We start from the raw sequence: 254,064 nt of genomic DNA, 5'->3' as shown, positions 1-254,064 counted from the left end.
TTTTTTTGTCTAGGAGTGTACAGTCTCCCTTTCACCACCCCTCCCTCTCTCCTGCCCTCCACACCTCCCTCTCTCCTGCCCTCCACACCTCCTCTTTGCCTCTCCTTCCCGCTTCCCCTGTCACTGTTTACCTTTCTTTACAGTATCCTCTTCTGATGCTTTCCTCTCCCACGCTGCTTTGGGAGTTTCTCCGTGAGATGTCACATGAGGTGACCAATAAATTATTCTTCCAGATGAACTCTAGATGTATGGTAATATTATATGGCCCACAGCTGCAGACATCCACGCTGTGTGTGTGACATGTTTTCAGGTTGTAGCCTGTTGATGTTGTTGCATTACAGATGAGCTCTATTTTAATGTCAAACAAGTGAAAGAGTTGCGCAATCTATGATCATCTTTTTTCAAGTCATTCTATAATTGGCACCTATTGGTATCAGTGCTCACTACTTTCAATAGGAATATTATGCATCCCTTTATTCAACAAAAAAATCTAACTCTGTTGTATGACAAGTTATAAATGCCAACATTTTGGAGACCATGACTTGTTATTTATCATGCTCAAGTAGGCTTAAATCCCACCCTTCTTTTAAATCATATGATGACATACATTATGCTGTGCACTGCAAATACTGTGGCAGCTCGGTGCATCAGTAAGCCTAAAGATTCAATATTATCCCAATGTAAGATATCCTCATGTATTAAAAACATTGACATTATGTCTAAACTTTACTGCAAATATTTTACTGCAAAAATTGTTAAATTGATATGGGGGGGGCACAAACTCATGTAACCCAATATTGCAAGCTCCGATATTGCAAAAATGTGGAATATACTGTAAGTAGTCAGTTGTCTGCCCTACATACACAAACAAACAGCTTTAGGATATCTAAATGCATCGTGGAATTGTATCCCTGAGTTTACAGGTTTATAATATGCAGAAATATCAACTATGAATTTTGAATGTACAGTAAGCTTTCAATTTTTGGTCGCTGATTAATAGACCACTTTTCCAAGTCAAATTTGCTCTCATTCAATGCTGTATGGTCCTGCCTGACAAGAATACATACAGTTACAGGTATTTTGACGTTGTTGCTGTTGTAATCGGCTCTAAGGGAAAAAAGAAGTGGGCTCAGACATCCAAATGTATATTTTTGGGGTCCAGGGTTCCTTAAAGGATTTTGTATCTTTTGCCCTTACCCCTGCAATTTAGTCAGGGGGGCACCACAGATGTATCTTCAGGGTCACCCTGGAGTTTGCTTCAAATCCAATATGGCTGCCATAGTACCATTTAATGGAGGTCAAATCACCTGTAAATATGAATTTTGTAGATGGGAGGATTTTTCAGAATTGTGTACAACACTCATGCCCATAAAGACTGTTTTGGTGTAAATAAATGTTATTCTGAATCAATATGGCCAACATAATTACACTCAGACACCTTCGCCTGCATATAAATTGCCCTGGTTTATTTTGTATTATGTTATTCTGTCTTTAAAATGGTTTCATACGGCTCTTGGTATAACTAGAACCACGTATGAATGGCACGGCCATGCTTCTGTTGTGTTTGAATAGCTGAAGTCTACTAGCTTTTCAATGTGTGTTCATGTTTTTCACAACACAAGCACATAGTAGTGTAAACAAGTTACAGGAAAGCAACCTGTAATACAACAGTCAGCCAATCTAGTAGCATAAAGTGCATTTGGAAAGTAGTCAGACCCCTTGACCTTTTCAACATTTTGTTTTACGTTACAGCCTCATTCTAAAATGGATTAAAAAATAAATAAATACCCCATTATGACGAAGCGAAAACAGGTTTTTGGAAATGTATCAAATTTATTAAAAATAAAAAACAGAAATATCTTATTTACATAAGTATTCAGACCCTTTGCTATGAGACTCTAAATTGAGCTCAGGTGCATCCTGTTTCCATTGATCATCCTTGAGTTGTTTCTACAACTTGATTGGAGTCCACCTGTGGTAAATTCCATTGATTGGATTTGGAAAGGCACACACCTGTCTATAGAAAGTCCAACAGTTGGAAGTGCATGTCAGAGCAAAAACCAAACCATGAGGTCGAAGGAATTGTCTGTAGAGCTCCGAGACAGGATTGTGTGGAGGCACAGATCTGGGGAAGGATACCAAAACATTTCTGCATTGAAGGTCCCCAAGATCACAGTGGCCTCCATCATTTGGAACCCCTAATGCCCATCATGCTGTGGGGATGTTTTTCAGCGGCATTGACTGAGAAACTAGTCAGGATCGAGGGAATGAACTGAGCAAAGTTCAGAGAGATCCTTGATGAAGTCCTGAGCGCTCTGGAGCAGGTTCTCAGACTGGGGGGAAGATTCACCTTCCAACAGGACAACGACCCTAAGCACACAGCCAAGACAGTGCAGGAGTGGCTTCGGGACAAGTCTCTGAATGTTAGAATTTTTTATACAATTGCTTTGTCGTTATGGGGCATTGTGTATAGATTGATGAGGGAGAAAATAAAAATTTCATAAATTTTAGAATAAGGCTGTAAGGTAACACAATGTGGAAAAAGTCAAGGGGTCTAAATACTTTCCAAATGCACTGTATATGCACAGCTCTAACATTTCCCTTCTTTTTCCAACTAAAACGAAGTGTGTAAAATTTTATCAAACTATTTGAGGTTATCCAGAACATGAGTGTGTCCTAACATGGTGAGGAGACAAAGTAGCCAGTGTAGTTCTGTGCCCTGACCAGGTTGTGTAGTATCCAGTGTATTTCTGGGGCCAGCTAACAGCTAACTGGTCATTCTGCCAAGCTGCAGTGACAAGGGCACATCAAATAAAAAAATCCAATTAAATGTCTTTGTCACATGCTTCGTAAACAACAGGTGTAGACTAACAGTGAAATGCTTACTTACAGGTCCCTCCCAACAATGCCCTCCATTACCTGTAGTCCACGATCAGCTCCTTTGTCTAGCTGATGTTTAGGAAGAGGTAGTTGTCCTGGCAACACACTGCCAGGTCACTGACCTCCTCCCTACAGAAATGATATCAAAATATCTAGCGGGATTCGTCTTCCTCTGATGAGGGGTAAGAGAGGTCGGACCAATTTGCAGCGTGGTATGTGTCCATTTTAATAATAAACTGAACACTATACAAATACAAAATAACAACGTGAAAGACAGAAACGAAAACCGAAACAGTTCTGTGTGGAACACAAAGACTGAAAACAAACACCCACGAAACCCCGGTGGAAAAAGGCTACCTAAGTATGATTCTCAATCAGAGACAATTAACGACACCTGCCTCTGATTGAGAACCATACCAGGCCAAACGCAAAATACAACATAGAAAAACAAACAGACTGCCCGCCCCAACTCACGCCCTGACCATACTAAAACAAAGACAAAACAAAGGAACTAAGGTCAGAACGTGACAAAATAATAACACAATTAATAAATACACGAGTAACGATAACTTGGCTATATATATGGGGTACCAGTACCAAGTCGATGTGCAGTGGTACGAGGTAATTGAGGTAAATACTGTACATATATTGAACAAAAATATAAACGCAACATGCAACAATTTCAACGACTTTACTGAGTAACAGTTCATATAAGGACATTAGTCAGTTGAAATAAATTCATTAGACCCTAATCTATGGATTTCACATGACTGGGCAGGGGCGCAGCCATGGGTGGACCTGGGAGGGCATTGGCCCACCCACTGGGGAGCCAGGCCCATCTAATCAGAATGAGGTTTTCCCCACAAAAGGGCTTTATTACAGACAGAAATTGTCATCAGTTTCATCAGCTTTCCGGGTGACTGGTCTCAGAAGATCCCGCAGGCAAAGAAGCCAGATGAGGAGGTAATGGGCTGGAGTTGTTACATGAGGTCTGCGTTTGTGAGGCCTATTGTACGTACTGTAGAATTCTCTAAAACGACGGTGGCGTCTTATGGTAGAAAAATGTACATTCAATTCTCTGGCAACAGCTCTGGTGGACATTCCTGCAGTCAGCATGCCAATTGAAGGCTCCCTCAAAGCTTGAGACATCTGTGGCATTGTGTTCTGTGACAAAACTGCACATTTTAGAGGGACCTTTTATTGCCCCCAGGACAAGGTGCTGTTGCTGTTTAATCAGCTTCTTGATATGCCATACCTGTCAGGTGGATGGATTTTCTTGGCAAAGGAGACATTCTCACTAACAGGGATGTAAACAAATTTGCTCACACAAGAGAAATACGCTTTTTGTACATATGGAATATTTCTGGGATCTTATTTCAGCTCATGAAACATGGGACCAACACTTTGCATGTTGTGTTTATATTTTTGTTCAGTATACATATACGGTAGTGTCATGACTGTCTTGATCAGGTCAGGTTACAGGAGACCACAACCCTGCAGATTATCTCTCAACCCCAACAGAGGAGGAGAGATCTAGGGTTCTGAAGACGTGGGGGGTTTTATGGCCCTCACGCCCCTGGTAAATCTCAGGCCACAGACAAATTCCTTTGTCCTGTCACTATGGAGAACCAGCCTCAGAACGTTAAACATGAAATAAAGGGACTTTGGAACAATGGTTTCCGTCAGCCACCATGGTGGTCATGACAATAGATGGAAAATGAAAATGTATGTCATTTTTGTTTTGTTATTAAAGGTTAATAGATTACGTTATTACAAAAACATTGTAACATGAAGAGTTTTCCTAGTATATGTTTGAAGTTTATACATTGTACGTTGTGTGGAAAATTTCCAAATCAAAGGGAATGTTTTGGGGAAGATGAAATGTTGTTAGTTGTCTAAAATGGGATTTGAGAAAAACCTAGCCCTTGCCTCATTAACTTGGTACACCCAGAGAATTTCCCTAAAGGCGGCTATGCCCACTTCTGACCCAAGGGTATAAAACTTGTGAGTATATAATTTACAACAAGACTACGTGACCCCAGCTGCAGCAGGGTCTTAAAAAGTCAACAAACCCAGAACGCAACGCAAGTTTGAGGACAAAGAAATCCTTTTCTACCCAAGCTACGGATGAGTAGCTGTGTCTAAGCGGGTGAATTCAAGTTGAACCACCTAGCCTCCATCTCCCATTGAATCGTGGTATCTAAAGGGTTTCATTCCTATGCTGTGAGCTCTGAGCTACAGAGCTGTCTGGCCTCAGAAGACCCCTTCCATAACTAAAGGGGTGAGGGAACAGACTCCTAAGCCAAAAAGGACACTGACACCGGGAAGACGGTCAGAGAGGTGCACCGGAGTAGTGTGTCATCGAACAGCTGAAGGCCTACGCAGAGAATCTCCAGAGATCATTCCCACATAATTACATCATTATATTCTGACCCATAAGAGCGGCAGTTTGAGGCAAGGCTAGGGTTAGAATAGCATAGTTGACCAATTCACCCAAATGTATATTTCTCGTGTACTTCTTTCTGTTCTCTCTCTTTTGAAATTACCATTGTGAGTAACACGCGCCATAGTGTGTTGGCCCATGTTACTAAGTTCTAATCAATAATAAAAATAATAAACATTAGCAGCTGTGTATGTGATGAGTCAGAATAATTTGTGCAAAAAGGACCCGGGTAGCTATTAGTTAATAACTATTTAACTAACTACTATATTTGGCAGTTTTATGGCTTGGGGGTAAAAGCTGTTCAGGGTCCTGTTGGTTCCAGACTTGGTGCATCAGTACTGCTGGTCGTGGGTCGCAGATAGAACAGTCTATGACTTGAGTGGCTGGAGTCTTTGACAATTTTTAGGGCCTTCCCCTGACACCGCCTGGTAAAGAGATCCTGGGTGGCAGGGAGCTCGGCCCCAGTGATGTACTGGGCTGTAAGCACTACCCTAGCGTCTTGTGGTCGAATGCTAAGCATTTGTCATACCGGGCGGTGATGCAGCCGCTCAAGATGCTCTCAATGGTGCAGCTGGAGGATTTGCGGGGCCATGCCGAATCTTTCCAGCCTCCTGAGGGGGAAGAGGCATTGTCGTGCCTTCTTCGTGACTGTGTGGTGTGTGTGGGCCTTGACACTTTCTTAGTGATGTGGACACCGAGGAACTTAAAGCTCTCTACCCCTCCAATACAACCTTGTCGATGTGGACGGGGGCGTGCTCGGCCCTCCATTTCCTGTAGTCCACGATTAGCTCCTATGTCTTGCTGATGTTGATGAAGAGGTTGTTGTCCTGGAAACACACTGCCAGGTCACTGACCTCCTCCATATAGGCTGTTTCATTGTCATCGGTGATCAGGCCAACCACTGTTGTGTCGTCAGCAAACTTAATGAGGGTGTTGGAGTCGTGCATGGCCCCACAGTCATGGATGAACAGAGAGCACAGGAGGGGACAAAGGATGCACCCCTGAGAGGCCCCCGTGTTGAGGGTCAGTGTGGCGAATGTGTTGTTGTCTACTCTCACCACCTGGGGGCGGCCAGTCAGGAAGTCCAAGATCCAGTTGCAGAGGGAGGTGTTCAGTCCCAGGGTCCTGAGCTTATTGATGAACTTGGAAGACACTATTGTGTTGAACGCTGAGCTATAGTCAATGAACAGCATTCTCACATTGGTGTTCCTCTTGTCCAGGTGGGAGAGGGCAATGTGGAGTGCAATAGAGACTGCGTCATCTGTGGATCTGTTGGGGCGGTAAGGGAATTGGAGTGGGTCCAGGGTGTCTGGGATGATGGTGTTGATGTAAGCCATGACCAGTCTTTCAAAGCATTTCATGCTTACAGATGTGAGTGCCACGGGACGATAGTCATTTAGACAGATGTCCTTGGCGTTGTTGGGCACAGTGACAATGGTGATCTGCTTGAAACATGAAAGTATTAAAGACTGGGTCAGGGTATAGGCAGTGTCATTCCTGTATTGACTGGCAGGGTATTCAGGACTCGGTGGTGATCAATTTCCATTTCTACAACAGTTGGGTGCAGGCACTCACAGCAGATGTGGCTTGCCTGCTAACAAAACCCATTGACTAACTGGAATGTTATCTCAGCCTGAATGATGCTCGGGATACTCCCGTAGTGGAATGATTGGTTGTCTGGTTGTGAAGGAGGGTCTGTGAAAGGGCTGTCGCGAACGGATCTGCTGTTAGATCTTTCCAACACCTAATTAACTTGTGATTTCAGTTTTTATGTTGAATGTGGCAAAAAAAATCATGCAGGACACGTCCTACATATTCCTTTGGAGGTTGGGCAGGATGTTTTGTCGGTCCGATATTTACTGTGGGTAGTTGGCTGTGATTCCGGTCTGGAGCAGGCCCAGCAGGAGATGAGGAGAGTGATAGAACCTGTGAGTTTGACCTCAGGTTACATAAAGGTTACTTGGAGTGTAGGTCATAGACTACAACTATGACTCATTGGTTATGAGGGACCAGGGGCTTGGAAATGCTTCAGGGAACAGAACCAAATACCGGCAATAAAAGTGATCCATACAGTTCCGGAACAGAATCGTTATTTAAAAATGCTAGGAATCCGGTGAATAACATTATTTTACGTTCCAGGCATTTTTTTCTAGTCCCACAAAAAAACTAAACAAAGAGACTATGCAAAAACCCTCACTCTGTCATTCAGAAACTTATTCCAGTGTCTGCCTGCAAGCCGAAAATCTTTGCCACTGTGTGTACGTGTTTAGGCTACCTGCCCCTCTCCCCTCTGAAGCATAGGCTACTGTACTGATGTTAGAAGCGTGAGACGATAGAGAGAGAGCTTTTTTATTCGCTTTAGTTTTTATTCGTTTTTAATTCTGGTGCTGCTCTCCACACACAAGCTTGTTAGCTTGCTAGCTCAAGCTTGTTAGCTAGCTAGTTCAAAGGACATTGAAACTTCCTTCATAGAAGCTGCTCCACTAGGCATAGTTCTGTGCACCCAATTCACATAAGGCATGTCATAACAAGATGCCTAGCGCTTCAAACCTGCTCCTCAAAATTCTCTTGCTTTTTTTCACAAACCAGTTCCGAACTCTATTTTGCTGGTTGGAAGAGTGGAACAGAACTGAAAAAATAGGAGTTCAGAACGAAATAATTGGAAAATAATTTTGGTTCCTACCCCTGTGAGGGACTTAGCACAAAACCACAGACATATACATTTGAAGATGACCCCTGGGCTTTGATGGAAAGTAAAGGGGTTGCAGAGGTGGTGGAACTGATCAAGCATGGTGCACAAAGACCACTATCTCAGAGTCAATCCCCAACCACCATACACGATGACATACAGCGTCTTTAAGTTTGCCATCCTAAGGGGCTTCTTTTTTTTGCCACAGATGGCATTATGTCCTTATATGGATGTTGGGAATACTGAACATTTTCCCAGACCAATGCATGAGTCATCAAAGCATGAGCTCATTCTTCAAATGCAAGTTCAGTTCAGGTGTCACATGGGCCAGCCAGCTATGGGTGGTAGCAAAATAGGTACATATCAGGGCAATGCACGCCAACACTTTCGAGATGGCATTTTGCTGAATAGCCTCCTGACATCCAGTTCCATGGTGTCTTTATTATCTGCTAGAGGGGGGACTGATGGTGGAGTGGGCCTATCGACAGTTCTGGGAGATTCAGGATGGAATTGATATTGATCACCTGCCTTATGTGCTTGTCATGTGTGGTTGCATCCACCCGATTAGAGTCCTGCACGGGCGGGGCTCCTGAGGGGCGCAGCGGTCTAAAGCACTGCATCGCAGTGCTAGAGGCGTCACTACACATCCGGGTTCAATCCCGGGTTTTATCACAACTGGCCGTGATCTGGAGTCCCATAGGACGGCGCACATTTGACCCAGCGTCGTCCAGTTTAGGGGAGGGTTTGGCCAAGGGGGGGTTTACTTGGCTCATCGCGCTCTAGAGACTCCTTGTGGCAGTCCGGGCGCCTGCAGGCTGAGCTCGATCATCAGTTGAACAATGCCGACTCATTGGTGCGACTAGCTTCCTGGTTAAGCGGGCATGTGTTAAGAATCGCTGTTTGGTGTTTCGGGGGAGGCATAACTCGACTTTCGCCTCCTGAGCCTATTGGGGAGGAGTTTGAAATTGTGGGTAAAATACACAAAATAAAAATCATATTTTAAAAAACTGCGTGGGCATGAATTTTAAGCCCAAGCCCTACCCATGCCCGCGAAGTTCAGACCCTACCCTACCCAGGCCGATCGCTTCAGAAATAACTTCCCCTGTTAGTATCCATCTGTCTGTACCCCGCGCTGCATGTGCTCTGTGCATGGTGTGCTTGTTAGTATCTATAGCAACGCCTCTGCTTGCTGTTCTGTTCAATGACGAGACAAAGAGCAGATAGTTGTAAACTAGCTACTTTTTGTCACTCTAAACTTCAGCAAAACTCAAGGAAGATTACTCTATACCAGTACCCCCTGTACATAGCCTCGCTATTGTTATTTAACTGCTGCTCTTTAAATATTTGTTACTTTTATTTCTTCTTTTTTTTAAATGTTTTTTTTCTTCTTAAAACTGCATTGTTAGTTAAGGGCTTGTAAGTAAGCATTTCACTGTAAGACTGTTGTATTCGGAGCATGTGACAAATATTTATATTTGACGAGGTTGAAGCATTTCTGACACCATGATATGCACTGCGCAGCAGAGCACAAGCAAAGCAAGCAAGCTTCAAATTGTTAATGATCAATTCAGTGATACCCGAGTCCTACCTGTACCCTAGTTATTGATGAAATAACGGGCCCTGCCCAATGTAAAATGTTGGTACTTGGGTCGGATAGTAGAGCTCTACACCACAATGTCACCAAGTTAACATATATGACAACTCCAGGGCAAACAGCCTGGATGGTGGACATTATTTAATTTTTTAAAGAAATGTGCCATCTTAACTCAAACAGCATAAAAGTGGACCGGAACATCCCAATGCCCATCACAAATGCAGTGAGGCAGCGGAAGTTGATGTTTGATTCAGGCAACTGTACTTATCTAGCAATGAATCAAAGCGTACTTCTAAATAATAAGGAGGTGATTTAACTTCTAATCCTGGAGGCACAAGTTATACCACAGTTGGTATACCTCAAGTTGTATAGCTATGGAGAAGGTGTCCAGGGTTCTCTTTCCTTAAGTTGGAGCCTCCGAGTTGCCTCATTGATCTTCAAAGAGGCTCATGACTTGGAATGCTTGGTGTTGCCATGCCAAGCAGTCTCTGCTGCCTTTTCTACATCCAGACAATGATGTTTGAGTGTAATTATAGCAGTTTTTTTGGATTCCCAACATAGTTGAATTACACACAAATAGTACTGAGTACTGGTCATAAGTACAATAAATGTATGAAATTCCATTTCATAAATGGGAGACATTAGAGATGTGAAAAAACATGGTTGTGTTTTGTTCTAACTAGAGTAGGGGTATCTAAAAATGAAAGCCCTTTTTGAGGATTAGCCACTAGCCTAAAAGTGGAATTGAAACAGCCATGGAGCAGTTTGTATCTGGGGAGTGCAACATAGGGCCTACCTAATGACACACCTTAATTGGGATTCTCCAGGTAATGGAATGATCTACCCAGACTGAAAAAATGTATGTAGCTAAATTTCCATCCAACTGGTGAAAGATTTTCATACAAATATTCTAAAATCAGCATAAAGAAAATATGTGCATTTTCCCACCAGTGGTATGTTTCCACCAAATGGACTTGTCACGGATACAAATCAGTATGTGCTGACATAGTGCACATAACATTTTATTTTTCGCTTAAGTTTCCATGTACTGAATAAAACTCTAAAGTTCAATGTGTTTCCATGGCATTTTCAATTTCACTGATACACTGTATATACAAAAGTATGTGGACATCCCTTCAAATTAGTGGATTCGGCTATTTCAGCCACACCCGTTGCTGACAATTGTATACAATCGAGCACACCGCCATGCAATCTCGATAGACAAACATTGGAAGTAGAATGGCCATACTGAAGAGCTCAGTGACTTTCAACTTGGCACCGTCATATGACGCCACCTTTCCAACAAGTCAGTTTGTCGAATTTCTGCCACGCTTGAGCTGTAAGTGCTGTTATTGTGCTGTTATTGTGAAGTTGAAATGTCTAGGAGCAACAATGCACACCCACAAAGTGGTAGGTCACACAAGCTCGCTTAGTGCTTAAAAATCGTCTGTCTTAGGTTGCACCACGCACTACCGAGTTCCAAACTGCCTCTGGAGGCAACGTCAGCACAATAACTGTTCAACGGGAGCTTCATGAAATGGGTTTCCATGGCCGAACAGCAACATACAAGCCTAAGATCACCATGTGCAATACCAAGTGTCGGCTGAAGTGGTGTAAAGCTAGCAGCCATTGGACTCTGGAGCAGTGAAAATACGTTCTCTGGAGATTTGAGTTTGGCGGATGCCAGAAGAACGCTACCTGCTCCAATGCATAGTGCCAACTGGTGAAAGATGTGTTAGAGGAGGAATAATGGTCTGGGGCTGTTTTTCATGATTCGGGCTAGGCCCCTTAGTTCCTGTGAAGGGAAATCTTAAAGCTACAGCATACAATGACATTCTAGACGATTCTGTGCTTCCAACTTTGTGGCAACAGTTTGGGGAAGGCCCTTTCCTGTTTCAGCATGACAATGCCCCCGTGCACAAACCGAGGTCCATACAGAAATGGTTTGTCAAGATAGGTGTGAGAGAACTTGAGCTGGCCTGCACAGAGCCCTGACCTCAAACCCATCTAAAACCTTTGGGATGAATTGGAACATCACTGAGAGCCAGGCCTAATCTCCCAACATCAGACCCCGACCTCACTATTGACCTTGTGGCTGAATAGAAGCAAGTCCTCTCAGCAATGTTCCAAAATCTAGTAGAAAGCCTTCTTAAAAGAGTGGAGGCTGTTATAGCAGCAAAGGGGGGACCAACTCCATATTAATGCCTATGATTTTGGAATGAGATGTTCGACGAGCAGGTGTCCACATACTTTTGGTTGTGTAGTGTAGTTTTGTCATAAAAACTGTTGCGTTAAATCCAAGATGGCGTAGCAGTCAGACATGTGTTTGTCCCGTCTTGTGCTGTGTAAATAGTTGTTTTCTTTGTTTTTCTGTATATATTTTAATCTCACTTTCCACCTATGATCTAAATATACTTTCCTGCAACCCGCCTCACCCAATTTGGTACGGATCTGCTATTTTTATCTTCATAACTGGAACCTCCATCAGAAGCTAGCCAGCTAACTAGCTGCTAGCTAGTAGTCATTGTTAGCCACGGCTAGCGGTCTTCACCATTATCTCGGACACCAGCCAGCTTTAGCTCGGTCAATACCTGCCAGTCTGCACAGCGCAATATCAACCCAGAGCATTTCGGACTGATTTTCTCTTGCTAGCTGCAACCGAGTAGCTATTGCTGGCTAATGCATCTGTCCCGAAGCAAGCACCAGTTAGCCTTGAGCTAGCCTCGAGCTAGGCCCATTTCCTGGCTAGCCGAAAGAGGTATACCTGCTACAATACCCTTGCTAATTGGCCTAGACCCTTTATCACGACTGGTTTGCCAACGTAACCGTCCAATGTGGTTTCAACAAGCTTTTCTGTTGCGATGTCGCTGAAGACCCATCTGCTAGCCCCGGCCCGGTAGCATTCTGAATGCCGTATCTCCCGTTCGCCTAGCATAGTAGCGACTACCGAACGGCTCCCTGACTCACCTATTGCTGCTCATTGGACCCTATGATCACTCGGCTACACATGCCTCTCTCTAATGTCAATATGCCTTGTCGACTGCTGTTTCTGTTAGTTATTATTGTTTTATTCAACTGTAGAGCCCCCAGTCCCGCTCAACATGCCTTAGATAGCTCTTTTGTCCCACCCCACACACGTGCGGAGACCTTACCTGGCTTAACTGCTGTCTCCAGAGATGCAAGCTCTCGCATCATCACTCAATGTCTAGGTTTACAACCACTGTACTCACATCCTACCTTACCCTTGTCTGTACATTATGCCCTGAATCTATTCTACCATGCCCAGAAAATCTGCTCCTTTTTTTCTCTGTCCCCACGTACTAGACGACCAGTTCTTGTAGCCTTTAGCCGTACCCTTATCCTACTCCTCCTCTGGTGATGTAGAGGTTAACCTAGGACCTGTAGCCCCCAACATTACACCTATTCCCCAGGCACTCTCATTTGTTGACTTCTGTAACCGTAAAAGCCTTGGTTTCATGCATGTTAACATCAGAAGCCTCCTCCCTAAGTTTGTTTTATTCAATGCTTTAGCACTCCGCCAACCCTGATGTCCTAGCTGTGTCTGAATCCTGGATTAGGAAAAAATTCTGAAATTTCCATCCCCAACTACAAAATTTTCCGTCAAGATATAACTGCCAAAGGGGACAGAGTTGCAATCTATTGCAGAGATAGCCTGCAGAGTTCTGTCATACTATCCAGGTCTGTGCCCAAACAGTTTGAACTTCTACTTTTAAAAATCCACCTTTCCAGAAATAAGTCTCTCACTGTTTTCGCTTGTTATAGACCCCCTTCAGCCCCCAGCTGTACCTTGGACACCATATGTGAATTGATAGCCCCCCCCATCTATCTTCAGAGTTTGTACTGTTAGGGGACCTAAACTGGGTTATGCTTAGCACCCCTGTCGTCCTACAATCTAAGCTAGATGCCCTCAATCTCACACAAATTATCAAGGGACCTATCAGGTACAACCCTAAATCCGTAAACATGGGCACCCTCATAGATATCATCCTGACCAATTTGCCCTGTACACCTCTGCTGTCTTCAACCAGGATTTCAGCGATCACTGACTCATTGCCTGCGTCCGTAATGGGTCCGCGGTCAAACGACAACACTTCATCACTGTCAAACGCTCCTTAAAACACTTCAGCGAGCAGGCCTTTCTAACCGACGTGGCCCGGGTATCCTGAACGGATATTGACCTCATCCCGTCAGTAGAGGATGCCTGGTTGTTCTTTAAAAGTGCTTTCCTCACCATCTTAAATAAGCATGCCCCATTCAAAAAATGTAGAACTAAGAACAGATATAGCCCTTGGTTCACTTCAGACTTGACTGCCCTTGACCAGCACAAATACATTCTGTGCGTACTGCATTAGCATCGAATAGCTCCCGACATTTGCAACTTTTCAGGGAAGTTAGGAACCAATACACACAGTCAGTTAGGAAAGCTAAGGCTAGCTTTTTCAAACAGAAATTTGCATTCCAAAATGTTTGGGACACTAAAGTCCATGGAGAATAAGAGCACCTACTTCCAGCTGCCCACTGCACTGAGACTAGGAAACACTGTCACCACTGATAAATTTACGATAATCGAGAATTTTAATAAGCATTTTTCTAGGGCTGGCCATACTTTCCACCTGGCTACCCCTACCCCGGCCAACAGCTCTGCACCCCCCCCCCCCCCCCCCACACACACACACAGTTTCTACTTCACCCAAATCCAGATAGCTGATGTTCTGAAAGAGCTGCAAAATCTGGATCCCTACAAATCAGATGGGCAAGACAATCTGGACCCTCTCTTTCTAAAATGATCTGCCGAAATTGTTGCAACCCCTATTCCTAGCCTGTTCAACCTCTCTTTCCTCTCGTCTGACATCCCAAAAGATTGAAAGGAGCTGCGGTCATCCCCCTCTTCAAAGGGAGTGACACTCTAGACCCATACTGTTATCGACCTATATCCATCCTGCCCTGCCTTTCTAAAATATTCTAAAGCCAAGTTAACAAACAGATCACCGACCATTTAGAATCCCACCGTACCTTCTCCACTATGCAATCTGGTTTCCAAACTGGTCATGCACCTCAGCCACGTTCATAGTCCTAAACGATACCATAACCGCCATCAATAAAATACAGTACTGTGCAGCCATCTTCATTGACCTGGCCAAGGCTTTTTCCACTCTGTCAATCACCACATTCTTATTGGCAGACTCAATAGACTTGGTTTCTCGAATGACTGCCTCGCCTGGTTCACCAACTACTTCTCAGATAGAGTTCAGTGTGTCAAATCGGAGGGCCTGTTGTCCGGACCTCTGGCAGTCTCTATGGGGGTGCCATATGGTTCAATTCTCAGGCCCACCCTTTTCTCTGGATATATCAACGATGTCGCTCTTGCTGCTGGAGATTCTTTGATCCACCTCTTCGCAGACAACACCATTCTGTATACATCTGGCCCTTCTTTGAACACTTTGTTTTAACAAACCTCCAAACGAGCTTCAATGCCATACAACACTTCTTCCGTGGCCTCCAACTGCTCTTAAATGCTAGTAAAACTAAATGCATGCTCTTCAACCGATTGCTGCCCGCACCCTCCCTCCCGACTAGCATCACTACTCTGGACGGTTCTGACTTTATGTGGACAACTACAAACACCTTGGTGTCTGGTTAGACTGTAAACTCTCCTTCCAGACTCCCATTAAGCATATCCAATCCAAAGTTAAATCTAGAATTGGCTTCGTATTTCGCAAAAAAGCCTCCTTCACTCATGCTGCCAAACATACCCTCGTAAAATATACTATCCTACTGATCCTTGACTTCAGCAATGTCATTTACAAAATAGCCTCCAGCACTCTACTCAGCAAATTGGATGTAGTCTATCACAGTGCCATCGGTTTTGTCACCAAAGCCCCATATAAACTGAGCAAAACAAGAAATGTCCTCTCACTGTCAACTGCATTTATTGTCAGCAAACTTAACATGTGTAAATATTTGCATGAACATAACAACATTCAACAACCGAGACTTAAACTGAACAAGTTCCACAGACATGTGACTAACAAAAATGTAATAATGTGTCCCTGAACAAAGGGGGGGGGGGGGGGTCAAAATCAAAAGTAATAGTCAGTATCTGGTGTGGCCACCAGCTGCATTAACTACTGCAATGCATCTCCTCCTCATGGACTGCACCAGATTTGCCAGTTCTTGCTGTGAGATGTAACCTTCCACCAAGGCACCTGCAAGTTCCTGGACATTTCTGGGGGGAAAGCCCTAGCCCTCACCCTCTGATCCAGCAAGTCCCAGACGTGCTCAATGGGATTGAGATCAGGGCTCTTCGCTGGCCATGGCAGAACACTGTCTTGCAGGAAATCACACACAGAACGACCAGTATGGCTGGTGGCATTGTCGTGCTGGAGGGTCATGTCATTATGAGCCTGCAGGAAGGGTACCACATGAGGGAGGAGGATGTCTTCCCTGTAACGCACAGTGTTAAGATTGCCTGCAATGACAACAAGCACAGTCCGATGATGCTGTGACACACCGCCCCAGACCATGATGGACCCTCCACCTCCAAATCTATCCTGCTCCAGAGTACAGGCCTCAGTATAACACTCATTCCTTCGACAACAAATGCGAATCCGACCATCACCCCTGGTGAGACAAAACCGTAACTCATCAGTGAAGAGCACTTTTTGCCAGTCCCGTCTGGTCCAGCGACGATGGGTTTGTGCCGAAAGGTGATGTAATTGCCAGTGATGTCTGGTGAGGACCTACAGGCCCTTAGTCCAGCCTCTTTCAGCCTATTGCGGACAGTCTGAGCACTGATGGAGGAATTGTGCGTTCCTGGTGTAACATGGGCAGTTGTTGTTGCCATCCTGTACCTGTCCCGCAGGTGTGATGTTTGGATGTACCGATCCTGTGCAGGTGTTGTTACACATGGTCTGCCACTGCGAGGATGATCAGCTGTCCGTCCTGTCTCCCTGTAGCACTGTCTTAGGCGTCTCACAGTATGGACATTGCAATTTATTGCCCTGGCCACATCGGCTGTCCTCATGCCTCCTTACAGCATGCCTAAGGCACGTTCATGCAGATGAGCAGGGACCCTGGTCATCTTTCTTTTGGTGTTTTTCAGAGTCAGTAGAAAGGCCTCTTTAGTGTCCTAAGTTTTCATAACTGTGATCTTAATTGCCTACTGTCTGTAAGCTGTTAGTGTCTTAACGGCCGTTCCACAGGTGCATGTTCATTAACTGTTTACGGTTCATTGAGCAAACATGGGAAACAGTGTTTCAATCCCTTACAATGAAGATCTGTGACGTTATTTTGATTTTTACGAATTATCTTTGAAAGACATGGTCCTGAAAAAGTGACATTTATTTTTTTTGCTGAGTTTACTACCCAGCACTGCGACCTGTATGCTCTTGTTGGCTGGCCTTCCATACATATTCATCGCCAAACCCACTGGCTCCAGGGCATCTATAAATCTTTGCTAGGTAAAGCCCGCCTTATCTCAGCTCACTGGTCAACATAGCAACACTCATCCATAGCACGCACTCCAGCAGGTACTGTATATTTCACTGGTCATCCCCAAAGCCAACACCTGCTTTGGCCGCCTTTCCTTCCAGTTCTCTGCTACCAATGACTGGAACAAATTGCAAAAATCACTGAAGCTGGAAACTTATATCACCCTCACCAACTTTAAGCATCAGCTGTCAGAGCACTGTACCTGTACACAGCCCATCTGTAAATAGCACACCCAACTACCTCATCCCCATATTGTTTATATATATTTTTTGCTCTTTTGCACCCAAGTATCTCTACTTGCACATTATCATCTGCACATCTATCACTCTAGTGTTAATGCTAAATTGTAATTATTTTGCCACTATGGCCAATTTATTGCCTTACCTCCCTAACCTTACTACATTTGCACACACTGTACATAGATGTTTCTATTGTGTTATTGACTGTAAGTTTGTTTATCCCATGTGTAACTTCAGTGTTGTTGTTTTTGTCACACTGCTTAGCTTTTTCTTGGCCAGGTCGCAGTTGTAAATGAAAATTTATTCTCAACTGGTCAACCTGGTTAAATAAAGGTGAATTTTTTTTTTTTAAATGCACATGTGCCTATTCTGGTCTTGACACGTGCGCTCTAACCAACAGCTAGCAGATACAGTGCGGGGTGGCTAGTAAAATGCAGTGCGGGGTGGCTAGTAAGACTATTATGGATAATACGGAAAAACAATTTCGGGAAGGGAGCATCAAGTTTATCACCGTGCACCTTCACCACCCTGTGAAGTTCATCATAACTTCATGTGTAGCCTAAAAACTGCATGGTTTCCCAAATTGTAATGGGAGGATAGAAGACCATACATCATATCATCCCGTGTCTCCAAATTTACTTCTATATGATGGTTATTCTATTAATATTTGCGGATAAAGGCGTTTCCACCACCATGTCTCGCATAATTAATTTCACCAACACAAAAAGATCCCACCATCATGTCAAAGGAACAAATTATCTGTTGACTAATCCCGAAAATCCCTGTTTCCATCAAAGCTGTCATGCTTTTTTAGTTATGGTACGACTTTACTCACATAAATAAATGTGCATGGAAAGTTACTGGCTATGTTTCCATCCAATTGGCCACTGATTTCGATGTGAATATTCTAAAATCCACATGAAAACAATAATGCAAATTTTCCCACCAGAGATGTGTTTTCATTAAATTGATTTATTGCACATTTAAGGCTGTGCGTGATGACGTAGTGCACATAAAAATAACTTTTGCTGTTAAATTCCAACATCCTGAATAAAAATAAAAGTTTTTCAACTCTACTAATGGTTTTGTCACAAACAAATTTGTGTGCGCTCTAGCCAACAAATCTCACTTGCAGATACAGCCTACTACATAATGAGATTATTATGGACAAAATAGAGAGATTTGTTTTATTTGTCAAACGGCAGACAAATATCGTTTTTTAATACATTTTTCCACAAAAAAAGATCCCACCTTGTCTAGCATATTTGTTTTGTCAAAATTTGGAGAGTTTACGGACATACTTTTTATCAGGCCTGTCATGAAAATCTTTATCCGATGTAGTCCTACTTTCCTCGCATAAAAACGACGGAAACCTTTCCAATAAATATCAAAGGTCTTATTCAGGTGACAGCCTGGCTGCAGTTTGACAAAAAAAGAAAAAGTATTGCTCTTTTGTCCATAATAATAGCATCATGTAGGCTATACCCGCACTGTATCTGCGAGCGGTTGGCTTTTGAGTCCACGTGCCAATACCAGAGTGCGCACACTTGCTATATAACGCAACATTTTTGTGAGAAAACCATCAGTAGAGTTGAAAATACGATGGAAAACCATTTAACTTGTATTTTCTATTCAGTACATGAGAATATAACTGCTAAATGTATTTTTATGTGCACTGAATCATCACCTACAGCCTTTATCCTCTCTGGTGGGAAAATGCGCATAATGTTTTATGAGATTTTTTAAAAATATTCAAGAACATCTGTCAATTGGATGGAAACATAGCTAGTGTAGTAGAATTATATTGACCATCTTCCATTTTTCATTGTAAGGCCTACCGGTAGGCCTATTGACTGGAGGAGAGACAGGGATTGACTCAAATTCGAATGGAACCATTCAAAAACAGAGGATATTTTTTCCATGTGATTAGAAAACACTACATGTGAATGCCATAAGCCTAGACCATTTCAGAGGAGAAATTGAATGTAATTATTTTTTTCTGTCTTTAAAATCACAATATTTGGTTTCAACAGTTTTCAATATTTCCCCTGATTTGGGAAATATACCTATATAACATATTAGGTTTATGACATGTGACACAACATAGATTAATGTTAAGTTTCATAATAATCTCAATTGAATAACATTATTTATATGCACTGTAAGGTTATTAGGAGTGCACCTTGCTGTTTTCATCTTCGACAGATATTGTTAAGACAGTTTGGCTGCAGAGCTCAAGGATTTATTAACATGGATCCCTGCTATCAGGGTGTAACAAACACGACCTGATTTTATTCATATGGGCAATGACATACTGATATTTTGGACAAACCCGGGATGTGTATGTGTGTGCGTGTGTGTGTTCGTGCTCGTGCGTGCGTCTCAACGTTGGCTCGTGAGCTCTCATTAACCGTTTGTTTGAGAGGGTTTGGTGGAGGGAGAGGAATATATATATAAATATCTTCTCGCCAAGCGGTAGGTTTGTTTTAATTGACACTCACTAGTACTACGAGAAACAAGGAACAACCCCCATCTACCGGCAGAATCTCTGCTATCCTCTCCTCCTCCTCCTCTCCTTTCCTCTCTTCTACAGGCCCGCAACCTTCTCAACACAAGGTTGGTTTCTATACCAGGACAGCGCATTATCAGCCTGAAGGTAACCTCAACTTTCACCTGAATTACACATTTTCACACAATTATTCGATGTGCTATACATTATATGCACATGGTTGCTATTTTCCGAGGTGCGTGTGCAAAAGTTGTGCGTGTGTGTAAGCTATAAGACGTTGCATTAATAATGACGGATATAGTGAGACATATAACTGAGCTTTGAGAAAGCCTATGTTGACGGATTGGCGATATTTCTTTCATTCACAAGGAAACAAAAGTCAGCATTGAGCCGCCCGTGGAATAGTTAAAATATAGCTGTCTTATCTGTCATTGTTCCGAATACAGTATGTTCGTGGTAAACATTTTGTTTGAAAGAAATCAAGGTTGAAATTGAGAAGAAGCTGCACAGTACAGTGAACTGCATGATTCTCAGCAAAGCCACAGCAAAATAGTGAAAAGGCACGAGAGGGAAAACGGACTAAAAAGGAATTCATAGTAGCCTAAATGTGTTGCCAATTCTCAAATGTCATCATAAATAGTCTTCTGGAGCCACCAAATAATAGTAAAATAAGGAGGAATTCTGACAGGAATGTAAATACTTTTGTTGGCTCATATATTTAATTTGATGTTTATTATTCTTCACGAGACAAAACCCCGACATGGTTAAGACAATGCAGAGATGAATTCAACGAAAAATATAAAAGCCAACTCGTTTAAAGACCAATACATTATTTTCGTAAATTGATAATTATATGTGTCGGATTCATCATTATTGGCATTAGGCTCTAAATTGCATCATCAATGGGCATTTCTTTTAAACATCATATAGGAGACAATTACGCATTTATATAGTCTAAAGAAGAACCTGCTATAGGCCTATAGACTTGTGAAATAGGCCTAGCTATAAACTAAGAGGGGATAACGTTAAATATCGATCTAAGTTTAAAAAACGAAATGGGTTGTTTTCCATTTCAGAGATGAACACTGGGAGAGCTCGTGGATGCACTGACGCATTTTAATCCTTTTTCACTTGGATGAAATGTCATTGCTGGAGGCCAGGGAGACACATGCATCTAGGGGCTATGTAACATTTCCTATTCCTTCTGAAGAGGCACAATGAAATAATAATAATAATAACATGGCTAATTTTATTTTCTCAAATAAATAAGTAACAACAGCTATAGCCTACATTTTGTATAAGCGTTTTTAAATTAGGTGGGCCACTTCTGCGTGTTCTATGCTCTCTTGGGACCGCATAATAAACACTTCAAGTAAATGTCACACTGAACTGCACGTTTCCCGTTTTTAGGTTTACTTTGTCCAAGTGAAATTAATCCTGAGTGCCTTTTTTTTAACTTCAGTGGAATGAAACTGACAGAGCGCGAATTAACTCCGCTGCTGCTATATAGCACATCCACCTCCTTTAAAGTTTAGACATTTACGCGCCGTGTTATCTAGGGGGGCCCAATTAAACACACGACTTCTGATCCCCGCGACAAAATGGAAATGTAACAGGTCTTAAAATGATTGGCGTTGGCGTGAGGAAGCGCACCTGCAACTTCATGGAGCTTTGGGAAGTCTAATGGTCCGGACTGTAAGGAGAGTTATCTTTTGTCCTCTGACACAAAACCTTAAAATCTCCCAGACGTGTTTTGTCTGTCAGGCCTTGGCCGGGAACTTAGGCACAAAACGATACACACATTCGTTATAGATAATTGAAATTACTTCTTCAACCACATGCTATACAAACAATAAAAATATTTTATGGAATTCAATATCTTGGATTAAGGTGCACAATTTAAATTTACAAAGAAACTAACCGATTTAGCAAATATCATGGGTGTGTGTTGTCACACATTGGAGAGAGAAGCCTGTCTGTCAGTGTAAAGTGATAGTTTGAGTACAGAATGTTTAATTGGAGAGACGAGGGACATGCTAATGAGTCAGTGGCGGATAATTAGTTTACGTTTATTTTAGGTTACTGTTTAATTAAGAGAGCATTGATCTGGCTTTAAAAGCAGTAATTAGGGTCTACGTTACTTACACAGAATGCAGCCTACCACTGTCACTTCAACACATGCAGCTATATAACTCGACAATTCATATAAGCTAATGTCTTCTTAATTGGGATCGGCCTAACGTCTTTTGTTGGTTATCAGAAAAAGAGAAAAGGGCCTGGCATTTGTCCGTTTTAGAATGGGCCTATATATTTGCCATGCACTCTTTGAGACATATTTATCGTATATAGGTCTAAAATTATTTCGCAGGCCTACTTGTGTTTTGTAGGCTAAACTGGACATATGTTGGCTATGACACACACACACATACACACAACATGTATTCTATAGTATTAATTAATCAGAATCCGGGTAAATTGAACCTTTTACCAATACAACTAATATTTTCAAAATCCAATCCAAAATGTTCAACTTCTTTTTTTTAATAATAAACATGTTATAGCCAAACTTGGTTATTAGGCATACACAGCACGCTCACAGGTAAATTAGTATCACATTTAAAAATGCACGGCGGCAAAAAATACATGACAAGGAAAGGTATCACCCTCACACGAATGTTTCACTTAAGACGTGCTATTCCACTAGACTTTTCATATAAAGTTATCGAATCAAATTCAGCAAGTGAGGCTACTGAAACTCCATATTACAGTTTATACAGATTAAAATTCGTTCAAATTACAATTCAATATCCAAGGTTTATCCTTCTAATTCAATCACACCAAAAGATTATGCAAATTTCACTAAACCGTATCGTGTCACTGCGATTTAGACTCCACTAATGTCTTCCGATAACTAAAACCTATAGAAAAGAAAAGTAATGAAAATGTCAATAACCAAAGTGTCTCTCTCCACGCTCTCGCAGCCAACATGCACCGCGGGTTAGAGGGGAGAGTGACAGCTCTTTGTTGGTGAATAGAAATCAGTGGCATAGAGAGAGGGAACGACTCCTCCTACCAAATTATCCAAACTGGGCAGGCTTTTGCTCTCTTCACAAATAGGACACGGCTCTCCAACTCAGGCAGTCCCAATCTGACCTTCAAGCGCACGGAACCCTATAACGTGAGATCGGCGCGGGACTGTCGAGAGAAAAACACCTAATCGAAACTTCTGCAATTTTAACCGTCCATCACCACCATCATCATCAGTGCATAAACTGGCCACCGCCGGATCAGCTGGACTATACTTATTTTTTTGTTACAAAACATTCAGGGGAGAGGAAATAATTTCTTCCTGCCTTGATTTCTCCCCGTCCCTCATCTATCCACCACTTGCAGGGGAGGTGAGCTGAGCTGAGTGTGTCTCTTGTTTGTTTGTTTGTGTGTGTGTGTGTGTGTTTGTGTGTGTGCCTGTCTAACAGTCTAACAGCAGAGCCAGTCGGATGCTCTGAGCCAACGGGACGCAGAGCTGTATATGGAAGTTGTGGGCTGCAAGGCAGAAGCGAGCAGTTGCACATTGCGTCGTTCAGGAGCGGGAGCCATGCTGTTCCACGGGATCTCCGGTGACCACATCCAAGGCATCATGGAGGAGATGGAGAGGAGATCCAAAACCGACTCGCGCCTTACCAAGGGCGTGCAGCTCAACGGAAGGGAATCGGTAAGAAAAATGTACTAAATGCAATGTTTTCTTTTCTTGTTCTGACATCCATGAAGATTACCACTTACATCCAAATGGGCATAACTGTTTAAATGCAAGGACATGCTTTATGAAGCTGTAGTTGGGCTAAGATAGCTGCAAGAAACAATCACTCGAAAGAAAATGTTGGGTTTAATATTGCGTTTACAGGTTCCTATATCGACAAGAAAAAATGTTTAAAGAACATGTATGTGTGTGGAACATTTCGTATGTAATACAAATACATTCAGTTATCAACTAAACTAAGTGAAAGTGCATAAAGTAAAAGTGACAATTATTACTCACATTTTGCCAAATTGTTACACAATTTATATTTTGAGCAAATAACAAATTGCTGTTATTGTTTATTTATATAATATATAGGCCTAATTAAACAGTTATTACATAGATAATAGTTTGGAAATTATTAGCATCTCTACATAATCATTTATTGTTATTATTATTAATTGTTGTTCTTTTGGCAGTAATGCTAAAGTTATAGACGTGTGAAAGTAGGAGGACATAGCGCACCAGGCTGTCGATACAGCTTATTTTAAATGTGCAATGAAGCGCAATGAATTATTCTTTGTCATTGTAATACATTTATGTATACAGGCTCCATTTGTTAGATACATTGAATGCAGTTACTCCCTAAACACAACCGGCCCTGCATGTTGACACATTTTCAGCTCCGCAGGAATTTCTTGTGATTGGCTTTAAAACCGAACTGTCATATATAGGCTACTTAAGAAAGTCTAACGATCGTTGTACTATTTATTTATTTTTAAGAAAATGGTGCATTGCTCATATTAGGCTAATATGTAATTTTTCAGATATGTCAGTTTTATCACACACAAGCCAAACCCCACATGGGAAGTATAGTCCTCACCACATGCGCAGGATGTGAGCCATGCATTTCCACATGTATTAATATTCCCCTCCTCTTCCAGACCATGCCTTCGATGGGACCGGAGAAGCCCGCGTTGTGTGCTGGCTGTGGAGGCAAAATCTCGGATAGATATTACCTACTCGCTGTGGATAAACAGTGGCACCTGCGGTGCCTCAAATGCTGTGAATGTAAACAACATTTGGAGTCAGAACTCACGTGTTTTGCCAAGGATGGCAGCATCTACTGCAAGGAGGATTACTACAGGTAAGAAAGCATACGGTTATGATTGGTTGTTTTTCTATAGGCCTAGTGAAATGATTGATTTTAATATTCGACGATTGAACACACGCTCTCTCTCCCTCACTCTCTTGTGTGTTTGGCATTAGGCCTGTCATACAAACTATTGTTAATGTCTGAAACGATAGATCTATAAACACAAACACAGGCCACAGAACATTTGAAATAGGCTATAGGTTAAATGTTCGCACAGAAGGCCTATTGGTTCGATCAGCTATAGCTTTGGCATATTCAACAAGTCATACAAGAAAGGCCCCATATAATGAATCTACTACATGGAAATATAAATAGCTGTTAATAGCCAAGCAGCCTAAATATCAGAGGCAATCTGTCGTCTCTTGGCCATGCTGCAAATGCGATATGTTATTATAGGCCTGCGGATGGAGGTTATGACATTACATGCAAACTGCTGAATAAAAGCACAGTAAGAACATGGAGTTGTATTTTACGTAGCCACTCGCGGTGTGTGTTTGTGTTCCATTTTTTCAATCCTGTTTTGAGTGTTTTAGAAGTGTTATGTCTGGGCGTGTTTTTAAAGAATTGCGTCCTTGTTTCAGAAGGTTCTCAGTGCAGAGGTGTGCGCGCTGCCACCTCGGGATATCGGCATCGGAGATGGTAATGCGTGCACGGGACTCGGTGTACCATCTGAGCTGCTTCACGTGCACCACGTGCAACAAGACCCTGACCACCGGCGACCACTTCGGCATGAAGGACAGCCTGGTGTACTGCCGGGTCCACTTCGAGACCATAGCCCAGGGAGAGTACCCACACCCCGGCCTCAACTACTCCGAGCTGGCGGCTAAAGGCGGAGGTCTGGCGTTGCCTTACTTCAATGGCACTGGGACAGCTCAGAAGGGAAGGCCTCGCAAGAGGAAGAGCCCCGCCATGGGCATAGACATCGCCAGCTACAACTCAGGTGAGGAGACGGAGAGGAGTTGCTGGTTGGGGAGTTGTACACACAGAAGGCTATTGCGCTGTTTGAAAATAACGATACGGTGGGGATGTTTTGATTGAGGCCTATAACCTGTTAGGCTACATGCTAACTAACCAACCCATGACGCGCGCTGGTGAACTGAGTAGAACAGATAATGTCGAATATAGAGATTTCATTAATTCTTTGGCTTGATCCGTGTTTAAGGGCATAGGCCTCATCTCTGTATTCCTACACCAAAAGCAATTTTAACCAAAAAAAGGGGGGACACGAAAGAGAACAATTAGCCATTCCACACCTTGGAAGATGCCTACTTTGAATGTGTGCTCTGTTCATGAAGTAGCGTATTTGCATTTCTCCTCTTTAGGCTAAATTGCATGCTGTCAAAATGATCAAAAATGTACCCCCAGTTAACCATTAGTTTGACTTTTATAGCCTAATTATGGCTCTCATTAGGTAATCGAATTTGTAAAATGGGTACACACATGAACTTGAACCAGTGACCTAAGCACGTGCAGGGGGTAAAATAAATTTGGGCTCAACTATTTAAAATGTGGGGAAATTGCCTCCTCGTTATACATTACAGGTAATTTTACAATTAAAAACTGGCATTGAAAACGTGAACGTTATAATCTAACCAACCCCGCGGCGTCTCTTTTGTAGTCGCTTTTTAAAATTAGTGTCCGGCTGAGAAAGTTTGTCACTGTGTGCCAAATTTGTTCTGTTCTCCATGCATGGAGAGGAATAAGGGTAATCTGCGTGTTAAATAATTGTTCTGCGTTAATTGAAGGTGATGTAGGAATCCCTGGCTTCCAACCACTGAATCATACTCGGAAGGTCAGCACAGTTCTCAGAAACAGAGTGAGTGAGATGGAGCGGAATACAAAAAAACTAAACAAACAAGCAATAACATTACATCCTCTCCAGTATCTAACGTTATATAAAAAAAAAATATTTGAATTGTTTTAATACGATGCTTTTGTTATGTCCTCTATTATGGTCTATCCCAAGCCTAATATGTTATGTTTATTGGACTACAGTATTTTGCTTTAATAACGACAAGGGTGGTGGTAATGGTTCTTTTCTCAAGACTATTTCATTTTTAGAAACATGCCCATATGCCCCCTTCATTTGTTTTGTATTTATGTTCAGCTGTAGATGTTGTGCTCTTTCCATATTTAAAACACTTTTGGTTGCACTGCAAAGACATATGATTGAATTTAGCTCAGAATTAAATCCTGCTTTTGTCCATAGCACTCAAAAAACATTCCATTAGGTATAATCACAAATTGCCTGTCTTTCACAGTCAGTTTCGAGCAAAAATGTTGATATTGTCTATATCCGGTTTAATGTTTAGGTTCCATCGACTCTATATGCCTATAGCCTACGTCTTTAGATAATTATTCCATGCGGTCAGTCCCATGTCGACCTTGCAGTTGGAATACCGACTCAGCATGTTTTGTTAGCGACCCCTGGTGGGTAGTTGTAGAAATAAAGGCACTCAGCAAGCAATCATAGCTGAGGAAAATGGGATACCCAAGATTTAAAGATATAGCTGTTATTTTATTGCAGTGCTTTTAAGATGCTTGTCTAACATGAATTAAGATGCATATTTGACATCTGAAAATAAGTGTTTTAAGTTACACATTTCTGATGAAATATGAGTAGTAGTCTTGGACAATGGCCAAGATTCATTTGAAAAATACATAGATTCTGTAGCCCAGAGATATTTAATCCTAGGGTTTTCTGTGTTCATGTTTAGTTCTGTATCAACTAAACGTCTAGTTTAGGTCTGTGAAACCAGCACTAAAGTCTGTCATTTGAACTGTGTTTTGCATTTGCAGAGGGCGGAAATATCAAGATAGGTGTCTTGAATATATTAACAGCCCACTACAGCCTTTGCTCTCTTTTATTAGTCAGATTTAGAGATGACCACTTTAGCTAATAGGCCTATAGGAGAATGAGTAAAGTCTGTTATAGGAATATGCATGTCTGCTGGATGTGTTGAAAATAATTGTCTTTTGATCATGGCATGACAATCAATGATTTTAAATATCTTTCAATAGACAGGACAGAATATTAGTATGGTGCATATTGGAAGTAGAGATTACATTTTAATGACAATACATTATTGCTTTCTTTAAGCACAGAGGAGTAGAAATGCTAGCTTGACCAAATTGAGGACTGATCAACTCCTACTGTAGATATGGATCTGCTTTACATACTTTCTAAGGGGCTTGTGTCCGTTACATTTTGAATAACTTATGTTTGATTTAATTCAATCTTAACTGAAAATGATGGCCATTTTATGCCTTTAATTCCTCTTCAATGGAATCATCATAACCTTATTCTAACCCTTATCGGATGTGCTGTGTCTTTCTATAACTAGGCACTCCCAAAATCAAGGTTCTTAGTTATAGAAAGACACAGCACATCTGTGAAGACCAACAGCACCCCACTTTTTGTTTGAAGAATTATACTGCAATGCACACTTTACCACAGTATATATGTTCTAACTTTGCACCCCCTCCTTCTCCTCCTTTTGGTCAGGTTGTAATGAGAACGATGGAGACCACCTGGACCGTGACCAGGCCTACCCTCCCTCCCAGAAGACCAAGCGCATGCGCACCTCCTTCAAGCACCACCAGCTCCGCACCATGAAGTCCTACTTTGCTATCAACCACAACCCCGACGCCAAGGACCTCAAACAGCTTGCCCAGAAGACAGGCCTCACCAAAAGAGTTCTACAGGTAAGCAGTAGCCATCGCCCTCATTTCTGACCTATGACCTAGTATGACATCATCACTCTATATCCCCCAGTCCATTGTCTGTTCTCACATTTGACCATCAGTTCCATTCAAGTCCATTGAAATCATGTTTTTTTTAAACAATTATTTTCATTGGTTTTCTACCGATGTTGTATGGAATGTTGTTAGGCACCAGGTTCCTTGATGTACTGTATGAAGGAGATGTATGGTATTTGTAGTGTTTAGGGTTTCTAGACATATAATTCATCCACGTATCACTCCCAATCTCCCTGGGTCAGTGGTGGGAAGAGTAATTTAAGAGAGAGTGCACAAGTCTGTAAGGATCTTTTACAAAATAAAAATACTCTTTCAGCTGGTCATTTCTCATTTGGTTTCTACTCCCATAGCCCAAAATAATGGCGTCAAAAACAGTTTGTAGGTATTGTTCTTTACTCTTTCTACTCTACGGGGAGAGTCAGGTAGTGGACAACACTGTGATGTCATAACCATTGCATTTTATTAGAAAGAAAGGAGACAAAGAAAATAAGTTAATAAATTAGACATAAACATAAAGTAAAAGCCATTGGATTGGATTTGCAGGTATGGTTCCAAAACGCAAGAGCCAAATTCAGAAGGAACGTTTTGCGACAGGAGAATGGTAATGACAAGGCCGACGGCACGTCACTCCCGCCGCCCTCGTCCGACAGCGGCGCTCTGACGCCCCCCTCCAGTGCGGCCACACTAACAGACCTGACCAATCCCTCTATCACTGTAGTGACCTCCGTCACATCTAGTTTGGACAGCCATGATTCGGGGAGCCCCTCACAGACTACCTTGACAAACCTTTTCTAGCAAGCTCTACAACTCTAAGCTCTTAACTCATTTATGTTTTTTTCCATAATTTGCATTTACATTTTTTTAAACACCTTTAAAGAAAACAGACAGTTCTGTGGATACAGGAAGTACTGTACTGTACCCAACAAAAAAGCAACAAGATCAACAAGAACAACTACAGCAACATTTAAACAGGAGGAAATTATGTTGATGTGTAGCATTTGCAACCGCTTGGCAGCTGTTTGTAGTCAACGTATTTAGTGATTGGTTTTGTGTAGGACATTTTGAATCTGGACGGCATTGAACAATTATGAACAAGGTTCAACAATCTTGGACAGAGCCCAAATGGAACTATTTAAAATGGGAAAAGTATATTATTTTTACTTTATTTTATTTACTTTGGTCATTTGATTAAGTCTAAATTTATCCATCCCTGATAATTAATGTATTATTTACTGATCAATTAATTTAAAATCATTAATATTTTGCTCTAGAAATGTGTATGTTAGCACTATCCTATTTAAGACATATTTAGATATTTCGTTTTTTCAAAATCAAAATACATTCGCAGAATACGTTGTAAAATATAATTCAGAGTTATCCTGGACCTAACAAAACATTGGATTATTTTATGGATTAGTAATTCTAATCTCTAAATTGCACTGTATACATTACAAGAATCCGGACAATTACAACTCAAATGCCAGGTGGCTGCTGTGACCTCAACATGCATTTTGTCTTGACACACCTCAACTGTGAAAAAAATCAATAACAACAGAACAAATCTATATATCTGTACAGTGGTAACTGTCAAAGATGTAATGCAGTAACATTGATGTTAGAAAGAATTCCACAATAGAAATCAGTGAGTGAAATTCTGGATTGGGACACAGTTGAATCGGCACTGTTTGAAAGGATTGTTTCCATGACAGTGCACTTTTTCTAATCTGCTGGCCTAATTTTACATACCAACACACAAATGGATTTAAAAAAATAGTTTATCTGGATTCAACGTGCCCGTAGAATTACTGTTAAATAAAATACTGCCCATCATTTTGCTCAGGGTAAAGAAGGGTTGATAAAAAAAAAGGGAAAGGGGAGGAGGTTAAAAAGTGAGGGATGACAATGTGGCAGATTAGAGGCGTAGAGCTGACAGAAACTTTACAATGACCTCAGAAAACTAGAGATAGAAGACATGCAGCCAGTGGGACAAATAAATCATCCTCCATGTTCACGTTAGGCCATATTTACACTTTCTTTACGATCACTTGCCACTGAACAGACCAAAAACATGTTTCCTCTCAATGAATTAAGAGAAAGAAAGAGAAGCAGTCCTTCTGCAGGGTTCTAACATTTTAAATTAGTATTTTGTTGTCTTCTGGGCCAGCTGTTTAAGGTCGTTGGCGTTGGGGTTGTGGTTGATAGCAAAGCAGGACTACATAGTGCGGATTAAGAGAAAGAAAGAGAAGGAGTTCTTGCTGCTGGGTTAAAACATTTTATTGTAATTGTCACTATTTGTTCTATTGTAGAACAAAGCGTTATTCTCAATCTACTTGATGAAGTAGATGCCTAACTCAGTTCTACTATGTGCCTTATGATATAACTTGGAAGAAAGTTTGTGAACTTCAGGATTATATGTGTTGTTTGTTAACTGATTCACATACTTGTGACGCCTCACTAGTTTTGTACTGTTTTACATCTTATTTCTGAAGATCTTTTTATGGTGTATCCTGTTAAAAGGGGGCAGCGATGTCATAGAAAGCGTTTGTGCACTCTTTCAGATATAGTTGGTTAATCCAAGAATCTTATAAATTGATTTGTGTTAATAGTTCAGTACAGTAAGTGTTCTATCAAGATTGTCCATGTTTCCCTGTTTCTTGATAAAGATGGTGTATAGAAACTATTTCCCCTTAAATATTTATGGACCAAACGGTTGTTATATATCTTATTAAATTTGTGTGAATAAAAATACTTTGCTTTAAATGAGTTTTTTATTTTTCATTACACTTGCCATTTTTGTGTTGTTCCTTAGATACTGTTTTATTTTTTACTCACATCAACAAATGAAAAAGCATTCAATGATTGATTGACCAATTCAAAACAAGCGTTCCACATTTTTACTCTTATTTTAATTTCCTATTTTATGGTGTTTACAGTTTTAAAGTAATGCCCCATGGATTTGCACCTAAACCAAGTCGTCAAAAAATTCTGAAAATTGCTTTTTAATGCATGAATATGGCTATAACTTTTTAAAATTGAAAAAGGAACGCTGCAAAGCACACATTGATTGATATATCTATGTAGAGCTAAAGTGAAGAGTAAATGCAGACCCATAAAGCCAGGTTGCTCTGTAGTTAATATATTGTTACTCTATGATTTCTTTCAGGGAGAACAAATCTTGGGGCATTACAGCCAAACTTCCCGACGTTTGAAAATTCCCTAAAGTATTAAGAGAAGGGGAATTCCTCACCATTGAAGACAAAGACAATATTAGGATAAGACCATAGAATAGAGAAAAAAAAAATAAACAAAAACATGTTTTAGTCCAAAACAACAAAATAAATAATTTTGAACATTTGAATCCAACTACAGAGGATAATAGTGTGTGATTACTGATATCCTTATGAAAAAAAGACTTGACTGCTCTTTGTATTGGAATGCCATTCACACACAGTGAAATAAAGTTGTATAGTAACATAGTTGTATATAGCAGAGCAGCCTGGCAGCACAGGAGATACAATGGGATTAAAAGACAGCAGACCTTAAACAACACTACAGGACACGAACACACACAGACACACACCTACTCCCCTCCCTTACCCCACACACTCCTAACCCCACCCTCTACAGAATCGGCTTACTCTATGAAAAAAAGTTATTTTGTCACAAATGTAATTTTGTAAACACATGGCCTCCTTGAAACTCGCCAGCATGACGGCCATCAAACGGGCTGATGAAGAGGACTGCAGAATTGGCGCTTTGTGATCTGGCTTCACTAAGGAAAAGAGGAAGTAAAAAAAAAAGATAAAAGATTCCCATTTTGCATGCACCTCATCTTGATAACATTATCCTTGAGATGTATTTTATTATTTTGTTTGATGCATTGTATTTGTATCATTCATTGTCAGCTGTGAAATAAACCCTGTGAAAATCCTGTCCCTGATCCTGATCATGCCCACATATTTTATGGTGGAAAATGAAATGTCATTGTGAGAACATGGATGGAGTGTAATGCTTGAAACCTATTTATGCATGTACATGACATTTAGCTAACCAAGGACAATATGAACAATACAATTATTATCTGTTTTCAATATTGTGGTTATTCTTAGGTTCTTGGTTACTATGCAGCGTTACTTTCAATTACACAACCAGCCCATGTAATTCCTAAGTGTGTGATTACTGATAATACTGTAGATTACATTAATTAGATGTAGAATTCAAGCTATTTACAATTACATTTTCTAAGTTCTGGATGGAGTCCATTCAGAATCCTGACAAATGTGGGCACTACATTTCATTCTAGAGATAAACAACAATAATTATATTTGACTACCCGCATCTCACGAATAACATTGCGAGGATTTTAGCAGCAACCTGATCCCACCGCCTTACCCTGGTTCCTTCAGTGTGGTGTACTTACTGCTCTATGATGAATGCTACATATCCATGTTAGGAAAGAGTGAGACAGAGGGGAGCAGAGGGCCGGGATTGGAGGGAGGGAGGGGAACGGTGGTGCCACATGGGGCCTAGTAAAACAGCTCGCTGTTGAATTCCAACAACGTAGGAAACAGCAAACGCTACAGACAAGTCCAAGCCTAAACCTCACTCACTGGGGTGCCGGCCGTGCTGTTTTTCCATGCCCGGGTGGTGGACGGTTTACACTAGCGAGCAGCAGGAAATGGGATTGCAACATGACACAAACAAACAGTGTCGGCCATCTTGGATTCAGGAGATTCTGGACATCATCACAGCATCCTGCTGACTGACAAGAATGTGAAGGGATGGAGGTTGGTGACTGGAATGCTTCTTATTGTAACAATTAGTGTGCAAGTGTGTTTGTGTGTGTGGAAAGTAAAAGAAGTTCAGCTGCTAACTAGTTGTGTGTAAGATGTGTGGTTTGTAGAATGCCTCAGATTATAATGGAGCATTGCGCAGACTGCAGGGTCTTAAATACTAGTAGATTCCATTGTACAATTACATTTACAGTTGTCTCAACTATGCTTTGTCATTTTATTTATATTTTCGGATTATTAAGCATTTTGCGAGGGATAAAATCCCTAAATCCCTTCAGATGAATGTCCCAACATCTAGTGGAAAGCCTTCCCAGAAGAGTGGAGGCTGTTATAGCAGCAAAGGGGGGACCAACTCCATATTAATGCCCATTATTTTGGAATGAGATGTTTGACGAACATGTGTCCTGTCCACATACTTTTGGTCATGTAGTGATGTTGAATTTCTGGTTTCCTGATTAAAGAAAATAGAAGAGTAGCCTGTTTGAATAGAAAGGGAACTATTTTGCTTTAGTGTTATGAGCTTGCCAGGTGTCAATGAGGTTGTAATCAGAGAGTATATGTTGGAGAGACTTGGTTGCCTGTGGATTGTAGTTGGTCTTATTAGTTTTGTCCTGCATGTCCAGAATGGCATTCATGTCTGTCCCAATTACCAGTTGGAATTCAGCTTATTCAAGATTTAATTTATAAGAATTTTTGAAACAATACAAAACATCCCCCCTGCCCAGACTCAACTGCTTCTCCCCTCTCCAGCATACACATCACTCTCCGCCACATGGCCTCAAACTGCACCATTTTGTTTCTCTCCATCACCCATGCACTTTCAATATTTAGATAAAGAGTTTAACCTTTCCATTGTGTTAAAGATGGATGATTGGTTGATCTCCAGCTTTTAAGTATATGTTTTTTCAAGATGATTGATGAGAAAAGTATCTCACTACATCCTCATATGCAGTGTTAATTCTAACAATGTCTGTGTCATTGATTGCTAACCCCATTAAGATCGATTATTTGTAAATATTCTGAAAAAATGTGTTCAATATATGCTTAAACTATTGAATTACTTGCTGTGGTAGACATAAGGGATGATATTTCCTTTATAAATCTTGTTTTATGTTCTAAATCTAGGAAAATATGCCAAAATGCTAACAAACAATTGCAGCCATTTGTGTTGCACCCTGACTGTGGTCCAAACACTTAAAAGACACACCCATGTCCACGTACCCTCGCCCTATGCCCTTGGGGGAATCCCCGTCGCCATCTTGGCAGATGGTCCAAATGATTAGCCAAGCAAGGGAAGTTTGCAACGTAAGACCCTCAGCCCTCATTTTTAGTCAGCTTTGCGAGTGTACAATCATGTTCACCCCGGGGCCTGAAACTCTCCATAATTCAATTTGCGACGATTGTAAGAAAAGTCCGCAAATACATAAAAACAACATCAATGGAGAAGTCAACATAAGTTAAAACGAATGCAAATAAGTTAGACATGTTGCTACTATGTAAAAAAGTAAATATGTTTTTGTTTGGTTACATTTTGGAAATTGTAGAAATAAAACATTTCCCTTCTTGAGAAGATCAAGATGGGCAGGCTAACGTTAGTTAGCTAATTCATTTTCTAGCTATGAATTAGATATTAAGAATTATAAATATACATAATTGACTGTAGTGCATATAAAGCACCCACAAGCTACCGGTGGCTGAAAACACATTCATTGCGGGATGAACGAGTGACGAACTTCCGGCCAAGGGTGGTCCATTTAAAAATCATTCCTTCCTCCCTGGCCCCTTGCCCTGCAAGTGTATACTCGTGAGACGTAATGATACATCATCAAAAGTGTCCACTTAGAGGGCTGAGGGGATAGGGTGTGTCTTTTAAGTGTTTGGACCGCATGCCCCTCAGTCGGGGGAAACTGAAAACATCCCGTTAAGAGGGGAAAGGGAAGTGAGCTTGTGACGCAACTTCTGCTTTTGGACGTGAGTCTCGCTGTTTCGAGTCCCGCTGAAATGAAACATATATGGATGTATCACAAACGGCCATGACTGGGAGTTCCATAGGGCAGCAAACTATTGGCCAAGTGTCGTCGGGGTTAGGGTTTATTGTAAATAAGATTTTTTTCTTAACTGACTTGCCTAGTTACACAAATGTTAAAATTAAAATAAAATAAGAGTGCCTGTCTTTCTTCGAGATTAAGTTGTTGTTACGGTGTCAAGCTGGCTCGATAATAGACAGAGGAAATTGTAATTGTCTGCGTTCACTACTCCCGCCCAAATTAAGTAACGTCCTATCAGGGACAACATCGGAAATACGATGTCAATTACGATGATTTGGTTAACACTTTTAATTGCAGACATTTACTTATGCCTACATCGAGGCTACTCTTCTGTGAAAAAAAAGTTATTGAAGACCAACTTAAAATGAATTACATTGTAAATGAAAGTTATGGATTGCAGTAACGTGTGAAAGACAATTTCAATAAACATAAAATAAAGCACTTTGCATCTGTTTCTTTGATTAAGATAACGACTTCCAAATAGAAATACAAGATTACTTCATAAAATACAACAATCATGATTAGTTTTCAATTTCAAATGTGTGGTCTACAGTTCATGAATATTTAAATTTTCCCCTATCGATAAAAATAGCCACATATTTAGACAAGTAAAATCATTAATGGATTACATAAATTGGAAACCAAAATGTTGTAGGAATACACCAACATTACCTTTCCATTCAATCATAAAATGTCTAGGGTAGGCTACATTGCCAAATTAGATTTGCCGTGGTAAACAAGGAAATTAAATACTCTATTTCAGTTGTACAGAGTGATTGTGAAATAGATAAATCATCCATATTCTGATAAAATAGCAAGATTAAATTGTTCCAATGATAATCCTCACCAGAGGGCGAAATAGTCTTGAAAAATCGACATCCGCTTTTGGGAGAGGTAAATCGGTGGCCAATAATGGTTCTAATTGAGATCAGCTGTGTGGGTGATTTTAGCATGTATTGATGGTTAAACGAGAGATCAGGTGCCGATAATCTGGTGGCCATCGAGGGTTGCAATTGGCCCAATGTGATTGGATTTAAAAGGAATCGCGCAGAGAGTGGTGCGAAGAATATGGCGGAAGGAAACTCTCTCGACCATGTTTACACCAATCCAATGCTTTTTAACTTTAGTGGTACATGTAATAAGAATCAAGTTAGCTACCTGGTAATTTTTTTTCCCTTAGCTAGTAATTGCGATGCACAAGCTAGGCCTATTTTAAACATTACAATCTCCTGGCCGCATTTAACGGCCAGATTCAGTAGCTTGAAAACCCCCCAAAAGCTTGAAGACTTTATAATGTTAGTTAGTTTTGGAGTCAGAGATAATAGTTTCAGTATAGTTTTAGTTTTTCAAACCGGTTTGTTAATTTTATTTCAGTTTACTAAATCGTTTTTTCATGATTAGTTTGTTTCAGTTTTCGTTTACTATAATAACCTTGGCGCACACACACACACACACAAAGTATGGTATTATCACAGATCTGTGGGTCTCTTGTGTGGCGTACATGTTTCTCTGATAGAGTGTCAGTTCAATGGGTGTGTGTGTATGTATATGTACCAGTTCCGCCCCAACGCCAATAAAGGCGTGCATTTCACCTCCACAGACACACACAAACGGATGTCAGAGAGGCCACGATCTCGACAAGACACTGCTCTGGGTGGCAGGTAGCCTAGTGGTTAGAGCGACGGCCTGCAGGCTGTTAAGACACAGCAGTGACAGAGGGGAAGAGGGTGTTTTGGGGGAGAGGCGGAACAGGTCTGCCCTGTGAAGAGGTGGAGAGATCTGGGGTGGGCAACCCCCCTCCCCAAAGAAAACCTTAATTCCAATCATAGATTTCTACTGCTCCTGTAGCCAAAACATTTTTTAACATAAGACTTTATTTTCTACAACAACACGCTCACTCATCACACATTGCAGTCTAAGCAAGCTAGAACCACATATGAAAGGGAGTTGGTTAAAGGTATCTTTGCTAGAACCACTAATATGTGGGCTATATCAGTTGATCAGCACGATTTCACTTCAGTATTCTATGGGTGAAGTGAAAGAAGGTAAGGGTTAAACTTAACAATTGGGTATTCATTCCCACTGGTTAAGGTAAGGGTTAAGGTTTGGGATAGGGTTTAAACAGAAATAATAAAAACTCAAAACAAGTGCCAAGCACTGGGATTGATCCTGCGATCCTCGGAGCCAAAGCTCATGGTTTAATGGGAATGGTCACCCTAGCAAGCCACAAGCCTACTAGATGTTAATAGGCACTTGCGTTGCCCCTACTGGATGGCATCTCTCGATGTCCTAGGGATCTGGATAAAGGTCTAATACTGCAGTGGGATTTGGTGTGACCTGGCTGGAATGTAGGCTAGAATAGATGAATCAGCTCGTTAGCTAGACAATGCTGTCAAAATAAGCTAACTAGTCTTTAATTGATCCGAATTTGTTCTGCTAAAGACAAACAGTTGACCTGCAGTTTCTCCGTTCCCTGTCCCTGACAGTAAGACACATATAAGCAACTCCAAGCAACTTACTATAAGTAACCTACTACTGACAGTATTAATTTCAAACTCACTGCAGCGCTGATAAGTAGCTTGTGCGCTTACCGGCGTTTTTTCAAATTTCATGAGTAATGTTCTACTTTGATGGGCAATTCGTTGCATTTAATGTTGCAATAGAGAAAAGAGACTAAAAATGTTAGAAAGTTATTTGTTTGAAATAAAAACCCACCACCAATCAAAAGGACACTTCTTCATAGGACGGCTGTATCTGTGCACGTGTCTGCACACACAAAGGATAGGTTCATGTACATGACTCATTCTTCACATCATTATAAGGCATCTCTCCTGTGTCTCAATTATACAAAGCTCTCCCTACAGCTAAAACTGTATCTCTCTCTGTTTCTAACAGCGTTATTATTCCGTATCTACATTTATGTTGGTGTGTGAAGTCTTACATCTAAACAACCTTGAATGATCAGGGATACTGACTATGGGTTGCAATTATACTTGTGCAAACCTCACACACATTGCCTGCAAGTTTATCTGGCTATCAATAAGTAACATCACATACATACTTTCCTGTGGCCGGGAGATGGCATATGGAAACAAATGACCTAACTGGCTGCTGTAACAGGTCAGCTTTACTCTGCCTCACTCTAACCTCTAACCTTTAAAACTCCTGGACACATGTTTTATTTATTTAACCTTTATTTAACTAGGCAAGTCAGTTAAAAACCAATTCTTATTTACAATGACGGCCTACACCGGCCAAACCCAATGCTGTGCCAATTGTGCTCCGCCCTATGGGACTCCCAATCACGGCCGGTTGTGATACAGCCTGGATTTGAACCAGGATGTCTGTAGTTACGCCTCAAGCACTGAGATGCAGTGCCTTAGACCGCTGCGCCACTCTGGAGCCCACATGCTCCCCTCCTCTCATTTTCTCTCCTCTGATCTCTCCATCTGCTGGCTGTATGAAGTATGATCTCTATCACATCGGCTTTGACTACAGCCTCTGTGTTTCACACAGCAGTCATAGTCAACCCCAGACACAGGCAGTTAGAAAAAAAGACGACAGAGAAAACTTTTACAGTAAATATGATGCCTGTGGCTCTACCGAGGTGACATATGTAATACATACATAAAAATGACAGATGATGTATAGTGTACAAAAAATGTAATCATTTCAAACGCATGTCAAAATACAGTGATAACCTGTTTAATCTTTAAAGATGTGATATTATACTTATCATACTTATAAAACTTTAGATTTGCAGAAAACAATTTTATGAAATACATTTTATTTTTATTAAATATATTTGACCATATTTCTGTATGTGTTCAGATTTCATTGTGCATTGGTGACAATGTAAATAATCTGTAGTTTTATAATGAATTTGTCCATTTAATAATCAAATCGACTTTTATTTGTAACATGCGCTGAAATGCTTACTTACAAGCCCTTAACCAACAATGCAATTAAGAAAAATTAGAATTAAGAAAGATTTACTGAATAAACTAAAGTAAAAAATAAAAGAGCAACAAGAAAATAACAATAATGAGGGGACATTACCGAGTCAATGTGCAGGGGTACAAATTATTGGATGGTAATAAGTAAATGTAGGTAGGGGTAAAGTGACTATGCATAAATAGGTCATTAACAGCAAGTAGCAGCAGCGTTAAAAAAAAGGAAGGGGGTCATTGCAAATAGTCCAGGTAGCCATTTTATTAGCTGTTGAACAGTCTTATGGCTTGGGGGTAGAAAATGTTAAGAAGCCTTTTGGACCTTGACTTGGCGCTCCGGTACTGCTTGCTGTGCGGTAGCAGAGAGAACAGTCTATGACTAGGGTGGCTGGAGTTTTTGGCAATTTTTAGGGCCTTCCTCTGACAACGCTTGATATAGAGGTACTGGATGGCAGGAAGCTTGGCCCAAGTGATGTCCAGGGCAGTACACACCTTTCGGTCGGAGGCCGAGCAGTTACCATACCAGGCAGTGATGCAACCTGTCAGGACGCTCTCGATGGTGCAGGTCTAGAACTTTGAAGATCTAAGGACCCATGCCAAATCTTTTCAGACTCCTGAGGTGGAATAGACATTGTCATGCCCTCTTCACTACTGTCTTGGTGTGTTTGGACCATGATAGTTTGTTGGTGATTTGGACACCAAGGAACTTGAAGCTCTCAACCTGCTCCACTACAGCCCCGTCGATGAGAATGGGGGTGTGCTCGGCCCTCCTTTTCCTGTAATCCACGATCATCTCCTTTGTCTTGATCACTTTGAGGGAGAGGTTGTTGTCCTAGCACCACACTTCGAGGTCTTTGACCTCCTCTCTATAGACTGTCTCAATGTTGTCGGTGATCAGGCCTACCACTGTAGTGTCGTCTGCAAACTAAATGATGGTGTTGGAGTCGTGCTTGGCCACACAGTCATGGGTGAACAGGGAGTACAGGAGAGGACTGAGCATTCACCCCTGAGGGGCCCCCGTGTTGAGGATCAGCGTGGCAGACGTGTTGTTGCCTACCCTTACCAATTGGGGGCGGCCCGTCAGGAAGTCCAGGATCCAGTTGCAGAGGAAGGTGTTTCGTCCCAGGGTCCTTAGCGTAGGTCTTCCTTTTGTCCAGGTGGGAAAAGGCAGTGTTGAGTGCAATAGAGATTGCATAATCTGTGGACCTGTTGGGGTAGTATGCAAATTGGAGTCCGTCTAGGGTTTCTGGGATGATGGTGTTGATGTGAGCCATGATCAGCCTTTCAAAGCACTTCATGGCTACAGACGTGAGTGCTACGGGTCGATAGTCATTTAGGCAGGTTCTTGGTGTTTTTGGGCACAGGGACTATGGTGGTCTGCTTGAAACATGTAGGTATTATAGACTCAGCCAGGGACAGGTTGAAAATGTCGTGAAGACACTTACCAGTTGGTCAGCGCATGCTTCGAGTACACGTTCTGGTAATCCGTGTGGCCCTGCGGCCTTGTGAATGTTGACCTGTTTAAAGGTCTTACATTGGCTACGGCGAGCGTAATCACACAGTCATCCAGAACAGCTTGTGCTCTCATGCATGCTCCAGTGTTGCTTGCCTTCAAGCGTGCATAGAAGTAATTTAGCTCGTCTGGTAGGCTTTTGTCACTGGGCAGCTCGCGGCTGGGTTTCCCTTTCTGGTCCGTAATAGTTTGCAAACCCTGCCATATCCGACGAGTGTCGGAGCCAGTGTAGTAGGAATTAATCTTAGTCCTAATTTGATGCTTTGCATGTTTGATGATCTGAGGGCGTAGCGGGATTTCTTATAAGCTTCCGGGTTAGAGCCCCGCTCCTTGAATGCGGCAGCTCTACCCTTTAGTTCAGTGCGGATGTTGCCTGTAATCCATGGCTTGTGGTTGTGGTACTGTGGGGACAACGTCATTGATGCACTTATTGATGAAGCCAGTGACTGATGTGGTGTACTCCTCAATGTCATCGGATGAGTTCCGGAATATATTCCAGTCTGTGCTAGCAAAACAGTACTTTAGCTTAGCATCTGCTTCGTCAGACCCCTTCAGTATTGAGCGAGTCACTGGTACTTCCTGCTTTAGATTTTGCTTGTAAGCATGAATCAGGAGGATAGAATTATGGTCAGATTTGCCAAATCTAGGGCGAGGAAGAGCTTTGTATGCGTCTCTGTGTGTGGAGTAAAGGAGGTCTAGAGTTTTTTTCCTCCTCTGGTTGCACATGTAACATGCTGGTAGAAATTAGGTAAAACGGATGCATGAAAGTCACTGGCCACTAGGAGCGCTGCCTCTGGATGAGCATTTTCTTGTTGCTTATGGCTTTATACAGCCCGTTGAATGTGGTCTTAGTGCAAGCATAGATTTGTGGCGGTACATAGACAGCTGTGGAAAATATAGATGAAAACTATTTTTTGTAAATAGTGTGGTCTACAGCTCATCATGAGATACTTTACCTCCGGCGAGCAAAACCTATAGACTTGTGTAATATTTGATTTTGCGCACCCCTTTTAATTGACAAAATAGACACAGACTGCAACCCCTCGTCTTACCGGAGGCAGCTGTTCTGTCTTGCTGATGCACGGAAAAAACAGCCAACTGTATGTTATCCATGTCATTGTTCAGCCACGACTCGGTGAAACATAAGATATTACAGTTAATGTCCCATTGGTAGGATAGTCTTGAACGGAGCTCATCCAGTGTATTCTTCAATGATTGCACGTTGGCCAATAGGACGGACGGTAGAAGCCGATTAGCCACCCGCTGACGAATTCTCACAAGGCACCCGACCAATGTGTCCCCTGTATCGGCCTTCGGTCTTCTCTTCATGCGAATGACGAGGATTTGGGCCGGGTTGGATATCTGGAGTAAATCCTTCACATCTGACTCCTTAAAGTTTTTTTTGTTGCCGTGTTCGAGGTGAGTAATCACTGTTCTGATATCTAGAAGCTCTTTTCGGTCATAAGAGACGGTGGCAGAAACATTATGTACAAAATATGTTACAAACAATGCGAAAAAACACACAAAATAGCACAACTGGTTAGGATCCCGTAAAACGGCAGCCATTCTTTCTGGAACACTTCTGATAGCTAGTTACTTTGTAAAAAAAAATTACATGTAAAGCCAAAATGTCTTGAGTCAATCAGTATTCAATGCCTTTGTTATTTTTATTTTATTTTATTTATTTCACCTTTATTTAACCAGGTAGGCAAGTTGAGAACAAGTTCTCATTTACAATTGCGACCTGGCCAAGATAAAGCAAAGCAGTTCGACAGGTACAACAACACAGAGTTACACATGGAGTAAAACAAACATACAGTCAATAATACAGTACAAAAATAAGTCTATATACAATGTGAGCAAATGAGGTGAGATAAGGGAGGTAAAGGCAATAAAAGGCCATGGTGGCGAAGTAAATACATTATAGCAAGTAAAAAAAAATGTAAAAAAATAAACACTGGATTGGTAGATTTGCAGTGGAAGAATGTGCAAAGTAGAGATAGAAATAATGGGGGTACAAAGGAGCAAAATAAATAAATACAGTAGGGGCTAAATTATAGATGGGCTATGTACAGGTGCAGTAATCTGTGAGCTGTTCTGACAGCTGATGCTTAAAGCTAGTGAGGGGGATAAGTGAGGGCGATAAGGGTTTCCAGTTTCAGAGATTTTTGCAGTTCGTTCCAGTCATTGGCAGCAGAGAACTGGAAGGAGAGGCGGCCAAAGTAAGAATTGGTTTTGGGGGTGACCAGAGAGATACAGTGGGGAGAACAAGTATTTGATACACTGCTGATTTTCAGGTTTTCCTACTTACAAAGCATGTAGAGGTCTGTCATTTTTATCATAGGTACACTTCAACTGTGAGAGACTGAATCTAAAACAGAAATCCAGAAAATCACATTGTATGATTTTTAAGTAATTAATTTGCATTTTATTGCATGACATAAGTATTTGATCACCTACCAACCAGTAAGAATTTCAGGTCTCACAGACCTGTTAGTTTTTCCTTAAGAAGCCCTCCTGTTCTCCACTCATTACCTGTATTAACTGCACCTGTTTGAACTCGTTACCTGTATAAAAGACACCTGTCCACACCCTCAAACAGACTCCAACCTCTCCACAATGGCCAAGACCAGAGAGCTGTGTAAGGACATCAGGGATAAAATTGTAGACCTGCACAAGACTGAGATGGGCTACAGGACAATAGGCAAGCAGCTTGGTGAGAAGGCAACAACTGTTGGCGCAATTATTAGAAAATGGAAGAAGTTCAAGATGACGGTCAATCACCCTGGTCTGGGGCTCCATGCAAGATCTCACCTCGTGGGGCATCAATGATCATGAGGAAGGTGAGGGATCAGCCCAGAACTACACGGCAGGACCTGGTCAATAACCTGAAGAGAGCTGGGACCACAGTCTCAAAGAAAACCATTAGTAACACACTACGCCGTCATGGATAAAAATCCTGCAGCACACGCAAGGTCCCCCTGCTCAAGCCAGTGCATGTCCAGGCCCGTCTGAAGTTTGCCAATGACCATCTGGATGATCCAGAGGAGGAATGGGAGAAGGTCATGTGGTCTGATGAGACAAAAATAGAGCTTTTTGGTCTGAACTCCACTCGCCGTGTTTGGAGGAAGAAGAAGGATGCGTACAACCCCAAGAACACCATCCCAACCGTGAAGCATGGAGGTGGAAACATCATTCTTTGGGGATGCTTTTCTGCAAAGGGGACAGGACGACTGCACCATATTGAGGGGAGGATGGATGGGGCCATGTATCACGAGATCTTGGCCAATAACCTCCTTCATTCAATAAGAGCATTGAAGATGGGTCGTGGCTGGGTCTTCCAGCATGACAACGACCCGAAACACACAGCCAGGGCAACTAAGGAGTGGCTCCGTAAGAAGCATCTCAAGGTCCTGGAGTGGCCTAGCCAGTCTCCAGACCTGAACCCAATAGAACATCTTTGGAGGGAGCTGAAAGTCTGTATTGCCCAGCGTCATGCCCTGAAACCTGAAGGATCTGGAGAAGGTCTGTATGGAGGAGAGGGCCAAAATCCCTGATGCAGTGTGTGCAAACCTGGTCAAGAACTACAGGAAACGTATGATCTCTGTAATTGCAAACCAAGGGTTCTGTACCAAATATTAAGTTCTGCTTTTATGATGTATCAAATAATTATGTCATGCAATAAAATGCAAATTAATAACTTAAAAATCATACAATGGGATTTTCTGGATTTTTGTGTGTACAAAAATGTGTAATCCACATCATGAAGTGTACCTATGATAAAAATTACAGACCTCTACATGCTTTGTAAGTAGGAAATCCTGCAAAATTGGCAGTGAATCAAATACTTATTTTCACTGTACACCTGTTGGAGTGCGTGCTACAGGTGGGTGCTGCTATGGTGACCAGCGAGGTGAGATAAGGGGGGACTTTACCTAGCAGGGTCTTGTACATGACCTGGAGCCAGTGGGTTTGGCAACGAATATGAAGCGAGGGCCAGCCAAAGAGTGTACAGGTCGCAGTGGTGGGTAGTATATGGGGCTTTGGTGACAAAACGGATGGCACTGTGATAGACTGCATCCAGTTTGTTGAGCAGGGTATTGGAGGCTATTTTGTAAATGACGTCACTGAAGTTGAGGATCGGTAGGATGGTCAGTTTTACAAGGGTATGTTTGGCAGCATGAGTGAAGGAGGCTTTGTTGCAAAATAGGAAGCCAATTCTAGATTTAACTTTGGATTGGAGATGTTTGATATGGGTCTGGAAGGAGAGTTTACAGTCTAACCAGACACCTGGGTATTTGTAGTTGTCCACATATTCTAAGTCAGAACCGTTCAGAGTAATGATGCGTAGAGGTGGATCAAATCAAATCAAATCAAATCAAATTTTATTTGTCACATACACATGGTTAGCAGATGTTAATGCGAGTGTAGCGAAATGCTTGTGCTTCTAGTTCCGACAATGCAGTAATAACAAGTAATCTAACTAACAATTCCAAAACTACTGTCTTGTACACAGTGTAAGGGGATAAAGAATATGTACATAAGGATATATGAATGAGTGATGGTACAGAGCAGCATAGGCAAGATACAGTAGATGGTATCGGGTACAGTACGTACAAATGAGATGAGTATGTAAACAAAGTGGCATAGTATAGTATAAAGTGGCTAGTGATACATGTATTACATAAGGATACCATCGATGATATAGAGTACAGTATATACGTATGCATATGAGATGAATAATGTAGGGTAAGTAACATTTATATAAGGTAGCATTGTTTAAAGTGGCTAGTGATATATTTACATCATTTCCCATCAATTCCCATTATTAAAGTGGCTGGAGTTGAGTCAGTGTCAGTGTGTTGGCAGCAGCCACTCAGTGTTAGTGGTGGCTGTTTAACAGTCTGATGGCCTTGAGATAGAAGCTGTTTTTCAGTCTCTCGGTCCCAGCTTTGATGCACCTGTACTGACCTCGCCTTCTGGATGATAGCGGGGTGAACAGGCAGTGGCTCGGGTGGTTGATGTCCTTGATGATCTTTATGGCCTTCCTGTGACATCGGGTGGTGTAGGTGTCCTGGAGGGCAGGTAGTTTGCCCCCGGTGATGCGTTGTGCAGACCTCACTACCCTCTGGAGAGCCTTACGGTTGAGGGCGGTGCAGTTGCCATACCAGGCGGTGATACAGCCCGCCAGGATGCTCTCGATTGTGCATCTGTAGAAGTTTGTGAGTGCTTTTGGTGACAAGCCGAATTTCTTCAGCCTCCTGAGGTTGAAGAGGCGCTGCTGCGCCTTCTTCACGATGCTGTCTGTGTGAGTGGACCAATTCAGTTTGTCTGTGATGTGTATGCCGAGGAACTTAAAACTTGCTACCCTCTCCACTACTGTTCCATCGATGTGGATAGGGGGGTGTTCCCTCTGCTGTTTCCTGAAGTCCACAATCATCTCCTTAGTTTTGTTGACGTTGAGTGTGAGGTTGTTTTCCTGACACCACACTCCGAGGGCCCTCACCTCCTCCCTGTAGGCCGTCTCATCGTTGTTGGTAATCAAGCCTACCACTGTTGTGTCGTCCGCAAACTTGATGATTGAGTTGGAGGCGTGCGTGGCCACGCAGTCGTGGGTGAACAGGGAGTACAGGAGAGGGCTCAGAACGCAACCTTGTGGGGCCCCAGTGTTGAGGATCAGCGGGGAGGAGATGTTGTTGCCTACCCTCACCACCTGGGGGCGGCCCGTCAGGAAGTCCAGTACCCAGTTGCACAGGGCGGGGTCGAGACCCAGGGTCTCGAGCTTGATGACGAGCTTGGAGGGTACTATGGTGTTGAATGCCGAGCTGTAGTCGATGAACAGCATTCTCACATAGGTATTCCTCTTGTCCAGATGGGTTAGGGCAGTGTGCAGTGTGGTTGAGATTGCATCGTCTGTGGACCTATTTGGGCGGTAAGCAAATTGGAGTGGGTCTAGGGTGTCAGGTAGGGTGGAGGTGATATGGTCCTTGACTAGTCTCTCAAAGCACTTCATGATGACGGATGTGAGTGCTACGGGGCGGTAGTCATTTAGCTCAGTTACCTTAGCTTTCTTGGGAACAGGAACAATGGTGGCCCTCTTGAAGCATGTGGGAACAGCAGACTGGTATAGGGATTGATTGAATATGTCCGTAAACACACCGGCCAGCTGGTCTGCGCATGCTCTGAGGGCGCGGCTGGGGATGCCATCTGGGCCTGCAGCCTTGCGAGGGTTAACACGTTTAAATGTCTTACTCACCTCGGCTGCAGTGAAGGAGAGACCGCATGTTTTTGTTGCAGGCCGTGTCAGTGGCACTGTATTGTCCTCAAAGCGGGCAAAAAAGTTATTTAGTCTGCCTGGGAGCAAGACATCCTGGTCCGTGACTGGGCTGGGTTTCTTCCTGTAGTCCGTGATTGACTGTAGACCCTGCCACATGCCTCTTGTGTCTGAGCCGTTGAATTGAGATTCTACTTTGTCTCTGTACTGGCGCTTAGCTTGTTTGATAGCCTTGCGGAGGGAATAGCTGCACTGTTTGTATTCGGTCATGTTACCAGACACCTTGCCCTGATTAAAAGCAGTGGTTCGCGCTTTCAGTTTCACACATCAGAGACTCACCAGCAGCAAGATCGACATCATTGATGTATACAGAGAAGAGAGTCGGTCCAAGAATTGAACCCTGTGGCACCCCCATAGAAACTGCCAGAGGTCTGGACAACAGGCCCTCCGATTTGACACATTGAACTCTATCAGAGAAATAGTTGGTGAACCAGGCGGGGCAATCATTTGAGAAACCAAGGCTATTGAGTCTGCCGATGAGGATGTGGTGATTGACAGAGTCGAAAGCCTTGGCCAGGTTAATGAATACGGCTGCACAGTATTGTTTCTTATCGATGGCGGTTAAGATATCGTTTAGGACCTTGAGCGTGGCTGAGGTGCACCCATGACCAGCTCTGAAACCAGATTGCATAGCGGAGAAGTTATGGTGGGATTCGAAATGGTAGGTAATCTGTTTGTTGACTTGGCTTTCGAAGACCTTAGAAAGGCAGGGTAGGATAGATATAGGTCTGTAGCAGTTTGGGTCAAGAGTGTCCCCACCTTTGAAGAGGGGGATGACCGCAGCTGCTTTCCAATCTTTGGGAATCTCAGACGACACGAAAGAGAGGTTGAACAGGCTAGTAATAGGGGTTGCCACAATTTCGGCAGATAATTGTTTAGAAAGAAAGGGTCCAGATTGTCTAGCCCGGCTGATTTGTAGGGGTCCAGATTTTGCAGCTCTTTCAGAACGTCAGCTGACTGGATTTGGGAGAAGGAGAAATGGGGAAGGCTTGGGCGAGTTGCTGTGGGGGGTGCAGTGCTGTTGACCGGGGTCTGGGTAGCCAGGTGGAAAGCATGGCCAGCCGTAGATAAATGCTTATTGAAATTCTCAATTATTGTGGATTTATCGGTGGTGTTTCCTATCCTCAGTGCAGTGGGCAGCTGGAGGAGGTGTTTTTATTCTCCATGGACTTTACAGTGTCCCAGAACATTTTTGAGTTTGTGTTGCAGGAAGCAAATTTCTGCTTGAAAAAGCTAGCCTTGGCTTTTCTAACTGCCTGTGTGTATTGGTTTCTAGCTTCCCTGAAAAGTTGCATATCACGGGGGCTGTTCGATGCTAATGCAGAACACCATAGGATGTTTTTGTGTTGGTTAAGGGCAGTCAGGTCTGAAGAGAACCAGGGGCTATATCTGTTCCTGGTTCTACATTTCTTGAAAGGGGCATGCTTTTTTAAGATGGTGAGGAAGGCATTAAAAAAAATAACCAGGCATCCTCTACTGACGGGATGAGGTCAATGTACTTCCAGGATACCCTGGCCAGGTCGATTAGAAAGGCCTGCTCGCTGAAGTGTTTCAAGGAGTTATGGCAAGCCTAAGTAAGTTCAGGAGTAAGGATTTGCTTAAATTGCAAATCACATAAATTGCATGGACTCACTCTGTGTACAATAATAGTGTTTAACAAGATTTTTGTTATGACTACCTCCTGTCTAGGCCACAAAAATAACTATCTGTAAGGTCCCTCAGTCCAGCAGTGAATTTCAAACACAGATTCAACCACAAAGACCAGGGAGGTTTTCCAATGCCTCGCAAAGGAAATTTACTGGTAGATGGGTAAAAAAAAATGTTTTAACATTGAATATCCCTCTGAGCATGGTAAAGTTATTCATTACACTTTGGATGGTGTATCAATATGCCTAGTCACTACAAAGATACAGGCATCCTTCTTAACTCAGTTGCCGGAGACGAAGGAAACCGCTCAGGGATTTTACCACGAGGCCGATGGTGACTTTAAAACAGTTACATAGATTAATGACTGTGATAGAAGAAAACCGAGGAAGTGTCAACAAGACTGTAGTTACTCCACAATACTAGCCTAACTGAAAAAGTGAAAAGAAGGAAGCCTGTACAGAATAAAATATTCCAAAACATGCATCCTATTTGCAAAAAGGCACTTAAGTAAAACTGCAAAAAACATAAGGCAAGGAAATTAACTTCATGTCCTGAATACAAAGCGTAATATTTGGGGCAAATCCAACACAAGACATCACTGAGTACCATGTTATGGGTATGCTTGTCATCAGTAAGGACTATGGAGTTCTTTATGATAAAAATCAATGGAATAGAGCTAAAGGCTGTCTAGCAATGATCAACAATCAACTTCACAGAGCTTGAAGAATTTTAAAAAGAATAATGGGCAAATATTGTGCTCTTAGAGGCTTATCCAAAAAGACTCAAAGCTGTAATCGCCGCCAAATGTGATTCTATAAAGTTTTCACTCAGGTGTTTGAATACTTATGTAAATTAGATACTTTTGGTCATGTAGTGTATGTGGACACCTGCTCGTCAAACATCTCATTCCAAAATCATGGGCATAAATATGGAGTTGGTCCCCACTTTGCTCAGCCTCCACTCTTCTGGGAAGGCTTTCCACTAGATGTTGGAACATTGCTGCGGGGACTTGCTTCCATTCAGCCACAAGAGCATTAGTGAGGTCGGGCACTGAATTTGGGCAATTAGGTCTGGCTCGCAGTCTGTGAGCCAATTCATTCCAAAGGTGTTTGATGTGGTTGAGGTCAGGGCTCTGGGAAGGCCAGTCAAGTTCTTCCACACTGATCTCGACAAAGCATTTCTGTATGGACCTCACTTTGTGCACGGGGGCATTGTCATGCTGAAACAGGAAAGGGCCTTCCCCAAACTGTTGCCACTGATCCAGAGTCCAATGGCAGCAAGCTTTACACCAGTCCAGCCAACGCTTGTCATTGCACATGGTGATCTTAGGCTTGTGTGCGGCTGTTTGGCCATGGAAATCCACAGCATGAAGCTTCTGTTGAACAGTTATTGTGCTGACATTGCTTCCAAAGCCAGTTTGGAACTCAGTAGGGAGTGTTGCAACCGAGGAAAGACGATTTACGTTCTACACGTTTCATGACTAGAAGATCCCGTTCTGTGAGCTTGTGTGTCCTAACACTTTGCAGTTGAGCCATGGTTGCCCCTAGATGTTTCCACTTCACAATAACAGCATTTAAAGTTGACCGGGACATCTCTAGCAGGGCAGACATTTGACGAACTGACTTGTTGGAAAGGTGGCATCCTATGACGGTGCCATGTTAAAAGTCATTGAACTCTTCAGTAAGGCCATTCTACTGCCAAACGGGTGTGGCTAAAATAGCCAAATCCACTAATTTGAAGGGGTTTCCACATACTTTTGTCTATATATTGTATTTTGGTATTTCATTTTCAATAAATTCGTAACAATTTCTAAAAACATGTTTCCACTTTGTCATTATGGGGTATTGTGTGTAGATGGACGAGAAGAAAATCTATTTAATCCATTTTGAACACTACAAATTGTGTAATAAGTCAAGGGGTATGAATACTTTCTGAAGGCACTGGAGTTGCTTACCAAGACATTGAATGTTCCTGAGTGGCATAGATACAGTTTGAAAGTGGTTGTCTACCAATGATCAACATCCAGCTTGACAGAGCTTGACAATTTTTTTTAAGGATTATGTATTTTAAATATTGTACAATCCAGTTGTGCAAAGCTTTTACAGACTTACCCAGAAAGACTCACAGCTGTAGTGGCTGCCAAAGGTTGAATACTTATGTAATCAACAAATTGTCACGGCTCAGGAGAAGACACAGACAGTTAGAAAATAAGTAACAAAAGTTTAATACAAAAACAGGGGGCAGGAAAACGGCAGGTCAAGAGCAGGCAGAGGTCAGTAAGCCAGAGCAGAGTCCGAAAGGTACAGAACGACAGGCAGGCAGGCTCGGGGCAGCAGAATGGTCAAAAGCGGGAAAACAGGGACTAGAGGAGAAAAAAAACAGGAGTACGGGAAAAATGCTGGTAGGCTTGACGAGACAAGACGAACTGGTAAAAGACAAACAGAGAACACAGGGGATAATGGGGAAGATGGGCGACACCTGGAGGGGGGTGGAGACAAGCACAAAGACAGGTGAAACAGATCAGGGTGTGACAGATATATTTCTGTTTTATTTTTCATTCATGTTTTACAAATGTTAGAATTTTTCTTCCACTTTGACATTACAGAATATTTTCTGTAGATCTTCAACAAAATAAATGACAATTAAAATCAATTTTAATCCCAGTTTGTAACACAACAAAATGTGGAAAAAGTCAAAAGTTGTGAATACTTTCTGAAGGCCCTGTATACAATATTGTTGAAATTAAGAGCCATGTCACCTTTTAATCTGAGCCATTTTGTTTTCAACAACTAAGAAAAAGCTCAACTTCTTTTTTTAATGTTTGTCAGTCAGTCTACCTCAGAAAGGTACCTCCGATTCCTCAGTCACGCATCCAGCTACAGTATATTAACCCCCCCCCCCCATCCTTCTCAGCTGATTGTACACTGGAGAAGACAGACACCTAGAAGTTTGCAGATGGGGAATAAAGTGCAAGAGAACACAATCTATACACACAAAAAAAATCCTCAAACCAAATGAAAGATCTCAGCTAAATAAACAATATCAGTGAGAGAAAATACGTTTGCCATTGGTTTAATGCAGATCAATGGTGTGTGCCACTTTTAGAACAATGGAAATCCAACACCATTATTAAACAGATTTCCACCACAGAAACAGCTAGGCTCGTGTGTGCGGAGTGCATATTGAACCATGAGGATCTCTTGTTGCAGCTCCCCTCGCTGCCTGATGCATTACGTTTCATCCAGCCATCTAATTATTCCCTCAGAAACCTGAAATTTGAAGTTACAAAAGAGCGTCCCTATCTGTCACTGAGCGCCATTGATCTTATTGAAAGAAAATGTGGGTGTAGAGGAAACCCAATATAACTCCATGCCATTAAATTCCACACAGCATTATTCACCAACAGAATTGACAGATTTCCCTGAGACATTTCTTTTAATCTTCAACTGTTGTTCAAGAAGAGAAAAAAAAAACTACACTTCAGGCCTTTCCCTTTTTCCATATTTGTGAGGAGGTTAACAAAAAGGCTATTGAAGTAGGGAGAAAAAAATAACTTCCTTATAACTTGTTGATTATTAACAATGAGGAGGAAAATACATGTGTATATGTTGTATCAGGGTTGTGTGAATTGTCAGGCTGTATTATTCATTGTCAAAAATATGCACTGAGTGTACAAAACATTAGGAACACCTGCACTTTCCATGACATAGACCAGGGGTGTCAAACTCATTCCATGGAGTTCCTTACTAATCCGTGACCTTAATTCATCAATCAGGTCCAAGGGAGGAGCGAAAACCCGCAGACACTCGGCCCTCCGTGGAATGAGTTTGACACTTGAAAACTATGATCCGTTATTGATGTCAGTGAAGATGAAATGGCAGGTTAAAGAATGATTTTTAAGCCATGAGACAATTGAGACATGGATTGTGTATGTGCGCCATTCTGAGGGTAAATGGGCAAGACAAAAGATTTAAGTGCCTTTGAACGGGGTATGGTAGTACGTGCCAGGCGCACCTGTTTGAGTGTGTCAAAAACTGCAACGCTGCTGGGTTTTTCACGCACCACAAGTTTCCCATGTGTATAAAGAATGGTCCACCACCCGAAGGACATCCAGCCATCTTATCCCAACTGTGGGAATAATTGGAGTTAACATGGGCCAGCAGCCCTTTGGAACACTTTCGACACCTTGTAGACGAATTGAGCAAAAGGGTGTGCAACTCAATATTAGGAAGGTGTTCCTAATGGTTTTGTGTAGTTGAAGGTCATAATTGTTTCCAATTATTATGTAGGCCTATTGCATGGTTTTGTGACAAAGAGAGAGAGAGAACCTGTAGACCTATATGTGTGTTTGTGCATATGTCTGTGTCCAGGTATGGGATGGAGGGGGCAGCTCAACCTTTTCTTTCTGTAATGATCAGAGTACGGTAATTGGTAAACATTAGAATAATATAGAGGTTAATGTAACACTCGTCTGTGGTGGAAGAAGAGGAGGACCACAAAAACAAAATAACGAGAACGAAACGAAACAGTGCTGTACGGTGAATACACAAAACAGGAAACAATAACCCACGAAACACAGGTGGGAAAAGGCTTAGTATGATTCTCAATCAGAGACAACTAACAACACCTGCCTCTGATTGAGAACCATACCAGGCCAAACGCAAAACACAACATAGAAAAACGAACATAGACAACACACCCCAACTCATGCCCTGACCAACCTAAAACAAAGACATAAAGGAACTAAGGTCAGAACGTGACAGTACCCCACCAAAGGTGCGGACTTCGGCCGCAAAACCTGAACCTATAGGGGAGGGTCTGGGTGTCTATAGGGGAGGGTCTGGGTCTGTCCAGGGTGGCGGCTCTGGCGCGGGACGTGGACCCCACTCCACCATAGTCTTTCTCCGCCTCTTAACCCGTCTCTGTGGCGTCTCGGACTGGGGACCCTAGCAACGGGTCCCGAATGGACGGGAGATTCCGGACAGGCGGGAGACTCTGGCAGCGCTGGACAGAGACGGAGAGACCGTCTGGTGCGGGGGCTGCTACCGGAGGCCTGGTGAGTGGAGGAGGCACCGGATAGACCGGACCGTGGAGGCGCACTGAAGGTCTCGAGCACTGAGCCTGCACAACCCTACCTGGCTGGATACTCCCCATAGCCAGGCCAATGCGGCGAGGTGGAATAGACCGCACTGGGCTGTGCTGGCAAACCGGGGACACCATGCGCAGGGCTGGTGCCATGTACCCCAGCCCGAGGAGACGCACTGGAGACCAGATGCGCTGAGCCGGCTTCATAGCACCTGCCTCGATGCCCACTCTAGCCCGGCCGATACGAGGCGCTGCGATGTAATGCACCGGGCTATGCCTGCGCACCGGGGACACCGTGCGCCTCACAGCATAACACGGTGCCTGCCCAGTCCACCTCTCTCCATGGTAAGCACGGGGAGTTGGCTCAGGTCTCCGACTTAGCCACACTCCCCGTGTGCCCCCTCCCAATAAAGTTTTGGGGCTGCCTCTCGTCCCAGCCGCGCTGCCGGGCTGCCTCATCATACCACCGCCGCTCAGCTTTCGCTGCCTCCAGCTCTGTCTTGGGGCGGCGGTGTTCCCCAGCCTGTGTCCAGGGTCCCTTGCCGTCCAGAATCTCCTCCCATGTCCAGGAGTCCCGAGATTTCTGCTGCTGCCCGATATCACTCTGCTTTGTTCTTTGGAGGTGGGTGATTCTGTAACGGTCGTCGGTGGAAGAAGGTGAGGACCAAAGCGCAGCGTGGTACTTGTTCATGTTATTTATTTAAACTGAACAACATCAAACAAACGCACAACCGAAACAGCTCTGTCAGGTGAAAACCACACTAAACAGAAAGTATAATCACGCACAACTCAAGGGTGAAAACAGGCTGCCTAAGTATGGTTCTCAATCAGGGACAACGATTGACAGCTGCCTCTGATTGAGAACCATACCAGGCCAAACACAGAAATACCAAATCATAGAAAAAAGGACATAGACTGCCCACCCGACTCACGCCCTGACCATACTAAAACAAAGACATCACAAAGGAACTAAGGTCAGAACGTGACAGTTATAGGAAGACCTGTGTCTTCATCAAGGTCCGAAGGGCAGCAATGTGAAACTGGTGACATTAAGGTCACGTGATTATACGGTTACTTTTCAAAATAAAGGTCCCCCCTGACATTTTTTTCTTAAATGGATGTTGTTCTGATTTAAAATGACAAAAAAAAAATATAGTTTTAAAGGTACGTAAACATACATTTATTAAAAATACTTTAAAAAAATAAATTAATCACAATTATTATACAGTGGGGCAAAAAAGTATTTAGTCAGCCACCAATTGTGCAAGTTCTCCCACTTAAAAAGATGAGAGAGGCCTGTAATTTTCATCATAGGTACATTTCAACTATGACAGACAAAATTATATTTTTTATTTTTTATTTGCAAATTATGGTGGAAAATAAGTATTTGGTCAATAACAACAGTTTATCTCAATACTTTGTTATATACCCTTTGTTGGCAATGACAGAGGTCAAACGTTTTCTGTAATTCTTCACAAGGTTTTCACACACTGTTGCTGGTCATTGTAAATAAGAATTTGTTCTTAACTGACTTGCCTAGTTACATTTTTTTTTAAAGTATCAACTTTGCTGTGGGGTCATTGGAAGCTGCAGTTTTGAAATATAATTGTAGCATTCTTTTAGAATAACTATATTGGTGTCACGACTTCCACCGAAGGTGGCTCCTCGGCGTCACCGGTCTACTAGCTGCCACGATTCCTTTTTATTTTCTGTTAGTTTTGTCTTGATTGTTTTCACCTGTTACTTATTTGTTGTTAATTATGGCCTATCTAAACTTCCAGGGCCCGCCTGCTTTTGTGCGGGCTAATTCTCACTGTCAGTGGTGAAATTGTTTTGCTTATACGTATTTTTCTGTCTGTTATTTTCCCTGGTTTTGGTGACATACCTGATTATTGGTCATTTTGCCTGTTTGTTGGCTAGACCCAGCTTAATAAACGTAGGCATTGGAAGCATTGCTCTCTGCGCCTGACTCCACACCCACCACTCCTAGCTATTCGTGACAATTGGCAAGCCAATTCAAGCATTGCCAATATGCCTAACTTTAATAGTGTCTTTAGTAGAGCATTTTGGCCAGTTTGATGGTAAAGAGAATTTGGTGAATAATTTGAATGGCCTTATACATCTAAGCAATGACTGAATATTATCTCAGGGTTTCCTTTTGAAAACTTCTTAGGTCAAAGAAAACAAGATGGTTTGAAGTTATAAGACGTATGTCAGAGTTTGAACATGCAACTCTGATCCTTGTACTAAGGTACTATGTGAAAGAATCTCACAATGATGTTCCTATTCCACAACATGTCACATACCCAGTCAGTGAAAATAAGGAAATACAGTCTAGCCCATGAGCGTATAATGAGTTCACTTCTGTCACAAACCTTTTGTCATCCAATGAACTCAAATGACAGTGTGGCTTTAAGGTTTTTCTGAACAATAAATGTACATATGTAAATTGATTATATATAAAATGTAAAGTACTGAGAACAGTTGCAAATGCAAATTTATCTTAATTTTTAGGACAGAGGAATCTCTTAAAGAAGAAGTTACAGGTCTGTGAGAGCCAGAAATCTTGCTTGTTTGTAGGTGACCAAATACTTATTTTCCACCATCATTTTCAAATAAATTCTTTAAAAATCCTACAATGTGATTTTCTGGATTTTTTTTCTCATTTTGTCTGTCATAGTTGAAGTGATGAAAATTACAGGCCTCTCTCATCTTTTTAAGTGGGAGAACTTGCACAATTGGTGTCTGACTAAATACTTTTTTGCCTCACTGTATGTGTGAATGGTGACAGAATATTACCCCAGCTGTAGGTCCATTTGAGTGTGTGTGGTCACTTTGGCCTGCACATCAACCAGTTCTGGGAACATTCAATATTTGGGCTGCTTGCTCTCAAAGTGCTGCTTGAATATCTTCAGGCTTGTGTCTATTAAAGGTCAAGTACAAAATAGAGGACCTTAATCTGTGGCTTAGATTGAATTCAAAGTTGACACAAATGATAAACTAAGCAATAAGATGCAACAAACTACAACACATATGAAAGACTGTACCACACAGGCCAAGTTTCCCAAAAGCATTTTAAGGCTAAGTTCATTGTTGGAACCTTCGTATGAGCATCGTTAAATCTCTGAACTGTTTCCCAAAACCATCATTACTACAGTGGCACTTGAAAACCATAGCAGGTATGACTAAATAAGGTTACATAACCTTGTCTACTTGCTATAACAATTATCTGCTGTCCAGAGGGTAACAGAAAACAGATCAATGACTTCCTGCAGTAAAGTTTGTACACTGTTGACTCAAGAGAAGATGCTAATCAGCAAATCTCTTTAACCTTTCAAAAAGCCAGACCAAAATAATTCAGCTAGCTAGGGTAGCGACAAGTCAAATAATACTTGAAGTACCCACCCCTCACCCACAGGCACAAACAAACATCAAAAACACCTAGCTTCACCAGCAACATTAGCTAGATAGTTAACTAGCAAGCTAGACTGTTGGTTTATAAAAGCCAAGGAAAGCTAATTTTATAACCAATTTCTCATGCATTTAAATAGCTAGACATATAGACAGACGATGGGTATAATTTGTGGAACATTCCAACAGAAATCTGTTCCAAAAACTTTGTAAATAACAAGGTTGCCAACAAACAACACATTAAAAGTTGTATAGGGGCAGAATAAGATACCGTGTGGGCTATTCAATTACGTAAATGCAGACAAATTTATTGATAAACATCTAAACGTCACTTCAGGATAAGCCTACTCGAAACACAGATGTTATTTGAAGACGTTCTAAAATCCGCTATGGGAAAAATTAATGGGGGAAAAAACAATTGGAACCATTTCCGTATTTGACCGCTAGGTTTTATGGGCATTGTGATTTATATTGCGGTACCCTATAGGCTACTACTTCTGATACCTGTAAATCTGCCCTTAATTAAAGATCACTGAAAATAAAAAAAATAGCTACTTTCGTTTCACGCCAGTGGTATTTGACAGTTCCCCTCAATTCTCTGACGTTTACCCCGCCCCATCAATCCTGGGTTGTTTACAATACTGCCACAGGCCAGGAATGGTAAGGGGCTGACGGACTCTTTTGGAACATACCTCGTCAACTAGCTACTTTTACGATAGAGGTCGTCTCTGAAAAGTATTTGCGCACAGGGAAAGGTGCCACGCAAGAGCGGCCCGGCAACTCGACTGCAGCACGACCTTGGATTGGAAAAGTAAGCACCATCGCCACCCGAAAATAACAGTAGCGAGGCTCCCACTTCCTGGTAAGAATGCAGAAGTTTGCTAGCTAGCTAACGTTAGCTAGGTTCCAGTGTCCATACCATTGCCACATGTAAACTAACGTTGGTTAACTTTCACAAACTTATCGAATATGCTAGCCAGCTAACGTTAGCTAGGTTCGAGTGTCCATACCATTGTCACATGTAAAACTTAACTAACGTTAGTTGGTTAACAAACTAAGCGAATTTACGGGGTAATTTCTTCATATTCCACGGAAAGTTTAAGCAAAAAATATTAAAGTAATGCGACTTCACTTTTCATCGTACTTTAACTAACTTGCTATCAATCCATCTGTTTTATAGTGTATCTTGCACGTTACTAATAACGGTATGTACGGTCAACAGTTAGCTAGCTAGGTTGTCAGGTGTTGTACAATGATATAGCTAATGTGCTATCTAGGTAATATAACGTTTGTCGTCAGTTTAGTGTATGCCAATATTTTTGCTTTTCCAAACTTTTGCCAGCCTGCCCTGTGTTTCAGTTCTAGTGTCTTGTCTGATGTCACAATGGAAATATGGGGTTATTTCAGAACAGTTATAATTCACAGACGGGTTGTCTGACAACGCCACGAAAATGATGTGGCCGGAAAGTGTGCGTTGTTATGATTCTGAACGTTGTCATGTCTAGATGGGATCCAGCATTTGTCAAATTTACAAAAAAAGTTTTTAGCATTTTAGCTAATCCTAACCCTTTTCCTAACCTTAACATAATTCCCCGAACCTGCCATGTGTATTCTCCTTATCTGCTGCGTACGTTCTCCTAAACCTGCTACGAAAAGTTAATTATTACAAAAGCTTCTAGCCATGACCTATTAATGGTCAGATAATTAGCAATAATGAAAAGAAGCTGCCTTGTGGGGAATCGCAGGCCAGGAACTGCCAGATGCAACAAAATTACCTGGAAGTAAAGCTGCATTGGGAGCCATTTTTTTTAATGGAATACATAGATCAGGGTGGGGAAAAAAATAATTAAAACACAATTTAAATGTGTTTTCGGAAGGGCTGTGGTCACCATTCATGTAATACATTTAAATGTTTCATCAGGTAGTATTGAGGAGCTATTTCATAGTTTTTTCATAGGTACACTATTTTCCTATTTCAATCCTATGCTTGGTGTGACTTGTATGGACAGAGCAGACCATCTGATATGCCCTTAAATATTATGATATGCAACCTGGAATCAAATTTGAAGAGGACCAGTGTTATATAGCGAGGGAAAAAAATCTCACATCTGTGCAGTTTGCAAGCGATGTTGTTTGGCTACATTGTATTGTTGTTTCCTCTCCAGAGTGTACTGGTTGTATTGTGTCATTTTGCTTGACTGAGAACCACGGGTTTCGGGCTGTCCCCAACCACAAAAAATGTTGGTCGAACGAAAGTGTTCTTTCAACTAGGAATCGGCCAATATTAGCTAAAAATTCCCACATCTGTATTGGCCCGATGTCTAGTTTAACGGCAATGTGCAAGACCGATGTCAAAGCTGATATAACGTAGATGGATGATGTAATGACGCCACAAAAAGATATAGCGCTACAGGTGCAACACAGCATTCCTAACCTAGCCCACAATGTCTGCTGTGTGGGTCAAGCAGTCATTTGAAAGAGTAAGACAATTCCAGCGAGACAACTCAAGATAATTTAATTAATTGCCCTTGACAATCAACTGTTCTCTGTCATGGAAACTTTCCTAGAAGGAGGGTAGGGGGAGGATTCTATCATCAAATGTATTTCTTAGTTACTTAGGTTGGCTGTATCACAACCAGCTGTGATTGGTTGCAATTTCAGTTTAATCCACCAGAAAAAAAAAATAATACGACAAAAAGTATTATTATTATGTATCACATCCGACCGTGATTGGGAGTCCCATAGGGCAGCGCACAATTGGCCCAGCGTTCCTCTCCCTCTAAAAACGGAAATAAATGTTTTGGCCTTTACAAATATTATTTTGGCCTTTTATTCAGATTACAATTGCTCACTTTCATTTTTTTGAAAATGAAATAACCTCTAAAATATCGTTCTAATTTATGAAGTCGATGGCAGAAATGCTTCTCAAAGATGCCCTCTGGTGGTCAAACTAGCACTAACTAGCTTTAATGGCTGACACTTAAATAACGTGCCATAGAATTATGCGGCACGACGCAAGCTGTGCTGCAGAACGCTGCAACTTTTAAATTACGAACCACTGTAGACCTGTTTTGACGTTTCCACTGGTTCAGAGCGTCCCATTTATCCCTTTCACGCTGAGTGGTTATCAAAAGTGAGTGAGCGAGCCGGGAAGATTTTTCAAATACATTAAACTCAATGGATTTAAAAACAGACTTTGTTTGCTTGCTGTTCTGAGATGAATACAAAAATTGATTTGAGAAGCTCCACAGCTCATTAGTGGTGTTGCTTTAAGCCAATCAGAAATACTATCAGACCCCCAAATTTGGCACATTTATATGCCTACATTTTTGACTCACCACCTGGATTCGGTCTTATGTAGCAAAATGTGAAATTGTATTTTTTTTTTTACAGTGGATAAAAGTAGACTTAGAGCTACAAAATGGTATATCATACACTGCATTTGTGGAACAATGGGGAAGTAATTATTCTTTGAAAGTTGATGAACTTGTAAACTCGCTTTTGAGAGAGTTTCGCCTTTTGAATGTTTTGGTATCTAGTGAAGAGCTCCTCTTTGTCTAAACCCATTCAGCATCGTTTACACCCTTTTAAGCTTTAGCACCACCCATCTCATTTCGCTCTCGGTGCGCACACTTTATTTATTTACCTCCTGATAACATGAAAACAGCCTAACCAGCTCTGCTGGCAACCATTTCATTACGCTTTTTTGCAGATGTTTGCCGACAATGGCCATATTCAACGGTGTTGTAGACACGTCACGTAAGGTTAGCTAACAAGCCAGCCAGCTAACGTTAGGTAGTAAACCTTTCTAGCGCAGGCGTTCCGCTAGCGACCCACCTCGACAACATCCGGTGAAATTGCAGAGCGCGAAATTCAAACTACAGAAATATAAGTATTGAACATTCATGAAAATACATGTTTAATACATCAAATAAAGCTTAATTTCTTGTTAATCCAGCAGCTGTGTCAGATTTCAAAAAGGCTTTACGGCGAAAGCACACCATGCGATTATTTGAGGACAGCGCCCCGCGTAGAAACCAGGCAGGTGCGACACGAAAGTCAGAAATAGCCATATAATAAATGCCTTACCTTTGAATATCTTCTTCTGTTGGCAACCCAAAAGCTCCCAGTTACATCACAAATTGTCATTTTGTTTGATAATGTCCTTCTTTATATCCATAAAAACTCAGTTTTAGCTGGCGCGCTTCAGTCAATAATCCACCGGTTTCCCTCCTTCAAAATGCATACAAAATTAATCCCAAACGTTAGCAATAAACTTATCCAAACAAGTCAAACAACATTTATAATCAAACCTTAGGTACCCTAATAGGTAAATAAACAATACAATGTTCATTACCGGAGATAAATAACAAAGAATGCGCTTTCCTCCATGCGCATGGAAACACTAAAGCCAAAATGTGAGTCACTTAGAAAAACTATAACTTCTAGCTAATTTTTCCAAAAACCAGCCTGACTAAGGACTGTTGACATTTAGGGGAAGCCCTAGGAACTGCAATCTGGTAGGTTTTCGCCTTACAATAAAAGTGACAGCCATTGAAAATAGTGGTATGCCAAATGTGTTTTTTTTTTGTTGTTGGATGGTTTGTCCTCTGGGTTTTGCCTGCCATATCAGTTATGTTATACTCACAGACATTATTTTAACAGTTTTAGAAACTTTAGCGTGGTTTCTATCCAAATCTACCAATTATATGCATATCCTAGCTTCTGGGCCTGAGTAACAGGCAGTTTACTTTGGGCACGCTTTTCATCCGGACGTGAAAATACTGCCCCCTAGCCCAAAGAGGTTAATTAAACAACAATGAACAAAGTGCCAACAATGCCTAACATTAAGCTCTAACTAGAAAAGCAAACCGCTCTGGGAAACAAATAATAGCATCCACTAGGGAGCCAGCCAGCTAACGTTAGCTAGCTAGCTAACAGTACACTATAGCTTGAAATGAACCCCCTTTCTGTCAAATTTGAAACATGTTATTTCTGAAAATGTAGCTAGCTATCTTATCTGTTTACACCATCATGAATGATGGACGCGTCTCCCTGTCAGGAATGCCCTACCACGTTTTTCCTTAGTTTGAAGATGTAATCCGGAGACAGTTGTTTTATCAATCTCATTAGCTATCATACTCTAATTCCACTGATTTTTCAAAACTTGATCCTCCAGAAAGTGGAGAGCAACACTTATGCAGCTCCACCACACAATGCATTTTTTTAAAGCCGCGTTCGACAGGATTACCAGCACAGACTGACAATCTCAAATAGACCGCAGCCTTCAATATGGCAGACCAATCTGAACTCCCCTCTCAGCATGTCCAGACCACTCATTATCTCAGACAATCATGGCTAGTGGGGAAGGTTGCTCACTTTTTCTGTGGCTTAACCAACAAGGCTCATAATTTAACAATTTTATTCATATTTACAGATGGCATACAAGTTTTGTTATTAAGGCACATTAAAGGTTCACATGTTCGAGAAGGCATTTCTGCCAAAAACTGCATTTTGATCAAAACATTTTCTTTAACGTTCAAACGACTTTCCTGTGAAGTTGCGACATTCGCCTAGTTTCCTGAATCAGGTCACATTTGCATACAGCCCAAGTAGCCTTTAGGCCTACTTCTATGCCTAATCAGGTGCATGCCCTTACTCAACATTGACAGGAGGGCGCAAAACATAAGACAATTACTAAATTGACAAAACTCATAAATGGAATGAAATAAACCAAAACTTGTTTCTCACACATGTAGCATAAAGACTGAAATAATAATATATTGAATGCATTAACAAAAATTACCTTAACCAAACCAACATGGTAGATTAGACATTTTAGGAATTAATGGTAAATGTACAATCAAACTTGAACAATTCGCACACGTTATGAAACAATGAATGTGTACAAATTGGCGGGAGAGCTCATTCTGGAGAGAGACGTGCATTTTAGCCACACTCCCCTTCTTGGACTGTGCCATCCCCGTGGCATCTGCAATGGATTAGTTCACTGAGATGGGCGCAAATCAGACAGGTTTCTCGCGTGCCATAAAAAAAAAATATATATATTTGCTACTGCTTTACTAAAAAAAAATATTGGTTGACCAACAGCGTGTAGGCTATTACATGTCACTGGAGTAGGCTAGCATATAGGCCTGTATTTCATTTTCTAACAGCATCTAAACTGATTGGATCAACTTCTGAAAGTACCATGCTTAGATTCATAATGACATCTCCGATTTAATTATTTGCTAACAGCGACAGTTTTGCTGCAAACAAGACAAACAAACTGGTTTGGCATTGGAGAAATACGGTACGAATAATATCTTTAAATAGGGTACGTACGCCAATTAATATAGACCATGGTAATCTTACCACTGTAATCAGATCAAATTGATCTTATTGTCATTGAATTGATTAGCCCACTAACCACGTGTTAAATGTGTAGTGTAGCCTACACTGTGTAGGGCTATGAATTGGGCCGCTAGTAGGCTATTGGTGACCTTTTAGGAGTGGTTTCTTTGTAGCAATTCAGCCCTGAAGGCCTGATTTACACAGTCTCTTCTGAACAGTTGATGTTGGTTTGTCTGTTACTTGAACTCTGTGAAGCATTTATTTGGGCTGCAATTTCTGAGGCTGGTAACTCTAATTAACATCTCTGCAGCAGAGGTAACTCTAGGTCTTCTTTTGCTGTGGAGGTCGTCATGAGAGCCAGTTTCATCATCCCGCTAGATGGTTTTTGCGACTGCACTTGAAGAAACTTTAAAAGTCCTTGAAATATTCAATGTTGATTGACCACCATGTCTTAAAGTAATGATGGACTGTCGTTTCTGTTTGCTTATTGTAGATGTTTGCTTACTCTAGACATATCTCCCATGTCATGTTAATGGGTAGCTGCCCATACAAATATAATGAATAGAATGGGCTTGTAACCTCTCAACCTGGCAATTATGATTTCTAAACTCATCGTTACACTCTCAATGGCTGCATGGTATTGTGATGCAATTTCCATGGTATAGTCCCAGTCGGTATTACACAGAATATTGCGGCCCCGACCGCTAAGGCTGCACAATTTGGACAAAATATCTAATTGCGATTTATTATTTTTGGGCAGAAATTGCGACTATGAATTGCATTTTTTCAAACACGTAGGTGAAAAACGATGTCTGATGGAATTACCAAGTTAAGTGTCAGTGTAGAGAATAACACTTCTAAAATCGGATCATGTGAATGAGTACATACTGTGCTAACTGAATACAAAACTAAAGGAAATACACATTTTCCAACATTGTTATAGGCTACATATGATACGATTATTACACATACATATTAACAAACATGCATTTTTAACATGATCATTAAACTATACTATAAGACCTTTTTCCCTCGATTGCTCAGTTTGGCAGAGCTGCCAGCTCTAGGAAGAGACTTGGTGGTTATAAACTTCTTCCATTTAAGAATGATGGCCACTGTATTCTTGGGGACCTTCAATACTGCAGACATTTTTTGGTATCCTTCCCCAGATCTGTGCCTCGACACAGTCCTGTCTCGGAGCTCTACATACAATTCGACCTCATGGCTTGATTTTGCTCTGACATGCAGTGTCCTCTGTGGGACCTTATATAGACAGGTGTGTACCTTTCCAAATCCTGTCCAATCAATGGAATTTACCACAGGTGGACTCGCATAAAGTTGTAGAAACATCTGAAGGATGATCAAAAGAAACAGGATGCACCTGAGCTAAATTTCGAGTCTCATAGCAAAGGGTCTGAATACTTATGTAAATAAAGTATTTCGTTTTTTTATTTTTAATACATTTTCAAGGATTTCTAAAAAACTGTTTTTGCTTTGTCATTATTATTCCATACATTTTAGAATAAGGCTGTAATGTAACAAACATTTGAGAAAGTCAAGGGATATGAATACTTTCCGGATTCACGGCACTAACCTAAATAATAAGATAATGAAAGGAAGCCTGAACATAATAAAAATATTCCAAAACATGCATCCTGTTTGCAATAAAGTAAAACTGCGGAAATGATGGCAAAGAAATTAACTTTGTGCCGAATAATAACCTAAAAAACGCAAGACAAAATACATGCACTGGAGTTGCTTACCAAGACAACCTTGAATGCTTCTGAGTGGCTTAGTTACAGTTTTGACCTAAATCGGCTTAAAAATATATGGCAAGCAATGAAAATGGCAGTCTAGCAATAATCAACAACCAACTTCAGAGTTAGATGAATTTTAAAAAGAAGAATGTGCAAATATTGTACAATCGAGTGAAAAGCTCGACTTAGCCAGAAAGACTCACAGCTGTAATCGCTGCCAAATGTGATACTAACATGTATTAACTCAGGGGTATGAATGAGATATTTATGTATTTCATTAAAAAAAAATAAAGTTTTTTTCACTTTGTCTTTATGGGGTATTGTGTGTAGGTGGGTGAGAACCCCCCAATATAATACATTTTGAATTCCGGCTGTAACACAACAAAATGTGGAATATGTCAAGGGCCATGAATACTTTCTGAAGGCACTATGTCAGGTAAGAAAACTTTGCAGTTAACATTTAATTGAGAAGGTTTTTGGGGAAAGTATTTCTGCCGGTTATCATAAGCATCGCTAACTATGCACAAACTATGCACATATGCACAAATAGGATGGCATTTCATGGAATTTTTTTTTCCCCATGCTAGTAGTCGTGCCTGCACGCCAGAGTCACACAGTAGCAACAAGATAATAGATTTCAGGAATTCACAAGTTAGATTTTTAAATGCATCTTGTCTTATTTTACTTTGAAATGAACCTTGTTTTGTTATGCATGTATTACATTTTAGTAAATTGGAACATTTCTCAGGTGGGCTTAAAGGAGTAGCACAAACACAATAAACAAATACTAACTTTGCATAATATTGTAGTTTATAGTGGATATTTATACCCCAAACCTTTCATTTCTAAATATTAAACCAATTGTATCTTGTTTGAAGTCTATGATTAGTTGAATCAGTTGTGTACTGTTTTGGCGAGAACAAAAGTCTAAGTCCACACTGATCTCTGTGGATATGATTGGGCACCCTGTTATTAGTGCTAGGGTTCATGATGAGTAGTAATGATCGGTTTATTTTGATAACTTTAGAGGAGATTATATTAATCACATTATGAATAAGAATGGGCAGTTAAGTTTTGAACATTTAGGAAATTAATTAAAATGGATGATTTAAGAGATGGGTCTTATTTGGAACACCCATGGGGTATACAGGTTACGTTCGGTATGTTGGGCTTAATAGGTACACTATCGCTAGATAGTAGATAACGTTTATGACAGTTCGCGAGGGAACATGAATAAGTGCATGGACTTTCAGAATTGATTGGCGAGTTACTCATAGTTGGGCAGTAGCTCACAATCTACCTGTTGGAGACCCCTGGTCTAGACCCGTGTATGTATGTTAGAAGTTGAACTATGTAGCTAGGCCTTTTGTCCCACTCCCAGAACACTATATTGTGTCGTACTGTATTGAGAACAATTAACTCAACTCACAGCTCACACAGTCATTGTTTTAACAGCCCAATGTCTCTCAGCTCGATTCCATCAGTAGGCCAGAGTAGAATGCAACCAAAGATTATCCAGGAGTGGCTGAGTGATATCACATCATTCTATTGACCTTTATTATTACCCTCCCTTCTGTTTCTACATCCTCTCTCCTTCAAAGACAACAAACAGGGAAAGCATCACACTCACTCAGCCAGCATCAGCCAGGTGATGGAGATCAGATCACTGTCTGATTCTCTGAATTACACTGTCAAGGATCTAGTCAGAAACCCGATGGCTGCTCAATCAATGGCAGCCAAAAGCTGCCTGCATCAGACCGGGCTGAGCGTCAACAGGTTGTAAAATTTAGGCAGGGCCGCCTGCCAGTAACCTTGTTTTTGATTGCTGATGAGACTTGAATTGTTTTTGACAGCCTTTGGTGAAATGTCATGAATTGTTGCATTGTAAACCAGGTTATGCCTTTGTTGTTGTTGCATAGTCTATAAATCTGTCTCGCATAGGCTTACAGTGCCTTGCGAAAGTATTCGGCCCCCTTGAACTTTGCGACCTTTTGCCACATTTCAGGCTTCAAACATAAAGATATAAAACTGTATTTTTTTGTGAAGAATCAACAACAAGTGGGACACAATCATGAAGTGGAACGACATTTATTGGATATTTCAAACTTTTTTAACAAATCAAAAACTGAAAAATTGGGCGTGCAAAATTATTCAGCCCCTTTACTTTCAGTGCAGCAAACTCTCTCCAGAAGTTCAGTGAGGATCTCTGAATGATCCAATGTTGACCTAAATGACTAATGATGATAAATACAATCCACCTGTGTGTAATCAAGACTCCGTATAAATGCACCTGCACTGTGATAGTCTCAGAGGTCCATTAAAAGCGCAGAGAGCATCATGAAGAACAAGGAACACACCAGGCAGGTCCGAGATACTGTTGTAAAGAAGTTTAAAGCCGGATTTGGATACAAAAAGATTTCCCAAGCTTTAAACATCCCAAGGAGCACTGTGCAAGCGATAATATTGAAATGGAAGGAGTATCAGACCACTGTAAATCTACCAAGACCTGGCCTTCCCTCTAAACTTTCAGCTCATACAAGGAGAAGACTGATCAGAGATGCAGCCAAGAGGCCCATGATCACTCTGGATGAACTGCAGAGATCTACAGCTGAGGTGGGAGACTCTGTCCATAGGACAACAATCAGTCGTATATTGCACAAATCTGGCCTTTATGGAAGAGTGGCAAGAAGAAAGCCATTTCTTAAAGATATCCATAAAAAGTGTCGTTTAAAGTTTGCCACAAGTCACCTGGGAGACACACCAAACATGTGGAAGAAGGTGCTCTGGTCAGATGAAACCAAAATTGAACTTTTTGGCAACAATGCAAAACGTTATGTTTGGCGTAAAAGCAACACAGCTCATCACTCTGAACACACCATCCCCACTGTCAAATATGGTGGTGGCAGCATCATGGTTTGGGCCTGCTTTTCTTCAGCAGGGACAGGGAAGATGGTTAAAATTGATGGGAAGATGGATGGAGCCAAATACAGGACCATTCTGGAAGAAAACCTGATGGAGTCTGCAAAAGACCTGAGACTGGGACGGAGATTTGTCTTCCAACAAGACAATGATCCAAAACATAAAGCAAAATCTACAATGGAATGGTTCAATAATAAACATATCCAGGTGTTAGAATGGCCAAGTCAAAGTCCAGACCTGAATCCAATCGAGAATCTGTGGAAAGAACTGAAAACTGCTGTTCACAAATGCTCTCCATCCAACCTCACTGAGCTCGAGCTGTTTTGCAAGGAGGAATGGGAGTCTCTCGATGTGCAAAACTGATAGAGACATACCCCAAGCGACTTACAGCTGTAATCGCAGCAAAAGGTGGCGCTACAAAGTATTAACTTAAGGGGGCTGAATAATTTTGCACGCCCAATTTTTCAGTTTTTGATTTGTTAAAAAAAGTTTGAAATATCCAATAAATGTCGTTCCACTTCATGATTGTGTCCCACTTGTTGTTGATTCTTCACAAAAAAATACAGTTTTATATCTTTATATTTGAAGCCTGAAATGTGACAAAAGGTCGCAAAGTTCAAGGGGGCCGAATACTTTCGCAAGGCACTGTATCTCGTTTTGTCTCATGTTTGATATCGTAACAGTTTCTGTCATTAGAGTTATGTTCTTAGATTAGGCCTATATGCCAGGGCCCTATAAAATCTGTTTTATTTTTTGCCTGAATCTGTTTAGTTTTTCCTTCAATTTTGCTTTCTCCAGGGGCCTTTTCCAGTTTTCACACTCAATCACTCTTTTTTTGCTTAAATCATATCAGGAGACTACTTTTGACATCTGGGGAAAATACTGGATATTTTGGATGTAGTTACACTTTTAGTGATGGTAGAGTTTGCAAAACAAATGCCCACGGAATTAATCAAAATAATAATATCATTTTGCCGGGTAAACATAGAGCCTCGTGAAATTACGCAATAGGGCATTGCGCAATAGGGCATTTCCACAGAAACCCAATTACGCTTTAACTCAGTTTTTTCCACTTTAAAATGTATGCCAAACAAAAACCATTTGATTTTAAAGTTTAACAAACCATACAACTCTATTCGCAATGACTACTTTTAACAATTTCCACAGGGAAAAAAAGAGGGAGAACTAATTTAGTTGAAGAACTGTGCAGATGCAAACTTTGGTAACGAAATGACGGTAAAATCTACCTCAGATTTTTATGCGACCACGTTTTCCAAAAACTCTTAAGTATCTTCTCCGAATTAAGATTCAAAGATGTCTGCAGAAAGAATGGGTTGTCAGCTATGACCACCTAACCAGTAGGCTACCTTTGGGGTGTCAGGTAGCCTAGTGGTTAGTGTTGGACTAGTAACGGAAAGGTTGCAAGATCGAATCCCCGAGCTGACATGGTAAAAATCTGTCATTCGGCCCCTGAACAAGGCAGTTAACCCACTGTTCCTAGGCCATCATTGAAAATAACAATTTGTTCTTAACTGACTTGCCTAGTTAAATAAAGGTGTTTCAAAAAAAAAGATATATATATAAAATATGGCACTTTGATTTTGAAAATATATATTTTGGTTATTGAACTACAGTAAGTGAAGTGGAGTTACACCCAGTAATGGAATTACTGTAACATAATTACCTCATGGGTCCCTGATTTGTCCTACATAGAAATGCATAATTATGGATAGCATGTTATTCTCGTGTTTCACAAGTTTGGAAATCACAGTGCAGTACAGCAGAGTAGGGTAGAGTTCAGTACAGTAAAGTAGAGAATACTTCAGTAGAGTACAGTATAATACAGTGGGGCAAAAAAGAATAGTGTAATTGTAGAATTCTTGTGGAAAGCAGCATGTCACAAACAACATCTTGTTGCATCTACAGTGGGGAAAAAAAGTATTTAGTCAGCCACCAATTGTGCAAGTTCTCCCACTTAAAAAGATGAGAGAGGCCTGTAATTGTCATCATAGGTACACTTCAACTATGACAGACAAAATTAGAAAAAAAATCCAGACAATCACATTGTAGGATTTTTTATGAATTTATTTGCAAATTATGGTGGAAAATAAGTATTTGGTCACCTACAAACAAGCAAGATTTCTGGCTCTCACAGACCTGTAACTTCTTCTTTAAGAGGCTCCTCTGTCCTCCACTCGTTACCTGTATTAATGGCACCTGTTTGAACTTGTTATCAGTATAAAAGACACCTGTCCACAACCTCAAACAGTCACACTCCAAACTCCACTATGGCCAAGACCAAAGAGCTGTCAAAGGACACCAGACTACATACTTTTTTGCCCCACTGTATACTTGTTGTACTTTTGTATTGTACAATTGTATTGAACTGTTCTCTACTTAAGTGATAATGCCAGTGAAGCCGGTGTCTGGAAGATATATTGGCACAAGACTACAAAGTAGCGGCACTTCATTTAGTTTTACCTGTTTTCTGTTGATATTTCTTTGTATATATTTCAACTGGCTGAGAAAAGCTGCCCGCCTGTCTCTCTCATCCCGACTCCAGACTCGTTCATTACTGTGTGACAGCTGTAGATCAAATTTGAATATTGAAACTATGTTGCAAATGTCGGAGAGACAGACAGTAATGTTTATACAAATCTCTGCCGTTGAAAGCTAAATGTTAGTCTAAAAGAAATGTGAGATGATGTCTAGATTATTTTTTATAGTGGATATCAAGTTTATAAATTGCCTGCGCGGGCTGATGAGACGGTGAATTGAGCAGTCAGATCGAACAGAGTAAATAGGCATTTTAACGTCATAGATTTAGCCAGTGTTAACTTGTAAAATAGACAGTCTGGAATGCAGTTTCAACCAATCAGCATTCAGGATTTCACACACACATTGTAAAATGTGCTCTACTCACTACATTGCTGTACTGTACTCAGTACTGTACTCGGGGCCTAAAATTACCACCCACTACCTGCCAAATGTGGGTATATTTTGGCATTGGTGGGTAAGCATGTCTAATTCACCAGCCAAGTTGGCAGGTGGCCACACTCGGGACTCTATAGTGAGAGCATTTCATAAAAATAGTTAATTGTCAAGTATAGGCACATGTGCGAGTTATGATTTATAGAAAAATAAATGCGTCAGTAGCTGTTTTTAAAGAATTTCTGATTTTGTTTCATATCTGGTTATGCGCAAAGAAATCCTAATCCTAAAATTATAGCAATCCCACCAGAGTAGCAACACTGCCTGTCGGAGGGCCTGTGCGTACTGTTAATGAAGTACTGAAATATTTGTTTTTAGAAGCATTGGCACAGGCATAAAAGTTGGTCTAATTTACTTGAAAGTCTACTGAAGTATGTCTTTGTGTTTCTTGGCTGTTTACATTGTTGTTCTCAAGCTAGGTTGCTTTTCAATGTTAGCAAAGATACATCATTCCTCTACTGGTTTAATTCTCACAGGCACACAGACTCAGAGTGGCCTGTTACCAAGGTAACCTTAAAGGGGACCTGAACATTTTATATCTTATCTGTGATATTTTGTTTAAGAGACTCCGGAATATCAAATTAAGTTGTGTAATATCCCACATTATTTCTTACTAGTAATACATTTCTTGTTTAGGAAACATTCATATGCGTGCTCGTCTGTTATGGCAACAACAAATTGTCTGGTAAAAAAATCTGAGTGGCTGTTCGATTTTATCTACCTGCCACAGTGGATGGAATTCGGAGAAGTATTATAGTCCCTGACTGTACTGTACTCGACTGTGCCCAACTCACTGGACTGTACTATCCAAACTTGTGAAACACACAGTACCAGTCAAAAGTTAGGACAGAACCCTACTCATTTCAGGTGGTTTCTTTTATTTTTGACTATTTTCTACATTGTATAAAAATTCAAAATGATGAAATAACACACATGGAATCATGTAGTGACCAAAAAAGTGTTTTATTTGAGATTTTTCAAATTAGCCAGCCTATCACGTTTTAAGGTATGACCCAGGTGCAGACAGTGTTGAAGAAACAAAAGTTTATTCTTTAAACAGGGGCAGGAAAATGACCGGTTAAGGCAGGAAGGGGTCAAAAGTCCAGAGAGGGTGTAAGGCACCGGAACAGCAGGCGGGTTCAGGGTCAGGTCAGACAGAGGCTGGTAATCCAGAGTAGAGACAAAGGTACAGGACGGCAGGCAGGAAAGGGGGAGGGGGGGGGGGGGGGGGGGGGTGGTGGTATACAGAAGATAGCCCTATTTGATAAAATACCAAGTCCATATTATGGCAAGTACAGCTCAAGTAAGCAAAGAGAAATGACAGTTTGGGTTACTACATGATTCCATGTGTTATTTCATATTTTGTCTTCCCTATTATTCTACAATGTAGAAAATAGTAAAAATAAAGAAGAACCCTTGAATGAGTAGGTGTGTCCAAACTTTTGACTGGTACTGTACGTCTACAGCAACTTCAGAAAGTATTCACACCTTTGCCTTTTTCCATATTTGGTGTGTTACAGCCTTACTTTACAATGGATTCCATTGAGACTTGTGTCACTGGCCTACACACTACCCCATCATGTCAAAGTGTGGATTTAGGGTTTAAGAAATGTTTAAAAATGAATAGCTGAAATGTCTTGAGTCAAGTATTCATCCCCTTTCTTAAGGCAAGCCTAAAGTTCAGGAGTCGAAATGTGCTAAACAAGTCACAGAAGTTGCATGGACTCACTCTGTGTGCAATAATAGTGGTTAGAATGATTTTTGAATGACTACCTCACACGTACAAATATCTGTAATGTCCTTCAGTCGAGCAGTGAATTTCAAACACAGATTCAACTACAAAAACCAGGGAGGTAATGAAAGGCACCTACTAGTAAAATGTCTTCTACACCGCTGCATAAATGATGTAACATGCCTGGGAGATATGAATACTGTAGCTAGCTAAGAAGGTAATACTAAAGCGTATGTTGTGTAGTAAGCAGTTAGTAGCCCATGTGCCTCACCCTAATAATTTGGTCCCTTTCCCCCGTATAACTTGTACATCTCAATTGTCAGTAGGAACCACATTTGTTTAAGCAAGTCAGCCATATCCGCTATGCTTTTTTAAAAAGGCAGTGAATGTGGCTGAATGAACTGTTTCGCTCAGACAAGGCTCTGCTCATAGGCAGGTGTAGCAGTGGTAGATGGGCAGTGGTAAGTGGGCAGGTGTATTAGTGGTAAGTGGGCAGGTGTATTAGTGGTAAGTGGGCAGGTGTATTAGTGGTAGGTGGGCAGTGGTAGGTGGGCAGGTGTAGCAGTGGTAGGTGGGCAGGTGTGGTAAGTGGGCAGGTGTAGCAGTGGTAGGTGGGCAGGTGTAGCAGTGGTAGGTGTAGCAGTGGTTTGTGGGCAGGTGTAGCAGTGGTTTGTGGGCAGGTGTAGCAGTGGTTTGTGGGCAGGTGTAGCAGTGGTAAGGATTCACTCCATGGCGCTGATAAGAAAGCTCTGCTGTTGGGACAGCTGCTTTAGTGCAAGTATTTTTTATTTGTTTTCACCTTTATTTAACCAGGTAGGCCAGTTGAGAACAAGCTCTCATTTTCAATTGCGTCCTGGCCAAGATAAAGCAAAGCAGTGCGACACAAACAACAAAACAGAGTTACACATAGAATAAACAAACGTACAGTCAATAACACAATCGGGGAAAAAAATGTGCATATATATAATTTTTGTTCAGTGTTGTGTAGTGGCTTTTCTGGCATGCGTACAATTTATATTTTTAATCGTTTGCCCCATTAAGATTTACATGCTAAAATTGCCACTGGCGCTGTGAAATGTTATAAAAACCACTTATCTATCACACAAATCTGTCTCTGTCATTCTGTCTGCTTGTGTCACTCTCCCCGCCTCTAACTGGGTCTCAAGTTACACAACCGGCTCATGCGGCTGCTTCAAACATCGGCGGCAAAAACAATTCTCTGATGTGAGTGAGGTTGTGGCCACTTGTGATGAATTATCAAAGCAATTATCGGCTTACTTTCCAGTGAGAACTGCATGTTGTTAATTCGTTTCGAAATGTAATGAAATGATGGCTAAGATGACTGGGCACGAGTCAGGCTATTAGTAGCCTATGTAGCCTTTCCTTTCTCTTACTGACCGTTCGAGTTGAGATTAACTCGTTCCGAATTCTTGCAGTGACATTTTTTTCTGGGCTGCTTCAAATTAGTTTGTTTACACTGAAGTTTGTTTTAATAAAATTACTTTATTCCAACCAGCAAATGTCTTAGGAAATCATGCAATCATTGCACAATACAGGCTAATGCATAACATGGTGGTTTTGAAGATAATATTAACATTAATATTAACATTGCTGGACTGTGGGCAGGAGCTGGATGAGATCTGGTGGGATGTCGGCAAATAAACCTGCGGGGATATCTCGTGGGAGATGGTGGGCACGGTACCAAAAAATCTGTCCCGCACAGACCCCTAAACCAAACCAACAATCCTAGCGTGCCATTATGAACCTCAAATTTAACAATGCCAATATTGTTTTTAATTAGTCTTTTGCTTTCAAAAGCAGCTCAAACATAGAACAAATGACCTATAGCCATTGAACTCTGCAGTGCAAATAACATGTATTATAGGGAACTAATGCACGCTCTAGAATGCCCTTCAATACAACTATTTAACAATGCCATGGTATAAAATATTGTATTATATCACACATAGAAGAACTAGGTGGGCTATATTCTCTAAAAAAAATACAAAATAAGTGTGACATCGTGTGATACCCTTCAGCGTGATGTAAAGAGCTGAAATTGTGTGGTTATGGCTCAGGCTAACCCAGGAATACTCCAACCACTGCTCAGACTTCACACAGGGTCGCAAGTCAGTAATTTTCTGTTTACACATCTTTTGTAGTCAGTTTTCCTTCAGAGCACAGCAGACCTTGATGAGAAAGGGATCAATGTTTTAGAAAATTGAACACTTTCATATCAAACTAGGAGCCGGGATGCAACCTCTAAGGATATTTGAATCTGTGAACATCGGGGACCCTCAGAAGATAGAGAGAAATTATTGTCAAGCCTGTTCCTCAGATTGGAGAAATATTGACAGCCTAGTTGTTTGACAGGATAAAACAGCCTACTCTTAGCACCCCACCAAATAACATGATTAGACCGTAGAGCACTTTTAGAGGCCAATTTTGGCACAAAATAAGGTTGGTCAATTTATTAAGATAACATACTGTTCAGGAAAAGCATCATAAACGTTCTACCTATAGCCTAGGCGTAGTATGTATCATTTCTGTAGAGGCGGAGAGGGACTATTTGACATCATGCAAAAGGCAGAACTTAATGTAGCTTAAAAAACAGCCTCAGGAGGCTTCCAAAGTCGTACGTGCATTGAGATAGAGAAGGAAAAAAAAGCGAAAAAAAATGTGTTATTGTAAAATCCCCAGGGGCATGATAACTGTAAAAAGTGGTCAGATGACAAATGTCTCATCCCATCTTTAATACGATACTGAACCTCGCTGCTCGGCTACAACAGGAAACTGTCACAGCAGGACAGATTTGGTCAATTCCACTGTGCCGAATAACTAAGGCATTTGAACAATAGAAAGGGACAGGGGGATACCTAGTCAGTTGAAAGCATTCAACTGAAATGTGTCTTCTGCATTTGACCCAACTCCTCTGAATCAGAGGGGTGCGGAGGGCTGCCTTATAATCGACATCCATGTCTTCGGCGGCCGGGGAACAGTGGGCTAACTGCCTTGCTCAGGAGCAGAACGACAGATTTTTTACCTTGTCAGCTCTGGGATTCGATCCAGCAACCTTTCGGTTACTGGTCCAACCTGCTACCCGCTAGGTTACCTGCCGCCCCTAGAGGTGAAGCAGCACTGATTCACAGAAACCTCTACAAATATGACTGCACTGTAGCCATTTCAAAACATCTTTCAATCAAACATTTCAATTTCACAGATAAAACAATTGTATAATATTAGGGGGAGCACGTGGACGTAATCACAGAATACCGACATTTAAAATGGAATTCAACAATATTCAAAAATGTATTAAGCATACTAGGGAATGAACCAAACGGATTGAATTTGCCCAAATTTATCATAAGACATTAACAGAATGTAGGGCTGTCCCCGACAAAAAAAAAAAAAAGACTGAGTCGTCTGTTCTCGACCAATTAATTGGTCTACATTTTTAAAAAGTGTATTTTTATATATATATATATAATAGACGGAGTCTACAACCCACACAAGTGGCTCAGGTAGTGCAGCTCATCCAGGATGGCACATCAATGCGAGCTGTGGCAAGAAGGTTTGCTGTGTCTGTCAGCGTAGTGTCCAGAGCATGGAGGCGCTACCAGGAGACAGGCCAGTACATCAGGAGACGTGGAGGAGGCCGTAGGAGGGCAACAACCCAGCAGCAGGACCGCTACCTCCGCCTTTGTGCAAGGAGGAGCACTGCCAGAGCACTGCAAAATGACCTCCAGCAGGCCACAAATGTGCATGTGTCTGCTCAAACGGTCAGAAACAGACTCCATGAGGGTGGTATGAGGGCTCGACGTCCACAGGTGAGGGTTGCGCTTACAGCCCAACACCGTGCAGGACGTTTGGCATTTGCCAGAGAACCCCAAGATTGGCAAATTCGCCACTGGCGCCCTGTGCTCTTCACAGATGAAAGTAGGTTCACACTGAGCACATGTGACAGACGTGAAAGTCTGGAGACGCCGTGGAGAACGTTCTGCTGCCTGCAACATCCTCCAGCATGACCGGTGTTGCGGTGGGTCAGTCATGGTGTGGGGTGGCATTTCTTTGGGCGGCCGCACAGCTCTACATGTGCTCGCCAGAGGTAGCCTGACTGCCATTAGGTACCGAGATGAGATCCTCAGACCCCTTGTGAGACCATATGCTGGTGCGGTTGGCCCTGGGTTCCTCCTAATGCAAGATAATGCTAGAGCTCATGTGGCTGGAGTGTGTCAGCAGTTCCTGCAAGAGGAAGGCATTGATGCTATGGACTGGCCCGCCCGTTCCCCAGACCTGAATCCCATTGAGCACATCTGGGACATCAAGTCTCGCTCCATCCACCAACGTTACACCACATACTGTCCAGGAGTTGGCGGATGCTTTAGTCCAGGTCTGGGAGGAGATCCCTCAGGAGACCATCCGCCACCTTATCTGGAGCATGCCCAGGCATTGTAGGGAGGTCATACAGGCACGTGGAGGCCACACACACTACTGAGCCTCATTTTGACTTGTTTTAAGGATATTACATCAAAGTTGGATCAGCCTGTAGTGTGGTTTTTCACTTTAATTTTGAGTGTGACTCCAAATCCAGACCTCCATGGGTTGATTGATGGGTTCCATTGATAATTTTTGTGTGATTTTGTTTTCAGCACATTCAACTATGTAAAGAAAAAAGTATTTAAGAATATTTCATTCATTCAGATCTAGGATGTGTTATTTTGGTGTTCCCTTTATTTTTTTGAGCAGTGTGTATATATATATATATATATATATATGCCACAATTTCAACGCTTTTGCTGAGTTACAGTTCATATAAAGAAATCAGTTAATTGAAATAAATTCTTTACTCCCTAATCTAGGGGGCTTATGGTAGAGAAATTAACATTCAATTATCTGGCAACAGCTCTGGTAGACATTTGTGCAGTCAGCATGCCAACTGCACGCTCCCTCAACTTGAGACATCAATGGCATTATGTTGTGTGACACAACTCCACATTTTAGTGGCCTTTTTATTGTCCCCAGCACAAAAGGTGTAACTGTGTAATGATCATGCTGTTTAATCGACGACTTGATATGCCACACCTGTCAGGTGGGTGGATTATCTTGGCAAAGGAAACATTCTCACTAACAGGGATGTAAAGAAATGTGTGCACAAAATTGGAGAGAAGTAAGCTTTTTATGCGTCTGGAACATTTCTGAGGTCTTTAATTTCAGCTCATGAAACATGGGACCAAAACTTTACATGTTGCTTTTATTTTTGTTCAGTATACAGTACCAGTCACCAACTCATTCAAGGGTTTTTCTTTGTTTTTACTATTTTCTACGTTGTAGAATAATAGTGAAGACATCAAAACTAAGAAGTAACACATATCGAATCATGTAGTAACAAAAAAGTGTTACTGAAATCTAAATAGATTTTAGATTCTTCAAAGCATTCTGGCATTCTGTCAACCAGCTTCATGAGGAATGGTTTTCCAACAGCCTTGAAGGAGTTCCCACATATGCTGAGCACTTGTTGGCTGCTTTTCCTTCACTCTGCAGTCCAACTCATCCCAAACCATCTCAATGGGGTTGAGGTCAGGTGATTGTGGAGGTCATTTGATGCAGCACTCCATCACTCTCCTTGGGCAAATAGTCATTTAACAGCCTGGAGGTGTGTTGGGTCATTGTCCTGTTGAAAAACAAATTATAGTCCCACCAAGAGCAAACCAGATGGGATGGGGCGTATTGCTGCAGAATGCTGTGGTAGCCATGCTGGTTAAGTGTGCCTTGAATTCTAAATAAATGACAGACCGTGTCACCAGCAAAGCACCATCACACCCATAGATTAGGGAGTAAAGAATTTATTTCAATTAACTGATTTCTTTATATGAACTGGTATCCTTTTAGTAGTCGTTTCTTTGCAGCAATTCGACCATGAAGGCCTGATTCACGCAGTCTCCTCTGAACAGTTGATTTGGAGATATGTCTGTTACTTGAACTCTGTGAAGCATTTATTTGGGCTTCAATTTCTGAGGCTGGTAGCTCTAGTGAACTTATCCTCTTCAGCTGAGGGATCTCTGGGTCTTCCTTTCCTGTGGCGGTCCTCATGAGAGCTTAGTTTCATCATAGCGCTTGATGGTTTTTGTGACTGCACTTTTGTGACTGAAACTTTCAAAGTTCTTGAAATGTTCTCTATTGACTGACCTTCACATCTTAAAGTAATGATGGACTGACGTTTCTCTTTGCTTATTTGAGCTGTTCTTGCCATAATATGGAATTGGTCTTTTACCAAATAGGGCTACCTTCTGTATACTACCCCCCCCCCCCCCCTACCTTGTCACAACACAACTGATTGGCCCACAAATGTACTTTTAACAAGACACACCTGTTAATTTAAATGCATTCCAGGTGACTATGTCATGAAGCTGGTTGAGAGAATGAATGCCAAGAATGTGCAAAGCTGTCATCAAGGCAAAGGGTGGCTACTTTGAAGAATCTCATTTATAAAATATATTTTGATTTGCTTTAACACTTTTTTGGTTACTACATGATTCCATATGTGTTATTTCATAGTGTTGCTGTATTCACTATTATTCTACAAGAAAAGCCTTGGAATGAGTAGATGTGTCCAAACTTTTGACCGGTACTCCATATACACACCCTAATGTGTTTAATAAAATCTGCTAAATACTTATTTGTTGAAATAAGACACATTACTCAAGAGGGAGCCAGAGATCAAGATAACCAGAAGAGGAAAACCTTAACCTGACCAGCCGTCCTCCTTCTGCTCCTGCTGGCTTTCGCAGATTCCACCATTACACTCCTGAAGTTCCCGGGGGGTCGAAAGAGTCGGCGACCTTTCTCATGTGGAAATGCCTTTTTATCTTAGTCTCGACCGATCTGCGTGCCAGTTATGGTTTTCATATGCACATTTTTGTGGAACAGTTTCATTTAATTTATAATAATGCCTTTGTATCTCAAAATCATTGTCATGTGGTTAATCAAAGTTCTATCAAAATCCAAATGATACAAAAACGAAAAAGTAACTTATTTTGCCATTGCCAACTTTGTAAAAATAGCCTACATAAAGCCAATAAATAACAACATTACAGCCTGCAGGTAGAAAATATGCTCATAAAAACTAAATTCCTATAAATCACATTGGCTATGTAGGGGCCTGTCTGCAACCACACTTGCACTAGCAAACTTTGCGCCCTCAGTTTCCATTGCCGGTGAGCTCAGGACAGACAACTGTAGGCTATTTTGCTCAAGGGATAAGAGCTCATCAAGTAGACCTATTCTATGTTTCCTTTCGATCAGAGCATGTCATTTTCCCCATTCAGGCTGAGTGGTTATCGTAAGGGAGAGAGCTGGAAAGATTTTTCAAATACATTGAGGAACTATTGTCATTCTCAATGGATGTAAAACAGACTTGTTTGCTTGCTGTTTGAAGAAAATATAACTTTGAGAAGCTCCACAGCTCATTAGTGGTGGTGCGTAAAGCCAATCAGAAATACCATCAGATCCCTAAATGGGCACATTTTATATGCCTACATTTGCGCAAAGGCCAGGTAGCCTATAGGCCTACTTCTATGCGTAATCAGGTGTGCGTTCTTACTCAACATTGACAGAAGCTCTCCAAACAAAAGACAATGACTAAATTGTCAAAACTCGTACATTTTGTGAAATAAACCAAAACCAAAACTCTCTCACAAGTGTAGCATAGGCTTTCGGCTCTGCAAACAATGTGTCTACTCTGACAATGAGGAGATAAAAGACTGGAATAATAAAATATTGAATGCATTAACATAAATGATCAGAACCAAACAAATATTGTGGATTAGAAATTATATGATTTAACAGTAAATGTAGGCTTTTTACTGGTGATATGTAATGTGGAATTGATAGACACTAACAAACAATTCACACAATGAATTCATGAAACAATGAATGCGCACATATTGGCGGGAGAGAGTGCATTTTGTAGAGAGATGTGCAGTTTAGCCACTCTCCCCTTCTTCCTGGACTGTGCCTCTGCCAGGGATTAGTCTCAAACTCCGCAATGGAGTTTCACTAAGATAGGTTTCACGTGTGGCATATGTTTTTTTTAAAGATATACTAAGCAAAAATACAAACATAACATGCAACAATTGCAGCGATTTTTACTGAGTTACAGTTCATATAAGGAAATAATTCCTTATATGGGAGGCCCACCCATTTGGGGGCAAGGACCACCCACTGGGGAGACAGGCCAAGCCAGTCAGGAATCAGTTTTTCCTCACAAATGTACTTTATTACAGACAGAAATACTCCTCTGTTTTATCAGCTGTCCCCGTGGCTGGTATCAGAAGATCCCGCAGGTGAAGAAGCCAGATATGGAGGTCCTGGCCTGACATGGTTACATGTGGTCTGCGGTTGTAAGGCTATGGTAGAAAAATTAACATTAAATTCTCTGGCAATAGCTCAAGTGGACATTATTGCAGTCAGCTTGCCAATTGCACGCTCCCTCAACTTGAGACATCTGTGACATTATGTTTGACAAAACTGCACATTTTAGAAAGGACTTTTATAGTCCACAGTACGAGGTGCATCTGTTTTAATGATCATGCTATTTAATCAGCTTCTTGATATGCAAACTTTGTGGCTACAGTTTGGGGAAGGCCCTTTCCTATTTCAGCATGACAATGCCCCCGTGCACAAAGCGAGGTTCCATGTAGAAATGGTTTGTTGAGATCGGTGTGAAATACCTTGACTGGCCTGCACAGAGCCTTGACCTCAACTCCATCGAACACCTTTTGGATGAATTGGAATGCCGACTGTGGGCCCAATTGCCTAACACCCGACCTCACTAATGCTCTTGTGGCTGAATGAAAGCAAGTCCCCGAATCGATGTCCATATTAATGCCCATGATTTTGGAATGAAATGTTCGACAAGCAAGTGTCCACCTACTTTTGGTCATGTAGTGTATATCTGGCCTTGTGTTTTTAGATTATTAACCTGCTGAATGGTGAATTTGTCTCCCGGTGTCCATTGGAAAGAAAACAACCAGGTTTTCTCTCTAGGATTTTGCCTGTGCTTCACTCCATTAAATTTATTTTGATTTAAAAAAATACTCCTTAGTTCTTGCTGATGACAAGCATACCCATAACATGATGCAGCCACAACAATGCTTGAAAGTATGAAGAGTGGTACTCAGTGATGGTGAAATCCCTGTGCAGTTTCCTTACTCTCCGACAACTGACTTAGGAAGGACATCTGTATTTTTGTTGTGACTGGGTCTATTGATTCACCATCCAAAGGGTAATTAATAACTTCACTATGCTCAAAGGGATATTCAATGTCTGCTTTTGTATTTTTTTAAGACCCTGAATGACGGGTCGCCACTGAACAGCGCATTTTATACAGCGATATAAACATTATGAAATAATTTGCGGAAGTAAAATATTTTCATCCTGGATTTGTCTTTCTGACCACCACCAACAGCATGAACCATTCCGACCGTGCCACACACTTCTCTGATGGGCGACGCAGTAATTCAGGGCTCTAGTTTGGTTAGCTAAACTAGCAAATCTGTTTGTTTGGTTACCACGGCAACTACTGTATTGATCTAGTAAACTTGCTAACTACTTCAGTGTATTTTGAACACATTTCTAATGGCAAATGTGTTAAATTATATAACCATGGTATAAAAGGGATAATCAACTCGAGGCTCTATGCGTTCTCTGGAAAATAATGCAACTTCGTGGAAGTTCAGTTCTACTCCGCTAGTACGTTGTGGAACACATCTTCCACTTTGTTCATTATTTCCAGTGAACGCATAGCCCCTCGTTGATTACCCCTTACTAAATAGATGCCGCTATTTTAGCCTCTTATACTGTGTGTTTACCAATATTGCCCTAGAGTAGGCTTTAATTAATAAAATGTTTGAAAATTAGAATTATGTCTATTAATTAAGATATCATGAAGGCATGATAGCAGAATAGGGTTTTCCTGATGTATCAAGAACTTCTGGTCTTCTGACATGACCCCCCCCCCCCCCCCCAAAAGAAAATAGGGGAGAGTACCTATTTAATCTTAGTTATTTAATTTGAATCTTAGTTATTTAATTTCATTGCTCAGACACGTGCGAGCCAGGCATAGCTGGGGTGGCAGGGAGCCTAGTGGTTAGAGCGTTGGGCCAGTAACCGGAAGTTTGCTGGATTGAATCCCTGAGCTGACAAGGTAAAAATCTGTTCTGCCCCTGAACAAGACATTCAACCCACTTCTTCCCGGTGGGCCGTCATTGTAAATAAGAAATTGTCCTTAACTGACTTGCCTAGTTAAATTGTACATTTTAAATGTATTATTTAAAAAAATGTTAAATAGCCTGTGGTCCATACTGTGACTGTTCTAGGGCAGCCTGGTGAGCATGGCATAGCTCTGACGCTGTCTGTTATCTTAACTGCAGCTCAAGCTGTGTTTGTGGCAGATTGTGAACTGTGCACGAACAGATCACTCAAAAGCACAAAGTGCCTTTTATTGGATGTTGTGTAGGCTAGTCCCCTTCCCTCTACGTCTCTTTTGATTATCCCTACACACAGACTACAACTACCCCAGGATGCAGATTCACTTTCATGGAGTAATTACAAGATGCTATGAGTCACTGTAAACAGCGACGCAGTGACAGCTGCAGTATGCATTTGTCAGCATGAGATAAGACAAACGCAGGAGTTTGCACTTGGAATGGCAAAAAAAAAAAAAGAGAGAAAAAAAGGGCAGAGCATCATTCCAAACGGAGGCGTGTTTACTGTGGTGCTATGGGCGTTTGTTTCAGCCTCAACGTAGATGAGTCTTAATGCTTCACAGAGGATTTACAGCAGAAGAGATAGTCACACGCTGTAAGTCAATGTAAAGGCCTATCTATCTGGATGTTTCACCTCCTTGTGCTATTGTCAGCTTGGGAGGGTCTCTTCCTCCATTTATAACCCAACTCGGTGCAGCCTTCTCTGAGCTCTCAGGTCCTCGGTTTAGCCTGGGGGTCTGGTGCTCTTGTCAAGGCCGAGAGGCATGGAGAGAGGATCCATAGAACCCTACTCTTCTGCCCGGCTCCCCCTGAACATTTTGGGTTTCTCCTCTAGCCATGACCCCACCTCTATGGGTCTCTGTCAGTGGCAGAGTGGTATGTATATATATATATACATTTTTTTTTTTACACACGTCCAACTTGACACTGGAGCTAGACAACTATAATACAATAAAGTAATATCCACTCTCTGTTGGCTTCTCCCACAAGTGTTTGATACACAAACAACATTTTGACCATCATGCTATATCAGACAAAACATTGTTTGGGTATCACATTTAGGCAACGCTTTTTATTAAAGATGCCTTGTGGGATCAAACGGCAAACGGTGAGCACCCGGTCCTGGACATTACTCGTATGTTTTTCTCCAGTGTGAGAGAAGATGCTTAGGCAGCCATTTCCTTCCTTGCAGTAGGCTAGGAGCTGCCGGATGCAGCAGGCAGGAGGGAGGCTGGGCTGTAGAAGCAGCAATGAGGCTCAGGAGCTGGGGCTGGCTCTGGCTCCTTCAGAAGTCCTGCCAAGCTGCGGCCGGGAGACTGAAGACCTCTGCCAGTGTGCTGCGGTCGTGGGCCAGCGAATAAAAATATTTTACAGATGTCTGAAGCCAGGCCCGGGAGCCAGCGGGGTATTTAGCTGTTGTTGAAGGTCTCTGTGTGTGTGTGTGTGTGTGTGTGAGAGGGTTGGGTTGTCTGTGTGAAAAAGGGTTGTGTGCCTGTGTGTGTGTTAGTTTATTAAAGTGAAAGGTGGGGCTACAGCGAACAGGAGCTGACATTGGTCAGTACTCAGGAGTGGTTGGCGTGCTAGTTGGGGGTGAGTTTGGGGGCTGAGGAAGAGGAAGTGTGCTGTTGGAGAATAGCCTGGCTATGCCATCATACTGTGCTGGGGGGGTTGGAGTACAGTAGTGCCTCAGTCTGGTTCATGCCACCATACTGTGTTTGCTCTGCTGGGCTAACAGTAAATAAGTTTTAACAGTAAATATTTTAAGTGGAGCAGCAGCAGGCAAGCGGCACGCGGCAGCAGGCTGTAAACAGGAGCGCACCTCAGCCTAGCCTAGTCTTTTTGAAGCCTGTGCACCAGGGCCCTCAGTAGCCTCAAAACACACCGCTTCGCTCCACGACACAGCCCAACGCAGCGCAGCCCATGTCTCAAAGTTAGCGTTTCGTCAGAAGAAGGCAGGTGGCAGGGGCTGGCGGTGTCGGGGACATAAAAAGCATCCCCCGATTTTTAAAGAAGTTGCCTGTCTTTGAACGGGAGATCTGGTGTGGCGGCGCGGACGGTGTCTCCAACGTGGCTCCGGGTCAAACAGTTGCCTCACAACTCCTGGAATTTATGCTTTTTTAAACTTTTTCATGTTCAAATCGTAATACACACACACACACACACACACCAGTCAAAAGTTTGTGTGTGTGTGCGCATGCATAATACACACACAATCCCTGCCGGTCAAAAGTTTTAGAACACCTACTCATTCAAGGGTTTTTCTTTATTTTTACTATTTTCTACATTGTAGAATAATAGTGGAGACACAAACTAGGAGGGAGGGAAGGCCTAGTTGGTATCAGGACTGCCAGGGCTGGCATCTTCTTTATTGTGGAGAGATTCTCTCCCTCTCCCCTCTCCCTCTGCCTTCTCCTCTCCCCTGCTCTCACCCTCCCTATCCCTCTCTCTATTTCTCCCCCTATCCATCTCTCGCCTTAGGTCATTTTTATGTAAAATGACCCATGAGCACCAACATTTGAAGTTCATAGGAGCATGTCAAATTGGGTGTAGAATTAAAGCGAAGTCTATTTATTATACATTTTTTTTAAATTAAGGCATGTATATATTTTTCATCCGTTTTCCATCCTAAAAATTTGGAATAAGCAAAGGCTTTGATTTCTTGTTAAACAGATGGAAAAGGGGTCTTAAAAAACATCAACCAGAAAAAGTCTTAAAAGGTATTAGAAAAGCTTCAAAACATAATAATGTTGAAGTAAAGACCCCTGCCAACTCATATTAACACTTATTTTTAGTTTATGAGAATATTTTCTTTTTCTGTAAGTTTAAGAAACATTGCCTTGTGCCTTTTTAATTCCATGACCCAAAACCACATATTATATCTTTAACATATTTTCCAATTTCTCTCCCTCATGAAGTTCAGAAGTAACAATAAAGGTTGACCTATTAATTGGTTATAGTGTTTTTACTGATATCAATTTTGTTTATGATTTACTCATTTTGTTTATAAATTATTAATCGGTAATAGAATTTCTGAAAAATCTGTAACTGAATTTATGCAGTTGAATTTGCTACAATGGGAAATCATAGCAGTCACAAACCACAGTTTGGTCACCTGCTACTATCCTCACTACCACTGGCATACTGTTATGTTCAGCTCATAACTATTTTCTTTGTCTTTCTGTTGTCTTGGTCAATGCAAGTCTGGACAACCTGTCCTGTAAGTCGGTCTGTCTGTGTCTCCAATTAACGTCACCTCTTGCGGCTATTCCTGACACCTACCCATGAGCCCCCTTTGTTTCCATTTACTGTAACCAGCATCCTCACCCACCGGACCAAATCTGAACCAATCATAGATGTCTATGTTTGGGCTAAATGAAGGCCGGTCCAGATGTCTGTGGACGTTGAAATCAAGGCTGGTCTCGATCGGACCAAAAAACTACGTCTGTGGACTACTTTTGGACAACATTTTAAACTACTGTCACTGGGCAACTTTCGGTTATGCTTCCCTTTTGTAGTCTAATGGTTTGCAAGCCATGCCACATCTGACGAGCGCCGGAGTCGGTGTAGTACGATTCGATCTTAGTCCTGTATTGATGCTTTGCCTGTTTGATGGTTCGTCGGAGGGCATAGCGAGATTTCTTATAAGCTTTCGGGTTAGAGTCCCGCTCCTTGAAAGCGGCAGCTCTACCCTTTAGCTCAGTGTGGATGTTGCCTGTGTCATGTCTCTGACTATGATTAAATGAGATGACATGCTATTTTCAAATCGATTACCTTACGTTTAATTTTTGATTAAATAATCGGGCAATGACTAACTCATTAGGAATCCTGGGGCACCACGGAAGCATTAGTTTATGTAAAGTGGCTATCTCCCGAATCCACTCTTAAAGATCTGAACATCTTTTTATATCAATAGCAGTCACTTATTAATCGTCAACTTATTCAGTCTCATTCTGATTGTCATAAAGTACTTGGTTATCTGTACGAACCCTAACTAACAAGTTGAATCAGCAATACACAAATTGGCTTATTTATTTACTAAATACCTAAACGATCATACATAATTATATATAGATATATATCTATCTCCAGACAGGGTAGATCATACATTGATTACTAATCATGCCATGAAAAGACCCTAGTGGGCTAACCCGATATGACTGCTGGTTACACAAAGGAAGGGGGTTGGGTTTGAATGAAAGAGCGGGAAGACTGAGGGACAAAGGGATTGGGTCTCTATCGGACCTTGAGAAACTATTTTACCGTAAATACGGACTCTTATGCTTTCTAATAACCGCCCATTCGGGAAAAGGAAAATACAAGATATATATATTTACTATAAGCTGCGCTTCGATAGATGGGTCGAATATGGTAGACTGGTTTACCAGTTAGAGCGAATACGTTGAAATACCCTGTCATTAGGAGATTGTCTGTCCTTTTTCTAGGCCACGTATGTTTATAGCTGCAGCTGATAACTCAACGTCTAGGATGTATCACTTCTTCTTTAGTGAATAATAGTTCAAAATTCATACCAAGATGCCATAATCAGCTCGTGCTGTATTCTGGTTGGTCTAGCGTGGTGGTGATCATCACCTCCACGTGATGTGGTCTCATGTAAATTTTAGTTGTTAAACCATTCGCAACCACAGCTCACGTCGGGGTTTGCTTAGTCTAACGTGAATTGGGCCATGGAGGCTTTTGTACTGGGGAAGAGAAGGGCGTGTTTCATCCCTCTTCAACCAATGTCTGTTCACTTGGGCGTGGCCACTGAGTGAGCATAAGTTTACTTATGAAAACAATTCTCTCATTTAGAAGCTAAAATCACATTTTCATCTTCTCACAAATAGTTTAATATTAAACATTTAAATTGCATAACAATTCCATGTGAATCTCATAACTAGAATGTGTGGACTTTCGAGATACAATTTATGCCATCCCATCCTAACTGATTTTACATCATATTCTTTAAGTACCAAAGGACACTTTCAACTGTTTGAGAAATGGAAATATTGTTCCATTCCCCACCCTTTTGATTTTGCCATATGTTCTCTGTGGTAATACAGGGTTTTCCAAGAGTCCATTCTGTGTAGATTGGAGAGAAAAGGGGGAAAGGTATTTATAAAGGGGTCATGAACCTCACCCAACAGGACAACGTCATGACACCTGTAATCCATGGCTTTTGGTTTGGGTATGTACGTACAATCACTGTGGGGACGATGTCATCGATGCACTTATTGATAAAGCCATTGACTGATGGGGTGTACTCCTCAATGCCATCGGAAGAATCACGGAACATATTCCAGTCTGTGCTTGCAATGCAGGAATCTGGAGGATAGAAATATTGTCAGATTTGCCAAATGGAGGGCGAGGGAGAGCTTTGTACGCGTCTCTGTGTGGAGTAAACGTGGTCGAGTTCTTTTTCTTTTTTTTTCTTCTTCCCCACCCCTCTGGTTGTGTATTTAATATGCTTGTAGAAATGAGGTTAAACGTATTTAAGTTTCCCTGAATTAAAGTCCCTGGCCACTAGGAGCGCTGCCTCTGGATGAGCATTTTCCTGTTTGCTTATGGCAATATAGAGCTCATTGAGTGTGGTCTTAATTGCAGCATCGGTTTGTGTTGACAAATAGACAGCTACGAAGAATACAGATGAAAACTCTCTAGGTAGATGGTGTGGTCTACAGCTTTGGTCATGAGATGCTCTACCTCAGGCAGCAAACCTTGACACTTACTTAGACATTGTGCACCAGCTATTGTTTACAAATATACATAGACCGCCACCCCTTGTCTTACCACAGGCTGCTGTTCTATCCTGCCGATTCAGTGTATATAATCCGCCAGCTGTATGTTATTCATGTCGTCGTTCAGCCAGGACTCGGTGAAACATAAGATATTAGTTTTTAATGTCCAGTTGGTAAGATATACGTGCTTGTAGTTCGTCCACTTTATTATCCAGTGATTGCACGTTGGCCAACAGTACCAATGGCAAAGGCCTATTAGCCACTTGTAGCCGAATCCTCACAAGGTACCCCGATCTCCTTCCGCGAAACCTCCGTCTCTTTGTCCTGCGAATGACGGGGATGAGGGCCTGTTCAGGTGTCTGAAGTAAATCCCTTTCTTCCGACTCATTAAAGAACAATTATTTGTCCAGTTCAAGGTGATTAATCACTGTTCTGATGTCCAGAAGCTATTTTCGGTCAAGAGACGGTAGCAGCAACATTATGTACAAAGTAAGTTACAAACAAAATAGCGCGGTTGGTTAAGAGCCCATAAAACAGCAGCCATCCCCTCTGGCGCAATCTTTACTTTTTAGTTAGTTTTTGTTGTTAGTTTTTTGTTGAGTCCGAAAGTGATCTTGACTCAAAGGTTGGTGATCACTGATTTTATAGTATGACTGCACCAGCAGTTAACATGTCTGCCAGCTGTTGATTGCTCACTTAGTTACTTTAGCTTTAATCAGTGTTATTTAGATGGAAGACGTGAGCCAAATGTGGTAGCTCTACAGTTAGCTGACGTTACCATGGAGGTAGTAAGCTAGCTCTTTCACTTATCAGGTAAAGCCCTAATAATCTATTCTGGTGCTGCTGGCTGTTTTTGTGATCCTTTATGAGCCACATTGTTGGTTGGGACAGCATCCTCTTTGAAAAGCAACGTATTGCTGAAGCCCTCCTTCCATTGTTGATAGCCATAGACGTTTTCAAGGAGGAAATGTGCCCCTCAGATTGACGAGTAGATGCCTCATTCTCACAAATGTGTCCCACTGTTTCATATTTGACCTCACGATGAAATGCTTTTCCATTTTCTTTTCAGGACAACCAGGGCTACAAGTAGAACACAACTATTTCAACAGTTGCACTCATTTAGTTCAATTGACAATTAAAAATGTATTTCACCTTTATTTAACCAGGTAGGCTAGTTGAGAACAAGTTCTCATTTACAACTCTCTTTTCGATTTGTATTTTGTTTATACCTTCCGGTAACCTGCCTCACCCAATGTGATACGGAATCGCTATTATTTTTAATTTTTAGAACACACTCAAGAACCTCCAGAAGCTAACCAGCTAACTAGCTACAAGCTATTCAGTCATTGTTAGCCACTGCTAGCGGCTTTTACCTTTTACCTTCTGCACAGCCAGCCAGTTTTTTATCCTGGATAATACTCGCCAGTCCAGCTTCCCTGCCCCATCCACCGCTGCCCCCTGGACACTGATCACTTGGCTACATAGCTGATGCATGCTGGACTGTCCATTAATCACGGTACTCCATTCTGCTTGTTTATGTTTTATCTGTCGGCCCCAGCCGCACTCAGGCTCTGTGTGTAGTTAATCAGACCCTCCCTGCCTAGTCAACGCCATTTTACCTGCTGTTGTTGTGCTAGCTGATTAGCTGTTGTTGTCTCACCTACTGTTTTAGCTACTGTTTTAGCTAGCTCTCCCAATTCAACACCTGCGATTACTGTATGCCTCGCTGTATGTCTCTCTCAAATGTCAATATGCCTTGTATACTGTTGTTCAGGTTAGTTATCATTGTTTTAGTTTACAATGGAGCCCCTAGTTCCACTCTTCATACCCCTGATACCTCCTTTGTCCCACCTCCCACACATGCGGTGACCTCACCCATTATAACCAGCATGTCCAGTGATACAACCTCTCTCATCATCACCCAGTGCCTGGGCTTACCTCCGCTGTACCCGCACCCCACTATACCCCTGTCTGCGCATTATGCCCTGAATCTATTCTACCATGCCCAGAAATCTGCTCCTTTTATTCTCTGTCCCCAACGCTCTAGGTGACCAGTTTTGATAGCATTTAGCCGCACCCTCATTCTACTCCTCCTCTGTTCCGCGGGTGATGTGGAGGTAAACCCAGGCCCTGCATGTCCCCAGGCATCATTTGTTGACTTCTGTGATCGAAAAAGCCTTGGTTTCATGCATGTCAACATCAGAAGCCTCCTCCCTAAGTTTGTTTTACTCACTGCTTTAGCACACTCTGCTAACCCTGATGTCTTTGCCGTGTCTGAATCCTGGCTCAGGAAGGCCACCAAAAATTCTGAGATTTCCATACCCAGCTATAACATTTTCCGTCAAGATAGAACTGTCAAAGGGGGAGGAGTTAGCCTGCAAAGTAATGTCATACTTTCCAGGTCCATACCCAAACAGTTCGAACTACTAATTTTGAAAATTACTCTCTCCAGAAATAAGTCTCTCACTGTTTCCGCCTGCTACCGACCCCCCTCAGCTCCCAGCTGTGCCCTGGACACCATTTGTGAATTGATCGCCCCCCCATCTAGCTTCAGAGTTTGTTCTGTTAGGTGACCTAAACTGGGATATGCTTAACACCCCGGCAGTCCTACAATCTAAGCTAGATGCCCTCAATCTCACACAAATCATCAAGGAACCCACCAGGTACAACCCTAAATCTGTAAACAAGGGCACCCTCATAGATGTCATCCTGACCAACTGGCCCTCCAAATACACCTCCGCTGTCTTCAACCAGGATCTCAGCGATCACTGCCTCATTGCCTGTATCCGCTACGGAGCCGCAGTCAAATGACCACCCCTCATCACTGTCAAACGCTCCCTAAATCACTTCTGTGAGCGGGCCTTTCTAATCGACCTGGCCCGGGTATCCTGGAAGAACATTGACCTCATCCCGTCAGTTGAGGATGCCTGGTCATTCATTAAAAGTAACTTCCTCACCATTTTAGATAAGCATGCTCCGTTCAAAAAATGCAGAACTTAGAACAGATATAGCCCTTGGTTCACTCCAGACCTGACTGCCCTCGACCAGCACAAAAACATCCTGTGGCGGACTGCAATAGCATCGAATAGTCCCTGCGATATGCAACTGTTCAGGGAAGTCAGGAACCAATACACGCAGTCAGTCAGGAAAGCTAAGGCCAGCTTCTTCAGGCAGAAGTTTGCATCCTGTAGCTCCAACTCCAAAAAGTTCTGGGACACTGTGAAGTCCATGGAGAACAAGAGCACCTCCTCCCAGCTGCCCACTGCACTGAGGCTAGGTAACACGGTCACCACCGATAAATCCATGATTATCGAAAACTTCAACAAGCATTTCTCAACGGCTGGCCATGCCTTCCGCCTGGCTAGTCCAACCTCGGCCAACAGCTCCACCCCCCCCGCAGCTACTCGCTCAAGCCTCTCCAGGTTCTCCTTTATCCAAATCCAGATAGCAGATGTTCTGAAAGAGCTGCAAAGCCTGGACCCGTACAAATCAGCTGGGCTTGACAATCTGGACCCTCTATTTCTGAAACTATCCGCCGCCATTGACGCAACCCCTATTACCAGCCTGTTCAACCTCTCTTTCATAACGTCTGAGATCACCAAGGATTGGAAAGCTGCCGCAGTCATCCCCCTCTTCAAAGGGGGAGACACCCTGGACCCAAACTGTTACAGACCTATATCCATCCTGCCCTGCCTATCTAAAGCCAAGTCAACAAACAGGTCACTGACCATCTCGAATCCCACCGTACCTTCTCCGCTGTGCAATCTGGTTTCCAAACCGGTCACGGGTGCACCTCAGCCATTCTCAAGGTACTAAATGACATCATAACCGCCATCGATAAAAGACAGTACTGTGCAGCCGTCTTCATCGACCTTGCCAAGGCTTTCGACTCTGTCAATCACCATATTCTTATCGGCAGACTCAGTAGCCTCGGTTTTTCGGATGACCGCCTTGCCTGGTTCACCAATTACTTTGCAGACAGAGTTCAGTGTGTCAAATCGGAGGGCATGCTGTCCGGTCCTCTGGCAGTCTCTATGGGGGTGCCACAGGGTTCAATCCTCGGGCTGACTCTTTTCTCTGTATATATCAATGATGTTGCTCTTGCTGCGGGTGATTCCCTGATCCACCTCTACGCAAACGACACCATTCTATATACTTCCGGCCCGTCCTTGGACACTGTGCTATCTAACCTCCAAACGAGCTTCAATACCATACAACACTCCTTCCGTGGCCTCCAACTGCTCTTAAACGCTAGTAAAACCAAATGCATGCTTTTCAACCGTTCGCTGCCTGCACCTGCACGCCTGACCAGCATCACCACCCTGGATGGTTCCGACCTTGAATATGTGGACATCTATAAGTACCTAGGTGTCTGGCTAGACTGCAAACTCTCCTTCCAGACTCATATCAAACATCTCCAATCGAAAATCAAATCAAGAGTCGGCTTTCTATTCCGCAACGAAGCCTCCTTCACTCACGCCGCCAAACTTACCCTAGTAAAACTGACTATCCTACCGATCCTCGACTTCGGCGATGTCATCTACAAAATTGCTTCCAACACTCTACTCAGCAAACTGGATGCAGTTTATCACAGTGCCATCCGTTTTGTCACTAAAGCACCTTATACCACCCACCACTGCGACTTGTATGCTCTAGTCGGCTGGCCCTCGCTACATATTCGTCGCCAGACCCACTGGCTCCAGGTCATCTACAAGTCCATGCTAGGTAAAGCTCCGCCTTATCTCAGTTCACTGGTCACGATGGCAACACCCATCCGTAGCACGCGCTCCAGCAGGTGTATCTCACTGATCATCCCTAAAGCCAACACCTCATTTGGCCGCCTTTCGTTCCAGTTCTCTGCTGCCTGTGACTGGAAGGAATTGCAAAAATCGCTGAAGTTGGAGACTTTTATCTCCCTCACCAACTTCAAACATCTGCTATCTGAGTAGCTAACTGAGCGCTGCAGCTGTACATAGTCTATCGGTAAACAGCCCACCCATTTTTGCCTACCTCATCCCCATACTGTTTATATTTATTTACTTTTCTGCTCTTTTGCACACCAATATCTCTACCTGTACCTGTACATGACCATCTGATCATTTATCACTCCAGTGTTGTTAATCTGCAAAATTTTAATTATTCGCCTACCTCCTCATGCCTTTTGCAGATAATGTATATAGACTCTCCTTTTTTTCCTACTGTGTTACTGACTTGTTAATTGTTTACTCCATGTGTAACTCTGTGTTGTCTGTTCACACTGCTATGCTTTATCTTGGCCAGGTCGCAGTTGCAAATGAGAACTTGTTCTCAACTAGCCTACCTGGTTAAATAAAGGTGAAATAAATGAAATAAAAAAAACTGTGACCTGGCCAAGATAAAGCATAGCAGTGTGAACAGACAACGACACAGAGTTACACATGGAGTAAACAATAAACAAGTCAATAACACAGTAGAAAAAAGAAAAAAAGTCTATATACAAGGCATGAGGAGGTAGGCGAATAATTATAATTTAGCAGATTAACACTGGAGTGATAAATGATCAGATGGTCATGTGCAGGTAGAGATACTGGTGTGCAAAAGAGCAGAAAAGTAAATAAATAAAAACAGTATGGGGATGAGGTAGGTAAGTTGGGTGGGCTATTTACCGATGGACTATGTCAATAGAAAATATAAGGTCCGCCAAAGCAAAAACCCGATTAAAATGATAGATGGCTTTTAATTGTTTGTAGCTCAAACCATTAAGACTCTACAGACGTTTTTGTAAAAAGAACCATCCCGAACCCTTTCGGGGTCCGCACGTCTCGCAAACACCGCTCTAGCTCAGCCCCTGTTAATCACACAGACTAATGGTTGGTACCATCGGATACAGAAGAAATGGAAAAATCCAAATAGATGAGTCCATTGGTAAAAATAAGTCTAGCTCAAACACACAATGTTTAAAAGGCGTTTGAAGTCGAAATCGTGTCGGCGTTGCGATGGGACTAGTAGGGTTAAATAACCCATCAATCCAATCCAATCAGAAAACGCAAAGCTATAATGCAAGCATAATTTGTTGACAGTTCAATATTGCAAATGCATCTCAGTGGCTTGGGGAATTATTAAGTGAGAGATGAATAAATTAGGCAGTAACTTTAACCCTGTAGGTCAAATGGTATTGAAGATCTGTAGTGGTGTGTGAGTGAAAGTACGGCTCCTATGGCCTTAACTGTGCCGTTCAGTTCTCTCCATTTCAACCATGCTACCAGACCAGAATTACTCCCCTTCTACAAAAGACAGTTCCTCTGTGTCCCATAAAACATTCAGCAGGAGAGACTCTTAAGTTCCACTGTGCATCTCTGATTAAGAGAGGAAGATGAAGAGAGCAAGAGGGAAGAAAGCGAGGGGATGGGTGGAGAAAGGGGAGAGAAGAGATGAGGAAAGGAACATGGAGGAAGAGGGTCATTAGGAGACAGGATTGAGAGAAGCATGAGGATAGAGAAAGACAGAATGGGAAAGGAGAAGGGGTGAAGGGAGGATATACGTTTCTAGAGGTAGGACTAGGGTGAAGAAATGCTGCTTTAGGTAAACAGGCCAAGCTGGCTGTGTCTAAATCAGGTAATGTGGAGCTGGAGGGCTGTAGAACACACAGCAACATCTTCTCCACAGCTGAAAAGGGAATTCCCTGCAGGAATACATAGGGCAGGAGAGAGGGGTGGGGGAAGAGGGGAGGTGTGACCCCTCAAGGCATGCTTCCCAGCCAAAACAGTTCGGGAAGAATGGTGCATATATTATGACAACGTTTTTGTTTGTTTTGAACTTCAGTGATGTTTTTTTCCCGGCTGTTTGCGCACACAACATTTTTTCTGGAGATAAGCTGAAGTCTGTAGCCGAAGTCTGTGCCCCTTCGTCAGTGATTGGTCAACAGTAGGGATTCTTCTTCAATAAAGTCTTTGTTGTCATTAAACGCAACTAAGATCTTGTCGGCAAAAAACGACCAAATGAATGTCTTATTTTCTTTCTTAGATTAATTCTGACTATTTTGAGTGTATTTTTATTTTTTATTTAACATTTTATTTAACTAGGCAAGTCAGTTAAGAACATATTCTTATTTTACAATGGCGGCCTACCCCGGCCTAAACCTCCTTTAACCCGGACGACTCTGGGCCAGTTGTGCGCTGCCCTATGGGACTCCCGATCACGGCAAGTTGTGATACAGCCCGGGATCGAACCAGGGTCTATAGTGACACCTCTAGCACTAAGATGCAGTGCCTTAGACCACTGCGCCACTCAGGAGCCCTAAACTGGCTACGGCATCTCAAAATGGACAAACAGTACTATTGCCACTTTTTTCTCATTTAACAAGGTCTTTTTAAGAGTATGCAAGTACACTCGTTTGGTTCCTCTGCTAGGCGCCAACCGAACTAAATCTGCCGACGCCTTAGGGGCAGTGTGATTTCTCTGATGGTTGACTCCACACTCACTCACTCTCTCTGCAGGAGTGCTAGCTGATGCGTTCAAATGAAGGGGGTTGATTGCAGGAGAGACGCAACCTCTCGTGTGTTTGTGTGTGTGTTCTTGAAATCTCTCCGATCGTGTATGTGTGTTCCTAATGTCTTCATGATTCACCTCAGTAAATTATCTGAGGAGACTGGCGCAGACAACATGCTTTCTGTAGTCTGTTCATACCTCAGACATTAGGGTTAACTACCTCAGGTTAGACTTCACTGGCTAGGTTCATTCACTGGCCTTGACACTAGGAATAAACTCAAATGCTAAACGTTGTTCATTACATATTGACAGAAGTTGGTTTTCTTTCAAATACAGGTAGACTGAATTTGACCCCTCATTGTGCTTCTCTTTGCTGGATCTGGTTAACCTGTTATGGCTGCAATCCCAATACTGGGACAACTACCAGTGAAAATAGAGGGCGCCAAATTCAAACCACAGAAATCTCATAATTCCAATTCCTAAAACATACATGTGTCTTATATCATTTTAAATCTATTTTCGTTGTTAATCCCACCAAAGTGTCTGATTTCAAATAGGCTTTTCAGCGAAAGCACTACAAACGATTATGTTGGCTTTCCACCAAACCACAATAAGCACAGCCATTTTCCAGCGAAATATAGCATTCACAAAAACCAGAAATAAAGATAAAATTAATCACTAACCTTGAATTATCTTCATCAGACGACACTCATAGGACTTCATGTTACACAATACATGCATGTTTTGTTTGATAAAGTTCATATTTATATAAAACAATATGAGTTTACATTGGCTATTTAGGTTCACTAGTTCCAAAAACATCAAGTGATTTTGAATAGCCACATCGTTTCAACAGAAATACTCATCATAAATGTAGATGATAATACAAGTTATACACATGGAATTATAGATATACCTCTCCTTAATGCAACCGCTGTGTCAGATTTCAAAAAAAGTTTACAGAAAAAGCAACACATGCAATAATCTGAGACGGCGCTCAGAACAGAAGCCAAATTAGCCGCCATGTTGGAGTCAACAGAAACCAGAAAATACATGATAAATATTTCCTTACCTTTGATGAACTTCATCAGAATGCAGTCCTAGGAATCCCAGGTCCACAATAAATGCTTGATTTGTTCGAAAATGTCCGTTATTCATGTCCAATTAGCTACTTTGGTTAGCGCGTTCGATAAACAATTCCAAAGTCACAAAGCCCGTCCACTATAACTTGACGAAATGTCAAAAAGTTCAGTAACAGTCAGTAGAAACATGTCAAACGATGTACTGAATCAATCTTTAGAATGTTTTTTTTACATATATCTTGAATAACGTTCCACCCGGAGAATTAGAATGACTTCAAATGAGGGGTGGAACGCAAGTGCTTCCCTTGTGAACGCGCATAGTGAATGCATGGTCAACTCGTGGCAGTGGTGACTATTTCCTGTGTCATTCGACCCCCCTTCACATTAGTCATCAGACAAAGTTCTATTGACTGTTGACATCTAGTGGAAGGCATAGGAAGTGAAAACTCATCCATATCTTGCTGTAATGTCAATGAGAGCTTGGTTGAAGATCTGCCTCCCCCAGAAAAAAAACAGGAAGTGGAATTTCTCAGGTTTTTGCCTGCTATATGAGTTCACAAACATAATTCAAACAGTTTTAGAAACTTCAGCATGTTTTCTATCCAATACTAATAATAATATGCATATATTAGCAACCGAGACTGAGGAGCTGGCTGTTTACAATGGGCACATTTTCATCCAAGCTGCTCAATACTGCCCCTGCAGCCATAAAAAGTTAAGGGTGTGGGGGGGTGTGTAGGCTGACTACGGAACTAGTGGTGTAACGGTTCACCAAATCCACGATTAGTTATTGCGGTGTTGGGGTCACAATACAGTGCAGCGGAAAAATGAAATTCCTGTTACTGTAGATCATTTTAGGTTATTTGACAAAATATGCTAAATTAGCCCCCCTTGTGGTGCAGTAGGTTAAAGCACTGCATCGCAGTTCTTGAGGCGTCACTATAGACCCGGATTCGATCCCAGGCTGTATCACAACCGGCCATGACCGGGAGTCCTATAGGGCGCCGCACAATTGGCCCAGTGTCGTCCGGGTTAGGGGAGAGTTTGGCCCGGGGGTAGGGGTTTACTTTGCTCTCTAGTGACTCCTTGTGGTGAGCCAGGCACCTGACTTCGGTTGTCAGTTGAGCAGTGTTTCCTCCGACACATTGATCCGGCTGGCTTTTGGGTTAACTGGGCCGGTGTTAAGGAGCAAGGTTTGACGGGCCATGTTTAGGAGGACGCATAACTCGACCTTCGCCTCCCCCGAGCCCATTGGGGAGTTGCAGTGATGAGACAAGATCCCCCCCCAATAAAAATTAAACTAATACAAGCAGAATATAAAATCACCCTAAGACCAGTTGCTATTACATCATTCACAATGTTCCTGGCATTCTGTTGTGACAGGGATTGTTATGCTGAGCACCAATCTCAACGTCAACATTGAAGGCCAGTATCCCGGACTCGCCTCTTTACTGTGGACATTGGAGACGGGTGTTTTTCTGGTACTATTTAAAGCTATAAGTTAAGGACTTGTGAGGCGTCTGTTTCTCAAACTCAACACTCTAATGTACATGTCCTCTTGCTCAGTTGTGCACCGGGGCCTCCCATTTCTCTTTCTATTCTGATTAGCGCCAGTTTGCGCTGTTCTGTGAAGGGAGTAGTACACAGCGTTGTTCCAGTTATTCAGTTTCTTGATCAATTTGATGTTATTTTAATGGACAAAAAAAATCAATTTTCTTTCAAAAACAAGGACATTTCTAAGTGACCCGAAACTTATGAATGGTAGTGTAAGTATTCAGAACCTTTATTCAGTACTTTGTTGAAGCACATTTGTGACTCATCACCTGGTTTTGGTTTTATGTAGCAACATTTAAAAAACATTTTTTACATTGGTAAAAAGTCACTCACAGACTCACAGCTGCAAAATGGTATGTCATACACTATTTATTTATTTATTTATTTATTTAGGAAAAATGGGAAAGTAATTCTGCTTTGAAAGTTGATACACCTGTAAACTTACTTTTGAGAAAAGGGCCTTTGAATGTTTTTGTACTACTATTGGAGAACCCTTCTTTGTCTACACCCATTCAGCATTGTTCACACCCTCTTAAGCTTTTAGCTCCACCCATGTCTTTAAGGATTCACATGTGAGGTCATGTGCTTAACAGTGAGTAGTGTAGTAAAGATTAAGGCTAAAAGTAGTAGTTGCCTACAAGAAGGAAAAAAATCTAGGTGAACAGAAAGTGTTCAGATGTAAAGATACCTTAATAGAAAATGACTCAAGTAAAAGTCACCCAGTAAAATACTACTTGAGTAAAAGTCTAAAAGTATTTGGTTTTAAAAATACTTGGAATATTATTCCAATTCCTTAAACCAGACAGTCCATTTTTTTTTGACGGATAGCCAGGGGCACACTCCAACACTCAGACATAATTTACAAACAAAGCATTTGTGTTTAGTGAGTCTGTGTGGTATTTCACAAAATAATGTTATTATATCAATATAATCTATATTTTGCTAAGTGGATGCATCTCTACAGAAGGTGTAAATGGTCACTTGCATGGTAGCAATATCAGAAATGGATATCGTCAATATAAATAAAATAATATACAGTATGTACACAAACAATATCAATCATGACAGTGATAGACGAGGTAGTTCTATGCATACAATCAGGGGTAAAGTGGCTGAGCAGCCTGTTTCTTTCCTGCCCTTGACTTTGGTGCAGGGAATGTGATGTCCATAGCCACTGTAGCAAAACCTCCTGATCTTCTCAAAAAGGTGAGTTTGTTTAGCTGTGTCCAGTCCAGGTGGTGCTTGTACAGGCAGACCATCTATGGGGAGGAAGGATGTCAGTGTTGCGTAGCAGCTGAAACCTGGTCCTGACAGACTGAGTCTGAACGCTCCTTGGCGACAACAGCTCCAGAGCACCGAAGCTGTAAAACAGGAAATAACCAAACAAAAATTACAGCCTTGCACATCATCAATTTACCTCCCAAGTTTAGATAAGAAGAATGAATGCAATGACAATTATATTCACCTGAAGTGCCGGTGTTGCTTGATCTGTGGCAGCAGCCTGAAGTACGGAGTCAGGTGTTGTTGCCAGCCATAGCTTTCCACCAGCACCATCCTCCATTCCAAGCAGCCGTGGGATGTTGACCCCTGTCATAGTGCTGTCCATCACAACACCAGCAATCTCAGACAAAGTGTTCACTCTGGTCTTTCTGAAGTGCTGCTTGATGAGGCCGAAGCACCAGTCGCGGGCAAACTTGGTGTTGCTTTTTAATCAGAAAGTGAAGGTCCAGACTGTGGTGAAGCTTGTGCATGGTCCGTCAGGCACAATACCAGAGCACAAACTTCTTCTTGTTTTGGCCACTGCAGTTATCACAATTCAGGTCCACATGTGTTTCCCCAACTGTAGTTGGTGAAGAAATGGTGCATGTAGTTGTTGACTGCGCTGCTACCTTTTTTGCCTGCCTCCCATATATATATTTTTGAAATATTTTTTTTTGAGTGTATCTATCCATCATTTTCCTTAATCAGTATAAAAGAGGAAATGTTGTTTACTTGTTGAGCAACATCAAAGCTGTAATGCATCCTGATCTCTTTGCTTGCTGGTTCAGTAGGGGCCCCCAGAGACAACTGCAGGTCTTTAACAGGTGGTCTTGCAGTCAGCAACCATCTTCTGGTAGACAGACCACTATCTCTGAACAAGCAGGAGATGCTGCTCTTGCTTCTTCAGCTTGGCTGACTTAACAGCTTCTGCCAGACTGGTAGATCTGAAGACCTGATAGTTGAACCGCTGGCACTGCCAACACAGGTCTGTCCTGGTCTTAGTGCTTAAGATTTGGGTCAGCAATTTTCTCCACAGATTCCTGAAGGAAGACAGCCCGACTACACGTACCTCTGGAAAATACAGGAAAATGTGAGATCAATAAAAGTAGTGCCAATCATGTTGGAGGTCAATTAAATAATCAAAATGTGTTTATGCTTTACATACCAAGGGTTGTCATTGATTCCTTGTAGAGACGCCACACTGCTGCTTTTGTCACATGGGATGGCAGCAGCTTTCCACTAAAGTGTTTGTGTCCTGGGTGGTGTCCTGGTAAAACTATGGCATTGTCCTCTGCTTGGTTGTTGAAGTTCACAACTCACTGCAGGTCCTCAAGCTTCAGGTGTAACTTGTGCTCGCTCGGGCCAGCTCTCTTTTTGATGGGAGGCAGTAGACCATTCTCCTTGTATGACTGGTGGAGGAGAGGCAGGAGTTGTTCTACTGATACTGAAAGACAAATTTCAGATACTAACGTTAGACATGTCATACGTGTAAGTTAGCTAGCAAGCCAGCCATCTAACTTCCGCTAACGTTATCTAGCTAAGAGCAAGCTTTAACTTGGTCTTTTGTTTAGACATACGCCTAGTTTCCTGAATCGGGCCACATTTGGCAGCGATTACAGCTTTTTGTCTTCTTGGGTATGACGCTACAAACTTGGCACACCTGTATTTGGGGAGTTTCTCCCGTTCTTCTCTGCAGATGCTCTCAAGCCTCTGTAAGGTTTGATGGGGAGCGTTGCTGCACTGCCTTTTTTCAGGTTTCTCCTGAGATGTTCGATTGGGTTCAAGTCCGGGCTCTTGCTGGGTCACTCAAGGACATTCAGAGACGTGTCCTAAAGCAACTCCTGCGTTGTCTTGGCTGAGTGCTTAGGGTCGTTGTCCTGTTGGAAGGTGAACATTCACCCCAGTCTGAGGTTTTGAGTGCTCTGGAGTTTTTTATCAAGGATCTCTCTGTATTTTGGTCTATTCACCTTTCCCTCAATCCTGATTAGTCTCCCAGTCTCTGACGCTGAAAAACGTCCACACAGCATAATGTTGCCACCACCATGCTTCACCGTATGGATGGTGCCAGGTTTCCTCCACATGTGACGCTTGGCATTCAGGCCAAAGAGTTGAATCTTGGTTTCGTCAGACCAGAAATTCTTGTTTCTCATGGTCTGAGAGTCGTTTGGTGCCTTTTGTCAAACTCCAAACGGGCTGTCGTGTGCCTTTTACTGAGGAGTGGCTTCTGTCTGGCCACTCTACCATAAACGCCTGATTGGTGAAGCGCTGCAGAGATTGTTGTCCTTCTGGAAGGTTATTCCATCTCCACAGAAGAACTCTGGAGCTCTGTCAGAGTGACCATCAGGTTGTTGGTCACCTCCCTGACCAAGGACCTTCTCCCCCGTTTGCTCAGTTTGGCCGGGCGCCCAGCTCTAGGAAGAGTTTTGGTGGTTCTAAAGTTCTGCCATGTAAGAATGGGGAGAGGGAAAGGGGGGATTCGGTGTCAGTTGTTCAACTGAACACATTCAAATGAAATGTGTCTTCCGCATTTAACACAATCCCTCTGAGGTGTGGGGGGCTGCCATAATCAACATCCACGTCTTCGGCACCAGGGGAACAGTGGTTTAACTGCCTTGCTCAGGGGCAGAATGACAGAATTTTACCTTGTCAGCTCGGGGATTCGATACAGCAACCTTTTGGCTACTTGCCCTACGCTCTAACCACTAGGCTGATGGATGCCAATGTGTTCTTGGGGACCTTCAATGCTGGAGACATTTTTTGGTAGCCTTTCCCAGATCTGTGCCTCGACAGAATCCTGTCTCGGAGCTCCACAGACAATTCCTTTGACCTCATGGCTTAATTTTTGCTCTGACGCACTGTCAACTATGTGACTTTACATAGACAGGTGTGTGCCTTTTTTAAATCATGTCCTATCAATTAAATTTTACCACAGGTGGAGTCGAATCAAGTTGTAGGAACATCTCAAGGATGACCAATGGAAGCAGGATGCACCTGAGCTCAGTTTTGAGTCTCAGCAAAGGGTCTGAATACTTATGTAAATAAGCGATTTCTGTATTTTATTTTTAATACATTTGCAAACATTTCTTAACCAGTTTTCACTTGGTCATTATGGAGTTTTGTGTGTAGATTGGTGAGGACATTTTATTTATTTAATCAATTTTAGAATAAGGCTGTAACGTAACAAAATGTGGAAAAAGGAGGGGTCTGAATACTTTCTGAATGGGCTGTGTATATATTAAAGGTCGACCGATTAATCGGAATGGCCGATTTTATTAGGGCCGATTTCAAGTTTTCATAACAATCGGAAATCGTGAATGCAGTAAGCCAAGGTAAGTTGTTAGCTAGCATTAAACGTATCTTATAAAAAACAATCAATCATAATTACTAGTTAACTATACATGGTTGATATTACTAGATATTATCTAGCGTATAATCTGACTGAGCATACAAGTATCTATGTATCTGACTGAGCTGTGGTAGGCAGAAGTATGCACGTAAACATTCATTCAAACCAGCACTTTCGTGCGTTTTGCCAGCAGCTCTTCGTTGTGCGTCAAGCATTGCGCTGTTTATGACTTCAAGCCTATCAACTTCCGAGATGAGGCTGGTGTAACCGAAGTGAAATGGCTAGCTAAAGTGAAACGGAAGCTATACTGTTACACTGGCAATACTAAAGTGTCTATAAGAACATCCAATAGTCAAAGGTTAATGAAATACAAATGGTATATAGAGGGAAATCGTCCTATAATTCCTATAATAACTACAACCTAAAACTTCTTACCTGGGAATATTGAAGACTCATGTTAAAAGGAACCACCAGCTTTCATACGTTCTCATGTTCTGAGCAAGGAACTGAAACGTTAGCTTTCTTAAATAGCAAATATTGCACTTTTACTTTCTTCTCCAACACTTTGTTTTTGCATTATTTAAACCAAATTGAACATGTTTCATTATTTATTTGAGGCTACATTTATTTTATTGATGTATTATATTAAGTTATATTAAGTTAAAATAAGTGTTCATTCAGTATTGTTGTAATTATCATTATTACAAATAAATAAATAAATAAATAAAAAATCGTCCGATTAATCGGTATCAGCTTTTTTTTGGTCCTCCAATAATTGGTATCGGCGTTGGAAAATCATAATCGGTCGACCTCTAGTGTGTATATAGCCTACAGCAGAGCCATATATATGTTGCTGTGTGCTCACATGTGGAGTGCATGGGACATGGGTTATTCTTGGAGAAAGTTTTATATTTTAAAATAGAGCTCATCTATGTATGACTATGTAGGAGAATTTGAAAAAGTAACTTTTTGTGTTATAAGCAGTTTAAAAGAACGCCAATCTTACAACATACATGTGTTAAATAGACATATTTATGAAAGTCAAGTATTGAGGGGGTTATGACTGGCAGAGATATAAACATTTTATTTATTCATATTTCGGCAAAATGACACATCCATATCTGTCATTTCCACAGTAACGGTGCCAGCCCTAACACACACGCAAGGTCATGCACACACACAGAGTCCTGGCCCGGTAATCCTCAACATGAGGCGGCAGGGTAGCCTAGTGGTTAGAGCGTTGGACTAGTAACCGAAAGGTTGCAAGTTTGAAACCCCTTGCTGACAAGGTACAAATCTGTCGTTCTGCCCCTGAACAAGCAGTTAACCCACTGTTCCTAGGCCGTCATTGAAAATAAGAATTTCTTCTTAACTGACTTGCCTAGTTAAATAAAGGTAAAATAAAAAATAAAAATGAGCGGTCCTGCCTCAGGTTTGCACTCAGCTATGTAACTAGACTTGCCCGGGAACTGCTCTTCTCACGTTTTACTAATGGTTCCGACATCTTGCTCTTGATATTTTTGCTTTACCCAAACTGCAACACTGATGCAGGATAACTACTCCTAACTACCAGGGGGTAAGAAAAAAGCTGCATGGAGGGCATAGCATAGAAACCAAATGTTTTCGTCAGTGAAAAACTACCCCAAATGTCAGCTGTTGTTTTTTCCCCTGTCAAAGATGCAGAAAATAAAAACAACTGAGTTTTATCTGCTAACGCAAGCAGGCACAAACATCACATTCTAATTGGCAGAGAGTTGTCATCCTATTCCTTGCCTCTGGACATATGCACCGGAAAAGATCGACAGACAGAGCGGAAGGGAGAAAAGGGGGCTGGAGAGAGGGATAGACGGGAGGGTCCAGTCGCGTCTGTAGGCTTGTGTTAGCATGATCGCTACGTGTCTGCGGGACTAGCCCTCTAGCCCGGTCTAACACAGGGACCTAGCCTAGGCTGATAGTGTAGCCTAGTGCCATGAAACATCACTTTCCATCCTGGTCCCAGCTCATTTGGGGACGGTCAGCGATATGGCTAACAAACAAAACCCTGGCCGCCTGAGTAAACCTGGAGGTGTGTGTTTGTGTGTAAGTGTTCATTTTGTCACCTATTTTAGATTTAGTTCGTCTGATCTTCGTCTTTATTATAATAATTATTTTGTCTTAGTCCCATTTTACTGATTTAATCCTTCTTGGTTTTCGTTGTTATCAGTCAACTAAATTAAAAAAGCGGACCGACTCGGTGTTGCACAACAAAGATGAATGAATCGCAGCGCACATGGGAAAATAGAGCTTCTGATGAGATCCAAGCAAAAATGGAAATAAATATTAAATAATAGTAAATATTGTTTCTAAATTCAGCAAAAAAAAGAAACGTCCCTTTTTCATGACCTTGTCTTTCAAAGATAATTAATAAAAATCTAAATATTTAACTTCACAGATCTTCATTGCAAAGGGTTTAAACACTGTTTCACATGCTTGTTCAATGAACCATAAACAATTAATGAACATGCACCTGTGGAACAGTCGATAAGACACTAACAGCTTACAGACTGCAGGCAATTAAGGTCACAGTTATGAAAACTTAGGACACTAAAAAGGCCTTTCTACGGACTCTGAAAACACCAAAAGAAAGATGTCCAGGGTCCCTGCTCATCTGCGTGAACATGCCTTAGGCATGCTGCAAGGAGGCATGAGGACTGCAGATGTGGCCAGGGCAATAAACTGCAATGTCCGTACTGTGAGACGCCGCAGACAGCGCTACAGGGAGACTGGACAGACAGCTGATCATCCTCGCAGTGGCAGACCACGTGTAACAACACCTGCACAGGATCGTACATCCGAACATCACACCTGCGGGACAGGTACAGGATGGCAACAACAACTGCCCGAGTTACACCAGGAAAGTACAATCCTTCCATCAGTGTTAAGACTGTCCGCAATAGGCTGAGAGAGGCTGGGCTGAGGGCTTGTATGTCTGTTGGAAGGCAGGTCCTCACCAGACATCACCGTCAACAACGTCGCCTATGGGCACAAACCCACCGTCGCTGGCCCAGACAGGACTGGCAAAAAGTGCTCTTCACTGACGAGTTGCGGTTTTGTCTCACCGGGGGTGATGGTCGGATTTGCGTTTATCGTCGAAGGAGTGAGCGTTACACGAAGGCCTGTACTCTGGAGCGGGATCGATTTTGGAGGTGGAGGGCCCGTCATGGTCTGGTGCGGTGTGTCACAGCATCAGACTGCGCTTGTTGTCATTGCAGGCAATCTCAACACTGTGCGTTGCAGGGAAGACATCCTCCTCCCTCATGTGGTACCCTTCCTGCAGGCTCATCCTGACATGATCCTCCAGCATGACAATGCCACCAGCCATACTGCTCGTTCTGTGCGTGATTTCCTGCAAGACAGGAATGCAGGGTTCTGCCTTGGCCAGCGACGAGCCCGGATCTCAATCCAATTGAGCACATCTGGGACCTGTTGGATTGGAGGGTGAGGGCTAGGGACATTCCCCCCAGAAATGTCCGGGAATTTGCAGGTGCCTTGGTGGAAGAGTGGGGTAACATCTCACTGCAAATCTGGTGCAATCCATGAGGAGGAGATGCACTGCAGTACTTAATGCAGGTGGTGGCCACACCAGATACTGACTTTTGATTTTGATGATTGACTGTCAATTCTGCCAATGGAAAGATTGCATTTAATGATTGGACAAAACAGCAGAAAACAAGCTTCATGTCAAATTCATTTCCATTACTCTCACATGGAATTTTGTAGACTAAAATGAAAAAAGTAATAGGTATTGTTTTTTTTTTCAGGGTGTCTTGTTATCATCATGGTTTTAGTCAGGAAAAATAGGTTCTTGACGAGTGTTTTGTTCATCATAGTTAATGTTGATGAAATTAAACTGATGTTTTGCGCGTGCATATGTGTGGAGTAGCCGTGTGTTCTGGGTAGTGCTGAGCAATTAGTTATTTTTGAGTTCTGTTTCAGTTTGGTTTTTGATTATGCTTTTTACATTTAAATGATGTTTTTGAAATTGTTTTATAGCTTTTTCCATTAAAATTCCAAAGATAAATATTCAGAACATTAATTTGCCACAACATTGAAAACATTCCATTGTCTTATTCCTTTTTTGGGGGATGACTTGATTATTTAATTCCTTAGTCATCATCTCATCTCTGCTCAGGCAGTAGCAGCCAGCCAGACAACTATCTAACGTTCTCTGTGCTCTTCAACGAGTCATCCTATTTAGCTAGGCTAGCTAGTAGCTGCCTATGCTGAAGAGCTGTCTGACAAAATCACAAGTTTTGTAGTTCTTCAATGTAGATAGGGCATACTTTAAAGACGGCTAATTACCAAGAAGTACAACTATCAATAGGGTAGAGCTTCCTCGCGATAGGCCTGGGCGATATGGCCAAAATATCATATGATGGTATTTGACAATATTTAATGTTTTTGAATAATGAAAGTTCTAAGTATGCTTTCTTTATGAGTAGTTCATGACCCTAGGGTTGCAACACATACATTACATTCTGATTTGTTTTATACTGTTAGATTTAAGTCTAAAAAAAATGTTTTTATGCTTTCTCATCGATTTCTGCATTTCCTACACTTTTGTCACGCAGACCTGCATGATATGGGTATAAAATCTATACCTAGGAACCAAAGTTTTTGGTCAGTGTTTCCAGGTGACCCTAATTAGATGTGACATTGTTTTCTTACCTCATATACAGTTGAAGTCGGAAGTTTACATACGCTTAGGTTGGAGTCATTAAAACTCATCTTTCAACCACTCCACACATTTCTTGTTAACAAACTATAGTTTTGGCAAGTCGGTTAGGACATCTACTTTGTGCATGACATAAGTAATTTTTCCAACAGTTGTTTACAGACACAGTGAATTATAAGTGGGTCAGAAGTTTACATACACTAGTTTGACTGTGCCTTTAAACAGCTTGGAAAATTCCAGAAAATTATGGCATGGCTTTAGAAGCTTCTGATATGCTAATTGACATCATTTGAGTCAATTGGAGGTGTACCTGTGGATGTATTTCAAGGCCTACCTTCAAACTCAGTGCCTCTTTGCTTGACACCATGGGAAAATCAAAACAAATCAGCCCCAAAAAATTGTAGACCCCAACAAGTCTGGTTCATCCTTAGAAGCAATTTCCAAATGCCTGAAGGTACCATGTTCATCTGTTCAAACAATAGTAGCCAATTATAAATACCGTGGGACCACGCAGCCGTCCTACTACTCAGGAAGGAGACGCGTTCTGTCTACTAGAGATGAACATACTTTGGTGCGAAAAGTGCAAATCAATCTCAGAACAACAGCAAAGGACCTTGTGAAGATGCAGGAGGAAACAGGTACAAAAATATCTATATCCACAGTAAAACACGTCCTATATCGACATAACCTGAAAGGCCACTCAGCAAGGAAGAAGCTACTGCTCCAAAACCGCCATGAAAAAGCCAGACTATGGTTTGCAACTGCACATGGGGACAAAGATCGTACTTTTTGGAGGAATGTCCTCTGGTCTGATGAAACAAAAATAGAACTGTTTGGCCATAAAGACCATCATTATGTTCGGAGGAAAAAGGGGGAGGCTTGCAAGCTGAAGAACACCATCCCAAAGGAGGGACTGGTGAACTTCACAAAATAGACGCCAACATGAGGAAGGAAAATGTTGCTTCAATATAGCCTCATCATCTCAAGACCAAGTGAAAGCTTGGTTGCAAACGGGTCTTCCAAATGGACAATGACCCCAAGCATACTTCCAAAGTTGTGGCAAATTGGCTTAAGGACAACAAAGTCAAGGTATTGGAATGGCCATCACAAAGCCCTGACCTCAATCCAATAGAACATTTGTGGGCAGAACTGAAAACGCATGTGCGAGCAAGGCCTACAAACCTGACTCCGTTACACCAGCTCTGTCAGGAGGAATGGGCCAAAATTCACCCAACTTACTGTGGGAAGCTTGTGGAAGGCTACCCAAAACGTTTGACCCAAGTTAAACAATTAAAAGGCAATGCTACCAAATACTAATTGAGTGTATGTAAACTTCTGACCCACTGGGAATGTGTTGAAATAAATAATTCTCTCCACTATATTTCTGACATTTCACATTCTTAAAATAAAGTGGTCATCCTAACTGATCTAAGACAGGGAATTTTTACTCTGATTAAATGTCAGGAATTGTGAAAAACTGAGTAAATAATGTATTTGGCTCAGGTGTATGTAAACTTCCGACTTCAACTGTAAGTAGCTAACATATTCATGCTTTTCCATTTTGTGTTACAGCCTGAATTCAAAATGGATGAATTAGATAATTATTTCTCACCCAACAACACGCAATACCACATAATGACATTGTTAAAACATGTTTTTAGAATTTTTTTGCAAAATCATTAAATGAAATAGAGATCAAATGTACATACGTTTTCACAACCCTGAGTCAATACATGTTAGAATCACCTTTGGCAGTGATTACAGCGCTTAATCTTTATGGTTAAGTCTCTAAGAGCTTTACCCATCTGGATTGTACAATATTTGCTCTTTTTTCTTTCACATTTCTTCAAGCTCTGTCATATTAGTTGTTGATCATTGCTAGACAACCAAGTATTTTCCATTGATATCCAAGCAGATTTAAGTCAGAACTGTAACTAGGCCACTCAGGAACATTCAGCGTCATCATGGTAAGCAACTCCAGTGTATATTTGGCCTTGTGTTTTAGGTTAAAAGGTGGAAAGCAGCTGAAAGGTGAATTCATCTCCCAGTTGCTGGTGGAACGCAGACAGAACCAGGTTTTCCTATAGGATTTTGCCTGTGCTAAGCTCCATTCCGTTTTTTTGTTATCCAGAAAAACTTCAGTCCTTAACGATTTAAAAGCATACCCATAAAGTGATACAGCCACCACTGTGGTTAAAAATATGGAGAGTGGTACTCAGTAATGTGTTGTATTGGATTTGCCACTTTTGTTTGTGTTCAGGACAAAAAAGTGTATTGCTTTGCCATGTTTTTTTGTATTATTACTTTAGTGCATTGTTGCAAACAAGATGCATGTGTTGGAATATTTGTGTTCACTACAGGCTTCCTTATTTTCAGTCTGTCAATTTCAAGTAAAGCAAGTCAAGAAATAAAACAACAGTAAAAAGACATTTGAAAAAAAGAGTAGCAAGGCTATATACAGACACCTGTTAGTCAGGCTTATTGAGGTAGTATGTACATGTAGGTATCGTTAAAGTGACTATGTATATATGATGAACAATGAGTAGCAAAAGTGTAAAAAGAGTGGTTGGCAGGTGGTGGGACACAATGCAGATAGCCCGGTTAGCCACTCTGCGGGAGCACTGGTTGGTCGGGCCATTTAGGTAGTATGTACATGAATGCATAGTTAAAATTACTATGCATATAAGATAAACAGAGAGTAGCAGCAGCGTAAAAGAGAGGTTGGGGGGAGGCACACAATACAAATAGTCCACGTAACCATTTGGTTACCTGTTCAGGAGTCTTGTGGCTTGGGGGTAAAAACTGTGGAGAAATCTTTTTTGTCCTAGACTTGGCACTCCGGTACCGCTTGCCATGCGGTAGTAGAGAGAACAGTCTACGGCTGGGGTCTTTGACTATTTTTAGGGCCTTCCTCTGACACCGCCTGGTGTAGAGGTCCTGAATGGCAGGCAGCTTTGCCCCAGTGATGTACTGGGCCGTACGCACTACCCTCTGTAGTGCCTTGCGGTCGGGGTCCGAGCAATTGCCGTACCAGGCAGTGATGCAACCGGTCAGGATGCTCTCTGTTGCAGCTGTAGAACATTTTTGAGGATCTCAGGACCCATGCCAAATCTTTCTAGTTTCCTGAGGGGGAATAGGCTTTGTCGTGCCCTCTTCACGACTGTCTTGGTGTGTTTGGACCAATCTATTTTGTTGTTGATGTGGACACCAAGGAATTTGAAGCTCTCAACCTGCTCCACTACAGCCCCGTCGATGAGAATGGGGACGTGCTCGGTGCTCCTTCTCCTGTAGTCCACAATCATCTCCTTAGTCTTGGTTACGTTGATGTATAGGTTGTTATTCTGGCACCACCCGGCCAGGTCTCTGACCTCCTATAGGCAGTCTCGTCGTTGTCGGTGATCAGGCCTAACACTGTTGGCATCAGCAAACTTGAATTTGGTTCGTATTGTGGAGTAACTACAATGTTGTTGATCCATCCTAGTTTTCTCCTATCACAGCCATTAAACTCCGTAACTGTTTTAAAGTCACCATTGACCTCATGGTGATATCCCTGAGTGGTTTCCTTACTCTCCGGCAACTGAATTAGGAATATTGCATGTATCTTTATAATGACTGAGTATTGATGGTGTATTGATACACCATCCAAATTGTATTTAATAACTTCACAATGCTCAGAGGGATATTCAATGTCTGTTTTTTATTTTTTTACCCATCTACCAATAGGTGCCCTTCTTTGTGAGGCATTGGACAATCTCCCTGGTCTTTGTGGTTGAATGTATGTTTGAAATTCACTGCTCGACTGAGGGATCTTACAGATAATTGTATGTGTGGGTTATAAATATGAAGTAGTCATAAAAAATCATGTTAAACACTAGTATTGGACACAAAGTCCATGTAGCTTAATATCTGACTTGTTAAGCAAAATTTTACTCCTGAACTTATTTAGGCTTGGCATAGCAATAGAGTTGAATACTTTTTGACTCGAGACATTTCAGATTAAAATGTTTAATTAATTTGTAAACATTTAGAGAACATAATTCCACTTTGATTTGATGGGTAGTGTGTAGGCTAGTGACAACAAATCTCAATGGAATCCATTGTAAAGTAAGGCTGTAACACACCAAATATGGAAAAAAACAAAGGTGTGAATACTTTCTGAAGTCGCTGTAATTAGTGTAATTGTAGAATGCTTGTGGAAAGCAGCATATCACAAACAACATCTTGTTGCATCTACAGTGGGGCAAAAAAGTATTTAGTCAGCCACCAATTGTGCAAGTTCTCCCACTTAAAAAGATGAGAGGCCTGTAATTTTCATCATAGGTACACTTCAACCATGACAGACAAAATGAGAAAAAAAATCCAGAAAATAGCATTGTAGGATTTTTAATGAATTTATTTACAAATTATGGTGGAAAATAAGTATTTGGTCAATAACAAAAGTTTATCTCAATACTTTGTTATATACCCTTTGTTGGCAATGACAAGAGGTCAAACGTTTTCTGTAAGTCTTCACAAGGTTTTCACACACTGTTGCTGGTATTTTGGGCCATTCCTCAATGCAGATCTCCTCTAGAGCAGTGATGTTTTGGGGCTGTTGCTGGGCAACATGGACTTTCAACTCCTTCCAAAGATTTTCTATGGGGTTGAGATCTGGAGACTGGCTAGGCCACTCCAGGACCTTGAAATGCTTCTTACGAAGCCACTCCTTTGTTGCCCGGAGAGTGTGTTTGGGATCATTGTCATGCTGAAAGACCCAGCCACGTTTCATCTTCAATGCCCTTGCTGATGGAAGGAGGTTTTCACTCAAAATCTCACGATACATGGCCCCATTCATTCTTTCCTTTACACGGATCAGTCGTCCTGGTCCCTTTGCAGAAAAACAGCCCCAAAGCATGATGTTTCCACCCCCATGCTTCACAGTAGGTATGGTGTTCTTTGGATGCAACTCAGCATTCTTTGTCCTCGACGAACACGACGAGTTGAGTTTTTACCAAAAAGTTATATTTTGGTTTCATCTGACATTCTCCCAATCTTCTTCTGGATCATCCAAATGCTCTCTAGCAAACTTCAGACAGGCCTGGACATGTACTGGCTTAAGCAGGGGGACACGTCTGGCACTGCAGGATTTGAGTCCCCTGCGGCATAGTGCGTTACTGATGGTAGGCTTTGCTACTTTGGTCCCAGCTCTCTGCAGGTCATTCACTAGGTCCCCCCGTGTGGTTCTGGGATTTTTGCTCACCGTTCTTGTGATCAATTTGACCCCACGGGGTGAGATCTTGCGTGGAGCCCCAGATCGAGGGAGATTATCAGTGGTCTTGTATGTCCTCCATTTCCTAATAATTGCTCCCACAGTTGATTTCTTCAAACCAAGCTGCTTACCTATTGCAGATTCAGTCTTCCCAGCCTGGTGCAGGTCTACAATTTTGTTTCTGGTGTCCTTTGACAGTTCTTTGGTCTTGGCCATAGTGGAGTTTGGAGTGTGACTGTGGACAGGTGTCTTTTATACTGATAACAAGTTCAAACAGGTGCCATTAATACAGGTAACGAGTGGAGGACAGAGGAGCCTCTTAAAGAAGAAGTTACAGGTCTGTGAGAGCCAGAAATCTTGCTTGTTTGTAGGTGACCAAATACTTATTTTCCACCATAATTTGCTAATAAATTAATAAAAAATCCTACAATGTGATTTTCTTTATTTTTTTTCCCACATTTTGTCTGTCATAGTTGAAGTGTACCTATGATGAAAATTATAGGCCTCATCTTTTTAAGTGGGAGAACTTGCACAATTGGTGGCTGACTAAATATTTTTTTGCCCCTCTGTATCTGAACCATGGAGACTGCATGAAATGAACGGCGAGCAACTGCTCTCTCCTTGAGTGACAGAGGCAGGGCTTTGTGTGGGAAGCATCATGCAGCAGGAGGGGGAGAAAGACTACTCAAGTAGCAAACGTAGTAAACTTTAAAAACTGACACAAGCCTGCGTTGCATATTACATTTAACAAACCAAACATTGAAATATCGTTATTGTAGGAAAAGTTGAAACCCAAACCGGTCCGTGCATCAATACGAATATATAGTCAAATACGGTATACCGCCCAGTCCTACCTCACTAACTGTCTCTGCCTCTCGTCACTGTATACTTAAGCAATAAGGCACAAGGCCAATATACCATGGGTAAGGGATGTTATGCATGACGCAACACGGATTGCCTGGTTTCAGCCCTTAGCTGTGGTATATTGGCCATATACCACAAACCCCCGAGGTGCATTATTGCTATTATAAACTGGTTACCAATGTAATTTAGAGCAGTAAAAATAAATGTTTTGTCATACCCTTAGTATATACTGTATGATTTTCCATGGCTGTCAGCCAATCAGTATTCAGGGCTCGAACTACCCAGTTTATAAATTGCTTTATCATGCGGTCTCTGTCCGGGGGTGGGAAGAACATGGCAGGCAGTGCATGCGCAATGCATTATGGGCATTGTAGTTAATACATTTTCTGCTTTTTATTTAAAAAAATTATTTCACCTTTATTTGACCAGGTAGGCCAGTTGAGAACAAGTTCTCATTTCCATCTGCGACCTGGCCAAGATAAAACAAAGCAGTACGACAAAAACAACAGAGTTACACATGGGATAAACAAACGTACAGTCAATAACACAATAGAAAAATCTGTATACAGTGTGTACAAATGAAGTAAGGCAATAAATAGGCCAATAGTGGCGAAGTAATTACAATTTAGCAATTTACACTGGAGTGATAAATGTGCAGGTAGAAATACTGGTGTGCAAAAGAGCAGAAAAACAAATATGGGGAAGAGTTAGGTAGTTGGTTGGATGGGCAATTTACAGATGGGCTCTGTACAGCTGCAACGATCGGTAAGCTGCTCTGACAGCTGATGCGTAAAGTTAGTGAGGGAGATATAAGTCTCCAACTTAGGTGTTTTTTGCAATTCGTTCCAGTAATTGGAAACAGAGAACTGGAAGGAAGGCGGCCAAAGAAGGTGTTGGCTTTGGGGATGACCAGTGAAATATACCTGCTGGAACGTGTGCTACGGGTGGGTGTTGCTATAGTAACCAGTGAGCTGAGATAAGGCGGAGCTTTACCTAGCGAAGACTTAAAGGTGACCTGGAGCCAGTGGGTTTGGCGACGAATATGTAGCAAGGGACAGCCAATGAGAGCATACAGGTCGCAGTGGTGGGTCGTGTATGGGTCTTTGGTGACAAAACGTATGGCACTGTGGTAGACTACATCCAATTTGCTGAGTAGAGTGTTGGAGGCTAATTTGTGACCAGCACTGAAATCTATCTGAGAAGTAGTTAGTGAACCAGGCGAGGCAGTCATTAGAGAAACCAAGGCTGTTGACTGCCCTCCAACTGCTCCTAGTTCTGTGCTGAACTAGGCTGAATGTTTTCCTGTTGAAAAATAAAACTTCCTATAGCATCCCACAGTTCGTTCTTGATTTGAATTCTCTAAGAAACGGCACTTTGAGGTCACAAAAAACCCTGAACTAAATGGAACGTTGGTCAATTACTTGTTCAATAAAAAACATACATTTTGGGTAATCGCTCAGCCCCAGTTCTGGGTTGTGTTGCGAGAGTATAGTGTAGCCTGAGGCATTTTCAGACATTTTCAGCCAAGGCCTGGCCAGTCCTAAAGCTTAATGTAGGTGCTCCTTTTGAGAAAAAGGTTTGGCAACCACTCTCAGGACTATAGAATTATAGATCCAGCCCTTCAAACCAATGTCTGGGGGTGTCATATTCAATGGAAAGGTCTATGAAAGAGGGTTTGTCAGTGAATACCCATCCTATGGAAAGTGTAAGTATCATGCTGGCCAACATACCGACCTCCGATATTATTGGGTTTACAGTGTCTTAAAGCATTCACACCCCTTCAACTTTTTCAAAATGATCTGTAGGTCCCTCAGTCGAGCAGTGAATTTCAAACACAGATTCAACCAGGGAAGTTTTCCAATGCCTCGCAGAGAGGGGCACTTATTGGCTGATGAAAAAAAAAAAAAGCAGACATTTGAATATCCCTTTGAGCGTGGTGAAGTTATTAAATACACTTAGAATGGTCTATCAATACACTCAGTCACTACAAAGATACAGGTGACCTTCCTAAGTCAGTTGCCGGAGAGGAAGGAAACCGCTCAGGGATTTCACCATGAGGCCAATGGAGCCTATAATACAGCTACAGAGTTTAATGGCTGTGACAGAAGAAAACTGAGGGTGGATCATCAACATGGTTGTTAACGCTTTCTATTCAGGACGTAAATTATCTTTGAGGAAAATCCAACTCAACACATCAGTGAGTACCACTCTTCATATTTTCAAGCATGGTGGTGGCTGCATGGGTATGCTTGTCATCAGCAAGGTCTAGGGAGTTTTTTAGGTTAAAAAGAAATGGAATATAGCTAAGCACAGGCAAAATCCTAGAGGAATCCCTGTATCAGTCTGCTTTCCAATAGACCATGGGAGACTCATTGTGACTTGTTTCAGGAAACTATACGTATGTTGCGGGTCACTAAGTCACAGGAGAGCCATTTGAAAGTTAACTTTTTTATTTGTCATCAAAATGTGTTTTTTTTGTTGGTATAAATGCCTTCTGGAACGTGAACTATAATGTGCCTTAATAACATACTTGTATGCCATCTGAAAATACAAATACAATGTTTAATTACGAGCCTAGTTGGTTTAGCCACGGAAAAAGTGGGCAGCTTTCCTGCTAGCCATGATTGGCTGAGATAATGAGTGGGCTGGACATGCGAGAAACGAGTTCAGATTGGTCTGCCATGTAGCGGGCTTCTGTCTATAATATGAGCTGGGCAACCAAGGCATCCATGACAGAGCGGGAGAAGCGTCCATCCATGTATACAGGTAAGATAGTCTAGCTAGCTAAATTTTCTAATAGTACACGTTTCTAATTTTGTCAGTCATTTTAATTTCAAGTTAAAGTGCACTGTTAGCTAGCTAGCTAATGTTAGCTGGCTGGCTCGCTAGCTAACATTACATGTATGATCTGTGTAGTAATGTTATTCGTATCTCAGAGCCATTTGCATTGCTTGTTATAGCCTAATGTTAGCTAGCTAACATTGAACCTGGTTGGTTAGCTACCTGCAGATTCATGCAGTGTTGTAACGTTATGAGTTGGGATTATGGTTAATTGTTTAGCTAGCTACATGTCTAAACAAAAGACTCCGTTATGCAAGTAACCATTTCAATAGACTGTTCATGATGTCACTGCGACAACTGTTGATAGCCAGAGCGAATTTACCAGCAACGTCTATCTACTCTGATTTCAGAGCACTCTCGTCTGAGTGTGCCAGAGTGCAGAATCACTGACAAATTGCCGAACACTCAACACCTGTTGACAACGTTGACAAAAAAGTGTCATTAAATTGTTGCCAGCAATACAGTCCCAGTCACCAATGCTCTGGATAACATAAATTGTCCGTTCTGAAGAGTTTACGAACGCCCAGAAAACACTCCAGATGTAAATTGACGAACACACCCATACTATAAACCAGCCTTAGTCTTGAAATCTTTGGTTGTTTAGTACATGGCCTCACACGTGAATCATTAAAGAGATGAGTGGGACTAAAGCTTAAGAGGGTGTGAACGATGCTGAATGGTTGTAGACAAAGAAGAGCTCTCCATTAGGTGTACCAAAATATTCAAGGGCCATTTTCTCAAAAGTGAGGTTAGTTTATCAACTTTCAAAGCAGTATTACTTTCCCATTGTTAATTAACTGTAGTGCATGATATACACTTTTCTAGCTCTGAGTCTCTACTTTGATCCAATGTAAAAAACACTGTTTCAAATTTTGCTACATAAGCCCGACTCGAGCTGGTCGGTCACAATTCACCATTCAGCAGGACAATAACCTAAAACACTAGTCCAACTATACACTGGAGTTGCTTACCAAGACAACATTGCATGTTCCTGTGTGGCCTAGTTACAGTTTTGAATTAAATCTGCTTGAAAATCTATGGCAAGACTTGAAAATGGCTGTCTTGCAATGATCAACAACCAACTTGACAGAGCTTGAAGATTTATTTTGATGAATAATGTGCAAATACATTTCCGGTGTGCAAAGCTCTTCGAGATGTACACAGACTCGTAGCTGTAATCGCTGCTAAAGGTGATTCTAACATGCATTGACTCAAGGGTGTGAATAATTATTTAAATAAGATATTTATGCATTTCACTTTCAATACATTTTCAAAAATGTCTAAAACATGTAATCACTTTGTCTTTATGGGGTACACAACAAAATGTGGAATAAGTCAAGGTGTATGAATACTTTCTGAAGGTGCTGTATCATCTTGACTCTTCTGGTTTTAAGATTACACAAACACAGGCAGCCATTTTCCACCTGTTATTGAAAAATGGTACGAAATGTACTTGTCTGTATTAATTGCTAGGCTATAATGTTTGTTTCATGTTTCATTGAAACAAAACGGAAATAGACCACATTGACAGACAGTCATTATTTTTTTTATTTTTTTTTATCAGATACGACTAGCTAGCTGTCATCCTTTTATGATTTGCAATCATAGTTTTGTCTTTACAAACACAAGTGGAATGTGTTTGTTTGTCAAGTGATCATTAGCATCCTCCTTGGCCTTCCATCTCCAGACATCAAACAGAGACGGTCATACTCACCGCTAACTATGCTGCCTTCCGCTGTCAGCCACCTGCAGGAGTGACGGCAGCGGGACAAAAGGCCTCCCACCACTCAATGTCCTCAGAGCTGGTCTGAAGAGGGCAGGACAATGGGCTGAGAGGTGGCCTTAGCATTTACACATGTGCCAACTAGTCTGAACAACAGAGGAAAGGAGGCGGAGAAGCCTGACACCTGCGTGCACTTTAGGCCTCGGCTCAATGGCAGACATTTGTACTGTATGTGGGTGGTGAGGTGGGTTGGGTTGGGCAACTGAGAGGAGAGGGTGGATGGAGAGGAGCATACACGCATGCACAGTTTACACACACACACACACACACTGGAGAATTGTGTGTGCGTTTTGTGTGTAGAGGAGAGGTGCTAGAGTGAGGCCACCATTGAGATGAAGACAGAGGAGATAGTATTGTAGTGAGACTGGAGGGCTTCCAGCTTTAATGGGCTGACTAAGTCCTGTTGGCCCAGGAGACCGAGGCCAGATACTTCAAAGCTAGGTGGGGAAGGATGGAGGCAACAAAAGCCATAACACACACACATTGTGGGCTGGTGAGCTAGTTTGTGTGGGCAGGCAGGCAGAGGCAGGGGGTTATAACTCAAGCAGGCCTCCCATGCAGCCAGGCAGGCAGCGCCATTTGTGTTGTGCTATTTACTTCTGCTGGGAAATAATGATTAGTCTATAAACCTGTGTGTGGAAAATGTAAAGGAGGCCTATTTATAGTGGGAGAGAGAGCAGTAGAAATATGGATCGCTGCTCTGTGGCCTGCCTCTTCCTTAAGGCCTCAGCACTTTTCTCTCTTCTTTCTCGCGCTCTCTCATCTTCTCCCTACTCTGTGCTCCCTCCGGTTGGAGAGGGTGAAGGTTTAAGGAAGAAGGGATGAAGAAGGAAGAGAGACTAGTGTGTTAGCCGGTATCCAATTCTTTACCAGTTGAATATCGCAATCAGGTCAATGTGATATTTTTTCTTTGTTCCCCTCTTAGTTAGATCATTTCTTTCACTATCATATCTGATTAACATCCGTTGTTGAATTCTGATTGAGAACTTTTGGAAGTGGGAAGCGTTTGACTGTGTCTGTGTTGCTAACTGTTCTGTGAAGCCAGTTTCAAAGCCTCCTCTCCTCTCACACCCAGAGAGACAATGAGGTTTCTCTATTTCTTATTCCATTACATCCTGAGATACCAATTGAAAGACCGCTGGTGGTGGAACCCACACACACACACACACACACACACACACACACACACACACACACACACCCAGTTATGTCTGTACTAATGATTTTAATAGTGATTTAAAATAAGTGGGAGAATGTAAAATATGTCTCACTTCTTTAATATCCCGAGCCTGCCTTCGTTAGTTTATGTTGCTTCAGTCAAAGCCTCGCTGAGCCGAGCAGCGTTATAATCAGTTCAGATGAGGCATGGGCCCATGGCTTTCATGAAGACTGACTCAAAGGTCCCTGCTTCTTGTAATCATGGACACCACTTCCACCGTCTTCTGTTGCTCAAAGGTGCCTTTGATTCACACAGATCCCATACTCAAATCACTGCTACAGTCACATCTCTATCTTTCTTCTCCCCTCTAATTTTTTTCTCTCTTTCTCTTTACTTAAGCCTCTACTCCCTCTTTCGTTATCTCTTGCTCTGTATCTCTCGCTTTACCTCCTCCCTCCATCCTTTCTATATGTCCCCCTCTCTCTCTAACATATCCATGGGTCTGGGTTGTGTCGGGCGGAATGTTGCTCTCTTCTCTACACCTCCCTCCCATCTCTCCTTGATCCACTTTTTAATCCCCCTCCCTTTTTTTGTTTTTCTTCCCTCTTTCTTGTAAATTAATAATGCAGATAGGAGGAAGTGGGGATGAAAGTGAAGCTAAAGCCGGTGTCCTCTCTCCCGGCGCTGCTCTCCATCACACTCTGAACCAGCTCATCAGGCGAACGAGGAGAGAGACTGGAGGAGGGAGAGGGTAGTGGTTTAGGTAACAGGGTTTGGGTGGGAAACTGAGGGTTGAAATGATGTATACTAGTTAGTGGTCCATGTCTTTGAAGCCAAAATTCAGAAAACATTGCTCCGAGATAATTTGAGTCAAGATGGAATTGAACGTGGGATTGAAAAACAGTTGTATGGACTTTGTTAGAATAAGGAAACAGTATCTAGATGTAGACCTATCTTTCTTTGTTAGAAGATCTCTTTGAAGATTTATTTTGTCTCCCCAGAAACTCCCCAGAAATGTTTTGACTGCATTGGACTGTGAGTTTATGCTTGAGTGCTACATTGCTCACATTGTTTGCTCCTCCTTTCCTTGTTGGTGCAGCTCCCCTGGTCTGACGTTAACTAGCAGTCTTAATTGATCCTGTTAAGAGATGTAGAACCAAGATGCCTCGTGGGTATTTTGACAGGAGCCGGGTAAGGGAGAGGAGAGGTGCTAGAGTCAGCTCCCATCTGAAACATCAGCAGGAGAGGAGACTGATGTGTTAATAACCACTAGTGAGGGTGACTCGTGGCCCAAATAACACCCCAGCCTAGCCAAAATGTCAGGCTGGACCAACGTAGACACTCACGACATCCTCTCTAGCTTATGGACCACAGCAAGGGATCAAGAGGGGAGTGGTCCAGCTAGGGAAAAAAATACCAAATCTTTTATGGGCATTTTATTTATAAAATGTTATTTTTAGTGTGGCGGAGTATGTCATTTAGCCATCTGTTTGTTTTATAAATGTAGGCTATTTTTTTGATACCAGATTTAGGGTAAGCTGTCAGGCTTTGTTTAATTTATTCCTTGATCACTTTATTAAAAAATGTCTGAGCAGATCACATTGTAAATAAAATCACGTTTGGATGGGGCACAGACTGAGCTGTTCTGATGGTATTATAGTCTCCCTCTCCAGCACTTGTGTATTTTTCATACCCCTAATTGGAAAACCCTTTGCAATTTGAATGATGATAATTTGCTCTAAAAAAACTTTTAAAGGGCGATTGAACTTCATGATTTGGCCTTGTTCTTTATCAGTGCTCATTAAGAAATGCTAGCGGCCGTGACTGAAGGCAAACGAGAGTTGTCTTGAGGGTGTGGTTTGATGTGGATGTTTCTTGGGTGTGTCTTTGCCAGTTAATCACAATAAACAAGGCCAGAAATGAGTTTAGCGAGGTAAACTGAGCTAACTTTGCTATGGAGAGAACAAAGGAGAACTTCTCCCCTCCTGATTCAGTTCTTTCTGTAGTACAGTGAAATACCTTTTCCCAACAATGCGGTAATCGATATCAGTAGTAAAATATTATGCATATGTACTATGTATCAAATCAAATTTTATTTGTCACATACACGTGGTTAGCAGATGTTAATGCGAGTGTCGCGAAATGCTTGTGCTTCTAGTTCCGACAATGCAGTAATAACCAACGAGCAACCTAACAATTTCACAACAACTACCTTATACACATAAGTGTAAAGGGATGAAGAATATGTACATAAAAATACATGATGTCAGCAAAACAGAAGAGATGAGCGTGGACTTCAGGAAACAGCAGAGGGAGCACCCCCCTATCCACATCGACGGGACAGCAATGGAGAAGGTGGAAAGTTTACATATCATTGACAAAGTGAAATAGTCCACGCACACAGACAGTGTGGTGAAGAAGGCGCAACAGCGCCTAAATGTCACCAATTCACAGATGCACAATTGAGAGCATTCTGTCGGGCTGTATCACCGCCTGGTACGGCAACTGCGCCGCCCACAACCGCAGGGCTCTCCAGAGGGTAGTGAGGTCTGCACAACGCATCACCGGGGGCAAACTACCTGCCCTCCAGGACACCTACAACACCCGATTCACAGGAATGCAAAGAAGATAATCAAGGACAATAACCACCCGAGCCACTGCCTGTTCACCCAGCTTCCATCCAGAAGGTGATGTGAGTACAAAGCTGGGACAGAGAGGCTGAAAAACAGCTTCTATCTCAAGGCCATCAGACTGTTAAAAAGCCATCACTAGCACAGAGAGGCTGCTGCCTACCTACAGACTTGATATCATTGGCCACTTTAATAAATGGAACACTAGTCACTTTAATAATGCCACTTTAAGAATGTTTACTTATCTCCCATTAGTCATCTCATATGTAAATACTGTGTCCTTCGCTATCTTTTCTTTACTATCTATTACATCTTAGCCGCTCTGTCACTGCTCATCCATATGTTTTTGTACTTACAGTGGGGAGAACAAGTATTTGATACACTGCCGATTTTGCAGGTTTCCCTACTTACAAAGCATGTAGAGGTCTGTCATTTTGATCATAGGTACACTTCAACTGTGAGAGACGGAATCTAAAACAAAAATCCAGAAAATCACATTGTATGATTTTTAAGTAATTAATTAGCATTTTATTGCATGACATAAGTATTTGATCACCTACCAACCAGTAAGAATTCCGGCTCTCACAGACCTGTTAGTTTTTCTTTAAGAAGCCCTCCTGTTCTCCACTCATTACCTGTATTAACTGCACCTGTTTGAACTCGTTACCTGTATAAAAGACACCTGTCCACACCCTCAATCAAACAGACTCCAACCTCTCCACAATGGCCAAGACCAGAGAGATGTGTAAGGACATCAGGGGTAAACTTGTAGACCTGCACAAGGCTGGGATGGGCTATAGGACAATAGGCAAGCAGCTTGGTGAGAAGGCAACAACTGTTGGCACAATTATTAGAAAATGGAAGAAGTTCAAGATGACGGTCAATCACCCTTGGTCTGGGGCTCCATGCAAGATCTCACCTCGTGGGGCATCAATGATCATAAGGAAGGTGAGGGATCAGCCCAGAACTACACGGCAGGACCTGGTCAATGACCTGAAGAGAGCTGGGACCACAGTCTCAAAGAAAACCATTAGTAACACACTACGTCGTCATGGATTAAAATCCTGCAGCACACGCAAGGTCCCCCTGCTCAAGCCAGCGCATGTCCAGGCCCGTCTGAAGTTTGCCAATGACCATCTGGATGATCCAGAGGAGGAATGGGAGAAGGTCATGTAGTCTGATTAGACCAAAAAGCTCTATTTTTGTCTTAACTCCACTCGCCGTGTTTGGAGGAAGAAGAAGGATGAGTACAACCGTGAAGCATGGAGGTGGAAACATAATTTTTTTGGGGATGCTTTTCTGCAAAGGGGTCAGGACGACTACACCGTATTGAGAGGAGGATATGTGGGGCCATGTATCGTGAGATCTTGACCAACAAATCGTCAGTGTATCAAATACTTGTTCTCCCCACTGTATATATTCTCATCCCATTCCTTTACTAGATTGTGTGTTAGGTTTTGTTGTGGAATTGTTACACTGCTTTACTGTCTGGTCTAGAAGCATAAGCATTTCACTACACTCAAAATAACATCTGCTAATCATGTGTATGTGACAAAGAAAATTTGTTTTGATTTTGTTATTATATCTTTGAGTTGAAATTAGTTGGCTAGCTAACGTAAAAAAATATATCCTATTTACACCTTGTAGTGAATTTTGACACATGAATGTTTGTCTTACATCGATGCCACATATGCCGTTTAAAACTAGATACGTTGGTTATAAGGGACAGATTACCTTTTAATGTACATTTAAGAATAGGAAAAAAACTTTCCCAATATAACAAACCCAGGAGAGATTGTGTTGTGCACAATTTTTAAGAATTTCAAAGCTCGGCACTCTGAGGCAAATGAACGCTGAATACCTGAAAACAAAAGCCTAACCAAACCAAAGTAAACAACAGTGGCGGGCGGACACGCAGCCCTGGTGTGTGCTACACTGCCACTCAATGACCGGTTGGCAGATTGGCAGCTAATTAGCATGATTAACCTTTACCAAATCACCCTGATTCTATCGCCATGGAGACTGTGTGTCACTCAGTAACTCCTAAACTGGGCATTTTAATTGGCTACGTGGGGGAATACTGGAGCTCCGTCTTCTGTCCTGACAACCAGACGGAGATGGACAGACACTCTCACAGTGAAGGATACACACATCAACACACAAGTGTGTGTGTGAAAGGAAATGTTCGTATTGCATTCCACTCTGTCAGTGCGACAGAATAGTGTGTGTGTCATGCTGCAGTGGCGTGAGAGAGCTGATGCTGATGGTGACAGATGGTGAGTCATTTATAAATGTTGAAGCCTTTATCTACCTACAGTGCCTTAAAGTATTCATACCCCTTGACTTATTCCACATTTTATTTTGTTACAAAGTCGGTTTAAAATGGATTTAATTGTCATTTTCTTTGTCAACGATCTGCACAAATACTCTTTCAAAGTAGAAAAGAAATTCCAACATTAGTTTAAAAAAAAAACGATGAAAAATAAAACACTTACCTTGATTACATAAGTATTCCATCCCCAGAGTCAATACATGTTAGAATCACCTTTGGCAGCGAGCACAGCATTGAGTCTTTATGGGTAAGTATCTAAGAGCTTTCCACACCTGGATTGTGCAACATTTGCCCATTTTATTGTTTTCAAAATTCTTCAAACTGTCATTTTTTAGTTGAACATTGCTAGACAAACATTTTCAGGTCTTGCAAAGGTCAATTCATCTCCCAGTGGCTGGTGGAAAGCAGACTGAACCCGGTTTTCCACTTGGCTTTTGCCTGTGCTTAGCTCCATCTCGTTTATTTTTTGTCTTGAAAAACTCCCCAGTCCTTAACGATTGCAAGCGTACCCATAACATGATGCAGCCACCACTGTGCTTGAAAATTTGGAGAGTGATAAGGAGTAATGTATCATTGGCACACTTTGTGTTCAGGGCACATGTTTTGCAGTATTACTTTAGTGACTTGTTGCAAACAGGATCCATGTTTTGGAATATTTGTATTATATACAGCTTTCCTCCTTTCCACTCTGTCATTTAGGTTATTATTGTGGAGTAATTACAATGTTGTTGATCCATCCTCAGTTTTCTCCTATCACAGCCATTAATTACCTTACGATTATCTGTATGTGTGGGGTACAGAGAAGTCATTCAAAAATCATGTTCTCGCTCCTGAACTTATATAGACTTGCCATAACAAAGGGGTTGAATAGTCAAAGCGTTTCAGCTTTTCATCTTTATTTAATTTGTAAAAACAGATTTCCATTTTGACGTTATGGGGTATTATGTGTTAGCCAGTGATTTAAAACAAAAAATCTGGTAAATTTAATTGATTGGACATTATTTGGAAAGGCACACGCACTGTCAACTGTGGGACCTTATACAGACAGGTGGGTCAGAGCAGAAACCAAGCCATGAGGTCGAAGGAATTGTCTGAGACAGGATTGTGTCTAGGCACAGATCTTGGGAAGGGTACCAAAAAAATTCTGCAGTACTGAAGGTCCACAAGAACAGTGGGCTCCATTATTCTTAAATGGAAGAAGTTTGGAACCACCAAGATTCTTCTGAGAGCTGGCCATCCGGCCAAACTGAGCAATCGGGGGAGAAGGGCCTTGGTCTAGGCCTTGGTCCAGGGAGGACCAAGAACCTGATGGTCACGCTGACAGAGCTCCAGAGTTACACTGTGGAGATGGGAGAACCTTCCAGATTGACAACCATCACTGCAGCACTCCACCAATCAGGCCTTTATGGTAGAGTTGCCAGACGGAAGCCACTCTGTTAAAGGCACATGACATCCCACTTGGAGTTTGCCGTAAGGCACCTAAAGGACTCTTAGACCATGAGAAACAAGATTCTCTGGTCTGATGAAACCAAGATTCAACTATTTTGGCCTGAATGCGAAGTGTCTCATCTGGATTAAACCTGGCACCAGTGGTGGAAAAAGTACCCAACTGTCATACTTAAGTAAAGATACCTTCATTGAAAATTACAAAAGTAATTACAAAAGTCAGCCAGTAAAATTCTAGTTGAGTAAAAGTCTCTAAAATGATTTGGTTTAAAATATACTTAAGTATCAAAAGTAAAATTTATAAATAATTTCAAATTCCTTATATTAAGCAAACCAGATGGCACCATTTTCTTGTTTTAATTTACGGACAGCCAAGGGCTCACTCCAACATTCAGACATCATTTACAAATGAAGCATGTCTTTTTTAGTGAGTCCGCCAGATCAAAATGCAGTAGGGATTACCAGGGATGTTCGGTTGATGCGTCAATTTGACTATTTTCCTGTCTTTCTATGCATTCAAAATGTAACGAGTTCCTTTGGGTGTCAGGGAAATGTATTGAGTAAAGAGTACACTATTTTCATAACCTTTCTGGCGCAGGCGTTTTGCTAGCGACCCACCTCGACAACATCCGGTGAAATTGCAGAGTGCGAAATTCAAATTCTAGAAGTATTTAACATTCATGAAAATATAAGTGTCACACATCAAGATAAAGCTTAACTTCTTGTTAATCCAGCTGCTGTGTCAGATTTCAAAAAGGCTTTGCGGCGAAAGCACACCATGCGATTATCTGAGGACAGCGGCCCGCATGAAAAACATTTTTCAACCAGGCAGGTGCAAGTCAGAAATGGCGATATAATAAATTCCTTACCTTTGAAGATCTTTTTTTTGTTGGCACTCCAAAAAGTCCCAGCTACATCACAAATTGTCCTTTTGTTCGATAAAGTCCTAATTTATATCCCCAAAAATTCAGTTTTGCTGGCGCGCTTCATTCAATAATTCACCGGTTACCCTCCTTCAATATGCACACAAAATTAATCACAAACGTTACCAATAAACTTCTCCAAACAAGTCAAACAAAGTTTTATAATCAACCCTCAGGTACCCTAATACGTAAATAAACAATACAATTAAAGACGGAGAATCCTTATGGTCTTTACCGGAGATAAACAACAAGGAACGCAGGTGTGTCCACGCGCATGAAAACACTACAGACAAAATGGGAGCCACTTTGAAAAACTACAAATCATAGCTAATATTTTACAAAAATAATTCTGAAACTTTCTGAAGACTGACAACTAGTGGAAGCTCTAGGAACTGCAACCTGGGAGGTTTTCGCCTAATAATAAACATGACATCCATCGGAAACAGTGGTAGGCAGAATTTTTTTATTTTTTATGGTTTGTCCCGGATTTTCGCCTGCCATATCAGTTCTGTTATACTCAGACATTATTTTAACCGTTTTAGAAACTTTAGAGTTTTCTATCCAAATTATTATATGCATATCCTAGCTTCTGGGCCTGAGTAACAGGGAGTTAAACTTTGGGCACGCTTTTCATCCAGATGTCAAAATACTGCCCCCTAGCCCAAAGAGGATTTATTGAGGAATGTAGTGAAGTAAAAGTAGTCAAAAATATGAATGGTAAAGTACAGATACCCCAACAAACTACTTACAGTTGAAGTCGGAAGTTTACATACACCTTAGTCAAATACATTTAAACTCAGTTTTTCACAATTTTTGACATTCAATCCTAGTAAAATTGTCCTGTTTTAGGTCTGTTAGGATCATCACTTTATTTTAAGAATGTGAAATGTTAGAATAATAGTAGAGTAATTTATTTCAGCTTTTATTTCTTTCATCACATCCCCAGTGGGTCAGAAATTTACTTGCATCAATTAGTATTTGGTAGCATTGCCTCCTTGCTCGCACACACTTTTTCAGTTCAGCCCACAAATGTTCTATGGAATTGAGGTCAGGGCTTTGATGGCCACTCAAATCAAAGTTTATTTGTCACATGCGCCGAATACAACCTTACAGTGAAATGCTTACTCACAGGCTCTAACCAATAGTGAGAGCTATATACAGAAGCGAGGCTACATACAGACACTGGTTAGTTGGGCTGATTGAGGTAGTATGTACATGTACATCTGGTTAAAGTAAAAGAGGGGTTGGCGGGCGGTGGGTGGGACACAATGCAGATAGCCCGGTTAGCCAATGTGCGGGAGCAGTGGTTGGTTTTTGTGACTATGCATATATGATAAACAGAGCGTAGCAGCAGCGTAAAAAAGAGGGGTTGGGGGGGCTCACAATGCAAATCGTCTGGGTAGCCAATTGATTACCTTTTCTTGCTTGGGGGTAAAAACTGTGGAGAAGAATTTTTGTCCAAGACTTGGCACTCTGGTACCGCTTTCCATGCGGTAGTAGAGAGAACAGTCTATGACTGGGGTGGCTGGGGTCTTTGACAATTTTTTGTGGCCTTCCTCTGACACGCCTGGTGTAGAGGTCCTGGATGGCCTGAGCTTAGCCCTTGTGATGTCCTGGGCCGTACGCACTACCCTCTGAAGTGCCTTGCAGTCAGAGGCTGAGCAATTGCCATACCAGGCAGTGATGCAACCAGGATGCTCTCAATATTCAGCTGTAGAACTTTCTGAGGATCCCGGGACCCAATCTTTCTAGTTTCCTGAGGGGAATAGGCTTTGTCGTGCCCTCTTCACGACTGTCTTGGTGTGTTTGGACCATTCTAGTTTGTTGTTGATGTGGACACCAAGGAACTTGAAGCTCTCAACCTGCTCCACTACAGCCTCGTCGATGAGAATGGGGGCATGCTCGGTGCTCCTTTTCCTGTAGTCCACAATCATCTCCTTAGTCTTACGTTGAGGGATAGGTTGTTATTCTGGCACTACCCGGCCAGGTCTCTAACCTCCTCCCTATAGGCTGTCTCGTCGTTGTCGGTGATCAGGCCTACCACTGTTGCGTCGTCTGCAAACTTAATGATGGTGTTGGAGTCGTGCTTGGCCATGCAGTCGTGGGTGAACAGGGAGTACAGGAGGGGGCTGAGCACACACCCCTCCAGTGTTGAGAATCAGCGTGTCAGATGTGTTGCTACCTACTCCCACCACCTGGGGGCGGCCCGTCGAAGTCCAGGATCCAGTTGCAGAGAGAAGCGTTTAGTCCCAGGATCCTTAGCTTAGTGATGAGCTTTAAGGGTACTATGGTGTTGAACGCTGAGCTGTAGGCAATGAATAGCATTCTCACGTAAGTGTTCCTTTTGTCCAGGTGGGAAAGGGCAGTGTGGGGTGCAATAGAGATTGCATCATCTGTGGTTCTGTTTGTGCAGTATGCAAATTGGAGTGGGTCTAGGGTTTCTGGGATAATGGTGTTGATGTGAGCCATTTACCCACCTTTCAAATCACTTCATTGCTACGGACGTGAGTGCTACGCGTTGGTAGTCATTTAGGCAAGTTGCCTTTGTGTTCTTGGGCACAGGGACTATGATGGTCTGCTTGAAACATGTTGGTATTACAGACTCAACCAGGGACATGTTGAAAAAGTCAGTTTAGACTCCTGCCAGTTGGTCAGCACATGCCCAGAGCACACGTTCTGGTAATCCGTCTGGCCCCGCAGCCTTATGTATGTTGACCTGTTTAAAGGTCTTACTCACGTCGGCTACGGAGAGCGTGCTCACACAGTTGTCCAGATTAGCTGATGCTCTCATGCATGCCTCCGTGTTGCTTGCCTCGAAGCGAGCATAGAAGTGATTTATCTCGTCTGGTAGGCTCGTGTCACTGGGCAGCTCACGGCTGTGCTTCCCTTTGTAGTCTAATAGTTTGCAAGCCCTGCCACATAAGAAGGGGCTTCGGAGCCGGTGTAGTATGATTCTTTCTTAGCCCTGTATTGACACTTTGCCTGTTTGATGGTTCGTCACTGGGCATAGCAGGATTTCTTGTAAGCTTCCGGGTTAGAATCCCGCACCTTTGAAGTGGTAGCTTTACCCTTTAGCTCAGTGCGAATGTTGCCTGTAATCCATAGCTTCTGGTTGGGGTATGTACAAACAGTCTCTGTGGGGACAACGTCCTCAATGCACTTCTTGATGAAACCAGTGACTGATGTGGTGTACTCCTCAATTCCATCAGAAGAATCCGGGAACATGTTCCACTCTGTGATTAGCAAAACAGTCCGGTAGTTTAGCTTCATCTGACTACTTTTTTATAGACTAAGTTATTGGTGCTTCCTGCATTAATTTTTGCTTGTAAGCAGGAATCAGGAGGATAGATTTCTGGTCGGATTTACCAAATGCAGGGCAAGGGAGAGCTTTGTACACGTCTCTGTATGTGGAGTACAGGTGCTCTAGAATTGTTTTCCCCTCAGGTTGCACTTTTAACATGTTGATGGATATTTGGTAGAACTGATTTAATACGTTTCCCTGTATTCAAGTCTCTGACCACTAGGAGCGCCACCTGGGTGAGTGGTTTCATGTTTGCTTATTTCCTTATACTGCTGTCTGAGTGTGGTCTTAGTGCCAGCATCTGTCTGTGGTGGTAAATAAACAGCCACGAAAAGTATAGCTGAAAACTCTCTTGGCAAGTTGTGTGGCCTGCAATTTATCACAATTTACTCTACTTCAGGTGAGCAAAATCTAGAGACTTCCTTTGATTACGTGCACCAGCTGTTTACAAATCTGCACAGGCCGCCCGCCCTCGTCTATCTTGCCGGTGCAGCGTATATCCCACTAGCTGAATACCCATGTCGTCATTCAGCCACGATTCCGTGAAACATAGGATATTACAGTTTTTGATGTCCCTTTGGTAGGATATTCGTAATCGTACCTCACGTTGGAGAGTAGTATTAACGGTAGCGGCAGCTTTGCCACTCCTTTTCTTGGTCCTGACCAGGCAGCCGGCTCTTTGTCCTCTGTACCTGCATTGTCTCCTCTTGTAAATTACAGGGATGATGGCTCTGTTGGGTGTTTAGAGATTGTCTTGTGCTTCTTGCTTGTTGAAGAAAGAATCTTTGTCTAATTCGATGTGAATGATTGTTGTCCTGATATCCAGAAGCTCTTTTTTACCGTAAAAAATGGATGCAGAAACATTATGTTCAAAATAGGTTACAAATAACGCTGGAAATAACACATAATAGCACAATTGGTTGGGCGCCCGTAAAACTGCTTCCATTTCTTCCGGCGCCACTCCAATACCTTCACTTTGTTGTCCTTAAGCCATTTTGCCACAACTTTGAAGTATGCTTGGGGTCATTGTCCATTTGGAAGACCCATTTGTGACCAAGCTTTAACTTCTTGACTGATGTCTTGAGATGTTGCTTCAATATATCCACATTATTTTTTTTCCTCATGGTGCAATCTATTTTGTGAAGTGCACCATTACCTCCTGCAGCAAAGCACCCGCACAACATGATGCTGCCACCTCCGTGCTTCACCGTTGGAATGGTGTTCTTCGGCTTGCAAGCCTCCCCCTTTTTCCTCCAAACATAACGATGGTCATTATGGCCAAACAGTTCTATTTTTGTTTCATCAGACCATAGGACATTTCTCCAAAAAGTATGATATTTGTCTCCATGTGCAGTTGCAAACCGTAGTCTGGCTTTCTTATGGCGTTTTTGGAGCAGTGGCTTCTTCCTTGCTGAGCAGCCTTTCAGGTTATGTCGATATAGGACTTGTTTTACTGTGGATATAGATTCTTTTGTACCTGTTTATTCCAGCATCTTCACAGGGTCCTTTGCTGCTGTTCTGGGATTGATTTGCACTTTTCACACCAAAGTACGTTCATCTGTAGGAGACAGAACGCGTCTCCTTCCTGAGCGGTATGACGGCTGCGTGATCCCATGGTGTTTATACTTGCGTACTATTGTTTGTACAGATGAACGTTGCACGAACACCTTCAGGTGTTTGGAAATTGCTCCCAAGGATGAACCAGACTTGTGGAGGTCTTGGCTGATTTCTTTTGATTTTCCCATGATGTCAAGCAAAGTGGCACTGAGTTTGAAGGTAGACCTTGAAATACATCCACAGGTACACCTCCAATTGACTCAAATTGTGTCAATTAGCCTATCAGAAGCTTCTAAAGCCATGACATCATTTTCTGGAATTTTCCAAGCTGTTTAAAGGCACAGTCAACTTAGTGTATGTAAACTTCTGACCCACTGGAATTGTGATACAGTGAAATAATCTGTCTGTAAACAATTGTTGGAAAAATTCCCTGTGTCATGCACAAAGTAGATGTCCTAACCGACTTGCCAAAACTATAGTTTGTTAACAAGATATTTGTGGAGTGGTTGAAAACGAGTTTTAATGACTCCATCCTAAGTGTATGTAAACTTCCGACTTCAACTGTAAGTAGCACTTTAACCTCTTGGAACTCCCCATACCGGATCCGGTATCAGGAATACAGACTCAAGCTCATTACCATAACGCAACGTTAACTATTCATGAAAATCGCAAATGAAATGAAATAAATATGCCATCTCGCAAGCTTAGCCTTTTGTAAACAAAACTGTCATCTCAGATTTTCAAAATATGCTTCTCAACCATAGGAAAACAATAATTTGTGTAACAGTAGCTAGCAAACAAAGGATTTAGCGTTAGCATTAGCGTTAGCATCCAGCACGCAACATTTCAACAAAAACATAAAAGCCTTCAAATAAAATCATTTACCTTTGAAGAACTTCTGATGTTTTCAATGAGGATACTCTCAGTTGGATAGCAGATGCTCAGTTTTTCCAAAAAGATTCTTTGTGTATTAGAAATAGCTCCGTTTTATACATCACATTTGGCTACCAAAAAAAAACCGAAAATTCAGTCCTCAAAACGCGAACTTTTTTCCAAATTAACTCCATAATATCGACTGAAAACATGGCAAACGCTGTTTAGAATCAATCATCAAGGTGTTTTTCACATATCTCTTCATTGATACATCGTTCTTGGACACATGCTTTCTCCCCTGAATCAAATGGTAAAGTGGAAGCAGCTGGCAATTGCGCACCGAATTCGACGCAGGACACCAGGCGGACACTTGGAAAATGTAGTCTCTTATGGTCAATCTTCCAATGATATGCCTACAAATACGTCACAATGCTGCTAAGACCTTGGGCGAACGACAGAAAGTGTAGGCTCATTCCTTGCGCAATCACAGCCATATAAGGAGACAATGGAAAACAGAGCTTCAGAAATTCTGCTAATTCCTGGGTGATGCATCATCTTGGTTTCGCCTGTAGAATGAGTTCTGGGGCACTTACAGACAAAATCTTTGCAGATTCTGAAACTTCAGAGTGTTTTCTTTCCAAAACGGTCAAGAATATGCATAGTCGAGCATCTTTTCGTGACAAAATATTGCGCTTAAAACGGGAACGTTTTTTATCCAAAAATGAAATAGCGCCCCCAGAGATCCAACAGGTTAAAGTATTTTTACTTAAGTACTTTACATCACTGCCTGGCACCATCCATATGGTTAAGCATGGTGGTGGCAGCATCATGCTGTGGGTATGTTTTTTAGCGGCAGGGACTGGGAGACTAGTCAGGATCAAGGGAAAGATGAACAGAGCAAAGTACAGAGAGATCCTTAATGAAAACCTGCTCCAGAGAGCTCAGGACCTCAGACTGGGGCAAAGGTTCACCTTCCAACAGGAAAATGAGCTGCCGCACACAGTCAAAACAACACAGGAGTGGCTTCGGGGCAGGTCTCTGAATATCTTTGAGTGGCCCAGCCAGAGCCCGGACTTCAACCCAATCGAACATCTCTGGAGAGATGGTGATCATACGTAATTGTTGATGGACATCCACAAATGAATGCATACCATACTAAACATAACATATCATACTAAACGGAGGGTGTAGGATTTACTTACAGAATAATGCAAAATGCTCTGAGACCAGGTTGGGAAATAGCTCTAGCGCTGCAGTTAGTGGGGGGGCTATATAACCGCTCTTCCTGAGTGAAAGAGGTGCGCACTTTGACATGCAGTCCAGCAACGAGTCACAGAGGGGTTTAGGAACATAGACACATTTTCTAAATTCCCCTTTTAAGATAAATTACCATAATCTAAATGTGATTTCCAATGCAAATGGGTCCATTAAATTTCCAAATAATCTGTAAATGAAAATCATCCCGGTCACGTTGTCCGGCACCACATTTTCCTAACGGAAACCCTGATGTGTGTCTGGAGCCTTTCAGGTCCATAGAGACCCAGCCAGCGAGGCAGATCCCGTTCTACTGCAATGTGACACCCTCTGGGCCACAGGCCGACAGAGCGACAGTACCCAGGCAGCAGAGTCCTCAGTAACACACTATTGTCTCAGGCTCCGTAATGCTCAGGCTCCGTAATGCTCAGGCGATCTACAGGAGTGTGATATTTGTTACTAGTCTGTGTATATTGTCTGTCTGGTGGCAGAGTTCTTCTGTAGAGGGTATGTTCAGGTAACAGGAGGATCTACTTATGTTTCTACCTGGTTGTGAGGGAAAAGAGTCCCGTGTTTTTGTGACTGTAACGTTAACTGAAGGTTGTGTTTCCTTAGGGGTGTGAGGGATTGATCTCCTGTCACCATGGACATGGACACCCAGCCACAAGGCCAGCAGGCAGCAGTACCCGTGTTCCAGCCACAGGTAGGATCCCCTAACCCTAACCCAACCACAAGGCCAGCAGGCAGCAGTACCTGTGTTCCAGCAACAGGTAGGATCCCCTAACCCTAACCCAACCACAAGGCCAGCAGGCAGCAGTACCCGTGTTCCAGCCACAGGTAGGATCCCCTAACCCTAACCCAACCACAAGGCCAGCAGGCAGCAGTACCTGTGTTCCAGCAACAGGTAGGATCCCCTAACCCTAACCCAACCACAAGGCCAGCAGGCAGCAGTACCTGTGTTCCAGCAACAGGTAGGATCCCCTAACCCTAACCCAACCACAAGGCCAGCAGGCAGCAGTACCCGTGTTCCAGCCACAGGTAGGATCCCCTAACCCTAACCCAACCACAAGGCCAGCAGGCAGCAGTACCTGTGTTCCAGCAACAGGTAGGATCCCCTAACCCTAACCCAACCACAAGGCCAGCAGGCAGCAGTACCCGTGTTCCAGCCACAGGTAGGATCCCCTAACCCTAACCCAACCACAAGGCCAGCAGGCAGCAGTACCTGTGTTCCAGCAACAGGTAGGATCCCCTAACCCAACCACAAGGCCAGCAGGGAGCAGTACCCGTGTTCCACCCACAGGTAGAATCCCCTCGCCCTAACTTACCCTCACCCAAACCGGTTTGGCCGGGGTAGGCCATCATTTTAAATAAGAATTTGTTATTAACTGACTTGCCTAGTTAAATAAAAAATATTACAACATCACTTTTACTCTAACCCTAACACAGCAAGCAGCAGTACCTGTGTTCCAGCCATAGTATGATCCTCTTACATTTGTGTTTCCTCACAAATACTCATTCATATTTAGGGTAGGCCTATACTTGAATTTTAAGCCTGTCAAATATTGTAAATGAAGTAAAGTACAAATTAGGCTACGGGCGATTCCCAGTAAAGTTGGGAACAAAATGTGTCAAAATTATTGTATTTGTAAGAGTATTATTAACAATACAGGTTGTAATTTTACTAACCCCTCAATCGTACAGTATAGGCAGATGAAGGCCAGATGAATGGTGGAGAGAGAGTTAGTATTGATTGAAACTCTGGAGGCTTGCAGAGCTTGACCTCCCAGTGAGCAGCTTTTGATACGATAACATTCAGGTTGTTGTGTTGCAAATCTGGTCACCGTTGGAATTTAATAGCAGTGTCGTACATAAGCTTCATCAATCTCATTCATAGCACAAGGATGTTTCTGTCCCCACTATGTATTGAATGGACTTATAACAAAGAGGATTCGCCCGCTATCCATATCCATACGTTGAAGAGGAAACGGGAAAACAACCATTTTTTTGTTGTAACCCCCAAAATTATCCAGTTTTTCTTGTGTATGCAAAGCCAGTGCAATATTAACTGTGAAATCGCCAGGTTGATAATTTCTTTGAATATGTTTAATTACTAATTGGGTTGTGCACAGAAAAGGAAAGAACGAGAACTCGCATCCCCCACACTCGAGATATCATATTCCAATTTAACAGTGTTGTGGTAATAATGATTTCCTCTGTTTTTCACACACTATATTTGGCTTCATTTCAGTTATTTTTCTCTTTCATTATTGTCTTAAAATATAGGAAATGTATTTAGAAGTAGGTCTAATAACATGCATAGTATTAGTTTATGCAAGATCAGATTTTACAGTTTGTATTTCAAACACCAGTCCTATGCAGATCCAGACATTATTTTGCTTCCTGTTCGGCATCCAGCTTCATACTGTGTCTATCAGCAGACGGATCCTTCTCTTTCAACAAGTCCTCAATCTGTTTCACACTTTTTCTCAATTTAATCTGCTCTGCAAAAATTCCCCTCCTGAAAATGTGAATTGTATCACATCTCTAAGTCCCGGAGGTATGATGCATATGCATTAGGTAAAGTGGATGAGCTGGTATCATGTGCATTTTTAATGGTGCATTTGCTCTTTGAGTGGGAGAGAGAGATTCTCAAAATGGAATTTGAACGTCGCAGCAGGTTTTGACAGAGTCAGATCTGTGCGTGTGCGTGTGCGTGTGCGTGTGCGTGTGTGTGTGTGTGTGTGTGTGTGTGTGTGTGAGACAAGGCGGAGGGTTATAAGTGAGCTAACGCACCGTGGTACAGGAACAGATTGAAGAGGAGCAGAGAGAGAAACACCAGCGGGGTAGGGAAGGATGGATGGAGTGATGAATATTGTATGGCGGTGCTAAGCTGGCTGGGGCTGAGGAGAGATGTAGGTGAAAAAAGAGGGAGGTGAGGAGTACAGACCGAGGCTGGTGATGGGGAGAGGGGGGGGTAGAGGGTGGGTTGTTGCTCTGTGGGAGATGGCACCCTTACTGGCTCCCGCTGGCCTTTTTCTGGCTGCCGCTGGCAGTGCCACACTGTCGCATCACACCTCACATCTCTCCCCCTCTTTCTCTTCCTCTCCCCCTCTGTCTCGCTCTCTTCATTTATTTTCATCTCCTTCCCTCTCCCTCTCTCTCTCTTATCTTAAATTCTCTGTCAGTTGCTCTGTGTCTCTGTGTCTCCACTGATCAGCCCATATCACACGTCATCTATGCTTCTGTCTTCATGCCTTTTCTCTTTTTCTCTCTTCCTATCTCTCTTCCTCTCATCTCCTTGTCAGTGAGTAGCCCAGGGTGTGTGCATCTCTGTGTCACTGGTGGCCACCCTGTCCCTCTGCCATCTCTACAGCACAGGCACATGCTGTCCCTCATAGACATTCTTGTCCACTCCTCTACAATCCCTCACTCTTCCCATCAAGGAGTAACTTGAGCTAGACACCACAAGTCTGATTCCCCAAAGCAGTGGCCTAACTTCAGCTCTCACCAACTAAGGGTGTGTTCCTCATTCACATTTATGGCCCAAATTCCCACGATAACTGATTGAAAATTGAGACAGAAAATGGACATCTCTGTTACGAACTCCTTTCTAACACGCACACACCTCCACGTCCGCAAGCAGCAATCTGTACAAACCTCTCCTCTCTGTGCCACTCCTCTCCTCCTTTCCTCTTGCGGTTTGCCCAGTGACCCCTCTGTTGTCAGGGGTCGAGCTGCTGCGCCTCACCCGTATGTGTGTGTGTCAGCTGGGAGCGGCTGTGTGTGTGACGCCAGTGCGGGCAATGAGACAGCCTGTCAGTCAGGAGGGCCCGGCTGCCCTTTGAAGGCCAGGCCAGGGGCCGACAAGGTGCCGCAAATGGCCTGTGAAGTTTACATACACTGCCCACTGCTAAACAGATTAGCTCTAATGAAGTGTCTAATGCCGGGCCCCCGCCTGACATAATCCTGCCTGGCAGCCCAGCCCCTCGGCTCACAAAAAAATGGACCCCCTCCGGCCCTCTGCGCTCCCCCTCTCCTAGCCCTAGCCCTCCCCATTCCTGGTTCACCCCTCGCCTAGCCCTCCCCAGCCCCTTGCCCACTACCCAAGGCGACTCCACGTGGGAGGTGCCCGTTGTTAATCACACTGGACAGTGTGCGATCTGACATGCAAATATAGGTCATTGCATATGTAAATGTGTGATTAAGGGGCCGGCGTGCCAGAACACATTAGTGAGACTGTGCTCTCAGCAGGAGGCTGTCACAGCGCTTTACGGGCTCATGCTAACATTCGTCAAGCTACCATGCAGCGAGTGAAAGCTATGCCCTCGCTCTATTTCTAGATCCAGCTCTCTTTTTCTCTCATTCCATTTCTCTCCTCCTAACCTAACACCATGGCCTCTGCTCCTCCACTCCTTCTGCTCTTCTTTTTCCTTCTGCTTTTCTTTGTGTGAAAAACACTGTAGTGACCACTGTTTCTCTTTGTTCTCTGCGTTTGACCATAGACAGGGTTCAATATAACATCTGTATAAAATGGTATTTTAAAGGTATGTGTGGGGTACAGATATTTAAAAATCATGTTAAACACTATTATTGCACACAGTGAGTCCATGCAACTTTATGTGAATTGTTTAGCACATTTTTACTCCTGAACTTATTTCGGCTTGCCATAGCAATAGAGTTGAATAGTTTTTGACTCAAGACATTTCAGATTTTCATTTTTAATTAATTTGCCAACAATTCTAAAAATAATATTCCACTTTGACATTATGGGTTATTGTATGTAGTGACACAAAATCTAAATTTAATTCATTTTAAATTCAGGCTTTAACACAACAAAATGTTTAAAAAGTCGAGGGGTGTGAATACTTCCTGTGTGTAACATTCATGTATACTTTTTGAAGGCACTGTAAAAAATTCATACTAAGAGGATATAGCGCTATAAAACAGTAAGATCGTAAATTACTGTTATTTATATATATATATATATATATCAGGGAGTAATGATTTACAAAAGAACTAACTGTAATCCATTTTTACCAGCTAAAATATTGTAATCAGATTACAGATACTTTTCAAACACTTCTAGGATTACTTTTAAATTCAGAAATGACGTTTGCGGAAAAAAAAACGGTCACCTTTCTGTCCTCTCAATGACATTTCAAAGCAGCATTGGGAAAAAAAAGCATAAGTGTTACGTTTGTTCCGCCTGAGCGAGTCTGACCGCAAGTCAGAGACCACTATGATGACACACCAAATGCATTTGACGGATCGCGGGAAAAGAGCAGGAATAGGCTTTTGTAGGCTACAGTTCAAGCTATGTCTTCTAATGTTGACATCTAAAGATTGTCCAACTTGTATAAACTCTTTGAGAGAAGGACAAGAGCAGTGGTGTAGCCTACAGGCGATTACAAATATCACTTATTGATATCTACAGTGGAAGTCAGAAGTTTACATACACGTAGGTTGGCGTCATTAAAACTCGTTTTTCAACCACTCCACAAATGTCTTGTTAACAAAATATAGTTTTGGCATTTCCGTTAGGATATCTACTTTGTGCATGACAGAAGTAATTTTTCCAACAATTGTTTACAGACAGATTATTTCACTTATAATTCACTGTATCACAATTCCAGTGGGTCAGAAGTTTACATACACTAAGTTGACTTTGCCTTTAAACAGCTTGGAAAATTCCAGAAAATGATGTCATGGCTTTAGAAGCTTCTGATATGCTTATTGACATAATTTGAGTCAATTGGAGGTGTACCTGTGGATGTATTTCAAGGTCTACCTTCAAACTCAGTAACACTTTGCTTGACACCATGTGAAAATCAAAAGAAATCAGTCAAGACCTCAGAAAATAAATTGTAGACCTCCACAAGTCTGGTTCATCCTTGGAAGCAATTTCCAAACGCCTGAAGGTACCACGTTCATCTGTACACACAATAGTACGCAAGTATAAACACCATGGCACCACGCAGCCATCATACCGCTCAGGAAGGAGGCCTGTTCGGTCTCCTTGAGATGAAAGTACTTTGTGGCGAAAAGTGCAAATCAATCCCAGAACAGCAAAGGACCCTGTGAAGATGCTGGAGGAAACGGGTACAAAAGTATCTATCTACAGTAAAACGAGTCCTATGTTGAAAGGCCGCTCAGCAAGGAAGAAGCCACTGCTCCAAAACCACCATAAAAAAGCCAGACTACGATTTGCAACTGCACATGGGGACAAATATTGTACTTTTTGGAGAAATGTCCTCTGGTCTAATGAAACAAAAATAGAACTGTTTGGCCATAATGACCATCGTTATGTTTGGAGGAAAAAGTCGGATGCTTGCAAGCCGAAGAACAACATCCCAACCGTGAAGCACGGGGGTGGCAGCATCATGTTGTGGGGGTGCTTTGCTGCAGGGAAAGCATGTGCGAGCAATTAGGCACCTGCTCTGTCAGGAAGAATGGGCCAAAATTCACCCAACTTATTGTGGGAGGAAGTGGAAGGCTACCCAAAACATTTGACCCAAGATAAACAATTTATAGGCAATGCTACCAAATACTAATTGAGTGTATGTAAACTTCTGACCCACTGGGAGTGTGATTTAAAGAAATAAAAGCTGAAATAAATCATTCTCTCTACTACTATTCTGACATTTCACATTGTTAAAATAAAGTGGTGATCCTAACTGACCTAAGACAGGGAAGTTTACTCGGATTAAATGTCTGGAATTTTGAAAAACTGAGTTTAAATGTATTTGGCTAAGGTGTATGTAAATGTCCCACTTCAATTGTACATAGCGCATTGATGTGAATCGTGGATGGCTGTTCACAAATGCAGATGTGTATTTTAACCCAATAATGGTTGAATTGAAGAAGTTTGAGCTGCCTATCAATCATTGTTTTTGCGACCCAGTGGACAACCAGTGAAACATTTTCTCTTGCAACAGCTGCATAGTGCGGATCCCAGCCTGTGGAATACAAGTGTGATGGAGTTTTTACCTTCTAAACTCCTCCATGGTATTGTGCTCCGTACTCTCAAAAACTAGTTTAATTTAAGAATACCACAAGTGGGGCTTTTGTTGCTCAATATAATTTGTGCTGATAAATAAATACATCCGTAGGCCTAACGGACACAAGCTCAAGGAGAGCAGTTGTTCCTCGAACACGAGGTCCTTTGCCAACCATTCAATCTTGAGTGTGCATAGTCAATGCAGCAGATGCAACAATATGTTGATGACAACGATTGTGCTTTCCACTTTGCTTCTTATTATAAAGAACACAAGCGTTCTATAATTACACTTAGTTTGTGTATCTTACTGTCTGCAAATAGCTAGTTTGTCTTTTCTTAACAAGTTGTGGCTAAAATCAACTGTGTAAGACACTAACGTAAATCGCTAGTTAGCTGGCTAGCTAGCTAATACATGTATTGAGTCAGAGCAAATGAAGCTAGCTAATACAGCCTGATACCAGTCCTGGTGTATGCCTAAATCAGCATGTTTAAATCGGCATCTTCTAAATCAGGTAGGAACAGGCAAAGCGTTAATATTTTAGCTACATGATGTAATAGAAAACATTTTAATGTATCCGAAGATTAAAGGGTCCTACTCCCCTGGGACACCCTGTCACAATTACGCATCCATAGAAATTATATTAATATTCTATATTAATATTACATTCTAACTATAAAATTAGAATTGCCATTATATTTCCATGATTACAAATGTTCACCCAAGTGTTTTAATCTAAATTGCAATTGCAATATTTAGTTAAAAATAAGGCCTCGATTATGTTTTGCCCATATCGAATCAAATTGTATTTGTCACATGCACTGAATACAGCAGGTGTAGTATTTAGGTAGTAGACCTTAGTTAAGGACTTGTAAGCAAGCATTTCACTAACAATGTAGTTAATAAGAAATACCTAAATAAGAAATAAAAGTAACAAATAATTAAAGAGCAGCAGTAAAATAACAATAGCGAGGCTATATACAGTTATTTAATATGTACATCTAGGTAGAGTTATTAAAGTGACTATGAATAGATAATAACAGAGTATGGCAGCAGTGTAAAAGAGGGGGGTGGGGCAATGCAAATCATCTGGGTAGCCAATTGATTAGATGTTCATGAGTCTTGTGGCTTGGGGGTAGAAGCTGTTTAGAATCCTCTTGGACCGAGACCTGGCGCTCCAGTACCGCTTGCTGTGCGGTAGCAGAGAGAACAGTCTATGACTAGGGTGGCTGGAGTCTTTGAACATTTTTAGGGCCTTCCTCTGACACCGTCTGGTATAGAGGTCCTGGATGGCAGGAAGCTTGGCCCCAGTGATGTGCTGGGCCGTACGCGGTACCCTCTGTGTAGTGCCTTGCGGTCGGAGGCCGAGCAGTTACCATACCAGGCAGTGATGCAACCAGTCAGGAATGATAACTGCCCTCAAATGTTCTGTTCAGTTAATCAGAATGCCCCCTTTTTTTTTAAAGGATTTGGCATTTATGTGTTGCCAGCCTAGGGTCATGCACAACTCATATAGCAAATTTTAAAGTTTTTATTCAAAAACACAAAATACTGTAAAAAAATTAACAATATTGTCTCATAATATTTTGGCCAAATCAAACTTTATTTGTCACATGTGCCGAACACAAGTGTAGACCTTACCGTGAAATGCTTACTTACAAGCCCTTAACTCTTCTTGAACTGCACAGTTGGTTAAGAAAATATTTACCAAATAAACTAAAGTAACATAACAATAACGAGGCTATATACAAGGGGTACCGAGTCAGTGTGCAGGGGTACAGGTTAGAGGTAATTTGTACATGTAGGTAGGGGTGTAGTGACTATGCATAAGATAATAAACAGCGAGTAGCAACAATGTACAAAACAAATGGGTCAATGTAATAGTCTGGTGGCCATTTGATTAATTGTTCAGCAGTCTTATGACTTAGGGGTAGAAGCTTTTAATGAGCCTTTTGGTCCTACACTTGGCGCTCTGGTACCGCTTGCCGTGCGGTAGCAGAGAAAACAGTCTGACTTGGGTGACTGGAGTCTGACAATTTTATGCTTTCCTCTGACACCGACCTATTATATTGGTCCTGGATTGCAGGAAGCTTTGCCCCAGTGATGTACTGGGCCGTACGCACTAACGTCTGTAGCGCCTTACGGTCAGATGCTGAGCAGTTGCCCTACCAGGCGGTGATGCAACCGGTCAGGATGCTCTCGATGGTGCAGCTGAATAACTTTTTGAGGATCTGGGGACCCATGCCAAATCTTTTCAGTCTCCTGAGGGAGAAAAGGTGTTGTCGTGCCCTCTTCACTGTCTTGGTGTGTTTGGACCATGATAGATCGTTGGTGATGTGGACACCAAGGAACTTGAAACTCTTCACCCACTCCACTATAGCCCCGTTGATAATGGGGGCTGTTCGGCCCGCCTTTTCCTGTAGTCCACGATCAGCTCCTTTGTCTTGCTCACATTGAGGGAAAGGTTGTTGTCCTGGCACCACACTGCCAGTTCTCTGACCTCCCTATAGGCTGTCTCATCGTTGTCGGTCATCAGCAAACTTAATGATGGTGTTGAAATCGTGTTTGGTCACACAGTTGTGTGTGAACAGGGAGTACATGAGGGGACAAAATACACACCGCTGAGGGGCCCAAGGTGGTAAGGGTTGTTGCCTACCCTTACCACCTGGGGGTGGCCTGTCAGTAAGTCCATAATCCAGTTGCAGAGGGAGGTATTTAGTCCCAGGGTCCTTAGTTTAGTGATAAGCTTCGTGGACACTATGGTGTTGAACACTGAGCTGTAGTCAATTTACCTCTCTAGGGTACGTGGGACGCTAACGTCCCACCTGACCAACATCCAGTGAAAGTGCAGGGCGCCAAATTCAAACAGAAATCTCATAATTAAAATTCCTCAACCATATGTATTATACACCATTTTAAAGGTCATCTTGTTGTTAATCCCACCACAGTGTCCGATTTCAAAAAGGCTTTACGACAAAGGCATACCATGCGATTATGTTAGGTCAGTACCTCGTCACAAAATAACACAGCCATTTTTCCAGCCAAAGAGAGGAGTCACAAAAAGCAGAAATAGATCAAATTAATCACTAACCTTTTGATCTTCATCAGATGGCACTCATAGGACTTCATGTAACACAATACATGTATGTTTTGTTCGATAAAGTTCATATTTATATCCAAAAAACGCGTCAATGTAAACATATGTTTTGCCTCCAAAACATCCGGTGAAAGTGCAGAGAGCCACGTCAATTTACAGAAATACTCATCATAAATGTTGATGACAATACAAGTGTTATGCATGGAATTAAAGATATACTTCTCCTTAATGCAACCGCTGTGTCAGATTTCAAAAAAGCTTTACGGAAAAAGCACACCATGGAATAATCTGAGTACAGCGCTCAGAGACCAAAACAAGCAATACAGATACCCGCCATGTTATGGAGTCAACAAAAGTCAGAAATAGCATTATAAATATTCACTTACCTTCGATCTTCATCAGAATGCACTCCCAGGAATCCCAGTTCCACAATACATGTTAGTTTTGTTCAATAAAGTCCATTTATGTCCAAATACCTTGTTCGCGCATTTAGTACAGTAATCCAAATGCGCAGGCACTAGGTCCAGACAAAATCAAAAAAACTTATATTACAGTTCGTAGAAACATGTCAAACGATGTATATCTTTAGGATGTTTTTATCATAAATCTTCAATGTTTCAACCGGAGAATTCCTTTGTCTTTAGAAATGAAAGGGAACGGAGCTAACTCTCTCAGCACATGGCCTTCTGGCAGACCCATGACTCAATCAGCTCTCATTCTCTCCCACTTCACAGTAGAAGCCTGAAACACGGTTCTAAAGACTGTTGACATCTAGTGGAACCCTTAGGAAGTGCAATATGACCCCACAGACACTGTATATTGGATAGGCTGACTTGAAAACCTAGAAACCTCAGATTTCCCAGTTCCTGGTTGGATTTTTTTCTCAGGTTTTTGCCTGCCATATGAGTTCTGTTAAACTCACAGACGTCATTCAAACAGTTTTAGAAATGTCAGTGTTTTCTATCCAAATCTACTAATACTATGAATATCCTAGCATCTGGGCCTGAGTAGCAGGCAGTTTACTCTGGGAACGCTTTTCACCCGGACGTGAAAATACTGCCCCCTACCCCAAAGAAGTTAACAGCATTCTCACATACGTGTTCCTTTTGTCCAGGTGGGAAAGGGCTGTGTGGAGTTTGATTTTGTCATCTGTGGATATGTTTGGGCGGTATGCGAATTGGAGTGGGTCTAGGGTATCCGGGAGGATGCTGTTGATGTGAGCCATGACCAGCTTTTCAAAGCACCTCATGGCTACTGATGTGAGTGCTACGGTTAGGCAGGTTACGTTCGCTTCCTTGGCACAGGGACTATGGTGGTCTGCTTGAAACATGTATTACAGACTCATTCAGGGAGAGGTTGAAAATGTCAGTGAAGACGCTTGCCAGTTGGTCCTCCCATGCTTTGAGAACATGGTAATCCATCTGGCCCCGCGGCTTTGTGAATGTTTGTCTGTTTAAAGGTCTTGCTCACATTGGCTACCTAGAGCGATATCACACAGTCATCCAGAACAGCTGGTGCTCTCTTGCATGCTTTGGTGTTGCTTGCCTCGAAGCGAGCATAAAAGGCATTTAGCTCGTCTGATAGGCTCGCGTCACTGGGAAGTTCGCATCTGGCTTTCCCTTTGTAGTCAGTAATAGTTTTCAAGCCCTGCCATATCCGACGAGCGTCAGAGCCAGTGTAGTATGATTCATTCTTAATCCTGTATTGAAGCTTTGCTCGTTTGATGGTTCATCTGAGGGCAACGTTAGATTTCTTATAGGCGTCCGGATTAGTGTCCCACTCCTTGAAAGCGACAGCTCTAGCCTTGAGCTCTAATCAAATCAAATGTTATTGGTCACGTACACATGGTTAGCAGATGTTAATGTGAGTGTAGCAAAATGCTTCTGCCATGATAGATGCGGATGTTGCCTGTAATCCATGGCTTCTGGTTGGGTTATGTACGTACGGTCAGTATGGGGATGCCGTTATTGATGAAGCCGATGACTGAGGTGGTATACTCCTCAATGCCATTGGATGAATCCTGGAACGTATTCCATTCTGTGCATGCAAAACTGTCCTGTAGCTTGTAAGCAGGAATCAGGAGGTTAGAATTATGGTCAGGTTTGCCAAATGGAGGGTGGAGGAGAGCTTTATATGCATCTCTGTGTGTGGAGTAAAGGTGGTGTAGAGATTCATTTTATTTTTTTCTCTGGTTGCACATGTGACATGCTGCTAAGAATTTGGGAAAACTGATTTAAGTTTGTCATCGATTAAGTTAAGCATCGATCTGTGGTGGTAAAAAGACGCCTACGAATAATATACATGAGAACTCTCTTGGTAGATAGTGTGGTCTTCAGTTTATCATAAGGTATTCTACCTCAGGCAAGCAATACCTCGAGACTTCTTTAATATTAGACATCGCTCACCAGCCCAGCCCTATTGAGTGTTGTCCTAGGAACCTCTTCTGTCGTTGCCGCAGGTCTGTGTTCTGTTCATGCAGACTTTGTTTAATTGTGAAACGAATCTGAAGTGAACACATCTTAAGCTGCTCCTTCCCTCCCTCCATCATGACACTGTGCTCTCACCCTCCTCTCCTCCTCCTTCCCAGAGTCTGCCTGCCTGCCTGTGAGGGTGTCCCCGGGTCGTGGTTGGGGCCAGGCACCGGTGACATGTGGCATTGTGATATCTGTCGCCTCCTCTCTCCCTCCACCACACCAACAGACACGTTTACAAAATGGCTGCAAAGGTCACGCTCTGCTCTGTGTGTTTTCACACATCACAACCCCAAGGCTCATTCCAGCCTGTTTTCTTAGCTTTTTAATTTTAGACATTCACTGGCGAGCCGAGTTTCAGGGCGCCACATGCATCCCTTGGAAGAGGAGGGCACTGTGGGGGGGGGGGGTTGTCGCTAGCTGACTGGTCCAACATAAGTCACCTCAAGTGCAGCAGCGTCATGTTAACTGTGATGTGCCATGGCAGACTACAGCCCAGACATACACTCTAATTATTGTCCTCGTTGGACATAATAATGACCTAATAAGATTTAGTGGTTCAGGAAGAGTCACATTTTTTCTCTGTTAAAGGGATACTTTGGGATTTTGAGTCAGATGAACTTGTGTATACCATTTTGATGTCTCTGTGTCCAGTATGAAGGAAGTTAGAGGCAGTTTCCTGAGCCAATGCTAACTAGTGTTTCCCACAGACTTCCAGTCAATGCGCTATCTGCTAGCATGCTAAAATCAAATAAAATTGAATTTGTCATGCGCCGAATACAACTGGTGTAGACTTACCGGGAAATGCTTGCTTTAAGCCCTGCCCAATGATGAAGAGTTAAAAAAAATATATATATATATTATATGTTTTATTTATATATATACAGTGGGGCAAATAAGTATTTAGTCAGCCACCAATTGTGCAAGTTCTCCCACTTAAAAAGATGAGAGGCCTGTAATTTTCATCATAGGTACACTTAAACTATGACAGACCAAATGAGAAAAAAAAAATCCAGAAAATCACATTGTAGGATTTTTTATGAATTTATTTGCAAATTATGGTGGAAAAGTAAGTATTTGGTCACCTACAAACAAGCAAGATTTCTGGCTCTCACAGACCTGTAACTTCTTCTTTAAGAGGCTCCTCTGTCCTCCACTCGTTACCTGTATTAATGGCACCTGTTTGAACTTGTTATCAGTATAAAAGACACCTGTCCACAACCTCAAACAGTCACACTATTTCCAAGACCAAAGAGCTTTCAAAGGACACCAGAAACAAAATTGTAGACCTGCACCAGGCCTGTTCAGGGGCAGAACGACAGATTTGTACCTTGTCAGCTCGGGGATTTGAACTTGCAACCTTCCGGTTACTAGTCCAACGCTCTAACCACTAGGCTACCCTGCCGCTCCATTCATTTCTATTGGGCACAAAACCATCTGAAACACAACCAAAACAAACAGCCAATGCATCCAACATGTTTCCAGTGTCACAAGCTTGATGTAATCATTGTGTTCTAGGAATATGGGACCAAATACTAAAATGTTCACTATATCAATACACATATATGAATTTGTCCCAATACTTTTGTTCTCATAAAATGGGGGGACTATGTACAACCTGTATGGATGAAAATACCCTCAAATGTAAAGCTGACAGTCTGCACTTTAACCTCAGTCATTATATCATTTCAAATCGAAAGTGCTGGAGTACAGAAACCAAAAATTCAATATAAATGTCACTGTCCAATAGTTTTAGAGCTCACTTTGGTTTATATGTTGTCAACAATTTAAACCAACCCCGTCTGTTTTGCCCCGTAGTTGCGCACGTGTCGGTTTTGTTGCTAAACAATCAACCCGTCTATAGGATTCCACCTTCTTCCTTTGTTGTCCTTTTGCATGTTTGATGTCTCGGAGGTCCGTGTCCTGTTCCTTGTAAGCGGTAGCTCTAGCTTTTAGCCCAGTGTGGATATTGCCTGTAATCCATGGTTTTTGGTTTGGATACATTCTTACTGTGTGGACGACGCTGTCTATGCACTTATTGATGAAGCCCGTAACTGTTGTGGTAAACTCCTCAATGCTATCGGATGAATCCCGGAACATATCCCAGTTTGTACTAGCAAAACAGTCTTGTAGCCTCACGTCTCCTTCATCTGATCACTTCCGTATTGATCCCATCATTGGTACTTCTTGTTTGAGCATTTTTTTGTAAATAGGAAGCAGGAGAATGGAGTCATGGTCAGATTTGCTGAAGGGAGGACGAGGGAGGGTCTTGTATGCGTTTTTGGGGGTAGAATAAAAGTTTAAGAATAAGAGTTTTAGCGTCCCTAGTGGCGCAATAGACTTGTTGGTAGAAGTGAGGTAGGGCGGTTTTAAGTCTCCAGAAACGCTGCCTCTGAGTGAGCGGTTTCTTGTTTGCCTATGGTTCGAGAATAGTGTTGGCTTGTGGAGGGATGTAGACAGCGGTGATAATTTCAGATGAGAATTATCTTGGTGGATAAAAGGGTCTGCAGCTTACCCTGAGGTATTCTATACTGAACAAAAATATAAATGCATGTTGCATCAATTTCAAAGATTACGCCGAGTACAATTCATAGAAGGAATCAGTCAATTTAAATATATTCATTCGGCCCTAATCTATCAATTTCACTTGACTGGGCAGGGGCGCAGCTGTTTTTTCCCCACAAAAAAAGCTTTATTACAGACAGAAATAGACCTCAGATGATCTCGCAGGTGAAGAAGCCAGATGTGGAGGTCCTGGGCTGGTGTGGTTACACATGGTCTGCGGTTGTAAGACCGGTTGGACGTACTGCCAAATTCTCTTAAACAAAGTTGACAAACCTGCACATTTTCGAGTGGCCTTGTATTGTCCCCATCACAAGATGCACCTGTGTAATGATCATGCTGTTTAATCGGCTTCTTGATATGCCACACCTGTCAGGTGGATGGATTATCTTGGCAAAGGAGAAATGCTCATTAATAGGGATGCAAACAAATTTCAGCTAACTTTTATTTCAGCTCATGATACATGGGATCAGCACTTTACATGCTGCGTTTATATTTTTGTTCAGTATATATCAGGTGGGCAAAAGCTGCTAGCAGATACCCATAGACCTCCAGTCATTGTGCTAACGCTAGTTAGCAACTTCCATCTCTGCACGCAGAGACATAGAAATGATATCCACGAGTTCATCTGATGCTGGGGGAAGTAGATAAAGGGCCTCATTGGCAAATCCTGAATTATCCCTTTAACTGTAAATATGCATAAATAATCACTGAGTTCAATGTTGTTTTTCTGGACAGGAAATGCCATGTTCAGCAGAAAAACTAGGAGATGAGATGGATTCTGCTTTATCACACAATCTAGTGTAAACCATTCCATGTTCAACATGCTGTAAAACTCTAATCATAACTGCAAGGGAAGGCATCGGGTGTAGGCCTACTTCTGTGACTGTGTGTTGTCTGTGTCGGCCTTGCAGAAGCCGCTTCAGCCGGACATGGGCCACAACTCTCTGGCTAACTTCCAGATTGAGAAGAAGATTGGGCGGGGCCAGTTCAGTGAGGTGTACCGGGCCAGGTACCTGATGGACAACACCTCCATGGCCCTCAAGAAGGTTCAGGTGAGAGAGCCTCACACACGTGCGCACACATAGCACACACCATAATATTTCCCCCACCTTTCAAGATACCCAAGGACACATTTCAGGGGTTTGATGTCACCAATTTTCCTACATATTCTCAAAATACTTCATATTTTCTAGTTCATAGAAAGATTGATTTGAAATTGTATAATCGACTCAAATCAAGATCTATATCTGATTGTTTTATCAAAGTTAGCTGACTAACTTATCAAATGTATTAGTGTACTTGCTGAAAGCAAGACCACTCTAGAAATGGCACATACTCGTATTATTATAGTTTGCCTTCTTCCGCTCGCCCTAGTGCTTTAACTGCTTGAAAAATGTTGTGGCGGCCATAAAATGATTAGCATAAAATAATCCACCAACAGTAGTGGTAACTCTTGAACTAGAGACACCAAACTAACTTTCAACTGTTCAGTCTATCTGAAAAATCAATCACTCAATCGATCAATATTTCCATCTACCTACTTTTTCAACTATAACCAGTCACTACCGTTACGACTGCAGTCATTAACACTACTGTGACTTATTCTACAACCACAAATACTTTAAGACAAGCACACACATTTTCTTTAGGAAATATACTTTTGTAGTTCATCCTGCTTTGCGATCATTACTCTATACTAGTGTATACACAATATACCGGTCCAATAATGTCCACTTCACTTTCATGCGTATCTCATGTATAGTATCTCTTTCCAGCCATCACTCACCTGCATGTCTCTCCGTCCGCTCTTCCTTTGCATCTATTCCTCCATAAATGTTTTAAATATCATTTAGCCGTGATGGAGAGCGGGGTTGCAGACCCTGATGTCATCTGTTGTTACATTTGTAAATGTTTTACATTAGAGCAGTGTGCAGAGCGAGCAAAGTTGACACATTGTATCAGTTCATCGCCTGGTATAACCAAGAGCACAGGCCAGTCTGAGCAGGCTTTGCAATTGCAAGTTCGCTCGTCAGAGGAAAATAGAATGAACTTCACAACAGGCGTGTTTTCAGCTTTTACAGCAAAGAAAACGTGTGTCTAGCCCAGAAGGTTAGAAAAATATGACCCATATTACCAGAGTTACCTTTTTTTTTTCTCCCTGTACGATTTCGCACACATTTTTTTTATCAAATTTCACAAACCATGTTGCAGGCCATTTTAAACTAATCCTGTTGTTCATTCATGTTACCGAGCTAGCTAACAACCTATACTTGACATTAGCTCTAGGCAAATTAGATTGACACGAGTAAAGTAAAATGGTCTGCTACTCATGAGATGTGCTTCAAAGATAGGATTTATATAAGCCTAATGTAAGCCTAAGCTATATATTTTAAAAAATCTACCGCTTTCTGGTGTTCCTTAAATTCTGTTTGGTGCCTAATCCTTTTAAAGTTGGGAGAAGTTTTTGAGGGAGGGAGATTCTTCTCTGTTAACTGAAGAATAAAGAGGGTTTCATGCAGTGTTTCCCCCTTACTGCCACAATGACATGCAGACCATAATGCATGTATATTAATTTCTCCAGCCAAATCACGGGTAGGCCTCTGCAAATATGAGCAAATCAGCCTTTCTATGCATTATTCTATTTTACAGTGAACAGTGTGAAGTTAATTCAATATGTGTTGAATTGTGAATATCAGTTACAGTTTTTTTGCATAGCACATGCGCATTACATTTATAAAACGGGAACAAGTGTTCGGGGTAGGGAACAGGACAAGGACACTTGGCTCTGAACTCTGAATTGTATCACCATATTTTGTGATTTTGATGGATATGATTTATTTAAGTGTCGTACACCTACCGGTGCCCAGCCCACATGAGCTTTCAAGACTACTAAATACATACCATTTTCCTTGTACTCAAAACAAAATAACATTTTGCAAATTATAGGCATGCAATAATCATGGAAAGTACAGATACCATCTAGCCACACTACACAAACAGTACATTTCTCCTTCTCCTCCAGGCATTGTGAACAAACAACACTACTTGGTTATCGTGATACTTGGCCTGGTATTGTATTGTTAGTAAAATGTTTGTGTCTTGACAACACTACTCTCTATTATCTTGCATTTTATATTTAACCGTGTCTTTATTTGGGTTTACTGCATTATTGAAATGCTTTATTAAAATGTGTATGTGTTAAACAGAGTGCTGGAAGACCGACTCGTCTAACTAGATTCAACTGTCAGTGTTCATGTCTGGTGGTGGTGTGACAGTCTTCATTTACAGATTCTCTCTATAGACTGTAGAAGGTTGGCTCAGAAAGTAGGAAACTAGTGTCTTCGGATTATTCCTTTATAACATGGGAGTGCTTGCCACACTCTAGTGACACATACAGTAGTTTCCACCATCATGTCACCTGAAGTAAATTGTTGAACACACATTTCTATGTTTTTAAGGTGCATTATGGCTCTAAAAATATAGAATTCCTCTGTATGCTGATTTGCGTTGTGTGTGTGTGTGTGTTCACAGACACAGCTCTTTCTTTAGCTAATCAACCCACAACTATTTACCCCCTCGTCTCAGCAACATCACAAGATGAGAATGTCAATGGGTTCACTTTACCGAGAACCACGCTTGTGATTCTCAATACAGCTAACTATCAAATTTGATTTGTCACATGAGCCGAATACAACAGGTATAAGACCTTATCGTGAAATGCTTACTTACCATCACTTAACCAACAATGCAGTTCAAGAAAGAGTTAAGAATATTTTTGCTACATTAACGAAAGGTACATTTTTTAATTAAAAAGTAACTTAATAAAATACAAAATGAGGCTATATACAGGGGGTATTGGTACCGAGTCAATGTGCGGGGGTACAGGTTCGTAAAGGTCATTTGTACATGTAGGTAGGGGTGAAGTGACTATGGGGGGGGTGTTAATGTAAATAGTCCAGGTGGCCATCTGATTAGGTGTTCAGCAGTCTTGTGGGTAGAAGCTGTTTAAGGAGCCTTTTTGTCCTAGACTTGGCGTTCCCGAACCGCTTGCCGTGCAGGTGAGGGAAGAACAGTCTATGACTTGGGTGACTGGAGTCTTTGACAATTGTTTGGGCCTTCCTCTGACACCGCCTAGTATATAGGTCCTGGATGGCAGGAAGCTTGGCCCCAGTGATGCACTGGGCCGTACACACTACCCTCTGTAGCGCCTTACGGTCAGATGCCGAGCAGTTGCCATACGAGCCGGTGATGCAACCGGTCTCGATTGTTCAGCTGTAGAACTTTTTGAGGATCTGGGGACCCATGCCAAATCTTTTACTTATTTATTTTTTCCACCTTTTATTTAACCAGGTAGGCCTGTTGAGAACAAGTTCTTATTTACAACTGCGACCTGGCCAAGATAAAGCAAGGCAGTGCGACACAAACAACACAGAGTTACACATGGGATAAACAAATCTACAGTCAATAACACAATAGAAAATCTATATGCATAGTGTGCAAATATATTAATATTAGGGAGGTAAGGAAATAAATAGGCCATAGTGGCGAAATAATTACCATTTAGCAATTAACACTGGAGTGATAGATGTGCAGAAGATGAATATGCAAGTAGAGATTGGGTGCAAAGGAGTAAAACAATAAGTAACAATATGGGGATGAGGTAGTTGGGTGGGCTCTTTACAGATGGGCTGTGTACAGCTGAAATGATCGGTAAGCTGCTCTGACAGCTGATGCTTAAAGTTGGTGAGGGTGATATAAGACTCCAGCTTCAGTAATTTTTGCAATTCATTCCAGTCATTTGCAGCAGAGAACTGGAAGGAAAGGTGGCCTAAGGAGAAATTGGCTTTGGGGATGACCAGTGAAATATACCTGCTGGAGCGCGTGCTACGGGTGGGTGCTGCTATGGTGACCAGTGAGCTGAGATAAAGTGGAGCTTTACCTAGCAAAGACTTATAGATGACCTGGAGCCAGTGGGTTTGGCGATAAATATGTAGCGAGGGCCAGCCAACGAGAGCATACAGGTCGCAGTGGTGGGTAGTATTTGGGGCTTCGATGACAAAACGGATGGCATTGTGATAGACTACATCCAATTTGCTGAGTAGATTGTTGGAGGCTATTTTGTAAATGACATCGGCAAAGTCAAAGATCGGTAGTATAGTCAGTTTTACGAGGGTATGTTTGACAGCATGAGGGAAGGATGCTTTGTTGCGAAATAGGAAGCCGATTCTAGATTTAATTTTGTATTGGAGATGCTTAATGTGAGTCTTTAAGGAGAGTTTACACTCTAACCAGACTAGGTTTTTGTAGTTGTCCACATAAGTCGAACCATCCATCAGCGATTTAGTTTACTTGCATTTATGAGCAGTTGGAGGCCATGGAAGGAGTGTTGTATGGCATTGAAGCTCGTCTGGAGGTTTGTTAACACCGTGTCCAAAGAAGAGCCAGAAGTATACAGGATGGTGTCATCTGTGTGGAGGTGGATCAGAGAATCACCAGCAGCAAGAGCGACATCATTGCATTGACATATACAGAGAAAAGAGTCGGCCCGAGAATTGAACCTTGTGGCACCCCCATAGACTGTCAGAGGTCCGGACAACAAGCCCTCCGATTTGACACACTAAACTCTATCTGAGAAGTAGTTGGTGAACTAGGCGAGGCAGTCGTTTTAGATAAGAATATGGTGATTGACAGAGTCAAGCCTTGGCCAGGTTGATGAAGATGGCTGCAGACTATTGTCTTTTATCGATGGCGGTTATGATATCGTTTAGGACCTTGAGCATGGCTGAGGGTCACCCATGACCAGCTCGGAAACCAGATTGCATAGCGGAGAAGGTACGGTGGGATTCGAAATGGTCAGTGATCTGTTTTGTTAACTTTGCTTTCGAAGACTTTAGAAAGGCAGGGTAGGATAGATATAGGTCTGTAACAGTTTGGCTCTAGAGTTTCTCCCCCTTTGAAGAGGGGGATGACCGCGCAGCTTTCCAATCTTTAGGGATCTCAGATGATACGAAAGAGAAGTTGAACAGGCTAGTAATGAGGGTTGCAACAATTGTGGCGGATAATTTTAGAAAGAGAGGGTCCAGATTGTCTAGCCCAGCCTATTTGTTGGTCAGATTTTGCAGCTCTCAGATCATCAGCTATCTGGATTTGGCTGAAGGATAAATGGGGGAGGCTTAGGTACGTTGCTGTGGGGGGTGCAGAGCTGTTGACTGGGGTAGGAGTAGCCAGGTGGAAAGCATGACCAGCCGTAGAAAAATGTTTATTGAAATTCTCAATTATCGTAGATTTATCGGTAGTGTGTTATTCCGAGCCTCAGTGCAGTGGGCAGCTGGGAGGAGGTGCTCTTATTCCCCATGGACTTTACAGTGTCCCAAAACTTTTTGGAGTTTGTGCTACAGGATGCAAATTCCTGTTTGAAAAAGCAAGCCTTTGCTTTCCTAACTGCCTGTGTATATTTGTTCCTGACTTCCCTGAAAAGTTGCATATGTCGGGGGCTTTTCGATGCTAATGCAGTATGCCACAGGATGTTTTTGTGCTGGTCAAGGGCAGTCAAATCTGGAGTGAACCAAGGGATATATCTGTTCTTAGTTCTACATTTTTTGAATGGGGCATGCTTATTTAAGATGGTGCAGAAAGCACTTTAATAGAATAACCAGGCATCCTCTACTGACGGAATGGGGTCAATATCCTTCCAGGATACCCGGGCATGGTCAATTAGAAAAGCCTGCTCACGGAAGTGTTTTAGGGAGCGTTTGACAGTGATGAGGGTAGTTGTTTGACCACGGATACAGGCAGTGATCGCTGAGATCCTGGTTGAAGACAGCAGAGGTGTATTTAGAGGGTAGGTTGGTCAGGATGATATGAGGGTGCCCGTGTTTACGGATTTAGGGTTGTACCTGGTAGGTTCCTTGCTCATTTGTGTGAGATTGAGGGCATCTAGCTTAGATTGTAGGATGGCCGGGGTGTTAAACATATCCCAGTTTAGGTCACCTAACAGTATAAACTTTGACGATAAGTGGGGTGCAATTTATTCACATATTGTGTCCAGGGCACAGCAGGGGGCTGAGGAGGGTCTTTAACAAGCAGCAACAGTGAGAGACTTATTTCTGGAAAGTTGATTTTTTTTCTCTTCAGTCTCCCGAGGGGGAAAGGTGTCGTCATGCCCTATTCACGACTATCTTGGTGTGTTTGGACCATGATAGTTTGTTGGTAATGTGGACACCAAGGAACTTTAAACTCTCAACCCGTTCCACTACAGCCCCGTTGATATTAATTGGAGCCTGTTCGGCCCACCTTTTCCTGTCGTCCACGCGAGATGACATCAACACTGTCTGTGTATCATTATTAACAGTGACTGGGAAAATAGATTATCTGGAGGAACAATCCAGGAGGAATAACATGGTTGTGGATGGCATACCAGACATAAGTCTGAGGAGAAAGTGAGAAAAATTTCGCTGAAAAGATGCAGATCGATCATGGAAAGATTGAGGTGGAGCGCAGGTCTATAAAACTTAAAACCAGCCCAGGTGAAAGACCCAGGCTGATAGCGGTCAAGTTGTTAAGGTTCAATGACCAGATGGCTGTTCTGGAGAGAGCCAAGAACTTGAGAGGAACCAACATCTTCCACAATGAGGACTTATGTGAAGCTGTGCGCCAGCAGCGGAAATAACTTATTCCAGCTATGAAAGCTGCCAGAGAGCGTGGGAACATTGCTTACATCCGCTACGACTGGCTTATTGTCTACCCTCCCAACCACAAGCCTGGGAGGAGTGAGCAAGCCAAGCTTCCGGGTCAATAGCTTTAGCCCAACATCACACACACACCAACTGACACTCACAAGTGCCTGATTGACTGACTATTAGCCAAACAAGGTTTTTAATTTAATGTAGTTTTTTTTAGGACTGACCCCAATTAGTCAACTGGTTAATTGTTTGGTTGTTAGGCTGTTGGTCGACCGATATTGTTTTAGTCGAGCAGTAACGAATATAAATATATGCACTACATTTCAAAAGTTTGGGGTCACTAAGACATTTTTTGTCCATTTAAAATAACACCAAACTGATCAGAAATACAGTGTAGACATTGTTGGAAACGGCAGATTTTCTTTTCAATGGAATATCTACATAGGCGTACAGAAGCCCATTATCAGCAACAGTCACTCCTGTGTTCCAATGGCACGTTGTGTTAGCTAATCCAAGTTTAGCATTTTAAAAGGCTAATTAATTGATCATTAGAAAACCCTTTTGCAATCATTTTGTGGAAGGCTACCCAAAACGTTTGACCCAAGTTAAACAATTTAAAGGCAATGCTATCAAATACTAATTGAGCGTATGTAAACTTCTGACCCACTTGGAATGTGATGAAAGAAATAAAAGCTGAAATAAATCATTCTCTCTACTATTATTCTGACATTTCACATTGTTAAAATAAAGTGGGGATCCTAACTCACCTAGACAGGGGATTTTTACTAGTATTAAATGTCAGGAATTGTGAAAAATGTAGTTTAAATGTATTTGGCTAAGTCGTATTTAAACTTGCGACCATCTCAGTGAAGTAATTCATTGTGGAGGCCGATACTAAGAGCCAATTTATGCTTGAACCGAAAATGTGGTCGGAGGCAAAATATGACTGAATATATATATATATATATATATATATATATATATATATATATATATATATATATATATATATATATATATATATATATTTTTTTTTTTACAAAATAACATGGGTAACTATTTACACACTTTCAATATTCGGAAGACCCTCAGTCCTCTATCAAATCTATTTATATAGCCCCAGCCTAAAACCCCAAACGGCAAGCAATGCAGGTGTAGAAGCACGGTCATCCTTTGGGTCACTGATATGAAGCGTCTGTGAAATAACCAGAAACCTTTTGCAAGACATAACAGTCATGGAGAAAGGCAATTGGTAGAGAGATGATGTTTTCCAGTAGTCCCTCAGGCTTTTCAGCTTCACCAGCCCCATGTAGACGACCAGTGAAAGGTAGCAGAAGAAGTCTGACATGGATATGGGCTTCCATGCTACCTTTTTGCCTGCTTGCTTCTTCTCCCCATACTTATTCGTGTTAGACACGAGTGACTCGACAACGGATTGGGTGAAAAAAGCTGAAAAAGCTGAAGGGGGCTGTAAGTTGATGTCATACTCACCTGAGGTCCAGGCTCCCTTTTCGGCCTAAATGTTGGTTGAGGTGGCTCCACATCATCTTCTAGGACAGTGTGCCAATGCCCTTCTGTCCCTTAGCAGGTGGCACACTTCCCCTCCTCCGCTTCTTTGTCAGTGCCTTCACACCTCTAGATGGCCCGGGAGGTGTGGAGCCGGAGACAACGGGTGTCCGGCTGGATGAACCAGCTTCAGTGGGGGATAGACACCTTGGCACTGGGGGCTCCCATTCGGAGTCAGTGTCACTGTGAAAGAAAATGTTCAGTTAGAATAGTTTCACATATGAGCCCTGTATCAACAGGTATAATAAACAGATATATAAAGTACAGGGAACATAAAGTGCTGTTCCATTTCACTTTGGCCATTTTAGTGGGCCTGCCCTCCCCTCAACAGCCTCAAATAGGCTATTTCATGTGGAGGTGGGGTGGAGCGGCAGACACACGCATCTCAACCATGCTCCCTCTAATCCATAATATGTAGACTGAGAGGAGGAAGCATGGTCGCTGTGTTGCGATGTGTGGGTTTGCTGTTAAAATTCTACTCCATTCTCTCTCTATATATATATATATATATATATATATACAGTGCCTTGCGAAAGTATTCGGCCCCCTTGAACTTTGCGACCTTTTGCCACATTTCAGGCTTCAAACATAAAGATATAAAACTGTATTTTTGTGAAGAATCAACAACAAGTGGGACACAATCATGAAGTGGAAAGACATTTATTGGATATTTCAAACTTTTTTAACAAATCAAAAACTGAAAAATTGGGCGTGCAAAATTATTCAGCCCCCTTAAGTTAATACTTTGTAGCGCCACCTTTTGCTGCGATTACAGCTGTAAGTCGCTTGGGGTATGTCTCTATCAGTTTTGCACAGAGAGACTGACATTTTTTTCCCATTCCTCCTTGCAAAACAGCTCGAGCTCAGTGAGGTTAGATGGAGAGCATTTGTGAACAGCAGTTTTCAGTTCTTTCCACAGATTCTCGATTGGATTCAGGTCTGGACTTTGACTTGGCCATTCTAACACCTGGATATGTTTATTTTTGAACCATTCCATTGTAGATTTTGCTTTATGTTTTGGATCATTGTCTTGTTGGAAGACAAATCTCCATCCCAGTCTCAGGTCTTCTTCCAGAATGGTCCTGTATTTGGCGCCATCCATCTTCCCATCAATTTTTACCATCTTCCCTGTCCCTGCTGAAGAAAAGCAGGCCCAAATCATGATGCTGCCACCACCATGTTTGACAGTGGAGATGGTGTGTTCAGGGTGATGAGCTGTGTTGCTTTTATGCCAAACATAACGTTTTGCATTGTTGCCAAAAAGTTCAATTTTGGTTTCATCTGACCAGAGCACCTTCTTCCACATGTTTGGTGTGTCTCCCAGGTGGCTTGTGGCAAACTTTAAACAACACTTTTTTATGGATATCTTTAAGAAATGGCTTTCTTCTTGCCACTCTTCCATAAAGGCCAGATTTGTGCAATATACGACGGATTGTTGTCCTATGGACAGAGTCTCCCACCTCAGCTGTAGATCTCTGCAGTTCATCCAGAGTGATCATGGGTCTCTTGGCTGCATCTCTGATCAGTCTTCTCCTTGTAAGAGCTGAAAGTTTAGAGGGACGGCCAGGTCTTGGTAGATTTGCAGTGGTCTGATACTCCTTCCATTTCAATATCATCGCTTGCACAGTGCTCCTTGGGATGTTTAAAGCTTGGGAAATCTTTTTGTATCCAAATCCGGCTTTAAACTTCTTCACAACAGTATCTCGGACCTGCCTGGTGTGTTCCTTGTTCTTCATGATGCTCTCTGCGCTTTTAACGGACCTCTGAGACTATCACAGTGCAGGTGCATTTATATGGAGTCTTGATTACACACAGGTGGATTGTATTTATCATCATTAGTCATTTAGTTCAACATTGGATCATTCAGAGATCCTCACTGAACTTCTGGAGAGAGTTTGCTGCACTGAAAGTAAAGGGGCTGAATAATTTTGCACGCCCAATTTTCCAGTTTTTTATTTGTTAAAAATGTTTGAAATATCCAATAAATGTCGTTCCACTTCATGATTGTGTCCCACTTGTTGTTGATTCTTCACAAAAAAATACAGTTTTATATCTTTATGTTTGAAGCCTGAACTGTGGCAAAAGGACGCAAAGTTCAAGGGGGCCGAATACTTTCGCAAGGCACTGTATGTATGTATGTATGTGTGTGTGTGTGTGTGTGTGTATATATATATATATATATATATATATATATATATATATATATATATATATATATATATATATATATATATATATATATATATATATATATATATATATATATATATATATATATATATATATATATATATATATATATATATATATATATATGCTAAGGGTCATTCACATACATACTCCCACCCACAACGCATAGACAATGTGTACTTTACACATTTCATTACATTTTTATATATTGCAAATAAAATGTTTTTAAAAATCACAAAGAATATTTTATATTATTAATTTCAAACAACGGCATTAGCATGAGAAGAACTTACCAGTCCAAAACGATGTCCTCGCCGTTCAAAAAATATGCTTCCATTTTGGAGTCAAAGCTATGTTCGCTAGCTGAATCTTCTTCCAAAAGAAGATCTGTTTCACTGTCACGATCAATTTGCTCTATAATTTTGTCTACATTTGTATATCTAGTCTTAGATTTAGCTTTCCCTGACTTATTCGCCATGATGTTCGATATATAAACAGCTGAAGATGCACGTTACCGAAAAAGGGCTGTGCGCCACAAGCTTGGCTCCTTCCAGTATGACTGTTCTATGGCGAATGACCGTCTTTACGCAGGAGTTTCCTACATGGGTTGGTCTTCCAACACATAACCATTGCATATTGCAGTGTTCCTCAACTCATTGGCTATCTACCCAGCTAGATTTCAAGACGATAAGTGGTCATTGGGTTAAAATTCAGTCAATCAATGAAACAGCGAGCAAATCATTGGTGCACAATGATGTCATGACTTGTTGTCTTCAAATCGGTTTCTCTCAGGCAATAGTAAATCCTTTTTTAAATCTGACAACACAGTTGGATTAGCAAGATTCTAGGCTTTCGATACATGTGAGACACATGAATGTTTAATATGACTATTTATGTAGCGATCATCGTATGTGGTGGAATTTCAGCCCGCTAGCGGGTTCCATGCTCAGAGGGGTTAAAAACTTCTTAGTTTCCCGTTAACGGGATCGATATGACAACAGCCAGTGAAAGTGCAGGGCACCAAATTCAAAACAACAGAATCTCATAATTAAAATTCCTCAAACGTACATGTATCTACCGTTTTAAAGATAATCATGTTGTTAATCCCACCACAGTGTCCGATTTCAAAAAGGCTTTACAGCGAAAGCACCACAAACGATTATGTTAAGTCACCACCAACTCACAGAAAAATTCAGCCATTTTCCAGCCAAAGAGAGGAGTCACAAAAAGCACAAATAGAGATAAAATTAATCACTAACCTTTGATGATTTTCATCAGATGACACTCATAGGACTTCATGTTACACACTACATCTGTTTTGTTTGATAAAGTTCATATTTATATTAAAAAAATCTCAATATACATTGGCGCATTACGTTCACTAGTTCCAAAAACATCTGGTGATATTGCCGAGAGCCACATCATTTTACATAAATACTCATTATAAATGTCAATAAATACAATTGTTAGACATGGAAATATAGATATACCTCTCCTTAATGCAACCGCTGTGTCAGATTTTTTACAAAATTTACGGAAAAAGCAAACCATGCAATAATCTGAGACGGCGCTCAGAAAAAAAAAATAATAATTATCCGCCATGTTGGAGTCAACAGAAATAACATTATAAATATTCCCTTATTTACTTCAAAAAGTTATATTTCAGGTTGAAGAAACTTGTCAAACTAAGTACAGAATCAATCTTTAGGATGTTGTTATCATAAATCTACAATAACGTTCCAACTGGAGAATTCCATTGTCATGGAACGCAGGTCACTATCATGTGAAATGCGCATGACCAGGACCTGGTTCTCTGCCAGACCACTGACTCAAAGAGCTCTCATCCGGCCCCACAATACAGTAGAAGCCTCGTTCAAGTTTCTAAAGACGGTTGGAAGCCTTAGGAAGTGCAACATAACCATTATCCCACTGTGTATTCAATAGGGGCTGGGTTGAAAATCGATCCTCAGATTTCCCACTTCCTGTTTGGACTTCTTCTCAGGTTTTTGCCTGCCATATGAGTTCTGTTATACTCACAGACATTATTCAAACAGTTTTAGAAACTTCAGAGTGTTTTTCTATCCAATACTAACAGTAATATGCATATATTAGCAACTGGGACTGAGGAGCAGACCGTTTACTCTGGGCACCTCTGGGCACCTTTCATCCAAGCTACTCAATACTGCCCCTGCAGCCATAAGAAGTTAATGTGTTCAGTATTATTATTGCAGTCTTCCTGTTATCATTGCCGGAGTGAATACATTGTTTGCAGAGTGCACAACCTATGCTACACTTGTGAGAAACAAGTTTAGGTTCATTTCATTCCATCTTTGAGTTTTGTCAATTTAGTCATTTGTCTTTTGTTTGGAGCTCTCCTATTAATGTTGAGTAAGGACTCATAGACGAATAGAAGTAGGCCTATAGTAGTGAGTGATTTTCTTTTTTGGTTTTTTTTTTTCATCAGGATATTTTCTACCTGCAGACTACAATGTTTTTATTTGTTGGCTTTATGTAGGCTATTTTTTTTACGTAGTTGGCAATAGAAGTTACTTTTTAGATTTATCAATTTAGATTTGGATTGAATTTTTATTAACCACATGACAATGATTGAGACATGAAGACATTATTCTAAATTAAATTAAACTGTTTCACCATAATGTGCATATGAAAACCATAACTGGCATGCAGATCGGTAGAAATGGTAAGATACATTGACATTCCACATGAGAAAGGTTGCCGACTCCTTGTGTAGCCAATTACCGGCAACTTCAGGAGAGTAATGGCGGAATCTGCGGCAGTCAGCACGAGCGGGAGGAGAACAGTTGGGTCGGGTTACGTTTTTTTTTGTTCTGGTTATCTAGATCTCTGGCACCCTCCTGAGACATTTGTCTTATTTCATCAAATGCTAAGCATAAAGCATCAGACCAGCTCAATTAATGTAGTTGATTTTATTGAAACACATAGGGTGTGTCTATATATATGGAAAAATACAAGTAAAAAAATTTTGTCCACTCGTTTGGTTGAAAGAACAGACAACTTTCGGTCGACCAATATTCTTTTTTTGGGGGGGGACAGCCCTAATTTTTTCCTCCATATTATGTCTGACAAGCTACCCAGAAAATGACTAAGAATAGATAGCCCATATAAATATATGTAGCCTTATTAATAAGGTTCAAGAAATCAATAACTTACTAAGATAACATTCATATACTGCCTAACCTAACCCTAACCCATTCATATACTGCCTCTCTGAGACTCACTTAGATAATTCCTTTTATATAGCAGTAGTAATACAGGGATGTAACATATACAGAAATGCCTATGGAGGAGGTGGTGTTGCATATGTCCAGAGTCATATTCCTGTAAAGGTTAGAGAGGATCTCATATCTAATGTTGTTGTAGTGTTGTGGTTGCTGATTCACCTGCCTCATCAAAAGCTTCTCCTTTTGGGTGCTGCTATTGGACAACAGTTGCTAACAGTCATGATCTGGATAATATGTGTGAAATTCTTGATGTGTGTGATGTTAAGAGGGGCCTGTTTTCTGGGTGACCAAGTTGTCCGCTCATCATCCAAGTGTGTTGATCATATCTTTACTAATTCTGCAGAACTTTGTTCTAAAGCTGTATCCACACCCATTGGATATATTGACCATAATATAGTGACTAGAGTGGCTTGCGAATGTATTCACCCCCTTTGGCATTTTTACTAATTTGTTGCCTTACAACCTCAAATTAAAATAGAGTTTGTATCATGGGGAGTTTGTATCATTTGATTTACACAACATGCCTATGACTTTGAAGATGCCAAATATTTTTTGTGAAACAAACAAGAAATAAGAAAATAAAAAAACTTGAGCGTGCATAACAACCCCCCCCCCCCCCCCAAAAAAAGTCAATACTCTGTAGAGCCACCTGTTGCAGAAATTACAGCTACAAGTCTCTTGGGGTATGTCTCTCTAAGCTTGGCACATCTAGCCACTGGGATTTTTGCCCATTCGTCAAGGCAAAACTGCTACAGCTCCTTCAAGTTGGATGGGATCCGCTGGTGTACAGCAAGCTTTAAGTAATATCACAGATGCCTCTCAATTGGATTGAGGTCTGGGCTTTGACTAGGCCGTTCCAATACTTTTAAATGTTTCCCAATTAACCACTCGAGTGTTGCTTAATCAGTATGCTTAGGGTCATTGGCCTGCTGGAAAGTGAACCCCTGTCCAAGTCTCAAATCTCTGGAAGACTGAAACAGGTTTCCCTCAAGAATTTCCCTGTATTTAGCGCCATCAATAATTTCTTCAATTCTGACCAGTTTCCCAGTCCCTGCCAATGAAAAACATCCCCACAGCATGATGCTGCCACCACCATGCCACCACCACCATGGGGATGGTGTTCTCGGGGTGATGAGAGGTATTGGGTTTGTGCCAGAAGTAGCAGTAGAAGTTTTCCTTGATGGCCAAAAAGCTCAATTTTAGTCTCATCTGACCAGAGTGCCTCCTTCCATATGTTTGGGGAGTCTGCCACATGCTGTGTTTGCTTATTTTTTTCTTTAAGCAATGGTTTTTTTCTGGCCTTTCTTCTGTAAAGACCATCTCTGTGGAGTGTACGGCTTAAAGTGGTGCCATGAACAGATACTCCAATCTCTGCTGTGTAGCTTTGCAGTTCCTTCAGGGTTATCTTTGATCTCTTAGTTGCCTCTGATTAATGCCTTCCTTGCCTGCTCCATGAGTTTTGGTAGGTGGCTCTCTCTTGGCAGGTTTGTTGTGGTGCCATATTCTTACAAATGTAATAATGGATGTAATGGCGCTCCGTATGATGTTCAAAGTTTCTGATATATTTTTTTAACCCAACCCTGATTTGTACTTATCCACAATTTTGTCTCTGACCTGTTTGGAGAGCTCCTTGGTCTTCATGGTGCCGCTTGCTTGGTGGTGCCCCTTGGTTAATGGTGTTGCAGACTCTGGAGCCTTTCAGAACAGGTGTATATATACTGAGATCATGTGACAGATCATGTGACGCTTAGATTGCACACATGTGGACTTTATTTAACTAATAATGTGATTTCTGAAGGTAATTGGTTGCACCAAATCTTATTTAGGGGCTTCATAGCAAAGGGGGTGAATACATATGTGCGCACCACTTTTCTGTTTTTTCCCCCTAAATTTCTTTGAAACAAGTTATTTTTTTCCATTTCACTTTGCCAATTCGGACTATGTCCATTTACATGAAATCCAAATAAAAATCAATTTAAATTAGAGGTTGTAATGCAACAAAATAGGAAAAAAACAGATGGGGATGAATACTTTTTGCAAGGCAAAACGACACTGGGCCAATTGTGCGCCGCCCTATAGGACTTCCAATCACGGCCTGATGTGATGCAGCCTGTATTCGTAGTGCTATAGACCGCTGCGCTGCTTGGGAGCCCTTCAGTTGTATTTTTAGCGTTATTGTTTTAAATAGTTGTGGTGTTCTTTTGGTCATGGTGTTCTTAGTTTAGATTTGTGTTGCGGGTCCTGTCCGTTAGTGTTCTGTATTTTGTCATGTTCTGTGTTTTGTGTGGACCCTTCTTCAGCAGCGAATGGGGATCCGAATACAAATCATAAATCATATGCTGAACAATTATAGCCTCCTTGAAATGTATCTCTCTGTAAGACAGGGATGGGCAACTGTAGACCCGTGGACCAATACATTTTTTTTCTTCAAATGATTGTATTTTCATTTGTTTGGGGGGGGGGGGGGATTCAGCCGGCGTGTCAATTTACTGTTGAGAGTTAGTATAATAGATGCACAAAGTGCAATTCTGAAATTTAGTTGTTCATCAGCAGTCCCTCATTTAGCCCATTCCAGCATAATATTTTTTGTTTGATTGGCCAGCTATCTAAACTTGTAGTAAGCATGGTCGAATTACCGACCGTTGGCCCATTGATAATCAGTTATCATATTAAAAACTGCGAACATTTGTCTCCACCCTATGTCAAAATATGTAGAATTGCAGGAAATTATAGGGGGTGTATGCATGTGGATATGCAGACCCACAAGCCACTGTGGCCCCTCTTGATGAGTTCTGTTTTTTTGGGGGGGCCGCACCCCCATCAAAGTAGCCCATCCCTGCTCTAAGACAATGGGTCATAAAAATGGCTCTTGACACCTAGGTGGGATACCATGTGACCTCGCAAGGCTAAAAAAGCACTGCTCCCCTCTTAATTAAATTCAAAGGTTTTTATTGGCATGGGAAACATCTGTTTACATTGCCAAACATGTAAAATCATCGAAACCTCTCTCACTCTCTTATCATTGTCTTCTCTGCCCTGCTCTGGGCTCAACAGCTTCTCAAAGGAGGGAAGAAGAACCTCCATTTAGGGGCCTTAGCAAGAAATGGTAACTGATAAGACAGGGAAAGTAACTTTTCAGGACAAAATACCTGCAATTTAGTACATTTCTAATTGTGACTGAAGAGCCCAAGTACAAGCAGTCTGTGAGGACTGAAGACATCCAGGCTGTATCACAACCGGCCGTGATTGGTAGTCCCATAGGGCGGTGCACAATTGGCCTAGCGTCGTCCGTGTTTGGCCGGTGTAAGCCGCCATTGTAGATAAGAATCTGTTCATAACCGACTTGCCTAGTTAAATAAAACAAAAAAGACTTAAAGATCTAGTGAAGCCTGAACCGTACACATAAGCTAACCTTCTTCAAGGAAAGGAGAAGCAACTCCAGATCATTACCTCTGCAACATCAAGAAGAGAGCCATCAGACAGAGCAAACAGGAACACAACTCAAGAAGGAGCACCACAAGGAGCACCATCCAGAGAAAAAGAACAAGCACAAGGACACTCAACTCGAGGGAAAGGACACACAGCCTTCCCCTTTTGTTCTCACCATGCGGGCTGAGCAACCAAGAGGCCACAATAGACTTTGATTACAGGCTAGAGTATATATATATATATATATATATATATATATTCTCGAAGTCTTCACTTGTTATCTTTCATTCTATTTCCTACCTTTCCTTGATCATGGCCATTGTTTTGTAAATATTGTTATTAGTGTAATTGAATGTAGATTGTATAAATAAATTGTGTTGTCTAATTATTCTGTTACAAAGTGGTCTCTATTTGATTCTCAAATGATTGTGTCTGATAAATCAACTGTTTACTATTATTTACATTTTTGTCTTATGTTATTGTTAAGAGCTCGTAAGTCAGGTCTTCTTGGAATACCATTTTTGTCCAATAACGGGCTTGTGCCCCAATAAAAAAAATATATAATAAAAAAAAAAGTATGTGTGTGTATATATATTAGTCCTTAGAGATTAATTAATTAATTGATTAATTAATAGTTTATAGTAATAATTAGACATACTAGTTTACAAGTGAGAGGACAGTAGCAGGGGTGGTTTACAGCATGTGCTGAGGCAGGTGTCTCTAGCTCAGCAGGCCAACTTTCTCCTTCCTCCACTCCTTTCCTCTCCCTCTCTACTTCACATGTCACTTCGTCTGACATACTTACTCACTCACACTCACGCACTCCACACACCACACACACCAGGAAGAGAGGAGGAAGACTGGATGCAGGCCTAGAAGAGAGAGATAGAGAGGTTAACAATTTCTAAGTCAATCCCAGGTTAGCCTATGTCACTCGAAGTAGGTTTTGATTTGATTTATTAGGATCCCCATTAGCCGACGCCAATGGTGAGAGCTAGTCTTACTGGGGTCCGACATATAACGAAAAATACATTACAGACAAAAGAATTTACAATTTACATACATTTAAAAACGCGTGTGTGTGTGTGCCTCAATCAGTTACACATACATATCAGTACATACACACAACAAGTAGGTCACATGGGGGAAAGGCGTTGTTCAGTGAGGTGTTGCTTTATTTGTTTTTTGAAACCAGGTTTGCTGTTCAATAGCGCTATATGAGGTGGAAGGGAGTTCCATGCACTCATGGTTCTGTATAACACTGTTTTCTTGAGAATTTGTTCTGGACTTTGAAAAGACCCCTGGTGGCATGTCTGATGGGGTAGGTTGATGATGCAAGCAATTTGGAATTTCCAACACATGAATGTTTCTTATAAAAACAAGAAGTGACGCAGTCAGTCTTTCCTCAACTCTTCGCCAAAAGAGACTGCACACGTAGTATTAATAAGAGCCCTCTGATTACAAGGAAGAGAAAAACGTGCCGCTCTGTTCTGGGCCAGCTGCAGCTTGACTAGGTCTTTCTTTGCAACATTTGACCATATGACTGAAAAAGAATCAAGACAAGGACTTGCTTTTAATTTTTTTTTATTTAACTAGGCAAGTCAGTTAACAACAAACTCTTATTTTCAATGACAGCCTAGGAACAGCGGGTTAACTGCCTTGTTAAGAGGCAGAACATGATTTTTTACCTTGTCAGCTTGGAATTTCGATCTTGCAACCTTTCGGTTGCTAGTCCAACACTCTAACCACTAGGCTACCTGCCGCCCCGCTTTGTGGAGTGTGGTGTCAAAAAGCAGAGCATGTCTTTATTACAGACAGACCATTAAATCGATATGTTTTGACCGGGACCGTTTACAATCTAAGGAAACACCAAGTCCTTCAGTCTCCTCAACTTGTTCAACAGCCACAGTTGTGAAAGGTAGTGTACTGTAGCTATAGGTCTAATTAGCATTATGGTAATTGTACTCTCATAGGATAGTTGAAATGTTTATGAATGAAGAAATGGGGTGATGCGTTATTATTGTGGCTGAGAGCATCACTGACTGCTGCTGAGAGGTGTGTGTGTGTGTGTGTGTGTGTGTGTGTGTCATTACATATAGCATCAGCAGCCATGATGTTTTGTTGTCATTCTATTAGTGTTTTTTCCTTCTCTCTTTCTCCTTTCCTTGAACATGCTGCAACAATCTCTCCTTTTGATCTCTTGATAGATATTCGACTTGATGGATGCCAAAGCTCGGCAAGATTGCATCAAAGAAATAGATCTCCTAAAGGTAAAGAACCAGAGCGAGCGAGAAAACAATTGATCTGTACCAGACGCCTGCATGCGAGTGTGTTTATGTGTCTTTTTCTGTGCTGTGTGTGTGTGTGTGTGTGTGTGTGTGAGAGACTCCTCCAGGCTTACATTGACTCTCTTTTTTTTTTAATGCCCAAAACATTTCATTTTTTTTCTCTCAGTATTGTTTAGAAGGGGGGCAATAGTGGATCGCCATGGAAATTTAGCAGACTCCCTTGTGTGTCTTTTGATGTTTTGTCCCCCCCCCCCTCCCACGCCCCACCCCACGCCCCTCATCTTTTTGTCTTTTGTCTTTCTTCTTTAAATGAAGTGTTTTCATTGATCAAACTACCTTAAACATGCTTTGCTTGTCTCTGGTCTCAAAAGCTAACGAACAAATTAATGACAGGTTGAATAACTCCCTCTGTCTCTGTGATCAGAGGTGTGTGTGTTCTCCAGGTTGTTGCTAACTCTGTTCATAACACGTTACTCTCTCTTCCATACGCACCTAGCACACCTCCATGCACACCTAGCACACCTCCATACACACCAAGCATTTTGCTACACCCGCAATAACATCTGCTAAACATGTGTATGTGACCAATAAAATTTGATTTGATTTTGATTTGATGAGGTCTGCATTAGCCAACCACAGAGGAGACTGGTGTTATGCCAGGCTTAGCCACATGCCCCCTCTTTTCCCCTCCCTCCATTTCCCCCTCTCTCCTCCATTCTAGGGCTCAGGAGGCTGATGCACAAGATATGTCACTCCGTCCCTCCCCCTCTCTCTCCCTCACCCCTCTCTTTATCCCTCCTCCTTGAGTGTGTGTGTGCTTTCTCTGCTCTGTCTCTTCTGTGTGAGTGCTAATGGTTGTGGTGGTTAATTCCAACAGTCTGTGTGTGTGTGTGTGTGTGTACTGGGCAGGGCTAACAAGGCCAGATTGTGAACAGGGGAATCCAGCCTTCCTTCCATCTATCCATCCTTCTACCCCAGTAGACAGGACAACACGACACACAGCCAAATCAGAGTAATGAGATGCACACTGCCATGGGCCTGACACACACACACACACACACACATGCTGGCATGCATGCTCACGGTCCTCTGTCTCTCTATCTGTTCATATGCTTTGTAAAGTGTAGGCTAGATGATCCTGTTGTCCTGTATGGCTCAGTTGGTAGAGCATGGTGCCTGTACTGCCAGGGTTATGGGTTTGATTCCCGGGGCCACCCATACGTAAAATATATGCACGCATGACTGTAAGTCGCTTTGGATAAAGGCGTCTGCTAAAAAGCATATACTGTATATACATTGATGTATATAAATTTGCTTCATTGGCATGACGTATTGATACATTATGCCGGAGCACAATGTTACTTGCTCACTCTCACATTTCTCTGTCCATCTCTCAGCCTTTGTGTTATAGTTTATGTCCATCCTAGCCTTACGTGAGTTCTGTGAGATGGGATGCAGTACACCCCCAGCCCAGTCCCAGTGTCCGGCTCAGATTCAATTACTCCAGTCTGTTTCACAGGCAGTCCTGAAGCCTGCTCACATTAACCTCATTTAACCTGAACTAACTGGACAGAAGCCTGGCCCTGCCTGCACACACACCCTGTAGCTGTCCAGGCCTGGAGCTGGGGAGCTAGCATCTACAGTCATATCTCTTAGCATGGCCAGGGTCTTCACGGGTCAGTGTGAGTAGGGGAAGAAGAGAGATGGGATGGGGGGGGCACATGGATGTTTCTCTTGCTCTGAAATGACGCATCACAGAGCTGCAACCCTGATCCAAAAATACATCTGCTGCAGTGTTTGTTTGTATGTGTGTGTGTGTACAGTATGTATACGTTGCTTCTCCTGTGGATCAGTCCACAGAGTGAACATTTCTTTAATCACGTCGGAGCAGTGTCATACCGCATGCCTGGGCCCCGCTATCGCTGCTCACATCACAACCCCTGACACACAACACGTCTACTGTAGCTCTCTCTCACTCTCTCCCTCCCCTCTCTCTGTCTGACTGCACCTGATGTGGTTAGTCACTTATTGACCGATCAACAGGAAATAATCGGTTGAGAAAATGAGGGTTTTCTAGATCTATTTATTTCTCTGCCAGCGGCGTGTTGAGAGCTGTGTGGAACAGCAGCCTGTTGTAATCAGACAATGGTTGTTGTCGACATGTCACACTGCTCTGTCACACACACAGGACAAAGCCATAGCCTTCTCATTCAACTACGCGGTTTCTACACCGGCGTGGCCAGCCAAATGACCGACAACATTACACATCATAGGAGCACCTGATAATGGTTATTTGAAAGGATTTCAACACTTTAACATACTCGTTGTCACATTGTGTGGTATATTATATCTGTGTAAGAAGGGGTAATTGGTTGGAGACTTGGGACAAAATATGTGTTGATTTCACAAAGCTTTACAAACCCTGGGAGCCAGTTAAACAGTCATTGTTCCCTCATCTATTCTCTCTCGCTATATCTCTATTTTTCCCCCTCTCTCTCTTTCCCTCTCTCACCATCTCTCTCTCTCTGTTTCTCTCTCTCTCGTACAGCAACTGAACCACCCAAACGTGATCAAGTACCATGCATCATTTATTGAGGAGAATGAGCTGAACATTGTGTTGGAGCTGGCCGATGCTGGTGACCTCTCCCGGATGATCAAGGTAAGATATTTGATGCTCCCACACAGGTCAACCTTCCTCACTGGAATCCGCCCTGGTGATCTACTACCCTGTTGACCCGCTGAAGTGGTGATCTCTGGTGCTGATCTACTGGCGATCCACTATAGTGATGGTCCACTCCGGTGATCATTAACAGTAGGCCGCCATAGTGATCTACTTTTGCTTAACTCTTATGTCAAATGTGTTTGCCTGCTGTAATCTCTCATACAGGACAACTCTCCACCAGAACCATAGTATTCACATTCTTCACTCATGCCAGTGTCAAATTAGTGGTATGTTATGTATGTATGTATGTATGTATGTAAAACCCTGGGCAGAGCAGCCTCTCCATGTATAAATGATGCCTAGCCAGGGTGTATGAGCATCTCAACAAGCCCCTAGCACTCATCTACTGCAGCTCTCAATGTCCAACCATCCAATGCTGTCTCACACTGCAAATTAGGACAGCACGATTAGCACTGCCTGTGAGAGATACCACATGGCACACTACACACACCCGGGCACAGACACGTGCTGACACACACGGACCTACACACACAGGTCTTCCTTCGCTCCTGCCCTCTCTTCAAATCATTTGTTTTCCTAATTAAACTGTGCCAGTCCAGAGGTTGGTATCATGACTACGAACCTCTTCGCTCCCCCTTCACTGCCCTGCCGCAATATGAAGTAAATACACCATTCTTACACTGTGGTGCCCCCCCCCCCCCTTCTCTCCCTTCCTCTTCCTGGCACTTGCCCTGACCATCTCAGGATTCTAATAAAATCAAATGGTACTTGATTTGCATGCACTTACAGAATATTGCATGTGCAGTTTTTGCAGTGGAAGGCATGGAAGGCTTTCTTCTGCTTCCCCATTGACATCAAACACTTCTCTGATATGCTAATGTGGGGCAAGGGGAAGAATGGCCCACCATGCTGCCTTTGTTTGGATGTGGGCCAAGGTCTCTCTATTTCACACACGTGCACCTACGCAAGCGCACACACATGGGACGCACGCTGGGACAGACACAAGCGCACACACACACACACACACACACTGACAGATGCACGTGCACACACACTTTCTTGCTATCATTCCTGTTCACTCTCTCTTTCTCAACTATTGTTCCCATTTCCTCTCTATGTTTCTCGCTATCTTTTCCGTTCCGTCACTCTCTCTCTGCGCTCCATTTTTGCTAGTTTTTGCCAATCAGTATCCCATCCAGCACAGCAACAAAGCTAGCTCGCCAGTCCATTTCTCACCCGATTGGCTATTACGCTGCCCTAGCTGATAGTTTGCATAAACTTTGTCCCATCACTCGTACCATTGATTTCCGGTAATCCTGTCGCACGGTGACTGTTTCTGTGACCTCTGAAACAGAATGAAGTCATAATCGACCGCTAGGAGCTGCTGGGAGGGTTGAGGGGGTTAGGGTTGTGGGAATTGTGTGTTGTGTAGTTTGTGTGTGACTGGTTTACATATATATGTAGGAGCTATATACCAGATGTGAGCGTTTTGAACATAACCCCAAAATGCCTTTTCTCTGGTTCTGAGAACTCATGTGCTTTCCATCGCAGCATAATGAAAATGAGAAAGGGCTCGGTATGAGAAAGAAAGAGTGAGCGAGAGGAGGGAGGGGGGGGGGGGGGGTAGAAGGAAAAAGGGACAGAGAGAGGCAGAGCGAGGGGAAAGAGAGAGGTCAGGGAGAGGGTAGCGAGAGAGGCAAAAAGAGAGAGGTCTGCATCATATTAACGATGGAGTCAAATACATACAGAGGGACTCGAGGGGCTTAGCTAGTAAGTTGTGTAATGTTAAGCTTGTGTATGTTGTCTGACATTGTTGTGCTGTGTGTATCTATGCAGCACTTCAAGAAGCAGCGGAGGTTAATTCCAGAGAGGACAGTGTGGAAGTACTTTGTCCAGCTGTGCAGTGCGCTGGAACACATGCACTCCCGACGGGTCATGCACAGAGGTACTACACACACACACACACACGCACGCACACATGCGTACACTTTTAACTTCAACTTGAACTATGTACCCTGTCCTCTCTACAGATATAAAGCCAGCTAATGTGTTCATAACAGCCACAGGAGTGGTGAAGCTGGGAGATCTGGGACTAGGACGATTCTTCAGCTCTAAAACCACCGCTGCCCATTCTTTAGGTAAGACACGCACACACGCACACACACGCACACACACGCACACACACGCACACACACACACACACACACACACACACACACACAAACACTTTTGTTTGACTATCCTTGAGGACCAAACAATTGATTCCCACTCAAAATCCAATTTTTCTTCAATCCTAACTCCTAAACCTAACCTTAACCCAAACCGTAACTTCTAACCATAAACCTAACCCCTATACCTAATTGTAACGCTAACCCTAAACCTAACCTCTAAGCCTAAAATAGCCTTTTTCCTCGTGGGGACCAGCAAAATTAAACCAACTAGTCCAATTTTCATGGATTTACTATCCTTGTGAGGACTTATGGTCCCCACAATGATAGTAAAACCAAACATGCACACACCCACACAGTAAGGGGGGGATGTGTTTCATTAGCTGGTGCAGCCCAGAACCATTTGTGTGTTATAAAGCTGGGGGGTTAGGTCTTCTTATTGCAGCTTAGGGGCTGTCACCTCTTCATTTGCCAGTTTGTCACTTCCTGTTGCCTTGACCTCTGACTTCTGAACTGTTGTCTGGGCGGAACCTGTCTGAAACACACTTCGCCTCTGCTGCCGGATACATAGTGGTGAAAAAAGTACCCAATTGTCATACTTGAGTAAAAGTAAAGATGCCTAAACAGAAAATGACTGAAGTAAAAGTGAAAATCACCCAGTAAAATGCTACTTGAGTAAAAGTTTTAAAGTATTTCATTTTAAATATACATAAGTATCAGAAGTAAAAGTATAAATACTTTCAAATTCCTTATATATGGCAAACCAGACGGCACTATTTTCTTGTTTTTTAAATTTACGGATAGTCAGGGGCACACTCCAACACTCAGACATAATTTACAAATGAAGCATTTGTGAGTGAGTCCGCCAAATCAGAGGCAGTAGGGATGAGCAGGGATGTTCTCTTGATAAGTGGGGGAATTGGAGAATTTTCCTCTCCAGTTCAGCATTCAAAATGTAACGAGTACTTTTGGGTGTCAAGGAAAATGTATGGATTAAAAAGTACATTATTTTCTTTACGTATGTAGTGGAGTAAACGTTGTCAAAAATATAAATAGTAAAGTAAAGATGCCACAAAAAAACTACTTAAGTAGTACATTAAAGTTTTTTTACTTAAATACTTTAAATACTGCCAATCCACAGCTCTGACTGCTGTAAAACAGTGGCCGGCTGACACTGGCACGTGATGTGTTGTTGTGGGGATTGTGCCACTCTTGTCAAAAAATGCTCAGTTAACATATTCTCACACTCTCAAAAACTTTCCCAGGACAGGATTTTCTCAAATAAACATGTAATGAAATTTACCATTTTAATTAAGAGAGAAAGTCATTACACAATTGTAAACTTTAAGACCCACACTGACAGTGTTCATTTAATTTGGAAAACAAAAACCACAGCGCCCTCTTCAGGTGGTCTGTGAGTAGGCTGCTTCTTCAGCCCCTTGGTCAGGGTGGGAGAGGAGAGAAGCGTTTGGTTTGGTTTATTCGGATCGCCATTAGCTTTTGCTGAAAATTAGATTCCTAGGGTCCACAAAAAAACAACACAGCAAGTAGCAGAACAATGATACACTGATAAATTTAAAATTAAACAATCAACAAATAATACAACTAAAGAATGTGTGTGTTAGTGTGATAGAGTATGTCTGTGTGTGCGTGTCATTTCACTGTCTCTATTGTGCCATGAGATGTTGTTTTATAAAGAAATGTAAAGGTAATTTTGCTGTTTGCTTCTCTTTCATTATTAGATGTTTTATAAAAAAATATGATGCTTCACTGTTCAATGTTGTCATTTCACTTCTGAGTGTTTCCACTATGCTAGTGAAATAGTCATTGAAATGATTGGCAATATCGTAAGGCTTTTTATAAATCACCCACCAACTTCAATGAACAATGGAGATCATTTGGGTTTTCTGCCCATGATATCATTTAAGGTACTGTAGTCTTTTCCCTTTTAGTCAAACATTTGTCAATTTTTAGCATGTCAACCAATCAGCTGAGCAGCCTGACTTGTTTGCCAACTCTTTCGCATAATTTTTTTGTACCGTGCCATTTTTCAATTCGCCATCAATCCAGGGGTCTCAGTTTTCACAGCAAATTTTTTAATAAGTGCATACTTGTCAGTAGTAATTGTACAAATATTTCCAATGCTGCATCTGGATTCACTTCCTCATACACATCAGACATTTTTGGCCCCCAGATGAATCTGTCCCTGTGCCCATCAGGAAAACTCAGACATAAAATGTTTATTACGTAAGATGTGTTTAACTATAGAGAATAGGCCATCTATTTCTATTCTTCCTGAATTTTTATTATGGACATGGTTTCGTGATTTCACAACTGTGTTACAGCTCTATATTTTCAATGCTGCATCTGGATTCACTTCCTCATACACGTCAGACATTTTTTACATCTTCAACAAAACATTTTGTGTGATCTATTATAAATTACTTTAGGCCCACAATTTGGCGTTTTGGCTTTCCTTGTTATTGCCACAATTTTATGGCCACTACAGTAATATATATTTCCTTGAAGCAAAGTTCGGCAGCATTAGTGAAGATATGATCAATACCTGTGACAATGGACGCCACAGACCCAACACAATTGGTATTCACTCTAGTTCGTTGAGTTACAACCTGGGACATATTATAGGCATTAGTCACAATTAGAAGCTTCCTCTTGAGAGGACTGCTAGTTGTTAACCAGTCAATGTTCAGGTCACCCCGAAAATAGACCTCTCTGTTAACAGCGCGCATTATCAAGCATTGCGCACACATTATTCAAATACTGACTGCTAACACTTGGTGGCCTATAGCAGCACCCCAAAAGAAGAGGCTTTAGATGAGGCAGGTGAACTTCCAACCACAACAATTAAACAACATTTGACATGAGATCCTCTCTAAGTTTTACAGGAATATGGCTCTGAATATTACACTGAGTGTGCAAAACATTAGTAACACATTCCTAATATTGAGGTGCAACCCCTTTTGCCCTCAGAACAGCCTCAATTTGTCGGGGCGTGGACTCCAAGGATGCTGGACGGGGGCATCCTCCACAAGGATGCTGGACGGGGGCATCCTCCACAAGGATGCTGGACCATGTTTGGTCTTCTTGCCAGGTCACCCTCGCAAAATAGGTTTTTAACCTCAAATGTTCTTACCTGGTTAAATAAATGGTTCCCACAGTTGTGTGAACTTGGCTGGGTGTCCTTTGGTTGGTGGACCATTCTTGATTCACAATGGAAACTGTTGAGCGTGAAAAATCCAGCAGTGTTCTTGACACACTCAAACTGGTGTGGCTGGCACCTACTACCATACCCTGTTCAAAGGCACTTACAGATTTTGTCTTGCTCATTCACTCTTTGAATGCACACGTACACAATCCATGTCTCAATTGGCTCACTGCTTAAAAGTCCTATGTCATGGAAAGAGCGAGTGTTCATAAATCTTTGTACACTCAGTGTATACAGCAACACCTCCCCCATAGGCATTCCTGTCTTTTCTGCAGATGTTATATCCTTGTATTGCTACTGCTGTATCATCAAAGGAATTATGTTAGTGAGTCTCAGAGATGGCCAGTATATCCAATCTTAGCACGTTATTGATTTCATGAACCTTTCTAAGGCATATGGGCTGCTATTAGCCCTTTTTTGGGTAGCTTATCAGAGATAGACATAATATGGAGGAAAAAATATATGCAACATAAAAATAAAAACATTGTTTGGCTAATAGTCAGTCAAACAGGTATTTATGAGTGTCATTTGGTGTGTGTGTGTGATGTTGGGCTGAAGCTACTGACCCGGAAGCTTGGCTCTCTCACTCTTCCCAGGTTTTTGGGAGGGAGAGTGGACAATGAGCTTGTCGTAGCGGATGTAAGCAATGTCCACACGCTCTTTGGCATCTTCCATAGCTGGCATAAGATCTTTCCGCCTCTGGCGCACAGCTTCAGAGAAGTCCTCGTTGAGGAAGATGAGGGGAGGAGAAGAGCAGAGTGGTTCAGAGGCTAGTTTCTCCACAAAGGGTTAATCTCCCCCACGGGCATGGAGACCCAGAATCCATCCATTTCCTAAAGCCTCTTCTCCTCTCCGGCCCTCACCTTTCTCTCCATTGCTCTCTCCCTGTCTCCTGCTGCCTCTTTCTTTATCTTTCCCTCTCCCTTTTTTCTCCCTCATTTTTATTTTCCCCATCTCCTTCTTTCTGCCTCACTGTCTGTCCATGTCTCTTACTCAAGCTCTCCTTTCTGCTCTTGCTCTTTCTCCTCCATTCTCTCCTCCCCCCAACTAATTTTCTCACTCTCTCCTTCCTTCCCTCTCTCACCCTCCCTCCTTTCCTCTTCCCCTCCGTCTCTTTGGGAAGATCTCAATTGCATACTCCTCGCGTCGTCTCTCCTCGTCTTCTTCTCGAAACCCATTGGACGAGAAGCCCCTCTGACCTTCTCCTCCATTGGGTTTTGAGAAGGTGAGGAGAGAGGACGCCAGGAGTAATCAATTGAGATTCTTTATCTTTCTACATCGACTTTCTTTCCTGCCCCCTTTCTCCCTCCTACCCCCTCTCCCCTATCCTTCCCTTTCCCCCCCGTTCTCTTCCCCTAGCCCTCTTCATCTCTCATTCTCTCGCTCCCTCTATTCCCCTTTCTTTCCTTCTCTCCCCATGTCTCTCTCTGCATGGGGGCGGTGAAGTTTGTGTGTGTGTGTGTGTGTGTGTCTGTGAATCTGCCCATGTGTGTCTGTGTGGGGTGGGGTGTAATAAGTCAAACCACCCCAGTAGAGCAGGGAGGTGCTGGCTAGATGGAGGGCCAGGCTTAGAGTCTGTCAGCTTTCTCGCTCGCTCTAGCTCCCTTTCAACTCAGCGCGCACACACACACACACACACACACACCACGCATCACCAGGTTCCATCCATAGATTGCTACCATGACAATATTCTCTTCTCTTCCTCGAGCATTCCACTCAGTTGTCTTAACGATTTCTAATAATGGAAATCAATCCCAACATGACTTCTCGTTTATCTGCATGAATAAATGATTGTGTTTTAATTGGGAATGAATGAATGCTGACTGAGGCCCTGTTGCTCTGCTCCTCAATACAACTATTAGCATAAGAGAGGGTGATGATCTTTAATCAGCTGGTAATGAATGTTAGGGGAACGCTGTTCAAACAGCACCAGGAGACCTCTGTAGAAACACACAAACACAGAAACTCATGTGCGCATGCACCACCAACGTGATGACCTGGGCACTCACAAGCCAGATGTGTGTCTGTGTGTCTGTGTCTGTGTGTCTGTGTCTGTCTTTTCTCTCTCTTTCTGTCTCTCTGTCTTTTCTCTCTCTCTTTCTGTCTCTGTCTGTCTTTTCTCTCTCTCTTTCTGTCTCTGTCTGTCTTTTCTCTCTTTCTGTCTCTGTCTGTCTTTTCTCTCTCTCTCTTTCTGTCTTTTCTCTCTCTCTCTTTCTGTCTTTTCTCTCTCTCTCTTTCTGTCTTTTCTCTCTCTCTCTTTCTGTCTTTTCTCTCTCTGTCTTTTCTCTCTCTTCTCTCTGTCTTTTCTCTCTCTCTCTTTTCTCTCTCTCTTTTCTCTCTCTCTTTTCTCTCTCTTTTCTCGCTCTCTCTTTTCTCTCTCTCTCTTTATTTTCTCTCTCTCTCTCTTCTGTCTTCTCTCTCTCTCTCTCTCTCTGTCATTTCTCTCTCTCTCTCTCTGTCTTTTCTCTCTCTCTCTCTCTCTCTCTGTCTTTTCTCTCTCTCTCTGTCTTTTCTCTCTCTCTCTCTGTCTTTTCTCTCTCTCTCTCTGTCTTTTCTCTCTCTCTCTCTCTGTCTTTTCTCTCTCTCTCTCTCTGTCTTTTCTCTCTCTCTCTCTTCTGTCTTTTCTCTCTCTCTCTGTCTGTCTTTTCTTTCTCTCTCTCTCTCTCTCTGTCTTTTCTCTCTCTCTCTCTTCTGTCTTTTCTCTCTCTCTCTGTCTGTCTTTTCTTTCTCTCTCTCTCTCTCTCTGTCTTTTCTCTCTCTCTCTCTTCTGTCTTTTCTCTCTCTCTCTCTCTCTCTGTCTTTTCTCTCTCTCTCTCTCTCTCTTTCTTTTCTCTCTCTCTCTCTCTCTCTCTCTCTTCTCTCCTTTCTCTCTCTCTTTCTCTCTCTCTCTCTTCTGTCTTTTCTCTCTCTCTCTTTTTGTCTTTTCTCTCTCTCTCTCTCTCTCTTTTTGTCTTTTCTCTCTCTCTCTCTTCTGTCTTTTCTCTCTCTCTCTCTCTTTCTTTTCTCTCTCTCTCTCTCTTCTCTCTCTCTTCTCTCCTTTCTCTCTCTCTTTCTCTCTCCTTTCTCTCTCTCTTTCTTTTCTCTCTCTCTCTCTCTTCTCTCTCTCTTCTCTCCTTTCTCTCTCTCTTTCTCTCTCTCTCTCTTCTGTCTTTTCTCTCTCTCTCTTTTTGTCTTTTCTCTCTCTCTCTCTCTCTCTCTTTTTGTCTTTTCTCTCTCTCTCTCTTCTGTCTTTTCTCTCTCTCTCTTTCTTTTCTCTCTCTCTCTCTCTTCTCTCTCTCTTCTCTCCTTTCTCTCTCTCTTTCTCTCTCCTTTCTCTCTCTCTTTCTCTCTCTCTTTCTCTCTCTCTTTCTCTCTCTCTTTCTCTCTCTCTCTCTTCTGTCTTTTCTCTCTCTCTCTTTTTGTCTTTTCTCTCTCTCTCTCTCTCTCTTTTTGTCTTTTCTCTCTCGCTTTTTGTCTTTTCTCTCTCTCTTTTTGTCTTTTCTCTCTCTCTCTTTGTCTTTTCTCTCTCTCTCTGTCTTTTCTCTCTCTTTTCTCTCTGTCTTTTCTCTCTCTCTGTCTCTTACCTCCTCTTTCTGTAGTTGATGGTGGAAGCGAATTATGATTTTTAGAGTTATAGGTCACAATTCATTATAGATAAAGAAATATTTTCGCAGCCCAATTAAAAACCACACTCGAATAAAAAGTGCTCACTTTCAATTCTGCACTGAAAGACATGAACTCTTATAGAATTCCCCGTAATAGGTTTATTAAAACGAATTACATTATACATTGGTATATTTCCCCTCAACATGTTAATGTGTGTGTTTGTGGACATGTTTAACTATGCTTGTGGACCAGATGTCCCCACAAGAACAGTAAATGAACAAATATTTGACCAACTGGGGACAGTTTGTTAGTCCCCACAAGTTCAAATGCTATTTGTAGGGGGTTTAGGGTTAAGGTTGGAATTAGGTTTAGGATTAGAATTATGTTTAGGGTTAGGAGCTAGGGTTAGGGTTAAGGTTCGGTTTTAGGGTTAGGGAAAATAGGATTTTGAATGGGATTGAATTGTGGCTCAAAAGCATTAGGAAGGAAAGAAATTCCACAAATAAACTTTTAACAAGGCACACCTGTTAATTGAAATGCTTTCCACCTCATGAAGCTGGTTGTCATCAAGGCAAAGGATGGCTCCTTTGAAGAATCTCATATATAGAATATATTTTGATTTGTTTAACACTTTTTTTTGGTTACTACATTATTCCCTATGTGTTATTTCATAGTTTTGATGTCTTTTCTGTTATTCTACAATGTAGAAAATGGTACAAATATAGAAAAACTATAAGAGTAGGTGTCCAAACTTTTGATCGGTACTGTAGCTCAACCACCTGTATTTGGTCTCTCTTTCTATTAGCTATCTTCCCCCCAATCAGGCTCACTAGTGCCCGCTGTGGTGCGGCAGTGTAACTACACCTATCTGTACATGATCTGTGTGATTGTACTATATGATTGTGTGGTCTGGAGCTGGGCCAGGCAGCATGGCATTGGGATTATTGAGTTTCAGAGCCAGAGTGTAATGTCTGTTTGACTCCTGTTTCTGATCATGATGAGGTATGTTAATGAGAGCTGAACCAGAGCTGTGATGTAGTGGACTAGCAGTTCGCATGCATGTGTGTGTTTGTGAGATCTCTTGGATCTCTTTTTCTGCCCTTCTCACTCTCTCTCTGAGGTTGTGTGTGTTGGGACATATGTGGTGTGCTGGAATGGCTAGGTTGGAGAGGCAACCGGCTAATGTCTCGCTCTCTCTCTCCCTGTCTGTCTGTTCCAGTGGGGACCCCGTACTACATGTCTCCAGAGAGAATACATGAAAACGGATACAACTTCAAATCTGACATCTGGTCTCTAGGCTGCCTGCTCTACGAGGTATTGTATACACATATACTGTACTGTGGCATAATGTACACAGAAACCCATACCCACACACATTACTGGGATAAAGGTGGATATGAGAGCTGTTGTGTGTTTGAAGCTAGCAGGGAATTCACAGTGACATGTCCATGTGGTGCAGATCAACTGGGTGGTTGTGCTGAGCACTGATACTGACTAGTAAAATTACCCTCTCAGAACCCTTTTCACCTTACAGACCACACGAGAGGGGGAGAGCGAGGGGGACAGGTCTTACAGGTGTGTGTGTGTTGGATGTAAAGGTTCTTGAATGTCTGAGGGTCAAACGTGTGTGCGTGCGTGCGAGAGAACATACATGTTTCAGTGTTATGCTTGGGGTTCTAGATGGGTGAAATACAGGCAATACCTGGCCATTGTCTCTCTGTCTGCATCTCCTATACTGTTTGATTGAGGATTGTGTGTGTGCGTGCCCACATGTGCATGCATGTTTGTTTGTGATGAGGTCACCCCATTTTATTCACCTGACCTTGCCCACCTCCGGCATTGTGGTAACGGGACGATGCCTAGTTGCCGGGGTGGTCTCCCTTGGTGACCAGGGGGGAAACGACAACAGCAGGTTGGAGATTGATGATGGCGCCGGAGAGGATGGCTGCCAATTTATTGGCCCTTAACCAACTGCCGACTAGGAGCTCCACCTGATGTATAGTATCTCATTATAAGCTGTAGACCACACCATCTACCAAGAGAGTTTTCATCTGTATTTTTCGTAGCTGTCTACATGCCACGACAGGCCGATGCTGACACTAAGACCGCACTCAGAACCTTTTACTCTAAACACAGAGACGCGTACAAAGCTCTCCCTCGCCCTCCATTTGGCAGATCTGACCATAATTATATCCTCCTAATTCCGTTTTACAAGCAAAAATTAAAGCAGTGAGCACCAGTGATTCGGTCAATTAAAGTGGTCAGATGAAGCAGATGCTAAACTACAGGACTGTTTTGCTATCACAGACTGGAATATGTTCCGTGGTTCTTCCGATGGCATTGAGGAGTACAGAAGACAAACCAAACACCTTCTTTGCCCACTTTGAGGATAATACTGCGCCAACGTCGCAGCCCACAAACAAGAACTGCGCCCCTTCTCCGTGCCAACGTGAGTAAAACATTTAAACGTATTAACCCTTGCAAGGCTGCTGGCCCAGACGGCATCCCAAGCTGCGTCCTCTGAGCATGCGCAGACGAGCTGGCTGGTGTGTTTACGGACATATTCAATCGCTCCCTATCCAAGTCCCCACATGCTTCAAGATGGCCACCGTTGTTCCTGTATCCAAGAAGGCATAGATAACTGAACTAAATGACTACCGCCCTGTAGCACTCACTTCTGTCATCATGAAGTGCTTTGAGAGACTAGTCAAGGGTCATATCACTTCCACCTTACCGGCCACCCTAGACCCACTTCAGTTTGCATACCGCCCCAACATGTCCACAGACGATGCAATCGCCATCACACTGCACACTGCCCAATGCTCTATCCCATCTGGACAAGAGGAATACCTATGTAAGAATGCTGTTCATTGACTAGAGCTCAGAATTCAACACCATAGTACCCTCCAAGCTCATCATCAAGCTGGAAGCCCTGGGTCTCAACACCGCCCTGTGCAATTGGGTCCTGGACAATTGGGTCCTGGACTTTCTGACGGGCCGCCTCCAGGTGGTGAAGGTAGGAAACAACATCTCCACTTCGCTCACCCTCAACACTGGGTCCCACAAGGGTGTGTGTTCAACCCCCCTCCTGTACTCCCTGTTCACCGACGACTGTGTGGCCATACACGCCTCCAACTCAATCGTCAAGTTTGCAGATGACACAACAGTAGTGGGCTTGATTACCAACAACGACGAGATAGCTTATAGGGAGGAGGTGAGGGCACTTGGAGTGTGGTGTCAGCAAAACAGTCTCTCACTCAACGTCAACAAAACAAACGAGATGATCGTGGACTTCAGGAAATAGCAGAGGGAGCACCCCCCTATCCACATTGACGGGACAGCAGTGGGGAAGGTGGAAAGTTTTAAGATCCTCTGCGTACACATCACAGACAAACTGAAATGGTCCACTCACACAGACAGTGTGGTGAAGAAGGCGCAACAACGCCTCTTCAACCTCAGGAGGCTGACGAAATTTGGCTTGTCACCCAAAACCCTGACAATTTTACAGGTGCATAATCGAGAGCATCCTGTCGGGCTCTTCAACAGCCTGGTACGGCAACGGCACCTCCCTCAACCGCAAGGCTCTCCAGAGGGTGGTGTGGTCTGCACAACGCATCACTGGGGGCAAACTACCTAACCTCCATGACACCTACAGCACCTGATGTCACAGGAAGGCCAAAAATATCATCAAGGACATCAACCACCCGAGCCACTGCCTGTTCATACCATTCAGAATGCGAGGTCAGTACAGGTGCATCAAAGCTGGGACAGAGAGACTGAAAAACAGCTTCTATAAGGCGGCCACCAGACTCTTAAACAGCCATCACTAACTCGGAGAGGCTGCTGCCTACATTGAGACCTAATCACTGGCCACTTTAGTAAATGGATCTCTAGTCACTTTAAACAATGCCACTCTAAATAATGCCACTTTAAAAATGTTTACATATCTTACATTACTCATATCATATGTATATACCGTATTTTATTGCATCTATTGCTCCTTGCCTATGCCGCTCGGCAATCGCTCTTCCATATGTACATATTCTCATTCACCCCTTTAGATTTATGTATATTAGGTCGTTGTTGGTAAATTGTTAGATTACTTATTAGATATTACTGCACTGTTGGAACTAGAAGCACAAGCTTAAACATCTGCTAGCCATGTGTATGTGACCAATAAAACTTTTAAAGTAAGTATTTCACTTTAAGGTCAACACCTGTTGTATTCGGAGTATTTGACAAATCAAATTCGTATTTTGATTTGGTCACGTGTAGGTCAATATGGCGGTCTGCACCCCCTCCCCGGCCCAGACCTACCGATTGTAAGATGGCGCCGGAGGGGATGGCGGCCGTTTTATGGGCTCTTAACTAGAGGTCCACCAATTATGATTTTTCAACGCCGATACCGATTATTGGAGGACCAAAAAAAGCTGATACCGATTAATCAGCCATTTTTATTTATTTATTTGTAATAATGACAATTACAACAATACTGAATGAACACTTATTTTAACTTAATATAATACATCATTAAAAATCAATTTAGCCTCAAATAAATATTGAAACATGTTCAATTTGGTTTAAATAATGCAAAAACAAAAGTGTTGGAGAAGAAAGTAAAAGTGCAATATGTGCCATGTAAAAAAAGCTAACGTTTGTGTTCCTTGCTCAGAACATGAGAACATATGAAAGTTGGAGGTTCCTTTTAACATAAGACTTCAATATTCCAAGTTTTAGGTTGTAGTTAATATAGTATTTATAGGACTATTTCTCTCTCTACCATTTATATTTCATATACCTTTGACTATTGGATGTTCTTATAGGCACTTTAGTATTGCCAGTGTAACAGTATAGCTTCTGTCCCTCTCCTCGCCCCTACCTGGGCTCGAACCAGGAACACATCGACAACAGCCACACTCGAAGCAGCGTTACCCATCGCTCCACAAAAGCTGTGGGGAATATCTAGGGGAATATCTACTCCAAGTCTCAGAGCGAGTGACGTTTGAAACGCTATTAGCACGCACCCCGCTAACTAGCTAGCCATTTCACATCGGTTACACCAGCAATTAGGCTGATAGGCTTGAAGTCATAAACAGCGCTGTGCTTGAAAGTGCTGTTTGAATGAATGCTTACGAGCCTGCTGCTGCCTATCATCGCTCAGTCAGAGTGCTCTATCAAATCATAGACTTGATTATAACATAACACACAGAAATACAAGCCTTAGGTCATTAATATGGTCGAATCCGGAAACAAAATGTTTATTATTTCAGTGAAAACGTAACCGTTCTGTATTTTATTTCACGGGTGGCATCCCTAAGTCTAAATATTCCTGTTATATTGTACAACCTTCAATGTTATGTCATAATTACGTAAAATTCTGGCAAATTAGTTTGCAATGAGCCAGGCTGCCCAAACTGTTGCATATAACCTGACTCTACGTACAACGCAAGAGAAGTGACACAATTTCACCTGGTTAATATTGCCTGCTAACCTGGATTTATTTTAGCTAAATATGCAGGTTTAAAAAATATATATTTCTGTGTATTGATTTTAAGAAAGGCATTGGTGTTTATGGTTAGGTACAGTCGTCCAACGATTGTGCTTTTTTCGCAAATGCGCTTTTGTTAAATCATCCCCCAGCGTTTCATCGATTATATGCAACACAGGGCACGCTAGATAAACTAGTAATATCATCAACCATGTGTAGTTAACTAGTGATTATGATTAATTGTTTTTTACAAGTTTAATGCTAGCTAGCAACCTACCTTGGCTTCTACTGCATTCGCGTAACAGGCAGGCTCCTCGTCGAGTGCAAGGAGAGGCAGGTGGTTAGAGCGTTGGACTAGTTAACCGTAAGGTTGCAAGATTGAATCCCAGAGCTGACAAGGTAAAAATCTGTCTTTCTGCCCCTTAAGGCAGTTAACCCATTGTTCCTAGGCTGTCATTGAAAATAAGAATTTGTTCTTAACTGACTTGCCTCGTTAAATAAAGATTAAATAAAGGTGTAAAAAAAAAGTGTTAAAAATAATCTACCAAAAATACCGATTTCGGATTGTTATGAAATCGGCCATAATTAATTTGCCATTCCGATAAATCGGTCGACCTCTACTCTTAACCAACCGTGCTAATTATATATATATTTTTCTCATTGTTTATAACTTATTTTGTACATAATGTTGCTGCTACGAAGAGACGTTCAGAACAGACATCAGAACAGACATCAGAACAGAGATTAAAGCAGGAAGAAACCGTGACACAGTCAATAAAAAACTGGTCAGATGAAGCAGATACTAAGCTACAGGACTGTTTTGCTAGCACAGACTGGAATATGTTCTGGGATTCTTCCGATGGCATTGAGGAGTACACTACATCAGTCACTTTCAAGGAGCGGGATTCTAACCTGGAAGTTTATAAGAAATCCCACTATGCCCTCCGATGAACCATCAAACAGGCAAAGTGTCAATACAGGACTAAGATCAAATCGTACTACACCGGCAACGACGCTTGTCGGGTGTGGGAGGGCTTCCAAACTATTACAGACTACAAAGGGAAGCACAGCCGAGAGCTGCCCAGTGACACGAGCCTACCAGACGAGCTAAATTACTTCTATGCTCGCTTTAAGGCAAGTAACTATATGCATGAGAGCATCAGATGTTCCGGATGACTGTGTGATCACGCTCTCCGCAGCCGATGTGAGTAAGACCTTTAAACAGGTCAACATTCAAAAGGCCGCAGGGCCAGACGGATTACCTGGACATGTACTCCAAGCATGCGCTAACCAACTGTCTTCACTGACATTTTCAATTTCTCCCTGTCTGAGTCTGTATTACCAACATGTTTCAAGCAGACCACCATTGTCCCTATGCCCAAGAACACTAAGGTAACCTGCCTAAATGACTACCGACCCATAGCACTCATGTCTGTAGCCAAGTGCTTTGAATTGCTGGACATGGCTCACATCAACACCATTATCCCAGAAACCCTCGACCCACTCCAATTTGCTTAACCCCCTAACAGTTCCACAGATGATGCAATCATTATTGTACTCCACACTGCCCTTTTCCACCTGGACAAAAGGAACACCTATGTGAGAATGCTATTCATTGACTATAGCTCAGCATTCAACACCATACTGCCCCCAAGCTCATCACAAAGCTAAGGACCCTGGGACTAAACACATCCCTCTGCAACTGGATTCTGGACTGTCCCCAAGCTCATCACAAAGCTAAGGACCCTGGGACTAAACACATCCCTCTGCAACTGGATTCTGGACTTCCTGACGGGCCGCCCCCAGGTGGTAAGGGTAGGTAACAACACATCCGCCTACTCTGATCCTCAACACGAGGGCCCCTCAGAGGTGCGTGCTCAGTCCCCTACTGTACTCCCAGCTCACTCATGACTGCACAGCCAGGCACGACTCCAACACCGTCATGAAATTTGCTGATGACACGAGTTGTAGGCCTGATCACCGACAACGACAAGACAGCTTATAGGGAGGAGGTCAGAGTCCTGACCATGTGGTGCAAGGACAACAACCTCTCCCCTCTCCATTGGGACGGCAGGTAGCCTAGTGGTTAGAGCATTGGGCCATTAACCAAAAGGTTGCTGTATCGAAACCCCGAGCTGACAAGGTAAAAATCTGTCGTTCTACCCAGCAAGGCAGTTAACCCACTGTTCCCCAGTAGGCCGTCATTGTAAATATGAATTTGTTCTTAACTGACTTGCCTAGTTAATTAAAGGCTAACTTAACTCAGCGTGATCAAGACAAAGGAGATGATTGTGGACTACAGGAAAAAGAGGACCGAGCACGCCCCCATTGTCATCGACTGGGCTGTAGTGGAGCAGGTTGAGAGCTTCAAGTTCCTTAGTGTCCACATCACCAACAAACTAACTGCGCCTCCCCCTCAGGAGACTGAAAAGATTTGGCATGGGTCCTCAGATCCTCAAAGGTTTCTACAGGTGCATCATCAAGAGCAGGTTGCGTCATTACAGAGGGTAGTGCGAATGGCCCAGTACATCACTGGGGCCAAGCTTCCTGCCATCCAGGACCTCTGTACCAGGCGGGTTAGGTCAGAGGAAGGCCCTTAAAAGTGTCAAAGACTCCAGCCACCCTAGTCGTGACTGTTCTCTCTGCTATCGCATGGCAAGCTGTACCGGAGCGCCAAGTCTAGGTCCAAGAGGCTTCTAAACAGCTTCTAACATCAAGCCATAAGACTCCTAAACATCTAATCAAATGGCTACCCAGACTATTTGCATTGCCCCCCCTCCTCCTTTACGCTGCTGCTACTCTCTGTTATTATCTATGCATAGTCACTTTAATAACTCTACCTACATGTACATATTACCTCAATTACCTCGACTAACCGGTGCCCCGGCACCTTGCCTTGACTCTGTACCGGTACCCCCTGTATATAGCCTCGCTATTGTTATATTACTGCTGCTCTTTAATTATTTATTACTTTTATTTCTTTATTTTTTTCAATTTTTCTTAAAACTGCGTTGTTGGTTAAGGGCTTGTAAGTAAGCATTTCACTGAAAGGTCAACACCTGTTGTATTCGGTCATGTCAAATAACATTTGATTTGATTTGACCTCAAGTTAGCATTTTCAGCTCACACACAAGAAAAAGTTTCCTCTCTGTCCTTCCCTCCCTGTTACTCTCCAACTCTCCCATCCCTAACTCTTGGTCGTCTCTAATGTGCGCTAATGTGATTAGCATGACTTTGTAAGTAACAAGAACATTTCCCTGGACATAGACATGTTTTATATGGGCAGAACGCTTACATTCTTGTTAATCTAACCACACTGTCCAATTTACAGTAGCTATTACAGTGAAAAAATAACATGCTATGGTTTGAGGAGAGTGCACAACAACAGAAAACTTTTATCATGGCAACTGGTTATTTACTTCTGAAGGTAAATAATGTACTCACATTCAGTAATCTTGCTCTGATATGTCATCCTGAGGGTCCCAGAGATACAATGCAGCATAGTTTTGTTTGATGAAATAGAATTTTATATTAAAATGTAGGAACTGGGTTCTACAGTTTGAACCCCCCCCCCCCATTTAGATGTGTGATGGTTAGTGTCTTTTCTGTAAGGAAGCTAATTAGCCATCATTTATGACATTCCTGGGAGTGTGTAAACTTAATTTTTTTATTACCATATAATTTCTGTATGTTCTCTATAGTATAAAAATGTATCAGTTGACCAATTCGATACATTTGGGCAGACTTGATACAACATTTTGAACAGTAATGCAAATGTTCATTGGCTCAGTCTAATGGTTTACACATACACTGCTGCCATCTAGTGGCCAAAATCTAAATTGCGTCTAGACTCCTAAGTGATATAATGGCCTTTGTCTTGCATTTCAAAGATGATGGAACCAACAATTTTTTTGAAAATGCATGTTTTTTTCTTTGTATTATATCTTACCAGATCTAATGTGTTATGCTCTCCTACATTAATTTAACGTTTCCACAAACTTCAAAGTGTTTCCTTTCAAATGGTATCACAAATATGCATATCCTTGCTTCAGGTCCTGAGCTACAGGCAGTTAGATTTGGGTATGTCATTTTAGGTTAAAAATTGGGGGAAAAGGAGGCTAATCCTTAAGAGGTTTTAAAGTTTTACCGTCAACATGAACACACCAGTTTAAGTCTTGATGTCTCTCTCTGTTGGACCACATGTTTCTGTTTGAAACCACTCTCCTCTCACTTCCCTCCCCATATAGCTTTATGCCACTGTGTGTTTGACCTTTTAAATGGGACAAATACAAGATGAGAACATGCTGAAGATTGTTAACCTCTCTAGGGTACGTGGGACGCTAATGTCCCACCTGACCAACATCCAGTGAAAGTGCAGGGCGCCAAATTCAAACAACAGAAATCTCATATTTAAAATTCCTCAACCATACATGTATTATACACCATTTTAAATATAAACTTGTTGTTAATCCCACCACAGTGTCCGATTTCAAAAAGGCTTTACGACAAAAGCATACCATGCGATTATGTTAGGTCAGTACCTAGTCACAAAAATACACAGCCATTTTTCCAGTCAAAGAGAGGAGTCACAAAAAGTAGAAATAGAGAAAATTCATCACTAACCTTTGATCTTCATCAGATCTCACTCATAGGACTTCATGTTACACAATACATGTATGTTTTGTTCGATAAATTTCATATTTATATCCAAAAATCTCTGTATACATTGGCACGTTATGTTTTGCCTCCAAAACATCCGGTGAAAGTGCAGATAGCTATGTCAATTTACAGAAATACTCATCATAAATGTTGATGAAAATACAAGTGTTATGCATGGAATTAAAGATATACTTCTCCTTAATGCAACCGCTGTGTCAGATTTCAAAAAAAGCTTTATGGAAAAAGCACACCATGGAATAATCTGAGTACAGCGCTCAGACCAAAACAAGCAATATAGATACCCGCCATGTTATGGAGTCAACAAAAGTCAGAAATAGCATTATAAATATTCACTTACCTTTGATGACCTTCACCAGAATGCACTCCCAGGAATCCCAGTTCCACAATAAATGTTAGTTTTGTTCGATAAAGTCCATCATTTATGTCCAAATACCTCCTTTTTGTTTGCGCATTTAGTACAGTAATCCAAATGCGCAGGCACTAGGTCCAGACAAAGTAAAAAATGTTATATTACAGTTCGTAGAAACATGTCAAACGATGAATATAATCAATCTTTAGGATGTTTTTATCATAAATCTTCAATGTTTCAACCGGAGAATTCCTTTGTCTTTAGAAATGAAAGGGAACGGAACGGAAGGGAACGGAGCTAACTCTCGCCTGACTGAGCATATGGCCTTCTGGCAGACCCATGACTCAATCAGCTCTCATTCTCTCCCACTTCACAGTAGAAGCCTGAAACAAGGTTCTAAAGACTGTTGACATCTAGTGGAAGCCTTAGGAAGTGCAATATGATAATATGGATAGGCTAAGACTTGAAAACCTACAAACCTCAGATTTCTTCTTGGTTGGATTTTTCTCAGATTTTTGCCTGCCATATGAGTTCTGTTATACTCACATTGATCATTCAAACTGTTTTAGAAACTTCAGAGTGTTTTCTATCCAAATCTAATATGCATATCCTAGCATCTGGGCCTGAGTACCAAGCATTTTACTCTGGTCACGCTTTTCATCCGGGCGTGAAAATACTGCCCCCTACCTCAAAGAAGTTAAGAGATCTTCCGTGTCCTTGTTGTATCTATACATCTGTCTCCCGAGTGGCGGAGCGATCTAAGGCACTGCATCTCAGTGCAAGAGGCGTCATTACAGTCCCTGATTCCGGCCATGATTGGTGAGTTCCATAGGGCGGCGCACAATTGGCCCAGCATTGTCCGGGTTTGGCCCGGGGTAGGCCGTAATTGTAAATAATAATTTGTTCTTAACTGACCTGCCTAGTTAAATAAAACATTTTAATATATCAGTCATAGTAAGTTCATTTTAGATAACAGCTCCTTAAAAGCACCCGCGTAGGTCTGCTGTAAACACATTTTCATTTCACGTGAACTTCATTTCACTTTAACTTTTAACATATATTTAGAAAGGCTTCATATAGTATTCCAGTGTTAGTTATCCACTGAGCTTTACTTTTGTTCCTGCTCTCCCCACTCCTCTCCCTACTGTCAGAGTTTAATGTCATTGCTTAGGGAATTAATTTGTGTGCTCATGCACACTTACATTATCTCCCTTTCCCTCTCTCAGCTAGGCCTGCAATAATTTATACAGTACGTTAATACAGCAGATTAACAGACATAAACGTTCTGTTTTCCCACATAATTTGTCATGTTCTATGACTACGGAAAGAAAGAAAGAAAAATGAAAGAAAGAAAGTGATTGCATCTGAAATGTAGTTCTTTACAACAGTTGAGTCAGGAGGGAGAGGGGGAGAGCTAGATAGATAATAGAGAGGGATTCATGCAGAGGGATCAATATTCATTAAGAGAAGCTAGACCTCCTTATACATTCTCTTTAACACGGCTAGGGCCTCATGCTTACACACAAGCTGAACTATAGAGGACACACACGAACACACATACACTGGACAGCTAGAGGGTAGAGGAGGAGGCAAAGAACCAGCGAGAGAGAAATTGAGGTGTTTGTGTGTGTATGTGTGCGTGCCACTAGCAGCCCCTTAGACAGACAGACAGCAGGCGTGCGTGTGAGGAAGACGACCCTGGAATACCAATGAGCTGACCCACCCCCCCTCCTTCCTACACACACACACACACACACACACACACAGGCCTCCGGAGGTCATAGAGCGAGTCAATCATTTCGCCCAACCTGAAATGAGCCTGTGTGTGTGCAGGGCCGGCAGCTGTCAGGGGCCAGGAGTAGCAGACATTAATGAACCAGATGAATAGTGCAAAAATTCCCAAATACAAACAGGACAGTTGACATTTTTCATCTGTCAAAAGAAGAAGATTCAGGAAAATACCATGGTCCTTGTTTAACCCTTTACTGGCTACAGCTGCTGCCTGCCTCCCCCTCCTTTCTCTGTTTTTCTCTCTTCTCTCTCTTTCTCCTCTCTCTCTCATTAGCTCGCTCGCTCTCTCTCTCTCTCGGAATACATGCAGTAACCCTACATATCCCCCTGCCCCACACACTGTGCTAGTGTGGGTAAGTGATGGTGCAGCGGGGGGAATGTCCAGGGGAGAGACTTCCTGCTGAGATTCTAGCACAATCATCCTTATTTCTCATTGGCCGATGTGACAGAGGCTGTCTTAACAATATCCACCACTCATTGGGCTCCTTGATCTCTATTTTATCTCCTCCTGTTGGCACTCTGAGATGGAGGGACGGGCCAAGGGATGGAGAGAGGGGTATAGTAACTGCTTCAATGGAAGCAATGTGTCTCGTTTTCTATCCTCCCCTCGTTGCTGGGCAATTTTCCAGTTGCTTGATTAAGCGGTGGTAAATTATAAAGCTGGTGTGAGGAAGAGAGAGGACAGAGGGAGAGAGAGCGTAACATCTGGAAGAAAAGTGACACCAGTCTCAATGGCTACTTCTGCTAATGTCTGCCTCTCCTCTCCTAGCTCTTCCCTGCCTCCCCCTTTTCTCCACCCTCCCTATAGCCTCCTTCCCCTCTCCGCCACTATTCATCCTCTTTGTGGCTACAGTCTTCATACTGGAAACAGAGAGATGAAAAATGGCATGCACAAGTTCATCTAACTCTGGGGATGTAGATAAAGGTCCTCATTGCCAAAACCCTGAGGTATCCCTTTAAGTCCAATGGTCATTGAGAAGGCCACATTCAGATAGTGTAGTAGTGTTTCAGTAGTGTGCTGTTTGTCTTCCACGAAGCAGAACATGTGTGTCACTAAATGATCTCTCTCTGCCTCCCTCAGATGGCAGCTCTCCAGAGCCCGTTCTATGGCGATAAGATGAACCTGTACTCTCTGTGTAAGAAGATAGAGCAGTGTGACTACCCTCCGCTCCCTTCCGACCACTACTCTGAAGAGGTACCGCTTCAACACCCACTTTACCCTCTTTCACCCTACCATCTCTCCCTCTCTCTCACCCCCAAATCACCTCATTGTACTGTGGGGTCTGGAATTATTGACACCCTTGATAAAGATGAGCAGAAATGACTGTTTAATTCAAGTATTTGAGCAATTTTGTATACAACATTTTGTAAATTATATTATTTTATACTAATGCAATTGCTCGGAGAACGATTTTGTTTAACAAGTAATACTGTTATTTTCTTCAAAAAAGCAAGGGGTCAAATTTATTGTCACCCTTGTTTTCAATACCTTTCAATACAATATATATCCTTGTGAGGATAATGGCACTGAGCCTTTTTCTAAAATGAGTTGGAGAACACATTGGGAGGGATCTTAGACAATTCCTCCGTACAGAATCCTTCCAGGGCCCGGATTCCCGATAGTGAAAGTTACATAGGCTTAGGAGTGTTTTTAATGATGCATCTTTCCCAGAACACCATGCAGAGAGATCGTTTTCTAAGTGTGTCGTCGAGGCTTGTGTCGAATCTGATAGGGTCGAAAGGCAACGCTGCCTTCGGGTCTGCTTTACATTCAAATCTTACCTTAACATTAGAATTATTGCACCATACTGATGGCAGATCAGCTCCTAGAAAGATATTACCTAAGACTGCAAATATTGAGACGGCTTATTGTAATGTTTTCCCAGAATCATGCACTAAATCAAGATTTGGCACCTCATTGCGCACATGCTAGGCTGCACAGCGTGAAATATATAGGGACATATTACGGACGGTAGCCTACAAGTAGCAAAATAGAACTCTGAACATGAAATGTATTTCCATTTTATTAAAATAGGCCTACAGCCTACTGTATTTATATTTTAATGCAGTCATCTCAGTTTTTATTTTAAGTATGTTTTTATATGTCGCTTGTTGGTATCAATTGCGCAGACATTGGCAACTTTGTATTTTAGTCAACTTTGTTCTGAGGTTATCGGTGGGCACAGAGAGACATAAACCATGTTATTCTATGTTTAGTGGAGATCGTCTGTGTATAAAGTGATGCTGATGGACAACAAAAAAACATCTAACGACAAAATTAGCTGTTTGGTGGGTGGTCTGAGGCAGGCGTTAGATTACGAGCGTTTTTAAGAGCAACGTTAATGCAATGGTTTTGTGAACAGCTTGGCGATATAACAGTGCTCCTACGAAGGTTCTAACAATGAACTTAGCCTTCAGATGCTTTTGGGAAATTTTGCAATGGCATGTCTCAGTCTCTGTACTTGAAACCCATTACAAACCTGTGGTTTGAATTGAAGAGGGCAGTACATAAGCACAGATGAAGGATATCAAGAATCTGGAAGTATTCTGTGAGGAGTAATGGTCTAAGATCCCTCCCAATGTGTTCTCCAACTCATCAAATGTTTTAGAAAAAGGCCCAGTGCCATTATCCTCGCAAGGTGGTGTTTTGAAAGGTATTCCAAACAGGGGTGTCAATAATCTTGACCCCTATCTTTTTGAGAAAATATATATTACTTCTCTGAGCAATTGTATACGTAAACAATAATATAATTTCCCCAATTTTATTTTTGCCAACAATATAAATTTTTCATATACATAATTTCAGACCTCACTGTAGATCCAACTATACAGATGTCGGATCTTAATTTGACACTTTTCATTGCATGAGGGAAAAAATCCTTTAACAGGAGGATTTGAATATATTTAGAGTCACCGCCAGGGGGCAACTGGAAGCGGTGATTTAATATACAATGCAGTACTGTACCTACATTTTATCTTATGTAGTCTATGTGCAGGCTACAGCACGTCTCTTGTTAATTCATATGTGGGTTATAATGAATTGACATTTGAAGGGGGTAGGTGTATTTTTTTTGTTCGGGAAATGTAGTTGATTTAGATCAATTGTTTTATTAAATGTTGAAGGCTAGCAATAGGCAAAATACATTTTTGTAATTGTATAAATGTATATTTTTTGGTCGAGTGACCATCTTATTTACATAAGTATGTATTCAGGCCCTTTGCTATGAGACTTGAAATTAAGCTCAGTTGCATCCTGTTTCCATTGATCATCCTTGAGATGTTTCTACAAATTGATTGGAGTCCCCCTGTGGTAAATTCAATTGATTGGACATGATTTGGAAAGGCACACAGCTGTCTATATAAGATCCCACTGTTGACAGTGCATGTCAGAGCAAAAACCAAGCCATGCAGTCGAAGGGATTGTCCGTGGATCTGGGGAAGGGTACCAAAACATTTCTGAACCATTGAAGATCCCCAAGAACACAGTGTCCTCCATCATTCTTAAGTGGAAGAAGTTTATATCCACCACGACTCTTCCTAGAACTGTGCACCCTGCCAAACTGAGCAATTGGGGGAGAAGGGCCTTAGTCAGGAAGGTGACCAAGAACCCGATGGTCACTCTGACAGAGCTCCAGAGTTCCTCTGTGGAGATGGGAGAACCTTCCAGAAGGACAACCATCTCTGCAGCACTCCACCAATCAGGCCTTTATAGGTAAAGTGGCCAGATGGAAGCCACTCCTCAGTAAAAGGCACATGACAGCCCGCTTGGAGTTTGCCAAAAGGCACCTAAAGACTCTCAGACCATGAGAAACAAGATTGTCTGGTCTGATGAAACCAAGGTTGAACTTTTTGGCTTGAATGCCAAGCATCACGCCTGGAGGAAACCGGGCACCATCCCTATGGTGATGCATGGTGGTGGTAGCATCATGCTGTGGGGATGTTTTTCAGCGGGACTGGGAGACTAGTCATTATTCGTGGGGGACGACATGCTTACTGTGGCCTTGTTTAGTTCAGTTACCTTCCCTTTCTTGGGTACAGGTGGGCATTTTGAAGCAAGTGGGGACAACAGACTGGGATGGGGAGAGATTTAATATGTCTGTAAACACACCCGCCAGCAGGTCTGCACATGCTCTGAGGATGCTGCTTGGAAGCTTTGCGAAGGTGAACACGCTTTAATGTCTTACGTTGGCCACGGAGATCGGGGGCACACAGTCCTTGTGAGCGGTGGGGGCCCGCGTCGCTAGCTCCGTGTTTTTTTCCCTCAAAGGGGGCAAAGGTGTTTAGCTTGTCCAGGAGCGAGGAGTTGTGTCCACAACGTGGCCGGCTTTCCCTTTATAGTCAGATTTTTTTGGACTCCCTTCCACATGCGTCTTGTGTAGGAGCCGTTAAATTGCGGCTCAGGTTTGTCCCTGTACTGTTGTTTTGCCTCATTGATTGCCTTACGGAGGACATAGATGGTCTGTTTGTACACATCCATGTTCCCAGTCACCTTGCCATGGTTAAATGTGGTGGTTCGCTCTTTCAGTTTTGCACGAATGCTGCCACCTATCCATGTTTTTTTGGTTTGCATAAGTTTTAATCATCACAGTAGGAACAACATCCTCTATCCATTTCCTGATTAACCCAGGCACCGAGTCTGTGTATACGTCAATACAATTCCCAGAGGCGACCCGGAACATTTCTCAGTCCGCGTGTTCAAAATAATCTTGAAGCATAGATTCTAATTGGTCAGACCAACATTGAACAGTTCTTACCAAGGGAACTTCCGGCTTAAGTTTCTGCCTATAGTGTGTGTGCGTGCGTGCATGAGTCTCGCTAGTCGCTACACATCTTCCCCCACCCAGCCCCCATATCACCCCTCTATCACCACATCCAGGAAAGAGAGAGATGGGAAGGGAAAGAGCGAGATATGGAGAAGGAGATGGAGGGATGGGATGGGATGGGTGTTGCCTGCAGCGACTGTCTGGATATAAACAATGCTCCTGAAGCATCGGCAGGAAACTGTCAGCTGCTCATCTTTGTTGTGTCATTTACTGTCTCCTCCGTTTGCTCCCCCCTTCTCTCCCCCCTCCACCTGACACCATCCCTCCGTCCCCCCTCCATCTCTGCTGCGAAGAGGCAAATCAGTATTTTACATATCTGAATCTCTTCATCGCTAATCCCCCTCTTTCTCCATTCTGTGGGACTAAGACTGTTTGCATTTGCATCACACACACACCCTGACACACACACACGCGCGCGCACACAACACTCACTTTTACACTGTTCTTTATTGAGCTGCTACTCTGTTCTTTATTTTACTCTTATTATTATTATTATTATTATCTATCCTGATGCCTAGTCACTTTACCCTGTCTTCATGTACATGTTTACCTCAAATATCATATACCTCTGCACATTGATCTGGTACTCTCTGTATATAGCTCCATTCTTGTGTATTTTATTCCTCGTGTTACTTTTTATTTGTATTATTATTTTTAAACCCTGCATCGTTGGGAAGGGCTCGTAAGCAAGCATTTCACTATAAAGTCTAGACCAGTTGTTTTCGACTCATGTGACGAATACCATTTGATTTGATTTGACACACACCGTACACTGCATGACGAGGACTCGCCGGGCCTAGCGCCACCCAACAGCCAGGAAATTGACAATTTATAGTGACCTTAAACAGGCGCTTTCGATCTTAATTTTTTACCTTATTTTTTTTTATGATGGCGGTCGCTGTTCCACCTCTGAACCGTCTATCTGCTCCAATCAGTGGCTCCGCTCGGCTTCAAGTGTAAAGGCTGTCTCCGAGACGGTGTGTGTGTCTATGTAATACACGTGCATGTGTCTCTGCCTGATTTGGCGATGTGCAAGCCACGTGTGTGTGTGTGTGTGTGTGTGTGTGTGTGTGTGTGTGTGTGTGTGTGTGTGTGTCTCTCAGGTTGGCTGGAAGTCGATTCACAAGGCCTTGGGGAAATTAACATACTTACCCCCCCCCTGCTGTATTTAGTTACCACACCTGTAGCTTGTTAGCTGCTATTGAAACAGGAAGAGGGTGAGAATGAGATATTTGTGTTTCTGTCATTAGATTTGTTCATTTGTCTGGAATGTTCTTTTAACACGAGACAGGCGGCTCACTTTGTACTGTCTCTCAGTATACTGTCTAATAGCTGATATCTCTGTCTTCCTCTCTCTGTTTTCTGTCTCCATCTCTCTCTCTCTCGCCTCTCTCTCTTCTTCCTCTCGCCATCTAGCTGAGGAAGGTGGTAGATATGTGTATTAACCCCGACCCAGAGAAGAGGCCGGACATCATGTATGTGTATGACGTCGCCAAACACATGCACGGCCAGACGCAGCAGGGCAGCTAAGTCTACACCTGAAGATAACAATACGACCCGCATCTCTTCCTCTCTTCCCTCCTCCTTTCATCCCTCGCTTCCACATAAGGACAGGCAGACACAGATCTTGTCTTTCACACAATCATGTATTGAGAAGTTCTGCAAAAAAAAAGTTCTGTAATGTAAGTGTTTTGTTTAAGAGAAGGAGGTTATGTACAGTGCATTCGTAAAGTATTCAGACCCCTTCACTTTTTCCACATTTTGCTACTTTAAAGCATTATCCTAAAATTGATAAAATGTTTTTTCCCCTCATCAATCTACACACAATACCCCATAATGACATACAGTTGAAGTCAGAAGTTTATCCAAGTACATTTAAACTCAGTTTTTCACAATTCCTGACATTTAATCAGAGTAAAAATTCCCTGTCTTAGGTCAGTTAGGATCACCACTTTATTTTAACAATGTGAAATGTCAGAATAATAGTACAGAGTGATTTATTTCAGCTTTTATTTCTTTCATCACATTCCCAGTGGGTCAGAAGTTTACATACACTCAATTAGTATTTGGTGGCATTGCCTTTTAAATTGTTTAACTTGGGTCAAACGTTTTGGGTAGCCTTCCACAAGCTTCCCACACTAAGTTGGGTGAATTTTGGCTCATTCCTCCTGACAGAGCTGGTGTAACTGAGTCGGGTTTGTAGGCCTCCTTGCCCACAAATTTTCTATGGGATTGAGGTCAGGGATTTGTGATGGCCACTCCAATACCTTGACGTTGTTGTCCTTACGCTATTTTGCCACGACTTTGGAAGTATGCTTGGGGTCATTGTCCATTTGGAAGACCCATTTGCGACCAAGCTTTGACTTCCTGACTGATGTCTTGAAATGTTGCTTCAATATATCCGCATATTTTTCCTTCCTCATGTTGCCATCTATTTTGTGAAGTACAGCAGTTCCTCCTGCAGCAAAGCACCCCCAACAACACGATGCTGCCACCCCTGTGCTTCACGGTTGGGGATGGTATTCTTTGGCTTGCAAGCCTCACCCTTTTTCCTCCTAACATAACGATGGTCATTATGGCCAAACAGTTCTATTTTTGTTTCATCAGACCAGAGGACATTTCTCCCAAAAGTACAGTCTTTGTCCCCATGTGCAGTTGCAAACCATAGTCTGGCTTTTTTTATTGCGGTTTTGGAGCAGTGGCTTCTTCCTTGTCGAACGGCCTTTCAGGTTATGTCGATATAGGATTAGTTTTACTGTGGATATAGATATTTTTGTACCTGTTTCCTCCAGCATCTTCACAAGGTATTTTGCTGCTGTTCTGGGATTGATTTGCACTTTTCGCACCAAAGTACGTTAATCTCTAGGAGACAGAACGCGTCTACTTCCTCAGCGGTATGACGGCTGCATGGTCGCATGGTGTTTATACTCGTGTACTATTGTTTGTACAGATGAACATGTTACCTTCAGGCGTTTGGAAATTTCTCCCAAGGAATAACCAGACTTGTGGAGGTCTACAATTTTCTTTCTGAGGTCTTGGCTGATTTTCCCATGATGTCAAGCAAAGAGGCACTGAGTTGGTAGGTAGGCCTTGAAATACATCCACAGGTACACCTCCTATTTACTCAAATGATGTCAATTAGCCTACCAGAAGCTTCTAAAGCCATGACATAATTTTCTGAAATTTTCCAAGCTCTTTAAAGGCACAGTCAACTTAGTGAATGTAAACTTCTGACCCACTGGAATTGTGATACAGTGAAGTATAAGTGAAATAATCTGTCTGTAAACAATTGTTGTAAAAATGACTTGTCATGCACAAAGTAGATGTCCTAACCGACTTTCCGAAACTATAGTTTGTTAACAAGAAATTTGTGGAGTGGTTGAAATTTTTTTTAATGACTCCAACCTAAGTGTATGTAAACTTCTGACTTTAACTGTATAAAAATAATAATATGAAATATTACATTGAGATAAATATTCAGACCCTTTACTCAGTACTTTGTTGAAGCACCTTTGGCAGTGATTATAGCCTTGAGTCTTCCCATTCAGATCCTCTCAAACTCTGTCAGGTTGGATGGGGAGTGTCGCTGCACAGCTATTTTCAGGTCTCTCCAGAATTGTTCGACCGGGTTCATCTATGAGACAGCCTATAGGGAGGAGGTCAGAGAACTGGCAGTGTGGTGCCAGGACAACAACCTCTCTCTCAATGTGAGCAAGACAAAGGAGCTGATCGTGGACGACAGGAAAAGGCGGGCCGAACAAGCCGCCCTTAACATCAACGGGGCTGTAGTGGAGCGGGAAGAGTTTCAAGTTCCTTGGTGTCCACATCACCAACGAACTATCATGGTCCAAACAGACCAAGACAGTCGTGAAGAGGGCTGAAAAGATTTGGCATGGGTCCCCAGATTCTCAAAAAGTTCTACGGCTGCACCATTGAGAGCATCCTGACCGGTTGCATCACCGCCTGGTATGGCAACTGCTCGGGCATCTCACCGTAAGGTGCTATAGATGGTAGTGCGTACGGCCCAGTATATCACTGGGGCCAAGATTCCTGCCATCCAGGACATATATATATATATATATAGGCAGTGTCAGAGCATAACCCATACAATTGTCAGAGACTTCAGTCACTCAAGTCATTGACTGTTAACGGAGCGCCATGTCTCGGACCAAAAGGCTCTTCAACAGCTTCTACCCCCAAGCTATAAGACTGCTGAAAAAATAATCAAATAGCCACCGGACTATTACATTGACCCATTTGTTTTGTACACTGCTGCTACTCGCTGTTTATTATCTATGCATAGTCACTTCACCCTTACCTACATGTACAAATGACCTCAACTAACCTGTACCACCACACACAGACTCGGTACCGGTACCCCCTGTATATAGCCTCGTTATTGTGTTACTTTTTGTTATTCTTTTGTTTTATTTTTTAACTGTTCTTGAACTGCACTGTTGGTTAAGGGCTTGTAAATAAGCATTTCACGGTAAGTTCTACACTTGTTGTTTTCAGCTCATTGATTTGATTTGAAGTCCGGCCTCTGGCTGGGCCACTCAAGGACATTGAGACTTGCCCCGAGACCACTCCTGAGTTGTCTTGGCTGTGTGCTTAGGGTCGTTGTCCTGTTGGAAGGTGAACCTTCACCCATCTGAGGTCCTGAGCGCTCTGGAGCAGGTTTTCATCAAGGATCTCTCTCATCAAGGATCTCTTGCTCCGTTCATCTTTCCCTCGATCCTGACTGGTTTCCCAGTCCCTCCCTCTGAACAACATCCCACAGCATGAGGCTGCCACCACCATGCTTCACCATAGGGATGGTATTGGCCAGGTGATGAGCGGTGCCTGGTTTCCTCAAGACGTAACATTTGGCATTCAGGCCAAAGAGTTCAATCTTGGTTTCATCAGACCAGAGAATCTTGTTTCTTATGGTCCGAGTCCTTTAGGTGTCTTTTGGCAAAATCCAAGTGGGCTGTCATGCACCTTTTACTGAGGAGTGACTTCGATCTGGCCTCTCTACCATGAAGGCCTGATTGGTGGAGTGCTGCAGAGAAGGTACTCCCATTTCCACAGAGTGAACTTCGGGTTCTTGGTCACCTCCCTGACCAAGGCCCTTCTATCCCGATTGGGTGGCCAGCTCTAGGTAGAGTCTTGGTGGTTCCAAGATTCTTCCATTTGCGAATGATGGAGGCCACTTTGTTCTTGGGGACCTTTAATGCTGCAGAAATGTGTTGGTACCCTTCCCCAGATCTGTGCCTCGACACAATCCTGTCTCGGTGCTCTACCGATAACTCTTTCTACCTCCTGGCTAGGTTTTTGCTCTGACATGCACTGTCAACTGTGGGACCTTATATAGACAAGTGTGTGCATTTCCAAATCATGTCCAATCAATTTAATTTACCACAGGTAGAGTCCAATCAAGTTGTATGAACAAATCAAGGATGATCAATGGAAACAGGATGCACCTGAGCTCAAGTTCGAGTCTCATAGTAAAGGGTCTGAATACTTATGTAAATAAGGTATTTCTGTTTTTTATTTTGTCTAAAATCCTGGTTTCTCTTTGTCATTATGGGTTATTGTGTGTAGATTGGGGAAAGATTTTTTTTAAATACATTTTATAATAAAATAAACAAGTGTCACATTTGACTAATACAACAGGTGAAACGCTTAGTTTACAACAGGTGAAACGCTTAGTTTACAACAGGTGAAACGCTTAGTTTACAACAGGTGAAACGCTTAGTTTACAACAGGTGAAACGCTTAGTTTTACAACAGGTGAAACGCTTACTGTAAAACGCTTAGTTACAAGCCCTTAACCAACAATGCAGTTCAAGAAATAGAGTTAAGAAAATATTTACTAAATAAACTTTAGTAAAAAATGTAATAAAAAGTAAAATAACAGTAACGAGGATGTATACAGGGGGTACCGAGTCAATGTGCAGGTTGTGCAGGGGTACAGGCTAGTCAAGGTAATTTCTACATGTAGTTAGGGGTAAAGTGGCTATGCATAGATAATAAACAGCATGACACTGTAACGTAACAAAATGTAGAATAAGTAAAGAGGTCTGAATACTTTCCCGAATGCACTGTGTCCCAGATATATCCTTTTTCTGTTCCTGTTGTGTTTAAAGATTGCTGCGGTTAAGAAACGTACAATGTTTCTGTTGTACCCTCCTGGCCCTGCCCTGGGGTGATGGAGGACTTTCAGAGGATTAGGATCTCAAGTTAGGATTCAACATTAAGTAGTCTGCTGACACCTGTGTTACTGATGCATTTTGATAAATATCAATGAATATGTACTATATACAAACACACACACACAGCAGAATCTGCAAAATATTAATGTTGAGTATTGTTATTTTAGGAACAGAATACTGTTAAGTGTAGATTATCTGTAGATTAGATTCTAAATCGTAACAACAACCAGACAGGAAAAAAAGAAGTAAGTGTTTTAATGGTTAAATGTTGCTGCGTTGCACTTTTTACCCCGGTACTGATAGGAAGGTATGGTAATATGACAGTGAATGTATTTCAGGAAGGATTGTGCTATGTATTTTACCATAAAGCAGGGTAGTGAGCGAGAGAGAGAGCGCAAGAGTGCGAGAACTAGGAATGAGGTACAGTAGGTAGAGAGACGTCGCTAGTTAACAGCAAGGTTATACATGTATGTACTTGGTAATGTAGATTTTATTGCTAGATATTGCTGCACTGTTGGAGCTAGAAACATAAGCATTTCGTTGCACCTGCGATAACATCTACAGACCGTGTACATGACCAATAAATTCTGATTTGATTTCATTTTAATGTTAATGAAATAATAACTAATATAAAAGCTTTGTCTGGTTAGTGCAGTCCATGACATGAGAAACAAATGAAAACAGAAGTGCCTGTTAAAGTATATTAGTGATAATTCTAACTAATACTCCAACCCTATATTTTAGTTTTAAAATAAGCCCACTCTTAGATTTACGAGTAGGCTCACCATAGATTTGAAATAGGATAGCTAGTAATCAACCATTTTGTTTTGTTTTTGTGTGTGCTTTAGTTTTTTATCGGTGGTAGGGTGGTTTACTGAACTGATGCCTAAGTTTAACAATGATCACGTTGACACATCAAATCACCATTTGTGCTGATGTCTGCCCTTGTTTGATTGGGGAAATGAACAACAGTGATACAATGCAGGAGGTACAGGATCCAACTCATTTCCTTTGCACGTCTTGCTGATGTTTTTCTTTGTTTCCACAGTTCTCCACAATGTCCCACCAACTGATTGTTTGCTATATTCCATTTCAATATTCAAGTTCTGTCTTTTACAAACTCAGTCCTCTGTACACGCCATTATTACACCTTTGATGCCTTTCTCTACTCATCTTTCAGTGTCTGTAACTAATGGAAAATTAGCTGAACAGTAAGGGAGTTTTGTTAGTTACAATACATGCCTTATCAATAATGTCCTACTATCAGAATGGCTTTTGCACAGCGCCATCATCAGTTTATGGAAACTGTAGAAAAGATTATACCAAATGTAAAATGGTATTTATTTGATCAGATAACAATTAAGAGGATTGACAGTTTATTCAAGTGTCTTTTTAAATGTTTTATTCTATAACCCCCCCACCACCTTGCTTTTCTTTCGGCTCTTGTTTTGGTAAAGAAAAACATAATTTATTCCTATTGCTTTGTAGAAGATTAAAGATGCAGTCTAGGATCTTAAGCGCTTACAAATTCGTAAAAGATATTGTATAAATTTGAATTCGTAACATATATGAATTGCAAAAAAAACAGCATTTCTACAAAATGCAGGATGTAGTACACAATTTTCGGGATCCGTTTTGGCTTGTACTGGCTATAATTATACAAAACCTCTGCAGGATCACTTTAAGTAATGTATTTGCCTTAAAATAATATTTTTTTAAACCTGTAAACACTCACAGGTTGTCGTATGGAGGAAAGCACCAAGGCTCTTTTTTTAATGCTCATTGAGGGCGCACGCACACTGTTCTTGCGCTCGATTAGATTGCTCACAGGGGTGATGACCTCTGCTCCATTGGTAGTGTGATGAGGATACTACACTCCCCTACATATTTATTTGGACAGTGAAGCTAAAACTTTTAATTTGGCTCTATACTCTAGCTTTTTGGATTTGAGATCAAATGTTTTATGAGGCAACAGCACATGATGTCACCTTTTTATTTGAGTATATTTTCATACTTATTTTTTACTGTTTAGAAATGAAAGCACTTTGTATCTAGTCCCCCCCATTTGAAGGTGTAGTAAGTATTTGGACAAATTCACTTATAGTGTATTACAATGAGAGAAAAGTTTAGTATATGGTCCCATATCCCTACACGCAATGACTACATCAAGCTTGTGACTTTACAAATTTGTTGGATGCATTTGCAGTTTGTTTTGGTTGTGTTTGGGATGATGTTGTGACCAATAGAAATGAATGTTTAATGGTTGTCATGTGAGTCACTTTAATTGTAAATAAGAATATATGTTTCTGAAAACTTCTACATTAATGTGGATCCTACCATGATTAGGGATAATCATGAATTAATTGTGAATATTGATGAGTGAGAAAGTAAGTTACAGGCATGAATAGTATATCCCCCACCCCTGAAAACATTATGCTAACCTCCCATGTTATTGGTAATGGTGAGAGGTTTGTTTTTGGGTCATGAACCTTTGTGCATCTGTAAGTGAATTTGTTCGAATACTATAAGTGCATTCATGTCTAGCCGCTAAAACGGCTATGTATGAAAATACCCTCAAATAAACGGTGGCATTCTGCACTGTCGTCTCGTACAAAACATTTAATCTCAAGTCCAAAATGCTGGAGTATAAAACCAAATTAAAACTTTTAGATTCACTGTCCAAATAAATACGTAGATGAGTGTATATTATTCCTACCAGCCCCCTGAAGTTCTTATTGAAGTATTGGGGAGAAAAACATGTTTTTGAACATTTCATGGCTGTCTTTCAAGATGTGCATCATAATTGCTTTGTATGCTAACTGAATGCAATAAAGTTAAAAGTATTTTGCAACATTGTCTGGATGATAATATGTCCGCCCGCATACACTTCTTTTGAATGAAGATAGATCACAGAAAATCTCAACTCGTTCAGACATCATTCTATCAGTGAATGCCTGACTGTACAGTCAATCAAATCCTGTCACATGCTTTATACTGTACACTGCTTGTCAAATGAGAAATGCTCGCTAACAAGGATGTATACAACATTTGAGAGAAATAAGCTTTTTGGGTGGTTTTAAACCTTTTTGGGATCTTTTTTTAAACTCATGAAACGGGACCAACACTTATTTTAAAAAAAATATGTTTTTTAATGTTACCTTTATTTATCTAGGCAAGTCAGTAAAGAACAAATTGTTATTTAAAGGACGTCCTACACCGGCCAAACCCGGACAACGCTGAGCCAATTGTACGCCGCCCTATGGGACTCCTAATCACGACCGGTTGTGATACAGCCTGGATGGTTTCTTTACATGTTGCATTTTTGTTCAGTGAATAAACATGATTGTTTTTGTGTTATGAGAACATTTACCACAAACTAACAAATGTTCTGGGAACTTTCACAGAACCAATTTTGGTTTGCTAGGAAAACTTTACTGGTACATTGTGTTATTACATTACCTGGAAACCTAATTAGAAATTATGCAGGATGTTCTGTGGTGGTTGTTACAAATGTATAACATTTCAATGAATGTTAGGATACATATATATTTTAAGGGGATAGATCAGCTATGAAATTAGCAGGTAGAATTGAAGTCTATCAAATAACATAATTTCAAATCCTCTTATACACCATGGCCAGTTTATTAGGTAAACCCATCTACTACTGGGTTGGACCCCCTCTGCCCCAGAACAGCCTGAATTCTTGGGGGCATGGACATGTTGCTCAATTCATATCAAGGGACCTAACCTATGCCAGGAAAATATTCCCCACACTATTACACCACCACGAGCCTGTACCATTGACATAAGGCACAATGCTGCTTATGCATATCCTGACTCTCCCATCAGAATGACGCAACAAGAACCAGGATTCGTCGGACCAGGCAATGTTTTTCCACTCCTCAATTGACCAGTGTTGGCGATCGTGTGCCTATTGGAGCCGCTCTTTTTGCTTTTAGCTGATAGGAGTGGAACCTGTGTCTTCGTCTGCTGCAATTGCCCATCCATGACAAGGATTGGAGAGTTGTGCTTTCCGAGATGCCTTTCTGCACATCACAGTTGTACTGCGCCGTTATTTGCCTGTTTGTGGCCCGCCTGTTAGCTTGCACAATTCTTGCCATTCTCCTTCAACCTCTCATCAATGAGCTGTTTTTGTCTGCAGGACTGCCTTTGAGTGGATGTTTGTCGCACCATTCTCTGTAAACCCTAGACCAGTGGTCACCAACCTTTTTCTAAGTCTAGATCAATTTCTTAGTCCAAAAGCTAACCGAGATCTACCTCTCAAGATTTTTTTTAAACATGACTTAAACATAAGTCTATTAAAAATGATTCTGTAGCAATTAGGTTTGTGCAGTAGGCTATAGGCCCAATACATTATCACTGCACATAATTTGCCCTGCCAATGTTCTTCTCAGACCATTTTGAAATTAGATTTCAAAATTGTAGGTACAGTATATGATCACACTGGTAATAGATAATTTGTTGTATCACTTGTGAGGCACAGCCGTGTGCACAATAATTAGCTTTTTTTTATTGTACTGAACTGATGGCATGCATTTGATGGTCAGTCTGAGGGGAGGAAGCAACAGTGAGGCTACCTCTCACCCCGCTCACTGTCCCTCCGCAGAGAAAAGGGGACACAGTCTTCCAGATGGAGAAACTCAAGTCGCACTGCATTATTTCTGCCTCATACACCAATTCATGTTCTTACTCCTATGACCAGATGATGTGAAATATTCCTTGATTAAAAAAAATATAAGACGCTAATAATAACAACGCAAGTTTGACACACTTTGCTATACTCATACATTGCAGCTTCAGTGCACGATGAAGTAGGAAGAACGCGCATTTTAAGTCTTACAAAATTGTTAGTGTTGGCAGTGCTGAATAACAACTTAAACATGAACTTAGTTATAAAAACATTAGCTCTTTGCTGTATTCTGTGTCTCGCTCTAGTCATGGTTTTAAAACTTTTGAAATCTCACAGTATCAACTTTGCTGTGCGCTCAAGGTTTCTTTTTACAGCCTATGGCTGCAGACACGGTGAGCTGAGCTATCTGATTGGCCAGCGGTAGGCCTGTAGGTGCACTTGATTTGCTTTTCTGGGCCTGCCGTTTCATCAGACACATGAAATGATTCAAAATGGAAACACATTGCCTTTCCCGGCGCTACGGCTGGTTAATCAAGTGCAGCCACCGCCAACAGGGAATTTTTTTTTATATAATTAGGAATGCAATGCTTTAATCATTTTTTTATTTTTTATTTTACAGATTTTATTTTTATTTTTACAGACTACTGCCCTAGACATTGTTGTGCGTAAAAATCCCAGGACGCCGGGCCGTTTCTGAGATATTGGAACCTACGATCATAGCCTCCTCCTAGTCGCTTAGGTCACTAGTTTTGCCCATTCTAATGTTCAAACGAATAGTAATTGAATGCCTGTCTGCCTGCTTTATATAGCAAGCCACGGCCACGTATTTCCAGCGGCGATTTTAGCATGTAAATCTTGGTGGGGCAAAAAACAATCATGTGGGATGTTTGCCAGCAAAGCTACTACCCTTTTGTATGCCAGCAAAGCCACTACACTACTTTTGAAATGTACATAGACAGAATTCAGAACATGGGCTGTTCTTACAGTGTTCTCCCTGTACGACAAGTCAGAACCGTAGGATAAATAAAGGGGACATTTAAGCAGACAATGAAAGATCTTACAATATTCGATGATTAAATTTCTCAAAACAAGGTTTTATTTTTATTTCACCTTTATTTAACCAGGTAGACTAGTTGAGAACAAGTTCTCATTTACAACTGCGACCTGACCAAGATAAAGCATAGCAGTGTGAACAGACAACAACACAGAGTTACACATGGAGTAAACAATAAACAAGTCAATAACATAAAAAAGTCTATATACATTGTGTGCAAAAGGCATGAGGAGGTAGGCGAATAATTATAAATTAGGAGATTAACACTGGAGTGATAAATGATCAGATGGTCATGTGCAGGTAGAGATACTGGTGTGCAAAAGAGCAGAAAAGTAAATAAATAAAAACAGTATGGGGATGAGGTAGGTAAATTGGGTGGGCTATTTACCGATGGACTATGTACAGCTGCAGCGATCGGTTAGCTGCTCAGATAGCAGATGTTTAAAGTTGGTGAGGGAGATAAAAGTCTCCAACTTCAGCGATTTTTGCAATTCATTCCAGTCACAGGCAGCAAAGTCTGCAAAGTAGTTGGTGAACCAGGCAAGGCAGTCATTAGAAAAACCGAGGCTACTGAGTTTGCCGATAATAATATGGTGATTGACAGAGTCGAAAGCTTTGGCCAGGTCGATGAAGACTGCTGCACAGTACTGTCTTTTATCGATGGCCGTTATGATATCGTTTTGTACCTTGAGCGTGGCTGAGGTGCACCTGTGACCGGCTTGGAAACCAGATTGCACAGCGGAGAAGGTACGGTGGGATTCGAGATGGTCAGTGATCTGTTTGTTTACTTGGCTTTCGAAGGCCTTATAGGCAGGGCAGGATGGATATAGGTCTATAACAGTTTGTGTCCAGGGTTTCTCCCCCTTTGAAGAGGGGGATGACCGCGGCAGCTTTCCAGTCCTTGGGGATCTCAGACGATACGAAAGAGAGGTTGAACAGGCTGGTAATAGAGGTTGCGACAATGGCGGCGGATAGTTTCAGAAATAGAGGGTCCAGTTTGTCAAGCCCAGCTGATTTGTATGGGTCCAGGTTTTGCAGCTCTTTCAGAACATCTGCTATCTGGTTTTGGGTAAAGGAGAAGCTGGGGAGGCTTGGGCGAGTAGCTGCGGGGGGGAGCTGTTGGCCGAGGTTGGAGTAGCCAGGAGGAAGGCATGGCCAGCCGTTGAGAAATGCTTGTTGAAGTTTTTGATTATCATGGATTTATCAGTGGTGACCGTGTTACCTAGCCTCAGTGCAGTGGGCAGCTGGGAGGAGGTGCTCTTGTTCTCCATGGACTTTACAGTGTCCCAGAACTTTTTGGAGTTAGAGCTACAGGATGCATATTTCTGCTTGAAAAAGCTGGCCTTTGCTTTCCTGACTGACTGCGTGTATTGGTTCCTGACTTCCCTGAACAGTTGCATATCGCGGGGACTATTCGATGCTATTGCAGTCCGCCACAGGATGTTTTTGTGCTGGTCGAGGGCAGTCAGGTCTGGAGCGAACCAAGGGCTATATCTGTTCTTAGTTCTGCATTTTTTGAACGGAGCATGCTTATCTAAGATGGTGAGAAAGTTACTTTTAAAGAATGACCAGGCATCCTCAACTGACGGGATGAGGTCAATATCCTTCCAGGATACCCGGGCCAGGTCGATTAGAAAGGCCTGCTCGCAGAAGTGTTTTAGGGAGCTTTTGACAGTGATGAGGGGTGGTCGTTTGACCGCAGATACAGGCAATGAGGCAGTGATCGCTGAGATCCTGATTGAAGACAGCGGAGGTGGATTTGGAGGGCCAGTTGGGGTGAGGGTGTCCATGTTTACAGATTTAGAGTTGTACCTGGTAGGTTCCTTGATGATTTGTGTGAGATTGAGGGCATCTAGCTTAGATTGAAGGACTGCCGGGGTGTTAAGCATATCCCAGTTTAGGTCACCTAACAGAACAAACTCTGAAGCTAGATGGAGGGCGATCAATTCACAAATGGTGTCCAGGGCACAGCTGGGAGCTCAGGGGGGTCGGTAGCAGGCGGCAACAGTAAGAGACTTATTTCTGGAGAGATTCATTTTTAAAATTAGAAGTTCGAACTGTTTGGGTATGAACCTGGAAAGTATGACATTACTTTGCAGGCTATCTCTGCACTGCAACTCCTCCCCCTTTGGCAGTTCTATCTTGACGGAAAATGTTATAGTTGGGTATGGAAATCTCAGAATTTTTGGTGGCCTTCCTAAGCCAGTATTCAGACACGGCAAGGACATCAGGGTTGGCAGAGTGTGCTAAAGCAGCGAGTAAAACACAGCGGATGGAGTATTCGTCGGCAGACCAGTCATGGTGGTGCGGCGGGGCGCCGTGTTGACAGAGAATCCAAGCCAGATGGCGAAAGAGGTATTGTAGAATTTAGTTTGCTAGCCGGAAGATGTGCCTGGCTCACGGCTAACTGGTGTGGCAGTGGCTTTAGCCACTATAGCCAATCGGTAGGAGCGGTGATCCGGTGCCAAGGTCCAGAGTTTACAGCAAGGATCCGGTGGAGTATTGGGCTCTAGCCGTGTTTGAGTGGGGTTCGGGTGAACAGCTGAGTGGGCCGGGAGGTGGGCCTCAGGGATAGCTTCGGTACTAGGTGCCACGGTGAGTGCAAGCTTCGGTACTGCGTGCAAGCTAGCTCTGAAGACCAGAAGTAGTGGTCCAGGGATTACGGCAGGAATCCGGCGTTGTTGTGGAGAGACAGTCCGATACTGGTATCAAGGCTAAAAACAGGGCTGGTACCTGTGCAGAAGGTAAAAGCCTCTAGCAGTGGCAAACAATGGCTAAATAACTTGTAGCTAATTAGCTGGTTAGCTTCTGGAGGTTCTTGAATGTGTTCTAAAATAATAGCGATTCCGTATCACATTGGGTGAGGCAGGTTACCGGAAGGTATAATCTAATTAAAAATCAAAAAGAGATTGAAAATAAAATTGAAATATATATGCAAAAAATACAATAGTACACGAGAGGACGAACAAAACACGTCTTCACTGCTACGCCATCTTGGATTAAGGTTATAGGCTACATGTGCACCCCCAAGTCAGAACAGTAGGTGAAATTAAGTGAATTTAGCTAAAATGATTAGGGTGAGGCACATGGGCTACTAACAGCTTACTACATAACATACTTAGAATTACTTTCTTAGCTACAGTATACATATCTCCCTGGCATATTATATCATTTATGCAGCAGCATACAAGACATTTTTGGACTCACCATGTTGTGCTGTGCTCACAGAAAGGTGGTGCGGCGATCCTTCGTAAGCAAATTTTGTCATCAAACTTTGTCATCAAAGTCTGGCATTCTCTGAATTTATGGTGCTTTCAAGACAACTGGGAAGTTAAATCATGATGACAGTGATCTTCAACTCGTGGCTCTAGAAAGAGGCTTGAGTTACCTATTTACAATTCCGAGTTGGATGAAAGTTAAAAATGGATTTTCCCAGCCGTAGCTCGTTTTCCCCGAGTTCCCAGTTGTCTTGAACTGACTGAAGTCAGATTTTGCAGTTCCAAGTCAAGTTGTTGTGAGCACGGCACAAATCATGCTTCGTTGACAGCATGGCCAATGTTGAATGTTTATCATTTTAAACTAGGAAAAGAGACCCTTAGTCTTAGACTTGGGACCACACAGCCACTCCCCTGAATAGCAGGCAAATTATTGCTTTGCAATGCTTGCAAATAGCAACTGATTCCTTCCAAACCACTCATTGTGGAATTTGTGATTTCCAACTTGTGTAATATTTATGTCCAATGGCCGATGAACACTGATAAGTTTTATCTATAATTTCTATTCATTATTTCTCTTCATATGACAAGGATTAAAAAGGATTTGCCAGTAGATTGTTGACTTGATTTATGATGATGACTGCTAGCTAAGATTTTAAAAGTATGATGTTGACAGTCCAATCAAAGCTACTGTATATATAATGTGATTTGATGTCATTTTATCTGTGGCCAATGACCTTTAGTCTTCTTGGATGGGCACTTCTGATTTAACTCTATGGCAGCACCCAAGGGGCTTGAATTTTCGAACTCTCCCCTTAGACTTGGCGGCTACGTAGTGTCCCCATGAGTGACAGAACACTGAGCCAATCACAGTGCAACGCTCCATATTTTCTGCTGGCTTGTCCCCACAGAAACACTGAGCTAGGTTGAAACACCTGCATTTTGGAGCTCCCTTGCTATGCGGCTTTATTAACTCAATGATATATATTTGTTTACATTGTTTTGCTGATATGTGACACGTATTAATGGCAAAATAGGCCAGCCCAAAAAATATATATTTTTTTTAAATAATATTTTTTTGCATTAAATGTCGGGCTCTGCCCCACCTGCCCTGAATGACGGATCACCGCTGCGTGATTCACATTTTATGAACGGGTTGGTGTACCTAATAAACTGTATGTATATACTGTATGTAACTGGTAACAATTTACTTTGACTAAGTATCCATAACACATTTATTACACATCTGAAAGAATTTCTTGAACGTTATAACAGGTTCCAACCGCATTATTAAAAGGTAATGAAATATATCCATAGCACATTCATGTCTTGCTATGCAAGAGCTCATATTTAGGTATCTTAATAGATGCATCATGAAATATGCTGATATTCAGTGAGCTCCAAAAGTATTGGGACAGTGACAAATTGAAATGATACAATGCCTATGAGGTTAAAGAGCAAACTGTCTGTTTTAATTTGAGGGTATTTTCATACATATCCGGTGAACCATTTAGAAATTACAGCACTTTTTGTACATAGTCCCCCCATTTTAGGGGACCAAAAGTATTGGGACAAATTCACTTACAATATATGTGTATTAAAGTAGTCAAACGTTTAGTATTTAGTCCCATATTCCAAGCATGCAATGATTACATCAAGCTTGTGACTCTACAAATTTGTTGGATGCATTTGCTGTTTGTTTTGGTTGTGTTTCAGATTAGTTTGTGCACAATTAGAAATTCATGGTAAATTAATGTATTGTTTCATTTTGGAGTCACTTTTATTGTAAATAAGAAAATAATATATTTCTAAACACTTCTATATGAATGTGGATTCTACTATGATTACGGATAGTCCCGAATGAATCGTGAATAATGATGAGTGAGAAAGTCACTGAAGCACATGCTAACCTCTCTCCATTACAATAACAGGGGAGGCATATGATATTTGTGTGTCTCACTTTCTCACTAATCAATATTAATGATTCATTCAGGATTATCCATAGCATCCACATGAATCTGTCCACAATAATCCCAATGCCCAATGGCCCCCTCGCCCCTGGTTGGAGGACTTAAGATTTCATTAGATCAGAATTTTAAAGCTAATAGTTCAATGGCCATAATAAATAAATATGGTGACAGAGGGCACCGTTTTTTAACGCCTTTTAACAAGTCAAACTTCTCAGAGTAGTAACAGTAAATTAAAGGATTGTTGTACATTACTTTTCCCCATCTTATAAGAGATTCTACAAAGTTCGTCCAGGCATTTATAAACATATTCTAGACGTACTGTATCAAAGGCTTTCTCAAAATCCACTGTAAAAATTATACTTGGTTTCCCTGCATTCTCATAGTTTTCAAGTATTTATTGTAGTTGTCTGATGTTGTTGCCAATATATCTTCCTTTTAAGAATCCCATTTGATCGTGATGAATAATGTTCGGTTGGACCTTTTTAATTCTATGAGCAATACATTTTGCCAGTATTTGTGCTTCGGAACATCGAAGGGTGAGGGGCCTTGGATTTTTTTAAAGAGACTGGGTCTTTGTACTGCCCTTCAGTAGAAGAGATATCAGTCTGTCTTTTTGTGTGTCCAACAGGTTGCCATTTATATATGAGTAATTAAAACATGATATTAATGGATCTTTTGGTAGTTCATAAAAGGTTTGATTGGCATGCCATCGAGGCCAGGGGTTTTCCCCTTCTGAAAGGAATCAATTTCCAACCATAGGCATTCGCAATAATTGTTTTGTGTTGAGTGTAGTTTCACATGCTTGTTTTGGAAGAAGGATATCACAAAACTCATCCTCAAGGGAGGTTGGAGGAACTTGACAAGAGAACTTTGTTAAAATATTTTCCTCTTTTGGTGAGATAAGGATTTCTCCATTGTTTGTAACTATTTTCTGTAGGTTATTTTTGGTCTTTTTGTACTGAAAAAAAAAATGTAAATGAAACCTGTAAAGTGTTGGTTGCATGAAATAACAGATCCCAGAAATGTTCCATACACACAAAAAGTGAGCATTTCTCCTTTGCCAAGATAATCTATTCACCTGACAGGTGTGGCATATCAAGAAGATGATTAAATGGTATAATCATTGCAGTACATCCAACCGGCCTCCCAACCACAGACCACATGTCACCACGCCAGCCCAGGACCTCAGCATCTGGCTTCTTCACCTGCGGAATTGTATGAGACCAACCACCCGGACATCTGATGAAACTGTAGATTTGTACAACCGAAAACTTTCTCTAGAAACCGTCTCAGGGAAGCTCATATGCATACTCGTCAAGACCCTAGAGAGGACGACCTGACTGCAGTTCGGCATCGTAACCGTCTTCAGTGGGAAAATGCTCACCTTCGATGGCCACTGGCATGCTGGAGAAGTGTGCTCTTTACGGAAGAATTGCGGTTTCATCTGTACCAGGCATATGGTGTCGTGTAGGCGAGTGGTTGGCTGATGTCAACGTTGTGAACAGAGTGCCCCATGGTGGCTTGGGGTTATGGTATGGGCAAGCATACGCTACAGACAACAAACACAATTGCATTTTATTGATGGCAATTTGAATGCACAGAGATACCATGACGAGATCCTGAGACCCAGTTTTGTGCCATTCATCCGCCGCCATAACCTCATGTTTTAGCATGATAATGCACGGCCCCATGTCACAAGGATCTGTACACAATTCCTGGAAGTTGAACATGTCCCAGTTCTTTCATGGCCTGCATACTCACAAGACATGTCACCCATTGAGCATTTTTGGGATGCTCTGGGTCGATGTGTACAGCAACGTGTTCCAGTTCCCGCCAATATGCAGCAACTTCGCATAGCCATTGAAGAGGAATGGGACAATATTCCACAGGCCACAATAAACAGCCTGATCAACTCTATGCAAAGGAGATGTGTGGCACTGCATGAGGCAAATGGTGCTCACACCAGATAGTCACTGGTTTTCTGATCCACGCCCCTACTTTTTTTTAAAGGTATCTGTGACGAACAAATGCATATACAGTATATCACAAAAGTGAGTACACCCCTCACATTTTTGTAAATATTTGAATATATTATTTCATGTGACAACACTGAAGAAATTACACTTTGCTACAATGTAAAGTAGTGAGTGTATAGCTTGTTTAACAGTGTCCCCTCAAAATAACTCAACACACAGCCATTAATGTCTAAACCGCTGGCAACAAAGGTGAGTACACCCCTAAGTGAAAATGTCCAAATTGGGCCCAAAGTGTCAATATTTTTTGTGGCCACCATCATTTTCCAGCACTGCCTTAACCCTCTTGGGCATGGAGTTCACCAGAGCTTCACAGGTTGCCACTGGAGTTCTCTTCCACTCCTCCATGACGAAATCACGGAGCTGGTGGATGTTAGAGACCTAGCACTCCTCCACCTTCCGTTTGAGGATGCCCCACAGATGCTCAATCGGATTTAGGTCTGGAGACATGCTTGGCCAGTTCATCACCTTTACCCTCAGCTTCTTTAGCAAGGCAGTGGTTGTCTTGGAGGTGTGTTTGGGGTCGTTATCATGTTGAAATACTGCCCTGTGGTCCAGTCTCCGAAGGGAGGGGATCATGCTCTGCTTCAGTATGTCACAGTACATGTTGGCATTCATGGTTCCCTCAATGAACTGTAGCTCCCCAGTGCCAGCAGCACTCATGCAGCCCCAGACCATGACACTCCCACCACCATGCTTGACTGTAGGCAAGACACACTTGTCTTTGTACTCCTCACCTGGTTGCCGCCACACATGCTTGACACCATCTGAACCAAATAAGTTAATATTGGTCTCATGAGACCACCGGACATGGTTCCAGTAATGCATGTCCTTAGTCTGCTTGTCTTCAGCAAACTGTTTGCGGGCTTTCTTGTGCATCATCTTTAGAAGAGGCTATGCTATGCAGACCAATTTGATGCAGTGTACGGCGTATGGCCTGAGCACTGACAGGCTGACCCCCCACCCCTTCAACCTCTGCAGCAATGCTGGCAGCACTCATACGTCTATTTCCCAAAGACATCCTCTGGATGTGACGCTGAGCACGTGCACTCAACTTCTTTGGTCGACCATGGCGAGGCCTGTTCTGAGTGGAACCTGTCCAGTTAAACCGCTGTATGGTCTTGGCCACCGTGCTGCAGGTCAGTTTCAGGGTCTTGGCAATCTTCTTATAGCCCATGCAATCTTTATGTAGAGCAACAATTATTTTTTTCAGATCCTCAGAGAGTTCTTTGCCATGAAGTGCCATGTTGAACTTCCAGTGACCATTCAGTATGAGGGAGTGTGAGAGCGATGACACCAAATTTAACACACCTGCTCCCCCATTCACACCTGAGACCTTGTAATACTAACGAGTCACATGACACCGGGGAGGGAAAATGGCTAATTGGGCCCAATTTGGACATTTTCACTTAGGGGTGTACTCACTTTTGTTGCCAGCGGTTTAGACATTAATGGCTGTGTTGAGGAGGTTGTTGGCCAAGATTGCGCGATACATGGCCCCATCCACCCTCCCCTCAACACGGTGCAGTCGTCCTGTCCCCTTTGCAGAAAAGCATCCACAAAGAATGATGTTTCCACCACCATGCTTCACGGTTGGGATGGTGTTCTTGGGGTTGTAATCATCCTTCTTCTTCCTCCAAACACGGCGAGTGGAATTTAGACCAAAAAGCTCTATTTTTGTCTCATCAGACCACATGACCTTCTCCCATTCCTCCTCTGGATCATCCAGATGGTCATTGGCAAACTTCAGACGGGCCTGGACATGCGCTGGCTTGAGCAGGGGGACCTTGCGTGCGCTGCAGGATTTTAATCCATGACGGCGAAGTGTGTTACTAATGGTTTTCTTTGAGACTGTGGTCCCAGCTCTCTTCAGGTCATTGACCAGGTCCTGCCGTGTAGTTCTGGGCTGATCCCTCACCTTCCTTATGATCATTGATGCCCCACGAGGTGAGATCTTGCATGGAGCCCCAGACCAAGGGTGATTGACCGTCATCTTGAACTTCTTCCATTTTCTAATAATTGTGCCAACAGTTGTTGCCTTCTCACCAAGCTGCTTGCCTATTGTCCTATAGCCCATCCCAGCCTTGTGCAGGTCTACAAGTTTACCCCTGATGTCCTTACACATCTCTCTGGTCTTGGCCATTGTGGAGAGGTTGGAGTCTGTTTGATTGAGGGTGTGGACAGGTGTCTTTTATACAGGTAACGAGTTCAAAACAGGTGCAGTTAATACAGGTAATGAGTGGAGAACAGGAGGGCTTCTTAAAGAAAAACTAACAGGTCTGTGAGAGCCGGAATTCTTACTGGTTGGTAGGTGATCAAATACTTATGTCATGCAATAAAATGAAAATCAATTACTTAAAAATCATACAATGTGATTTTCTGGATTTTTGTTTTAGATTCCGTCTCTCACAGTTGAAGTGTACCTATGATAAAAATTACAGACCTCTACATGCTTTGTAAGTAGGGAAACCTGCAAAATCGGCAGTGTATCAAATACTTATTCTCCCCACTGTATCTATAGTTAGCAAAAACTGCATGTTTTTGGGATGTTATCCTAATGTTAGGGTTTTATCTAATGGGAATTTTAGCTAATGTTCTGGGAATGCCTGTAAGCATTGTTATGAGGCTATTAACCAAATGTGTCTACTACCGTTGCCTCTCGAGACCTCCCCCACTCGTCCCCCTAAAAATATATATAAAGTTCAGTAATTTGTTAAATTACAGACAAGTGTGAAAGTGAAACCATTGTTGAAACACAATGAAAGACTGAGATAATGGAATATCGAATGAGAAATGGCTGATCTTGCTCTATTGGAAGATTTGGCACATGGTGCATTTACCAGAAAGTGCATTTTTAGAAACACATGGGACTTTTTTTTTGCAGAAAGTACAGATTGGTTTTGGGAAACGATATCTTATGAGCCAATCTTCTAGAATTTTTGCAAGGATTTAAGACCTACTTTAAAAAAACAAACACATGCCATTCCAGTGCACATGTACAGTTGAAGATGGAAGTTTAAATACACTTAGGTGAGAGTCATTAAAACTTGTTTTTCAACCACTCCACAAATTTCTTGTTAACAAACTATAGTTTTGGCAAGTCGGTTAGGACGTCTACTTTGTGCATGGCACAAGTAATTTTTCCAACAATCGTTTACAACCCAGTGGGTCAGAAGTTTACATACACTAAGTTGACTGTGCCTTTAAACAACTTGGAAAATTCCAGAAAATTATGTCATGGCTTTAGAAGATTCTGATTAGGCTTATTGACATCATTTGAGTCTATTGGAGGTGGCCCTGTGGATGTATTTCAATGCCTACCTTCAAAACTCAGTGCCTGTTTGCTTGACGTCATGGGAAAGTCAAAAGAAATCAGCCAAGACCTCAGAAAAAACATTGTAGACCTCCACAAGTCTGGTTCATCCTTGGGAGCAATTTCCAAATGCCTGAAGGTACCATGTTCATCTGTACAAACAATAGTACGCAAGTAGAAACACCATGGGACCATGCAGCCGTCATACCGCTCAGGAAGGAGAGGCGTTCTGTCTCCTAGAGATTAACGTACTTTGGTGCGAAAAGTGCAAATCAATCCCAGAACAACAACAAAGGACTTTGTGAAGATGCTGGAGGAAACAGGTACCAAAAGCACCTATATCCACAGTTAAACACGTCCTATATTGACATAACCTGACAGGCTGCTGAGCAAGGAAGAAGCCACTGCTCCAAAACCGCCAGAAAAAAGCCAGACTATGGTTTGCAACTGCACATGAGGATGAAGATTGTACTTTTTGGAGAAATGTCCTCTGGTCTGATTAAACAAAAATATAACTGTTTAGCCATAATGACCATTGTTATGTTTGGAGGAAAAATGGGGAGGCTTGCAAGCCGAAGAACACTATCCCAACTGTGAAGCACGGGGGTGGCAGCATCGTGTTGTTGGGGGTGTTTTGCTGCAGGAGGGTCTGGTGCACTTCACAAAATAGATGGCAACATGAGGAAGGAAAATTATGTGGATATATTGAAGCAACATCTCAAGACCTCAGTCAGGAAGTGATAGCTTGGTCGCAAATGGGTCTTCCAAATGGACAATGACCCCAAGCATACTTCCAAAGTCGTGGCAAAATGGCTTAAGGACAACAAAGTCAAGGTATTGGAGTGGCCATTACAAAGCCCTGACCTCAATCCCATAGAAGATTTGTGGGCAGAACTGAAAAAGCGTGTGTGAGCAAGGAGGCCTACAAACCTGAATCAGTTACACCAGCTCTGTCAGAAGGAATGGGCCAAAATTCACCCAACTTATTGTGGGAAGCTTGTGGAAGGCTAACCCAAACGTTTGACCCAAGATAAACAATTTAAAGGCAATGCTACCAAATACTAATTGAGTGTATGTAAACTTCTGACCCACTGGGAATGTGATTGAAGAAATAAAAGCAAAATCATTATAAATCATTCTCTCTGCTAGTATTCTGACATTTCACATTGTTAAAATAAAGTGGTGATCCTAACTGATCTAAAACAGGGATTTTGTACTAGGATTATATGTCAGGAATTGTGAAAAACTGAGTTTAAATGTATTTGGCTAAGGTGTATTTAAACTTCCGACTTCAACTGTATATAGTATGTGTCTTGCAAAATACAGAGCTTTTTTTCATAATTTTGTCCCACGTGGATGAGGAAATGAGGAAATGAGGAAATGAGGAAATGACGTTGTTTTGGAGGAAGCCAAAGCCTTTTTTTGTCTGATTCATCAATAGTATTCACACATTTGAAATTCTCGTGGTGCATGAATGGCAACCAAAGCTTTAAAGATATTAGTGTGCTAGTTGACAAGATTCACCAGGAAATGTCTCCAACCTCAAGAATATACACCCTGGTTTATTATTTGAAAGCTGGTATTGTTAAAAGGTCTTTTTTTATGTGTCCTAATGAATTTGTATAAACTATAAACAGGTTTAATTGAACATTTCTGTCGGTCTCAGTGCTCTAAAGGGGAACATGTTAGAGAGAGAGTGTGGGGTAGAAAGAGTGAGAAAGAGAGACAGAAAGAGAGAGCGTTTCGATCTACAGTACAGTAACATCCGTCCTTTAACTGATAAGCTGCATAGCCCAGTTGGCAGCTGGTGTCAATCCCTAACATTATCACACACTCACAATGACTGCTTATCCTTAATCTATTGTGGTCAGTCCAGCGCTGAGGGAGCACAGTGAAGTACAAGCTGCCAAAATAAAATGCCAAATACCTCTCTAAAACAGTTAGGGGGTTTTAAAAGACACGCACGGCCTGGTGCAGAAGCACTACCAGAGTTTATAGAACCCCGGGCCTGTAAACGGAATTCGGAAGCATCACTGGAGCCTTCCGGAATTGGCGTTTTCACAAACTGTAACTATTGGAAACAAATGCTGTGTTAAAGTGGTTCAAAAGAAACCTGATCCACAATGTGGCTTTACAGGTGGTTGTGGTGGCGGGGCACATCTCAACCCCTCAACACAGCTGGTTTCACTTCCTGGGGGAGACTTTACTCACCCCAAACCCACTTTCTGTTGATCAGTCAGGAGAGACAGTAAGTCTAAGATAAGGACACCATGGATTTTTGGGATGTTGGTTTCTGTTTGGCTTTCAATTGAGGTCATTTTGAATAAAAACACTACGTTTTGAGAAATCAGGATAAAATCTAAGTGTTTGATTTAATTTCTGGCCTCTTACAGGTGACTTTAACGTCATGTGTCCAGCACAGTTATTATAGTAAACTAAAACTTAAACTAATCATGAAAACAATTATTAGTTCACTGAAATAAAAAAATAAAAAAATCAGTATGAAAACTAAAACTCTTCTGAAACTATTATCTTTGACTCCACAACTAACTAAAATAGTTAGGGGGGGGGGGGGGGGGTCCTAAAGCAACCGACTAGAAGGTTCATGACCTTTGATCATATCATTTTTGCAACGTTCATGCAGTCAACATTTTTATCCCAAGAAGGCAACACACTTTAAAAGGTGGTGCTACAACGTAGTAGCTACGGGACCAAAACAGTGGAGAAGTTTAGGCTCGCCCTTCAATGCTCCTGAGCCCTGTACTACATAACTGGTTTGAGGAGTTTGCGAGGTGACTTTGGTCAACTCTGACTTCAACTCGTTCAACTATTATTGCTCATCTATATATTTATATGTATATATTCTTATTCCATTCCTTTACTTAGATGTGTGTGTTTTATGTAGTTGTTGTGGAATTGTTAAAGTACATGTTAGATATTGCTGCACTGTTGGAACTAGAAACACAAGCATTTTGCTGCACTCGCACTAACATCTGCTAACCATGTGTATGTGACCAATGAAATGTTATTTTATTTGATAACCAGTACCTCTCAAATGGCTCACCTTTTAGCCAGGCACATTACTATACCAGCAATTTTTATCAGGACTAACCTGCTCCAGGGCAGGATAACTCAAGGCTAACTCCATTTATGTCTGAGCCGCGAGTTGAGGACCAATGAAATCAGATTCCCTGCCTCTTGCAAAGATGCGTCATCTTCTTTTTCATTTGAGAAATGACAGATGAAATATTTTATTAATACAAAAAATGTGTTTGTTCGGTATTTTTACATGACTACTTATCACATTATACATGTAGTAATGACAGAATGCATTTGAAACTTCAGGCACAATAAAACGTTTCTATGACTTAATACAATGATTTTATCGATAGGATTGGGGGAAAAAAAGGTGCTTGTGCATTGATAAGCACACCAAAGATGGAATCTAAAATAAAGACTGCACTTCTAAAGACATATTTCACACCATAGCCTGCTGAATTTGCTAAATAAGTTTTCTTTCACTTTGATTTCGGCACAAATAAAAATGTGGAACTGACACTCCCATGCCTTGATGTTGCAGCATTGTCTCAACGAAGAGTTCGGCATTCAACTAGCCTCAGCTGGAATGTGAAGCTAACTGAAGCTGGCTAGCTTTAGAAAACTCTGAGTAGATCTAGCATGTATCATAGTATACCCCTCTGTTTGTTATGGAAATTGACCCATTACTACTGTTTACTTTGTGCATCTACGTCCTCTCGCTGAGTCTACCTTTAAACCTAATCTAACCTATGACCTAACCCATCACCTTATGCATTACTGACCCGCAGTTGCAAGAAGTGACAGGAAAAAACGAAACACAAATGGCTAGCCTCCGATGCATCGGCTTCTTTCTATCGCAAACACTAAAACTAAACGGAAGATAAATCACATAAAAATGAAATAGAGCCTCCCGAGTGGCACATCGCAGTGCTGAGGCGTCACTACAGCCTCGGGTTTGATCCCAGGTGTCACAGCCGGCCATGACCCATGAGGCGGCGCACAATTGGCCCAGCGTCGTCCGGGTTAGGGGAGGGTTTCAACTTGCTTTAGTGACTCCTTGTAGCGGGCCGAGCACCTGCAAGCTGACTTTCCTCAGACACATTGGTGCGGCTGGCTTCTGGGTTAAGCGATCAGTGTGTCAAGAAGTAGTGCGGCTTGGCAGGACGTGTTTCGGAGGACGCATGGCTCTCGACCTTCGCCTCTCCCGTGTCCGTAGGGGAGTTGTAGTATTGAGACAAGACTGTAACTACCAATTGGATACCATGAAATTGGGGCGGAAAAAAAAGGTTAAAGTAAAAAAATAAAAATAAAATATATATATACATTTTTTTTGAAAACTTAAACTAAATAAAAACTTAAAACTAGATCTGAAAACGTTTTATTTTATTTATTTTTTATTTAATAAGATAAGTCAGTTAATAACAAATTCTTATTTACAATGACGGCCTAAACTAACTGAAACTAAAATGAATTTCAAATAAAAAAAATCTTAAAACTAATAGAAATAAAAACATAAAACTATAATTAACCTTGGTTATTACCATCAGGCAGTTTTACGGCCTCCTTAGGCCTCCTATATTTCAGCCTGTATGCCAGACTTCCTAAAGGATTTCCTTCACTGTCACTGTCACATGTGTCTGGGTCTAGAAAATAAGTAGTTGGCTCGTAAACTGGCTATTGAGCTGTCCCAAAATAACCACTTCTGTCAGTCTGACTTACCATGGCCCTAAAGACACATGTTCAAAGATGGAGGGAGGTTAGTCAGAGGAAGACCGAGGAGGCAGACACTCAAAGAGAATGGCTACATCAACCGGTGACATCACAATCAAATGCAAAATCTGAAATTCATGTAACAGGACTGTAAAAAGGAATTAAAATGGATTGAATTTAATGCGTCTTTATTTGTTTACTCTGGAGGAACAACGGAGCTTTTGAAGAAATATGTTGCTTTCACTGACTAAAATGTAATGCACAACAAACCTACTAATTTCTCCACACTGTCCAACTCTAATTCAAGGTCCTGCTTTAGTACCCTGTCTTCCACCGTCTGTGTGTGTGTCATGGTGGAGTAGGTTACTTTCTAAAACAAACTTGAACTTTTCAATGCTAAATTGAATGTCATTGAGAAAACAGAAAGCTGTCGTAGTTTTTCAAAAGCATCTGTAATCTGATTACAGTATTTTTGCTGGTAACGTAACTGATTACAGTTGTTAGTTTCTTTGTAATCCGTTATTCCCCGACCCTGTTGTGTGTTTGTGTATACACATTGTCTCTCGTGGTGTGCATTCTGTAACTCTGTTATGATCTCCAGTAAACTAAACCCCTCCCAGTGGCGCCGTAGGAGATGGCTGCTGTTTTATGGGCTTCTAACCAATTGTGCTATTTTTGTGTTTTTTTTTGTGTTGTTTGTAACTTATTTTGTACATAATGTTTCTGCCACCGTCTCTTACGACCGAAAAGAGCTTCTGAATATCAAAACAGTGGATTACTTTTCTTTAATGAGTCGGACGCAAAGGATTTACTCGAGATACGCGACCAGGCCCAAATCCCCATAATTCGCATGAAGAGAAGACGCCGATACAGGGGACGCAGGTCGGGGTGCCTTGTGAGAATTCGGTGGCGAGTGAGTAACCCGCCTCGACCATCCGTCTTATTGGCCAACGTGCAATCATTGGAGAATTAACTGGATGAGCTCTGTTCAAGAATATCCTACCAACGGGACATTAAAAACTGTAATATCTTATGTTTCGTTGAGTCGTGGCTGAACAACAACATGGATTATATACAGTTGGCTGGTTTTTCCATGCATCGGCAAGACAGAACAGCTGCCCCCGAAAAGACAAGGGGTCTCGAGGTTTTGCACTCCTTAGGTAGAGTATCTCATAAACTGTAGACCACACTATTTACCAAGAGAGTTTGTCTATATGTTTCGTAGCTGTCTATTTACCACCACAAACCACACTCAACGAGCTGTATAAAGCCAAATTAGCAAACAAGAAAATGTTCATCCAGAGGTGGCGCCCCTAGTGGCCAGGGCAACTTAAATCCATTTGACCTAATTTCTACCTGCATGTTACATGTCCAACAAGAGGGGGAATAAACTATTGATTCCTGCAAAAACGAAAGCAGGTAGCACCAGTGACTCGCTTAATACGGAAGTGGTCAGATGACGTAGATGCTAAGCTACAGGACTGTTTTGCTAGCACAGACTGGAATATGTTCCGGGACTCATCCAATGACATTTAGGAGTATACCACATCAGTCACCGGCTTCGTCAATAATCGCATCGATGAGGTTGTACCCACAGTGACCATACGTACATACCCTAACCAGAAGCCATGGATTAAAGGCAATATCCGCACTGAGCTAAAGGGTAGAGCTCTAACTCGGACGCTTATAAGAAATCCCGCTATGCCCTCAGACGAACCATCAAACAGGCAAAGCGTAAATACAGGACTAAGATTGCATCCTACTACACCGGCTTCGACACTCGTCGGATGTGGCAGGGCTTACAAATTATTACGGACTACAAAGGGAAGCCCAGCCGCGAGCTGCCCAGTGACACAAGCCTACCAGACGAGCTAAATGACACTGAAGCATGCAAGAGAGCACCAGTTGTTCCGGACAACTGTGTGATCACGCTCGCCGTAGCCAACCTTTAAACAGGTCAACATTCACAAGGATGCAGGACCAGATGGATTACCAGGACTTGTACTCCGAGCATGTGTTGACCAACTGGCAAGTGTCTTCACTGACATTTTCAACCTGTCCTTGACCGAGTCTGTAATACCTACATGTTTCAAGCAGACAACCACAGTCCCTGTGCCCAAGAACACCAAGGTAACCTGCCTACATGACTACCGACCTGTAGCACTCACATCTGTAGTCATGATGTGATTTGAAAGGCTGTTCATGGCTCACATCAACACCATCATCTCAGAAATCCTAGACCCACTCCAATTTGCATACCGCCCCAACAGATCCACAGATGACGCAATCTCTATTGCACTCAACACTACCCTTTCCCAACTGGACAAAAGGAACACATATGTGAAAGTGTTGTTCATTGACTACAGCTCAGCATTCAACACCATAGCACCCTTAAAGCTCATCACTACGCTAAGGACCCTGGGACTAAACACCTCCCTCTGTAACTGGATCCTGGACTTCATGACGGGCTGGCCCGGTGGTAAGGGTAGGCAAGAACACATCTGCCACGCTGATCCTCAACACGGGGGCCCCTCGGGAGTGCGTGCTTAGTCCCCTCCTGTACTCCCTGTTCACTCATGACTGCATGGCGACTCACGACTCCAACACCCTAATTAAGTTTGCAAACGACAACGGTGGTAGGCCTGATCACCAACAACAATGAGACAGCCTATAGGAAAGAGGTCAGAGACCTGGAAGTGTGGTGCCAGGACAACAACCTCTCCTTCAATGTGATCAAGACAAAGGAGATGATCGTGGACTACAGGAAAAGGAGGGCCGAGCACGCTCCCATTCTCATCGAAAGAGTTGTAGTGGAGCAGATTGAGAGCTTCAAGTTCCTTGGTGTCCAAATCACCAACAAACTATGATGGGCCAAACATACCAAGACAGTCGCGAAGAGGGCACAACAACGCCTATTTCCCCTCAAGAGACTGACAAGACTTGGCATGGATCCTCAGATCCTCAAACAGTTCTACAGCTACACCATCGAGACTGGTATGGCAACTGCTCTGCCTCCGACTCTAGGGCGCTATAGAGAGTAGTGGGGCCAAGCTTCCTGCCATCCAGAACCTCTATACCTGGAGGTGTCAGAGGAAGGCCCTAAAATTTGTCAAAGACTCCAGCCACCCTAGTCATAGACTGTTCTCCCTGCTACCTCACGGCATGTGGTACCGGAGCGCCAAATCTAGGTTCAAAAGACTTCCTAACAGCTTCTACCCCCAAGCCATAAGACCCCTGAATAGGTCATCAAATGGCACCAGGATTATTTGCATTAAACCCCCCTTTTATGCTGCTGCTACTCGCTGTTTATTTTCTATTATCCATGCGTAATCACTTTACCCCTACCTACATGTACATATTACCTCGACTAATCGGTAACGGTACCCCCTGTACATAGCCTCGTTGTTATTATTATTTTATTGTTGCTCTTTTATGTTGTACTTTAGTTTATTTTGTAATTATATTTCTTAACTCTTATTTTCATTAAAACTGCATTGTTAGTTAAGGGCTTGTAAGTAAGCATTTCCTGTTGTATTTCGGCGCATGTGCTAATTTTTTTATTGTATTTTATTTCATGCCACACAGGGCTGAGCCTGCAGTTACAGTATGATGATCCTAGATCTGTGCTTATGGGCCTGACATACACTACCTTCACCCCCAAACTCCAATTAACACCCTTTTCCTGGCTTCAACGCTTTCCGTAGCTGTACCCATCTCTTTCTATGTGTGTGCGGATGTGTGTGTGTGAAAGAGAGAGAGGACATTGTACTGTAGTGATTGTTTGCTGCTGAAAGGTTTCACTATATTTGATCAATAACATCAAGCCATACTTAATGGAACATGCTCAGTTAAGAAGTTAAGACAAGGGCAATTGAAAGGCAGGACCTGGGGCACTATGTTAAAGGTGAACTTAGCTTTTTTTTTTTTTACAACCAAAGCTCTATTTTTGATGCACATGTTATAGAAGCGTCCTGAGACAATTAGTTTGCTATTTCACTTGTTTTTGAGAAACTTATCCCCAACCAGTGATTAATTTCCTCGTCCTTGTTGGGCAGAATGTTCGCTCTGAAAGAACATGAATGAATGCTCCAAAAACACCCAAATGCGTCCTTTTAGAAACTGAAAAGCTCTCAGTATAGTGATGCAGGTCTTTATATCTTGTACACATGAAATTGTGTCATTCTGAACTTTGTCCGCAATGTAATATTCCATTTTCTTGCGACTCGAGCGTTACCTCTCCGTCCATTCTACAGGTAATTGCCAACATAAAAGGCAACACTTTAGTAAATTAGGGCTACAAGGTATTAAAAGCAGGTGCTTCCACACAGGAAGTTCCAGACACTTGTAGAATCTAGGCTAAGGAGCATTCAAGCTGTTCTGGCGCTTTGTGGTGGCCCAACGCCGTGTTAAGACCATTTCTCTTGGTATTTCCTTTATTTTGTCACTTTCCTGTAGCAGCAAGCTACATGGAAAATGGAACAACTGGATAGGGGAAATGGCTTGAGTCGCACAAAGTCGAATATAACATTGCGGACAAAGTTCGGAATGACAACATTTCATGTGTACAACATCTAAAGCATCACTATACTGACAGCGTTTCCATTTTTCAAAGGATGTATTTGAGTGTTTTTGGAGCATTTGTTCATTTGTTTTTTTCAGAGCCCCCGTACTGCACAATAAGGAAAAGGAAATGAATCGCTGGTTGCAGTTTTTTTTGTGTGTCAAAAACAAGTGAAATCAAAACAAAAGTGTCTGGACCCTTCTATTATATAATTTACAGAAAATATATAGATTTCTCCTTTAACTCAGTGTTGTGCATGATGCAGTTGGAAGTGGTTTACATGGAGACGGTTGTGAGAAGTTGTTTTGACACAACATAATAAATAGACAATGTGAACTTGATCATTTCACTGCATATCTAACATTTTGTTCTACGCTGAGTAAATATGCATTGTGAAATGAGTGAAATATACATTCATGATAATGAACGAAGATGGAAAAGTGTTGGTTGAAGTCATATAAAGGCCAATATTAGCAAACAGAGACCTAATGATCACTATGTACAGCCTCAATCCCTCAGAGTTCAACACACTCACTGCACTCTGTCCATAAACACACATGCTCACACACACACATGCACTCTGTGACAGGCCATCACTCCACCCCTCTCACAGCACAACCAGAAGAAAGTTCAGCGCAGAGAAGCAAACATCCTCTCCTCTCCATAACAAATCAGCATAACGCAGCGTTGTGATGAGGATTGCGATGAGGGTGATGAGATCTAACAGGCTCAGTTTGTTGTTTACCCCGCAACGCAACGTGGCTCAGCAGAGACACACCCGCTACCTCTCTCTCTGTGACCTTGAGGCACACAGGAGTCACTTGATGCTTCTCTTGTCTCTTTGACACAAGCACACACACACACACTCTCACACACACAGAGCAACAGCAGTCCCCCACCGTTAGAAACCCTATAGTTGCACTCCGCATCCCAGCGGAGGCCATGCATCTGCGTGCCCCTCTAGGCTAGTCCTGGGGTGCATTTTCCCTGACACACACACACACACACACACACACACACACACACACACACACACACACACAGTAACAGCAGCCCCCCACCGTTGCACTCCGCATCCCAGCAGAGGCCATGAATCTACGTGCCCCTCTAGGCTAGTCCTGGGGTGCATTTTCCCTGCCACACACACACTTCCACTGCATGGTAATGAGGGTGAGGGTTGTGGGTATAAAGGCGACAGCCTACTCACCAAATACTGACCCGCAGCTCATGGGCGGGAGCGAGCGCGATGGGGGAGCGCACTGATCAGAGGGAAGCGCCACGATGCGGCTTGCTCACACTGAAGGCACAGGCAAACCGGCTGATTAGACGCTATGATGCCGTCGCTTCAGCTGAGCTGGTATCTTTATTTTACATTTTTTAATGTTTGTTTTTCTCTCTCCTTTGTTTTTTTTTCTTTGTCCTCACGGAGATGGCGGTGGATGAGAGATGTGTGCGTGAGGGGTTTTGCACGTAATTAACTGAAATGTATACCCATCCGAGACAAAAATTGTGCCATTTTAACTTTGGAAAATATACTCGGCTTCTTATTTAAAATATATTTTTAAAGACACTAGTTTTTTCCTTCAATGCTCAAAACCTATTCACCCAATAGAAAACAAACGGAAACTTATTGTAGGCCTATTTCTGACTTTTTAACGCCTAATTCAGAGACAGGTGGATGACTGGACATCCATTTTGTGTCACCTTGACAAAGAACAATCAGACAACATGCAGAATTGGGGAAAGAAGCCTAATGAGCTTTCTGTGCAAATTGTCTCAAAATTATTGAATTCTCTGTCTCAATAATGTTTTCTCAAAGACAAGAATTTGTGAACTGAATTTCTCCTGCAAGAGACTTTAAAAGTGAATGATTTTCACCTGTAGTGTGCAGATACTGTATCTTTTGGTGCTAATCTATTCCTGCTTTAGCCAACCTGTCGGTAACTTGCCAAATGTGACAACGGTGTGCCATTATTGAGAGCAGAAACCAGACTGGCACCCAGGCTAGGGTTAGCCAGGCTGTGCCCACTCGTCTGTGCTTTTTGGCCTGGTTGTAGGACAAAGAGTTAGGGAGAGAGACAGAGGGCCAGGCCTCACTCTCTGCCATGCTGGAGTTAACTGGCAGACCCATCCTGGAACATGCAACCCCAGCCTATCCTGGTTCAAAGTGACAGTGAGAACAATGACAAACTCTACTTTTTAGGCTTCACCACTAAAGCATTCTGGCAACGATGCTGTCTCTGGCCAAGATGGACAGATCATGGAGGAGTTGGAAGAAAGACAGGACAATGACCCAATGCAAAATCCTTGAATGAGAGAAAGAGAAACCGAGAGAGACCAGACAATGGCCAACTTATCTATAGCCCTGGTCAGCTTTTCATTTCTCTTTTCATATCTCCTGTAAAACTAAATTCAATGAACCCTGACCTCACTCTTCTCCACATCCTCAGGGTTGTCACTGTAAGTCTACAATATCTGGCTGGGAAAAAAAGTGCATGACGGTGAGATATGATTTGGGGAGAGGGAAGGAGTAAGAGGAGAGAGAGAGGAGAAATTGAGAGGGAGAGGGGTGAGACATGGATATGGGAGGAGAGAGGGTTAGAGGAGTGAGAGGCACAGAGGTGAGAGAAGGGGGCAGAGCGTGCCAGTGTGAATTAGTGTCCAGCCCGACAGGCACAGGAAAAGCAGAAAGAGGAGAGATCCTGTGAGGCAGTCTGATCAGCACGGCAGAGAAAGAGGAGGAAGAGGAAGAGGAAGAGAGATCTTGTAAGTCAGAGCAGTATGGCTGCCAGCACAAAGGATGGTCCTCCCTGTTATTTTCAGCCCCATTAATATCTGAACGCTGAGTACAGCCTCATCCATTATTCATTAGGATCCCAGTACGACAGAGAGGATGCATGTGTGTGTGTGTGTGTGTGAGAGTGACCCCGAGGCAGAGAGACAGTGGGGCCAAAGGCAGATAGAGCAGATAAATAGTCGTATAAGTGACACTGAGTGACAGAGCCTGGGGCTTTCACTGTGCTCTGTCGGCGGTGCTCCGTGGTGCCGCGGCCAAAGGTCCAGGCTGATCCTCTGCTAACGACCTGCATGATGTATGAGTGGGGCTGGGACTGCTGACATGGGGGCTGGACGCACACTGGGCTGGGCTGGACGACACACACTGACACATATACTGTATCACAATGACGACACGGCTTTCCCTAACACCACCCCAGGCCACCTCACTCCCCACACTCTAGCCTTGCACCCTGACCTGGGTCCAGATAGTATTTGTTATCTTTCGAAATGAACGCACCCAAAGTATTTGAAAGAAAATAAATGCTATTTGGACCCAGCTCTACCTAATACCTCCCCACCCAATGTGGTATACTTGTTTGATCCTTTCTAGGGGTATTTTGGCATATTACTTTTAACTTAGAGATGGTAATACCCTGCCTAACCCCGGTGTATCTGAATGCAATGCGTGGGGATTTACCGATACAGTGAGTATGGAGTTGGTGAACATTCACCAGTGAGGATTCAGATTATTCAATTCTATTTCAACTCATGGCTGCAGACAGACAGGGAAGGAGAGACGGTCCCTATAGGCTTTGTGTTGCTTGCCCAATTCTCCAGTGATATCGACTCAATCAGATTTGAACCCCTCTCAGCTGGAACCACATTCAGACAAACACTCTCAACTTAACAAAGGCAGCGTGCTGTGTATGTGTGTGGCTACCTTAAAACGGCTGACTATTAATTGTAGCAATGTGAATAGAGCTCACTCAGGGGAATACTACTATGCTATTCTGGGTTTTCCTTTATTAATTCAAATGAATTAACTGTTACCCTTTACTCCTTTGTCTTTAAATCAACTGTCCTCATCGTTTGAGCTGAGAACGTGATTCTCAAGTTAATTGTAACTTACTTGTCCCGTGTCGCTCAGTTGGTAGAGCATGGTGCTTGCAACGGCAGGTTTGTGGGTTCGACTCACACGGGGGAGCAGTATGAAAATGTATGCACTCACTACTGTAAGTCGCTCTGCATAAGAGCATCTGTGAAATGACCAAAAAAAGAAAGACTACATTGCATAATCATCGTGTACAGTGCCTTGCGAAAGTATTCGGCCCCCTTGAACTTTGCGACCTTTTGCCACATTTCAGGTTTCAAACATAAAGATATAAAAATGTATTTTTTTGTGAAGAATCAACAACAAGTGGGACACAATCATGAAGTGGAACGACATTTATTGGATATTTCAAACTTTTTTAACAAATCAAAAACTGAAAAATTGGGCGTGCAAAATTATTCAGCCCCCTTAAGTTAATACTTTGTAGCGCCACCTTTTGCTGCGATTACAGCTGTAAGTCACTTGGGGTATGTCTCTATCAGTTTTGCACATCGAGAGACTGAAATTTTTTCCCATTCCTCCTTGCAAAACAGCTCGAGCTCAGTGAGGTTGGATGGAGAGCATTTGTGAACAGCAGTTTTCAGTTCTTTAAACAGATTCTCGATTGGATTCAGGTCTGGACTTTGACTTGGCCATTCTAACACCTGGATATGTTTATTTTTGAACCATTCCATTGTAGATTTTGCTTTATGTTTTGGATCATTGTCTTCTCCGTCCCAGTCTCAGGTCTTTTGCAGACTCCATCAGGTTTTCTTCCAGAATGGTCCTGTATTTGGCTCCATCCATCTTCCCATCAATTTTAACCATCTTCCCTGTCCCTGCTGAAGAAAAGCAGGCCCAAACCATGATGCTGCCACCACCATGTTTGACAGTGGGGATGGTGTGTTCAGGGTGATGAGCTGTGTTGCTTTTACGCCAAACATAACATTTTGCATTGTTGCCAAAAAGTTCAATTTTGGTTTCATCTGACCAGAGCACCTTCTTCCACATGTTTGGTGTGTCTCCCAGGTGGCTTGTGGCAAACTTTAAACAACACTTTTTATGGATATCTTTAAGAAATGGCTTTTGTCTTGCCACTCTTCCATAAAGGCCAGATTTGTGCAATATACGACTGATTGTTGTCCTATGGACAGAGTCTCCCACCTCAGCTGTAGATCTCTGCAGTTCATCCAGAGTGATCATGGGCCTCTTGGCTGCATCTCTGATCAGTCTTCTCCTTGTATGAGCTGAAAGTTTAGAGGGACGGCCAGGTCTTGGTAGATTTGCAGTGGTCTGATACTCCTTCCATTTCAATATTATCGCTTGCACAGTGCTCCTTGGGATGTTTAAAGCTTGGGAAATCTTTTTGTATCCAAATCCGGCTTTAAACTTCTTCACAACAGTATCTCGGACCTGCCTGGTGTGTTCCTTGTTCTTCATGATGCTCTCTGCGCTTTTAACGGACCTCTGAGACTATCACAGTGCAGGTGCATTTATACGGAGACTTGATTACACACAGGTGGATTGTATTTATCATCATTAGTCATTTAGGTCAACATTGGATCATTCAGAGATCCTCACTGAACTTCTGGAGAGAGTTTGCTGCACTGAAAGTAAAGGGGCTGAATAATTTTGCACGCCCAATTTTTCAGTTTTTGATTTGTTAAAAAAGTTTGAAATATCCAATAAATGTCGTTCCACTTCATGATTGTGTCCCACTTGTTGTTGATTCTTCACAAAAAAATACAGTTTTATATCTTTATGTTTGAAGCCTGAAATGTGGCAAAAGGTCGCAAAGTTCAAGGGGGCCGAATACTTTCGCAAGGCACTGTATATACCCATTGGGCACAGACATCAGTTCAACGTCTAGTTTTGATTTACATTTGGTTGAGTTGTCAACTAACGGCAGGTAGCCAACCTAGTGGTTAGAGCGTTGGACTAATAACCGAAAGGTTGCAAGGTCGAATCCCTGAGCTGACAAGGTAAAAATCTGTCGTTCTGCCCCTGAACAAGGCAGTTAACCCACTGTTCCTAGACGTTATTCAAAATAACAATTTGTTCTTAACTCACTTGCCAAGTTAAGTAAAGGTAAAAAGAAAACGTAAAACCAACAAACAATATCACCATGTCATTGGATTTAGGTTAAAAGATGGTTGAAAAAAATACAAAATTCCCTTATATTGATTACTTTAAAAAAAATCTAATCAGTTTACCATGTTGATTCAGCATGATCACATCTACACTACCGTTCAAAAGTTTGGGGTCACTTAGAAATGTCCTTGTTTTTGAAAGAATAGCACATTTTCTGTCCATTAAAAAAATCCATAAAATGTATCAGAAATACAGTGTAGACATTGAAAATGACTATTGTAGCTGGAAACAGCAGATTTGATATGGAATATCTACATAGGCGTACAGAGACCCATTATCAGCAACCATCATTCCTATGTCCCAATGGCACGTTGTGTTAGCTAATCCAAGTTTATCATTTAAAAAAGCTAATTGATCATTAGAAAACCCCTTTTCAATTATGTTAGCACAGCTGAAAACTGTTGTGCTGATTAAAGAAGCATTAAAACGGGCCTTCTTTAGACTAGTTGAGTATCTGGAGCATCAGCATGTGTGGGTTCGATTACAGGCTCAAAATGGCCAGAAACAAAGAACTTACTTCTGAAACTTGTTAGACTATTCTTGTTCTGAGAAATGAAGGCTATTCCATGCGAGAAATTGCCAAGAAACTGTCCAGTCTCAACATCAACAGTGAAGAGGCGACTCCGGGATGCTGGCCTTCTAGGCAGAGTTCCTCTGTCCAGTCTCAACATCAACAGTGAAGAGGCGACTCCGGGATGCTGGCCTTCTAGGCAGAGTTCCTCTGTCCAGTCTCAACATTGAAGAGGTGACTCCGGGATGCTGGCCTTCTAGGCAGAGTTCCTCTGTCCAGTCTCAACATCAACATTGAAGAGGCGACTCCGGGATGCTGGCCTTCTAGGCAGAGTTCCTCTGTCCAGTCTCAACATCAACAGTGAAGAGGCGACTCCGGGATGCTGGCCTTCTAGGCAGTTGCAAAGAAAAAGCCATGTCTCAGACTGGCCAATAAAAAGAAAAGATTAAGATGGGCAAAAGAACACAGACACTGGACAGAGAAACAGTTTTTAGCTGTGCTAACAATTGCAAAAGGGTTTTCTAATGAGCTATTAGCCTTTTAAAATTATAAACTTGGTTGGTTGCTGATAATTGCCTCTGTACGCCTATGTAGATATGCCATTTCAATAATGCCATTTCCAGCTACAAAAGTAATTTACAACATTAACAATGTCTACACTGTATCTCTGATCAATTTGATGTTATTTAAAAAAAAAAAAAAAAGTTGTTCTTTCAAAAACAAGGATATTTCTAAGTGACCCCAATCTTTTGAACGATGGTGTATATTTTTTGTTGTTGTGTGGAAACAATGTTGACTCAAACCGTTTTTGAGTATCTATTTACCTCATCAAAGAATATTACCCTTTTCATATATTTTCACCATATGTATTTTCAGTTTATAGTTGTAATAATAGAGACTGCACAACAGTAACAATGATTCCTTATACAATCATCATGTGGGAAACAACTGGTGTCTATACAGATACCAGTCTTCCCTTTATCTTCCAGTGTCATCTTTATCTGAACAGAAGTGTCTAATTACATCTTACTGGGCATACACTGGTTGAATCAACATTGTTTCCACACCATTTCAATAAAATTATATTGATGTCTGAGCCCTGTATGAGGATACAGTGGGATGATTCAGTGACTTCCAATCGTTTTATACTGTAGGTCTACTCTGTCTATATATTGGACACTTATTTTATTTAAAGTGACTGCATGTGTTCTTAGTTAGCTGGCCGTTGATAAAGAGGTTGAGACTTGCCTGCTGTAAGATGGCCTCCTTCACAGCAGGATCATTCAGTTCCAGATTAGAGTCTGGGGTCAGCTCCACTCTCATGAAATGCCTCTTGGTTTTTGGAGGCTAAGGAATAAACAGGAATGTTTTAAATGGAATTCATTGAAATGGCATCAAATGGAATGAATTAACCACCACCATGATTTGTGGAATATGATTGATCTTTTAGCACATCATATGAGTCAGATAAAGGTCGTGTTTGATTTGAATCTATGGCATTAAGCCATTTCGTGTTACAGGGGGAGATTATCTATGCTTAATATTCTGTAAAGGAGTATATTTATTTTGCGTTTTGCAGGAAAGCCCGGTTTCTCACTGTAGAGGAGATCACTCACCCCCGCAGCAAAAGAAGGCCTTTTCGGTGTCACAGTACCCATCTGCCCTTGATGCCAAATGCGACACAGTTCTCCGCCCAGTGGCCAGAATAGACAGTTACTGGGGTTGTCACTCGATCCAGTTTGACCACGTCCTGTACAGGCTAATCCACACCACCGGGTCACCAGCTATCTCGTCGTTCTCATCCTGGTTACTCACGCTGGCCAGGTCTGTGGGGTTGTCTCTGCACTGCAGTAGCTTTAAACCGCTCTGCAGCCCATAGCCTCTCCTATGTAAACATTATTCTGCTGTAGTTGAGCTGTATGTGAGAAAGTATGTACAGCACAATCCAGACTTTACATTTGTCTCCCTTAAATGGTTTGTGAATGCTGGATAAGCAGTTGAAATACTGTTGTGTTTTTATAAATCAGTATAAATAAGCGCTCAATTGTAAAAGTGTCTGGGTGATTGTAGCTTTTGAGAGCAGAAAATATGAATTGATTCTCACCCTCGTAGCTGATGAATAAATGTTCACTGGAATATCTGCTGTCAGACATTTCGTCATGACCACACAGGACTCCGTGTTACTTGTTTCGCCATCACTCCAGTCACTGCCTACCATAGACCCCCTGCAGCTGTTCATAACATCATATTGTAACCCCTGTCTACGATCATGTCTGTTGTCTACAGTGGCCAGGTCAGTGTACCTCTCGCTGCAGTGACTGGGCCCAGATCAAGGTCTTCAGCTCATTCACAAAGCGGTACTCACGGGAGAGATTAGAATAGTGGGTGAGGGACCCTGTGAAGAGGTATCACTAAACACCCGTTTTTGGTTTACTGGTGTTAGTTCCGACAACCAAATATTGACAGTCCAGAACAAATATATTTTGAATAAACAGTCAGTTCGAGCCTGGAGTGCCTAAGACCAAAAGGAGAGGAAGAATGTTCCCTCCCGTGATAATCTAACCTGGAATTAGTTGCAGAACTCATATGTAAAACAAAGTATTTTAGCAGAGCGACCAAAAGCGTTTTTTTAAAGCATAGTAAGAAACAATAGAACAAAGCAGTCAGCGTTAAGATATTTTTCAGCACAAGTATAGTATATTTCCTCTTAAATCAGAATGTCATATCGTTCCAACATGTGAAGTTAAATGTTGACGGTGTAATAGACAGGAGTGTGTGTATGAATTCATGAATATTGTTTTCTTTTCGTGTCAAATCGCCAGCTGGCAACCCATCTCTTGCGGGATTAATTGACACAAACAAACACTACAATAATTCAGTGATAATTCTTCCGGTGTTCTCTGCAGTGCGCATTGCATTAAGAATGAATTAATTTAAGATAAAAACCAACACATAATAGTAAATAAAACAATTATATCCCTAGAGCAGTAAAAAAAATATATACATAACATAAAAATAAATAAATGCACAAATTTAACAGAAGGCATTTGAATCCAGTCTAGCAAAAAATAATATTTCAACTTTATTTAACCAGGTAGGCCAGTTGAGAACAAGTTCTCATTTACAACTGCTACCTGTCCAAGATAAAGCAAAGCGACACAAACAGAGTTACACATGGGACAAACATACAGTTAATAACACAATAAAAATCTATATAGAGTGTGTGCAAATGTAGTAAGATTAGGGAGGTAAAGGCATTAAATAGGTCATAGTGGCGAAATGTCAATTTAGCAATTAAACACTGGAGTGATAGATGTGCAGAAGATTAATCTGCAAGTAGAGATACTGGGGTGCAAAGGAGAAAAACAATTTTTTTTAAAGAAAAAAAAATGTGGGATGAGGTAGTTGGGTGGGCTATTTACAGATGGGCTGTGTACAGGTGCAATGATCGTTAAGCTGCTCTGACAGCTGTTGCTTAAAGTTAGTGAGGGAGCTATACGACTCCAGCTTCAGTGATTTTTGCAATTAGTTCCAGTCATTGGCAGCAGGGAACTGGAAGGAAAGGCGGCCAAAGAGGAGTTTGCTTTGGGGATGACCAGTGAAATGCATGCAAATCATAATAGTGAAAAAGTAACAGTGAGAATAAAAAAACCACAGACAACTTAAATCTACCATCAAACACTCATGGTTTATTTGGCAAACACATGGTATCTAAATATTATGCAAATGGGAATTCACAATGGACAAAAAAAACATTTCAGTTTCTCCTCATCGCTCAATCTAGAAGAAAAAGAAACGCACCTATTTAGGCGAGGTGCTGGCTAGCGGAGTAGAAAACTTGAAAATAAAAGAGAGCCGCACACTCTAGGAGCTCAGCTGCAAAAAAATTAATTACCAACGTTTTGACAGCCAAGCTGTCTTCATCAGGGTATAATCACAAACACTGCGGGATGACTCGTTTCTGTAGTGTCAAAAGACACAGGTGTCTGTAATCATGGCCAAGCGTGGCCTAATATCATTGGTTAATTATCAAATATTAAAATGGCATACAAAGAACAGCATACAAACAACAAATGGATAGCATATGATCATAAATGAATTTGACTACACAAGCTTACAAACAATTACAATGGCAAAGTCACAATAATCACAAAAATGGCTTCAGATCAAAGTCTACTTTGAGACCGAAGGGAGCAAGGGTCTTTAAGTTAAAGATCCAGGCAGCCTCTCGTTTTAACAATAAATTATCAAGATCTCCTCATCGCTCAGCCACATACTGCCTGGTGAGCTTTCTGGAATAACAGCAAGCGTATATCGTGGGACATCATATATTGTGTAATTCAACTATATTTTGAACGGTCTACCACTTGTCTTGAGAGGCAATGTGGTAGAGAAGTCTCTCCAATTCGCTATCTCTCTCTTTCGCTCTCGTTCTCTCATGCAAAGCTGGACTAGTCACCATAGAAACCCTTGACTAGTGGTGGTCAGCTGTAGTCCATAGTAGGGTGACTAAAAACTGATCCAAGGTTTTGTCTTAAACAGGCCCCCAGTGCCCGGCTGGAGCATGAAGTCAGGAGCTCAGCTGGTCGTCTACTGCCTAATAACCTAGTGGTGCCAAAAGCCCTGGTCTGACCTAGGAAGCCTATGTAAATTATGATCACCAGAATGGCCCAACATTTTTTTATGGACCCTGTTTTGGACTCTAAAATATTATGATACATTTCGATCCCCACTGTGAATTACTTTAAAGTTCACTACAAGTTGTGATCCATTCTGACTACTACATTTGTTGTCACACAGGCCCACGTGCTGATACAGACCAATCACGGCTACGTGGAGGCTCGCGCCCTCATAACGTAGACATTAAGGTTGACTCGCTCAGGCAGGAGTCTGTGGGTTGGTCTGCTTGTGTGTACTGGATATTTTGTGGATTTGATTTTCACTGGGCCATTGAAAATTCCTTGGAGTTGACCTATTGGAAGCACTGTGTGCTTTGAATTATATTTTGCTTAATTGTTTAATCAAAAAGAGGTAAAGAGTCTGTCCCTTCTGTTTAAAGTGGTCATTTGGTTGTGAGCTGACATTTTTTACTCCCCCCCCCAGTTTGAACAGAGGATAGAGCAAGTGTAAAAAGTCCTCCATGTTGAAGCTACAGTATGGTATGTAGTTATACTTACTCTAAGTACAGTGGACTGTAGTTAGTCAGCCTGAACGTTAGTGAACTGTGGTGTAATCAGGCTCAAGTGGTCAAGTGCGGTCGGTCAGGAGATAAGTGGTTGGATGAATGGCAGTGACTTTGCGCCTCATTAGTGTGTGTCTCTGTGTGTGTGTGTGTCTCTTGTTAGTAATAGGTCAGTGAACTGCTGTCCAAATTTATAAATGGCCATTCAGAGCAGAGCTGTGTGTGTATTACTATCAGACCACTGGGTTTGTCTGCATCTTCTTACTCAGACTTGCTGTTTACAGCAGGAAATATATAACCTTTCTTTCAGTTTGATTTCAGGGTAAAAAGACTGTCAAATGTCCATATTTATCAGTTTGTTATTTACAATCAGTTATAAAGTGTGTGCTCTGGTTCTCCGTGGCCAATGTGAGTAAGTCATTTAAGCATGATAACCCTCGCAAGGCTGTTGGACCAACACCTCCGCCACGCTGATCCTCAACATGGGGGCCCCACAGGGGTGCGTGCTCAGCCCCCTCCTGTACTCCATGTTCACCCATGACTGATTGGCGGGTTTGGTAGCTCATGTTTTTATACTTCAAAAACAAAGTTAGGTAGGTCGATAGCTTTGTAAACAATAAGGAAATAGTGAAGTGATCTGCGGGACTTTAATGAGGACCGGCCAACCTTTTGATAGAGGATGCAGTGATGAGTATTAAAACTGTCACCTGTGATAAAGCAAAGGGCACTAAGGTAGACGGCTTCCAAAGGTTAAGAGTAGTGGCTGCTGCATTCTGGTAAATTGTGTCACCATAGTCAAGAACTGGCAGGAAAGTTGATGATACAATCTACTTCCTGCTGTTTAGGGAGCAGTGGAGGCTGCTGAGGGGAAGACAGCTCATAATAATGTCTGGAACAGAGCAAATGGAATGGCATCAAACACATGGAAACCACTCATTCCACTCCAGCCATTACCACGGGCCCGTCCTCCCCAATCAAGATGCCACCAACCTCCTGTGTTATGGAGAGGCAAGGTCTTTTTATAAAACAAAGCCCACTTTAAATCTTAGCTTTTTAGCTAACTCATCAGTATGTTTTTTAAACGTTGTCTCCTTGTCAATCCAAAAGCCCAGATATTTATAGGTGGGAACCTGATCGATGGGAGAACCATTAACTTCTTACGGGTCATTGGGACTCTAGCGTCCCACCTCGACAACATCCGGTGAAATTGCAGAGTGCCAAATTCAAATGACAGAAATCGTAATATTAAACATTCATGAAAATACAAGTGTCATACATCATTTAAAAGCTTAACTTCTTGTTAATCCAGCCATTTCGTCAAGGCTTTATGGCAAAAGCACACCATGAGATTATCTGAGGACAGCGCCCCGCACACAAAAGCATTACATACATTTTCCAACCAAGCAGATGCATCACGAAAGTCAGAAATAGCGATAGAATAAATCACTTACCTTTGAAGATCTTCATCTGGTTGCAATCACAAGGGTCCCAGCTACATAATTTTTTTTACTTTTGTTCGATAAAGTCCCTTATATCCCTAAACAGTAAGTATCATTGGCGAGCTTGACTCCGTAATCCACCGGTTTCCCTCGATCAAAATGCATACAAATAAATCCCGTAAGTTACCAATAAACTTCTTCCAAACATATCAAACAACATTCCTAATCAATCCTCAGGTACCCTAATATGTAAATAAACGATAACATTTAAGATGGAGAATACCGGAGACCATTACCGGAGATACATAATGAAGTGCAAGCCCTCACCGGAACGCACAACAAACACTACAGCCAAAATGGGAGCCACTTAGAAAAACTACAAATTCTAGCTCATTTTTCAAAAAACAAGCCTGAAACTCTTTCTAAAGACTGTTGACATCTAGTGGAAGCCCTAGGAACTGCAATCTGGGAGGACCTCCTTTATATTCCCATTCCCAGCCATCGTAATCAGAGGTGAGCTGCCATTTCTGTTCTATTATACTCACATACTGTACATTATTTTAACAGTTTTGGAAACTTTAGAGTGTTTACTATTCAATGCTACCAATTATATGCATATCACAGCTTCTGGGCCTTAGTAATAGGCAGTTTACTTTGGGCACCTATGGCATACATAACATTATTGTCTGCATGTAAATGAATATTACAAGTTTTAAAAGAGAGACCAATATTATTTATATAAATAAGAAAGATATGTCTCAATACATCGTAATATCCAGGAACCTATATTTAACTACTGCTGTACACACCTTTTCTATTCATATACTATCCATACTGTCTAAACACACCATTATATATGTATAACATTGCTCGTTCTGATATTTGTTAATTTTTTACTTTTTTGATTATGTGTGTATTGCTTTCTGTTACTGCACTGTTGGAGCTAGAAACACAAGCACTTCACTGCACCAGCAGTAACATCTGCAAATGTTTGTGGCAGCAGGTAGCATAGTGGTTAGAGTGTTGGGCCAGTGAATGAAAGGTTGCTGGATCAAATCCCCGAGCTGACAAGGTCAAAATCTGTCGTTCTGCCCCTGAACAAAGCATTCAACCCCCTGTTCCCCGTTAGGCTGTCAATGTAAATAAGAATGTGTTCTCATTAACTGACTTGACTAATTAAATAAAGGTTAAATAAAAAAAATGTGTACACAACCAATAAACCTTGATTTTATTTAAAATGAATCATTGTAATTGATAACTAGGGGCTAGATGAAATCAGTAACGAGGAAGATCTGCATTATACCGCAATAGAAATGAGCGTTTAACATGATTGCAATATTCGTGAACGTAGGAACATTTCCTTTGCATTTAAAGTGCACTATAATCGCACTTCCGCAATACAGTCCTAACTAATAAAATATAGACTCATATACTGTTTCCTCAGAAAGTATTCATACTCCTTGACTTATTCCACATTTTGTTATGTTCAAAATTCTAAATATATTAAATAGATTGTTTTTCTCACCCATCTACACACAATACCCCATAATGACAAAGTGAAAACATGTTTTTTTTTATAAATTTTTGCACAAATGTTAGAATCACCTTCGGCAGCAATTCCATCGGTGAGTCTTTCTGGCTAAGTCTCTAAGAGCTTTGCACACCTAGATTATACAATATTTGCACATTATTCTTTTTTTTTGTTCTTCAAGCTGGCTGTTAGACAGCCATTTTCAAGTCTTGCCATAGATTTTCAAGACGATTTAAGTCAAAATTGTAACTAGGCCACTCAGAAACATTCAATGTCATCTTGATAAGCTACTCCAGTGTATTTCTGGCCTTGTGATTGAGGTTATTGCTATGCTGAAAGGGGAATTAATTTCCCAGTGTCTGGTGGAAAGCAGAATGAAACTATGTTATACATTTTTTACCTCCTGTTTCAGGAAGTGATGTCACTGAATACTGCCCCTATATATAGGACCTTCCACCCCCACATGGGATATGGATGCCTGATGATGCCTGTAAATAAATATCACCTGGGAGCCTGAGCAGTAGTGTGCAACATTTTCCTTTCTGTTTTCCGGAGAGCAGAATGAACCAGGTTTTCCTCTAGGATTTTGCCTATGCTTAGCTCCATTCCATTTATTTTTTTATCCTGAAAACTCCCCAAGCATACCCATAACATGATCCAGCCACTGCTGTGCTTGTAAATATGGAGAGTGGTACTCAGTAATGTGTTCAGGACAAAAAGGTGAATTGCTTTGCCACTTTTTTTGCAGTATTACCTTAGCACCATGTTATAAACAGGATGCATGTTTTGGAATATTTGTATTCTCTAAAGGGTTCCTTCTTTTCACTCTGTCAATTAGGTTAGCATTGTGGAATAACTACAATGTTGTTGATCAATTCTCAGATCACAGTCATTAAACTATGTAACTGTTTTAAAGTTACCATTGGCCTCATGGTGAAATCCCTGAGCAGTTTCCTTCCTCTCCGGCCACTGAGTTAGGAAGGATGCCTGTATCTTTGTAGTGACTGGGTGTATTGATACCCAACGCAAAGTGTAACTAATAACTTGACCATGCTCAAAGGGATATTCAATGTCTTCTTTTTTTATTTTTACCCATCCTTTCTTTGCGAGGCTTTGGAAAAGCTCCCTGGTCTTTTTGGTTGAATCTATGTTTGAAATTCACTGCTCTACTGAGGGACCAGAACTTATGTGACTTGTTTAAGAACATTTTTACTACTGTACTTTTTTAGGCTTGCCTTAACAAAGACTCAAGACGTTTCATCTTTTCATTTTTTATTTAATTTGCAAACGTTGCCAAAAACATATTTTCCACTTTGACAGTGTGGGTTATTATGTGTATGCTAGGTAAATGTAATCAATTTCATATTCAGTCTGTAAGAAGTCAAGGGGTGTGAATCATTTTTGAAGGCACTGTAACTCTTCAGATACTTTGTTCCATACTCAGTGTGGTCAGTAATGTGGCAGTGTATTGTTATTGTGGGGGCAGTTGTAGTGAAATATGAATGGATGCAAATGAGAGCTACAGAGCATGAGTATACAGTATTTAAGAGGCATGAATTGTCGAAAATCCTGCAGAGCTATTGTCTGACAAGAATAGAAGAGCTGCTGCTGGAATGACTGGCAGCTCCCTGTGTCCACTGGAAGGGAGAGAGGAATGGATGGATGGAGGGAGGGATGGAGGAAGGGAGAGAGTGAGAGAGAATGCTGCGATGTGTGTGTGTGTGCGCCCGTGTATGTGCACGTCCGTGTTTGTGTGTTGGATCAGGCCTGCCAGTGCAAGGCATTATCTCCAGGGAGGCCTCTACTAGAAAAGGAGAGGAATAGAATGATGGAAGAGAAACGCATGGCTGCGCGTCTCTGTATGCACACATAAAAAAAATGTATGCATTTCTCACACTGTATCAGGAATACGTTTGGCATCCCTTATGGGATCCCTCAAACACACGCATGCACGCACCCACACACACAGCAGCATATGTAGCCTATGTGAGTGAATATGATAGCGCTTTACTGTTTCAGCTGAAATATGTATTCATCCATACTTGTTATATATTTTTGATACCGTACATCAACATTTAATGGTGCTGGGAGGGAGAAGAAGCTTCTTTATTCCGGTGAATGTACCAGATCTGTCGCTGTGGGGAGAGAGAGTGTCATGGAAGTATGTCTTTCTTCAGGGTATCCATCGACGTGCTATGTTAATTGTCTTACCTTTCGTTCAGCTCCTATAGAGGAGAGAAATGGAGGGAGAGGACACACTGCTCCTGGTTCCGATCTTCAGCTCTCCAACTATGTCGTCTCAGTGTAATTCCCGTCTATAATAACCCCACTGTGGCTGTGTGTCATTCCTATCCCTGTATCCTAGGTCGCGTATGCCTGTTTCTAGGTGTAGGTGGTGTGTGGTATTGTGTAGTGTGGTACTGCTCTATTTTGTGGCATTGTATGAGTTTTGTATTTATCCCTGCAAAACAAAGCCATGACTAGCATTCTCTGTGTCGAGATACGACGACACACAGTGAGTGTGTAGATGCAGGGCGAGAGGCAGAGCTCTAGGCTGTCCTCCTAAGGAGTCTGTCAGTCAGTCAAACAACCACACCGCCAGAGATAGCCCAAACCACTGCAGCTAACACGCAAGGCAAACACATACACACACACACACACACACACGCACACGCACACACACTATAAGATGAAGACAGTACTTATTTGACCATTGGTGACTATGAGGCAGCACACCACTAACTGTAGGTATGCCTTTATCTGACCAAATCTGATGTTTGCAGGTGATATGGTGGTAAGCCACTAGCAGCAGCAGGGGATAGACATCTGCCTCACTCTTCTCTGTTTCCCATCTCAGAGAATGTTAATGGATAGTTCAACATAGAGACACACTGCCATCTGGTGGCTAGACATGCTACTGCATCCTCAGTAATGCTTTATATTAGTGCAACGAAATGCATTTCAGGGGAGACAAAGATTTATTCAATTGAGCCTACCAGTGAAATTACTGTTATTATTATAACTGATTATAAGATAGTGAGATCCATAAATATCTGATAGCCATGTAGGAGATACCAAACCGGTTAGAATACTGTCACATTCAAAACCAACAATAGTCCAGCCTACTCCATACACTCATTACAGTCCCAAATTAATAAAATAAACTAGCATCATTTGAATGGGATGTTCTCTTTGATGTAACACAGGCCTTTGGACATACAAGCATATGTTCATAAGTTTGCTAAAACACTGTTGACTTTCTGCTGTTTCTGTTATGTTTACAGCCTTATTCTAAAATGGATTAAGTAAAAAAAAGAATCCTCAGCAATCTACACACAATACCCCATAATGACAAAGCAAAAACAGGTTTTTCTAAATTTTAGCAAATTTATTAAAAAAACAACAACATATATACCTTATTTACATTTACGAAATTAAGCTCAGGTGCATCCAGTTTCCATTGATCATCCTTGAGATGTTTCTACAACTTGATTGGATTCCACTGGTGGTGAATCCAATTGATTGGACATGATTTGGAAAGGCACACACCTGTCTATATAAGGTCCCACAGTTGTCAGAGCAAAAACCAAGCCATGAGGTCGAAGGAATTGTCAGTAGAGCTCAAAGACAGGATTGTGTCGAGGCACAAATCTGGGGAAGGGTAGCAAAACATTTCTGCAGCATTGAAGATCCCCAGGAACACAGTGGCCTCCATCATTCTTAGATGGAAGAAGTTTGGAAGCACTCTTCCTAGAGCAGACCGCCCAGCCAAACTGAGCAATCGGGGGAGAAGGACCTTGGTCAGGGAGGTGACCAAGAACCCGATGGTCACTGACAGAGCTATAGAGTTCCTCTGTGGAGATGGGAGAACCTTCCAGAAGGAAAACCATCTCTGCAGAATTCCACAAATCAGGCCTTTATGGTAGTGACCAGATGGAAGCCACTCTTCAGTAAAAGGCACATGACAACCCACTTGGGAGTTTGCCAAAAGGCACCTAAAGACTCTCAGACCATGAGAAACAAGATTGTCTAGTCTGATGAAACCAAGATTGAACTATTTGGCCTGAATGCCAAACAGTGAAGCATGGTGGTGGTAGCATCATGCTGTGGGGATGTTTTTCAACGGCAGGGACTGGGACACTTGTTAGGATGGAGGCAAAGATGAATGGAGCAAAGTAAATAGAGATCCTTGATAAAAACCTGCTCCAGAGTGCTCAGAACCTCAGACTTGGGTGAAGGTTCACCTTCCAACAGGACAACGACCCTAAGCACACAGCCAAGGCAACACATGAGTGGCTTCGGGGCAAGTCTCTGAATATACTTGAGTGGCACAGCCAGAGCCCGGACTTGAACCCGATCGAACATAAATCAATTTTTAGAATTAAGGGGTCTGAATACTTTCTGAAGGCACTGTATATACAGACACACCTACTCAATCAAGGGTTTTCTTTATTTTTACATTGTAGAATAATAGTGAAGACATCCAAACTATGAAATAATACATATGGAATCATATAGTAACCAAAAAAGTGTTAAACAAATAAAAATATATTTTATATTTGAGACTGATGGTCTGATGAGTCCAAATTTGAGATTTTTGGTTCCAACCGCCGTATCTTTGTGAGACGCAGAGTAGGTGAACGGATAATCTACGCATGTTTGGTTCCCACAGTGAAGCATGGAGTAGGAGGTGTGATGGTGCTTTGCTGGTGACACTGACAGTGATTTATTTAGAGTTTAAGGCACACTTAACAAGCATGGCTACCACAGCATTCTGCAGTGATACGCCATCCCAGCTGGTTTGCGCTTAGTGGGACTAATATTTGCTTTTCAACAGGACAATGACCCAACACACCTCCCAGGCTGTGTAAGGCTATTTGACCAAGAAGGAGAGTGATGGAGTGCTGCATCAGATGACCTGGCCTCCACAATCACCCGACCTCAACCCAATTGAGGTGGATTGGGATGAGTTAGATTGCAGAATGAAGGAAAAACAGTTAGTGCTCAGCATATGTGGGAACACCTTCAAGACTGTTGGAAAAGCCGTGATGGGTTTGAAACTGGGTCCAGGCCGTGAGTGTGTTTCCTATATGAGTCTCTCAATGGAACAATGTCAGGACAGTGTTGAGTGGTGGGTTTGGAACTGGCCCCAGTCTTCTATATGAGTCTCTCCATGAGTGTCGGATGGGCTATGTCCACATCTCTATGTGAGATCCCTCTTTCTCCTATCGGCTGGGGCTGTAGGTGCCGTGGATGGCCCTCCGGTTCAGCACCACCACCAGGCCCACGGAGGTACTGACCAGGGCCAGCAGCAGCACAACAGACACTAGTGCTCTACCAGCGTCATGAGGGATCTGTTCTCGTAGGCAGTAGAGCTCGTACCAGGGACTGACCCAGACTGGGTAGGAGACTGGAGGGGTGAACCCTGCCTCCTTCTGCTGCTGCTCACAGATTTTGGCTGCGACTAACGCCAGCAACAGGACTATCATCATGCCAACCACACACGGCACAAGCATCGCCGCCATGTGCAAGACACCTGGGGTTACGCTCCGTCAGAGGAGAATCCCACACGCAGGGTCGCATCAACACACCCAGAAACACACACACACTGTGTAAACACAATCTGAATCCAAACCACAGACAACCATCAAACAACACAAAATCATAGCATTTTCCTAATGACCGAATATGTAAGTGAAATCATCACTGTTTTTGACACTGATTCACAGCAATCTGTGTGTTGTATATCTGATGATTTTGACAAAACGTGCCATCATACCGAGCCACCGCCAAAATGCCCTTACACATGTCATATTGCCTGGTATCATATTGGAGCCAAGCTGAGGAGCTTCTGGGAGATATGTCCAGTTAAAACAAGTCAACAGTTACTTCCCTTCACACAGGTAAAGAGTTAGCAACATGCCCTTGTGGTACTCCTGTAAAACATTCCTTAATGAAAACAATAACACCTCAACAACATTCCGGAACCATACTACTCTGTCTTGTTTCAACAATAATATGTTGTTTGTTTACCTGTCAGATGAGACGGGTTTACTCTCAGAGTGAACGTAACACAGAGTACCCAGACCCAGAGAACTCCATCGCCAAGGGTCTTCATCAGTCAGAGGCAGACAAGTTCAGGACTCTACTCTCTAACCAGTCTGCATTCTAAGCAGTTTCTATGGCAGAGCAAGCCCCCACACACAGTCTCTCCCTACTGCAGCTACACAGTGCGCATCTCAGCACCTAGGTGTCTGACAGGTAGATGTGTCCTGTACTGTGTGCCTATATATACAGTATACGTGTGTGTGTGTGACTGTCTCTAGAGGAACGAGCATGTCTGCCAGTTAAGCTGCCCTTGTGCATTTCTGTGAAACAGTCCCAACCTGCAGGTACGCCACCAGATCAATGCTGAGTTGCACTTCAGATGGAAACAAAGGCAGCTTTTAGCTGGCCAAGCACCATCTCTATCTAACAGCCGTGCCACACAGCTCACCGGAAAACCCATGGAGTACTTACACCAATGGGTCTATGTCTGCCCGTACATAAACAGACACACACACCTCTGCCCGGGACTTACATTGACAAGTCTATGACCAGTGGAATTAACTGTTGGCAAGTGTAGGTTCGAGCACTCTGAAACGGTGACAAGAGAGGTAAAGTCATGGCAGAGTGTTGAAGTGACATTTAGTGGCAGCTTCAGGGGTTGACTTTCCACTGTCACCAGTCCTAGAGCAGTGACAGCTACAGGACACTTCCTACTGGGCACAGGCATCAGTTCCACAACATTTTTTCAATTTACGTTTGATTAATTGTCAACTAACGTGAATTCAACGTGAAATCAACAACAAATGTCACCGTGCCATTGGATTTAGAAAAATATTCCCTTCTGTTGATGACGTTTTGCAATCCAATCAGTTTTCCACGTTGATTTAACGTCATCACATAGAATTGTTGTTGTTGAAATGATGTGGAATCTACATTGAGTCAACCAGTTTTTGCCAAGTGGGATGTTTTGGAGCCGTTTCTGATGGCAAGCTTTAGCCATCCAACTTTCTCCAAAACCTACTGCTTTATTTTCTCAGATCATTGAGGCGGAGAAAGAATTAGGACTGGAAGACAAAATGTTGGATAAATTAAGACAGGTAGTGAAAGGAGGATAAACAACAGATGAGGATGAAAAAACAGGAAATGTTTATTTGAAGACAGAAAGTGGTTTAAAAAAGTAAGACATGACAGAACACCTCAGAACGGACACAGACCCATCGAGAGCAAGATTCACTACATGGCCAAAGGTATGTGGACACCTGCTCGTCGAACGTCTCATTCCAAAATCATGGGCATTAATATGGATTTGGTCCCCCCTTTGCTGTTATAATAGCCTCCACTCTTCTGGGAAGGCTTTCCACTAGTTGTTGGAACAGTGAGGTCGGGCACTGATGTTGGGCAATTAGGCCTGGCTCGAAGTCAGTTTTCAATGGGGTTGAGGTCAGGGCTCTGTGTAGACCAGTCAAGTTCTTCCACACCGATCTCGACAAAGCATTTCTGTATGGACCTCACTTTGTGCACGGAGGCATTGTCATGCTGAAACAGGAAAGGGCCTTCCCCAAACTGTTGATATAAAGTTGGATGCACAGAATCGTCTAGAATGCCATTGTATGCTGTGGTGGTAGATTTCCCTTCACTGCAACTAAGGGGCCTAGCCTGAACCATGAAAACATTTTTACTCTCCACTAAACTTTACAGTTGGCACTATGCATTGGGGCAGGTAGCGTTCTCCTGGCATCCGCCAAACCCAGATTAGTCTGTCAGACTTCACCAGTTGGGGAAGCGTGATTCATCACTCCAGAGAACGCGTTTCCACTGCTCCAGAGTCCAATGGGGGTGAGCTTTACACCACTCCAGCCGACGCTTTGCATTGCGCATGGTGATCTTAAGCTTGTGTTCGGCTCCTCGGCCATGGAAATCGACGAACAGTTCTTGTGCTGATGTTGCTTCCAGAGGTTGTTTGGACCTTCCACTTCATGATAACATCATTTACAGTTGACCAACGCAGCCCTAGCAGGGCAGAAATGTGACGAACTGACCTGTTGGAAAGGTATGCTATGCTCTTCAGGAAGGCCATTCTATTGTCTAGTGGTGTCCACATACTTTTGTATACAGACAGACGGACGGACGACCGACGGACGGACGGACGGACATAGACAGGTATAGACAACAACAGAGAACGTGTGACAGAATTTTGATTAGTTTAAAATTGATAAACGGTAAGTGTGATTCGCTGCCTTCAAGGGCCTAGGGGAATCCATCTAGCTACACCACTTACAGTATTTGTATGCACAGTACCAGGAACACACAACATCAAATGGACATGAGCCTGACCATATATTGTGAGACATTTTGCTTTCAGAGACAAGATTCATCCAAGAAAATACTGTATATATTTTTATTTTACAAAAGTGAATTTGTTTTTCAATAACAAAACATTCCTTTTGGAAATGGTGATTCCACACTGACGATTCTGTGTAATTGCAAAACCTGTGTCTTGTTTTCCATTTGGTCCATGGAAAATACCCGTTATTATAGTTTCTGTATAGCTTAGTCTAATGTACAATATAA

General features: G+C 42.1%; 2 protein-coding genes across 5 annotated transcripts; both read left to right on the top strand.

The window, feature by feature from the left end:
- Window positions 1-23,015: 23,015 nt before the first annotated feature.
- Window positions 23,016-32,429, top strand: LOC139406829 (LIM/homeobox protein Lhx9). 3 transcript variants are annotated; one of them, XM_071149899.1, is made up of 5 exons: window positions 23,016-23,578; window positions 24,547-24,749; window positions 25,340-25,698; window positions 28,264-28,463; window positions 31,681-32,429. In XM_071149899.1, the coding sequence occupies exons 1-5, from the start codon at window positions 23,396-23,398 to the stop codon at window positions 31,735-31,737; spliced, it is 1,002 nt and encodes a 333-aa protein (XP_071006000.1). In that variant the 5' UTR covers window positions 23,016-23,395; the 3' UTR covers window positions 31,738-32,429. The 3 variants fall into 3 exon arrangements, with proteins under 3 accessions (XP_071006000.1, XP_071005999.1, XP_071005998.1); XM_071149898.1 differs by lacking the exon at window positions 31,681-32,429 and adding an exon at window positions 29,061-31,245 and having other exon boundaries at window positions 25,343-25,698; XM_071149897.1 differs by lacking the exon at window positions 31,681-32,429 and adding an exon at window positions 29,061-31,245.
- A 25,307-nt stretch (window positions 32,430-57,736) lies between these two features.
- On the top strand, window positions 57,737-208,068 carry LOC139406830 (serine/threonine-protein kinase Nek7). 2 transcript variants are annotated; one of them, XM_071149901.1, is made up of 10 exons: window positions 57,737-58,109; window positions 135,301-135,388; window positions 150,725-150,865; window positions 170,151-170,213; window positions 172,780-172,890; window positions 174,751-174,859; window positions 174,945-175,052; window positions 183,113-183,207; window positions 195,283-195,396; window positions 200,441-208,062. In XM_071149901.1, exons 2-10 carry the CDS (start codon window positions 135,329-135,331, stop codon window positions 200,552-200,554), a joined length of 915 nt encoding a protein of 304 aa, XP_071006002.1. In that variant the 5' UTR covers window positions 57,737-58,109; window positions 135,301-135,328; the 3' UTR covers window positions 200,555-208,062. The 2 variants fall into 2 exon arrangements, with proteins under 2 accessions (XP_071006002.1, XP_071006001.1); XM_071149900.1 differs by having other exon boundaries at window positions 57,841-58,160; window positions 200,441-208,068.
- Window positions 208,069-254,064: the final 45,996 nt, after the last annotated feature.

Source organism: Oncorhynchus clarkii, chromosome 4 (assembly GCF_045791955.1).
Source record: "Oncorhynchus clarkii lewisi isolate Uvic-CL-2024 chromosome 4, UVic_Ocla_1.0, whole genome shotgun sequence".
Classification (NCBI taxonomy): domain Eukaryota; kingdom Metazoa; phylum Chordata; class Actinopteri; order Salmoniformes; family Salmonidae; genus Oncorhynchus; species Oncorhynchus clarkii.
The sequence above is the reverse complement of the archived record's forward strand: the minus strand, read 5'-3'. Positions and strand labels throughout refer to the sequence as shown.

Coding starts and splice junctions, on each gene's coding strand:
- LOC139406829 (XM_071149897.1), top strand. CDS start 23,396: ATGGAAGTTGTGGGCTGCAAGGCAGAAGCGAGCAGTTGCACATTGCGT. Junction 25,699..28,263: donor CATCGCCAGCTACAACTCAG/GTGAGGAGACGG, acceptor CCTTTTGGTCAG/GTTGTAATGAGAACGATGGA. Junction 28,464..29,060: donor TCACCAAAAGAGTTCTACAG/GTAAGCAGTAGC, acceptor TTGGATTTGCAG/GTATGGTTCCAAAACGCAAG.
- LOC139406830 (XM_071149900.1), top strand. CDS start 135,329: ATGGACATGGACACCCAGCCACAAGGCCAGCAGGCAGCAGTACCCGTG. Junction 183,208..195,282: donor TAGGCTGCCTGCTCTACGAG/GTATTGTATACA, acceptor TGCCTCCCTCAG/ATGGCAGCTCTCCAGAGCCC. Junction 195,397..200,440: donor CCGACCACTACTCTGAAGAG/GTACCGCTTCAA, acceptor CTCGCCATCTAG/CTGAGGAAGGTGGTAGATAT.